This window comes from Scardinius erythrophthalmus (assembly GCF_964197995.2).
Source record: "Scardinius erythrophthalmus genome assembly, chromosome: 20".
In the NCBI taxonomy this organism is placed as follows: Eukaryota; Metazoa; Chordata; class Actinopteri; order Cypriniformes; family Leuciscidae; genus Scardinius; species Scardinius erythrophthalmus.
In genome coordinates, this window is record NC_138240.1 from 30,702,230 (window position 1) to 30,990,587 (window position 288,358).

Genomic DNA, 288,358 nt, shown 5'->3' on the forward strand with positions numbered 1-288,358 from the left:
TTGATCACATATTAATTATTTGAGGCAAAAACTCATGAAAATGTTAGGGTTTTACTGTAGAAATAAGTCTTGCTTTTCAGTTGATGTGAGGAAGAAATTAGTGTTCACTACTTTTTTACTGTTTTTTGATCATGGGGATGTAAAATATCAGCATGCTCCCTCTTACCTTCTCACCTCTCTGGATGCTCTGAACCATGGTGCTCTGGGATTTATAACTGATCGTAAATTTTCAACACACCATTGTGAACTATACAAAGAGTAACTTGGCCTTTGTTGAATATTCAAAGAAAAAGCACTGGTATTTATTGATATATAAAGCCGTATTGGGTTATTTGCCCTCTTGATTTTGTTGTTTTATTCAATGGAAATTGCCTGGAAATTACTCATTGCTCTCTCAGTCAAGTTACAATCTTTGTGTCCCCCTTGTCAGAACTGAGCTTAGTAAAACTTACTTCAAATATTCCGCCACCTCGGATTGGAATCTTCTTTAGACTGAGATTAAGCTAAAAAACGTTTTATAGTCATTTTAAATGTTAGCCTGAATTAATGGTGCATGTTTTTAACTTGTTTTATGTTGGATTTAGTATTGTATGTTGCAACTTTTTGTATAATTGTGTATGCAAGCTCGGCTGCTCTTGGCCTGGAAAATAAATCATGTAAAATAAATCTTTAAACTTACTTTTCTCCTGGTTAAATAAATGTAAATAATAATAAAAAAAGAATGTCTTATTCAGTGTATATTGTTATATAAATGTATACAATATATATTGTTTCAAAGTGCTTCACGGTAATAAACAGGGAAATAAACGCATTAATGATGCAAACCATCAAATATTAAACCAGTTCAAATTCTGCTGTAAAGCAGCTTCCAAAAGACAATGCTGTCATTTTTCATCTCAAATCAGTTCAGTATTGGTTCAGTTCAGTTCAATAAGTTCAGCAATTTTGAAATTCCAGTTTAATGCCAGTTAAATTCTAATTATATGTCCATTGTTATATTGACTACAGTCTTTACTCTGCAAGGACACCTGCAGAGGACTTAACATCATCAAAACACCAACTCATTAAACATATATCCCAAATAAAGGCTCAGAAGGTGATGTTAGTTCTAAGAAAAGCTCTAGCTGTATTTTATTTTATCATCTCTAAAAATAAATTCATACATTTTAAATGTAACTTAAGTGTCAACCACTTGAAATAAAATTAAGCCAGATAATACATATCATGCACCCTGTTTGTTAATGTGTTATAAGGTAATTCGATTAATAATTGATTTGGTTGCTTTAAACTCAAAAGGTAGGCTATTTGTTTTATGTAATACAAATAAAACAACATGCTACAAACCATATTAATATGAACTATCATAGTTAAATTGACAACACATATATCCTTAAATTATTTAACTACAGTAATTTACTACTTTTTTTTTTTTTTTTTTTTTTACAAAGCCTATTCTTTGTGAATAAATACTGAAATTGTACATTACCTGCAAAAGTCACATTCTGCTTCTGGCTCCTCTTTCTTTTGGAGTGAGATCTTCTTTCGAGCTTTATGTCTCTGGCTGTTGATTTTAGTTATAGTGCCTTTCAGAGAGGCCGATGACAGAGTCCCAGACGCAAAACAATCCTTTTTCATGTACTCCAGAGATGACATGAGATTACACTTGTATTCTAAACCACTGGAACTGAAGTTTCTTGGGTGAAAATCCAAATCAAACGCTATAACATCACATTTGACTGTCTTCTTTTCCTGAGAATAATCTCATCGTGTCCGTGTCTCTGCTCTTCTTTGATGTGCAATGTGTGACGTAGTTTTAATGACAGGGTTAATGAGGAATGGTGAAGGTACAGACCGAGACAGAATCTTCGAGTCACTGCATGAAGTGTATCGTGTGATTTTATTCTTCTTTCGAGCGAACAGTTGTTGTTTTTTGCGCTTTTCACGATTTTATTCATCTCTATTCGTTTAAACAAACCATTCATAAACATCATTACTTGGAAAAATGAAAGCAAAAAATAACTTTAGGCCTACGCATGTTTTGCAACGGAAATGTTACCGACTGTAGGCTACTGTAGGCTACTAGGTTTCATGCTCTTTTTCTGGACTAAAATAAAAATAGACAGTATCCGATTGTTAATAATAATAAAACGGTGATACTTTAACACTTGTTAAGATAGCCTATTAGCAAACACTAAGACTTAGAGACAAATATATATATTCAAAAAAGATTAATAGATATTTGCAATTAGGGCCTGATGGTCTGCGGTTGCTTGTTAATGTTAAAGCGGTTATAAAGAGTTACCAAATAATAATTTGATTTAAGTATATATATATAACAGAACGCAATTAGGCAACGAGATAATTTAAGGTCTTCAGGTTACACGTGCAATATAGGCCTATTATAAATTAACAATTTTGAAAATATTTTTTCTCCTTTTAATTTGAATAGACATCTATAAAGGCAAATGTACGACAGAGAAAAGGGTTAAAAATGAAAACCACCTTGTAAAAACCCTAGACGTTATTCGAAATAACCTAAATAAAATATTTTAAGTCTCCATTAGCACAACTTTAGTGCACGGAAAATAAATAAATAAATAAATAAATAAATAAATAAATAAATAAATAAATAAATAAATAAATAAATAAAGAAAGAAAGAAACAAACAAACAAACAAACCACAAGTGCAACTATAGGCGCAGGCTACTTCTTTACACGAAGTCCATCAGTAAATCCCATCAAGAGTAAATCTCTTGTTAATGATTTACAAAAATAAATGGCGTAGCCTACACATCTTATTATTAATGCACCGAATGCACACATGGCTTTCACATGCAAATATTTTACCCACCAGGCAGACTGACAAAACAGTTTGTTAAACCAGTTTGTTTGAAGGTTGTTTATTAAAGTATTATTGGCATTTCTCGTGCAAGAATTTTTAGCAGAATCTTCCGATAAAATATTACAAGCAGGTCTCAAAGGTGAATGGGTGCAATTGAAAATCGAACAAACAACGAGGTGGTGTAAAATTAAGTAAAGCGCCATCTTGTGGTTGACAATTGTAAACTTTCCTTGTGTTTGCTATACAGACACTGACAATGATCCCATCATGCAGTACATGCATTTTAATCATGATGTGAATGGATTGTATACATATACATTTGAAGCAAAGGGAAAGCTAATGACATTTTCAGCCCCCCTAAACAAGGTTCAGATTTCTAAAAGCAATCTTTACAAATTATTGATTTAATCGAATTAAAAACATCAGAATCATAATCATAATGAGCTTTATTTGCCAAGTGTGCACAAACACACAAGGGATTTGTTGTGGATTTCCAGGAGCTCTGGGTACATGCATGCATGCATACATATATGACACGGATAGAAAGAACATTTAAAGAAGCAAGACTAAGAAAGAAAAGAAAATAATAGTAATAATAATAATAATAACAATAACAATAATAATAATAATAAAGTGGTATACATCTGGAACAGAAGACTTATGCACAGATTTGTGCATTATACAGCAGTATAAATAACAATATGTATATGTATTTACATCTAATTATTGCCTCACTCTCAAGTATGAATTAGGTATGAATGATAGAAACAGGTAGTAATTGCTGTGTTAACTGTTTAAGCTGGAGATAGCATGGAGGAAAAGCTGTTTTTATGCTTAGATGTTCTAGTGCACAGAGATCTGTCTGAGGGAAGAAGTGCAAACAGATTGTGGCCGGGGTGAGAGGGTGTCTGTGATGATGTTACCTGCCAGTTTCTTCACTCTGGAGATGTACAAGTCCTGAAGGTTGGGCAGGAGCACATCAATTATCCTTTCAGCTGTCCTAACAGTCTGTTGCAGTCTTCTTATGTCTGATTTGCTGGCTGACCCAAACCAGACAGTGCACAGAACCGACTCAATAACAGCTGAGGAAAACTGTGTAATCTGCGTCTGTAGCAGGTTGAACTTTTTAGTTGACAAAGAAAGTACGATCTCTGTTGGGCCTTTTTCATAATGGAGTCATTAGCCGTGTTTCCACTGTCGGGCCAAAAGCGAGCGTGCTAGTACATGCCAGGGCCAGTTGCGTTTCCACTGTCATTCCGGGGCTTGATCGGGCCTCATCGGGGCCTCCTCGGAGCCAACGACCAGAAGAGCTTGGCTTAGACTGGTCGGCCCCAGAAGTGCCCGCCCACAGCCGACTCAACGAGTGGTTTCTGCAGCCAGAGCACCGCCAGCAGCCTCCTCGCCAGCAACCAGCTTAAACTTCAGTATAAGAGCAAATTTCAAGAGCTTTTCCTGCGACGTTGTTGCAAATGCCGCGCCGCGAGTGCGGCTAGTGCAGGACTTCCCTCCCTCTCGTGCTTAGGCAGTGCCCACACCGAGGCAGCTCTTCTGGATTCCAGCTGCCCACGCTGTGAGAAGCTGAGCCTCTCAACGCTGAGCGCTCGGAACACGCTCTTCAGCGACCCGCCCCGCTCCCTCATCTCCTTCCCCTCTCGAGCCTAGGCAAAATAAGAAGTGGAGCCGGCAGTGCTCAGTGCTTCACTCTCCCCTCAGCGCGGCGAGTCCCCTGTCCTCTTCACCCACGAAGATCAACACCCCTCATCTGGCGTGAGTGGTATGGTCTTGTTCGGCGGGCCTGATGATGAGTTTGACTTGAGTTTGTGGTTTGAGTAGGTAAACTCCGGCAATGACTCAGCCCCTCAGCCGCCTAAAGAGACTGATGAAGTGCGGCCTAGGATTGATACAGAGATTTTGCAAGTCCGTAGAAGAGCTCGGCTTAGACTGGTCGGCCCCAGAAGAGCCCGCCCGCAGCCAACTCAACAAGTGGTTCCTGCAGCCAGGGCGCCGCCATCAGCCCCCTTGCCAACAACCAGCTTCTTTCTTCCCTGAAGTACATCAGGAGCTCCCGTAATCAGCACGTGTCCAGTCTTCTTCAGCTGCTCTCTCTAAAGTCGATGGCGCAGATGAAAAAGGATATACAAAGCTCCCCCAGTGGAAGAAGCGGTCACTGCACACCTCTGCCCGCCTACGGCGATCGGTTGGGAGGCCAAGGCCAGTCATCCGTCAGTGCTTGCCTCAAGGGCGTTCGCTCCTTGCGGCCAAGCCACCCCTGTGCTACATACCATGACGGTACTTCAAGTGTATCAGGCCCAACTTCTCCATGACATGGACGAGTCTGGACCCGGCCAGAGCTGTGCAGCGCAACTGACCTGCCCTGCGCGCTACTAAAGCCACCGCCCAAGCCATTGGTGGCGCCACAGCCTAGTGGCGAACCGGCTTCTCTTATGGGCACGAACGACCGAACCTTCACTCAGTGAGGGTGATTCACGATCACTCACGGTCGACGCATGTGGCACACCTTCAGTCAGACAGATGTGGATCTCTTCACAACGAAAGAGAATTCCCACTGCCAGACATTCTTCTCGAAGGATATGACGCACTGGCCCAGAGATGGCCTCGCATGTGGCTCTTCGCGTTCCCTCGATGTAGCCCTGCTCCCGCAGCTCATCGGTCGGGTCAGGGAGGAGAAATATTCAGTTCTTCTGGTGGCAACACACTGGCAGAACCAGCCTTGGTTCCCAGAACAGAGCGCTCTGGCCAGTTTCGGCAGTCAGAGCAGCTGTTTGTTTTCTTCGGAGGCGCAGCAAAGGAGTCACGTTCTGCTGCATTGATTTGATCAAAAATGTAGTAAAATCACCAAGCACCATCAACATGTTAAACTCATATGTAAATATCGTAACTGAGCAATAACTGAAATGCTCACTGTTCTTCTGGGGTCATAAATCCCTTCAGAGAATACATAGTTCTGTTCTGTAAACCTGTTCTTGCACTAGACACCCACATCAATTAGCACTCTTCTGGACTACCAAATGAGCATAAAATCTGAAAACATTACATATCTTTTTCCCACATTAAATCAGAAGTAGGGTGAACATACTGTGATGTTTTGCTGGAGTCAGAATGGAGCACACATGAAATCTTTATTCTCTTAGCCTTTGAGTTTCTGGTGACATCACATCCTTTAAATGTGAATTTATTGAAATTCTTCAAAGTCACCATTGTTTCAGCTCTGCACACTGTGGACATTTTCTCAACTGTCGTCTACATCTACAGGATTAAGGAAAAAAAAACCAGCATTCATATAAAAAGCACACAGGTTTTTATTGCATATCAATTTCATGTATAAATTCTTCATAGCATTGGAAAGATTACATTTGGTATACATATCTATTCTACAGAATTAACATCAGAATCATGTCTTTTCCATGAAATTGCTCTAAAGTACATCTTCAGTAATCACAAGCATCAAAAAAGAACTTCAGAATTTTCAGTATTATTCTACAATCCTTAAATTTTGTCATTATTTCTCTCCCACAAGCATATTGTTCAGTTCAATAACCATCTGCCCATAGTATTTAAGGCAGTAAACAGGACTTAAAGTCAAACCTACTAACCTAACCACATGTACAATAAGTGCATCTACAAATTCATTGTTTTTTTATTTATTATTTTTTCTTTTTAATTTAAGATACACATTTCACAAATGGACACCATTATGACCTCTAAAACACAAGTCATGCACAATAGTTTTAATAAACATAACAGAAGCAATATACAACTCATATCCAAATGAAACAAGCACCATCTATTTTCAAACCCATGTTTAAAATGAACTTTTGGACATATCAATGTTATTTTTTTGAAATACTATACACTTTTTTCTTTTCTTTTTTTTTTGAGAAACCACATTATTTATGGTTTTTGAAATGATACGTTTGTTTGCAATGTAACAGTGGGCCAAGGGCATCTGCATTGCTCATTTTTTGACCATTATTCATGATGATTTTAACAGTGTGGGTCAATTTCTTCACCTACAGCGCTTGCTTAGTACAGTAGTATGTGACATGACTTCATACTCATAATTCCATTACATCCCTAGAAATCCTATGCATCCCACAGGCTTTTTACTCAAGGATTTGAGTAAATTAGATAGTGAGGAGATACGGTATGAAACAGGGTAATAGTGCCACCTTTTAGTATATTCAAATACGGCTGCAAGTTTTTAAACAGCACGTTATCAAGCAGATTCCCTGTGAAAGGCCAGTCCAATCAATCTTGTTTGGTTTGTGTTCGCAGTGAAAACTGAACATTCGTAAATGTCTTTCTGGCAACGCTTGGATATTCTATGCTGTTTTATTCAAAAGAATCTGATAAAATTGTCTGTTTGACCCATGAGTTAAAGTGCTTGTTAAAACCAGCCTTGCTTGGAAAAATGGCGTTAAAATCAGTACTAAGTTAAGAGCTCAGATGTAAAGGAAAGTATGTGTTAGGCAGACAGGGGTGTGTTGATTTAAGTGCTGATTCCAGAGAACATAGAGTCTTTTTAACATCCAAAAAGAAGTGAGGAGAGGAAGTAAAGGTATGAAATCCTGACCAAAAAGACATTCAATCAAGAGAAGTTAACTTTATGAAGTTTGACTCAACCTACATATTAAATCTACTCTACACATTCATGATATGCATTCAGCTGTTTACGATTCATTCGCTGGCTTCACAGTTCAGAGAAGTTGGATAAGGACTCGTGTGTGTATTCATGGATTTGAGCATCTCTCAGAAACCTCTACGCTCTTGTGAACATTAAATGTTGCCGCTCACCATTTAATCACAATCCCATTGTAGCCTCTCACTTGCGGTGTCTTTTTTTGGTATGCATTTGAATTATGTAGAATTTGATATGATATTTCGAACTAGCTGACAAAATAATGGGACATGGGAAACATGCAATTTGAACCCAGAGATACACTGTAGACCCATTTTTTTTAAGAATATGTTTAACTATGAGTGATAAAATGTGTAAAAATGTCAAAATATAATGCCCCTCTATTTGAGTTACCTGATATTTTAATTACATTTTTTTTTTAAATCACGCAGTGCCTACATTTCTAAATGGTTGAACAGATGCATCATAAACAAGACTTCATGATTATGTGCTCATAAAGGAAACACAGTCTTTTCAAATTTTGGCAACTTTCTTTTCTACAAAGAGCTTGAACATTTCTGAATTTCCATGATATTTCAGTAATTTCATTCCTTCAAAAGAGTGGGTAAAACATTTTTTTCTTCATTTTTTCATTAATAAAAAAACAAAACAAAAAACAATCTAAATAAAAATAAATAAAAGACAAACACTCATCAATGTAAGTAGCAACAAGAGGAAGAGAAAAAAAAAAACGACTAACAGTGGAGGCGACCACTTGGGAAAGAAATGATTGTCAAAGAAAAGGGGGTTATTTGGCACACAACACTCTCTGCTACCAACTGTTAACTTAGTTTGTACATCATACAACAATATTGTACAAATTTGGTCCTTCACTAAAGAATTCTATTAACATTTGAGCACAGATGTGCTCAAAAAGAAACAATACTGTTTACCGAGGAACAAATCACATAGAAAAAAACTCATAATATTACTGAATTCAAGAAGAAGGAGAAAAGATTTTCCAATTGCCCCACTGGAGAATAATTTAACTCTTAAAAACAAACGTTCAGTTGAGACTAAAGGCCTGTATACAGCTCAAATACTTACCATAACAACAATAATTACAATGACGATGATGCTATACAAATGAACAACCATGCTGCGTGATATATCATATGAAGATTTGACCGCTTTTATCTGACTGTTGAGCAGCCGAACAAAAAAAACACAAAGGTGACCTCCAGCATAGACTTCTAGAGCCAGCGGCTTGCACACTGCGGCCAGCCTTGGGGGAAAGATAGCATGCTAGTTGCGGGCTAGACTTAAGTGCTTCTATTGCCATTGGAAATCAATGTTGATGTCTACACTAATGATCTACTGTAAGACTTGGGCTGTGAGTTAATATAAAGGGAACCTTGGTACAGTGCTGTAGAAAATCAACTTGAGAATGGAATGCTGTATGGAAACGGTTAAAATCTCCAGTTGAAGAAACACATCAACTACCCTGTCCGGTCAACCCCGGCCTGGGCTTCTCCGAGAACATGGTAAAAAACCCCTTGAGAGCAGTCTCTGTGAAATGCATGTAATTGAAAGTGAGGTGGAGAGGTGATTTTAGAGTCTTTCGAACGCATCGCCCCCTCTTGATTCAGCTGCTGAGGAGAGAACTCACTATAGTTGCTAGTTGCAGACAGGAAAGATGCTGAATGGCTGGGATTTGATGATTTCATTCTTGCTGTTATGCTGTGTAATAAAACTCTCCCATCTATGATTGGTTCCTGTGTCTGTTTCACTCAACAGTACGTTCTCCTCCTTATGCGCATAGTGGTGGTTCATCTACTGTGGCATTGCTGGTCTTCATGTTGGTCTCTTCTCCCATCTCCTCCTTTCTCCCTCCATCTCTTCTGATCTCTGTTTTGTCTTGTTCTTGTCCTCAGATGTTGTTGAGGGGGTGAAAGGAGCTGGTTTCCGACGGCCCTCCTCCCATGTTGAGCCAGGCGTCCAAGGAGTTCTGGGAGGATGAATGCAGATTGGCGTTCTCAGACAGAGAGAGCATCATTGCATAAGCCTGGATGAAGAAAACAAGGAAAGTTTCATCTCACAACCAAATCGTTGTCATTTGTCATATTGTCATTCCAAATCCACGTGCTGTTATTTTCAGCTGCTTACTGAATACTCAAAAACGGATCTTTCTGTGTTCCACAGAATGTGGGTTTAAAAACATATCACTTTTTGGGATCTAAACTTTAATTCTATAAATTCTTTACATGATACAATATCAATCGGACATAAATCCTACAAACATAAAATCAGACATTTTCCTGCCAATAAACAATATTAAAGTAAAACCATCAACTGGGTTCACACATATAAGACACGTAACAACTCCACATGAAATGTTGAGACCAGAAGACAATTTAAAGTTAGATATACAAGGCAATGATACAGAAAGCTAATAGTGTTAGTTATGTTAATATCATTCAGTTAATATTTGTATCAACATTGAAAATATTCTTTATAAAACAAAATAAAAATGACAATGATTAGGTAGTGCAAAAGTTGCATGTAGTTATGTTACAACATCTTTTTCTGCATGGGCAATTGAATGAAAAAAATCATGAAAAAAAGATAATATTATTATTGTTAATTAAAATTGTATCTCAAATATCAGATATTTCATATCAATTTGACTGCTCAAAACATACAATTTAATTTATTTTCGTTTTCCATTGGCTTTTCTGACAGCGTCTACCAAATGGTTGGGGAACCCTAAAGGCCAAACTAAAAAGAACTGTGTCCATATTGATAAGATGCTCTTTAACTGTCTGTCCTTCTCTCGACGTAACGTAACGTAACGTAAGACATGGGCTCATGGCATAGAAGAAGCTCTCTGGAGCAGGTACAGTCACATACCTGTGTTTTAGCCTGCCTGAAAAGAGTTTCTTTCAGCGCCTCCGACTCTACCGAGGGGCTAAAAATGTCTTTAATGTCATAGGGCTCCTCGCCAGCCTTATGGAATTCCAGGCCTTTGGGGAAACCAGCCAGAGGTTCCAGATCTAATAGGCCTGCATCCTCCTCAATACACCTGTACCAGGAAGGGGAAGGGGGGGAGGGGACCCTCAGTTAGCCCGCAAATTCAAATCTAAATATTGGAACTGGATGCATTTGAGGAGCATGCAGTGGATGAGATGGTGACGGGACATGAAAAATATAGGTGGTCATCACACTAGCGGATGAAAGCACAAAACAAATGGACACAGCTTTGGGGTTAAGAACTCTGTCCATCTCTCTGTCCATGCAGAATTAAACGAGATGCTGGGAAACACTTGCTCTTGACTAAAATGTGCCACGAAATATTGATCATTGAAACATTTAGATGCCAGTGGCATTCCAACAGCAATGCTATTCAAGATGAGAGAGGCGAAAAGTGAACCGAAATGCAACAGAACTGGACGCTCATTGCATGTGTGCAAAATTGCAGGAAACTGTTAAACTGATCATTTTTTATTTGTTTAGGCAAACCAAAGTTTCAATGATTAAACACACATGTACTGACAGATGATTAGTTGCGTTAGTTATTGTATGAGGACTGACAGACAATGAGTATCACAGTAGTAAACACTTTGGGAGACAATGAGACACTCTGACTCTGTTCCTCAATCTGGGGTGTGTTTCCCGTACAACGACGTAACTCACTGTTTAACTAGTACGCTGCATCGTGAAGAAATCGACTAGCTAGTTGCGACTGTTTCCCCAAACCGTATTGTTGCAAATTTGTCAATCAACCATGTTGGTTAATAGTTAACTTCTTTTAATGAATCTGTTTGAGATTGAACTAATGCTAGATTTATGTAAGGGTTAATGCCCGACGAGGTGTCCATTGTCAGGTATTAATGGACGACGACGAGGCGTGAACCGCCGAAGTCCATTAATACCTGACAATGGACACCTCGAAGGGCATTAACCCGCTTATACCATGGTCACTTGCCAAATAACACTTTTTTGAAACATTAGTTTATATTTTAATTAGTTTTACAATCGAAATCTAAAGTTTTTACAAACAATAACTTGGTTTCCCTGGTTACACCTGACGGTTTATTTACTAGGTGTCCTCTATCACTTTTTAATGGACACCCTGAAGCCAATCAGAATCGAGTATTCACCCAGACCATGGAATAATTTAGATTTATTATTTCGCTTTATTTCCATATTCAATCATAGGCTTGTTCTTACGTACTAGAGCACGTTCGCAACATGCGCACTTTTCAAAAACGACGCTTTAAATCTCTTGAAAATCTAAAAGAAGTAAATGACATTTGTATATTATTTGAAATGAAGGGTATAGATTTTACAGAATGTCAGCTTGCTTATTTGGCTCAAGATGAGGATTTATTGAGTCCACATGTCATGCAAACAAGAAACTCTGCTTCTAACCACAGGTCGAGAGCTGTCGTTCCAACCACTCAGTTTTGCGATGCTGTTTGCGAATGTTAGAACGATGGTTTCGGGAAACACTTGCTCATTGAACTATGCTGGACCTTGCGACCATAGTTGGCTTTCGGGAAACGCACCCCTGGTGAGCTGCTTTGCTGTCTACATAAGCAACTCTCTTGTGGCTTCAAAGGCAGCATAATAAGTGAACTGATTTAAAACCATCTTCTGTCTTTTTTTTTTCCATTGCGTCTATGCAGCTCACTTGGTTTTGGAACAGAGCTATAGCATTGTAGGCACATTGTTCTTTTGTTACAGTAAATTTTCTGTAACAAAACTTCTGATCTTCTTAAATGAACACTCAACCAAAATCGAATCCTTTTCGCATTAAATTTGCAGTAAATTTAGTGGCATTCACAACAGCAGGTAAACAACATGATTGTGTTTGTTTGGAATACATTTGAATAACTTTTTGAATGAGATTTTTTTTTTTTTTTTAAGAAATCTCTTAAAAGTACCAAGGTTGCATTTATTTGTTCAAAGAGACAGTAAAACCAGTAATATTATGAGATATTGTTACAATTTAAAATGACAGTTTCAGAATCACTGTAATATGCTGATTTGATGCTCAATTATTGTTGGTGCTTAATTATTATAATAATGGGTCTTATCCATGTTAAAAATATTTTAATATATTTATGGAAAAGGTGATAATTTTTTTTCAGGATTTCTGTAGAAAATGTTGAATGAACAGCATTTATTTGAAAGATAAATCTTTTGTAACAGTATAAATAATTTCACTGTCTCTTTTGATCAATTTAATGCATCCTTGCTAAATAAAATTACTAATTTCTTGTAATAAATAATATAGATTACACTATTCATACTTCATTCTACTTCCTTAAATTTAACATGAGATCGAAATCGAATATTTCATATTTCATCAGTGCATTTACTCCAAACAAACAAACAAGCATAGTAATTACTTGCACCAGATTTCTTTTTTTGCCAATGTCACAAAAGCATCATATTGCAGTAAAACGGATCGAAAAGGCCGAAATGAATCATGCATGATCTACATTTTCACATCTTTAAAAAATGAGTGTTCATTTAAGTGAGAGTGGCTCTTTTTAATCTTTTCTTAAATAAGCAGACAGATGTGTTTTGCTGACCTGCGCGTGTGTTCGTAAGACATAGGGAGAGGGGTGGGTTCCTCATCCTCGTCGTAAGTGCCCTGCACCATAGTGGCGGGAGAGGCCGTCTCGTCCTGAGACTTCTCTGTCAACGAGCCTTCCTCATCTTCATCATCTCCCTCCATCTCCTCTTCCTCCTCCTCCAGTTTGGAGGCAGTGTGAGTGTGACTCTGAGGATGCTCTTCCTCTGTCAGCTCTGACCTGTAATAACAAACAGTCCTCATTTAGTTTGACACATGACCATTTTCATCATTTTTTTTTTTTGATGTGTTGTATTCAACAGGCTGATTTTACTGCTGTACCTTTAACATGTCTTCATGCAAACAACTTCTGGTTCTACTGGCTAAGCTCTTTGCAAACAAAATCAGCAAAATAACTATTTGAATACTTTGATTTTGAATACAAAATTTCTGTTGATATGTAAACAGGGAAGGTCATATGCCATTGCACAGCAAAAAAAAAAAAAAAACCTAAACCAAAAAACAAACAGTGTTTTTGTCATGATTTCAGTAAAAATACACATCCAAAACTTGTTTTCAGATAATCAGAAATTATTTTTTATTTTTATTTTCTCATGTAAATGTATCTTGTTTTAAGGATACTGAACGGATATTGTACTGGGAAACAGAACCAAAACCATGAATCAATGTAAATAATTTTTTTTGCAATGCGATTTCTGAATCTGAATTGACACCTTTTTTCAGTTTAAATTCCATAAATTGTGTGGGTGGATGGGAGATGTTCATAAATATTACTACATACTACAGCAAACTTTTTTTATTTCAGAAAGAATAATCGTTTTCACCCTGAAATGTCCCCTTTGAAATATTCAGTTCTTACAATGGCCATATTTTTTTGAGTGAAACGGTATCCATAGCAGAAGACGGCTTCTGTTTTATGTCTTTTTTGTCTGTATTTCAGTGCTTATTTTTCATGTTGAAAGCTATCATCTTGCCTTTTCCTATCCAAGTTTCAACCAACTTGGGAATAAACTTGAAAAACCTTTCAATTCCGGCAGGAGCTACACACACACACACACACACACACACACACACACACACACACACACACACACACACACGCACCCCTTTACATATCTAGGATTGAAGTGACACCAGATTTCTAATGGCCACTGGTGATGAGTTTTTATGTCTTCTGGACATGGCTATGACATCTAATGACACCTCCCCAAAATATCAGAAAAAAAAAAAAAAAAACTATTTTCACCCTGAGGGTCCATTGAGGTAATTCTCTCATCATAATCTGACTGCCAAATATCAGTGTTATGCTGGTCTCTGGGTTGCCATCCATCATTTTGGATTGGGCTGTAATTCCCCTGCCTGGCCCGAGCTCGAAAACACAGATCCACGAATGACAAACACACAGGTTTCGCAATTAATGACAGACGTTTCTTGCGAGCGTGGCAATGATGAATTGGCTAATTTCGGAGAGGCGAGACAGAGCGAGCTAGACAGGTCAGCAGCACTCATCATGGTTTGTCTCATTGCCACCAAGTTCCAGAGAAACCGGTTGTTCTGCGAAGCAGCTATCAGCACCGCGCCGTTCCACTACCACTCTTTTGCCAAACATTTCAGTTTATGATGTCATTGCGCATACCCCTCCAAAGCCGTTTTTACTTCAGCGCTCTGAAACGAACTTCTATTAAGGCAGACGAATGTCGAGTGCGCCGGGAGGGGTGGTGGAAGGTGGGTGGTTAAGCTATGTGAGGTGTAGACTTACCAAAACAGAAAAAAAGGAACAAGAAGAACTGCTTGTTTCCCATTTTCCATCATGCTTAAATATCCCATAATCAAATTTGCCCTGGCCTGAGAGAAAGTCCATGCCACGTGGGAGACAGCAGCGGTCCTGCCACAGACCTGTGCTTTGTCTCTCAGTCTAAACATGTCAGAGCGCTGTTTGCGTTAGCTTGAGGGGGGTGGGGGGTCCGTCAATGCAGCACACAGATAAATGTCTCAGTCTGAGGGTCCCCTGATAGGGCTAAACCTGCAGACCCCTACAGACTGACAGTCAGACTCAGACAGACCAGCCACACACACTTTCAAACAGCATTAATCCAGCTGCAGGTAAACCCCCATCATGCCTCTCTGTAAATTGTGAAGAGAACAGATCACGTCTTTTTCCACTGACGTTCATGGAGGAAGTATGGAAGCTGGCTTCCGCAACTGAATTTTTATCTCACAATTCAGATTTTTTTTTTCAATTGTGACTTTTTATCACGCAATTTGAGATTATTGCGAGTTAATATAACGTAATTCTGACTTTTTAAAATCAGAATTGCATGACGAAAAGTCACAATTATTATTTGTTATAAAGTCATAATTGTGAGATATAAACTTTTTTCTGAGACTTTTCTTCTCAGAATTCTGAGTTTATATCTCGCAATTCTGACTTTTTTTTCCTCAGAATTGGACTTAATAACCCTCAAATTGAAAGAAATCAGAATTGTGAGATAAAAAGTCGCAATTATCTTCTTTATATATATATATATATATATATATATATATATATTACGTGGGGGAAATGGTACCAAATTTTAGTACCAAACATTAGCAAAATTCCTCATTCATTGCTCATTAGACTTAATGGAGCTCTTCAGTGAGGTATCGACTTTGTCTCCCCTAACATCCTTAGGAGTAAATAAAAAAAGATACATTTTTGACAGTAAAAATATAAGGGGCCATTCAGACAGAATTCCACTGAATTTTCCATTCCATTGTGATGTTGTTTCATTGTTTTTATGTGTGCTAGATGCACTCATGTCAGTTGCACATAAAACGTTTTAATAACGTAGTGTCCGAGTTCTAAAAACTCGCGCATTTTGTAACGCAAAAATGTGTTCTGTGTGAATGGCTTCTTAAAGCTAATTTTCAAATTTAATTTGCATAGCATGATTCAGATGATGTCATATCTTATTTGAGTGTCAACTTTGTTACTTCCTTAGTAATAGCAGAAATTAAAGTGTTTGCGGTATTTAACAATTAGTCTGGATAGCATAGCTTGCGAATATAATGGATTTCTTAGTTATGTCTCATTTAAGTCTCAACTGCCTCGGATGATACTCCGACAATTCCTTAGGAGAAATAAAAACAAAACTGAGACAACTGTTGTATTTATTTAAACATAATTTGGATATCATGGCTCAGATGAGTGTTCTCATTTGAGTATCAAACATGTTTTGAATGTTTTTTCTGAAAATTCCTTATGAGAAATACAAATATGAATAAATGACAATTGTTGTTGACAAAAGAGACAATTATTGTATTTGTTTATCAAATTATTTTGAATAGCCTAACTCAGACGGGTGTTCTCAGGTATGTCTTATTTGACTATCAACTACTGTATATCTTTATTGTTTCTCCAAAAATTCCTTTTGGAAAAATATAAATAGGGCCAAATGAGAAAATTGTTGTATTTATTTAAAAAAACAGGATTGGACAGGATAGCTCAGACAGCTCATTCAGCTTGTATGGAGCGTTAAAGTGAATGTGTATAATTAAGCTCAGATAATTGAGTTCTCAGTTATGTCTCATTGAGAGAATGCTGAGTTAGCTTCTGAAACTCTAGAAGAGGCAAATGTGAGACCTTTATAGAAGAAACAAATGAGATTTTGTATTATTTCCTACAGAGTACCAAAGACAGAAGAAGGAATTAAAAGCAGAAAAAAAAGACGTTCCACCATGAATGCGGACTGGCTGCACAAGAGTGACAGAAAACGAGGGAGAAACAGGCAAACGTCATGAAATAAGATGCATGAGCGCATAGGGGAATATTGCTGCTGCCTGTCCATTTGAAGCGGGTGTTTCTGTGAGGCCGATTTGCAGGGAGACAAAACAGAGCACTTATTTGAATTACAGATATTAAAATGCCAGGCCTGCTTGTACGAGTCAGGACAGGACTATTGATCCCAGATGGCAGTGTGAGGTTTCAGTCCACGGCAGAGCTTTAAAGTGATGAGGCAGAACCATGGAGTGTGGAGAAACCGGTCAAATCGAGGAGGACTATTACACGTCTAAGAAAGAATTCATGTATTTGGCCATGTATCTGTTCGTACACATTTGTCTGCATTAATCAAACTGCACCAAAATCTGAAGCGATGTGAACCTGGCCACACACCGGCAGGCGTGCTGACGGTTCATGAATTTGGCAGTAATGAGCTTTTGTTTGGTGTTTTCATAAGGCGATGGAATGTGCTCCCTGATGTGTATCTGGCTGTGCTTAATGCAGAACAGAACTCAACAAGGTGAAATGACTCATTGAGATGTCCCGTGCCTCTGCCCACTGAATACAAAGTCTGTAATGCACTCCACTAGAGGGCAGACTGTACCTTCATGACAAGCGTGTCTGACTCTGATTCTATACAGTAGGCTTGTTGCCATAGTTTCAAAACATATTCTGTCCATGTGTGTGTTTGTGCATGAGTGCAAGCTCGTACCTTTTCTCTGAGGAGCTACAGGCCTGGTTCAGCTCACTATTGGAGATGAAGTTCCTAATCTCTGAGAAATACGAGTCCTCCTTCTCATCCAAAAGTGCATGATTGTCAGACTCAGAGTTCGGTGAGGAAATATTTGTTCCTAAATTCGAGAGGATCCCAGACTGCTGACTCACTACAATAAATAAGCAGATCATCTGATTACTAAATAACTCAATAAATAACTCAAAAAAGAGAGACGGAATATCTAAACATATGCAGCCTTGTACTTTTTTACATTTTTACATAGTTTATGTTTATTATTTACTCATTGCATATGTACATTTATTTTGGTTCTGACAGGTATTTTAACACCAATCACTTCCTAATAAATAAGATAAAAGCATGAAAAAAGCAGTAATATGATTTCAGGTAATCTCTAAAATTGGATTATTTACCTCAACTGAAAAAGGCATATATTTGCAAAATAAAATAAAAATAACCAAAAAGAAATATTTGGAAAATATAGAAAGAAACAGATTTTACCTGGAATATTCTCGTGTTCATGTTTCTTTAAGTGGCGGTCCAGATTGGTCTGTTGACCGAAGCAGCGATTGCAAAGGTGGCACTTGAAAGGCTTTTCCTTGTTGTGAATGTTACGAACATGTCGCTGGAGGTTGGAGGAGATGCTGAATGAACGGTCACAGTATTTACATCTATGAAGGAAAGTCATATGATCAATTTCAAAGATTTCATATGAGGTTTGTGCTGGGCTGAAATTAGAATTATACAAATAATAATAAAAAAAATGCAAATGATTAAAACATATTTGTAGTTTCAGTCAAGTGAAATATAGGAAATTTTGTTGGAAAAATTGCTTAATATTGTAGCTACCATTAAATACTGCATGTTCAATGTTTGGTGACAGTGACCCCACCAAGAGGCTGACAAAGGAAATGCAGATTGCAGGTGTTGACCAGTGCTTTCTTCTCTCAGAAACCTCTTATTTCATTTGCGTATGAAAGCAAACACTCCCTTATGTTCTTGTATGGCTCATTGTTTTGCCTTCACGGTTTTCCTTCAAGTAAGCCAATGAATTAGCTAGTCCACAAAGTGCAGTACATTTCCCTTTTTTGAGATTCCATATTTTGACATTTTTGCAGTATGCGATATGAGATATTCTCTGTGCGCTAGAGTGTCTCAACAGTCACGGTTCGGCTTCCATCGCTCTGGATTACTTGTTTGCAATGTCAGATCAGCCAGAATAGGCAGGAGAACATCAGTTTAATGTGCTGATAAACAAACATCGCAGCGAGGCAGTGTCAGGAGTTCGCCGGACAGTGCTTTCTTTGTTGGGTGGCCGGTGTAGCTTAGACTCCCGCGGTCGCTGCAAAGTTGACTTTCAGGGCTAATTGCTTTGGGAAAATCGCTCGTCATCAAGTGCTCAGAATCAAGATGCAGGCCCCTTTTCATGTTCCAGTTTATTTTGTGAGCAAATGTGTGTGTGCTTCTGTAGAAACGATTTTCCAGACTTGGCACATCATGGTTCATAGAGAATGGTAAAATGCCAAGGCAACGTTCTTTTTTTTTTAAAGCCAGTCTTTTCTGCCCCCCATTTTGTTTATTTTCATTACTTGGTCCAGAGGGACTTTAAATTACTTCATCATCTCAGTTCTTTTTTTCTCTGTTACAAGGACTGTACATGAAGCGTTACAATCCGAATGGGGTCTTTCAATGGTCAGACCTAGTGGGCCAATTTCGCTACGTAGAGTAGCTGATAGCATCTACAGCAGGCAAATAACCTACTACAATGAAGCCGGCCCACTCTGATATTGGCCTGACTCGGCCTTTTTTGCTGAAAGTAAGATGGGGAGATGCTGATGATGTCTGCTATTTGTTAGGGTAAATTGTTTCTAAATGAGCTAATCAGGGGATTGTTGCGAAGGAGCCAAGCATGTAGTGGCCGTGTCCCACGGGAGGCTCTCTATCTCGTTGAGTGTGTTCACAGGGCTCTATGGTAGATTTGTAGAACTCAAAGAGGGGTCTGATTCCGCCTGACCTTTTTTGTACGCTAAGAAAAACTCGTGTGAAACTGATATACGCTACAGAACTTCCAAATGCTTTTAAGTAGAATGCCAAAATAAATACGCAAATAAAAAGAAAAGAAAAGAACTATTTTGGAAGGAAACAATGCAGACACCAACATTTTTACACTTTCTGAAGAAAAGGAGATTATAGTGCATGCTTGTGCAAAAGTTGGTGCCCTAATGCTACAGTGTTCTGGGTGGTTTCCCGGTGGTGCTATGCGCTTGTTGAGGAGTTGTATGGTTGTTGGGGTGTTCTGGGTAGGTAGTTGCAATAGAGTTCTGTGTAGTTGCTAGCTTTCGTCTTTATTAATGTCTATGAAATTTTTCACTTGTTTCACCATCCGCTAAGCAAAAAGTCTGTTTGCTTAGAAAAGTAATAACATACGTCAAAAAGTCACACTATGAGGTAACATTTATGTCAGTGCGGGACGGGACGGGATGGATGTCAAAGTTTATTATATGGTCAGGGGTTTGTTCAAATCCCTAACTCTGAGCATTAGTAAAAATCATATTTAAGCACCACTATTAAGATATTTTTTCTCATAATGCTTTTACTTTAATTTAATTTGTTGGACTGTTAGGTTACCTTTGGCAGCAAGTCTTTCTTCTTTCACATCTTAGTCATGCCTTAAAAACTTTGAAAGACCCCCATCTCCAAAGTGCCCTCATAGAGGACTTTCCACAGCTGGTTAGAAGCCAAATCAATGATAATTAAGCAGTTCTATAAACAGAGCGTGGATGTCTCCAGGGTGCTATTACCAGCCAACATTGTCCAGAGCTTGCTCTACCTCCAAAACATCTGCACAGACAGAATCAATCTTCTTTCTTTTTTGATCGTGCTGCCTCTTATGTCTTTCATTGTTTCTATGTGATATTTCTCAGAATGAGCAACATTTGTATTGCAATATAATACGCTAGAACAAATCTCATATGCTGATCACATAAAAAACAAACAGACAGTTTGTAAGTTTTCTATGTTTCCAATACAAGGGCAGATTCAAAAGGTAGGCAGCTAAATAATCAGCAACTGATTTGCTAAGTATTTTGTTGTTAGCTTAGCAACATGATATAACATCAAACTGTTGGAATAAATTGGGAGGTAAGTCTCCTTCACACGGGGTAAAAAGCTTTAGAATTTCAATACTGCGTGTGTGTGTGAGAGAGAGAGTGAGAGTGTATGTATAAGAGTGGCTTACCTGTAGGGTTGTTCTCCTGTGTGTGTTCGTAAGTGCCTTGTAAGATTAGCTGACCTGGGAAAGATTTTCCCACAGTACCTGCAAAGGATGGAAACTATACTTTGATACAGTCATCTAGCATTGTTACAACTCTCAAATTCAAAGAGTTCTAACTCATTTTCTGGGGACATTCAATGTAAATTTTGATGACTAATAAAACAAAAGCAGAACATTGGTAACTTTATCTCTACATAGTCTATTTCTATTATGTGTGTATTAGTGTGTACTTCTAACTATAATGGTATGGTAGAAATGCTCAAAATAAAACTGTAGAGTTAAAGGAATCTTTTAGGGATGTTTACTCTTGTTTCATGAGTGGAGCTCACCTGCAGGTGTATCGCTCCTTGCCTTTGCGTAAGATAGCATCGGAGAGAGAGGGAGGCGGGGAGCGGAAGTTAAAAAGATGGTGTGAGGGGTGCTGGAGGGAATTGGGAGCATCCAGTTTCAGAGCGCCAAAGCTTTCCAACTTCTCAGTCATGTTTTCCATCGCAGACACCTGAGGAGAGAACATGAGGCGAGTTCAGAGAGGAATACTCTATGTTTGATGCACAGCTCAGGGGCTCATTTAATCAGAAACTTCTCTCGGATTGATTTTGTGTGAGATTAGGGTCCATGTGGGACTAAGAAACTTTTTTTTTTTTTTGCATTTGTTTAGGGCAGATACACGAAAAACAAAATAATAGTGGTGGTGAGGAACTCTGACAGAGAGCCTGAGAGTTTGCATCATAACCAGACAGGATGGAAAGCTGGAGGAAGTTATATATCAGAAGGTCGAGTCTTGATTGTGCTGTTCAAGAGTGACCTCCCTAACCTATGGCACGTTGGCAGCCACTCGAGCAGCCCCTTGGGAGCCCCCGGCTCCTACTTTGTTCCCAACAAATCTCTGAGAGAAGCGTCTGAATGAGCCATTCACCTCCGTGAGCGGTAACCATACAATGCAGTTTAAGATACCCCTCGCTGATAGTACTTCCCCTGTTGCAGAACAAAGGCTTCGCTATGTGGCTCTATGGCCAAAAACAGCTTACATCCTTCCTACTTTTGGAATATGGATAAACACAGAGACAGACAGTGTGTTTTAATTTATTTATACTGTACATGTCTTGGTATCACCTTGATTCTGTCAGTGTTTTAGCTTAGAATATCAAAAGGCAATGGTGCTTTTGTTAATGCTTAAACTTTTTTAAAATCATGATCACATAATTCGCTAAGACAAATATGCAGCTAACATATTATACATTTTAAAAACTGCAGTAATATACAACGAGACAAACGGCAGACAGACAGACAGACAGACATACAGACAGATATAGATAGACAGACAGACAGACAGACAGATAGACAGATAGATAGATAGATAGATAGATAGATAGATAGATAGATAGATAGATAGACCACCTGTTGAAGTCAATAGATTTGAACAAATAGGGGGCTGCTGAAAAGAAAGAAGGAAAGAGCGAGAGAAGGTTTGGATTTGGGGGGAGGTAGGTCAGCATTGATGGAGGCCAGATTTACAGGTCAGATAAGACAGTTCCCAACAAGAGAGGCCATTCTATTACACACAAACACAGGAAGTCCCTGATCGACATGCAGACATTATCTAGGCAGCCAGAGCAAGAAAGAAATGCTAGGAAGTTATTAGCGGTGGGGACTCAACAGAGAACTTCCCAGAGACAATGGTCTACTCCAAAAGTATGTGGCATAATTTGTTTCAATTCAAAAGGCCATTATTAATAATATTTTCATTATTGTTGTCACCGTTCAAAGGTGGGAAAGGTTTAAAATACTAACACAAACAATGGGGGTTGTTTTTCTAAGCCAAAGATAAAGAATTTTGAATGCACAGCTTGCCAGAACAGGCAATACCTCTTATGAGATTATCTTCATGATGAAAATAATCTAATGAAAATAAATACCATCAGAAGTCAGGACTTTTTAAAACATCAAGGCTCCCCTTGAACCAAACAGGCCTGAGGCGGAGGACACTGGGAATGTGTTTTTGGCGTCTTGGCATACTCCACTGTACTTGAATGCAATGAAGAGCAGGATCTTTACCAAGGTACAGGAGGAAGTAAAGCAAATATATGTAAAAAAAAATAAATAAATAAAAATACCTGAGGATGGAAAAGTAGTGGTGCCGGCCTCAGGTACTTCTCCTTTAGAGCTCCTACTGGGTCTAATAGCTTCCTCTTCTCCACCCTGCTGGACAACAACACCAAGGGTTACGTACGAACGAAGGTTGATTATAAACCTACTGGGTACCAATACTTTTTCAATAACTTTTCACATTTTAATATATCTCTTCCTACAGCTTTGGATTGTCATTGTGTCGGGTAATACAATAAGGCATACTCGGCTTGAAATACCTGTAGATGGGGTCCATGAAGAACGGCGAGGGCTTGGCGTAGTGGAGCGACGGCTGCTGGGGAGGAGGTGGCTGGGGAAGGGATGCTTGTGGTTGATGCATCTGGGGCTGGTGCAAGTTCTGGGACTGATTTAGTGCTGGGTGTTCATCTTTAGCTGCTTTGCAGTTTGCGCCATAGACGTGATTCTTGCGCTGTTCATGTGTGCCACCGTTCTGGTTGGCTCGGCTTCGACTGCCTATGCTAAGGTCCAGAGGCTGTTCCTCACCAGGGGCCCGGAGGGCATTGGGTGGCAAGGCTGGCTTGCTGGGGGGTGGAGGGAGAGGTTTGACCTCCTTGGGTTTGGTGGTTAGGTCAAAGGGTGAATCCGCACCAGTGGCTGTAGGCAATTTCTGTATGTGCTCACGAGGCGATTTAGGCTCAGGTTTGAAGAACATACCAGGATTGAGTGCTCTGTCTGTGAATGGGTACAAGGAATGTGGGAAATTGGGCAGAAACTGGAAAGGAAACATGGAATGGTAGTTTATGGAGCCCATTTTCTTCTCCTGCAAGCCCATGAATCCAGGCCCAAAATACTTTTCTGCAATGGAGGCAATGGCTTTAATGGAGTCAGTGGTGGCCCCGGAGGGTGGAAGTGCTTGCTCTTCTGGTGGTGGGAAAAAGGAATGCTGGGAAGAGAGGAATGGGCGCTCGCAAGGGAGGTTCCCTGAACTGGAGACAGAAACTGAACTGCTGCTCACTTCATCCTGCTTGCTCTCCTGCACCGGTTTCCTCCTGCTCTTCTCCCGTTCGCTCTCTGCCTCACTTTCTAGGTCGGAGCCAGACACAGTGCCAGTGGTGGTGTCTAGATCTGTGCCGCTAGATGTGTTAACATCTTCCAAATCACTACCATCAGACATGTCGTTCATCTTCACTTTATTCTTGTTGTCCGAGAAGTCCAGTTTGGACTCTCGGTTCTCCTCTGACTGGCTGCTGAGACCACTTCCTACATTTCCATTGCTGTTGTGCATGGATGAGACCACGGAAAGAGTAGGAGCATCAAGAGGAGGCAGCTTCCCATCTTGACTGTTGCCAAGTGGGCTCTTGAGCAGTGAACTAGGAGGTAACAATGGCGGTCTAGGATATAGTGATGGGGGAAAGATCCCTGGGAAGCCATGGGACATGGCTGGGAATGCAGGAGGTGCTGGGGAAAAGGGCAAACCTGCATGATGTGGCCTGGATGAGAAATAATCACCGAAGCTAAGTCCACCATGGTTCAAGCCAGGATGAGACTTGGACTTGCCTAAAATGGGACTGGATGTCATTGGTATACCCGGTGTGAATATGCCTCCGGGATTATAATGGTTCTTGCCCTCGCAAAAGCGCCGGTGCTTGTTGAGGGAGGAGGTAGTGCTGAACATTTGCCCACAGTCTTTACACTTGATCTGGGTGCGGCAGTCTGCATGCATCCGCTTGTGACGACACAGGTTAGAGAACTGGGTATACGATTTGTGACACACCTCACCTGGGAGAACACACATGACTGGTTAATTCTATTAACATACTGTTTTCATTTGGCGTTCATTCAATAGAAGTGATAATCCGGCAGCTGATTAGATCAACCAATAAACTGTGCATGCTGTTTATCATGTTCAACAATCACATCAGAAGTAGCTAACCCTGCTCCTGGATGGCTACCTTCCTGCAGAGTTTAGCTCCAACCCTATTCAGACACACACCTGAAACAGCTAATCAAGCTGTTCAGGATTACTTGAAAATTACAGGCAGGTATGTTGGAGCAGGGGTGAAACTGAAGTGTCCAGGAAGGCATACCTCCGGGAGCAGGGTTGGCTACCCCAGTCTACATTGAACTCTACTCTGTTTCGAAGGTGAAATAAAAAAAAAAGGCTGCACATGGTAATGTTATATGTTAAAAATATGATCAATTAGCAAATTAATAACTTGTGGATGATATTCTTTATTAATAGATTAACTATTTCAACTAATTTTGTATACATACAAATACATGTACACTGGTACAGCATACATGCATTTGGACACTGGACGGTAACACACAAAACATTGTGAAGCCAAGCAAAAAGAAGATGATGTTTTCTCAGTTTTGGTAAGAGGGCAGCTAAGACAAGGCATATCCATTAACCTCTAAACATTAAATCTGCCTTGGCCATTTACACGACTTAATGGGCCCTCAAAAGAAAATGCACAGTTACAAAAAAAAAAAGGAAGAAGGGTAAAATGGAGTAATTAAGAGAGCAAAAAAGAAAGCACGAAAGAAAAGCCCAACAAATGTAGAACAAAACAAAGAATGGCTCTAGAATTTCATTTAGTTTCTCTGACCTATAAAACAACAGCTGTCACAATCTTGGGGTGGAGCTAGCCGGGAGGTCTTTGGACACTGGTAATTGTATCTGAGGCTTAGACAAGACTGCTCAGACTTACAGATGAAAGGCTTGACACTGCTGTGTATGTGCTTGTGCTGCTTGAGGCCCGAGGAGGTGGCAAAGGTCTTGCCACACTCAGGGCAGGTGTGGGCTCGGGCACCGACGTGCTGAGAGCGGATGTGGCGCTGGAGGTTGCTGGGGTCTGTGAACACCTGAAGAACCCACAGAAATATGCCAACTTAGCGCCAAGTCTAAATATACAAATCTAACATTGTGTAAAGGCAATGTAAGATGAAAATGAATGAAAATTAATTGTACTATTAGCATAACAATGGTTTTAAATTTGAAGTACATGGGAAGTGAAAAGTAATACTTTTGGAAAGTTGACGTCCTGTGGTGTGACATCCATCTAAAAGAATTTTAAACAAAATTTGGCTATTGCATTTTATAATTATTCTGCAGCTTTCATGACCTCATATTAATCAAGAGATTACATGGAATGTTTGTACTGGTAAAAAATAATTTGTCACATGCATTGCAGGACCTTTTTAAAACAAACTACTGAAGGTAAAACAAATATAACTTTTCTTAAAACATAAAATCTTAATATTGCAGTCCATGAGCACGTTATGTTTCAGCTTCCCACATGTAAACTGATTAACACATTCAAAAACATAAGTGGTTGCAGAAACCTACCTTATCACAGTTTTCACACTCAAAGCGCTTGCCACTGTCATGTGACATCTGATGGCGAATGAGGTTGGATTTCCAGTTGAAAGCTTTGGGGCACTGGTCACACTTATACTCTCTCTCTTCTGTGTGCACGATCATATGCTGCCCCAGACTAACAATAAATAAGAACACCATCAATATTTTCTATGTGACCACCGTGTAGGCCAGTGGTTCTAAACTGGTCTGTTCTGATAAGATTGCATATCACAGGGAAGAAGAATGCTAAATGCAAGTAGTACAACTAATCATATAGCCATGTATAATTACAATAGCAAAATTCAAAGGCTGCACAGTCAAACTCATAAAATAAAATAAAAAATCATCTATCTCTTGGGAGCCAAATTAGGCAAAATGCCAAATGTGGTTTGTGGTGACCTTTTCCTTTGGGTTCTGTGTCATGTTAATTATTTTTTATAATGTTTTCCTATGTGGCTCATTGTATTTTTTGTCAATTTCAATGTTTGATTTTAAGAACATTTTTGTTTGCTTTTGTAAGATAAACATATTCTTCATGCAAAAGTTTATGAACGCATGTTTATCACACACATTTACCATGCACATGTGCAATAAACAGTTTTGGTTCTGTGTTGGGTCACTGGTACAATGTAAAGTCTGGCTCTTAAAGCAAAACCAGTTGAGAGCCATTGATGTACGAAAATCAGGCACATAAACATTAGAAAGCATTTTTACCCCCCTTTTTAAAATTCTTCCAGCTTGGTGGGTAATTACAACTTGAGCAGTATGGTGGAGCGTGCTGACCTGTACTCGCTAGGGAAGATCTTTTCACAGTCTTTGCACTCGTGTACTGGCTCATCGCTGTCTTCGCGCTCCTGTTTGAAGTCTTCGCTCAGTGAGTCAAAGATAGAGTTGCCGCTGCTGCAGGAATATTTCTGATGCCGCCGTAACTCCAGCTTTGATGTAAAGAGTTCATCACAGTGTTCACAGCGGTACATCTGCTCATCTGTTGGGAAACCATCACACAATTGCTCATGAATTACGTTATTTATAAAAAGGAATTATTCAATTATAAAAGGTACAGTCAAAACGTATCCGGACACTTAAGCCACAATTAAAATTGTCTGAAAGTCATCATATTAGATGACATATATCAAACAAATTGAAAATGACAAAACGATAAATATACGGCACTTTCTGGTTGTCAAATGTTAGCAGAACATGTCCATAGTTTAGGCTTCCAAATATTTTTGTTTTAATATCAAATGCATAATATCCAAAAATGCTTGTAGTTTTGATAGTACGTAACCATATTTTCACTGAATGTAAAACATGTATTCTATAACAAATACAAATATTTAAGATCACTACTATTTTACAAACCTTGAAAAATGACATAAAACAGTAAAGAGATTACAAGATTAAAGATAAAAACGTCATGTTTTTTGACTTGCTTTCGACTGAAAATCTGTCTTTGGAGTAATTGTTCACGTGACCCGGGGTTAAATGGCTAAAAACCTGGCTGTTTTATCCTCGGTGATATCCTGACACGAGAGCCAAGTTCACAGATAACCCTGGAGTCATGGAGAGGCAAGGAAATTCAAAGGTACTGAGGTTTGATTCATTAGCTATCATCATCCTCAAATTAAACTCAGTGATATCTCTGATATACTCCATGCATGGCCCAGATCAAGCCAAGCTGGATGACTTTCATTATTCTTTAAATCAATATTGTGAAAGCAAAGCCCATGAAATGCTTGCATCAATGCTGTCTTAACTAGGACCATGGTACATTTTCTGCTTTTCTAATGACATGTATTGACTGAATGCACTCCATTGCAATTCCTGCAAAATTAAACGAGTATTTTGAATGAACTCCCCTCGTAACCTCAAAGAGGCCTTTACAGGGAAAACTAAAGTGAAAAACCTTTGTGCAGATTTTATTTCTGTAATGACTTTTTTTTTTTTTTTTTATCGAGAGAAGCCATAAAAAGAATTTGAGACATTATCTCTCCGTCCCATCGGTAGCACTAACGACAAAGGCAGGAATGTTGGGGAAAAGACAGGGAATGGGAAACTAATAGCTCTTGGAGAGAAGTAGGGGGAACACAATTATGTGCAGTTTAGCGGCTAATCTGTGAGCATGGGTGAGGTCCCCCGAGACTCCTCCAGCTCCACTCCAAATTCCACCACCGATAAGCCATGAGAAGGAGGTAGATGTCGAGAGCTCTCATTCTGTCTGTCTATCGGTTTGTCTCTCTCAGCCTCTCGTCTGACTCCTCTTCGATGACCATGTTCATTCTACTCTACATTTCCTTTCTTTTGTTCACCGGATTGATCTGTCTGAGCGGAGCCTGGCTTGCATCTTTTGGCGTCCCTGTCTCTCTAGCTCTCCCATAGAGCTTTCTCTTCTGGCCTTTTTGGCAGGGAGATCTGAGGACACATCTCTATCAGATAAAACATTGTGCATGTGTTGGAGAGTGACTGCTACGCTGTGACACACTTCAGTGCTTTTGCAATTTTCTAGTCTGTATCAACTACTCTGAGCTTCAAATCCAAAATTACCAGATCACTTGGAAACAAAACAAAAAGATACAGAAGACTATGAGCTTGTTTCAAAATTGCCAACATTCTGTGTTTTAATATGGAAAGTACAAGTGACAACCCCTGCTTTTTAAGAAAAACATTTAAGTGAAAAATTAAGGATTTATTTAGAAAAAAAGTAGACAAAAAACAAAACACAATAAACACTGCACATTGTACAGTGTAGCCCCCCCCCCCATGTGTTTGTATATATATATATATGTATATACACACAGACGCGCACGCGCACACAGACACATAGGCTATATTATGTAAACAAAAACTTTTATAGATGCGATTTCTCGATTTGACAGTGTGTAATTTTTTTTTTTTATATATATATATCTATACATAGAAATGAGCCACCAAAAATAACTACACGTGTATCAACTTCTATAGTGCAGCAATTTCATTGTAAATGTAGTCGAATAGTTCAGGTGCCTCTGGGTTGAAATGATGAATTTTCTTCATTGCCGAACTTTGTACAACATCAAGACATACACAGGCCACATAAAGCATGTTACTAACTGTTAGAAGAGGTGAACGAGTGTGGTCTGTGTGAGTTTGTTTAAAAGAGTGCCTAATGACTTGCATTAATCTCACCTTCCAGGTTCGGTGCCATTGAGCCCTCGGGGAAAACTCCGTCCTTCATGTAAACCAGTAACTCCTCCCCTATTTCAATATCTCTAATAGCTGTATAACAGATCTGCAAAGACAAAATAAAGACGCGTAAGATTTTTAAAACAACAACAACAACAAAAGCCATTCAATTAGGCTATTATTATTATTATTACCTAATTGTTATTGCTATCATCATCCGTGTTTTTTTTAGAGAAATATGGCTTTATTTTAAACATAGCCAGTGTAAAAGCAATAATATTAATTGGTTATGTTTTATAATGTTTTTAAGGATAAAAAACACACACGACAAACAATCACAAAGGGGAAGATAAACAGAAAATGCAGCAATTATTAAATGCAAAGCGCATTTGAAATCGCCCATACTTTACTTACCGAAGGCCAACGAGAAATAAATGAAAACACACACACAAAATAAACGAGCGCATCAAAATAATTTCCCTAATAAAATAGGTGAAATTAAAGAATGCAACAATAAAATATTATAAATAAAAATGGATTTTTTTAAATGCAGTAAAACAATGTAGGCTAATCGTAATCCGATGTATTTGATGTGTTTTCGTTTTTAATAAAAAAAAATCAAATCAAACACGCACGCAGAAAATTTGTTTTTAAAACACACACACAAAAAACATGATAGTATTGTGTTACTTACCTAGCCTATATAGATTTCCGAACAGCCTATACTGAAATTATTTAATCAAGGCTAAAGGAGTTATATGTGTATTTGTTTTAAATCTAAAATCTAAATCCTAAATACAGTTTTTTTTTAATAGGCTATGGTCTATATATTATTATCGCGGCTGTCATTTTTTCTAAGTCAAATGTTTTGCTGCAAAGTTTCCTAAATTAACCACAATTAAAATCATTCAAGAGCGCTGTGATGACAAACCACATATGTTGTGTGTTTTAACCAAAACACACTCAAAAACCATGCGTTTATTTCGTAAAATAAATAATTTAGGCTATAGAGTGCAACTCACCTAAATAGACTTAAATAATAATCATAATAAAATAAAAGAACTAGTCCGCTTTATGAAGCGGCATCACAGACTCTTCACACACTGAAAAGGACAGTACCAGTTGTTCCCTCATGAGGGCGCTCAGGGCTAGGCGACAGCAGCTGGTCGGGGCCCCTCTCCGAAATCAACACATACAGCTAAAAAACTGCACAAACTTCATCTCAGAGCTCCACTGTTGTGACAACTCTAATGTGTGTTACAAAAGTAGGCCAAGGCATCGGTTCGCCGCTCAAGAGGGGTGGCCAATGTATAACACAGCTATTATTATCATAATATTAATATTAACATTCCAGTTACAGTTAAACGAAGGGAAGAGCATATCTGACCTTTTTCTTTCCCGAGAGTTGATAAAGTTGGGCTAGTTGTTGAGCGGTGGATCTTAAAGCCTCCAGTTGTAATAGCAGCTCTGGTCCCGTAGAGTTCAGCACGCAACCCATAGTATCATGACACTGCGCGCGACAGCAGCGCGAGACAGAGTCCGAACACGCGCGTCTTTGATGAGGTGAGTCGCGCTCATTAGTGATTCTCTCTATCGGCCACTCCTCCTCTCTTATCTCCAACCAAAAGGATTGAACCCCTCCCCATGTCCTCTCCTCCTCTGGCCACCATATGAATCTATTATTGATGGAAAATGTATCTTTCCCAGTTAATGAAAATGTAAAATAAATACATCGACTGTTGGGTTGAGCGCGAGCAGTGCCCCGCGCGAGGATTTCCGTGGGACTTTAAATATATACTGTACACCTGTTTTTACTCGCTGTCTTCTGCCACACACATTTAGCAGATAGTTTAAACGATTTGTCTTTGCGTTTTTAAAGACTAAATTCATTATTTGCGCCGACAGAGTTACAGAAACACGCATTATGTCGCCTGAGAGAGACACTTAACCGTTTATATTCAACAACAAAAAATGTAACCTTGAATATCCTATTCATGAATAGGCTAACCATTACGCGCAGGCTGTGTAGCCTATTATAATTAATACATTGCAATATATAGCGTTTTTGCGGGTTGCTGTTCTCCAATTATTCTATTTTTTTTTTATATAGCCTACATCATAATAATAGCCTATGCAATAATTAAATCCAAAAACGACAATAAAGCATACATTGTAGCCTATATTATTTCATGTATTATAACATTATTATAGGTCTAATTATAATGAACACAACTTTAGTTTTTTATTATTAAGATCTACAGGATTCCGGTTTGATCAACGAATTAACTAAATATAATCATCGCATATTTTCAGAGGAGAGTTTGTTGCTTATATTGCTTTATAGATGGTTGTTACACATTGACGAAATGAAACGACTAATTATTTCAACTGAAAATTATAATTCGTGCATCGGATATTATCTATTTATATCGTTATAACGGTTTGTTATTGTCAGTTTTTAGGCCATTTAAAAAATATATATATTGTTAAAGTCAACGAATCAACAAATAACTAAAAGAATAAATCATGTACAATCATTGGAATTACATATATAAAATAACTACATCACACAAGTATCACAATGCAGGTGCCAATCTTTCAATGTTATAAGGCTAAGCAAACAGACTGAAACTTGCATTGGTCTAAAAGATAAAAGTTGGATGTCAAATTGTGCTGTAGTCCTATGGCTAGTTGTCATTTGCTGTGGGTGGAATGCCTTCCTTTCACCCCTAAAGCAATCTATTATGATGGGGCTAAGCTGTCTCTACAGTAAATCTTTTCAGGATCTGACAGCACTGAGAGGGCCATCTTGACCCCCTCACAATGCTTTCAAGTGCTGGGGGCCGATGCATCATCCATCACTTAGGTGACAATAATCCCCTGTCTGTCACACACACACACACACACACACACACATTCATATAAGTGCAAGCAGGACACACACTGATGCGAATATATAAGGAAATACAAATGTAAAAATAACTTTTGTTTGGGTGTGCATGTTCACCTGCCATTCAAAATGCAGTTCTGATTCTGACATGATTCACTAAGACAAGATCAGGACAAAGTTCATCCTATCTTAAGCAACTCTTTGATCAAATGCCAAAACCTTATAAAAACTAAACTGCATGACTAGACGTCAGGGATTTTTTTTTACAAGTTCCTCTCTAGCAAACATGTATTTAAATTATATTGCATTTATCAGTCAGTAGCTAATAAGTAATTGAATGCAGACAATTTCAGCTTGGTTGAAAATTAGGAAAGTGTTACATACATGCACATAAGTTTCTGTTATTTCTTTATATATATATATACAATGTTTTTTACAATGAACATTAGTCAAAAACAATGTCATAAATAAGACTGATTTTTCAATTCTGACCAAAATAAATAATTTAGCCATCTTCTATTTGTGGAATGTTTGTGTGTGTGTGTGTGTGTGTGTGTGTGTGTGTGTGTGCGTGTGTGGGTGGCCTCCTGGTAAACCTTACGTTGTGGGGACCAAGTGTCCCCACAAAGAGAGTAATACCAGAAATCTTTGACATTGTAGGGTCATTGTTTGGTGCAAACAGCTTATAAATCAGATATGAAAATGTTTTTTTGAAAATGTAAAAATGCAGAAAGTGTTCTGTGAGGGTTGTGTTTAGGGGAAGGGTTAGTGTAGGGGAGAGAATATACAGTTTGTACAGTATAAAAAATCATTATGTCTATGGAAAGTCCCCATAAAACATGGAAACGTGTGTGTGTGTGCGCGTCCTCAGCCCTTCAGAAACAGAAGGCTATGGCATGGCAGATCTGGCTGTGCACTTCAGTGTTTCTGACAAACAGTTTAAGTGCATCTTGAGAGATGAGGGAGGGGGGGTCAGAGGTCAACAGTCTTGCTGAATGGACCACGCCATTGTGCAAAAGCAAGAATACGTCCACCAGCTTTATGCCTATTGTCTCAGAGCGCATAGTTTGATCCGAAAACCGGATTACACTTTCTCAGCGCAAGTAGATAACATCAGATTATGTGATCCAAAGCATTCTTAAAGAACACAAGAACACCTTTATACACAAACCTACACATCTTTATAAATCGTTTTTAAATTGGCACTTTTTTGATTGGTTCTCACCTTCCGAGTTAATTTTGCACCCTTTATAATAACACAACCAAATAATCTTTTCTTAAAGCAAAGTGTTGTAACTAACACCCTCGCTCTGCTACAGCACAAAACTGCTATTTAGAACCATTCACACCTCAAATGACAGCCATAACATTAAAAAAGAGGGGAAAAAACACATTAAAAAGTAAGGCCTAAAATTGTGAAGTGCACCACTACACAGTTGAGTCGTGTTTTCAGGGGCCCGAACACAAAAGACAAATGCGTAAACAAGTAAATAAATGATCCAGGTTGATTTTAAAAGGTTACAGGCACATCAGAATTTGCTGGGCGTGTGCATATTTCCATACGGCTCATGCATTGTGCATGTTCAAATAGAACAGCAAAGTACAAAGTTCAATGAATTATGCATTTTTGCATTGTGTCGCCGCTCTGAATAAATAATAGGCTGTTGTCCGTAAGACTGGGAAAAACGTGTACAAAAGATAAGAAAAGGAAAAAAAAACAAGCAAAGTAGGAGAAAGTAAATAGAAAGCATGTATTTAGTGAGGCGATTTTAGCTGGGGATATTATTCTCCTGTGGGCCCAGCGGTGGCCGTCCATTGAAGTCAAGCGACTTTAATGATTGGGTTTTTTAGTTGAAGTCAATTGGTGGTTGTCAGTCTCAGAGGTTGTCCCTCCTCTCCTCCTGTCCTCCCCTGTTTGTTAGCCTTGTGTTTTATGTGTCAGCATCTAAAACTACGATGGCCACACTAGTTGCCCCTGGTAGTCAAGAGACAAAAGCTTTGACTTGTTCCACGAGTCAATCAGCTTGTTTGAAGGGAGACAAACAGCCTAAAAGTGGCAGAATAATAACAAGGAAACAGATCCACTTATGCATATGATCTAAAACACCCCCCCAAAATGGCACACTTAAAGGAACAATTCAGCAAAAAATGAAAATTCTGTCATCATTTACGTGATGTTCCAACTCCTATGACTTTCTTTCATGGAATGCAAAAGGAGTGAGGCAGAATGTCCTGGCTCTAAAATCTCACCCATGTTCTCACCGTGAAGCATCAAGAAACATTGTGTTAGGTTTGGCATGAAAACATCATTAGATTTCGTGCTTCATTGAATCTCGAGCTGCCATATTTGAATATCCGAGAACACAAATGAGATTTGAGTTACCCCAGCTAACCAAAATATGTTCTAAGAGCGTTTTGCTAATGTTCCCATTAAACTGTATTTCTGAACGCTCAAAATATCAATTTTTTATTTTTTTTATTGAGCTAACGTTTTAAGCACATTTTTAAACACCTGATAACTTGGAATGAACGTTCTGTTACCATTATTGGAAGAATGTTTGTTTATGGGAGAGTAGATTGAAGTTTTAGATCTCCTCCTAACACAAAGCTATCGAATGACTTCAGAAGTTTTGGAGTATAGCACACAAGTGCTTGAGACATTGTTACATGTTCTCACTCCCAACTTGTCACCTATTGACACTTGGTCAGGACCCCTCAGCTTCACTTTTTAACGATGTTAAAAACATTTTTCGACGTGCAGGGTACTCCATTGCTTTCAATGAGAAACCGTTAGCGCCATACACAGACAAGGCATGGGCGTGGGAATGTCATGATGAAATTATGGTGTGTTGATGGTTATTATTGTGCCATTATGACATGTTGGAGTGTGATTCTCAATTTAATCGGCAAGTATGAATTTATTTACATTTATTTTATTTACTTTTTGAACACGTAACCCCACCCCTAAACCTACCCATTTGTGTATTATATAACATAAAACACAGTATATAACAGGCAGATACAACAACAGGCACACTTTATTCAAAAAGTACAAATATACAATTGCAATTCCGAGGCCAAACGATTGATTTGTGTGAAGAACAGACCCAAAAGAGATCACTGTCTCCATCCGCCGTAGATCCAATGCACACATTCAAAAAGTGCCGCCCAAAGAAGTGCTGCCGTTACGTCAGCTTTGATTGTGAAATGTAATTGGCTCTTGTATGTCTCGTGACTGACTGTGTCATGCTAAAGAGTTGTGCTGCGTCCAAAATCGGATACTGTCTGAGTAGGTACTACATTTGAATTTGAACTTACTTTGCGACCATTAAAAAAGCACATTCTATTTAGTATGAATATGTGTAGTATGAATGAATAAAGTGTCCATCGTATGCACTCTTCAGAATCTGGCCAGAAGTAGCAGGTCACCTGGAAACTTTTCGCCTACTGTTTTTCGAATACTATGTATTTAGACATACTACTCTTTTGGCGTGCTGGTTTTCACATACTATATAGTAGGGAAGTATTTGATTTTGGACGCAGCGTGTATCTTTTGAATTAGATATTCACGGAGAAGGATGATTTTTAGCGATTAAAAAGGTCCACACATAAAAATATCGAATGGCTTCAGAAGACTTGGAATGCAACAGTTATATGTAATAATTGTATAAAGTTTTAGTTCAGTTTTTGCAATAAATAGCTGTGACTGTACTTTTATTCGCCTGTTGCGTGTTTTATATTGTTAAGAAGTTATATAGAGTGGGGTTATTTGCTCCAGAATATAAAAGTGTAAATATTTATAAAATCATTTCTACTTTTACAAATGCAAAGAATGAAATGTGTCTTGATTTGACGCACAACACGAAAAACAATGCTAAAAGGGTGCGTTAAAAAGTGACACCGAGGGGTCCCGACCAAGCGTCAATATGTGACGAGCTGGGAGTGAGAACGTGCTGTTTATGGTGTTTTATTTAGTCATTTATGAAGCTTCACAGTCTCCATCCACATTCTTTTTCGTTGTATGGAAAAGAGCAGCTAGGACATTCTGCCTATTGAAGAAGAAATAAATTCATTCAGGTTTGTAATGACAAGAGGGTGAGAAAATATTGACCGCGTTATCATTTTTGGTTGAACTGTCCCTTTAAACAAGTAAGTGAGCAATAGAAGCTAGATAAGGCAACCACCAAGGACCCCTCACTTAATCAGTTAGATATCATGTAAGCAAAGGAAACAATCCACACTCAACAACAACTACACAAGAGCTTCATGATCAGATTAAGACCTCCGCAGTAGTTGCATCAGCACAATTCCTGAACAAAGCCCTCCGTACAGTAAACACACAGCAATCTTTCCGGCTGGACAACGAGCCTGTTATGAGATCTCCGGCTTTATGAGAGATCAGATATCTTATCTCAAACAGACAACTGCTCGTCTTTTCAAAGGAAGCAAATAATTGAAGACAGTGGATTACAAGATTCAGGAGTGTCCAAACTCGCTTTGTACGTGATTCTTGTAAATGACTTCTGAGTCACTTCCTCTGAAAAAGACTGGGAACAGCCTTCATCAAACAATAGGCTGTTTTTATCTATTGTCTAAGTGGTGACATCTTGACAGCAGCGGGTCCTGTCCACATCTTCCTGACAGTAGCACGCTCGCTGTCTCTTCAAGCTTCTCACAGGATGCTCATCATAAAGGCTCATGATGTCTGATATACTCTCAAAAAAGGCTCAAACTGATACTAGACTGTAGGTACCCCATCCTATTATATGATACCTAACTACCCAAATAAGCATGTGATCAAACAGTGCTCCCACAATACATATTAACAACCTGCGTACATTTATGACTGCAGTAAATGCTCTGCTGTGATTTTAGAATTGACGCATTCACTGAAGAGCATCGTTGTGTTGAGATGGTATTATTAGACATTTACATCATAAACTGATTTATAAATGCATCGTTTGGGCCTTGGACGCTGATTGGTCAATTCAACGTTCTAGACATACTAAAATACACAACTGTTCAAAACTTTAGGTTTAATAGAATTTTTTGGTTTCACCTTATTTTAATGGTCCCTTAAACACATTCTGTTGACTATAAGTAACATTGCACCTACATGTCTACTAACTTTCATTAGAGTGTTAGTAGAGTATTAGTAGACTGGTAGGGTTAGGTTTAGTAGAATAAGTTGACGTAGTTTCAGAGTTACTTATAGTCAGTAGAATGTCTGTTGGGGAGCATCAAAATAAAAAGTTTGCAAATATTAAGCTGACAGTCTACTAATACTTTAATGAGAGTTAGTTAACATGTCGTTGCAAAGTTACTTATAGTCAAACAGAATATTCAAAATGGACCATCGAAATAAAGTGTTACCGATTTTATTTTATTTTTATTTTTTTTGTTTCTTATGTTCAAAATGCTGCATTTATTTGATTAAAAATACAGTAAAAACAGTAATATTGTGAAGTATTATTACAATTGTAAATAACTGTTTTCAATTTTAAAATGTAATTTATTCCTGTGAGGCAAAGCTGAATTTTCATCCTCATTACTGATGTCTTCAGTGTAACATGATCCTTCAGAATTCATTTTAATATGCTGATTTGGTCCTCAAGAAACCTTATTTTCTTTGTAGAACTCATGATACTTGTTTCTTGGATGAATAGAAAACATTTATTTGAAACACATTTTTTGTAAATTTTTAAATGTAAATTAAAAAAACAAATGTCAAGACTATATCTTCTGGCTGGCTTTTAACAATTTTGTTTAATAAAATATTTTTAATGACAATAGCATTTTTATTATGAAGTAACAATTTTATGAAAACAAGGCGCTTGGTTGAGCTGTATTTTAAATACATATGGTCACGGCATGACCTCTCAGATCATATTGCTTAAAATAATCTAAATTGTCACAAATTATCAAAAAAATAACATAATTGTCTTAAATTATTTCAAAACAGTGTGTATAATAACTAGTGAATTAACAAATAGGTACAATTGTGCATTGCTCCCCAGAAACAGTCTATACAACAGCTTGAGGGAGTCCAATCAGACGGTGGAGACGACAGAAAAGAGACGTGACATAAACGAGTGTTTACTCTCAGCTCACCTGGTCTTCGCTGATGTGGCACATGGCCAGGTTGTGCTCTTCATGGGACGGGGCTGTGCGCACATATTTGAGCCAACTCCCGCTGGCCTCCAAAGCCCCATCCAGACAGAACTTCACATTGCCCATGTTGTCCATTACCTGGAGAGAGAGAAACACAATGCATTTTAAAGGGTGCTGTCATTAAAACATATCTGCAGACAGTGACTATAAAGATAAGTGACGTAATATGTAACAGACGTCATATAAAGGAGCAGTTAGTAAAACATGAGGTTACACTTTATTTCGATTGTCCACTTTAGACACTCTACTAATTATAACTAACTTTGCAACTAGCCTGTGGTAGACTGTTAGGGTTCGGGTTCGTAGAATAAGTTGATATGTAGTTGCAAAGTTACTTATAGTCAGTAAAAGTTGGGGGACCATAAAAATAAAGTGTTAGTAGATATTAGGCTACTAATACTCTTTTGACTGGTAGTTGACATGTAGTTGCAAAGTTACTTCTATTTAGTTTAATGTCTAAATTTCTAAAGTCCACTTTAGACATTCTACTAACTATAAGTAACTGCAACTACGTCAACTACCAGTCAGTAGAGTATTCATAATCTGTCTGCTTAATATCTGCTTAATATGCATCAATTCTAACACTTTATTTTGATGCTAACACTTCAGACATTCTACTGACTAGAAGTAACATTGCAAATACATGACAACTTCTTCTACTAACCCTAACTATAAGTTTGAGTGTTTGTTGACATGCACAGTAGTTGCAAATAAATGAGTTAGTTCACATTGTTGCAAAGCAGAATGTCTAAAGTGGACTATCGAAATTATGTGCAACCAAAAGCTATTTCCTTTATCTGTAGTTTACAAGAATCAAATCTATTTTTACCTCTCTGCTCACATTGTTGTACATCGAAAGGGGGGATTTAAACATTGAAGACATCTTCAATGCCGTGTGAAGCCTCAGAGGCTCATGTTGATTAACTTTGGTTAACCTGACACTACTAGGGAAGTAGAGTTTGTGGTGTCTGGTTTCTTGTCAAGGGAAACGGAGAGAGAGATGGAGGGATTGAGAGAGGCAAAGTGAGACAGGATGTCAGGAAATGACCGGAAGGAGAGTGGACGCTGTTCTCTCGTGAGATTTACGGCGCTCTTTTGTTGATATATTACCCAGCAAAAGTGAGAAATGCCACTGAAAACTGTGGAGTCTCTCTTTGAAAACAGAAACTCTGTGTAAATGTTTGCTTCAGCTCTATGAAGTCGAAACCAAATATCAAGTGTGCCGTGAGCGATTAAGACAGAAACAGAATATCCGCACAAGTGGCGTGAATCCGTGCTAATAAATCTGTCTCTGGGCCCATGTTAGCCCTGAACTCCAGAGTGATTATATTCCAGCACATTAACACTCACAGTGGGCTGTAGTAGGAACATCTATACGGATTTTAATCAAGACAAATGAGTTTCATAGTCAGTTCAAATCATTTTGCAATCAAATTACTTCTTTGCAAATATTTATATTTTACTAAATTGCATTGCTTCTTACAGTAAAATATTTTTGAGAAAAGTTCATCCTAAAAGTGCTAATACACTTTTTTTTTTGTTTTCCATGCTTGTTAAAACTTTGATTGTATGTCTGAACATTTGAGTGTGTTTGTACCTCTCAAACAGATACACACACATTGATAACACTTTTCTGATGCATAATGCCCTATAATGCTATTCATAATGCCTTATAATTAAGAAGCCATTTATTATGCTTTAAACGCCTTATCGTAAATAATGCAATACAATTTCAATACTGTCAACATTAACATTTTAGGTTAAAAGATTTATAGATATATATGTAAAGGTAGATAAATAAATATATAAGGGAAAGTAAAATATATTTAATTTTGTGACTGGTCACCATTTGTAATCAACTTTTGCCTTTACTAATTCCTTTAAAAAGTCCTACATCGGGGCAAATGATTTGTAAATGTATTACAATTTTAAATGTAAGTATTTCACGTGGCCTCACAATTAAAAATGGGCTCATTTTAAACAAATTAGTAAAAATGGTTTTCAATGAGTATGTAAATGTTCTAAAAAATATAGCTCATGTTTATGAATGGTTACACCTTAAACAAGTATAATGCATTGTTGTTGATCATGTGTTAAACAATGTAATCTTCAAATGGATATGAATGGGGAAGCATTACAATGTCTTATAATGATGATTTCTTCATGTACTTGACAAATGACTGACTTTCTTTTAAATGTCAGAAGTTGTGTTGGGTGTGAGAGAGCAAGACGCACGCGTGAAGTTTGTTGAAGCTGGATAGGGACATGTTCACATCTACTGCGATCAAATACAGAAAACTGAACAACACTTTAAGAATAATTCACCAATGTACACATTTCAAACATCCACAAATGAGCAAGAATTTAAATCAAGATAAATGAGTTGCAAAATGGTACAGTGTTCCCAGATAAAAATGTAAATAAATGTTTGAAACGCAAAGGTTTCAATACATTTCTTGTTTCTTTGCAGATTACATTCTATCTAAATGTAAAAAAAAAAAAAAAGACTCCTGATGATGTTATGCAAATATATGTCACTGAAATCTACTGAAACAATACTGCACAATACACATATTCAAGTGAAGGTGAACTCATCTGTCTCAAACTAACTACAGGTATCACTCATGAGAAACATGTTACTTTGAGGAGGGATTGAGGCTGTAAAAGGGTTTACAAACTCTGTTTCTCCAGGTGCAACAGTGATTTACACACATCGTAATAAGAGAAACATAACCTACAGTATATATTTATTAGTGGCCTTTGCTAAGGCAAGCACTTCTATTATTATGGCATTTGAACAAACCTCTAACCCTAAGTATTCAACTTCGGCATGTTCATGTGCTACAAACAAATGATAACTTAAATTGGCTGTGGCTTTCTGAGGAGAGGTGTGCTTTTAGTTTTCAGACTAAATATGATCAAATGATTTGCACATGGTGAAAGACAGAACAGTATAAATAGGCAAATCAGACTTGCTTGAAAGGATATCTATACCCTAGAAATCACACCCTAGCAACCTCATAGCAACATTCAGGCAACCGCACAGACCCAGCCTAACTGATGTCATAGTCACACCTAGCTGGAAAACTGCTTTATAGATGAAATGAAGTGATCTAATATTTGATGAACTTTATAACGTACAAAATCAACACTGAACTGACTTCAGCTGAACAATAGAGCTGCTTTACAGCCGGAATGAACTCTGTTCGCATCATTAAATCTGCTTTGAAACAATCTGTATTGTTTAAAGCGCAATATAAATAAAGGTGACTTGATTTGACTGTCCACTGTCAATAGTGTAGCGATGTATGAAGCACCGCTCACACAGAAGTCACTATCGAACCAAGCAGCTTTCTGTTGGTCAACACAGCAAATTCGTGTGACCAACTTGAAAAAAGCGCAAATTTCGCCCTCACGTGAAACTCCGCATTGTGCAGATTCCTATTGAAATGACTGGATTTTGCCAGCGAAATGTAGCAATGGTAAATGTAAGTAACCACACCTTCATGAACTAACACTGTACACTGCAAGCGACTAAACTTATCTCTCCCATTCTAATCAGTTAAGCTCTTTACAATACAAGCATACAGACGTGACATGATACATTCAAATCCAGGGGCGACTTGAAATCAGGTAAGGTTTTTTCCTCTTATCTCACTCTCCCTTCTAAGTTTCAGGCCCATTTTCTCTCTCTTTCTCTGCTTTCCCAAAAGTTTGAAGGGTCAAATACCAGAGGGACGGCTCTCGAGTCTGCTTTGGGGTTAAGGAGCCCCTCTGTGCCGTTTTAAGAGCCCAATTACTCCCATCAGGTGTGAGGAACTGCCTTTGCAGACGAGCTGGTACAAAAACACACACACACGTGTGCCACTGGGAGTGTTTGTGCCACAAGGTGAAGAATAAGTGTGCTAAACAGCTTCAGCCAAGCCGTATTTCTAAAACGTCGACACCTTCACAGGCTAAACGGGCACGAGCGAGTAATATAACGTGATTTTAGTTAGTCTTGTAGCTGAAGAAGAACAGAAAGAATGAAAGGCAAGAAAGCATGGTATGGGAGAGTGAGATGACCCCTGACCTCGATATGGAGCTAATCAAAGACAGAAAGACAATGAAATAGAAACTTAACTGACCTGGTATCAGGTACACACACACACCCAACCAAATGATGAGCACAGACACTTTTGTTGCTGACTTTAGTTTTTTATGCACATTTTTTAGGGTTGTTTATAGTTTCCAAGCAACTGATGTGCATACATATTTTACAGTGGCTTTGAAAGAGGATCATCTAGTTATATTTATAATCGAATTGTGAAGACTGATTTCATTCATTTCTTATGTTTTGGTTTGTGTCCATCATGTTCCAATGTGCCTGTATTTACTCACCCTCATGTTCCAAAACAACAGATATTTTTGAAGAATATTGGGAACAAAACAGCAAAAAATGTTCCACAGAGAGAAAGTCACACCGCTTCGGAGCGACATGAGGGTGAGTAAATCATGACAGTATTTTGGTGTCACCTGTCAAGCTCTCAAATCCAAAAGCGGGAGCGAATTCCTTTTCAGAGCAATTTAAGCGCAAAGCATATTATTCTCCCAGGAATCCATCTCAATCAGGTACAAAATGTGCTAAAATAGCACTGCGTTATCTACTTCACTTCTGTTCTGTTCAAATACGTCTCCTTTCTATGCAAATGCGGCCTATTGCATATCGTGTCTATATTCGATGTGCGCTGTTTGCCTGAAATTCATTTTCAAAGAAATGTGTGTGTACATTTTCTAATGATCATGGCAGCAGTAATTCATCAAATGATGGGGAAGAGTGCTATTACCACTGATGATTTGGATGTGTTGGATGTGCATTTTAAAGAGCTGATTCATGTGTGTATTGCAGTGAAGTGATGCTGCACGATCCCGTGAAACACACCAGATCACACTGGTTTGCTGTTTGTGTGTTTGCGGCGTCACCTGATTTGCATAATTCCTTTAGTGAATCAAAAACAATGCCATCAGTGGGCTAAATTCATTCTTGGTGAATTCCTCCCTTGTTTTAATGGATGTGTGTGTGTGAGATTTCCTCCCTCCGTACAGAAGCCCGACAGGATATATGATAAGACGGACCCTGAATTGAACACTTTTGTTTCTCACAAAGGGAGAAGAGGGAAATTCCCCTACAAACCCTTTTAAACCGGCAGCTGCACACACACATGCTGTCCACCTTTACGGCGTACAGCTCCTCAACCTGCATGACTGATGTAGTGTGCAAAGTGAACATCTCATAAAACGTCACCTGCAGTCAGGCCTACATGTACCTGTAACATATCAATATTTTACAACGCCAGCAAACGCCATTTCTGCAGCCATATATAACGGGGGCCCGCAAACACAAAGTATTCACACATTATTCATAGTAGTAAAGGTCTGAAAACATGTTGTGCTTCTTGTTGTGGCGCTAAAGGAAAGCTGAAAAAACGTGGAAGTGGGTCAAAGCATTTCTTTAAGTGCGAGGGTTCTTGTGAAGTGTTTCATTGATTAGGTGTTGCGTGCACTGCCAAGTAGAAAAACACATTGTGTTGAAAGTTCTTATCTCTCACCTGTGTGTGTATTTATGTGAAGCAGGGTGTGTGTGAGTTTGTATGGGGGGGATATGTCTATTTAACATAAACCACAGTGAGAAGTTTTACTTTTTCACATTCAATATTGATATTGAAACGATGGCATTAAGACACCTCATTTCAATATTCAAAGGTTTGGGGTCAGATTTATTTTATTTTTTATTAATTATAATATAATAAAATACATATATATAATTTATTAATTAAATATATATATATATATATTTCTATTGTAATAGTATTTCAAAATGATACTGTTTTAATGTGTTTTGAGATCAAATAAATGCAGCTTTAGTGAGGATAAGAGACTTGTTTCAAAATGAAAAGATGTGCACAACGTAAACATTTCATTTACTCAAAATTCACTAAAACATTTTTGAAATATTATTCTCAGATCTAATATTCCATTTGCTGTGGATGGGATTGCAAATATGTTGGCGCATCGATATAAAATTGATCTAATCTATGTTTACATTCTATTCTATTTAAATATGGAATTTTATTAGGCTTTCATTTGAAATTCTTTTTTAATGTATTGATAATTAGACAAGATTTCGTAAGTGCAAAGCCGTCACAAACGTCTCAGGAGGTGTCTGTCCTCATTCAGGCTTGAGCACTTCAGAAACGGGGGACGCTGAGAGAATTCTCTGTGCTTGTCACCCTCATTGTGTAAAACAGGAAGGCTTAGCTGACACCTCTGTAGAGAGCGGCCCAACACAATGGCTAATGCAGTGACACAAGAACAAGCATACACACTCTCTATGCTCATATCCTGGGGAAGTGTGTGTGTGTGTGTCTGTGGTCCTGATAAACCCTACATTGAGGGGACCAAATGTCCCCAAAGATAGTAATACCATTAATTTGTGACCTTGTGGTGACATTTATTTGGTCCCCATGAGGAGAACAGCTTAGAAATCATACAGAATGATGTTTTTGGAAAATGTAAAAAATTCTGAAAGTGTTCTGTGATGGGTTATATATACAGTTTGCACAGTATAAAAATCATTATGCCTATGGAAAGTCTCCATGAAACATGAAAAGCCGACATTAATCACTGTTGTGGTGGTGTTTTGTGGGTCTGTGTGCCACAGTAATGGACTTGCTGGTTTACATGATTATCATATAATTTTCCAGGAAAATTATGTTAAAATGTTTATTTGTAGTTTCTTTGTTCAATCATCTCAATCATCAGTGCATTGCATTATATATTTTAATGTCCCCCACAATCAAAGTAGGCCTATTTAAATTTCATCCTACCAAGATGTATCATTGGGAGAGATATATAGCGACAACTGATAATTATATCGAATTTATGTAAGTAGTGCTATACTGTTATTAAAGAGAATTTCATCTTACTTTTTGTCAATATAAATATCAGCAACTGCACTAAATTGCACTTTACATGGTTAAGAAAATCCGAGTGTGGTTCCCAGGCAGTGATTAGGTTACTAATGTGTTGAGCGTTGTTTATTGTTATGCTATTTGGTTGTTAGGGTGTTTTAGATGGTTGCTAGGTGGTTTCTTACTGAGCCAAGACAAAACAGCCCACCAAAAGTCTCTACAATAGAGATTCTCTATGATATGATGCAAGTCTTAGGGTTATTTTTTGCTGTTTTATCTTCTGCCAGGTGAACCTTTGAGATGCTGAAACAGATGCAGAGAAGGCAGTAGAGATGGCAGCTAGAGGGCAGTCATGTACGGGGCCCATGGAGACAGAAGAAAGGTCAAACACATCCTCTTCCTTCACACTCACTCTCCGTCCTCTCACACTCCATCAGTTGACCTCCGACTTAAACATGTGTCCCCGTGCTGTAATTAACAGCTCTGGTTAGAGTTCATTAAAGTCAGATCCAGGATCAGTTTCCCATAATCAGATTCTTATCGCACACATTACGTCTGGAATCCAAAACTGGCCACGGATCAGAGGAGAAGCACACCTCGTACAACAGACACTTTTTATGCTGAGTGGGGGGGGAATCAACGCGGTGTGTAAGGTAATGCAGAGGCACATGATGCAATATGAAACCGGGACTGTACATGGTCTTTCTGTGACTATTTTTCATTTATTTTTGGGGATTTTTTTTATAGGTTGAAAGGCATGGAGCACATTTAGAACGTTTTAGAACACATTTAACTAATGTAATATCATGCATCACAGAGTGAATATTTTACTATTGCAAATTTTATCCATCAGAATTTTAGTGGACGTTTAGATGATTCTTTATTCTTAGGATTTCAAAAATTACCATAAGTATTAAACTTGGGAATTGATTATTTGTGTTATATACATGAATGTTTAGATACAATTCAGTTTATTATATGCTATTATAGTATTTATTAATATTTTGAATTTAGTTTTCATTTTAAATTTAGTTTTAGTAATTTTGTTATGCGCTTTTGTCATTTTTTTTTGTTTATTTATATACAGCTTTAATTAGTTTTTATATCAGTTATAGTTTTAGTCATTTTAGTAATTAAGTCATTTAATTACTACAAGTCATTTAAGTAACTAATTTATTTCAGTTAGTTGCCAAATTGTATTTATTGTATATATTGTTAATAGTTTTTTGTCCAGCTTTTATTTAATTACCTAAATGATTACAATTGTGATTCCAGAAGGAAGATGGGAAAACGGATGAAATATCCCATATATGGAGAGACAAGAACAATATAGACCAGAATATCACTAGTAGTGGGTTCTTTTGACTCGAGCTAGTAAGAAACTCCCTAGCAACCACCCAGAACACCCTACCATTTACTCTACCAATGCCCTGGTAACACCCAAGCATAAAACAATTACATTTACATTTTGACTACAACCCTTTAAACTACATTCGCTGATGAGTCATGAGCAACAAGACCAAGAACGTGTTAAAAAAACTCCATTTTATTCTATATTGTCTTTAAAGTTGTGCCTCAGGCTGGATAATTTGCACTTTTCTACCATTTCAGAGGGCCAGTGGGTTATATTTATACATATGGCAGTTTCTTGACATTGGCGCGGCCCCCTCCAGCCCTCGCCCAGACAGACAGACACATATACACACACACTCATGTCCATTCATTATACCTTATCTAGCCAGGGCTAACCTGCAACCCTGACACAGGATATCCTGCTGCCTTCATTACAGTGCCAGAAGTCATTACTCCACGTCACACACACACACACACTCACGCAGCCATACACCTCCTAACTCTTTCAAGCTGCCTCCAGACGCACGCCACACACACCAATGGCAACGTTAGCATCAAAGCCAACAGCGTAGTCTGGGCTGCCAATGAGGTGACACAGAACAACAGCCATCAACAGATTGACAGACAGACAGAGAAGAAACATTATTAAAGAGGAAGTCTCACTCAATTTGTGGTCATAGTAAGATAATAGCGCAGTGATAACACTTATAGGATGAAGATGTGTGTTTGTGTGTTTCTTAAAGGGATAGAACATTTTGTCATCACTTACTCATCCTCAAGAGATTCTTTCTTCTGCTGAACACAAAAGACGATATTTTGGGGTAATATGGGTAACCAAAGAGTTGATGGGCCCAATTGATTTGAAAGTCAATTCCATCAACTCTTTGGTTACCCATATTACCCCAAAATATCGTCTTTTGTGTTCAGCAGAAGATAGAAATTCATACTGGTTTGGAACAACTTGAGGGTGAGCAAATGATGACAGAATTTTCCTTTTTTTCTGAAACCAAAGACCTTTAAGTGCAGTGCTGTCTCCTGTCCCCGCTGTTCTGATGGACAAGACCCTGGAGAGAGGGTCCGACCCAAACCGTACATTTCAGAGGGATAGAGAGAAAAGCCCATTAATCCTATTTTATTAACTTCACTGGACTCGGTTGGATGTGCATCTAAATGTGTTTGTGTTGCCAGATCTCTCCCGTCATTCTTACCCTCTCTCTCCAAAATCAATCCCAGACATGCATTAATAAAAGTCAGTCTGCAACCACAAAGCGCCCGTACGGTTCAGGCAGACACCAGCAGCTCTGCTCATCAGCGTGTACTTTGAGACTATCACAACGCCCGATGAGCAATGACTTTACTTCACTGGCTCGGTCCAAAACACGCCTGCAAGTCCAGCAAAAGAATGTTTGCTGCCAATGCAATGCAGATCCAAACCCTTACAGCCGTACGGCTTCTATCGTGTAAATGCAATGTCATGGAAAGCCTAAAACAGCTTCCTTCTGTCAAACAAGTTCGTGAAATTCCTCCAAATGTGCCCAGATTTGTTTAATGAGACTTTCTTGAACCAAACAGTTTTCATTTTGGAGAATAATTACAGTGGAAAAGGAAATTACAGAAAGTTCCATACAGAATTTTTCATCCATGTTATTTGAAAATTAATTTCACAATAACATTTAGTATAGTGGCCCCCAGGGGGACATGACACAACAAAATTAGCAACGCAAGGAAAAGTTTCAAATTCTCACCAGAATCAGTCCACAAATAAATGGAAAATGAGCCACATCACAGCTAAAATACAATACAAAATATTAGCCATATCACAGCACAAAGGAAACTTCAATACAACAAAAATAAACCACAATACAAAAATGTTTCCATTATTCCGTTAACAGAATGGAAATATATGTTAAAAATCACAACCAAAATAATAATTTAAAAAAATAATTATTATATATATTTATATATGGGGATGATTAGGAGGCCATGATGGACAGAGGCCAATGGGCAAATGTGGCCAGGATCCCGGGGTTGCACCCCTACTCTTTCGAAAGACATCCTAGGATTTTGAATGACCACAGAGAGTCAGGACCTCGGTTTAACGTCTCATCCGAAGGACGGTGCTCTTTAACAGTATAGTGTCCCCGTCACTTTACTGGGGCGTTAGGACCCACACAGACCACAGGGTGAGCGCCTCCTGCTGGCCTCACTAACATCTCTTCCAGGTGTTAACCTGGTTTTCTCAGGAGGTCTCCCATCCAGGTACTGACCAGGCTCAGCCCTGCTTAGCTTCAGTGGGCAACCAGTCTTGGGCTACAGGGTGATATGGCTGCTGGAATTTAAAATATTACAAATATTTAGTTTTGATTCATTTGTTGTCTTCAATTTCTACTGTGTTAATATAGTTTCATCTTTGTCATTTCAATTTTGCTTTTATATAAGACAGATGTATTTATTTAAGTTTCTTATGCTCATTATGCTGCATTTATTTAATTAATAATGTAAAAAAAACAAAAACAAATACTGTTATATTTATCCCAATTTAAAGTAATAGTTTTCTAGAGAAGGCAAAGCAGAACTTTAAGCATCAATACTCCAGTCTTCAGTGTCACATGATTCTTCAGACATCATTCTCATATACTGATTTGCTGCTTAAAAAACATTTCTTATTATTGTCAATGTAGAAACAGTTGTCCTGCTTCATTTTTTGGTATATGTATTGAGTTTGCTTATAGTTCAAGAATCATTTACATTTAAAATATAAGCAAAAAGGGAATGAATTCTGTTCTTTGTTGTACTGGTTACACCTAACAACAGCATCTGGAATACCTCCTCCTACACACACACACTAAAATGTTTGTGGTTTAATCAGGTGTTTGTAGGTGGTGTGTAGGAAAGCCTGGGTGACGGGGCTACAAAACCACCACCGGAGGGACATATCAAGAGTCCGTCTTCTTCACACACACACACACCCGACACCCTCTAATACCCCAGTGACTGGCTCACTGTTTGGGTACGTAGGGCAAAACTTTCAGAATTTACTACCTGTTTCCCTCTGTGCTGTCATTACGGACAGAACACACAACACAGATGTACCATTACGTACAATAATAAGAGCTATTACACACACACACACCTTTGTAAATCTGTGAGGAGTCGTAAAATTTATTAGGAAAACCCCCTATTCCGCCGCATATGTGCATATGTGGGAATGTCGAGCTGCGGTTTGTGTTTCGCCATCATAATTTCTGTGACTCCTCATCTTGCGAGGGCAGGCTCTGGTTAATTAAAAAGCGGGTGAGCCTGGCTGGCTGGCCGGACGCTCTCGTAAAAACACATCTGGGCTGCGATATGATTGGCGAAAGAGTGGGGCGGTGCTTCACTGCCACTGTTGAGAGTACGAGCGCTCCGATGGTCCCACTGTCACTCTGAGACTGAGACAGAACCGTGATCGATTACAGACGTACAGTGCATGCACAGAGACACATGCAAGACGGCCTGTGTCTCATTACCATAACACAGCTGCCACACACACAAAAATGTAATTGTTACACAGGGCTGCAAACTACCATTTGTATGGTAAATAAAATGATTCACTGATCAAATAAGATTTTGTCACGCTGAAAGTTAGGCCCTGTTTACACCTCGTATTAAGAAGTGTTTTGGTCGATCGGATCACAAGTGGACGACACTAAATACAGGTGTAAACGGGGTCTAAAACGTTTTGAGCTTGTCCACTTTTGACCACTTCCAGAGGTAGTCGAAAAACGCATTCCACCGGATTGCTGTCATAGTGTAGACTCTCAAGTGATTCGATCAGCCACAAAAGACTGCCTTCTCTCCGTCTACTGATCTAATGCATAAGCATTATGGGGAAGTGCGCTAGGCAGACAGGATTTAAACTTAGTCGGCTGGAGACCCAAAAACTTACCAAGCACAATGTTCTCCCCCATTTCTGATTTCTAACACACACTCATAGGGCCCTATCATACACTCCGGCCAGGCACGACGTGAGTGTTTTTTGCTAGTTTCAGCCCGACGCAGTTATCATTTTCACGTCCTGCGCCATGTTGTTTAAATAGCAAATGCATTTGCGCCCATTGGTTCGCCCATAGATGTGCTGGTCTGAAAACGAGGTGTTCAGGCACGACGCGAGTGTTTTTTTGCTAGTTTCAGCCCGACGCAGTTATCATTTTCACGTCCTGCGCCACGTTGTTTAAATAGCAAATGCATTTGCGCCCATTGGTTCGCCCATAGACGTGCTGGTCTGAAAACGAGGTGTTCAGGAGTGTGTTTTGTCTGACAATGCTCTGCAACAAGTTCCATGAGAAAATGAGGCATGTGGATTATAAATAGATTTAAATTGACATCAACATTTCTGTTTTCTGTTTTCTGCTTATAGTATCCTATCTTAACATTAGCTTAGCATCTTGCTAATGTCAAATCAATTGCTTAACATGAGACACACGAATGTACTTGCTGTCACTTATGAGGTTCCATCTCCCTCAAGATGCTGCCTTACAAGATAACTCCACCAAGTTTACTCGGTTGAGGAACAGGACCTTAGAGAAGGTTTAGAGCATAACTCAAAAACAGTGGAGCGACAGCCGTAGGACTCATTTTCCTGTCTTGACCCGTCCTCTTGATAGCACGACGGCTGGTACGTATTAAGGTTTGACAGCACCAGGCCCCCATTAGACAGCCAGACAGATTCCGCTTACAGAAAAACGGCCCATTATCAAAGACACTCAGATGGAAATACAACACTGATGGGAGGAGGAGCAGAGAGGCACAGGATGGGCCCCTGAATACTCATTTGGTCACAGTGGTCAAAAAGCCCAACCGCACAAACATTCTCAAATACACTCAACTGCATGATTTACAGTATCGTTCATGTCCGTTTCAATGAGAAATGAGTTATGCGCTGAAGTTTAATACTTTTTAATAGTTATAATAACATGCTATCTCTGGATCATCCACTAGCTTTCGATAAAGGGGCTAGTAGGCAGTTTTATGCAAAGAAAGGAAAGGAAAAAAACTGGTGGTTTTGCGAAAAAAAGATACATTTCAGACTGCACCTCCATAATGAAACCCCCTGTATGTAATTTATGGGTCCTCGTTAAGGCCGGCTCAGGAATGGCACTATTGCATTCTGCTTTCCTTCTTAACTGGCCGGCTTTGGAAGTCCGCGTTTTACAGCCAAGCTTTATGATATGTATTTAGGGCAATTAGGGTGGAGATATATTGACTCATTACGACAGAGCAGGTGCAGGGGGAGAGTGGCATGCATGTATATAAATGCCCCAGGTGGGGATTTGAGCCCTGCTTCGACAGCACAGAGACGCCACAGAGCGTATCCTCTTGCTTTAAGAAGTCCAGGGGACCATCGCAGGATTTCATCTACGCCCCAAAAGGGCCACATCACCCTTGTTTTCATTTAATGCCCGGTCTGGGCACTGGATGTGTAGTGCATTTGGTCATAAAAACCAGATCAATGCTTGTAAATTTCCTGTTAAATCTTGGTAGACAAAAAGAAATATGTAAAAGCAAGTTCTAGACTTGAAAAGTTCAACTGCAATACAAGAATTCTTACAATATACATTTTTTAAAGATTACAAGAATGCAACAAATTTTTAAGAAAAGAGCTTAAACACAAAAGCGCCACACTATAATGTAAATGTATTCATAAAAAAATAAAAATAAATGAATCAAACCCAATAATTCATTGGCTAATTTCAACAATCATTTTAATTATAATCGTAAAAAAGTGGTATGTTGCATTGTTGCCTCATATCTAAGCATTCAGTTATTAATAGTTATTAATATATTGCGCATTTTTTATCCATTTTTGTGTAAAAAAAAGTCTTAATATTTGGTATTCTGATTAAATTATTAATTCAAGAAAGAAAAAATTAAGCTGATATTATTTCCTTTAGATTTTGAATTAGATTTAAATTTTTAGTCATTTTGTTGTGTTGTAATTTATTTTTTATGTCTATATCGTTTTTTTAAGGTTTAAAATGATAAATAAACCTGAAAATAGAGAAAATATTTTTGTAAATATTTAATTTCAGTTATGTTTATTGTATTTTATTTCAAGTAATGCATTTTTTATATATATAATTTGCACATTTTATAAGATTACTATGGCAGTATGCTATTCCAAACATGTCCTGTGATTTTTTTTTCTCTCACTCTAAATTGACCTTTCATTTGCATGTCTCATCATAAGATGAGGCCCATTATAAAATGAGAACATATCGACTCTGATGGCTAAAGCACTAAACTAAATGACTCTTAACTGTGAGCGCACACTGACTTTGAATAATGAGGCTAATCACGGCTGTGCCCCCCACATAGCAAGAAGGAAAATGTGCCACACATGGGGTAAAATGACACAGCTTCTCTAATTGTGGCCAAGGACTTCAGCAGAGATCTGCGACCGTTGACTTTGACCAGAAAACGACATCAGTCGGCGCTCATTGTGGTCTATTCAACATTTTCATGACTGGATCTTGAAAAGAAATTCATATGTCAATTACAATAGCCAGAGCTTCACAGAGAGAATCCAACAGAATGTGAATATTGTACAAATTACCAGACCTACGTTCACTTTAAACATCAAGAGCAATTGAACACGCAGAACTTACAGCAATCAGGAAGTCAAATTGTGTTATTCAACCCAAACTGATCTTGGATTTACTTAGACTTTTGTTTGCCATGTTTCAGACACCATAGTCTTTCGTTTTGTTCAGAAAGATTCTCAAAAAGATCTAGTCTAGTCACACAGAAATGACACGTCTATGATCAACATGCTTTTAACTAAAACCCAATGACTAAAATATTTCAAATGACTAATAAATATTATATTAAGATGCAAGTTTAAAACAACCGACAGTAATAGACTATCTAGTGATGCAAGCTACTCAACTTTTGAATTGAAAATATGCAATCATGATTCATGTAATTCATTTATGAATGTGACGAGACAAGAAACGTCTGTTTTTTTCAACATATTAGACAAGAATTAGAGTGAATGTGTGCACATTATTATTATTAATAAATTATTTATTAGAGTAAAAGAGTTTTAAAAGAACAAAAATGTAGAGAGCAACAAAAAGAGCCAGAACGTTTCAATTTATTGTCCTTTACTCTTACGAGACTCTCTATAGCAAGATACTTTATTTCTCATCAAGGTCTCTTAAATTTGTAGATGTTTCAGGTGTGGGACGGTTCTCTTCCTAACTTCTGAGAAAAAAGCCAAGGAAAAGCTCTCTGCCAACTGGTCAGAGCTTCCCAGATCTTCTGCATGTGCTGATCAGTCCAGCAGAAGTCATTTAAGCTCAAGTAGAATGTGAACTAAAGATTAAAGATGTCTACAGTATTTGCTGTTAGTGTTAACTATTCTTATGTTCAAATTTCTTGGCTATTTGTTGTATAAAACAACTCTGACATTGTTTTTTGAAGAACTGTTCCAGTTGCATCATCCTATTATTGAAATCCCTGTTATTGTCAGAAGGACTCAGCTAATGAAAAAATTTGCATTGTTGCCAACCTTTCACAGTTTTCAAGCCTCACAAACAACAGTGCTGGTCCTGCACTAGTCTATTATTAAAGCAATGCGAGATGTTAAGAGATGCACATGCAATAACATAAGGACATCACAGGGAAGAATTAATCATACAATTAAGAATGAATATTTCTCTGGCATTACCTTGGAAATAAAACAAAGCCAATTCCCCCAAAAAACACATAGCTTAGAGCATAGTCTTTCCTCAAACATCAGTGAGGTAATGTTCTTGATCAGATATCTAACAGTGTTTGGAGACTTATTTTAGGATTTGGTGGACAGGTCTCTTGGGATGCTATCAAAAGTGTAAAAAAAAAAAAAACTCCAGCTGGAATGTATTTTTTTCAAAAAAGCTTCTGAACACATACTAGGAGCACAAATATTAAAAAAGAAAACCCACTTGTTGCTTTCTTTCTGGGAGAAGTTCTACAACACTGATTTAACACTAATACTATATTATATATATATAAAACACTCATTTCTATGGAAGAAAAGAACAAGACAGACAGACATAATTTATGAAAAGAAGCCCAATAGCATCAACAGAAACAGTAGTCTCGTAAAAATACAGAAAAAAACAATTACATTGCACACCTTTAACAGGCACACGCCATACACACACACACACACACACACACACGCACACGCACACGCACACGCCACACACACACACACACACACACACACACACACACACACACACACACACACACACACACACACACACACACACACACACACACACACACACACACACACACACACACACACACACACACACACACACACACAAGCTAAATGCAAGCTCATATTTGAAACAAGTACAGCTCTTCTGGTTGGCATTAACAAACTGTCTTTTCCCCCAAAACGAAGCTTGGTATGTGTGTTTTTTCCTTTCCTTGCTCTCTCTCCCTCTCTCTATTTTCAGTCTTCCCATATCAAGGACCTGGCAGGATTAGCCTGTGAAGAGGCCTCGTTACATCACAACTATAAATATTAATTAATATCCAAAAAACAAAAAATTATATTTGGGTGGAAGGGGCTGGGGTAAAACTTAAAAATTGTGTTATTGCTACAAAATAATAATAATAATAAAAAAAACATATTATACAGGTAAGTCTTGGGATATAGCTAAGGTACAATGTATAGTTTGCATGCTTTGAAATATGACTGAAGGTTTAGATTGCTTCAACCATGCTCCTGACACTTTTAGCACCTTGTTTTATTCTGTGCTTTGTTTTATATAGTGTCCTAATCCATCAAATATAAAGTAGCATTTGATTCAAATCAGGTGACAGTGCAGTAGTATTGCACCATACATCTTTTTACCTGACAAATAAATCTTTAAACCATAATGATGACGAATAAGAAGTTGCAGACTGTGGTTTGAATATTTGACAGACATATGACAGAGAGAGAGAGAGAGAGAGAGAGAGAGAGAGAGAGAGAGAGAGAGAGAGAGAGAGAGGTCCCAATTATTCCTTAACTGAAAACAGACAGAAAATCTCCAATTCCAAACAAAAATTTACAGGCGTACTCTGCGGCATACCTGCTCAAGATCAGTCTGAATCTATACAATCAATGGCCCAAATATTTCAAAGCCAGTGCAATTTCTCAAACTCAATTTGTAAATTTGCAGTGATATAGAGTAAACAGTTGAGTCAACACTGGCAATCGCATCGGCCTGGGATGAAGAAGTGTTCAGTTACACCTCACTTGGAGTTTCAATGAGATGGAGGATTTTCAAAAGCACCTCATTGATGCTAATTAATTCAAGACATTTACTTTTTTCAATAATATGATCAGCCTGCATGCTAACATGCATTAGCCATTTGTTATGTGCACCACTAGCTGAGCAACAAAACTTAAACTGAACTATAAATTTGAATTAATGTCTTAGTATTTGGCACGTCCTACTTTTGCACGTTCTCCAGCTTGATTTGAAAAATCTGACTTATTGTACAAAGGAATTCACATGATCAATGTCACACATTTGCTGAAAAATGCTGAATCTTTTTACTTTATTCAAGTCATGACTTTTCTTTATTTTAAATTATTCATATTGATAAAACTTTCCTCTTGTTTCCAAGCCAAAACGAAAAAAAGTATGTATCTGGAAGACATTATTCAAAACAATTGGGGTAATTTTGACATTTAGTTGAACATTTTAACTCTATAAACCCGACTCTATCATGTAAATGTAAGAATAGCTTTTATATTGCCAGTAATATTTCAAAATGATCACTTACTAGACTGAAGCAACTAAGTTATACTTGATTAAAAATCTTTAAGTTTAAGTACTAAAATGTAAGTATCAAATATGATACATCAGGTTTTTTTAAGGGAACGTTTATTTGTAAATCTCTGTTATTATTGTTCTCTATTATTGTTCCCCCCACCACCACACACTTTGATACAGTATACGCAACTGATATTTATATGCATTTTATCTTAATAGTCTGCAACATTGTTATAAAAATCTCATTGATTTACATGACAAGCTATCAGAATCAACTTCATCAAATTGGATATTTTTGAATAAAATTGAGTTTTCCCCCTCAAGTGCAAGTTCTATTGTCTGCTATATCACATTATATGGGCCATTAAAAAACCTGATGTATCAAAAATCATACCAAAAAAAAGCTTACTTGTTATTATTCTGACTCTTATTTTGGATGTCACGCTTTACAGGGTTAATGTGCTGACCAAACCATAGACAAACATTTCTGACTGCAGCTCAGTGACCTCCAACAATACGAGAACAAATCGGAGGAACTCAAACAAACCGGCGTGAATACAACCCTCAGCTGCACCGCAGGCTGTGAAAGTGGCTGCAATATAAACAAAAAGTACAGAATCACTGGACCTCTGTGCTTTCTCACCGTGCCATCGGGCCACCCGCCCTCTCCCGACATACAGGCCCTGCGGTGCAGCGCATAATTGTAAAGTGCTGCTTTATGAAGACTGGAGGAGACTTTAAACCATTGTTTAAAGTCGGACGTTTAATATTTCGTAGCTTGCTGGCGTGTTGTCAAGCCTCAGACAATACAGCTATTGAGCTTGAGCTGTTTCTCTGGCTTGATTCATTCTAAGCGCTGGATTTAGCGCCATTTTTGTTCTCAATTTCGGCACCAGAAGCTCCAAAATCTAGTTCTGACACAACTCCATAACCATGAAGTTTGGTGTCGATCGTGATGAATTACACTTTTTAAAAAATTAACAAAAATAGGTACGTTTTATAATGTGGCTAATTTGTTTTATGAGAACAAACAAATGGTTATGTGGTATCTTTAGTGACGTGACGTGAAGGCCAAGTATGGTAACCCATGCTCGGAATTTGTCCTCTGCATTTAACCAATCCAGTCATAGGATTACACACAATACAGTCAACCATACACACACATTAGGAGCAGTGGTGAACACACACACTGCAAACCACACTGAATACCACCTACATTTTTCTTGCCGGTGTTGAGAATATCACTCTAAAAAACTTGGGTTATTTTTTCTACCCAAAACCTAGATTGAGCCTTTTGGGTCGTTTTTTTTTTTGGTTATTTTTTCAGTATTTGGGTAGTTTTTGTGTTACCCAGCTCCTGGGTCAGACGTAACAACCCAGTGTTTGGGTAGTTTTCTTGTGTTACCCAGATCTTGGGTCAGACATAACAGCCCAGGGATTGAGTTATTTATTTTTGCGACCTCTTCAGGAGAGAGCAGTGCAGCTCCATCAAAATGGTACGTGTCTTCGGTAAAATTAACCCAACATGTGTTCTGTCCTATATTTACCCAGCCCTTGGGTTGTTTTTAACCCAGCATTTTTTTAGAGTGTAGAACCGGCAACCTTCGGGTTACAAGTCTGACTCTCGACCCATTAGGCCATGACTACCCCCTTATTACATTATTGTGAATGCTTCATAATGCATTAAAAATACAAAGGTTTTGTTACAAAAAATATCTGAAATGAAAGAGCTTTTCTGTTCTGCACCAAGAAGCTCCAAAATCTAGGAATCTAGTGGCTCTGACAGTTGCCGTACAATATATCACCGTAGGTTAATGCCGAGGGACAGCTCCTCTGCCCTGATCTTGAGAAATGTTTACGGCTACCGTTGGCCTTAACCTCCAGGCCCTCTGGCCTCAACCTTCACCCTCACAAAAGTCTCCCCCCCCCCCCCCAGCCCTATGATGGATTCTCAAAGAGACTTGGCCGCTAAGAGGGCCGATATATCTGACAGCCCTTTTAATTAAGCCACACGTCTAATATAGGAGGTGAGCCATTTGCTCATTGTTTAACACAGTATGGAGAACACACCAGTCAAGCCCCAGGACACGCATTAATTCACCTCTTGGATTGGGAACGAGGAGGGCTGGACGGGTGGGGGCGGCTTAATGTATGGACGCCACAGTCACGGGCCTGACAGTAATGGCCGATGCTTGTGCATTAGGATGATTGCGAGGGCCAGGCACTTTCAGACAAAACCAATCCACCACGCGGAGATGCAACAGTCACATGATCGGGCTCTCAGACCCATTAGAGACAGCGGGAGAGCTGGCTGGGTAATCAATGGGTGTGGGTGTATGGGATGGAGGATGGGGGCTGGAGTTTGTGAAAGATTCGAGCAATATTAATCTCTTTCTGTCTTGAGTCATATTCCTCCTGCCACATATTACAGTAAAGTGACACTTGATTTTCTCACAGGAACATTCAGAACGCCTGTTATTATTACATGGTAGCCTTGTTATACCATTTATAGAAAAAACTTTTCTATAAAGCCTATAAACATATTGCATTATATGAATATTCTAAATTAATTTCCTTAAACATGAAGTTTGGTGTTGATCATGATGAATTCAACGCTATCTCATGACCAGTTCATACGAGTGAGTACGAGGTGGCTCATTCATACGAATTCGTACGAATTGGGAAACTCGTAAAATATGTACGATTTAGCAAAAATGGAAACGAATTTGTACGAGTGAGGTCATATGAATTTGTACGAATTAGCCACCTTGTAAAATACGTACAAATTGCCGTGAGATCGTGCTGGATGAATTACACTCTTTTAAAGCATTATCAAGTAAGTATCATAAGTATCAGGTAAGTATCATAATGTGTGTGGCTAAAATTCTTTGCGAGATCAAACAAATGGTTCTTTATTACATTTTTATGAATGTGACACAACATTTCTGAAATCAAATGTACAAAGTTGTTTATGTGAAATGTTTTAAAGGATATCTACTCAAATTTCATTTTGTTAATTTAATATTGAAATCCATTGACAATGCTGTTGGTAACATCAGTCAAAATGGTAAAAACTTATTAGACTACGGTACGTTAAGGTGATTGTACCTTGGCAAAGCCCATTGCAAAAAGGCCTACTAATGTCTGTGTATGTGTAATTGTGAGAGAAAAGGAAAGAAATGTTCAGTTTTTTTGTTTTTTTGTTGTTTTTTTTACATTTGGAGGGATGAGACAGTTTATTCATGCTCTAGTAGCTCTCTGAATAAGATAACATTTGGCTAAAAACAAATAAGTTAGTCATTCATTTCCCACATACACAAACTCATAGTTATGAACGAGTATCAAAATAACAATTTGAAACTGTGACTGATTTTTGTGGATTTTTCCCCCCAGAATTTTTTCACTAACCACCATCATATCAGTTTGACATTGCGTTGTACATTTTGATGTATCTAAGCACACAGGATCAGTTTTAATTAATAATACGTCATGGAATATTGTCTATTAATCATTAGCTATACAGACTGGATCAGTGGCAAATAAAGTCAAAGTTGACATTGTTTGAATTTCGGAGGTCACCTTACAAGCTATGCACCATGGGTAACACAGCTTGACCGTTCCTTCCATAGCAGCGTTCAATGAACTGGGGAATGCTGACGAAAATCGTTTGCCTTTAGCTTAAGAAACAAAATCTACTACACCATTTTTTGACATTCTTTTGGCGATTTGCATTTAAACGTGTTATTGACAGACTTGCTTTAAAATGACTTTAAAAAGACCACAGGTAGAATGAATTACTGAGTTGCCGAGATCCCCCATCCTGCCCGACCTTGAGAGAGTAACTAAACACCAGGGTGCTCTGGCACCTGCAGTTAACACTTAGTACGTCACTTTGCCATAAAGTATCTGCTAAATGATGAAGTAACAATGTTTTATATTATCATGCTATTTCACCACGAACCATAAAATAATCTTTGCTTCTCCTCAGAGCGGTTTTCCGCTAAAGAGCTACTGATGAAAAAGCACTGTGTGTCGTTTTATTCCGTAATTAACTCAGCGGGGAGACACGAGTTAGCCTCTGGTCATTGAGTCATTAAAACCACCCGTCTCTGATGACTCAACTAACGAACGAGCTGAGCATTTAGCCGGTTAGATAACAATGGTGTAAACTACCAAACGCTATACTGTGTGTGTGATGCGAAATACATTTAACAGCTCTGGCATCCTTCTGGGTTTCTATCTTCTATCTAATCCAAATTTAACAGGGAAAAAGAGTCATTTATTAGAGCTCCAGCTAGCCTTTCTACGTAAACGTACCTGGCACTAGACTGCATGCTAATGGTGCGCGCTTGTTTGTTTTTGTGTTGTTTTGTTCCCTGGCAGAGCTGAAAACTAGTGTGCGTGTGTATCCTTTGCTGACTGGACAGTTCCGTTGTTTTGTGCTATGAAAATAGTCTGAACCTCCAGAGGGAAATGTAACGAAACACCCGTAAGAGCTAATGTATTCACACATGATGAGCTACAGCGCAACCGATGCTAGAACACACACAAACACAGAGGCAAAAATAGCTGTAGCCTATCTAATTGATTGATTGATTGGAGAAATGAGTGCTGACTTACGGAATAAAAGAAAAAGAGGAGGGAGAGTGAACAGGTTCGAGACCCCCAGCAGGGCCTGTCTAAGATCAGAGTTCACAGGTTATCACTCACGCTCTCAGTTTGACCTCATTACCTAATGTGGCGGCATCGGCTACTATCTCACTCTTACAGCTGTTAGCACTCCAGCTGAGCATGTGTGTGTGTGTGAATGTTAGCGTACTTCACTGAATTCATGACAATAGTGATTTCTCAATAGGAATATAAACACTCCTAAGAGGTCTGGGCGTTAATGACAGTATATCGTGTTTATCGCGTTATTTGTTTTACTGCGATTGATTGGGCAGGATTGCTTTAAATTATTTACAAGTGAGCGCTATCGAAAAACATGGAGTATTGCAAAATTGGAAAATTGCCCCAAAAAAGTAAAGACCAGGTAAAACTTTTAATGGTGTTTAATGGTATGCTGTTGCCAATCACTGCATTAATATACAAATGAACTGATATACAATTGACACCGAGTCACAGGTGTGCCAGCATCTGCTATAGAAGATAGATAGATTCTCACACATCACAAAAATAAATGAATAATTAAGTAAATAAATTAAATCTTAAACGTAAGAACAGGATTTTCAATCCATCCATCATTTTCAATCAAGTGTTTGTGTGTTTTTTCTTCTACTTTGCAGTGTTTGTGTGTTGATTTTGTGCCCATCTATGTTTGTTCACTGGTGCATATTTTTGTGATAGTATAATTATATTCTCAAGCAAGGGCATGATTATTGCCCTATGGGTTCAGTTTTGTGAACCCACTGCCGATGTCGGGCTGACACGTATGCGGGAAGTAAACAATTCAAGCCACACACACACACACACACACACACACACACACACACACACACACACACACACACACACACACACACACACACACACACACACACACACACACACACACACACACACACACACACACACACACACAGCAAACTATTTACTCCCACAGTGAGAACAATTCACCCGAGCAGCTAATTTGGACTAAACATACTTCTATGCAAATGAGAGACACAAAGCAAGCTGATTAATGAATCACATAAAAATCAAACACACATTCACAAGCACACAGGTGACACGGGTACAACGACACTATGCTAACGGCTCACACGGGGCTCATAACTAAACAAAACTAATTAAAAAAGCATAACAAGAGGATGAGTTATTACTGACAGCTGGCTATGTGCGTGTTTGTGTATGTGTGTAGGGGGAAACTTGACCCCTGCCTATCATCTGTTGTGCGAGCTTGGTCCACACAGACACATTAGCTATTAGCCATTAGTGACACAAGGCCATTACAAAAGACATTGTGGTCCAATAAGCATCTAAATGCCAGTTCCCATTAAATTATGATACCGTAAACAAGAAACTTTTATGAACAATAACACTGAGACTCCATTGAAGAAAAAAGCACTAAAGAAATCCACCAGGGGTGGTAAACAATAAAGCAAGCGTTTGTTCGAGTAGGACAGTGGTGGTACATTGATCCTCACAGCAGAGCAAGAGGAAAAGAGATCACCCCGCTAGGCTAAAACGCGTAGCTGTCTAGTGGCAGCACGCCAGAACCGTAGCCTAACAGCGACTTCTCTAATAGTGTCTGTTTCAGTGTCCCGCTATCATCTGACTATTCATCTCAGGAGCCGCATATCCCCGCTGTTCTTTACAAAATGCACACGCGACCTTAGCGCGCTTGCACAAACAGATACATGCAGACAGCAAACACATCGCCGGCATCTGCTAACATTTACTTAATAATTTAACACCATGCTGCCTCCAATAACATTTTCATAAGAGAGAGGAGAGCCTGGTGGAGGACAGAGGCAGAGAAATAAAACAATTGTAGGATCGATGGTGCAAAAAATTGGTTTATTGAGTGTTCTATCTCACATTTCCCCGCAGACACGGACAAGAGAATGGAGCACACACCGCCAAGAGAGACGGGGGGGGGAAAATAAATGAGATTATTGATGTTACACGTCAAAAATAATTGCTCAGATTTCTGCTCAGAGGAAAGAATAAGATGCTGATGGATTTGTTGATCCATGAAAAGGTTTCATTTCGCAGGTGGGCCGAGGAGTCGGAACCTTTCAGTTTTTTTTCCCGTTTGACCCCAGGAGTGTTTTGCAGGTAGGCTACAAGTGGTTCCTCAATACCTCAGATGGCTAAAATTTTGACTTCATCAGATGGAATTCACTGTAAAGGATTGGAACGCATAGAGCCTAGGGACATAGTAATGACTTGATTAAATAGCAGCTGTATTGTGATGTTCTGTGTTTTATTTATTAAGTCAGTGTTCATAGTGTAACAGCGAGACATTGGTGTCAGTACACATCATGCATTCTATTTATGCACATGAATGAACCTGATCCCCAAGTTTAATCCAGCTGATTACAGTAGATCTAATTTAACAGTGTTAGACAAGACATTATCATCCATATAAATTAACTGACATAATATCATCTGTTTCAAAGTAAACAAACTGATGAACTGATAATCAATATGTTAATTCTAATAAATAAAGTCAGTCAATCATATTAATAAGGGCATATCCAAGACTGAAATAATAAAAGAAAAACACAATCATTGAAAGATTGAAAGGCCAGAACATTGTTTTGTGTACTGTACAGAAATGTGACAGAACACAATTCCAAATAACGCAATGCACAAATAAAGCAATGCAAGTATGTGAACGCTACAATGGGTGCTAATGCAAACTGTCTACTTCTGTTGTCTTTTTTTTTTCACATTCATGTCAACTACTGTCATGGCTGAGCAACAAACTTGATCAAGAAACTTAAAGGGTTAGTTTAGCCAAAAATAAAAATTATTCCATAATTTACTCACCCCTAAGCCATCATAGGTGTATATGAGCTTCTTCTTTCATCCAAACACAATCGGAGTTATATTAAAAAATATCCTGGCTCTTCCAAGCTTTATAATGGGAGTGAGTAGCGCAATAGATTTTGAAACCCAAAAAAGTGAATCCATCCATCTAAAAAGTAATTCATACTGCTCCAGTGGATGTATTTTTGTAAAATTATAACTTTATAAACTATAATGACTGGCGTACGGTAATGGCCGTACACAAGTCTAGTCCCGGAGGAAGAGTGACCTCTGACCCGACGTATGATGTAGGATGTAGAAGTCGCATAAGCTTAGGTGAGATTAGGTGAGACTCTTGCGGTTCAAACTAATAGGGTTGGGCAACAAACTCAAGCTAAGCAAGGATTCCGCATTCGTCAATAAGTCATGCGTTGGGCCAGAGGTCACTTTTCCACCAGAACTCGTTACTGTTTCCAGAAGCCAGAGAATATAGTTTTGTAAAATTATATATATGGATATTTTTCATAAAAAAACACATCACTTCACTTCAGTAGGCTTTTTTTAACCCCCTGGAGCCGTACAGATTACTTTTATGAAGGATGGATGTACTTTTTAAGGCTTCAAAATCTAAGGTACCATTTGATCCCATTATAAAGCTTGGAAGAGCCAGGATTTTTTTTTTTTATAAAATTCCGATTGTGTTTGGATGAAAGAAGAAACTCATATACACCTATGATGGCTTAGGGGTGAGTAAATTATGGAATAATTTTCATTTTTGGGTGATGTCATTAGCATGATTGAGTTAGAGTCATGGTTCACATCAGCGTAACTTTACAAAACTAACCCTAACACTTGCTTCACACTGGATTAAAAGAAGGAAAGGGGAAGAAAAAAAAAAGTGTGCTTTTCAAAGGACATTTTGATGTTGAGTGTCTTTAAACTGTCGGCTCAGACTCTCTGATCGTGGTGGGCTGCAGTAGTGTAGGGTAGTTGGACTACGCCCCACTTCTAAGCATAGAGTATATCTGTGGGTCCCTGCCAGCACTGATGTACAATAGGCAGTGTCGGGCGATTGAAATTCACTCCGGCTTGTCCCCGCTCTGTCCTGAAAGCGATCTGGGCTGAGGGGGAAGATAGGCGCTGACCCACTGGCCTCAGCGCCTCCTCTGAGCTGGCCATTTGAGCGCCCGTCTGAATGAAAGCGGGCCTACGTCACACATGGCACACACACACGTGCAGCGGCCTCATCAGATAGTGTTTCTACAAGCTAAATGGCTCCAATGCTTGGCCACTGTGTGTGGCATCAATGGACACTTTTCATTTTGCCGCCTTCAAATGGAACGTCGGCAAGTGTCTCTTTTCCACATAGATTTTTTTTTTTTACCCTGGCATTGATACAGCTGCTGATGAGATAAGAGCTCTTAGCCATTGAACTGGGAGTAAGTCATTGTGCAGACTGTATAACAATAATATTAATTGGGCTTTTCTTTAAACATGAAACTGCTAGAATCAGACCAAACATATGTCTTAAGAATTACTGCAAGAATTACCCCTCCCTGACTAACATTAAGCAAGACAACGACAGATCTGTTAGACTCCAACTATGGGAAGCCAGACATACACACAATCACAAGAAGCTACTAGAAGAAAACTGGTAAAGTGGTAATTGGAATTCGTAAGAAACACCCGAGAAAAGACATTCTTGCGATAGAAGACAAAACAAAGACAGCAGTGATAATTAACAAATTTCTCAGCATGTAACATGTTTGCATGACTCCCCGTTTAGCTCTACAGCACAAATAGTCTTTGCAGCCGCCTTTGGAACGGTGAGTAAGTGTGTGTGGCGAGGAGATAACTTTACGAGCCTCATCTCGATGGCCAAATGTTTCCAGGCCTCGTGTTCTGCTCCCGGGGGCACTTCCTAGCCCTCTCGGCTTACCCGTGAAGGGGGCATGGCGTAATCAGATCACAGTGGTCGACCATTGTCTCCCGTTGTGAATCTCATCTTTTCAAGCTGACCGTTTTACTATGGAATCTGTAAAATAATTCGGCCAGACCCACCTCTCGGCTCTGGGGTCAGTAAATAGCTGTCATCAAAGTGTCTCTGTGCGGTAATGTTGCACAGATGGGGATGAACTTCAGTATTTTAAGAGTAGAGTGGATGTTTGCTCTTTCAATCTCTAATCTTACATAACTTAGGCCATACATGATTGTTAGAATGTAGAAAAATAAAGGAAAATTAACAGCTATTAAGAAGAGACAGTGAATCAGATTTTTGGGAAACTGACTGAATTTAGTTCAACTGAGTTATTGAGTATGTACGTAAAAATCTGTTTGGTTATATATTTTAGTTAAGTTTAGAGTTGGTGGCGCTTCTCATTCTTTGATTGAGTACGTTTTTTTTTTTTTTCAGTAGGGGTGCCTGTCTTCAAGAAGACTGTACAGCCATATCTGAACATAACAGCCGCAAACAGGCCCAATGCATTGATCCGTTTCACCTTGAGAGTCAAGATCAATGCTATTGATGGCCACCTGGAGTTTTTCTCCTGTTCATTTGTCATAATCACTCAATATGTCAGCGTAGTAGAACACTATGTTCACACGGAACTCGTTCACAGATGGTGAAGCTCCACATCAAAACCAGAGCCTCTCTAACCTCTCTCACTCTGTGTCGCCTTTCCCCTCTCTAATTCTCTCTCAGTCTCTCTTGCACGGCCGTTATTGACATTTTACCTCTAACCTTCTCTTTTACACTAACTTTAATGCGGAGTCTGTTATCAGATGTGCTGGAGGTGTGGAGTTTCAGCTGCCCTCCTCCTCCTTTTCTCTACGTTATTCATCCCTTCTTCCTGTGCTCTGAAAGTCAAGCTTCCCTTTACAAAACCCCATGGCCTTATCTTCCTGACCCTCCTCCCTCTCTCTCTCAAGTCCTTCTCTCCAATCCCCCCTGGCAGTCAGCAGACCGGTGCCCCCTCTCCCGGGACGAGCCATGGGCACAGGGGCACAGCACTCCGCTGCTTCTGAGGAGTGGGATCACTGATCAAACTGCGGGGCCAGTCCCCCAAGGGACGCAGTATTTACTGCAGCACTGTTCCGACATGGCTGATAACACGGAGGGTGAAGCGCCGCCACATGCAGTTGCGTACTGTATAGATCTGCCACTCTTCCAGTATTTCCTACTATTTATGAAGACAAAGAACTTTCTTTAAACATGACCAGGGAGTTAAAATTGGTCAAATGCCAATTCTCATCAGAACTGTGAGAATTCAATTTAAGAAGAAGCATAGAGTACCAACACTGGTAACAACTGCGGGAAAAGCATAAATCTCTATGGTGAACATGAGTGATCCCACAAGTTCACATCAATAGTGCAATATAACACCTCAAGTTCATTACGAAGTGAGACAAGTTAACTAGCTCCTAGAGGAAATGTAGAGAGTTAGGGAGAAGGAGAAATTGGTAAATACTCAAACTGGCATTATCCATGAGTACCATAGCCCAGAGTGTTAGAAAACAACATATAACCAATTCTAGCTTTACCAATAATTATGTGTGGTACAGAATTCAGTCCATAATTTCACAGAACACTCAACAGTATTTTTGCATAATGTTGTACAAAATGCACATACCAGAATTTTTTTAGTTAAAAAAAGTATTTTTTTGGAGATTTGATGGGTATGAGGTTCTGGAATGGGACACAGGACAGAGCCACAAGCTGGGTGGGTGGTCAGATATCAGTCGTCCTGGCTGGCTCAGAATTCAATCTCGTTCTGTCTGCAGGACTCTTACATCGTCACCCCAGTGATAGGGATCACGGGCAGGGAAAGTAGTGGGGAAACACAGAGCTTTTAAAGAGGCCCCAAGCTCCTCTCTCTGGCCCCTCAGCCAAAGTCAAGAGGGGCCTCCCTGACTTTATAACGCAAGTTAAATTTCACTTCAATTAATTGTAGTGAAGACTCAAATCATAAATCATGATAGATGGATTTTTTTTTGCCTGTGCCTTAGCCTTGAACACATAACACCTTCATTAAACGAATTAGTCAATAAATAGGCTGGACTAGAGTTTGTGCATGAAAGAGAATTGGTGTGTGAGAAAGATTGAATGACCAGAGAGATAACTATACTACGGTAGGGAGGAGGGGTAACATTTAATAAAGAAATAGAAGGGCTGTCTTCTCAACTTTTTGAGGAGAGGATGTAGGCTGGAATGCATCCACCGGAGTGGGATTGCCTTTCCTTTTCCTTTTTTTTTTCCTGCTTGGCCTTTTGTCCGGGGGGTCTGCAGGTGCTCAAGAGGGCACAATATCCCCATATTCATATCCTGAATCTATTCTGATGCCAAAGCCCTGTCCCAGTGGACAACACCTGCTCCTTCGGCCGTCTCAGCCTCACACAATGCCTGTTGTTCTGGCCGGTACATTCTCATCCATCCCCACATAGCCAATCAGTGTATGAGACTGAGAAACAGTCCTTTCAAATACTCCCCCATCCAACTGGAAAGAGCATCCTGTATCTTGGCTCCCATCAATGCAAACTTCCAGTGATATTAGATTCGATGCTAGATGGCAATTCAGCTTCGACATATTTCAATGAACACTCTAGAGTTCTTTATAGGATTCTATGGGTTTTACTATTTCTTGAATTCAATTTCATTTAACCCTTGATCTGAAAATGTCCTGCAAGTGTGATACTAAACTAGGCACACAAAAAAATAAAAAATACTTTCACTGACATCACTGAACTTATCCCGAGCTCTCCGATTGTAATCACAGGTTAAAACAAGCGGGAAAGAGTGTCCGCCACCCATCTACTTGGCCGACAGTAATTGTGGCGATTTCATATGCTAACACGGAGCACTCCATCTTTGTGCTTCTCCACGGTGACGAGAGGTGTCAGATCAGGCGTGAGGTGGCTGGAGACGCCATTACCTATAAATAAGGTACAATTTGGTTGTCACAAGGTTGCCTATAATCTTGCCCCAGATCTGCAGCTCGGGCTGCCTGGCTAAGCTGCAGGGGCCACAGGCCAGGCCTCCGGTGAGAGAGAGGTTAGAATAGCTGGGGTGGGGGGTTGAGAGCTAATTGAAAGCTGATTCCTGTCAGGAGCTCCTTTCTATGGGAGACAGAGGGGACATTGTGTCCCTCTGAGCTTGAGTGTGGCCTCAACTGCTGCCAGAAACCCACCTTTTTATCCATGAGACAAAACAGAGACCCCCTCTTTCCCTTTTCTCTCTCTCTGTTGGACCTCTCTGCTGGCCGATGAAAGGGGATATATTAAGAGGGTAATTCTGAGAGGGAGATAACTGCAGGACAGGATGAAAAATGCTGTCTATCTGCAGGATGAAGGACTCAGACCATGTCAAAACTACAACTTTAGGGCTCAACAGGCCTTGGCGAGCTTGCCGAGGATAGCCAGCATCTAATTGAGATCTTTGGCCTCTCCTCTTACCCTGCAGGCTACAGTACAACACAGGGTCTTGTTTAAATATAATGCTGGAAACATGTAGGCCTGTTTGGAATGTTTAACATTAACTTAAAGGGAAATTTATTGCTCGGAGTTTGCTCTTTCATGGTAACTTGATTGAGTTTTCAGTTAAGTCTCATTAGGTATCAACTTCTAAGCAGCAGAAGACTCAAGCAAAAGGTCTCAATTTGCTCTTATTTTTATCTCCTGGATAGCTACAATAAACATATAGCCAACTACATACAATGCACATACTTTTGTGTGATGTTGGGAATAGGGCCTGAATCATAACAGTCTCATGGAGGTGTACTCCTGCAGATGGCTTATCTGCAGTGTTTGGGGAGACAGGTTAATTTCTTGCAGCTGCAGTAAAGGGAGGGAGAAACGACAGATTTACTCTCTTCTTAAACACCAAGGACAGCAAGGACAGCTTCCGTCTCCATGAGCCGTTGGGGGGGGGGGGGGGGGGGGGGGGGGTTGTTGGAAGGTTTCCTGTTGCTGGACACTCATTGTATTCTCTTTTTATGACACTTACACACTTATTACATCTGTTTTGGCCTTCTTACTAAAGCTACAAAATAAAATAAATGATAATTATTTACAAACATCTTTTGGGATTTTTATTTATTTATTAATCATTTTACTAAAAAAAATTTGATTGATGATTTATTTATTTATTTTTCCAATTGGATTAAATAAATTTGACTTATTTCAAGAGATTTGTCTCTTACAAGTGCAACGAAACAAGCATATGCACGCACACACACACACACACACACACACACACACACATTAGTCACTCCACATTAGTCACTCTCAGTGGGAAGGGAGACACTCACAGAGATGTCTAGGTTAATCTGTAGAATAACATTTGAACAATGGGTCATTTTAGCTAAGTGCACTAGAGCACTGAACAGTTTTTTCCCCTTGACTGTGACATTGATGCACTAACACAGATGGGGAGAGCGTACACTTGTATGCTGTTAGTGTTAAAAAGTGTCTATGCATTGAAAAGAAAATTGTATTTAAGACCTAAATGTGTATATGTACACCCGTATGTGTGTGTGTGTGTGTGTGTAACACAGGGGTCAGACCACAGTGGACAGCCAGACTGTAGTGCTGGCGTCACTGCCACTGAAGCCAATCACTGGCAAATCCCCAGCCAATTTACAACAGTGGAGGACACGGGGCCTTACCCCATAAAAATATTCACTCATAGCTGCTTAAATCTGATACTGCAGTGACCACGAAGAGGCTGCTTGTAAAGCTCTGCTGTACCAAGAAGAAAAAAAAATAGCACCATAACTTCATTAGCTGATGCAGCGTTTTTTACATGAGCATGATTTATGAATGGTGGCATGTCGTTTTTGTAGTGTGTGACAGCACATATTGAGAATATGGGAGTGTTTTTTTTAACCCACTTAAAAAAAAGATTTGTGGGAAATATCGGTAACGCTTTAGATTACAGCCCGGAAAATACTGCATAATTAAGACGAATTTACAGTGTAACTTTTGGTAATTATAGTGTACCTATAAAACAATAAGAACAATATGTAAAGTTTGGGGAATTAAGGGGTAACAACCAGGAGAATTAAACAATTATTTATACTGTAAGTATTATATAACTAAGGGGTACTTATTCTACTATTATGATACAACAATCTTACATTTAGGAGCAATTTAGCGAGAACATACACTGCGTACCATTTTGTAATAATGGTGTACCATATTGTATAGGCTTTAAAAAATTACAGGGTACATATCTATGATTTTAAACAGTTGGTTTTTTCGATTGTTTTTATTGAAAAAGTGCAGAGGTTTAAGTGTGTGCTTACATGTTTCAAGGCAAGTAAAGCTAAAACTATTGCAATTTTTTTAAATACTGGGAAATATAGCCTACTATTGGTCCATGTAGTTACAGATTAAGTGGTGCTTGTTACCCTCTTGTTTCATGTTGTTACAGGGTAAGTGTGACATTGCGGGCCGTAAATTAAAGTGGTGTTTGTTACCCTCTTGTTCCATGTAGTTACAAAGTAAGTACAATAAAAATACCTAAACACAATCTAATATCACTGACTCAGAAACCTTTATTTGAAAAACAACTTATTACAGTTGGTCTGAAGAGATAGTCTACAGTTTAAAATGTTTAAAATATTGTAATTTTTCTTACAAACACTTATTGTTTCCCTTCAGAAGACATTGATCCATCCATTGGGGTCGTATGGATTACTACAGTAAGCAGTATGTGCTGTTTGATGCTCCAACTTTTAGAAACGCATGAGCTTGCATTGTATATAGGTCCAGAGTCCCAGTATTTTTTATTTTTCTAAAAACCTTCATTTGTGTTAATCTGAACGAGGAAAGTCATATACATCTTGGATGGAATGAGGGTAAAAGATGAGTAAATGGTGAGGACGTATTTCTGGGTGTACTGCATTTTCTTTGAATACATAATTAAACATTCATCAGTGGAAGGAAAGAAAAAGAAGAAGAGGAACAAGAGGAAGAAGCCAAGCAAGAGAAAAAATGGGGTACAAAACGTGCTACTCTCTGTCAAGGCTTAAGCATTTGAATTGAATTGTTGATTAAAAATAGCAGTTTTAAACGAAAAAGAAGTGTTCTGAATTAAGTTGTTTTTCAAATAAAGGTTTCCGAATCAGTGATATAAGATTGTGTATGCATTTTTATTGTACTTACCCTGTAACTACAAGAGGGTAACAAGCACCACTACATGAAACGAGTATCTTCCCCCAATATTTAAGCAAAAGTTGCAATAGTTTTAGTTTTCAGTGCACTTTTGTTAAATGCATAGATATATGTACCCTGTAATTTTTAAAAAGCCTATAGATTATGTATTGGTACACCATTATTACAAAAAGGTACGCAGTGTATGTTCTCGCTAAATTGCTCCCAAATGTAAGATTGTTGTATCGTAATAGTAGAATAAGTACCCCTTAGTAATATAATACTTACAGTATAAATAATAGAATAATTATCCTGGTTGTTACCCCTTTATTCCCCAAACTTTATATATTGTTCCCTTATACTTACATGTAAGTACTTCATAGGTACACTTTAATTACCGAAAGTTACACTGTCAAACCGTACTTTCCGGGTTGTAATCTAAAGCGTTACCGAAATATCATTTAGCAACAGACATAAAAATCAAACTTTAAATGTTTCACATCTTTGATATCATATGTGTGCAAGTGCTCGCAAGTTTCATCTTAAATGATGATGTTATTGTCCAACAGAGCACCATGAGTGTAGATGTGTTTGATTGCGTGAGAAAGAGGGGAGAGCAGCCTCTACTCCCTCCGCATCGGACCTCTGTGGCATATATTTGGACAACCGAATAAAATCAGGTAGAAAAACAAACCCTGTTGGCCCTGATAATGTGTTGGCTTAGAGAGTTGAGTAAAGCGCCACAGTGAGGTCACCACACATGTGTTCCTGTCTTCACTTACTACCACCGCATTCCTGAAACACTTTCAAACCCATACCATACTTAGTAAATATGAACAATTACTTATCAATGCTTCACCTTATTTTATTTTATGTTTGGCAAAAGTTATAAACTTCAACAGTACACTTCTTCACTTAACACACAAACCTACACAGTTGATTGCAGTTTCAAGATTCTGCAATCATCAATTGATATTCACTGAATTTCACAAAGTAAAATCTGTACAGCAGAGGTAACACCATAACGCAGCCACACACCACCACAATACAGTAGTCTCCAAAACAAAGGGAAAGAGGTAAGTGGAAAGATAATGAGGGGGGGAAAAAACAGGAAAAAAATACTGCAGTATAATTTTACATAATCAGCCGCTGCATGAAGCAGCAATTACACGGTGTCCATAGCTGTTGACTGTGGGGAGTGAAGGTTCAATTCGATAATTATAATTCTAAATGTCTGAAAGTTTAGTGGCCTCCATGTTCTCTCAACTAGCTGGTGGATTTAATAAGCTCTTCGTGGTCAAAATAATTGATAATGCATCAAGTATCACAGAACTGTGTGATGACAATTACAATCTAAATGTAAATTAAACAAAAAAATGAAAACAACATTTTCCTATTATTATTATTATCATTATTTTACATCCTTTTTGAAGTTTGAAAGCTGCAGTACCTAGGTAATTACAATTGCATGGAAAAAGCAACTATTCTTTTTTATTATTATTATTATTATTATTATCTTTTCTTCATTTCTCCTTTTGTCATCCACAGAAGAAATAAAATCATATTGGTTTGGAACATGATGATAACATTTATTTAATTTTTTTTTTTTTTTTTTTTTTTGCTAAACTGTTTCTTTAAGATGCGGAAGGAGATACACACACACACATAGAGACAGAGAAAGTGAGAAATCCCCTTCTCAGAGACAGAGCGAGGTCTTTATCTGTGTGGTCCAGCTCGCCTTTCTGCAAGTCCTCTGCCGCTCAATACCACCGCTTGTTCTCTGTCCGGTGGATAAAAGCGTGCATGAAGTCCGATATGCTCCCATGAGATGTCATTTAAAGCCATTGTCGGACACACAGTGTCATTTCAGCGTGTAACCTCCATCTTTCTATGATTCCCTCCATCTCGGTTGCATCTCGTTGCTTGTATCCTAGACTTACAACACGTCTACCCTTCAAGTGCCCAACGACCAACTTTATTATAAGAAGTGCTTTGCAACAGCAGACCTGTGATACAATCATTACATTCAGGAGCGGGTTTAGACTAGTTTGAGTTCTACAACTTGAGAATCTAGGATCAGTTTGATCTAGGGTTCTCCGTCATCAACGCTGGTCATAGTCACGATGAGCTAAAGGGTTCAAACTGACCCACAAACAGCTTAGTCTCCTGCAAGACATCCTAAGTAGAAGCTCTGAACCTTTGCGACTGTGTATTATTCCTGTTGAGATAAAACGCTGTCTGTGAAAACAGGATATGTCCAAGCCCCTATCGGTTTTCATCTTGTCTGCATTAATGATGTCAAGACGTGTTTTGAAAGCAACTAAGCCTCCCACAATTCCATTCAAAGAAAATACACAGAACCGAAAAGTGTCGATTTTAAAACATGCCAAGAGCAAAGGTTCATTTATTTTCACGTGGGGCTCCTCCACCTTCACAAGTGTGTGTGTGTGTTTGTCTTGTCGCACAATTGTGTGTGTGTGAGCGCATAATCCCCGTCATGTCCATCGCAGGTTATCTTTCAGGATTTGAGAGGGCTTCACAACACACAGGATTTCTGGACTCAAAGAATGTGTCTGGAGCGCGTTGAAGACAAATAACTCGCGTGGTAAGGAGAGGCAGCAGGTGTTTTGATAGATTTAGAACATGCTGAGTGAACAGAGAGAAGGGGAAAGAATGTAACACTCTTTTGCCTCTGTCTTGAGGGGAGACATTCTGTCTGTCCGTCTTGCATGTGCAAAATCTTAAAAGTAAATAAAAAAAAAAACGGTACTTTGCAGACTTATAATATTAATAAAATAAAAGGCCACTTACATTTTCATGATTATGTTTCCTAAGACACGTAGGTATACTTTTTTTAAGTGCACTTTGTAATGTCAAAGTAAAAGTTTTCATTTAAAGTGCACTTTCACCATTATGTTTTAATAATTCATTTTAATGTGTTGACTAACATTGATTGATTATGATTGAACTGTATTGTGTTATTCAATATTACATGTGCTCAGTTGCAACCACATCATTACAAATGTGTAATTACAAATAAATTAGCAGATGCATTTATCCAAAGTGACTTACAGTACACTTATTATGGCGACAGTTCTGAAACTTAACCCACATCAAATTTCAGCTACTGCTGACACTATTTTCCAAAGCTTCAAACATTTTCTTAACATTATGCTGTTTTCCAGACCTAGCCATATGGAAACCTTGCCTGTGGAAATCCCACAGCCCCAACATGCCACAGCACCTGTTTTAGACAGGAAATGTAAGACCTCCCAAAAATAAATGTCAACTTTTGCTAACAGTGTCAGAATGACTCAAACAGAACTAGTCTAAAGGTAAATTTTAAGACATGCGAGAGAGTGAGAGCTTGCACTTTCCAGAGGTAGTCTGGGCAGGGCAAGCGACTCGGCCACACCACTGGAATGTGTTGGCCAACCATTCGACTTCCTCTCTGCGTTTAAAGTAAATCAGACACTGGCACCTGCCGCTGCAGCCTGGACCTTTCCCCGACATATTTCATAAAGAAATGACTAATTAGAATGATTTTCTAAAGCAATCATGAATCATGTATTTGAATTGCATAGAAAGTTAAATGATACCATTTAACATAAACAAACTTAATGTGACACATATTTGTCAGTCATACATAAATGAAACATAAGAAACAGGTAAGCTTTCTGTAATAGTGCTAAACTGAATGTGTAACAATACTATGGTTTTTATATGTAATTATCATCAATAATAAATCCATTTTTTTCTCAATCTTATACATTTGAACTAATTGAATATTGCTTGTTCCACAGCTAGCCGTGAATTCAACCACGTTTAACTGAATAAATTGAATTGTTTTCATATTAAACAGATTTATGCTGATTCTAAGCAATTTAATTAAATGCATTTTCAAAATATGATCATTTTTATAAAATCAAACAACTGCAAATAATAAACTATGTTATGATTTTTAGTGCAGAGATTTTACCTGTATCTTACCTGTGTATTACTAGTTAATGTTAAAACTGTATAAAATACATCAATCTTAAACTAAATATTTTTTTCAGCGTAGTTAAGTGTAAGGATTTCCACTAATTTCCAAACTGTTTTCTAGATAATATTCGCAAATCAAAAATTGGCCACTGGAAGTCAAACTACTCATTTCCATGTCAAAAATATGAAAATATTAAGTGTTGACAATAAAATAAAATAAACAAAACATGACGTGTAGCTTGAAGTCAAAAATGTAATCGATCAGGATGTTTCAGTGAAGTTCAGTCAAATTACAAGCTTCATGTAATCTATATAGATGATTGTTTAAAATCTGCTATACTTCCCAGATTCTTTCAAAATGTCTCATTTGTTTTGGGATTTGTGATCCCACGGAGGCTCAAACGAACAGACAGCCTCCCGCTGTGATCGGCCTTTGCCCCACGCACGACAAAACAGTTTCTATAGGCGAGATCCTGAGCCTCTGTGTTAGAAAACACTCGCGTGCCTCGTGTTCGAGCAGGGAACCCATGTAAAAGGGTAAGGTTTGGTAAACATGCCAGAAAAAATAAAGAAACTGTTTTCGTTGGCTGCCTGGTCAGGACGACACAGCAGTATTTCGATGACACAGATGTGTTTTTTTCTTCCCTTTTTTTAAAAAGAATAACGAAGGAGCGAACATAAGTGAGAGACTGATAGAGTCGGAGGGAACGGGCCCCGCTGTAGCGGCGGCGGCCCCTGTCAGCACTCGGGGCCGCGTCCAGACTGAACGCATTACAAGTGTTCCTGCTGTAAGATTATATTTGGATTCTCTAGGCTCTCTTCCAATTATTACTGGCACTTAATACTTTTCACACCATTCACAGATCCCCTTACCCCACCTCCCTCCGGTTTGCACCAGTTTTGGCTTAGAGCAGCACTTTCAGCAGCAGAAGAGAGAGAGAGAGAGAGAGACAGAGAGAAGGATAAAAAGAAAAAGAAAATGTTCAGCCCTCTCAAGCTGCAAGGAAGACAAAAAAAAAAGAAGCTTGATGCATTCACCGTTATCCAGGATAGTAAAACCAATGCATTAGTGTTGAAAAAAAGCAATATAGTTGAGCGCAAATTAAGACAATGGGTTGTAATCATAAAGACTTAAAGACTCTTGTTCAGATAAAGTGTGTAATTTCTGTGCCACAAGCAAAACTGAATTGAACTGCGAAATAAATGCGAAAGACTACATGTAGTTTCTTTAAAATTCTTTTAATTCTTTTTTTAGAAACAGATCAGTGAATACTGATTCACTTGAGGTTCAGTAAGCAAGTTGCACAAACAATGGTATTAAAGCTGTCACTGGTATGGTACACTTTAAAAAGTTTCTAATATACTGTATACACTTTTGGTACCAAAATATGCACTCTTTAGCTACACAATTTTGAAATGGTTCTGCCCCAGTGCCAGCTTTTGTTCCTTTTTTTCTGAGAGTGTAAGAACTGCTTTGACTGCTTCAATAAGTGAGTCATTACACCAATTCAAACCAATTAATCATTATTAGAGACTGATTTGAGAGTCTTTTAAACCCAATGGAACTAAAATAAATTGCAAATGACTTTCATGTTGATTCTAACAATTCCTGTCCCTTTACCATTCTTTTACAAGTATTTTTTTATTTTATTTTTACAATAAGTACCTTCATTTTGTTAATTTGATGTTCAGTGAACAATTCAATGAGTCCTACTCAACCCGCTCTGAGCCAGGGTTCGAACCAGTGTCTCTGCCATGGGAGGCGAGCGCGCTAACAAGGACGCTAGTGCCTCTTGAGGCCAGGGGAGTGAAGTTTACAGGCACAGCTATTTTTGGCCTACATCCGCTACACTCACCCCCTAAGCCTCACTCCCATCTAGGTCACGGCACCAAATATTACCGGTCCTACTCGACCTGCTCAGAGCGGGACTTGAACCGGCGTCTCTGGCGTGGGAGCCGGGCGCTAACAAGGACGCTGAAGACGGCAACCTTTAGCGCCAGTCGCTAGCGCCTCTTGAGGCCAGAGGAGTGAGGTTTACACGCAGAGCTTTTACTGGCCTATGTCCTTTACATCAAGAAGAGTTAGTGAGTCATTAGACCAATTCAAGCCAATAACTTATATAGATAGAGACTAATCGAGTCGTTTTATCTCGATTCATTAAAAAAAAAAAACAGACCAAAAGAGTCATCCGTTCGCAGACATTTTAGTATGGAAGAATGTAGACCTTGAAGAACCGAATGACATGAAAATGATTTGGTTTCGTTGTAACTGGTACTCGGTTCCCAACCCAAGTCATGTTTCAATTAAAATATGATATAATCGGGTTTTCATAAACTATATGTATAAGACAAAAAGGAGGTTATAAAAGAGGGAAATGAAGAAAAAAAAAAAGGAGAGAATTACAGGTAGCGACAGAGCGGGGATTGTTTGACGGCTCTTCTGGTTTTCATTAGTGAGTTGAGGTGATAGACTTAGATTGAGCAGAATACAGGCCCCTTTCTAACTCTTGCCCACAACCCCTCCTCGTCTTCCTGTAGATAGCTACATCTTTCTCCTTATCCCAATATTTCTTTTGCTCTCTTTCCATCTATTTGAATCAGATGGCTACAGTAACTGAGAAGAGAAAGTGTCTCATTTCCCTCCACCAATCATAATGGTTATTTTCAGGGTGGGCAGGAGTAGTACAACAGAGATCGGGAGGGAGGATATTTCCCTCCAGGGTTTGGTGGTCAACACTGACAAGCTATCATTCGTAAAGACGGTATTGATTTATCACACAACACAGCCTCCCTGAAGACATATCCTCTCTCTCTCACACACACACACACACATGCAACTTTTAGACCCTCATACATCATCGAAAAATTAGAGCACACACACCACTTTCTTTGCATATTGCTCCTGATTCTGAATTTGTAAAGGAAATATACTGATATTTTAATATGTTAATTTTACATCCATCCCAGGCTGCTGCCCGCAGGCAGTTGGAGAGTTGGAAGTCTATACCCGACTTCCTCTGGAGAGTCAGGGGTGAGTGAGCTCGAGTTTTTGGAGTGTGTTAACGCATAAATTCAGCTCTCATCTGCACAACATCCTGCAAAGTGAAATACTAAACAGAAAATGGTGCCACAAAGCTGCAGGAACATAAACTTATCCGTAGTCAAATAAACCATAAACATGGTAGACATGGGAGACTCAACAAGAAAGAAAAGTTGCCAAGAGAAATATCCGTTAACAGTAAATGAACTTTTTTCGTGGAAGGGAGAAGGTATGCTATCGTTCAAAAGTTTGGTAAGATTTTTGTTTTATCTTTTAAATAAATCAATCTGTTTACATAATTGGGATTGGCCTACTTTCACTATTAACTTTATAAAAATCAGATCAGATATAGATTTCACAGAAAAAAAAAAAGTATAAATCAATCATATAACAGAAGACACACAGAAGACTGTGTACAACAGGCTTTCAATCATGATCATTTAGAAGCCTTAGGAATGTGTGTATCACATATGACACAGCAGGATTACATTTTTCTGCATACTAAATATATTTTTCTTTTTATGCAGTTATTTGCATATTGAAATGCAATCTTGTTGTTTAGATACATTTATTTTCATAACAAATTTTGACTGGTCTTCTCTTGCATCCATTTATCCACCTATAGAACTTTTACACTGCAATAATGGCCATGCATGGTGTATTCTTTTAATAGGCTACTTTGGAAGCACTGCTATTTCCTTTAGGAAATACAAATCTAGTTTAATCCAGATATTTCTTCGCAGCATAGTCTTTTATGCTATAAATATTCTCCTTGAGCAGTGATATATCAGAAAGCAGACTCCTCAAGACAAACAAATCTCTCCACGACCCGCTCACACCTGCCTGAAAACTCATTCGGAAGAAACAACAACATCATTTTCCCGCTCTGCTCCGGGGCTCGCTCCCTCGTGACCGCCGGTTCACGCCCTTGTGTACCTTGCAGCTTCCTCAGCTGTGAGAAAATAATGGAATTATATTTACTAGAAACGCATCAAAGTTCACTGGGCTGATGAGCTAGCTTACTGCCTCCGGCAATACAGTCTTTCCCATTACCGCCATGTCCTGTTTCATAGATGGATGGATCTCGACAGAGGCATCCATGCGACATTCAACCACATATTATTACTGGAATCAATGTCCATGTCCGCAAAGATTTATGATTGCGAGGTCTACGGCTTTAGGATGTAAATGGAACGTGGTTTGATCCTGTATGAAGCTTTTGCATTTCAAGCTCGAAAAAAGGTTTGAACATTCCATTAGGGAATTATTTGCAAACTATTTTTAGATTGCTTTTTTCAAATTTAGCTGCATTTAATGACAACATATTCTTTCAGCAACACCGCAGATAGACGAGACCCCATGGAACTGAAAGATGTGCTTTTCCACCGACGTTGGACATTTTGGAGATGAATCCTGGTGATGACAAGTGTCACTGATGTGGGTGGGGGTGCTATGACAGCTGTTTTCAGCACCCTCACAAACAGTTTTAGACTCGCGCGGTGAAGGAGAGCTCCATTGCAAGATTCATTCCTTTTCTCTGTACTAGTGGAAATGCTTGTGCCAAGTAATCATGCAGTTTTCATGTAAAAAACAAAACAAAAAAAAAAACCTTTTTTAAACAAACGTTTTCAAAAAAATCACATCCTAATTGTAAGTAAATAAATAAATAAATGTATTTCAATTATTATTATTATTATACAAAGTTTTTCGGTATAATATCATTTAACAGCTATGAACCATGCTAAAAAAATATTGTATATACATTTAGTATTTAGTAGAAAAATTTGTATTTTTATTATTGCCAAATTATAGTCAGTGATATAACTATCTTGCTGTGTGTGTCAAGGTCAATAATTAAAAACTATAATAATGATAATAATAATAAATTCAGCCATGAGAATATTCTCATGATAGAAAAAACTAATAAATATAAAATATATAAAAATATGTATACTTTGTTGCTATACACACACACAAAAAATATTTATAGCAAGATTATTTTAGTTCAGAAATTAAAAACATGTTCATCATAGAAGAGGTATGTACATCACTGTATGCATTAAATGTTTCTGTTTAGGTTCAAACATCAAGTGATTGACCATACAACCTGAAAATCATTTGCTGAAAAACATTTCATTCTCTAGTTGTTCCATGTACTTGTGCTTTAATAATCACCAAAGCACCATACAGCAACTGAAGAACTCTATACGGGTTATTTGCTGATCAAAAGAAACATCAAATAACCAATATTATTAAGAATATACTGAGCACAAGGTAATGTTAGAAAAAAAATATCCATCAAGTCACAGATACATTACTCTGGGCATATGAAGTGTGTGTACTTCAGTTTCACTTGAAATCTACTACCGTGTGATGACATTTTAACTGTACCCTGCAAATCAAATGGCTAAATAAACATGTTCAATTCTGTCTTAATGACAATGTAAAAATGCCAAAAGGTTTATGTCAGTGTTAGGCTTAGGGGCAGAAGAAAGTATGTTTATCTCAGTATAAAAACAATAGGAGTCAGTGTGTGTGTGTGTGTGTGTGTGTGTGTGTGTGTGTGTGTGTGTGTGTGTGTGTGTGTGTGTGTGTGTAGAAGATATAGAAGGTGAAAGCACAACATACAAGAGGGGTTTTCATAGATTTTTGAGAGCGTCCCGAGAGTTAAAGAATGCCCCTGCTCACTCGATCGGTTGTGTTTTATTGGGCATGGGTCAGTAGTGATGATTAAAGAGATATTCATGGACATTCAGCTCAGTGTCTGTCTGTGTGTGTGTGTGTGTGTGTGTGTGTGTGTGTGTGTGTGTGTGTGTGTGTGTGTGTGTGTGTGTGTGTGTGCGTGTGCGTGCGTGTGCGTGTGTGTGTGTGTGTGTGTGTGTGTGTGTGTATGTGTGTCCGTGTGTGTGTGTGTGTGTGTGTGTAGAAGATATAGAAGGTGAAAGCACAACATACAAGAGGGGTTTTCATAGATTTTTGAGAGCGTCCCGAGAGTTAAAGAATGCCCCTGCTCACTCGATCGGTTGTGTTTTATTGGGCATGGGTCAGTAGTGATGATTAAAGAGATATTCATGGACATTCAGCTCAGTGTCTGTCTGTGTGTGTGTGTGTGTGTGTGTGTGTGTGTGTGTGTGTGTGTGTGTGTGTGTGTGTGTGTATGTGTGTCCGTGTGTGTGTGTGTGTGTGTGTGTAGAAGATATAGAAGGTGAAAGCACAACATACAAGAGGGGTTTTCATAGATTTTTGAGAGCGTCCCGAGAGTTAAAGAATGCCCCTGCTCACTCGATCGGTTGTGTTTTATTGGGCATGGGTCAGTAGTGATGATTAAAGAGATATTCATGGACATTCAGCTCAGTGTCTGTCTGTGTGTGTGTGTGTGTGTGTGTGTGTGTGTGTGTGTGTGTGTGCGTGTGTGTGTGTGTGTGTGTGTGCGTGTGTGTGTATGTGTGTGTGTGCGTGTGTGTGTGTGTGTGTGTGTGTGTGTGTGTGTGTGTGTGTGTGTGTGTATGTGTGTGTGTGAGATGGTGACTCTTCACAGCTGGTGGAGCCAGGGAAGCGCTGGGAGCACTCAGAGCTGGGAGCGTCGCCCACCCCTCATAAACTCACAAAGACACTTAATAAGCCCCCTGACGAGTGATGCTTATGGATTTCTGCGCCGCTAATTTCCGTAACTATCACTGTTTGAAAGATAGCCCTGAGGATTTGGGGAGCAGAAGGGCCCTTGTCTTGGCTAAACACAAGAGCTGTATTATGCTAAAAAAAAAAAAAAAAAAATCTTGTTGCGTCCCTTTCCTCTTGCTAAGCTCTGTATCTTGCTTCGATGCAGCAATGCCATCCGAAACCATTCTATCATACATTTCAGCTATCTAATGTTCATAAAATATCTTATGAAACATCTAATTAGCATAACAATGTATAAACATACCACCGAATGATCTGAACTGTGTGTATTGTGTGAAGGAAAACAACTTGGCAGAGAACATAATGTTCAGCAATTGTCTTGTCCACTACAGGAAAAAAGAAAAGTTGTAGTTGGCTGTGAAATATGTGATAAAGGTGTTTTGTTACGCTATTGAGTTGGTTTCTCCAGGCCACTGCCCAAAAATCCCTTAATTATATAGTAAAGACACATGCAGGCAACTTGATCTTCAACAGCTGAGCGAGGCTGAGGAGATTAGGACACTGCGATAAAACTCGCTTGCCATCGCAACACGCACATGTTTCTGACAATACTCGCTGTTTCCTCCACTGGAAATAGTTCTGCCTCCATTTGGAGCATCACTGGCCAATTTAATGGGAACCATGAAGCCATGGCTTGAACTGATTACCATTGCTCTGTACGAACGCTCTGTAAATTCAGTCCAAGCAAAGGAACAGTAGGATGAATGTACAATTGCGTCTAACAGATTTTCACGGCTCTAAACCCAGACGCTGGTGAATGGAAAGAGTCTGAACCCGCAGACATGTTCATTTCTTCTTCATTCGTTTATTCTTGATGGCCTGGTACAGCAGTCACAGATTTAGCCTGGCCTTGGATTTAGGTATGATTTACGGCCTTTTTCCACTGTCAGAACCGTGCACGTGTCAAATGGTACCGAATTGGAAGTTACTGTGACCAAGATCATGTCTTTATGGATTACGCTACTCAGTGCACATGCTTTTAACATGACGGAGAATGATATGTTCATCAAATATGACAGCAGCATTGAGGAGGAACTAAGTAGCAATGCACTGATTCATTCGTTTTAATTTAGTTAATTCGTGGCCATGAGATCGAATTTGAATGAATTCACCAGGGCCATGCTTTACCTAAAATCCATCCATCGAATCAAATCAGAATTTTAGAGAGGCATAGTATACTGTAAGTGTTCTTCTACCTTTAGGATGACATGTGTCTGAGTGGTTCATAAGTGGTTCATAATGTGTCTGGGTTTGATGGTGTAGCTTTTGATGTTTGACGATGAGGTTTGGTAATTCTAGTGATGTGGATCATTTTATTAATTCAAGTGTCACATGAGCTTCTCAGTGAATGGTTAATTTCTGATCAAACACTACAGATTATATATATATTGCAAGACCAGAAAAACTGCCTGAACATGATCCCTCAACCTTGAACCACTGCCTGTTTCAGTTCCTCAAAAGTTTTTCTAGTCTCAGGAGTCCAGTCAACAGGGTGGTGAGGTCTCAGACTTGCTCAAAAGTTGTGTTATCTCTGCATAACTTTCAACCCAATCACAACTGTTGATACAGAAGTCCAAAAAAGGTAACAGCTCTGGACGACTTTTAAGAATTGTGTGTTCTGACAGCCTCACATCTCTCACCCATGCCCTAGATACACACGTCTCTTATGTTCACAAGACTGCAAGTAAAAACGGTAAGATTGTGAAATATCAATACAATTTAAAATAACCTTTTTTTTTTTCAATTTGACAGTAATAAGAAATGTTTCTTGAGCACCAAAGCAGAATTTTAGAATGATTTCTGAAGGATCATGTGACACTGAAAACTGGAGTAATGATGCTGAAAATTCAGCTTTGCAACACAGGAATAAATTAGATTTTACAAATTTTAAATTGTAATAATATTTTACAATATTACCTTTTTTTTACTGTTTTGATCAAATAAATAGATCCTTGGTAAGCATGTTGATTTTAAAAACACAAATTGTTATATTCTTAGAATAATCATCTTAAATATGAAACATTTCAGTACATACATATATTGTACTGTAATCTAATAAACTGATTGAGGATTGCCTAAAAAGTAAGAAAGCTTTTCCCTGTCAAACCAGCATTACTTCAGAGAATGTACTTGACCTTATATACTGTATGATGATAGTTGTGTATCTTACAATGCGAATTAACACTCTCATTATAATGTAATGTAACAAGAGTAAGATGACAAATAAAGTGTTACCAAAATATCTTACTGACACCACAGCTGTTAAAAATGACTCAAATGACTCCAAAGTAGGCCTAAAACTGATCTAAATCATGTGTCTCCTTCAAACGAGACAATATCATGATGTTTGCTGTTTTAGCATGATGTTTTTATCATGATGTTTGCTACCTTTTCATGCAGAAATTGAGCCAGATTGTTTACCTGGAATTGTCTGGAATGTACAAACAACACTCATTTCTGAGTTTACATGTTCCTCCTTGGGAGGCTAACATGCAATCAATCTTCTCTGATCAATGTTCCTTGGCTTTCTTGATGAATGTGTTTGTCATCTTTAGTGTTGTGTATCTGGTCTCTCTGTCTCTCTCTCTCCTCCAGTGCCAGGGATGCCAGAGTACCTGGGCCGACGCTGCGGCAGCTGCCAACTTTCTGTCAGTCAGGAATGTAATTAGTAAGAATTAAGCTGCTCCGAGCTAAAGAAAGGGGTCAGCCAGAGCTGGGAAGGTCGAGGCGGGTCATTACCGAGCATTTTCTTCTCAGCCGGGGTGAAAAGGTGTCATGTTTACGTAGCACTGAGGTGGGCTTAGCCTGTGACTTCCATTCTCTCCTCTTTTTCCCTTCAGTCACGCCAGTCTTAAGAGCTCTCGCTTTTTAGACCCATCTGACATATTGTTTTATGATATTCTTTTTTACAAAAATGGCTGTTTGCAAGTAGTAATTTTCCTAATAGATTCAATAATTAATTCATATTTGACCCAATTTCTTTTTCTTTTTTACCCTTTCCCATTTGTTTACAAATTTGATACATTTTTAAAAAAAAAAACACATGGTCTTACTGAACATGATTCATTGGTGTGCATTAATTAAAAAAAAAAAAAAAAAAATTATATATATATATATATATATATATATATATATATATATATATATATATATATATACACATTAACATATGACTGTCCACATATCTATATCTATTAGTATTTAGTAATAAGTCTACAAATGCACAATTCAGAGGATCTAACAGCTGGATTGTTAAAGTTTGCAAGGTTTGTGGAACTAAATATTGGGAACACTTTATTTTACAGTGTCCTTGTTACACGTTACGTTACTGTAGTAATAACACATTATACATAATTATACGCAACTAACTCTAGACCAAACCACATTCCTAACCCTAACCTAACCCTATAGTAAGTACACTTAGTTAATTATCATTACTCAATACTTAAATTAATGGTTACACTGCAACACAGACACCTTAAAATAAAGTGTAACCGAAATATTTATTAGTTATTCAAAGTTGAATGCCATACCAATGGTAAAAATAGGAAAGGGTAAAAAAAAAAAACCTGCAGAGCTCTTTATAAAGTTGGCTATATATAGTAAATCAAACTTCATTCACACGCATACATACAGTATACTTACATAAAATGATGATATCCTATATAGCAAATATCAACTGCTTGATTGTTTATATCAATGCAAAATGTAAACAATATTTCCAGATCTTTATATATGTATGCTTTATCTGCATACATACAGTATACTCACATAGGGTGGTATATATAGAATATACTATATAGCTATATAACACTATATAGAATTTTGCGACAACTGCTTGATTGCTTGTATTGTTGAAAATGTATTAACTATTATCGACCAGCAACTATAAGGTATGAAGGTTCTGAAACTATAGATGCCACAGACTGATAGGTCCTTTACATGCAATCACATCATTTCCTGCACAACATAAGCTGACTGGCCTCTGCTGATTCTGCAGCCGCTAAGCTTGCTTGTTTAACAGTTAAATAGTCTGGTTCAGTGTTCGTTGTAAGATGGTCCTGCAGCACACGATCTGATTTCCTCTGAACCCCTCCACCTCCCCCAGCGCCACCTGTCTAGATCTGCTACAGGATTTATCACGCAGCAGCATAGCAAATCTAGTCCGTCATGACCAAACACATTAACACAATCCATTAACATGCTAAAGTATTCCCGAGAGTCGCATTGATTTAAATTAAAACAGAAGCTGCTTTGAGACAATGTGTACAGTATAGTGAAAAGTGCTATACAAATACATCTGATTTAACTTGTCTACATGAGAAATTATTATAGTGGGAGCTCTTCTATTATTTATAATAAAACAGCAAAACTATAGTATAGGTAATACTTAATGAAATCTAATACTTTTTTTCATATACTGTTAACTTACTTTAACATTTCTGTCTAATCATTTATTACACTCAAAAAAATGATTTTAGCTCTTTGTTCAATTTCATTAATTAAAATGAGCATATACAACACAACCCTTCATAGAAATGATTCCAGCTTAATTTCATTAAACATAATCAATGTAATTTTTAAAAAATTTGGTTTACCAAATTTTTTTTAATTGAGTCAACATGAATATTTTTCGTTCGTCTTAACCGGATGTCACTCAAAAAAAGAATTTTGGCCTCTTGTTAAAATAATTAATTACAATAAGCAAAAGTAACACAATTGTTTAATATTGTCACAACTTAATTTAATTGTGTTCAATCAACCTAATTCATTTGTGTGAAAACTACATGAATCATTGTTGCTGACATCTAACTGGGCAGTGGATCTGTAGTTCCCAGCATGCTTTGCAAGGGACTGCATTAAGAGGGTCAATTTAGGGAAAAAGTGTTATTTTATGTGTTTTTCAGTAAATGGAAAGATGTTGTTAGTTAATGTTAGTGTTTAATGTTCATTTATGTTAGAAACTTAGAGGACTTTCTGTAATGTTTTTGAATTTTGTGGTTACCATTATGCAGAAGAGTGGCGACTGTGTTTAGGCTGTGGGCTCAGTATTATGCTATATGTGCATTAAACCTCGTGTTCAGGCTGTGGGCACTCAGTATACACTGTGTAAACCTCGCTTACAGACCTGCACAAGTAATAATTCAATTGAATACTAGTAGTGTCCATCATTAGAAGTGACCATAGAGTCAAATTAACAAAAATTATAATGTTGGTTATTTAAGGCAGGACAAAAACTAAATGTAGTTAACCTGACAAAACTTTATCTAGCAGGAATGACTAAATTAATTTAAATTCATACAACAAGATTACAACAAATTATTTCAAACTATTTCGATTTTGTTGGAAAAATGTAATTCAATTTCGTGGAAAACCTTTCCTTAATTTAATTAAGTTCGTTCAACAGATTATTTTTTTGAGTGTAGATAGATCTGTTAATCAAAGACAGCAAAGTAAAGTAGACTGAGAATGGGAGCTCCTGTGCATCTGCGATTAGGCACTGACGTTCTCACCTCTGTCAAAATAAAAGTCCCGGCACAGTCAATATAAAAGTCCTGCCACTGACACTTATCGGTTACTTATCAGCTCTTCAGGATCGTTTGAAAAACACAGGCAGGTGTGCTGGAGCGGGTTGGAAATAAACTTTGCAGGACAGTGGGAGCAGGGTTGAAGACCTCTGGTTTAACATGCAAAGAGATTAGTCAACCACACAAACTCATTTACATATAGAAGTCTTAAAAGCGACAGTTGCACAAAAAGCCAATTTAATTTCAAGTGCCACAGAGAGGGAGAAAACGACCAGGGAAACTATAACTATTCAACACCAAGGTCATAGGTTTGATTGCTCTCAATTAAGCCAGCTCAACCAATAATAACAGTTTTGTTTAAGGCAATATGTCCTGGTTCAAAAGCCAGTGGTGATTATGAAGTCACAGGAAGTGAGCTAATGTACTGATGTAGCCAATAAACTATGCAAAAGCACAGTTACTCTTATTTACGCAGGGTCACAAAGGGGAAGTTAAGGTGATTCTTTGACCTCTAGGTACGGTCTATAACTACTACTGTGGCATCTGAGAAAGTGGAATTGTGTAACATCAGAGCCTGTGGTAATTACCTCTGTCCAGCACAGACACACAGACATGAAGTCTGCTATGAGCGACACGACTTTATCAGAGGCCAGAGGACAGACTCCACACGTTTAACTTCCCCGTCTCAGTTTCCTCGCTGCAGCTGGGCTTTTATTGCATCTACGCGGAGGGGATTTCCCTCACTGTCAGAGTCTGTGCTCGTCTTCAATGGGCAAGATGACCGAGAACTACCTAACCATATTCTCACTGGCATCAGAACGCCTTAATGACCTAACAAGAGATTTACAGCGGTGTGTGAATCGAAGGCCAGTTCTTTCCTTCCTTTTTGTCATCCTTCTTTTTCACAAATTATGAGATTGATAGTCTCTGTTTCTCCCTGTCCTCTTGCATTTCACTTAAGTGCCGCTTTTATGGTCTCACTGAGGGCTCAGACACAAAGCGTGTTCTTAAATGCGTGTGGTTTCTATAAGGGGAGCAGTTATATAAAAGGCAGAAAGAATGATAGAGGAGAGTTGTGGGGGCTGCGCACAAACACATGATGAAGGAGGTGCTGTAAAGATGAGACAAGAAAGACAGTGGGGGGAAAAAGAATGGAAAGAAGTAATGGAGCAACTTTAAGTCCAGATAAAGTTATTGTGAAACTCCACTAGACAACACGTACAAATGATGGGTTTAGCTTAATCTGTTGCATATGGTGAATGATGTAGAGATGTCCCTGTCACGTAATTGCATTCAAGTAGCACTCTATTGCAGATTTAGGAATGTCATCTGTAATCGACATGCTGTGCTGACGACACCTTAGTTTCACCAATAGATTCCAATCAGCTCTTCTCAAACAGTGAAACCTGTCAAGAACACGTCCAAATCAGACTTCATTACAAAAGTGAAAAAATAAATAAATAGCCTATATATTTCTTTAAAAATATGTGACCCTAGACCACAAAATCAGTCACATAGGTAAAAAAAATAATCTTTCCATTGATGCATGGTTTGTTAGGATATGATAATATTTGGCCGAGATACAACTATTTGAAAATCTGGAATCTGAGGGTGCAAAAAAAAAAAAAAAAAAAAACATTGAGAAAATCGCCTTTAAAGTTGTCCATTTATGTTCGTGATTGTGCTGCCTTCACTCACAAAAATAAATGTTTTATATATTTACGGTAGAAAATGTACAAAATATCTTCATGGAACATGATCTTTACTTAATATCCTAATGATTTTTGGCATAAAACAAAAATCCATAATTTTGACCCATACAATGGGTATTGTTGGCTATTGCCTCAAATATACCCGTGCGACTTGTGACTGGTTTTGTGATCCAGGGTCACATATATATATATTTGTGAAAACACAAACTTTTATTTTGGATGCAATTAATTGTTGCCCAGCACTATTATAAATAAAAAAAACATTAAAAGTTTAATTATTTTATTAGAGCTATGGTTGTTGATAGTAATCATTTCGTTTGAGTACTAAAATACAAATTTAAGTAAAAAAAAAAAAAAAAAAAAGACGAAAAAAAAAGACGAAAAAAATTGAACAGAAACTATGACAGTATATCAACGATACTAACATTTTACTGATTGCAACAGACAATAATGTTGACTCGCACCTTGCTGTACATTAATGGCTTAAAATCATTAATATGAGGTTTTTATTTTTGTTGAAGCACTTGTATGAATTGGTCAGTAAAAAATGTTGGGCACTGCAGCTAAAAAATGGTCCAAATCATCCCTTTTGAGGTGGTACTATTAGGTGCAGGATCTTCTAGCGTTACAGTTCCTTGTTCCTGTGTTTTATTCTTCTCAGTATTATGAGTTATAATAAAAACAGCAAGTAGTGATTTGTAAATCTTACTTGCCTCTGGCTATCGGGCTCAAGTACGCCTGTGCTCCAGCACACATCTGCTGAAGAGTGACCCGGCCCACCCCCCTTCACCCTCCCACACCCTGCCAGTGTTTCATTAAAGGATGGGTGTAGAGATGGCTCTGCTCTTTAATGAGCTCTGGAGGATTGAATCCAGACCCGCCAAGCTGCCAGAAACAGGATGGGTGTCAGCCGCGTTCTACTGTTCATAAAACAAGAGCTGCACACACAGACATGTAGACGCTCACATGTGCGCACACGCTCAACCACACACATGTGGGACTTGATTTCCTTCGGCGGGGTAATGGGCGACACATCTCTTCAATGAAGATATATCCTTCATCAGAATGATGCTGGACCTTTAAGACATGGCCGGTATATGGGCCCACTGGCTCTAACATCTGGCTCTCATCACCGGCAGACGTCAGTTTTTTGGGTGAGGGGATTTGGGAGGGGAAGTAGGAGGGGGGGGCATTGGTATTGACTTGATTCAATTACTCGCACCACTGTGAGGGAACACTACCTCAAGGGAAGAGAGAAGAGGAAACGCATCGCTGCCCTTACACTGCGCTACGAGGAAGCCAAATTATTAGCATAAAGTCTGCTGACTTTATCACTTTGGCCAGAAAAATCCAATAATTGGCCCCCTCATTTCACACCTCCACCAAAAAGATGACATTTACATTTTAATAGTGTCGGACTGATAAAGGTAAAGGGTCAAACAAATATGTGTGGTGATAGGATTTCATTTTTTTGTGTCCCAGCCTGAGGTAAACTCACCTTTAACGGTTTGATGACTTTTTTCTATTTCTTTTTTCGGAAAGGATGGTGAAGCGCTTGGCAGATGTTCATAAACATTTTTTAAAATAACGGCATGTTCAACGCACACCTAATCCCAGCTAGTGCATGCAAAAACTGATGCAATCCATATAAAATGGAACAAGGCACTTCTCTTCCTGACTTTAATGCAGGGCGACATTTATCACCCAGAGGAAAAAACAGGTAAATGTGAGAGTTTCAAGAGGAAAGGGTGGGCTGCCTTATTAATAATGGAAACTTTAAGAAGGAGCCTTTATATAAACAAAACAAATGTTGCTTTGGATATAACCATATCCGAAAGCACTTTTAAGAGCAAGTACTAATTAAATGGACAAACATTATACTTTATATCACACTATTTATGTACAGACATGATATGTGCATCATAAAATTGCCCATAAATGTTATTTTCTGAAACTTTTCTGTCAGTACGGCAACATTTAATATCTGGAATATAGATCGGCACCAGATCCGGGTCATGGCACCAGATTTCTGTATGTTAAAGTAAAAGAATGTGACAGTCCTGTCAGTGTGCTTATTTCCCTGTGTCTGATTTCCGTCTATCACTCTATCAGAGTCCCGGCAGCTGCAGGGGCTGCTGGGATACGCAAATATATCTAACACAGATGTATCAGTTCATTTAAAGCTGCCGTCTGCTACTGTTCTCTCTGAAGCACATGTACTGTAAATCTCGGTAATATCTGTCAGGCTCATCGCAACATTCTCACATATCTAATTTTACTGGCGTCTGAATGAGTTACACGTGTTTGAGCGGCCGCACTAACATCATGCTAGTATAAATAATGCATTCCTGTGTCAGATGCAAACATGCAGCCCTATGCAACAATTCCCCAGTCACTGAACGTGTGTGTGTGTGTGCTCTCTCCTTCCAGACCACAAACCAAATGACTCTGCCTGCAGTTTGAATTGGAATCAATTCACTAGTTTGCAGACAGACGTTATTGTGGTTAAGGGGTTAACAAAACCTTCAATGACCCCCTGCTCAAAACGTACTCCCTCTTTCTGCCTCGTACACATCCTCCTTCCCCAAACTAAGAAGAACCATCTTGAGTTAACCACAAATTTGGACCGCGGCTCACAGCACTACGATATCACGACAACGTTGCTGAACATGAACAAGTATCACTTGATTGGAGATATTAGACACAACAAACTTAGGTAGAGTATGTGGAGAATGCAGGATGTCTTAAGCAACTTTTGTAGCTACACGTGTAGACAAGGAAAAAGACCGTGAAATAGAGGATTTGGCAGGGACAGCGTGTGCCGTAGAGAAACGGTGAAATATCAGCGGGTTTGCTATTGAGACGAGAGCTGATAAAAGAGAGGTTCTTTTATGCGAGGGGGCAGAAATTCACATGGCTTTCTCACGCCTCTCAATCTCCCTCGCACCGAAACAGACCTGCATCTCGCAATATAATACTACTCCTGGAAAGACAGAGACGGGGAAAAAAATCCAGCAACGATTTAAACTCTCAATTTCCTCTTTCGTTTAAGAGCATTTGTAACCTTCACTTATAGAGGCTGAGTGTAAAGGTATCAGTGCAACCAGTCATTCCTTTTTAGATATAAACCTTTGCAGCAATTGTCACAAGGAATAAAAGCTAAAATACAAAGATTGAACCACTGCCCAGCCAAAAAAAAAAAAAAAAAAAAAAAGGTTTGGATTTAAATAGACAAATGCTTAAGAGTCTGTGATTGGATCATTATTGCAGTGATTATTAGCTTTCTCAACAGTTCTTCTAACCATAATGAATAGAGTGTGTAGCCTTTCATTTCTTAAACAACCATGTAGGTTTAAGGTAAATTGATACATTTTTGGTCCAGATCTTGTATTGACAATGCAGGAGTCCAGCTCTCCGTAAGGTCTCCTCCAGCACATCCCAAAGACTTTCAATGAGTTTAAGATCTGGACTCGATTCATGTGTGAAAATGAGTCTTCACGATCCTCACAACCATTCTTTCACAATCTGAGCCTGATGAATCTTGACATTGTCCTCCTGGAATATGGCCATGATGTGTCTTCCTACATGAATGTTTAAGAAATGAAAAGCTGCACACTCCATCAATTAGGGTTAGAAGAACTGTTACCAAACATAAAACATGCTCACTTCAATAATGATCCAATCATAGACTCTTAAGCATTTGCCTATTTAAGTCCTTCTTTTTTTAGATTATAGATTAAGGACTATATGTGGATTATTGATTGAATTATGTACAGTTATTCATATTTCATATTCTGTCACATACCATGATATGTTTTATATTAATGTTAATAATAAATGTATATAAGTTTAAAAAAAAATCAGAGTCATGCTCAATCACTGCTCTCAATTGAGGAATATTAGTATGAAGTGAAGAGAAGACGACGAGCATCTCTTGAAGCGAGCACAGGCTGTCTGAGTTGTCAGATGGCTTCACTGAGAGATCAGAAAGTGTTGAATGGTAGCTAAGGGGGGCTAATTTGTAAGAGCCACATTCACTGTATCGTTTTCAGGGCGCAGCGGGTGAAAGCCAAACATTCAGCAGTTGTCTAAACAGATTCTGAGCGTAACACTGCTTAGACATGCAAACTTTTATCCAAAACATCCTCTTTTACTTCTTCATCTTTGTTCCAGATAGGGTTTGCTGGTCTATTGAAGTTGTTTGATTTGGGATCGAAATTTGTTTGGGGTACTGTCCATTAAACATTACAGATATTCATCAAGAATTTACGATACACAGCAGTCTATTGCAGATCAGCACAAGACTGAATTTGGTCGTGACAATTCATGCAACACCAAAGAAAAAGAGGAATGGAGATGTGCTGTGTTTACTTAATGCACTGCAGAACTGCATATTTGGTTTTTATGGCACATTACTTTAGTATAGTGCTTGTTTTCTACATGTTGGAGCAGTCCCCATGACGAGTCCAGCACACACACACTGAGCTTTGGCAATAGAGGGCGCCTGTGCACAGCAGGATTTCCTGCAGCAGGACGGCTTGCTTTTATAACACACACACACACACACACACACACACACACACACACACACACACACAAAAACACAGGACAAAATTTCAAAGCATCAAATCCCCAAACTCAATAAAATTCACAAATAAACCCAATTGAACATTCAGAACATTCAGCTGGAGGGCCAAAAACCATTCCTAGTCAAACCGTAAGAGAGTGTGAAAGGTATCACATCTGATACAAACAAGAAAGTGACGTCATAACCAGACTTTTTCACCTCGGTGGATGCAAGTAAACAGCAGCGATGGAGGCCGGAGTGAACAAGGGGGCTTAGGGTTTCGTCCGTCCTCCGCTGTGACGTTTGTTTATACTGTTGTTGCTGCCTAATGCAAAGTAAACTGTCGAGGGGGTTTGGGACGAGAACTCGCCTTCCCCGTCTTGCCTTGCCACGCCTTATCATAATACACAAACTAATTGTAGCCTCCTGCGATTGTTTGAAACACGGCCGTTTCGCTTTCCTTTTTTTTTCTCTCGACGGCCGAGGAAACAGGGTTTTTTTTTTAAACAATATGCGGCTCTGGAGGAGAGGAGACAGGAGGGAGGTCCCAGTGCCTTTCACCACGTCTCCGTAGCAACACAAACAGACCTTTCCTCCCGGTGAGACCACAGGAAGTCCAGAGAGAATGACCCTGAGTGCTGTGAACGCACAGATTCTTCAGCATGTCAACCTGCTGGGTCCTGACCCCAGATCAGCTACCAGAAACACCGCACACCATGGATCTGTTTATAAGGATTCAGAATATATACTAGACATTGCTTTTTTAAATACACTGTTATTCAAATTTCGCCTGTTTGATGTTGGACATTGACGAAATAGCTCTGCATGTAAGTTCTTGAACATTTTTAGGCCAATACTGCCAAATATGGGAAACTTACCAATGTACTTACCAAAAATATTTTTTCAGGACATAAAATTTACCATGGTTCAATATATAGGTCAAATCACACCCTATTAATTACATATTACAAAAAGAAAACCAAAAGAGAACAAAACAATAATCCAAAAACAAACACTGTGATAAAAAAAAAAATGCTATTTAAAACAAAAACAGAAACAGTGCAATCGAAAAAAAGTTGTTACCCAGTTTCTCCAACCATCACGATTAAAATAATTAGTGCAGACTAGCATGCTGAATAAACCTTTTCATGAAACTTTTTTATGAAACAATATGGGAAACTTTAGCCATGTACGTGTAAAAAAAAAAACATGTACTTAAAACTTAAAAAAAAAGTTTATTTTGTATAGGTCAATTTCCACCCTATGTTTAAGTTAATGCATTGCTAAAAACAAAACTAACAATGCATTCGAAATAATGTCGTTTCCCAGTTTCTCCAACCACTGTGGTTGAAATAATGTGGATAAACATCTATGGAATCAGGCAATATTATGTGCAATACTGTTTTAATGGCATGTTCTTCCCTCTGACACCCCCTGTTGAGCACTTCAGAGCTCTCACATGAGGAATGGGACTCAATAGGCAGGTCATCCAGGATAACCCCTATATCCTGATTGCTCATATAACGTGCCCTTCGCTACTAAAAACGAGGAAATGGCAGCCAAGTACTGTATGTCCTCAGAGTCGGAAGTATGCTGACCAGTAAACAGCGTGGACTGAGACGGGCATGATGAGATTAGCTGGCATTCATTTTCACGCAACTGCTTTCAAAACATTTCAAAGTCCAATGTTTTTTAAGAATGCCTCTTTGTTTTTTATGTTTTTGAAAGAAGCTCATCAACGCTGCATTCCTTTGATCAACTATACAGTAAAAACAAACACAAAAACCATGGTAAAATATTATTACAATTTAAAATAACTGTTTTCTTTTTAATTTATTCCTGCAGCAAAGCTGAATTTTCAGCATCAATACTCGAGTCAAATGATCTTTCAGAAATCATGGTTTGTTCCTCAAGAAACATCTCTGATCATTATTAATGTTGAAAACAGTTGTGCTGTTTAATATTTTTGTGGAACCATGTCTCAGTTTCCACAACAAATATTAAATAGTTTTTTTTTCAGGATCATTTGATGAATAAAAGGTAAAAAAAAAAAAAAAAAAAAAAATTGTAACAATTCAAACGTCTTTACGTCAATTTTGATCAATTAAATGTGTCCTTGCTGAATAAAAGTACTGAAAATAATTACTGACCCCTTTTCATTAGAAGTGCATATCACCGCACAAAACTTATAAAAACTAACCTTAACCTAAACATGATATTAACTTATTTTGTATGTAGTAATTGCTTTTTTAAGTTAGAAATGCAATAAATCAATTGTTAGAATAACAACTCCCTTTAGAATTGACTATATGCACAACATAGCACATTCTTATTGCTTAATTATTTGATCAAAACGTTAATTACTTCTTAATTTAAAGGAACTTTCTAATACGTACCTTTCTTTATTACTTAACACGCTGACATTTCCAAACTGCTCAGATTTGCGATGCATTGCTGCGGATCAGAGCGGGCTTGAGCTCGTGGCTGGTGTGTTTTAAGATCTCATTAGTCTCCAGCTGAAGAGGAACGGCTACATTCGACTGGGTTTGCTGACCAGGTCAATGGAGGCACTTCTGTCTTGACTACAGGCCTCTAAGTGTGCAAGCTCTGGCAGATTCATGTGTTCTCCGAGCGCCCGGGACGACACAGCTTCTAAATAACCACGATATGCCAGAGAGTGAGCCAAAGGGAGAGCTGAATGTCCATGAATATCTCTTTAATCATCACTACTGACCCATACGCAATAAAACACAACCGATCGAGTGAGCAGGGGCATTCTTTAACTCTTGGGACGCTCTCAAAAAGCTCTGAAAACCCCTCTTGTATTTTGTGCTTTCACCTTCTATATCTTCTTCACACACACACACACACACACACACACACACACACACACACACACACACACACACACACACACACACACACACACACACACACTTTCTAACAATGCTTTGAGAGGCACTTTCCTCACTGACTGCTGCCCTTCCCTACAGCTTTGTTTGTATTGAACATTGTATTGTGTCTTTTTGCGCACGCGCGCATGTGTGTGTGTAAGTAATAGATGTCTGATAAATGTTTTATTATCATGACCTCTTTGTGTGTGGATATCACATTGGAACCATCATTCATCTTCTGTCCCATTCAGTCAATATTGCTTTAAGGGATGAATCATTTGCTGGAATGAGGCATGGAGGTTCACTATCACTGAAGGACTTCATGTAGAAGAATAGCTGCACCTGCATTTACATTTGAACGATCAGACACATGAACATTTAAGAAATCTTTCACCTAATGTCGTTCCGAACCCACACGCCATCTACGGTTCAGTGATGAACATCCATGGAAATTTTCATTTGCACAAAAGGTTATTTATTGTGGAAAAGGGTTCTTTAGATTATTAAAATGTTCTAAGAAAGAAACAAATAAATTAAAAAGTGTTCACTGAAAGATGGGGAACCCAAAATCGTCCTTCTGTGGCATCACCCCCATGTGAAAAGCCCCTTTTGGAACCTTTGATTTTAAGAGTGCATATGACTTTCTTTTTGGCGTGGAACATTAGTATGTAAAAATACAATGATTTTCTTTCTGCTACATGATACATTGTATGTGTTTGCCCAAACAAACACACACACCCAGTTGTATAAGAGGTGAGTATACTCCTACGCTTCGCCCATGGCCCTCAGAGCGGCGCACGGCAGTTTATGGGGTACGAGAGTCCGCCCCAGGGCAGATCTGATGTCCAAGAGCGGGACACTTTGATGAATAGCCAGTTTATTGTGCTGTCAAGCTCTGCATGTCTGTTGGGAAATTGCGGCAGCCGGGACAGCCCAGCTGATTGCCAAACCTGCGCCCTTGCTGATGATCAATCAATCTGATTGGCTATGGCAAATATGCTTACCAATAGGGAAGAGAAAAATAGATTACAGCACTGCATGGGGGCCTGGAAAAGGGGGGTCAGGGTCAAACAAATGAAACATGAATGAATGAGAGAGGTCAGAGTACACTGACAGAGGAAAGAATGGCTAAAATCTCACTAAAAAGACAAACATACGGACGTGTACGTAGCAGCAGGCCAAGTTCTCAGGTTTTCTGAGCAAGAGTAAACAACCGATGTGCGCAACATTTCATCGCAAGTTCATTGTAGTCAAGAACAGGAATAGGGTTAATGTGCGTGTGTATGTGTTTGGCAGTTGTTTAACTATCTTTTTGATCAACGTGTTTGACACAGAGGTCATCTTTAATACACTTTGATCTGGCGTCCAGCCGAGCGAGCTCTACCAAGCGCATCTTGCTTTAGCATGGATGACATGATGTGCGCACTATCAAATTGGCCTTTAACAGCCATTTTCTCTTCATTTTCTTCAGCCCAGGGGGGAATAGGCAGCAAGAAGGGGAGGAATGGGTCATTTTTTATCACTAACTATACTGTCTACCAAAGAGCTTACGATCATTTTCAAGAGATCATGACACTCTGAAAAGGGGAAAGTTGACACTCTTCAGTGAATATTTATTGTGATCTACACTGATCCTTCAGAAATCATTCTAATATGCTGATTTGGTGCTCAAGAAACATTGTGATGCTTAATATTTTTTTAAATAGAAATGTGTAGTTATTATAATATCACTAAAATCAATGTAGTCCATCCTTGCTGGAATTCATTTCATAAAGGAAAAAAAAATCTCACCAACCCCAAACTTTTGAAAGGTAGTGTATCTTCATTGGCTTGGCTTGTAGGGAATTCCAAACCTGCGTATATTCTAACGCACATAACTATAGAACCCATTCTAAATGCTCATGTGAACGCCATCAGCGTTTCTCACAGGTTCGCGTTTAAAGTCTGTGTAGAGAGAATGGTGTCGTCTTAGCGGCCCCTAATTTAATAACAAATGATCATTGCGACGGAACCAAATCAATTTAAACTAACTTTAGATGGAAATAACTTAACTCTGCTGTAAAGCCGAAACAATCTCTGTTACCTTAAATTATACGCTTATCTCTGTAAAGCTATATAAATGAAGATGACTTGACTTGACTTGACTTCATTATATGGGTGATATTTTGTTGATCTCAACATTTTTTTTAAGAGGGTTTTGAACTAGGCGTTTGAAGCTAATATACGAAAGCACTTTAATTGGACTGTAACTGGACATAACTGGTCTCATGAATACAAATAAGATTGACCTTGAATTAAATTGAATTCATTTTATTAGATACATAATCCTACTTACAAATAACTGAGGAAACAGGCTACAGATAAAGAGAAAATGAACGTTAAACCAACTTCTGGAAGCGAGCCGTCCTCCCCTTCAACCCCCACTCTCTCTCTCTCTCTCTCTCTCTCTCTCTCTCTCTCTCTCTCTCTCTCTCTCTGAAGTTGAGAGCAAAGATATATAATTTCTCCAAACACAAGAGATGGAATCAAAGTCCATTTCTCCATTCTCTCCCCCGTCTCCGCCGTCAATCATCTCGCAGTGAGCGACGCGTGGAAGTGGCGGGCTGAGGAAGCCATGCGGCGCATCCCTGGAGTTTTATATATTCCGGGAAAAGATGCAGGCGCTGCACGGCCCTCATTAACAACGATCCACCCCGACCTCTCAGGCAGGTGCTACTGTAATTAACTATTGTTTGACTATCAAAAAGTCGGCCGCTGATTAAATGCACTATAAATGCAGAGGAGCACTTTCTCGGCCGGCGTAATTTCAGAGGCAGCGTGCGCATGCTGGGACCCTTTCAGCTCGGCCACTGCCTCCAGCGCGAGCTAAGAGCCTGTTGCCAGCGGTAATCAAAACTCACATGTACAGAAAAGCTTCCCGCGCTTCGGCTCAAGCAGCGCACCTTCCATTACAAACGTGTTACTTTATGAAATCCGCCGAAAAACGCGCCTTCTCCAGGCAATTGAATGGCATCTCTTTAGTGATTAGTGCCGCAATAATGGGCACCCCTGCTATTAGGCCTCTAAGTCCATTTTATTGCTAATTCATTTATGTGCTGGTTCAGAAAATACTTGACGCAAATCACCCGCTAAGAAGTCATGTTTGTCAAGCCGATATTACCATTATGGGCAAGATCTTAAATCAAATCACGCGTAATGACAAAAGGGAATGGGTGGTAAAGCAGCTTACGAGGGGCTGATAACTCCGAGAAAGCATTATTGTGATCAAAGATGAAAATTTACCAACTAATCATCTTTTCTTGTAAATTAAGGCACTTTTATTAAGGTGTGAGTGTGCGTCAAATCATGGAAAATCCTTTCATACATGGAGAACATGCATTTAGTGAGACAAAAAATACTGCTTGTGACATTTATTTAAGGTTTTAAAAAACCAAGACCTTTGCTAAAAATGCATGTATGCCTACAAATGACATAATGTCTCCTTTACACACTCCTACAAAATTGTACTATATAGAAAAGGCCTTTACAGGTGAAATTGCAGGAGCGTTTTTCGATCAAAATAAATGGCGATGCTTTGTCTATATTGTGAATTATTGCACCGGGGTCTTTGTGATTTCCTGACTAATGTTCTGGATCGCATCATGTAATGGCACATTTTATATGATAATGCCTGCATTAAGGGGGTATTTGCATTTTATCAATCTGCTTGTGTTCTGTGTCCAGTACAGACATGCATTATTTTATTTATATATTTTTTACAGAGAGAGAGAGAGAGAGAGAGAGAGAGAGAGAGAGAGAGAGAGAGAGAGAGAGAGAGAGAGAGAGAGAGAGAGAGAGAGAGAGAGAGAGAGAGAGAGAGAGAGAGAGAGAGAGAGAGAGAGAGAGAGAGAGAGAGAGAGAGAGAGAGAGAGAGAGAGAGAGAGAGAGAGAGAGAGAGAGAGAGAGAGGTTCAGATATTCTATAAACTTCCAGAGAATATGAATATATATATATATATATATGAAGAGTTCAGATGCAAAAGCCTCTAAGTGCCATCTGAAATTTTCTTCTAGAATGATCATTTTTATCAAGCTTGTATATTTAAGTTCAGTAATTTCACTTAAATGACAATTAATAGGCAATCTTCATTGCCATTAAAGTGAAATTACTGAACTTAAGATGGCACTTAGAGGCTTTTGCATCTGAACTCTTCATGTATATATATATATATATATATATATACATGTACTTATTTACCAGAACACAATGCCATGGTGCACGACTAAACCGCAGTCACAGACAGAGTCTGAAAACCCTTCATGGTCTTTATTCTCTTTTCATCATAGCTGTGTAAAATGTGAATGGGCTATTTCACAGACTGAAGGGATTATTGGGGATGAATTGAAAGGAGCAAGAGCGGCATATTGTGCGGGACAGCACCGAGGGGTCCCGAGCATCCCTGCCCCCTGCTTAGGATAATCATTGTTTCTCAATCAGATAATTCCAGTGTGGAAGCCTCCTCTCGACGAGCAGTCGGTAATTAACACGACACTCTCTCTCTCCTCACTTTAATGGCTTAATTAGGGGTGACAGCCTAACAACCTTGTTTACTCAATTGCTTTTCCTCTTTAATTATCCTAATGAGTTGCGGATATTCAGACCGTCCTGTTCCTCCGCATTGGTTTATTTAATGAAGCCTGCTGTTTGTGACACTAAACGATCTGTGTTTGTGCTGATGAAGGCCTTTCGCACCCTGAGAGTCACGAGGTTATGTCGCCACACGCCATAATGTGTAACTGACTCTGGTCATTATGCCCTAATTAACAAATAGGGTGCAACTGTTCATTTGCATAAACGAATGTTTCCATCCTAGAGGCAAAATAAACTGGGCTTTTATTTCATTAAATAAAGAACTCTTCTTTATCTGGGTCATTCTACAAAACGGGTCCCATATGAGTCAAGAATAATTGCACATGAATAGCTGATTACATTTACATTTTTAAACCTCATCAGAAAAAGAAAAAAAATCTGTATTTTTTTTCTATTTCTTTCCTCATAAAGAATTTTTGGGCCTAATCCCAAAAGTTAGCATTTTATCTCTATTATCTTTCTTTTTTAAAGAGATTAGATGAGATTGTATTGTTGATTGAATACTATGAATGTATTCAATAATAATATGAAAAAAGGGTAACACTTTACAATAAGGTTCATTAGTTAACATGAACTAATAATGAACAATACTTCTTCAACATTTAGTACTACTTTATTAAAATCAAAGGTTGTATTTGTTAACATTAGTTAAAGTACTGTGAATTTAGGTTACACTTTATTTTAAGGTGTCAGTATTACAGCGTAATTATACATTTAAGTATTGAGTAATAATAATTAACTACATGTACTTACTATAGGGTTAGGGTTAGTATGAGGGTTTGGTTTTAGGGTTAATTGCATGTAATTATGCTTAATTTATAGTTATTACTACAGTAATAACATGTAACATATGTAACAATGACACTGTAAAATAAAAGTGTTACCCAAATGGATTGCTCATTGTTAGTACATGTTAGTTAATACATAAACTAATGTTAACAAATTAACCTTATTGCAAAGTGTTACCAAAAAAAAGTCATATTGACACCATCATCTTTTTAAGGAAAAGTTAATGTCTCATTTTTAGTAACTTTACAGTATGTTTTGCTATGTTTATCAATAGGAAACAATCTTTAAAGTCAGAGTAGCACAGTGAAAAGTTATCATTTAATAGTGGATATTACATTATTTCTCTTTCTAAGAAGCACCTTGTCAATCCTGTTCCCATCCACCATGAAGGCTTAATTATGTGCTAATATTAATTAAAACATAGCTTTATTTAGGTTGAGATGCACTTAAATACAATCTGTATCTAAGAGAATGTTTACTTACAAAAAAAGTACGCTGTCAAACTGGAAAAGTCACCAACCCAAAGCTGCTGTTGAATAAAACAAACAGCTTTCTTATGCAAACAACCCGTTAGCATCAGTTCATCTGAGTCAGACCGGGCGATAGAGGGTGATGTAGACTCTGATTATCTTTTCCTTCTCAATTCCCTCATGCTCAGACCTTCTTTGCGGGATTCTACTAAGATTGTCCCGAGATGCCCACCGCTTTCTACATGTATAATTAATGATAAATCTCCAAAGCCTAAGCTCTTGATTGATGGATGGAAAATGGATGTTCCAAGCACCTATTGTTTCAGGGGCTCAGGATTAGGTGGAGTTATTTAACAGTTCATTTGAGCGGGTGAGGTCTGTGTGTGCATGTGTGTGTGTGTGTGTGTACCGGCTCTGTGGTGCCAGGCGGGACCAGAGAGCGCGCAGTGGGGTAATGCTCCATAATAAAGATTAAACCCTCAAAGCCCAAAAGCTGAGGAGGGGGTTGAATCCCTGTTTTATTAACATCTGAAAAAAAGGGTGCAAATTGTGAAAGCTTAGCGGAACTCGAACTTTAAACCTCCCCATGTTCTTATTGACTAATTCCATCCACACGTCCTTTGTTTTTATGTTGCTTTATTACCCTGAACAAGGGCTGCTTTTGTTCGGTGACTGGATTTTTTTGCTAATTTATGGGGAAAAAATTAGCTGAAAATGTGAAAAGCATCATTCCATTGAGTGAAACTTTGCTATCGATGTGATAAAATTCATAAAGGGAACTGTGTCTAGCATTTCGCTATAAACTTAATGAATTAATGATTAATCCTGTAAAGACTAAGATATGACTAACATATATATATATATATATATATATATATATATATATATATATATATATATACAGTATATATATATATATATATATATATATATATATATATAGTCCAAGATTCAAGAAACTGAAAAAAAAAAAAAAAAAAAAATCATATTATATATATATATATATATATATATATATATATATATATATATATAAGTTTGCATACAGTATGTGTTTTTGTTAAATATCATGTCTAATGATTTTCTAGCTCATAAACAGTAGTATGATACAGAAGAATATGGAGCTCACAAAATAGCTTTTTTTTTTTATCCAAAACTGAGAAATTAATAATCAATGGTGCAGTTGCTGTTATTTATATGGCCAAAAAGTAAGATGGAATTCTGTAATGTAAATCAGTGAGATCAGCAGACTTCTTACATAAAATGCATATAAATATAAGTTGTCACTATATCTCCCATTAATGTCTTTATTTAAATGCTTTATAGGTTAAGATTAAAGCTCTGTAATTTTTATTGTGTGGCTAATTTATGATTTATAATTTAACATTGACTAACACTTTTTTAAAACTGTTAAGAGACACTGAAACACAGGCTTTAATCGTGTGTGTGTGTGCGTGTGTGTACCTCGGCTCATTGATAACAGAGAACCTGTGAAAAATCAAGGGCTCAGGCTGCGAGTGACCCTGAATTGTTCCCACTACTACACAATCTCTCCCATGTGTGCCACAGATGGAGTCACATTAGCTTCCACCCGCACATCCACACACATCTGGATTCCTCTAGAACAACACTCAGCTTCAAGAGGGCTTTATCTGCTCATGTGTGCGGTCCTACAAAACAGACACATCACACTGCTAATGTAAAACAGTACAAATACATACAGCTCCTTCTGACAACAATTACACATTTCTGTCAATAATTTACCTGTCATCAACCATTTAAATCTATAAAAGCAGATCTGAATAATATGACATATAGAAAGAAAAGTATAATTAATGGTTAAAAATTATAAACAAGATAATTATGGTTCTGATAGGTCAATACAGCGTTCCAGATACACTGTAAAATGCTCAAATACATGATTAACAGTTATGATGTGCAACACCTGTTCACCAGCAACTCTGCATTTCAATGCATAGAACCCATAGAGGCCAACTATTAACCCACTGCGAGGATGACACTTAACCCTATAAAGCCTACTGTATCACTTTTGATATGCACATTTCTAAAGCCTCAAAGCTTTGCTGAAAAAACTGATGCACACAATCTACAACATGCCTTCTGTCATCTGATTAATAGGTTTTACTTTTTAGCAAGTAAAAGCTGTTTAGTATAATTCTAACAATGCCATCCTTCAGGTTGTGGTACATGTTTGTCATTTTGGCTGTTTCATAATTTTATATTTATTTTGTATTTATTTTTTTGAAGAAGAATGTGAGTATCAAAGTAATCAAGTGTGAGCTATTGTACTATATGAGCCATAAAAGCCTTCAACCCTATCAAAAGCCTATCAACTTATACTTAACAAAAAAACAAACAAAAAAACACATATGCAAACTATATATGCAAAACAAAATATATATAAATAAATATATAAATATATGAAATATATGAAGAGTTCAGATGCAAAAGCCTCTAAGTGCCATCTGAAATTTTCTTCTAGAATGATCATTTTTATCAAGCTTGTATATTTAAGTTCAGTAATGTCACTTAAATGGCAATGAAGATTACCTATTAATTATCATTTAAGTGAAATTACTGAACTTAAATATACAAGCTTGATAAAAATGATTATTCTATAAGAAAATTTCAGATGGCACTTAGAGGCTTTTGCATCTGAACTCTTCATATATATATATATATATATATATATATATATATATATATATATATTTTTTTTTTTTTTTTTTAAGGTTCAACATACTGTTCCATTTAAATAAATATATATATTTTTTTATTTCATATGTCAGGAATTTACATGGTAAATACATTTGTTTAATGAAACAATGTTTTAATGCAAATTTGTGTAATTTATATTGTTACTATGTAATAAATGTTTTATAAATGTTGTAAGGCACCCAAGGCCATTTTGTATAATGAATATTATGAATTATGAATGCTGAAGGGGTTGCAACACCTTTCATACAGTCCTGTAGATCTAAAAGCCTATAATAAAAAAAAAAAATCCAATTCAAATGGCATAACATTATTTTCTTTAAGGATTCATCTGATACATAATCATTCTATCAGTTATCATTCAGTACATAATCATTCAGTTTTCAAGAAAGAAAAGAAGATAAATAGCATCATAACCCTCATTTTCAAATAATAGCAGTGCTCTGTTACATCCTCATAACGATTTTTCTTTCTTTGCAAATATAACTGGGAAGATTTCAAAGATTCTTAGGCAAACAAAAGATTTCTCCAAGCGCCTGATCAGCGCTGGAGTCCGGCCTCCGCAGTGCACTCTCAGGTCAGCCATCCTGAACGCTAGCGCCGTAGCGTTTATCACATGATCTCCAAAACAAACCAGGGATTTGGGTTCTTTTCTGCAGCCATGGGCTGAGGTGACAGGCAACACAATAGGATGAGAAACGAGCTGTTTGTGAACTTCAGCTCGATCTGCTTTTGAAAGGGATTTTGCAAGACAGTGGAGTGTTCGGCGTGCTAGCGACAACAGAATTCAAAGAGATAAGAGTGATTCAAAAACACCATTTATCAACTAATACTAACAAAGCTAAGAAATGAGGTCAGTTAAGTAGAGTGACATCAGAAACGAAAGACGTCACAGGGATTGCAGGTCTGCTGTCTGATGGGTTAAACATTTTCAGCCCGGTCCCAGAATCAAATCACTGAGGGTGCTTCTGAAATAGTGATGTACAATGAGACTGTATTAAGATTATTTCCAGGTCATCGCTTTAACCAATAATTGGAATAGATTTAAAAAATATTTTTCTATGAATATTTTTTCTATTGATCTATTAGTCAGCCTTTACATTGCTTTAATGCATTACTATTTAAACGTCATATTTCTGTCCCATGCAGAGTGAATACAGAATTTATATGTAGATGTCTCTTCCGAAAAGTTGCATCGGTCCTCTTAGCAGAATGAAAAATAATAGTTGTATTCAATGGATTAGATAGGCTGTAGCCTCGAAAGCGAGCCAAGACCGCTCATTTTACAATCACTAAAACGCTGTCGCTTTGCCAGTTCATCACAAGCTCACAAAGTTCCGTTACAATCAACGAAGCTGCCAGCGATGACTAATACATCTTAGGGGCTGTTCACACGACACCATTTTCAGAAGACTTTTTATGCGTTTTGGCCGCTCATTTACACGACAATGGCGTTTTGGGTGCCTGAGAACGCAAACTTTTGAAAGTGGGTTTCAAAGTGCAAGTTTTTGAAAACAGTTTCCGAGTAAACAACAAAAACGCAAATCTCTGAAAATGATGCATCATGCATATTACGTGTTCAGTCTATAGTGTTTCATTGCCATCTAATGGCCTTTTTAGTCGTTTTCATAGATCCGTGTGAATGGGGATCGTTTTGACAAAGGTGTCGTCTGTACACAAAAAACTCAAAGGAAAAACTTCTCGGTTTTAAGCAAATTGTTGCCGTGTAAACGTACCCTGACTTACATCATGTCTGCACTTTGTTTGTTAATAAGAGGTTTCACGAGCCTGCGTAACTCAGCACTGATTAAAAACTTTTTGTCGTGTTGAGCGGTGGGTGAATTCTGACTAACTTAAACACCTCTGATTGGCCATTGCGTTCAAGAGATCAACAACTATGTCTGTGATTGGCTACATTGGTCACCTCTACAAAAACACGATGTAAATAGATACATTTGACGTTCTTCAGAGCGCAAATACAAATATGCACTGGAGCGTTTGGCAAATCTGTTTTGCCAATTTATTATTACAGTAACAAATGAAAGTGCTCTTGCTTGCGTTTGAGGGAGCTTAGCACAACCCCCCTGTTTTTAATAATTTAATAATTTTAAATTCAATTTGGATCCATCGATGCCAAAAAAAAGGAACCTTTATTTTTTAAAAGCGCACAGTTGCTAATTCACACACATTTCACTTGTTTCTGTCATATTATTTCCCCATTAAAATTTTGAAAGAAAATTTGATAACAAAACAGTCTTCTGAGCAATGAAAGAGAAATGTAGATACTTCTGAGAGTTTGAAGCTTTTTCCTAACAGGCCTAACATTCCCTTGACTTGTGCTATCTCTGATAAATCCATTTCTTTTGATTGTTTTGGTAGATGAGGCGGTCCAGATTTGGTGTGTCCAGGAATGAGGTGGCTTGCTTTCACACGACCTTCAAATGTTTGGGCTTGGCCTTCATACAAGTGACCTTTCTCAGACAGTGACTGGCTGGAAGAGTCTCTCTCCTGGACATTCAGACATTCCTCTGCCTAGCTCCTCTCGCCATTTTTTTCTTTTCTTTTCTTTTCATTCTTTATCATTCTCTTACTCAGTCAACTTCAGTATTAGCATTACAGAGAGTAAAATTTACCATCAAATCAAAACTGGCAATTCATATTTTAAATGAAATATTGTAGTATTTTTTTTAATAAATGATTTATCCATCACATCATTTATTTTATTTATTTTAAATTCATGTGCCCTCATAAACTCTAATCAATATAACTTCCCTTCCCTCTTTCAGCAACTCTCTGATTCTCTGATGAGGCGTTTACTGGCTTGAGGGCGGGACAACCTGTCACTCACATGAGATCGACCAATAGCAAACCACAACCATCCAATGATCCAATACATTCCCGATGGACAAAATCAAGCCAAATCCTACATTTTTCTTGTTCAAGAAGCTGTTTGACTCGGATATGCATTACAATAGGGAAGAAAAGAATATTGCAATTTCCATTTCATTAAATGTCTTTAAATGTGTTGCCGTTAAATGTTATGAAAGTAACTTATTAGTTGCACGTGTTTTTAAGTCTCTGACCAAGGCTGCATTTATTTGATTCAAAATACATTTTTGTTGAAAATTTTGTTGTGTAAGCTATATTTTTATTTATTCCTTTGATAGCAAAGCTGAATTTTCAACAGCGATTATTCCAGTCTTCAGTGTCACATGATCATGGGCGTAACATAAAAATTCACACTTTTTTGGGCAAGTGTGTTCACATATAGAGTTTTTCATGGGTCAATGTGAATAAATCTAGATTTAAATTTAAATTCAAAGATACAACATAATCTATGCATGACCTAAGGTTTTATTCTTATCCAAAACGAGGGAATGTGAACATTATGGAGCGCTAAACACTCTCATGCAATGTGTGTTTCATTAATACTCGAAGCTGGAGTGCGCTCTCTCGCAGAAAGTCCAAAATAGTAATAAGCAATAACTTATAACATTCCAGAAAATCCCTTATATGGACAAAGGCATCCAGCGATTGCTATAGCTGAATAAAAATCTGAAAATGGCTGTTCATGCATGTTCAAGTCATATCGGGGTATTATCACAACAATATAATGCATTGCTAATTGACACAGCATTTATTACAGTATAAAAACTATCAAATATATTTTCTGCCATACTCTGTAATAAAAATCGAAAAAAAGGCAATTATATAAACCAATAATAACATTTTCATTAGGAAAATATATTAAAAATATGTTGTAGAATACAAATGATTTGTTATTGTTCAGCAGTGTATTTGATTTCTTAGCCAATTAAAAGCAAGAGATAAGAAAAAATAAAACCTGTCAATCAAAAAGTTTTTTTTTTTTTTTTTTTTTTTTTTTGTATGTAGTAGAGTAACCACAGACATTAACTATGGAAATGTTCCACTAACATTTGGCAACCACAAAGAGTAACAATATACTTTTTTTAAATCAATCATTTTTTCACTTTAAACCTAAGAAAATACTTTTTATTTAGCTTGAAAAGTGTGTATGTGCTATCTTTCTTTAAAATAAATGCCACTTGGTTTGATATTTCATAATATAATGCAGTGACATTTTAGGAGTTTAGTGTCCAAATAGTTTTGGGACCACTGCACACATAGTTCCTTGCCAGAAATGAGCCTGGGGACGCGACTGTCCCCGCTCTGAGACAGCGAAAAACAAATGCAAACCCCAGTATGGAAAGAGTACGAGAGGGTCCCAGACCACCATTACCGCAAGGGCACCCCAACCGTCCCGAACCTATAACGTCTTTAGAAAGGGTTTCCATGTCAACCGCAGCCCGGTTGCGAGTTATTATATGAGTGCAGCTCAGACTTCATTCACACAACTGAATTAATGAACACCCACTCCGAGAAATAGAAGAGGACTTTGAGTAAAGACAAAGCAAGCCACTTTATCCTGGCTTTGTTCGCAGACAGTTCCCTTTCAGACATCATAGAGAGAAAATAGAGTGATGCCGTTTTAAATAGTTAATATACTGCTCATTCAGCAGCCTTCTATTTGCTCTCCATCCCTCTTCACTTTCTCCCACTTGAATTCCAGCACAGCCGAGCGGAGCTGTGCCGTCACAGACCAGCTTCTGTCTACAATGGATCATTCCATCCTCAATCACTGATCTTTCTCTTTCACAATCTCTCTCGCTCTCTTTCTGCCCCTCATACCCCTCTCGCTCTCTCTCACACACACACTTTACTTTTCACACTGTATTCGAGGCTCTAGTTCTGTGAACGCTGGGAAGATCAGGGATAATGACAGCATTCTGCTCTGGAAAGGACAATTCCCACAGATGTGGCAGAAAGAGACATTTGTTTTCTGCTCTTGTCAAAGAGGAGTGATACTATGACAGGAGATGCCATTGGGAATAAGAGGCCAGATAAAAAATGTCTCGTATCCGCCTTCGCAAACAACCTTCACATACTTCAGTGGTTTCATGTACATGTATACATGCGTATGTGCGCTCTGAGAAGCCCAAAAGCCGTAAACTGACAATCAAAAGACAATGTTTGTATGACTTTGTAATGTTGTAATCTTTACACATCCTAAAAGTAATCTGTATGAATCGAGGGGTTTAAGTCTTCTGAAGAAACACAATTGCGTTATATAAGAAACAGATATAAATTAGGCTTTTATTCAGATATAAACACTGATCAACGCACATTCACAGAGCATATCAAATCTTGTAAACGGAAGCTCAAACATGCTTGACGTGAAGGAACCAATGAGGTTTGTTCTCGCGTGTCAAGCAAAACTGCTCAAATTATATGAATACTTTTACAATTTCTTTATAAACTTTTAGTAACACTTTCCAATAAGGTTTCATTTGTTAACATTAATTAACAGGGCTTAATATTAACACTGTTAATGACATTAATTTCAGTGGTGGCGTGTAACGCAGTCACTAGCCACTTTGTAGGGTTGCATTTTATATATACAGTGTTGAACTGTAGTCTTCTAAAAAAAGGCATCTGAAATTATAAACTAAGTGCAATGAAGTGTTGTCAAAAATATAGATTTTCCGCAGAATATATACACGATACCCACAGCTCTTTATCTCTCTCTCATCTCCCCGACAGCGAGTTACACACAAACCCGTCTCACTCCTTTCATTTGCTCCAGATGAGTATTGTTGGTGTTACAGGGCTTGAATTTCGGCGTGGGATTGCGCATAATTTTACTCATTCCCGCAGATTTTGTGCTCACACCCAAAGTGCACGCACATAAAGCCACCTCTCAGTAACTGAGTCCATTTTCGCTGCTTATTGCACTTAAACAGTCAAATACACACGAAAAATGTGTGTATTTCATTCCCCCCCCCAATCACCCCCAATCACACACACCCTAAATGATTGTTCTCTTCAAAGAACAAAGTATCTTTACATGCAGTATATGCCACTTCAACAAGCACACACAGAGAAAAAAAAGATTGCCAGTCAGGGGCCAATAAAATGTAACTGAGCCAAGGGCCGAGAAAGGATATTATCATTAAGTCTTCTCATAGTCATGCTAAAAACCACAAATATTATTTCTACACAGCCCTCCTCCCCTTGCAATGACAGAAAAGGCTAAACGTCTTCAATCGCCCCATGTTTTCAGCCCATCTAGCTCTCGAGTGCATGAGAAAGCTTTCTGTTTTAATTGAACAGGCATGTTCCGACGTGGAATCGCTTTCCTTCAAATGAGCTCCTAAAGTGACAGTTAGAAAGCGTTGTTAAAAGCGTTCCAATCGCTTAGATTTGTGTTTACAAGCAGACAGAAAAACACTTGTAAAACTTTTAATGTGCTTTGAAAGACTCGTTATGAAATGTCATTTTTGAAATCGTCTCGATTGTTATTCAGATCGTATAAACCGGGCTTGCACAATATGGCGTGATTAGCACGTCAAATTTTTCTTCACACTTTTTTTAAACAACGTCATGTGATGAAAAAAGGAGGAAAGATTTTCAATTCCTTTCCCACCGGCCTCAGAGTCTGAGTTTCTGTGTGTGTGTGTGAGTGTATTGGGTGGTCAGGACCCCTCTGCATTCTTCAGGCCGATCTACTGCCCCTGGGGCCGCCTGGCCTGGCGTATAATTGCCCTCCGCTACAGATAGTTACCAGCCTTCCCTGTCCCTCTCCTCTTCTCTTCTTCCCCCTGTTTATTCTCTCTGATTTCAGGCTCCTTTGGGTCATCATTCATCAATGGGGCCCCCCAGCCCCTGAGGACCCGACCGGGAGGCCCCTGTTACTACGCCTCCATAACCAGAGGCCATTTCTGATGGAGGCGCATTATACGGGGAACAAGAGAGCATGAAAATGCAGCACGAGGCAGGGGGTGAACGGCGGTGATTATTATATCCAGATAATCATTTCAAACAAATTATCATGATAATCAATCAATCGTCACATTTGAAGCACCTCGCCTCAGGGTTGCAGAACGCCCCCCCCCCCCCCGTGACCTGTAATGTATTTTGGGGCATAATCAGATACCCTAAATTTACAGGGTTGCTTGAGATGATATTTTTACAGGAGGGGATTCTCCTGGTTTAGTTAAGCTAACATTGGAGATTCATCATTTCCCCTGCGGACAAGCCTCCTCCTGCTGATGTTAACGGGTAAAGCAACTCTCCTTTCACCTTTCCATGAAAAGTGGTGCAATGTACTGTATCACATGGTTGAACGCTTAAGATTAAGGTTCAATGTGTAGTTTACCATAAAAGTATATATACATATACACACACACATACAGTCAAACCAAAATTTATTCAGACATCAAAACATTTCTCACATCATCACAGTGTATTCGCTATAGTTTAGAAAATGGTAATAAAATATGACAAGAACTCAGAGTTATCAAATCAATTGATACTTCACTGGTTTTGGCCATCCTTCTGTTAGACTGTCTCACAAATGAATTAGGTTGAATATCTGTCAGCTGTTAAATTTAAGCACACAATTAGATAATACCAATTTTTTGACCAATTTAGGTCAAACAACTACCAAGCTATGCTTAATTTTGTTCAGTCTGTGGTGTAAAAAGGTCGCATTAGCAATTAAAGAAAAAAAACTTAAGCAAAACATGGTCAGATTTAAGTGTCTGAATAATTTTGGGTCCCAAATGTTTTATAAATTTGACTGGTAGTCCACAATATGAAGAATTTTTGGGTATGATATGTCATAGTTTACGTTATTTTGCTATCCTCACTTACATAAAATAACTATAGTGTCCTGCTCCCACTAGTAAAAATATATATATATATCTGGTGTCTGAATAATTTTTGGTTTGACTGTATATACATTGATACATTTACTGCCAAAAATTGTCTTGTTGATTGTATTATCAGACCATAATCATTCCTCGATAAAAACAGTGTAAGTTAAAATAACACTGGGCATTTTTTAAGTCTATGAGAGATCAGTCACAGCAGGGGCCACAAAAGCACAGATACCGTCTCGGAGAGCTTGTCAAAAGAGCCATTAATCTCTTTCCCATTAAAACATCAGCCGCCTGTTTTAGCTACATTTACAAAGCGAAATGTTTTAATATCCAGCCAAACACACAGGCACAATGCCGGAGGCGATCTGTTTCAAATACAATTACAACACATTGATTTTCTATAATTAATCTATGTCTCAGTGTACTGTCATTGTCAGTTCACTATGAGCTTGTGTGTCACACACTCACACTTACACACACTTTTGGGACAAAGTAAGGTGGATTACATTTAAAAGAGCTCAAATCAAGGCTCAGGAACGTGTGTGTGTGTGTGTGTGTGTGTGTGTGTGTGTGTGTGTGTGGCCACTGGACAGATAGACTCAGATAGGCATCTCTGTGTTTCTGAGAGTGTTTGTGTTGTAAAGGAGGGATAACTGGTTAAAAGCAAAGGATAAATAAATAAAAGAAGCTCTTTTTCTTTTTGTATATCTGCTGGGATTTGACTTAAGAAATCTTTCAGCTCTCATAATAACAGTGTTTTTTATGTCTGAGCAGATGCATCTGCACACACACACACACACACACACACACACACACACACACACACACACACACACACACACACACACACACACACACACACACACACACACACACACACACACACACACACACACACACACACACACACACACATTCTCTATATCTGAACTCACACACACATAGACACAAACACTTGCTCTTATTTGCTGGAACATTAACATATATTCAGATGTGTCACAGTGTATATAGTCTATTAGGGTAGATGATGAGTGAGGCAGTTATTCATAACACCTCATGTATAATTCATGATATTAATTAGGATGCTTGGCGCATGTCTGATGAGTTTTTTTGGTGACTCAACTTAGTGAATAAAATATGTTCTTAAAAAGATCACATGTGAAAGACTTTGATGTGCAACACCATTTTGTTGAGAGGTCTTCGTTAGTTTCGTGAATCAGTTCATTTGGACAGTGGAATTGCTTTTTTTCACTCTATATTCACACTATATTATTCTTAGAGGTCCCTGTTCAGCATAATAAAGGTAGATAGTGCCAAATGTTACATTGTTTAAAGTTGAGTTGAACTGATTGTTTCACAAACTCTCTGCAAATTGGTCAGTGTGAATAATAAACATAAATAAAAAAGTTCAAAAGAAAAAGATGTACCACAAGAAAGAAGGTCAGAAAGAAATGAACAAAGAAAGAAAGAAAGAAAAAACTCATTTCTAATTTAACTTACACATATATATATAGCTAACTAAAGGTGACAATAAATGTATTGCACTGTTCAGGCATGAAACTCTTTGGAGTTACAGACTGGTTCTCTTAAAGCCAACCTGCACTATGGCCAATCAATCTGTTTGTTGTACGTAACCTATTTATTTCTGTCCCGAACCGGCTTAACTCAGTACAGCACACCATGGGAGATTTCCTAGCCCTCCACCTTCCCCAGCACCACCTGCCTAAATCTGCCAGGGGTTCTCCCTACCTTTCTTGCAGGAGATCGCATTCTATTCACTGTATTTATGTGCATGTTGTGGCAGTAGCCTTCACTCAAGCAGCAGCATTGAAGATCTAGCCTGCCAAGACTAAAGGCCCGTTCACACCAAGCACGATAACTATAAAGATAACGATAAAGATAACTATATATGCGTCCACACCAACGACCGATAACGGTCTTTTTATTCTAAGCACGCTCGCGCCCGCGCTGCGGTTTCAAAGTAGCGAAAATAGATGACCTGTTAGAATGGATTCTGATTGGCTGTCAGTGTTTTATCGTTTGACAGCTGGAAAAAAAATCGTTCTGAAAGTGATCCCAACGATATCGTTCCTCATATCTTTATCGTTATAGTTGTGGTGTGAACTCTGTTATTCTTTAATATGGAGAACGAATTTTAGAATTAAATCTTTATAGTTATCGTCCTTGATGTGAACGGGCCTTTAGTCTATGTACATTCCATTCATATCAATAAATGCTGTTTAAATCTCTCTCTCTCTCTCTCTCTCTCTCTCTCTCTATATATATATATATATATATATATATATATATAAAGATACTCCCTGTCTCTGTGATTAATACATTTATTTTCACCTTCAGTAAGCATAAAGAACCCTATTAGTAGCAAACTGCTGTTTCTCATTTTGCTTTTGTGTTATTCATATTTGTGTGTGGTGATATCAGCATATCTGTTAGATCTGTAAAGAGGGATGGACTGACAAAACAAATCCTACCTTTTTAATACAGCTGTCTTGAGACGACGTTTCATGATCATTCAGCATTTGCTGTGAAGACAAAAGATAACAGTTAATGATTAGCTTCTAAACATTAGTTAATGATTACTAATGACTACCATCAAATACATCATCATGTCATTTTTACGGCCTGAAATCAGCACTTCATTGACTATTCAAAAGACTGATGTACCGTATGACTTCAAATATTCTCATTTTACACTAAGGACAAGTGTTTCAGAAGGTTTAAAAACGGAAATGATACTTTAGTTTGCCAAAAAAAACAAAACAAATGTATTAATATTTGACCTGTAAAAGTGTCCATATGATCATGCTGATGTGGTAATGCTTTTGCAGGTGGAGGTACAGTACTTGTGGTTTTTCAATGGTAATTGTTAGTATGCCATAAATGCTCTTTATAAAGATTTAGTTCAGTATGAACCAGAATATTCTGACTAGCTGAGATTAGATGTGGCTTTGAAACGTGTCAAGAAGTGAGTATTAAATGGCTACTGAGTGATGAGTCTGTCGTTTGAATCTAAAGCCCCCGCTGGGCCGCCACTACAGCAGCACAGGTTAAACCATCCCGAGTGTGATGAAATGAATGCTGAAAAGTTTTAACCTAGACAGTTGGAGGAGAAGTGGAATTAAAGGGCCTTCAGGATTATTTATATAGAGTGGGTTTTGGAGAATGCACCCAGTGTCCTGCTCATATGAGAAGCGAGCTTGTTCCAGGTTTGGAGATAATGGGACCTCATATGAATCTCAGTGGCCTTCATTCAGAGTAGAACAGGAAGAGGCTGTGCGCTGGGATTATTGGGAGCGTATGCAGGTTTTAAAGTAATCTGCAGTGCCCACAGCCCACCCGTTTCCTGTCTCATCCTCTGAATGAGGGGTGTGTGAGCGTGTGCAAAGGTTCTGATGGATTCTTGGATTGAATCAGACAGTTGAAGATTTCTTAACCACAGTGAGGTGAGTCACATATTTTTGATAAAGGTAGACAGAAGGACTGTTGTCTAGCTCAGAGGTGTATCACCTCATTTTGCTTTTTTTCCCTTTATAAATCTGGATATTTAGTTTCATAAATTAATAATTCCTTATAAATTAGAAATATAATATTTGGCCTGACCAGAGTCAAAATTTGATCCTATATTAGCCAATATTCACATTTAAATTTAAAATAAAAATGCAAACATAAGCTGGCATTCCGTCTTTATTCTCTCAATATATATTTTTAGATTTGAGCTGACATAACACATAAGAAAAAAATGAATGCGTCAACCCTGTTACCATTAAAATAATGTGCCCTTCCATAAATAAATAATAAAAAATCTTATTTTTTCAAGAAGTTAACTCTATAAATGTATCATCATGTTTATATTTTGTTTTAATTATTTAATTTATATGGAAATTATTTGATTATTGATTGCTCCAAGAGATGATGACCTTAAACACAACACTAGCATGGCCAATTAAACACAGAAAGACCCTATAATCTAGAATACATCTTGGTTTTGCACGTTCCATCTGTAAGTAACCACGTGAATGAGGTGAATGTGATTGCAAAGGTGAGTCACCGAGGGGGAAAAGCAAACAGAATAAGTGACTCTTTTACAGAATACCCTCTACAGTCTGTACCGCCTTTATCAGGGTTTGATTGACAGCTCTGCACACTGCCCAAAAAACTGTGGTTCTCTAAATTAGGCTGTCAATGTATCCAAGCCGCCCGAGTGGAAGCAATTACATCACAAATACTCAAACAAGTCTACTTAAACTACTTACATCCATAATTCAATCCTGCAGCGATGTCAGAGCAGCACGTACAGTGTCCAAAACAACTTTACGCTTTTGCCGTGTTCACATGACACATTTGAAACCCTACCTACATATCTACATATTGCTTATTCATTTATTTGTATTTTTTTCTCATTCATGTCTTTCATTTTTTTGCACCGCAACATGTGATAGAAATAATCTCACACATAAGCACATACACTGTGTGCAATCACATGCATACATCAGCCCGCTCTACACACACACACACACACACACACACTTACTGAAGTATAGTGTGTGTAGTGCAATTACTTTGCAGTTTGCTGCCAGACCAATGCTCTACATTTGCTCTGGGAAGAAGGTGAGATAGTTTTTCCTTTTAGAGTTTAAAGGTGTTAGAAATTGTTGAATTTCAGGGAAATGAATAATGTAACTGAAAAAATAGAGCCGAGAGTTGTGAATTGCTGGTGGGGTGATGAGAACGTGTGAAACAGTGTGACAGATTCATAAACAGAGTTCACAGCACAACAGCTCTGTTTAGATTGTAAAACACTACCAGGTGCTCTCAGGTAAGTGAATACTTTCATGCCAGACGTAAATACGCATATCAAATTATGCAAAACAGACCCAAAACTGTCAAACGTGCTCCAAACACACAAATTCTTGTTGTATATACATTTCTGTCTTTCAACTCATTCCACTTTCTTTCTTTTTTTTTTCAGGTGAATGCAATTTTGGTAAAGTACATGGCATTGCTACCTGGAATTTGCTGAATCTGGTGAAACATCAGACATTCTTATCCACAATCAATCCATGATGTTCATAAAAAATAAAAATAAAAAAAAAGGTTTCTATACTAGGGTCAGGCTGTGTTAATCTGAAGTCCTTTTTAGTTTTACATAGATTTCTGTAGTATGTCCTTACTGAAAAATCTCTGTAAATGTGTGTGTGTGCGAGATTATCTACATATGCTTCGGCACTCGGCCACAGAAATGACTTACACTACGAATAAATAATGTATTAATTAGACGTCTGGAAAAAATGATTTGCCACAAGTGCTGGTGTGATTTATGACACGTCAGAATCATTTTAACTTTCCTCCCTTTTTTTTCTTTGGCGACAGGACAATTTGTGCCACAGATAGACAGGGAAGAGAGTGAGAACGCTTTTCCCAAACAGACGTAAAACGCACAATTGAACCTCTCACAAGCTTCTCGAAACGTTTGCTTACACAAGTTTGTCAGGGTTTCTTATGTAAATGAAAATCGCTGTGAAGCTCTAGTGATTAGCGTGTCATGCTGACAGTGCTCGAAAGTGTCCGAAAACAGAGGCACTACGGTGGAGAACTGTAAAAATAAATACGAGCAGGCCGTGCTTGATGAAAGCGCAGCCACCTGTGCAGTGATTCAACGCGAGTGTCTGAAGCAAATTAGCACCAGGGAGTAAGTGTGTGTTGTTATTACTGTTATAAGCCCACCTTTGTTAGCAGGCACCATCAGGACTTCTTCTTCTCAACCTCAACCCTATTTATATTGACACACAGACTGAACAAAAGAAAACAAGCTCACCGCACACATCCTAGCAACATTTTCCAGCACAGCTGCCCTAATAGACACACGACGGACAAAGAAAACAGTGCTTCGCCTCACGGGCTGGATTTTCCTGTGCTTTGCGTGACACTCAACGTCCCGGTTTGAAGAGAAGACGGCCTCGATCACGTCTAACAATGAGTCCTTGTCGCAGGCTAATTGGACTTCGATCTAATTGCAATTAGAGAAGCTCGGTAAACCTTGGTGAGCCAACTAAGCAGTTTGTCTCCCAGCTTGACGTTGGGGGTATGGAGTAAAACAAGCACATTTTAAGGGCTTTGCAGAGGGAAAATTTCAGCGAACGTTGCCAAAAACAATTCCCCTCAAGTCTGGATAATGTGAGGCAATATAGAAGCGCGGCCAATAGATGGTTATGGATGTCAAAAGCCACAAGTTTCCAAAAAAGAACCAGCAGAGACCAACCTCAAGGCCTTTTGAACCGAGTGAGTGACATCCTGTTGGCTCAGACGACCACACCAAGAAAGCCACAAAGTGAAAGTTTTGCTTCGCAGTTATTGAGAATGTTCTCTCGTTTTTTGGTGTGTGGAGAGCTTAGATATGTAAATGCGTGATTGTTATTGATCTTGTCAATTAATGCGGAAGCGGTCGGCGCTCAGTTTGTGGCAGATGAATCGGAGATATTCTATGGTTTTAGAAACTGGGGTTTGCGAATTCTGGAGCTCATTGTTCTAGTCTGAAACAGAACAAAACCATGATGTCAAACATAATAAATCGGATTAATTACTGTGATAACACACACATATCTAAACCATTATGCTAAAGGCTGTGTAATCTTCTAAACGCATGCATGTTGCACAACCTGCAGGCTCACTGGAAAACCGTGCCTGTGGTGATATTACGTTGTTTCTTGCACATTTGCGACTTTTTCAAAGTGAAATGTGCAGTGAGTAGTGCTAAAAGCCATTCAATTCTCCTGAAACTGATGAACGTGAATCTGGCAATGTTTCATGACATTGGTCATTATACGAACTGCAGTTCAGTAATGAAATGTCCAGTGAGTGGCGCTAAAACTTCAACGCTCTATCGCGTTTAAAAAGTAACATACCACCTACAATAAACAGTACCCTAAACATAACTGAACGTGTAAACAAAAGAAAATGTGAGATAAAAACGCACTTGCCATGCCATTTAAACTTGCTTCTTCGAGATTTTTGGCTTTTTTATCGAGTGGCGTGACTCGTACCAGAGCGCTAGTGCAGTGAACTACCGAGCAAGTTTACTACGTCTGAAAAGTCATATACTGTATATTGAGCTGGTTATGTGATGCATGCATAAAAATGTATTTGTTACAATTCATGAACTATGGTAAAAGTGTTTTCAGGTCATATACTGTAGTATTGTGCAAGGGACTGTAGTATTGTGCAATAAAAGATAGTTGTGTTTTACTATTACTAGTATTCATTTCAGCTGGAAAGTGCAATGAATTGTAGATATAGGTACGTTTTGGACCACAACCCTACAGAGGACAAGCGGTTTGGAGAATGGATGGATGGATGGTATGTTTTTAAAAATGTAGGTAAAGAGAAAGTTTTTCCAATGTGTTTTTTTTCCCACAAACACAAAACTCCAGCATCAACGGTTGCATGTGAATGAAAGCTTTCTACACGGACTTATGCTTTCACCGAGCAAAACTTTTTTTCGTCAAGGAGTTGTCATGGAAAAACTCCACCGGAATAAAAACAGTTCTGGTGTAAATACCAGGAAGCCAGCAACAATCTGATAAACCATATATCACGAGTTTAATAAGCTCATGGCTTGCCGCTTTTTTTTTGTTGTTGGCCAAGGCAAACATTAAGATTTCACTGATAGTGAACGCTCCACCGTGGGTAATTAAAAATAATCGTTCCCAGCTTAGCATTGTTTGATTCTCTATTATACTCTTATCAACATCTCCTGTCCTGTCAGTGCATGTGAGAAAGACACAGTGGGCAGTGAAACGGATGACTAAAGGAATGTCAAATTCCCATTGTGCGAACACAAAGGTGAGAAGGGAGAGAGCCACAGAAAGTGAGTTTGTTTAACACTTATCACATGGCTAGAGCTAACAGAAGCCCTGGCGTTTGTGTCGGGATGCGGTGGGTGCGGAGAGAGATAGAGGGCAAAACACAATGACAGATTTAATAGACAAACACTCAAGACTTTTGTGCGGAAGGTCACGGTAACCTTTCATGAACGATATGTGTGTTTTTGGCACTTTGTGACTGCTGTTTATCCAGGCTGATATCATATGAGATGTGTGTTCCAGTTAACTTTTAAGAAGATGAAGAAATAACTGAAGTACACAAAACAACCAGTGAGAGAGTGTATCTGATGCGAAACAATCCCTATTATATTGGGTTTGCAACAAAGCCTTTTTTTCTTTTCTTTTTTTAATGCTTAAGAATTTTTTTCTCTCTCTTCAATAAAAATAGGACTACTAAGGAAAAAGTGTTTTGGGTCATGTGGCCAATAACTGAGTATCCACATATGTGACCCTAGACCACGAAATCAGTCACATAGGTAAATTTTTTGAGATGTATACATCACAAAAAAGCTGAATAAATAATATTTCCATTGATGTATGGTTTGTTAGGATATGATAATATCATGTTATTTGTTTGTTTTTTATTATTATTTTTTTTACTTTATTTATCATTGTGGGTCAATATATCTGATAACCAAGAACAAGTTTTTTTTTTTTTTTCTAACACAAACAGCAAATGAGAACTCAATACCAAAATTAATGACAGTTACTGCTTATAATATTCCTCCATCCAAAATCTGATGCTTGCTCAGCCGGCACTCTTGTACAAATCTATAAACAGAAGATATTGACATTTCTGTTTATTACAATCTGTCTGAAATATATTAAATGGGCCATATTCTAATTGATGATGGCATCATTCATTCGCTCCTTCGGTGCAGCTCATATTGACAAAGTGATACAGATAAATAATGGCGTAGACAGCATTTATTGACAAGTCATTTGGGAAGATGATCAGTAATAATAAAGGAGGAGAAAAGGAAATATCCCACCACTGACTGGGGATTCCTTTCAATGCCTTCCATTCATCATGCTATCAAATAACAGCAATGTCAAAACATAGAGAGGAACATAATACACTAATAGTGTTGGCATCATGAGTTTTGACATCATTATATGAGAGCAACACAATAACAATAAAATCAGACCTCTGTAGTTTTAAAATATACATTAATAAAAGCAATTATTATTATTTTTTTGATTGGTGTTGCTTCAAAAGTGATATATCACTGTGTATAGACAATTTGAGAAAAAAAAAATATTGAGTCTCAAAAGCACTTGACATGCATTTTTAGCATACATATGCAGCAAGAAAATATCAAATTTTATAAATGCCTTTATTTATATTGTTGCCAGCATTATGATTGACTGTCTGAGAAGCGATACTGCTTCATCAATACGTGCAGAATGCAAAATATCGACGATCTATCAATAATATGCCGAGTCAGACTGGGCAATGTGCTTTTGGATGAAAGTGCTTCTATGGTGTCTGTGGACGATCAATATGAGCTCTTAATTCAAAGCAGGACTTCTCGAGTATAAAACTGCATATAGAAACATACTCGCAAGATGAGATTATTTATCATGTGCAGTCTGAAGGCAAGCCCGAGGGAAATCGTCACACGGTGACAGACACAATGAAGGAAAATATATTCCGTTCATCCCTCTAAAAGAAATGCTTTCTAAATATTTGCTGCATATTCATGTTGGAGCGAATGAAAAAAAGTGTTCATCTGAGACGTCTGAAGAACGGCGGTGTGGTTGCATTAGCTCAGAGCTCAGGAGAACAAGTTTTCCAGTCTTCTATTTAAGTTTCACTCTTCGAGAGTTTGACATATGGAAGGAGAAAAAGGAGAGAGGTTAGGAGAAGTCACTCTAACATCCGGACTGCGGCTCTCCAAATATGAATGCGGAGAGCAGACTGAGCCCTGCCAAACATTAAAGTGAAAAGTCTCTTGTGAGTTGCATAAGTGCATATATATGTGGGTCGAGGGGCACAAACGCTGGCTTTCTTCGGTTTGGGGTTGACACTGGGTCAGCCCCATCTGACACCCTCCAGCCCAGAGAAATGCAAAATAAGTCACTGATGGGATTTTTTTTCTTTTCCTAGATAAATAGATGGCTGATGTGTGTTTCCTGCCTGCTTCACGCTAGCTGATGTCGGAGCGCAGGATAAGAGGTGAGCTCACCTGAGGGAAGCAAACACACTTGGTTAAAGTCTATATAAAAGAAATTATTCTAAAAAGAAATTATGAAATTATTCTATAGGTCTCCATCTTCTCTTATGATTGTTCAAGTCAATATGAAATAGTAAATACAATAAAGATTTAGTTTATTAATGAATGGCCCTGATCGCATGAACACATTTTCTGTGTAATAAAATAAGTGTTTTCTTATTCTTATTTTGTGCTGATGTAATCAAGACCGAGTGGGTGGGGGAAAAAATATTAACCAATACTATTATAGTCTAATCAGTGGGTATTATTTATAAACTATTATAGTGTTTATTATATATGTTTAATCCATATTATAATAGTATGTCAAAGGTAACACTTTACAATAAGGTTTTATTTGTTAACAGTAGTTAACTACTTTAGTTAACATGTTAACTAATTATATTAATCTTAGTTGAAGTTAATTTCAACAGTTGCCAATGTCTTATTAAAATCAAAAGTTGTATTGGTTAACTTTAGTTAATGCACTGTGAACTAACATGAACAAACAATTTTGTTGTTTTTTATTAACTACTGAAACTAATGTAGGTAACACTTTATTTTACAGTGTCCTTGTTACATATGCTACATGTACTTACCATAGTAATAACACTAAATTACATGCAACTACTGTAACCCTCAACCAAACCCTAATCCTACCCTAACCCTATAGTAAGTACATGTAGTTGCTTAATATTACTCAGTACTTAAATATATAATTACACTGTAACAATGACACCTTAAAATAAAGTGTAACCCTAATGTATTGCTCATTCTTAGTTCATGTTAGTTAATACATTAACAAATGAGACCTTATTGTAAAGTGTTACCAAATTTACTTTCATATTTTCAGTTTTCATTTTAGTTTAGTTTCATTAAGTTTAAGTTCTTCATCTAATATTTATATATTTTATTTCGGCTTTATTTCAATTATCGAGAATGATTTAATAGTTCAAGTTAGCAATAACAACATGTTCTAATCTCGCACGTAAATGCAAATCCCGCCCGACACTATTTCCAAATAAATACTGCTTTTTGTTTTAGGAAACATGTCACATTACAGAAGTTAAATGTGTTTCAAGTGTTGTTTAAGTATTCTTTTGCATAGTGTTTTTATTCGGTGATAGCATATATTAAGACAAAAGACAAGAGAAATTATGTTTCAATGAGAAATGTGGGTGTGGGGATCACTAAATCTGTCTCATCATAATCACAGCGAATCATTTCGCCAATCAAAACACAAATTTTACGAGCCAGCCGTTTGTGTCTAAACACACACATGCTAACCACTCCGCTCTGTGGACTCTCCATTACATCCCACATATTTGGACAATCTAATTCATTGCTACCACTGGTGGGTCATATACTATGAAATTCTGTGCAGCAAATGGAAACCAACATTTTCCAAAGAGACAGTGAATCTTTTTATGACTTTGCAACATGTATTTATGGACATGTGATAGAATTATGACAACACGATCATTTTTTGGCTGCACTACATTCTCTTGATGAAAACGATCCAGCTTCAAGATGTGCTGTAAAAGCACTAGGGTGATGAAGTTGAGTTGGGCATGTCTGTAGCATAGCGTGATGTGACCCTTCCTTGACATTAAAGTCAGTTGGTACAGTGAACACACCATGAAGTCTGAAGTCTTCTGTGAAGATTTAATGCTTGAGATTCTCGTTCGTAATTTATGGCTGGTGTTCCAAACTTCCTAATTATATTTACATCTGACAAAACAGAACTTTATGAAGAAGAGCTTCTTTAAACCTACACTCTATTACAAACATGCTTCAAAAGGTAGGAAACAACATTACTGCATTATAATGTACCTCATTTTTGGAAAAATTGTGGCAGGTGCAGTGAAAAAGGTCACCATGATCCAAAAAACCCCCCCCAAAAAAACACTTAATTCAATACAAACATTATATAAACATAACTATGTTTGTGTGTGGTGTGTATTTTTTATGTCAAATCATACAATTTCTCATAAAAATCTCTTCAGCAGCTTAGCAATAAACTAAACTATCAAACTCAATTTCTCTGAAGGATACATATTTCAGTAATAATCAATAGTGCTATTCAGAGGTGTACCTGAAAACCATACCAAAGTAAAAGTAGAGACACCTTACAGCAAAAATGACTCCATTACAAGTCACCAATTCCAAAACCACTTGAGTAAAAGTGAAGAGTTTTTTCGCGTACATACGAAAACGTTGTCAAAATTATCTTCGTTCACACAGATCCGTGAAAAACGACTAAAAACACTGTAATATGGCCAGTAATTGAAGATGTCACTATGTAAAGAAACACTACATGCCTTTAAGACTGAACACATAATACGCATGCGCATGACGTCACAATTTTCACAAATTTGCATTTTTGTAGTTTACACAGAGACAAAAACGGTATTGTTTTCAAAAACTTTGGCCCCTAAAACGCCATTGTGGTGTAAATTAATGATCAAAACGCATTAGGAGTTTTCAGTTTTTAGTTGGAAATAGTGTCGTGCTCCTAAGAGTATCTGATTTTAATAGTACTTGAGTGTTTTACTCGTACTGAATGTAGGCTCAAAGATGCACTACTCCTCAACACCTACAGCAAGAGACATTCCAGTGAAAAACAAGAAACAATTTATTTGTGAGGAGAGCAATCACATTTATTTTCTAAAATCAAAATAGGACTGAACACCTCAATATTGCAATAAATCAAGGTCAACACACGTCTACAAACACCCAGTTCAGCTCAAGTGCTCAAAAAGGGCATAAAGTATCCCAATATCCTTCAAAAAGTCCTCTTCAATATGACGGATAAATAAAATGATGTGCAGTAAAATTAAATAGTCAAAGCCTATTTGCACTGGACGTGCTGGTTTTGGGCTTATCAACCATGTCCTCATCTCATATGAAACACCTGCGATTCAGCAGCTGCTAATGAACTCACATTCGCGTAAAGTAGCCCTGTTGACAGGTGAAGGGCGATGAAGGGCAAACACAAAAGATTTAGAACCTTCAATGTCCTGTAGGTGGCGATATATTTTTCTTGTAGCACAGTATAGTTTATATACAATTATACAAATACTTTTTGGTGCTATTTTTTTTATTTTTTTATGAAAAATCAAATGTTAACATTTTCATTTCATTACAATATTCTGAAGAATTAAGACCTGTTCACAACAAGGACGATAACAATAATGCTAAAGATAAATATAAAAAAATCCTTCTAAATATAAAAGAATAGCAGTCCACATCACAACTACAACGACAATGGCACAGATACACGATATCGTTGGAATCTCTTTCAGAATGTTTTTTTTTCAAGTTGATGAACGATAAAATCATTGACAACCAGAAATCCATCCTGCTTTAAAAAGCTTGAGCATTTAAAGCGGCAGACGACAAAACTGCAGCGTGCTTATAATAAACAGAACGATATCGTCCGCTGGTGTGAACACTAATATAGTTACAGTTATCTTTATAGTTATCGTTCTTGGTGTAAGTGAATTAGCCAAGTTTTCCTTTATTTTCACAAAAAAAATATATATATACTGTATATAGCCTATGACCCCCAAGATAATGTCAATGCACCACTTTTTTTGAGTGCCATTATGTTACAGATAGATACTTCTAATTTCAATTAGATGTATTAGTCTCATTCCTTCTTAACTAGAGGACAACTTGACTAAAACATGGCACATCTTACCCCACTCTCACATTATATAAAAAGCCATGTGCATTTTCAGTACCATGTAATGGCCATTTATTAAACCACTGAGCTCACACAATATCTGAAGTATCTGCTGTGAAAGTCAAACTTTACAAAAACAGCACAATGAACAAAATAAGTCTCAACTCTATAATCAACTATATCAAACCAGGTATCAAGAACTGCTTTTGCCCATCAGCTGGAGCTGAGTGGAAAACAATTACCTCTGACGATAATTGAACCAATGCTTGAATGAGTGAATTCACCAAGAATAACACAACTCTAATAGTTTTAATTGCAGGATAAGAATTTGTATCATTTTAGCTCTCCACGCTCAGGCAACACAAAACACGGCTGTGCGCGTCAAATGAACTGTAGCTAGAGAACCGTTTACCCTCCTGGCTTGAGAGGCGTCCAAATCAGATTAGTCGTCGCATTGACCACTAAAAAATTCAAAGAGTGAAATCTAAGGCTGCAGCCAAGAGATACCGTCTGGAGATACAGGGGAGGGATCACAAACAAGATATTTCCTCTACCAGTGTGGTTGATGAGGGACAAAGTTCATGCAGACCGTTTATTCATCCACTGCCAGCGATCTCAGTAGAGGGAAAGTTTCAGTAATTTCGAACTGCTAAATGTGATGGGAAGCCTTGATGTGACGAAAAAAAAAAAAACCTGGAACAAAGTGAAAAAAATGATAAAAAAACATTGTTTATACGTTAAAAGTAATTTTTCCAGCGGTAAACTTATTGACGTAGCAACACTGTCCCAACCTGTGGTTTGAGTTTGGGGCGGGACTATCTGTTTGCATCCAATGACAGACAAGTAGCATGTTCAGGAAGTCTGTTTGAACAAAGTCAAATATTTTGCAACTCCGTTTGGTGACACTAGTGGCGCTGATTTTACACTTTCATTCTAAAGTTTGTTTGAGCGTACTGGTAAATCAACATAGCACGGGCACTGTTTAGACCGTTATAACATTACCTTCCAAGGTAAACATAATATGTCAAAGAAAATGTATCCTTTACATTTTTGTCCACTGACCAGTGAATTACTGTCTGTATGTAAATGTAAGAGTAATAAGGATGGATGTATAAATCTCCCTAGCTTGCCAACTCTTCTTTCCCACAAAAGACTCTAGTCTATTTATTCACTCTTTCTAGAGATAGCAACATTTATCACTGTAGCCGCCTGTCCCCGAGTCCACCAGATCAACCCATCACCACCACAATAAACGTCAAGCGCCGATGATTGATGCAGCTAATGAAATTGATTAGTCTGTCGCCGCACATTGCATTCCCATGATTCACAGCGCGCTGTTTACTTTAACCACAAAGATTAGCTGAAAGATGAGACGTCTGAGGCGTATCGTGTGATGTTGGGAACATCCTTGGACACTCTTTATGACTGGCCTTGACTCACTCTCCTTTTTTTCCCTGTGGAAAAATCAATATGGAAGAGTGCTAAAGGACAGCGTTTAGGGATCACTTCAAAGGGATTGTCAATTGTTTTTCTCTAGCAAAGATCAATTTATAGTTATGCTCTCTAGTGATAGAAGAATGTTAAACGTTCTTGTAAATTTCAGGCACATCAAACAAACATGACATCTTCGGCCACAAATGTGTTATGTTTCATATTATTAGGAAAAGTGTGTGGACAGTTTAGGGATCATTGAATGCTAAATCATGCTCTGTACTTGACCATATGCTAGAGTAGTAATATTAAACATGGACATCTTCTGAAAAAAAAAAAAAAAAAAAAAAACCTCAAAGAGTACGACCACTCCCTAATATGGAGAGGACGACTTTCCTAATCTGACGTCCGCTCCAGAGACAGGTGTCGTCTGAGCGTGAACTTCGGCTCATCACAAATGACTTTATTAGCCACTAGATACCATAAAACAGCCCTATCAGCCCCCTGAGCAAGGTGATTACTAGTTTATCTGTCAGGGAAACACACTCAGATGAATATTAAAAAAATATCTAAGATGACTTGACACCCAGCTAGAGGCAGATCTAATTACCGAAACCCCTCTGAGATCATGATTGTCATTTTTCTGCTATGGTTGATAGTGTTAAGCTGTTTCTATGGACGCCATTGCCATCTTGTCAGCGCTAGTCGACGTCTGAACGGTAAGAATCTCACCAGCCCCAGACGCCTCTGCTTGACCTATGGTTTATAATGGTCTCATCATCATTTATGCTGAATGATGACTTTATGAGGGTACAAACCGTCTTAACTTCACTTACATGACTAATGGAAAGTTCCAGTGGAGTAATCAGCAGGGAAATTGTTTGCAAAAGCAACTCCGACCAATTTTTTTTCTCGCGCTGTTTTTATATCTACACCCACATTGAACCAAAACATCAAAAAAGAGGGAGGAATGAAAATGAGCACAGTGAAAAGGAAAAAGGCAACACGTTTCGCATGGCTTGCTTAGCCATGTTGCTTCATGGGCCCTGAGCTTTTATGGATGTGGCCGGCGGCGGGATGCAGCGAGCTGGCAGTGCTGAGTGAGAACTCATCCATACCTCACATGAGAAAACACAAATCCAGCCTTACGCACCCCACGGCCTGTAGTTAAGTAACGATGACACACTCCTGTGGCGAGCATTAGACTTTACGGTGTGATTTGTGAAATAACAAGAGACTCCGGGCCAAAAGCTTGGAGACCAGGGGAAAAATGCAGCTAAGGTCTTCTGCCAAACGAGCAGTGTTTCTTTTTCAATGTTAATATTGGACGCACTGAGGTAGGGGCGGGGGCTGAGATGTCAAAGCTTAAGACCCCTCTAATGTGTCTTGGTGGCACATTGCTGTTGTTAAGAGCATTATCGCTGTCGACCATCTGAGATAAGTGGTGTAGTGCTGATGGGAGAGACAGAGGAATCTGCCTCTGCTCAATGCCAGTGGGCAGGGCGGCACACGGGGCTTGGGGGAGGGAGGCAGCGGTGTGGCCACTAATGTTGTTTGGGTTTGCATCCAGACAGGAATTCTGGTTTATCGGGGCCTGGGGACCTACCAGAGTAGCCCATCCCCTCAAAGTGTCCATTATAGGAGCGATAGGGCATGAGCTCAGTGTTTCCCATGGAAGTGGCCTCACAATGTTGAGTGACATTGGGTCTTTCTCTTTCACTCACATAAATATACACGCACACACTCTGTCTCTCTCACTACATTATTCCTCTCTTTGCAAGGATCTGCTCATTGGCAGAAAGATGTTCTTTGTGAATCCAAATACCATCTTTTTTTAGTGCATATCCCTACAGTAACTATTTACCACACAACACTATTGACAGTATACTACTGTATCTTAACTACAGTTTGCAGCAGTGTGACAGTAGCTTGGCTAATAAGCATAGCATTTTGTGCTGTAGCTAAATAAATTCTGCATTTCATTTGCTTGGTTTCTCTTTATTTTGGCATTGCACTGGGTAGCACTTGCAAGCATATGTTAGCAGTTTATACTGTATTTAACTACTTCTTTAAAGAGTAGTCAACTGTAGTTTACCTACAGTGTGATTATGATTAGCTTAACAGGCTAAAAACTATATTAATTAGTGATGCTAATAACAGTAGCTTACAGTAGCTAAACAGTGTATCATTTGGTGTATTTTAGCAAAATAGTGTAGCGATTGTTTTGTGTGTAGCGCCATAGTATGACAAAATGTTATATCACTGATTTTTATAACTGTATTGCACAGCGAAAAGAGCTAAAAGCTATCTCTAGTGTACTTGTCTTTGTCCTAACTTGCCATTACCACCACAAGTGGAGTGCAACACAGGTTTTTGTCAATCGCTTGGTTTCTATTTTTGTGGTGTTACACTGGGTAAATTTGCAAGCAAATGTTAGCAGCTTGTAGTATAGTTAACTGCTTTTCTGAAGGGCAGCTTGACTGTACTTTACCTACTTGAGTAACTTACTGTCTGATTATGAGTAGACTGTAGTTTAACAAGCAACACTTTTTTTCAGTGCTTAATGAATCAGCTCTCTGTTCTCAGATGTGGTCTGTTGATAGATACGTTTGAAAAACTAATTCCTCAAATCTCACAGCTATTGTTGATTCATTATCATACAGTATATGTTGTTGACTGTTGCTGATAAACTTAATACTGTTATATGCTAGTCTTTTTTCTAATAGCAACACTCTGTCCACTTCTGCCAGCCAAGGCTAACAAGTCTTAGTGATCTCCTGTGCTCTCCAGCCCCCTGAGGAGCTTTGGGACTCAAGGCAGCTCCAGACAGACAATACGCATGTTGTTACTATATGCTGCTTTTGCACAGAACAGACAGTTGGGGCTGGTGTTGTGCCCGCTGGCCTGACCCTCTTTAGAGTCACTGGGTGGCTTTTGGGGGTATGTTCAATGCTGTGAAACACTGTCAAATGCCGCCTTTCATGGCAATGACATGCTGAAGATTAAGACATCAAGGCTTGTCTGCCAGCAGGAAATTCACAATTCCTCTTGGGTTAATTGGAAATCCAAATGTTTTGATGTGGAAGACAGTGGGCCAATGCAGCGAGAGCCACGAAAGACTTCATTTGTTACATTAACATTTCTTTCAAAGTGTTCTATCAAAAATGCTAGCGTAGAAACATGGTTAAGAGGATACCTGAAAGCCTTTTAACCAAACTAGTCCTTTTATACTCCATCAGTATTGCTAAAATGCACTCTCGTAACCACACACAAATAATCGAGTCAGGCCCCTGCTGGCTTAGAGCAGCACACTAAAAGCCAATGAATAGCTTAGTTCACTAGTATACAATGTTGCAACACTATGAATTGATTTCTTATCCCTTTCTTCTATGTAATTGGCGTCGCCAAAGATTTTTTTTATCTCCTTTCGGCCTATTTTTGAAAATGAATAATGCGACAAGCTACAGATCCAACTTTTCCGCCATGCTGTTTATTTATCTATTCACCCCACCCCCTTCGTCTTACGACACTTCGCATGAAAAGTGGCCACAGAATAGTGGTGACAGCCATGTCTAATATCTCTTTCTGCCAATTTTGGCTTCTTTCCCCTCCTCCGCACTTGATGTCTTTATATTCTCCTGAGAGTGCAGTGGGAATGAAAGGACGAGGCCTAGCTGCTGACCTCCGAGGGAGGAGAGTATTAAAAGACGGGAGCGAGAGAGAGGGCGAAGGATGGCGGGAGAGAGAAAGAGAGGGAGCAGTCTTTCCTGCTGAGAGCCGGCTATCTGGACTGGCAGGCTAAAGCTGGCCTTCAGACGCCTTTTGTCAAAAGGGTTGAGAAGAAGAGAGCCTCCTCTTCACTGGAGCTGAGACAATGCTGGGTTTGTCATCCCTGAGGAGTCTCCCGGTGAGAAAGAGAAGAGCTCGTCGTGGTCAGGGGTAGCCTTTGGGCCTTGCAGATGTTGAAATAGGGATGATTTATTAGGCCCGGTGTCCTCGGTGGCACTTGGCCACCGTCCCAGACAAGAGCGCGAGAAGAAGACAACAGGGGAGATCAGCGGGCCGTTGTGGATCAGAGACATCTTAATACCGTGTATGGGCATGGAGAAATTTGCTCTGCGACCGTCATGGTATTTTTGCCCTCTTTTCACTGAGAAAATAACTCAAGATTAAGCCAAACCCCCAGAGAGGAGGGTACTCACAAAGATCTCTTTCTATCTCTAGTCTTTCTTTCTCTTATTATTAGAAGATCTAAAAAAAATAATTAAAAAAAATACTATTTAGTGGTGGCATCGAGTGTCCTTTAAGACATTTGAAACCATTAAAAAAAAATTGCATGTTGCAACTGAAATATGTCAAACTGGCCATATTTACATCAACACAGCACAACAGCAATTGTGTCTGAATGGTTGGAGGCAAATAAATTATTTTATAATTTTTTTAATTCTCTTACGAGAAATAGTAACAATTTCGGTAACACTTAATATTACAATGTCCTTGTTACACGTTACATGCAGTTACTATTGCAATTAATACTGATAAATTACGCATAATTACAAACAGCTAACCCTAAACCAAACCATAACCCTATACTCATTACTTATTTGTGTATTTACACTGTAACAAGGGCACCTTAAAACATTTGGTTACACTTCATTTTAAGGTGTCTATGTTGTCATAAGTAATATTAAAGTCAACATGAAATCAAAATTGACCCTATTTACTTTGTTAGCGCATATTACTAGTCTTGTGGTGAACAATTAATCCGTGCAAGTTAATACACAGAAAAAAAATGTTTGCTGTGGTACTCTTTAATCAAAATCTGAAAAGTTACTTTCGGCCTGGAATGGCGTTCCTTCTCTGATGATTTCAGTTTGACGGCTTGGGTTGAAAACGCTTAACCACTCCCCTCAAACCGTTAGTCTGCTATGAGCGAGAGATGGAGAGGAGGAGCGCTAAAGTAAAACCCCTGCCCTCAGTTCAATATTCCGTTTCACTTGGAAATACGTCACAACACTGGAGAAAAGTCGTTTGCAACTTCCGGTTCACGGGTTCTTTAAGTAACTACAGGGTTAGGATGAGGGGTTGGTTTGGTTTAGGTTAGTTGCATGTAATTATGCATTATTTATAGTTATTACTTTAGTTACTACATGTAACATATGTAACAATGACACTGTAAAATAAAGTGTTACCAAACATTTCTGCTTTCTTTAGCAAACACTACTAACAATCATGCTTGAAGTCAGACAGCTTGAAGAAAGTCACAAAAATTGGTGATATTGTCTGAGAAAACAACGAAAAATGGCTTAACCACCAGCTACTTCTCCGTTCCTAGACAGCAATGTTTTCTGGAGCTAACTGTTGAACCCAACAGGCTCACTCATTCTCCCAAAGAAACCACTTCTCAAGCACCTCTAGCAGAACTGAATGGCTTTTAATCTCAGCTGTTGTTTGTCCGGTTTACGTCGGGCATTCTTAATAGACCTCAGAGGGTTAGTTAAAGAGCGAAAGTTTAGACAGCTTTCATCAAGTCGGTGGAGAAGATTGATTGGCAATGTAATTTACCCCCACCCCAATGTCCAGCCAGTAAGTGCCTAGAGGAACTGTATGTGTGTAAAAGTGAGAGTGCACAGATGAAAAGACTGATTGCTTCTCGGTGTCAGGGACAGAGGTCCATTGGTGAACAGTTGCACAATGTGGCATGTGACTGGCTAGAGTAACAGGGCTGACGGGACCCGGAGGGGGGGGGGGGGGGGTCATCAGTCATCCGGGCCGAACGCTCTTGTGCCGTCTCTCACGTCTGTCTTCCTATGCTTGCATTTTGACGGAGACATGCACAATAACACCAACATCAACTGACACCTACAGCTGCATGCAAGCGTGAACTCACCCAGACTCACCCTTTCAAATTCAGGATACTGCGTTTCCTGTATCAAACTCCGTTCATAAGCAGGAACGTGAACGAGGAGCTAAAGGGCTTATTTTTGATGGACAGGACACTGTGACAGCACAGAGAAAGCACGGCAAGGTAGATGGAGAGAAAGAGAAACTGTCAGGTTTCCTGGACAAAATAATTTTTTCATTTCGCTCATTCAAACCACCGGCGGTGTCCGCTCGGATCTTTGCGCTCTGTTGTCTGTCAAAACTTTCTGCATCAGCATAAAACCTTTCAAAATGTTTGAGTTTTCTCCCACTAGACATGATTAAATGCTTTTTTTCCCAGGGTGGTAAAAAAAAGTGCTGTCTTTGTATAAAAAGTGTCAGCTCCATCCGGGAGCTACAGCAAAGGTTAATGACAAACAACGGACAATGAACACAGGACAAAGAGTGGCATACACATCGCCTCTCTCTCTACGTTTTCCTCTCTCTTCCCCCTCTTTTTTTCTCATCCTCTCAATAGCTGTTTTTCATTTCTGTAAATGGGTCATTCTATGAAATGGGTGCCGCCTCCAGTTTGATGAGTTTTCTTAAGTTTTTTTTTTTTTTTTTTTTTGACATTCTATCAGTCAAATAATAAGTGTAAGACTTCTCAAACTTTAGGACATAATTATGCTAATTAAGGTAACAGATTTATATTAATTTGATGTTTACATCTTGTGCTCAAAATTGAGAGACTATGGAAATTTAATGCTGATATTTCAACAAAATATCCACTTTTCAATTGTCAGTTGTTTGCTATTATAATAACACTATCTTTTTAGAGATGCTTTAAGCAGAATTTGAATTTGTCTCATATTTCATGAAGTTTGCATAATTGATTTTGTTATTTTGCTATTTATTACTGTGAAGCTACTTTGAAACAATCTGTAGTATAAAGTGCTCTATAAATAATGGCGACTTGACTGGCCATCCAAAATAAATGTAACAGGGTTGAAATTTCAAGATTAATATAATACTTTTCAATGCTTATTTTATGGACACAAATGGCAACTGTAGACTGACCCAAATGTATTCTTCAAACTGATTGTCTCTTCCCATACACTAGCTGAAAACGAACAGAGAAACTGATAGAGAGAGTGTTGATGGGAGGGAACAAGTGAGAGAAAGATGCAGAAATGCCTCCTCTTCTTTCTTTCGAAGTCTCATCCCTTTCATGTCGGACTCTCTGCCGTTTCTTTGCCCATGTGAATCAGAACAATGAGATGTATGAGCGTCTGAGGGGGCAGCGCGGAGAATACTGGCCTTGTCCTCCAGTTGAAGCTTGACGTTGATTAATGAGAGTGCGGACATGGGCAGAATGTTGAGGAAGGTTCCGGAAGACCTCAGGGGTGTAAAGGGAGGAAGAGGGTATGGGCGGTGACGAAAAACATGGGCTGCCTCAGGAGGGGAGAGGTAAGAGCCCACGGCCTGGACACAACTCACGAGTCATGACTAACAATTCACAACTCAGGCAAATTCCCTCAAGAAAAACAAGAGTTAAACTTGTACTGTACTTATACTGTATATATATACTGTATATACACACACATTTACTATTATAAAATATTAAAAGGAAAAAAAAGATTTCCAACAACAACCTTTTTTATGTGTTATTTAAACACCCTAAAAATTACTTTAGAACTAATATTACAACTTGGTTAAATAAACTTCAATCTTCAGCTTCAATCTTACATTTTCCTCACTTTGATTAAAACTGGGGAAAGCTTATTCTTCTTTTGCTGTGTGTAAGATGCCAAAGCCATGATTTTAAAGCCGTACCCTCCTCCTGAAAGCCTGTCCTCCAGCGGTCTCTCTCTCTCTCTCTCTCTCTCTCTCTAGTCTGTGCCGCGCGGCTCCATTGTCTCAACTTTCATCTGTAGGTAAGCACCTCACTAAAGCCCCAGCCACTTCAAAACACGTGACAATAGCCAGATTTCCTCCCAATTTGCTTGTGGAAAAAGAGCCCAGAAGCTTTTCAGGAGGACCTGAATAGTCTGGCTAATTCAAGCACAATCCAGGCCTGACCCCTCATTTCCCCTTTACTTCTCAGACCCTATTTAGGTGCCCCTGACTTTCCTAATTCAAGAACAATCCCTGCTGCTTTTCATAAGCCTGTGTTGCACTGAACATATGTGAGTGTTTCACTGTGACTTGCGAATGGACTATTTAATTCCCTCTTTTCTCAATCCTCAATTTTTTGTCCCTACAGATGGTGCAGAATAATGCTGCAGGTATGTTGTCATAAAAATATGAACACATTTTCCCAATTTTAGCCCCTCTTCGGGATTAAATTTAAAATATTGTTGATAAAATACTGCTTTTAATGCCCTCAATGACCAGGTCCGACTATATACAGTAGCGTCCAAAAATGATGGCTTCTTTGGACTTTATTCAATCTTTTTATTGAATATTTTGTATGCATGTTGTGAAGTTGTGCCTGAAGTGTAAAACTAATGACACATTCCATGTATTTGATGGTGAAATAAAAGGTCCAATATCAGTCCAACATCACAAAACTTACTAGCGCAAAAGTGCGCTTTGCACTTCACAGCACTTTTTTTGCCTTTTTTAAGCCTTTTTTGAATATAAATTCAAAAATGTATATTATTTATATAATATTTATATTTATCTTATATTTATATTTATATTATAAATAAACGGTTGGAGAGCTTTTGTCTTATTTGCTGTTTGCGGATCCTTTTTTCTACTTTTTTTTTTTATTTCAACTGTATCATTTGTCATGACACAATAAACCATACCAAGTTTTGTGGACGTCATTTTTGGCCGAGTGGACATACCAAGCTTGCACTCATTATTCCCAGCCTATAATTCAATAAATTAGGAGCTGTCTTCTGCCACCAAAATGGCTATATCAGGTCAATCGGTTTTGGATATTGCTCGTGTGCTAGATGTGAATGGTCACAATGACCACAGAATTATTTCAAAGCACAGTAAGACCACTACAATGCGAAAAGTAAAGTGCTATGGCTGGTCAAGGAAGACTAGAGGCTGGATTGAGAGGTTGTGTACCATTAAAGAAACCAAATATTAGTTTTATCAACTGCAACACTAACAACAACAAAAAAACTTGCATTTGCCAAAACACATAAGGATTGGAGTATTGAAGATTGGAGTCTGCAGTCCAAAAACTTAAACAATCTAGCATTGAATAGTGTCAGGTAAGTTCATAGGAGATGACTGGAGGGTTTTATACCAAATGCATGCGTATATATATGAAGAGTTCAGATGCAAAATCCTCTAAGTGCCATCTGAAATTTTCTTCTAGAATGATCATTTTTATCAAGCTCATATATTTAAGTTCAGGAATTTCACTTTAATGGCAATTAATAGGTCATTTTCATCACCATTAAAGTGAAATTACTGAACTTAAATATACAAGCTTGATAAAAATGATCATTCTAGAAGAAAATTTAGAGGCTTTTGCATCTGAACTCTTCACATATGCTGTAGCATTTGTTGTGTTTAAATCTGATATATAAATTTCACTTACTTTCTTAAATAAGGGAGGAGACCATGCTTCCCATATCTTTTGTTGTGGACATCAAAGCAAGTGTGTCAATCTCTCACTTGGCAAAACCAGCTAAACTAGACAGATACCAACATGGACAGGTTTTGCTCTTATCTTCAAACTACATGGGTTTTTATGATAATTATTCATTGTTAAGAGCATAAATGTTTAGAGATTGTTAATTTTGCTTTTGATGATGTGTTAAGTTTGTATATTGAACTCAGTTCCTGCTACTATTAATACATTTCAATGCATACATTTTTGTTACATGTTGTACAATACAAAATTTGGTACAGTGTTCAAAAGTCCAAAGTAAAATCTTGAAAAATAAGTTGAGTGTGTGTGTGTGTGTGTGTGTGTGCGCATCTATTTTTCTCAGGTTTTTTTAAATCTCTTTTTTCTCTGACACTTCATTGTGACCCTAATCAACCTCCCCAGTGCCAGAGAGCCGATTTCCTCCTTATGCGTGTTAATATGCTCCTCTGTAGGGCCCCTCCAGCACCTCTCACTTCCCAGGCCGCCGTATTGTTATTAAAGCAATCAAGGCCTTTCTTCGCTAGGTTAAGTGCTAAGAGTTCATAGGGAAACACATTTTAACTGTGTTTCAAACACTTGGTAATCCTCATTTCAGATAAAAAGACAATTTAAAGAAATTTAAACCACAAGTGATGACATGATGTCAGAGCAAAAGGAGCAGTGTGCGGGAGAGAATCATATTTTTGTCGATGTCATTTTCAGGGTTTGGTTTTCACAAGGAAACCACAAAGCCTTTAAATGCAGGTCAGAGGACGTGGTATTGAGTTCCATTAAACAGCCAGATGCAGACGGAGAGAACCCAGAGAACTCAAAAAAGAGGGGTGAGATATTAAAAACACCAGTGTTGCGGGTAACACATTTCCAAGAAACGACAATAATGTGTTATTTCAAATCCCCCTGAGATTTATGTTTTAAAAACTTCAGAACTGCTGATAAACAAAAATGAGTCTTAACGTATTAAACTGCGGTCACATTTACCATTGATCTGTGAAATCAAGTAATTCCAATAGGATTGAACGCGATCGAGAGTGAAAAATTTCACCACACAGAACTCGCTCATGGACACTGGACATGTTTTTGCAATGCGACCGCATTTACATTGCATAAAATGTGATCATGTACCATAAGTAGTTATTTTTTATAATGAGTACCGGAATATTGTAACTTGCTAAATTAACATCTCCCAACACTGAAAGGCAGTGAAAGTGCATTGAAGAAAGAAAAAGAGAAGAATGCTTATTGTTGTGGTGTTACTTGCAGGCCATGGGAAGATCAGCTTTCTGCGAGAGCATTCAGGAGCTGTGCATGGCCGCCCTGCGCGGGATACAGTGACCGGACGGAAGAGTGAGTGGGGTTTATCTTGAAATGTGATGGCCGTGGCAGAGGAGACTATGAGAGGTGTGCTATGACTGTCCAACGAGCGTGCAACTGTAGATTCTTAAGAACTTCACCAGGGCGTCACGGGAAACCTAGAGCGTAACACCAAATCCTTCCTATACATTGACTTTTTAGAGGGCGTCTTTGTAAAACTATTTAAATGTAGAATTGTCAGGCCACAATCTTGTCAGGTTGATTTAATATCCCATTTGTTTCTCCAAGCAAGAAATAAAGTAAATGGAGTACAGAAAAACTAATTTTATAAATCTATGTGTCAACAATGGACACTTTTCACATTTCCAGGATTCCCAGAAGTGGAAGTCGTCACAGTTGGGTAAAAATGAATGGGAGACTACATCAGATATGCATTCTCATTTGCTCCAATGGCAAAAAAAAAAAAAAAAAAATCCTTATAAAGTATGCCAAAAAAATCCTAAAAAAAGTATGTCAACTTATTCTACTAACTCGTAGTAGACTACAGTCTACTAAAACTCTATGTATGGAAGCTTGTTTCCGCCACAGAATAAAACATTTTAAAAGAGTGTGACTTTTTGTCTCAGAATTGCGAGATATAAAGTCAGAATTGCGTGATATAAAGTCAGAATTGCGTGATATAAAGTCGCAGTTGCGTGTTATAAAGTCAGAATTGTGACTATTTTTCTTGCAATTGTGAGTTTATATCTCGCAATTCTGACTTTATAAGTCGCAATTGCAACTTTATATCACACAATTCTGAGATAAAAAGTCAGAATTGAGAGATGTAAACTCGCAATTACCTTTTTTATTTTTTATTCTGTGGTGGAAACAAGCTTCCATACTGATGAGAGTTACATGTAGTTTTAAGTAACTTATAGTTAGCAGAATGTCTAAAGTGAACATCGAAATAATTTTCTAATAAATCAAATAACCAATACGGCCAATCAGTATATCAGTTAAAAATAATCACTGGCTAATGTTTCATTGACTTTTGAACAGTAACATTGTAACTTAAATGTTAAATGTAGAAGGTGATTTGCACACATTTAAGCATGTATTAATTAAAATACAACTTTGTATTGTTCCACAAATGTGCATCTGATAGATCTGTAAATAGCGTTAGAACAGGTCGAGTTATCAGTCCGTAGCAGTGAAAGGCTATACTCTACTACCTACACACTGACCTCCCTGTCCTGCTCTTGGCCATGGGCCACATTAAGTGCCTGTCGTAAACAGACTTGATTTCCTGATCTACTATCACATGGAGTCAAAACAATCCGTCTACAACTGCTGTGCTGATTTGTTTATGGACGGAATCAATCGTCTTTGAATAAAGCAGAGCTTTCCTAACTAAAACAATTACCAAGGTAATTTTACCACGATAATGACTTTTCTGTGCCACCATTTCAGACTTTTAAGAAATTATTTACCTTGACAAAGCACTCTAGAATCAAGTTAAAACATTACTGACAAACTGATGTTTGAAACCATGATGATGCTTATTAATTAATACATTTATTGTATTTTATTGTATACTCAATTTTTTTACTATAATTATTTCTGTGATTATTATTATTATTAAAAAACACTATAGTCTATTTTTTATTTTATTATATTTTTTTTCCTTGAGTTAACCTGACCACCTGTTTCGCCCACAATGTGCACTGGTTACACTGAAAAAAGAAAAGAAAAAAATAATCCAAGAATAAAAGAAAGAAAGCATAGGGACACTGTATGAGCCGAAATCCTCTCTCAGGACTGTCATGTGAAGAATTCTCTCTCCCTCCTCTGTCACTCCCTCCAGCTCAGCCTCTCTTCTTCTCTGTTTTTTAATAAAGCTGTTTGCTTGTCAGCTCTTTTCAGGCACGGACCCCCAGCCATGTGAAAAGTTAATCCCTGTGAGTCTGCGAGCAGGCTCCATCTCCCTGGGAACCCCCTCGCTCAGGCAGACTCAAGGACGACCCTGACAAGCTTGGAGTGGGCGGCCCGGGCCTGACCGGCCACTTGAGGCTGGGCCTCTCTCAACCACTTCTGCTCTATTCCATCCTTTCAGGGAGCTTTTGATGGGACAGTCTGACAGACAGTGGGATTTTGGATTTACATCTTCAAGTGCTAATCAAGTTGAAAGATGACAGTGGAGGAAAATAGATCTTTTAATGCACCCCCTCCATCCCAGCTTCCACACTATTCTTCCCCAAGACACCACTTTGCTCAGGAGACTTCAGGTTTCATGTCAATAATAAATGTGAATAAGCTATGACTGTTCAAATTGGAGACTGGAATGCACAAGCTAGTTCCAAACAAGTTAGCTTGATACATTCGATTTTATCCTTGGATTAATATTCTATGCTTTTTTAAAAAGTGACCAAATCCAAGACAGATTGCTAAAAACTCAAATTGCATACACCCAAAAGCTGAGACCATCAAGAAAGTAATTAATAATAATAATAATTCTTGCAACTTTTAAGAATACAGGTGTGCAGTAAGGTTTGGACCTTCATGGTTTAAAAACATGGTAAATAACATTGTTCAAATTCATATGGAAGCTTGTTTCCACCAAGGAATAAAACAATTTAAAAAATAATTGCAACTTTTTATCTCACAATTCTGACTTTTTGTCTCACAATTGCAAGCTTACATTTCGCAATTCTGACTTTATAACATGCAATTCTGAAGAATTGTGCGATATAAACTCGCAGTTGTGAGTTATAAGTCCAATTCTGAAAAAAAAAAATTAATTCATGACATGCACTTCGACTTTATCACTTGCAATTGCGAGTATATACAGTATCTCACAATTCGGAGAAAAAAAAGTCAGAATTGTGAGATAAAAAGTCGCAATAACCATTTTTATGTTTTATTCTGTGGCGGAAACAAGCGTACATAAATTCATACGAAATAGCCACCTTGTTAAATAGTTATGTTTTCTCATGAGATTGGGATGGATTATAGCTTGTCTGATCAAGCAACAGTAACCTACTGTATAAAGGCCAGAACTTAGCTAAGAATGAATTTGGTCTTGGAAGTGATGAGAAATGTTTGAAAATCTGAGACTTTTGATTGCAAGCTTTGCTATCCTGGCAAGTCTGAGATCTGGGTTCTGGGATCTTTGCTGTCTAGGAAAACAACTGCGATATTAATGAGACTCCGATTGTGATTTTTCTTTCCTATGGGGAAGGTCATTTGCTCCGTACCGTATGCGAGTATGAAGAGACTCAAAGCAGCTCATTATGAAGAGGGATGTGTTTTACTGACTAGTGTGGAAGAGCGCAGCCAGGGGCAGCCAGCCATCTAAATCCTCTCTTTCTCCATCCCTCTCTCCCACCCTCCCTGTTCATCCCCCGTCTTACGCTCTCCCAGGCCTGAAAGCAGCAGAAATTAGTTTTGAGGGAAACAAGTGCGATTGGGTCTGTATAGGTCAAGACGGACTTTGTTCCTGTCTGAGGGTTTATCTAAACTACAGCTGCGTTGGACAATGGGCCAGGGGTGGCTGACAGAAACCCAAGCTGTGAGGGCTAAATTACTGCACTGATAAGACTGAATTAGATGCTATGAAGTCCAAGAGCTCAAGAGACACTGAAGAGTAGACGACAGACTCGGTCGATGACACAGAGAAAGACAGACAAAACAAGATAGAAAATAGATAGAAGCTGCCTTGCCTTGATTCCTAAATGACAAATTAAAGTCAAATGTGACTGGTTTGAAAAAGATAGACCACAACTCTTATATGTGCTTCCATGTGAAGCAACTGAAAGACTTGACTCTTTATTGATTCTATAGTTTGACTTTGACATTAGCATGTTGCTAAGCAAACTCTTCAGTGGAAGTCTGCGCGGGACTTCCACTCCTGTAAGACTCTGTTCCACTCTCGCTAAAAACAAGCTATATGTCTTTCCACTCCGGCCAGCAACGTTTACGAAATAATGTATGAAATAATCCTGAAAAAAGCACAAACACGACAGAGATGCCAAGTTCAGACGGATAACAGACAGCAGACAAACGGCTAGTAGTGACAGTGGCGGCAATCCACATGTCACTCAAGTGGCCACGCCCTTAATTATGCAGCTTAATATAATTTAAACGGATGAGTTATACAAAAATTCAGCCTCCTCACAGTTGTCATGAATGGTAAAATTTGCTATATAGACCAAAACAACTTTTTGTACCAGGCTGTAAACATATTTTTTTCTGCTGTAAATTTGGGCATTTTAACATGTGGGGTCTATGGGATTGACTCCCTTTTGCAGCCAGTCTCTAGCGGCCAGTCGATGAATTGCAGTTTAAGTCACTTCAGTGTTGGGTTCAAAAGAGAGACCGGAAGGTTGCCGCTTGGGCAGTACACTATGAGAACTACCAAGGAAAGTCTCAGGAACTGCAGATTTGCTCATATCACACCTTGCATACTGCTAGACGACTTTTAATATCTGCCAGTGCTGTTAAGTATGCCATGTCTTCGACTTACAGTATCAAGCAATATGACACGTGTATTTTAAGACTGTGGATCTTGTTACCCATCTTGTTCTACAAGTGCACTTATCTGCTATTATCATCAAATCTTCACTTGAGCCACCAGACACATACTTTAGTTCACCAAAAAAATAAAAAAAATAAAAATTATTTCATAATTTACTCACCATCATGTCAGTCCAAACCAATAATACTTTTGTTCAACTTAAAAACACAAATGAAGACATTTTTAATGAAAGCTGAGAGATTTCTGTTCCATCTAAAGTCTATTCCAGCAGTTTAATCGGAGTCTTCTGAACACATCCACACATCAAGAAACACAAACATGCTTGCTTGATACACGGGAACAAACCTCATTGGTTCTTGTGTGTCAAGCAAGCACATTTTCATTTGGGTTTCGAAGATAAACAAACGTCTCACGGGTTTGGAACGACCTGAGGGTGAGTAATTGATAAGAAAATGTTCATTTTGGGGTGGACAAACCTTTTAAATACCGTACCCTGCAGATAATGTATCTGTGCCATTAAGGCACACTTAAGCATTAGAAAAGCTCCTTACGTCCAGTCACGAAGGTGTGTGTACATTATCTTCAATGAGTGCTTATGTTAATATATTTAAGAAAGAAAGAATCATTCTTGTGATCCTTTTAACAAACATGGAACCACCTAGCACTAGATGTCTGGCACTGATATTTTCCCAACGAATGAGATGTTGTTTTACTGAATTAGTGCAGTGAATAAACTCCAGAAATCTGTTTTACAAAGGAATTAGTCCAAATATTTAATATAAAAACTGATTTGACAATTATTCTCACGGCAGACACTAAGTAAACACGAGGGGTGACGGTTCCTGCTGACTTTGTTTCAGTGTGACATAACATACATACATGATATCACTTGGACTCATAGTCATCTTTAAATAGGCTCTGTAGAAAAGTGGTGTCATTGATGGAAATTAGTGTGAAAAATGTGTCCCACAGAGCTGGACGACAGATTTACAGGGATGGGTTAAGCTGCCGAGAGACACAAGCACAGAAACAGTCATTATTCCTACAACTCAACCACAACTTGACACACGGCTGGGTTTCAAAAAGACGAGAGAGCTGGTGAATGGGCCAAGTCTCCCTTCCAGGATAATGACAAATTTAACATTTCTGCACAGTGAAACAGAATGTCGTCATTGTCTTTGGGTTCCTAAATGGCTGTTATTTCACATAGTCGTCTTGAGGAAAGAATAACACTCAAACATCAGTCTTTTCTGAAGAGAGACACACACATTATGGCACACCTGGGGCGCTTGAGTGTTGCTCTAACTATGACAAAGAGCTTGAACTTTGAGTGACTTAAGAGACGTTTTTTTCCACACCATTATTATGCTTGTCTGGTTATTAATTTATTGTATTTTGTATTGCTATCATGGTTGGTAATCAAAACAGTATTGTGCATCTATTTTTGGCTGTAATGATCTGAAAACATTTGCGGCCAACAAAAAGAGGGTGGCGACCAGGATGAAAACTACGCCTCCTATTTTTCCATGAAAGAAATGGTGGGCTTTAAATATGTAGACTTTCCATTTACATTTTAAGTCAAATGACACTGCAAGATGACCTGTGACCATTTATGATGCAAGTTTATATTTATGTACAATGTGCCAAATAAAATAAAAGCAGTGGGTCACTTTCAGGAAACAGAGATTAATTAGTCCTCAGATGCTCACTTTTTTACAGAATGTTTCAAAAATTGCATTGACCTTCAACCCCATAACATTCAACCTCAAAACATTTAAAATGTAACAGGGCTGAACAGCTATTGGAGAAAGAAAAAGTTAGCCAATTTAGGTGTTATTTATATTTGAGGTTTTATTTAAGGAGCCCCTAAAGGGACTTTCACATGCGCACTATTGCGAAAACTTAGCACAGGAATTGTTTGCATGCTCGTGTGTTACAATTTCCAGTTAATGTATACTGTAACCTACTGTATGTCCTTTGTGCGTCACTGCCATCTTACTATTAAGAAAATGAGTTAAATGGGCTGATGCCGCAATATGCCGCTCAGTGTGCATTGTCCTATATGCTATTGCTAAGTTTAGTGGTTCATAAAAAAAGATTGGTACAGTAAAAAGTGCTCATAATTTGGACTTTTCTTTAGAGCAGGTCATCTAGTTTGAGGCTGAATCCAGATACTTTTCATTTATTTATTCATTAATTATTCTTAATTAAATGTGAACCTCCCCGTTATATAACACAATGCTTAAGCCCTATATGTCTATGGCTCTGCTCGCAGAAATTCAACATTTCTCCGAGGATGCGTTATATCCGACAATGTAGTTTAATAAAGGGATTATTGATCTTTTTAAATATGAATTTTTAGCTCATTTTACTGAACCATATTTTTTTTAATTGTCCGTTAAAGTTTTATATAGGACAATATAAATACACTGCCCTAACTAAATCCAAATTTTGAGCACTTTTTACTGTACACATTTTTTTTAATGAACCATTAAAGGAATAGTTAACTAAAAATGAAAATTCTGTCATCATTTACTCACCCACTTTTCTTTCTTCTGCTGAACACAAAGGAAGATATTTTGAAGAATTTCAGTAACCAGACAGTTGAAGGACCCCATTGACTTCCATAATAGGAAACAAATACTATGGAAGTCAGTGGGGTCCAACTGTTTGGTAACTGAAATTCTTCAAAATATCTTCTTTTGTGTTCAGTAGAAGAAAGAAATTCATACAGGTTTGAAACAACATAAGGCACGGTTTCTTAGCCGCCACAGAGGATGTGTTAAAGAGGACATAAGGCCTTGAAATATGACGTGCAGCCCTAGCTAAAGACAAATTTTGAGCACTTTTTACTGTACCAGTCTCTTTTTTCGCAAATAGGACAATGCAAACAGCCGTATTACTCCATCAGCCCATTTTGTGGTGTGGTTTCTCGGACACAACAGACGGATATAAAATGGATATATATATATCTTTGATATTAGCAGTACTGCCCTAACAATGTCAAATACATTCGTATTTTTACACAGGTCCCTTTTGGGGCTCCGTAGTTATTAGCCATTCATTAGCCATGTAGGCTTATATTTATGTATAATATGCTATGTAACATAAAAACAGTGGGTCACTTTTAAGAAATAGCTGCATTAGTCCTCAAGAGACTAACACTTAAAAAACACACTCAACACCAAAACATTTTAAATGTAATACGGCTAAATGGTCTATTAAATAAGTAATTTTAAGCTTATTTTAGCCATTTTTGAACTGTCATTCAACAAAACATGTTTTGAAAGAGAAATAGCATATAGATCATTACCATTTTTTTATGCATTTACTACAATGCACATGAAAATGCCTATTCAAATGATAAATACATGAATTTCAAGCTAACTGTGACAGAGTTTAAATAATGTAGCAATTTAGGGTGTTTTTAGAAATATGGTGAGCTTCAGAAGTAACTGTTTCAAATGAAATAAATAAAAACTTTCTTGAAATTTTGATGTAAAGAAGTCACCGTTTACATCATTTAAATCAAAAGTCACCGTTTCCTGACAATGACTCCAGTGTCAAAACCACACATCAGTTATGTAGCACAACCTAACGTACTGTAGGAGCCATTGATCTTAGCTTCTGTAAAGAAAACACAAAGTCGTTGAAAACACTGACTCGAATGTGAATTTGATTAACTTCAGCGAGAAGAGACAAATATCATCGTGAAGAAACAAATACACTCTTTCAATGTGAAAATATTCCTGTAATTAGCAACATAAACATCCCAGACAAACGTCATGATTCAGTGTAGTGGAGAGAGGAGGCAGTGTCTGCAGTGGCCGCGGGGCACAAGAGACCATGATGGGCCTATTCATCAACACACACATGAATGATGGGTTTTCACTGCACACACAACTCACAGGCCTCCAGTAACCTGCTCATACCCAGATGGAAACAGAGGTTAAGGGAATGTTTGATTAATGTCGCTGGGCGATCCACCTGGAAACTTGCACGTATCACAAATCAATGTAAATAACCCGTACAGTTACTATACGTAACACTAATAGAGATGCTTGCCTTAGCAAAAACCTCTAACAATGCTATGCAAGTTGGAGAATAGCAAAAGATGAGAAAACCGAATTAAAGACCTTGTTATCGCCCGGCTGTATGAACAATTTTCATTAAAGTGCAAGATTAATTAACAGATGGGGTAATTGGTTATGAACAAATGATAAGGCATCAATGCACTAATAAATCCTGACATTTAATTTGCTGCCCTCTTCCCCCGCTATCAATTACTGTGTTCCTGGGAATAATTGACAATGTTTCGGTAAGACTTAAGAAAGGCGGGCATCTTTCAAAGCTCCTAAAATGCTCCTTTGGTGTAGACACAGCAACATGGACCATATGTTTAATATTAGGTGTAATCTGTCCTACTCAAGTGCTCTGAAAACTGGGAAAATTGGATTAAATTGGCTAATGGCATGTTTAAAACCGCCATAAAATCAATGTGAGTGGAAGGTTTTACAGTGTTTTTGACTTGTGCCTTCTCTTTGTGCATAAACAAAGGTTGGCTCTCAATGGTGCAAAACTAATAGATGTATCTGTATTTGTATTTTTTCAACAAATAATTTTGACGCATCTATCTATCTATCTATCTATCTATCTATCTATCTATCTATCTATCTATCTATCTATCTATCTATCTATCTATCTATCTATCTATCTATCTATCTATCTATCTATCTATCTATCTATCCGTCTGTTTATCTATCTATCTATCTATCTATCTATCTATCTATCTATCTATCTATCTATCTATCTATCTATCTATCTATCTATCTATCTATCTATCTATCTATCTGTCTGTCTGTCTGTCTGTCTGTCTGTCTATCTGTCTGTCTGTCCGTCCGTCCGTCCGTCCGTCCGTCCGTCCGTCCGTCCGTCCGTCCGTCTTATGCAACTGTCTGCATATTAATTACCTGAAATATGTATGGAAGCTTTAAAGGGATAGTATGCCAAAAATAAAAATCCTCACATAATTTAAATTTCTGAATCTGTATTCCTTATTTTCTTCTGTGAACACAAAAGCAGATTTTTAGAAAAGTGTTTTATTGTCCATACAGTGGGTCCAGTTTAGTTTTAACCCCAAATACTTTTATTGTATGAAAAAAAAACATTATTCACATCAAAATTATAGTAATCAATCATATTGTAGAATGAATTACTTTTTCGTACAAGGAAATTAAATAAATCCAAAATATTTAATATTACAGTTTTTCTCAGTCGCTTTGGTGCATTTCTCACATCACTATTTACATTTGCACAACAGTTAGTTCAACCTCCACAACATTTAGTCATTTGTGCACATCATAGTAGCAGTTTCTCATTCCTTCCAACAATTTGCAAATGCTTTTGGACATGCATCAATTGCTTTCATACAACTCTCTGCTGTTTTATAACATTATCAATCGCTTATGTCATGTCAGTCAAAATTAACTATACTTGTGAATGCTGAATAGTCATTCCATATAAAACTAATAGTCCTCATTTCATTGCTTGAGTCATTACATACAAAAATGTTGAACTAGTTGTCAAAATCTGTCATTTAAAAAAAAAAAAAAAAAAAATCCTGAAAAAGTCTCCTAAATTGAACAATTTGCAATTGAGCAAGAGATGATATTCGCTGTGATGTAGATTAAATTATGTGACCAGACAGAGAGGAACGTCTGGATGTGCATGAATGATTACAGTACTATGTATGTTGTATGTTCAGTTCCAATACAGTATATAGGCCTACTGCAAAAGTTGTGCACAGCTCTACCCAAAGGGAGTTTATGTTTGTTGTAAATAATGGTGTATTTTTTCTTTTGCACAATGCTGTGAACAAATTAGAATTGCAAAGAGCATATGCAGTAAAAATGTGAAACATACATATATTCAGTGTCTTGTACTCAGTTACCTCATAAATACAGTAATGTGTAACTTTACTGTATTTTTTCAAATGGCTGTGCAAATAGTATTTAGTGCTGTCTTGAGCATTTTCAGGTAGTGTCACCAAGATCTGACTTTTATCATTGCAAACATTTACAGAGTAAACTGTCATAATGAAAACATGACTAAGCCATTTGACTATCTTGTTCATAAATGATGGTGTCAGGACTTTTTATCTTGATGACACTGACACTTTCATTGACATAAATACTTGCTTCTGAGGAATGGGCTATCCATTTTGAGCAAGTGACACGCTTTTGCAGGTTATCAACTAGGTTTTGCAGTTTGTACTAATTGTTTTGAGAACTGCATTATCTGTTGTGCAAATGTAAATAGTGTTATGAGAAATGCACCAAAGCGACTGAGAAAAACTGTATTATATTATTATAATATATTAATATATTTAATTTACTTATTATTATTATTATTATTATTATTATTATAGTGGTGCTGTTTTGGAGGTCTGTGAAAAGGGTGAAATTGACTTTATTTTATGTAAAATATAAAAAATATATATTAATTAATTTCCTTTGGCTGTTAGATTGCATTAATCTCATGTGATATCCTTTAAAAAAAGGTATTGTTTCCCCATTAGCAAAATTGGCAGATTTTAAAGAGAATCCTGCCTTGAGATGAATGGAAATGTTAATATAAATATAAAGCTTTCTTCGGGTATTACTGACTTCCTTGATTTTAAGATTGTAAAAATGACTCACATCAGTTCTAAATCACAGAGGACATTTCCAAATGCTGCATCTCTTTAAATCTCTCGTCCAATTGTCAATCATTCTCAGTCTTTCTTTCCAAAAACCATTAGCAGTGTTCACCTTTAAGGCAACCTCTCTGTACATTCTTCACAAGATGTTCAACAAACCGAGCAGACAAGTTGCAACTGTGCCGATGGAGTATCTCCACAAATGCTTAGTGGCTAAGCAATTCCACACAAAAGCTGGCAAACAGAAAGGTGAAAGGCAGGGTCAGGACAGATAGCGCCGAGGCGTGGCGCTCAAGTCAAGAGGGATGTTAGCGTAAGGACAAACAAAGTCAACCACGGGCATGAAAGCTGCCTGTCAGAGGCGGATTAGGAAACAAAAAAATTCGGGCAAAAATATGAGGAACAACCATGGAGAATCAAACATCTGTCACGTAGACCAAAGGCGCAAAGCGAACACTTCCAGCACCAGGTATCGCTAAGTCAACAGCACGGCAAATATGAGAAAATGGCGAGGTAGAGCTTTTTTTCAGCAGGATGAATAATGCTGATATGGAAAAGTACCTTGTGTCATAAAGGCAAATAGGGAATTTGCGTTGCAACAAAGTCATCCCTAGGTCAAAGTCTTTGAAGTTTTCGAAGAGGTGGAGAAATAGAGGACGGGTGGCATCGATATCGAGCCTTAAGAGCCTTAGAGATCTCTATGAAACAGAATCGGAAGTAAATGGTGAAGCACACATTTCGAGTACTGTAAATTCACTGTTGAGTTGTACTGGCAAAATCAATGAGAGGTTATTCATTACATACAGAGAGGACAAAAACACTTTTCAGCCGAATCGGTCTTGGAAACTCCTTTTTTTTTCATTTATTTTTGATACTGTCTTACCTACAGATTTGATTGTTTTACCCTTCTACCCTGTGTTTATATAAATATTTTTGTATTTAATATATAAGAAATGCTAGCTAAAACATGAGCGAAAGTAAGGCAAGTATTTCATTGTTGGTTACTATGAAAATGACTATTCACAAAAAAAAAAAAAAAAAACGAACACAAAGATGACGGAATTCTCCAGTGATGCACATATATTCACTGTAGTCTAAAAGGTTTGTCATGTGTATCTTACCACAGATTATAACTGGATTGTTCAGTTTCGCTCAAGCATTACAGAATCCAATGATTCTAGAAGCAGTTCCTGTTACATGTTGACAGAAAAAAAAATGAATGTGTCTGTCCTTCCGTTTTCATAACATACTTAAATGTCTGACAGTGTAAATTAGAACATAAGGGATGGGTCCAGAAAACCTTACGATAAATGACACTAAACAACATCACCGAGGTCAAACTGGGTTTAACATCAGATCTACCACACCCACTGACACTGCCAGGGCACGGCGTGTGTACACATCATTTATCTGGCTTTTGAAGAAATGCCATAGCAAGCTTTCTCCTTCTCTGATTCCCTCATACATTGATTCTTTTGTTTCTTGGTGGAATAAAGAGTCGCCTTATAGGTTTGTTGTTGAAATAAAGTTCTAGCAGTGTCACCACCCACATAAACTATTCATTTACTGCTAAAAATACTCACTGAGGCTGCTAATTTTATTTACATGGAAAAATCAGTTGATGTGTGCTGCACCAGAAGAAAAGTGAGATACAAGACTGTTTCAGGAAGTAAAAGCACATTACTAATAGTTAAAAAAATATGATGGCTACCATAATTAAGTATCCTTTCCCTGGTGAGTCCTGCAAAATGTGTGAATTATCCAGTATTCTTGTGAACATTCAAATATGGTGCAAATAAGACATTTTTGTGCTATGAGAACAAATTTCATTTTATTTCACAGACATCAAATAATCTTATACTGCATTTTTCTTGTTGTGCTCTACACAGTATTAACTAAAACTACTGAAAATATTTTTGTTAACTGAAATAAAGCTTAAATAAAATACTTAAAATACTTACACTTTGCCTTGGTTAATGAGTAAAACAGAAAATAAAAGGCTAAATAGAAAAATCTACGGTATGGCTCAATGTCTAGCAAAATAGAAATTTAAAAATGACCAAAAGCACATAACTTAAACTAAAACTGAAAATTCAAAAATAAAAGCTAGTTAAAAATTAATAAATACTGTAATATCTAAATACACAATAATATATAAAAATATATAAATAATACAAATATAATACTGGTTCCACAAAAAAAAAAAGGCAAGGTTTGAATCAAAATTAGGGTGAATAAATGTCAGAATTTTAATTTTTTGGGTTAACTACCCCTTTAAAGTTCAGTTAAATTAATTTCGATTAAAGATAGACTGTGACTTTTTTTGTTAAAAATTAACTAAATTGAAATAATGAGTCCTAAAATAATAATCAAACAAATAATCCTTCTTCCAAAATGAGTTTTTGTCTTACCTTGATTCACTATGACAAGCCTATTATAAGTGTTTATATTTAAGACCTGTCTGGATGGTTTATGCGGGAAATTGCATACACACCATCACATCTGTAAATAGAGAAAAGCTGTTCCAGCTACTTTGACACGTGTATGGTGTGGGAATGACAGAGGTTAGTTACCACAATAAGAAAGGTTGACATGAAAAAGCTAAATCTCACGATGAACAGAGGAGAGTCTGCTGGCAAAAGGAGAACGCGACAGAGCTCGTAATAAAACAAGAATCAACATTGGCTTGGCTTTTCAGAGATGGCGAGAATTGAGGGATTTGAAATGTTGTAAAAGCGATGTGGAGATGGCGTTTTCATTACTCAACAGGTGAGTAAGGTATTTCACGTAACAGATAAATTGCCATTTGTAGCTCTCTAACAGAGTTCATTGTAAAGCACTATATATTGTGAAGGCTCACATTCATAAACACAGTCATGCAGAGCCGAAGCACAAACAAAAACACTGTTCTTCCGCGAAATGCATGTGGTTTTGTTTTTTAACCGCTAGAGGGTCAAAAGTTAGATGGTGTAAATTCATTATAAGAAAACTCACTGTGAGTTCACTACTATGCTTTATAGTTGCTTTATCTTTCTCTTGTTGACATTGCCTATATATATATATATATGTCAGTAAAGGAAGATGTTAATTGAGAAGCACACACACGGCCTATGCTCACACTGTCCCCTCTAGTCATGTCTGGTAGTAGACGACTGACACACACACACACACACACACACACACACACACACACGGTGACAGCAGTCCCCTATGGAACTAATCTGACAGCATCTCACGTTGGATTGCCAGCGTCCCACCTCACGTTCTATAGTGTGTTCGGCACTTCCGTCAATACCCCAGCTAGTGCCATCACACCATCGACCCCCTTAAACCGACAGAGCCACTGGCAATAAACCTTCCTCTCCGGGACCCCAGAGTCCCGCTCACAAACAGATCTGATTGAAAGCGTCTGTGTCCGGGGTCGCTGTTATAATATGTTGTGATAAAGAGAATCATAATGGCTTTTAAATAGACGGGCTCTGTCTCTTGTTCCTGAGCAGTGCTTTGTGGGTAGAGAGAGAGCGTCTCTGGGAGTGAGGCCCTGAGGCTAAGCATCTCGGAGATTGAGCTGTCCGTCTCGCTGAAATGAATCTGAGTTAACACCTCTTCAGTCGAGACAGGACAGCCTGGGGGACAGACAGAAGAGCACTTTCTGTTCTACCTGCAGTCTCTTCTCATTAACCCACACCTGCAGCAGCGAGCGAACGCTCACAGACATCCGTTCGCTTCCCAATCCTGCTGAGCTGCTTATCTAGACAGCATTTCAAGGCAGATTCATATACTGTTGGAGGTGGGCAGGATAGTATACTGCATGTAAGAAGACGATATGCGGAATCTGAATATATACTGCACGCTCATTCATAGCTGAAAACAATCAAATTACATGAAATATTAAATAACAATTCCAGAATGCTTTGCCATGAGCTCAGATGACAAACATCCCTACAAAATGCCAGACCGGGAGAGAGAAGTGTTCTGTACTTAACCCGTATTGAAATAAAATACACTAGTTTTTCTGTTTTAGCTGTTTAACAAAAAAAAAAAAAAAGATTTTTCAAATCTTAAAAATGTATTTAAAAAAAAAAACTGTACTTGCAGATAAATATTTATGAAATAAAAGGCTACTTAAAAAGAGTACACTTTTGAGACTATGGTACTTAATACACTTAGCCTAAGTACACTTTTAATAATGTCAAATAAGCACTTTACTTAAAGTCTTAATATATAATGCATTATAAAAGTATTGTAATGAAGTAATGAAATGAAAATAATAAGAAATCTGCAAATATTATAATGCATTTTAACTTTGGTTACAATTATTTCTCAAAATATGTAATGCATTATAACATACATTATGAATACCTTCATAATGCATTATGCATAAAGGCTTACCAAAAGTTTTACTTCAAAGTGCATTTTAAATAATTCTGTTTTAATCATATTTTGCCATGCTGTAAAAGAAGTAGCCTAAAAACTTTGATGTGACTAACATAAAGCACATGTAAAGTATGATTTGTACTGTCTGTGTTATTCTAAATTACATGTAAAGTTGATATATTTTTAAATGTCATTTTGAATGGTAACTTCATCATTACAAATGTGTACTTGCAAATCTAGTTAAATTCATTACATACAAGTTTCAATAGAAATGACATGAAAGTATATTTTGGTTTACCATAAAAGTTATAGTGGGTCAATAAACCACTCTAAAGTTCAGCTAGTTGTATACCATATAAATTTAAAATGTAATACATTTTCATTTAATTGCAATTAAGTGTTAGCCTGGAAATCCAGACCTAATGGTCTGGCGTTGACTAATGAAAATCGGCCAGCTCGAGGGGCGGCACCAAGCGTGCATTTGAAAATCTCACTGCACGCAATTGGATAACACTACGACCAATCACAACAAGCCCCATACGCTTAGCTACCAGCGGAGCTAACTGGTAGATTAGACTCTTGCCGTATCTGGTCGGCAAAACAGCAAAAACACCCTTCTTGCAAAGGAACGATTCGAGCGGCGTCTTCTGTTCCTCTTTTAGATAAAAAGCCAAGTCTAACTCGTTCATTGAGGCCAAAGCCGTTTCAAACAACTGGTGTTCATCCATAGCCATCTTGCAATGTTTACTAATGACTTCGACGTCACAGTGCTGTCGTCTTCTGTTTAGCTCGCCTCTGGCCCGCCTATATCAGATAACCCGATGTGATTGGTGCAGCTCAGATCAAGGGGCATATTTAATGAGCATCATTACTCGACACTAGAGTAACTCGCTGAGCAAATTCAACTTGTGCTCTCGCGAGAACTCTGGATTACCAGGGTAATTTAGTGTCTGAAACCATTACATTCAGTGAGCATTTTAATATGAATTATTTTAAAGTAACAAGTACTCTTTTTCACAATGGGTCTTGTCTTCCTGACCAGCAGACAAATACCCAAACCCCAAAACCAATCAAATAAGCTACTGCAATATCAATACATTTTAGAGGGAGTTGGCTTATAGCAACATGTAAACTAAACTTAGCAAAATGCTAAATTCTAACAATGAGGAGCCCTATTTATGTGACATGTGGAGTTGCTGAATATGCAGAGTCTTTAAAATATGTCACTTATCCACCTTATTCCTGACGACCTTACTGCGTTTTGAATTATGGGTGTCACTTCCGGTTTGTCGAACTTCCATATAAAAAGGCTGAAACTAATCATTTCAAATCATAAAGATGCCCTACAAACAAAGCCGATCTGTCAGTTTGACTAGATGAGCTGTCAATTTTCCTTCATGATTTATTTTCAGACATCGTGAGAATAACGTTATACTTGGTATTTTAACGTAGCCTGGCTCCGCCCTCCTACGTACTTCCGCTCAATTTAATTTTCCTTCAGTACTACGTCTGGGACTGCTGTATATTCTTAGGTTTCCAGAAATCAATTTTTTGTAGGACCAATCAGCGAACAGAGGGAGTGGCTGAGAACGATGACGTTGATGTAGTGCGTCAGTTTGAGTTGGAGTAATGGCAGCGGAGAAAGATGTGAGAAAAGCTATTCGGTCCGTTGTTGCAAAACTGCCGAATATACAGAAGTTAAAGCCGGAGCAAGAACAATGTTTGCTAAGTTTTGTTGGTGGCCATGATGTTGTGGCCCTCCTCCCCACGGGGTTCGGGAAAAGTTTGATTTTCCAGCTCACTCAGCACTAGAAGTGCCAGAATTCCATAACTACTAGAACTGCCACAAGCGGTCATTTTGATCGCTATTCAAAACTCTGTATCTTTAATGATAAATCCCCAATTGAGAGATTAATGCATTTATTGTATTAGGATGTCTTTTAAAAACAAAACAACACCAAACTGTACATTTAAACAAGTTTAATTATAATTTATAAATAAATAATATTCGTAGATGCCCTGAACAAAATGACGGAGATGTTTTCATGTTTCCACTGTTCGATCGCGCCCGCCGACACACACACCATATTCCAGCATTGCAGCCTGTTCATTATAGCCATAATAAAATATAATAATAAAATAGTCAACCTAACATATAAAAATTCCACTGCTCTGTTTCTCAGTACTGGTAGGCTACAATTCGTACCATTTTATGCGTGTGAAGAGGATGATTTTTTCCGTCGATATTGGAACGTGAGTGAAGTTCAAAGCCTATATGATAAAGAATAGTTTAGCATCCAAATACATCGCAAATGTTGAAACATTTTGATTCTAATTAGAGAGTTACGTGAGCCCAACGCCGCTTACTTTCACTTTCGCGTATAAAGCATTTCATTTTGGCTTTAGTTATTTTTTCATTCTTGTTCTGTTCTGAATATCATTACATTTAAATGATTTGTTGTTGAATATGTTTAGTGTATTTTTTACCACATTTTATTGTTGCGTATATTGGTATAATAATACCGCGAAATTCAGTGCGGTCAATATGACCGTTTATGGCCGAAATAGGTAAATATGTTCATTTGTTTTGTTTTTTTTTTGCTTTATGTGTAATTTACATAGGTAATTTATATGAAAAACATTTTAAATGAAAATACAGACACTTTTAGGAAAAGTCAGGTACCAGCAGGATTGTATTTATTTTTTCAACAAAGTTATTGCAGATATAAAATTCAAAACGGTAAAAATGACTGGCAGTTCTAGTGGTGAATGTGTTAGCTAAGGCGAACGATAGGGATGCAAAGCCGATAGTTGTTGTCTTCTCCCCTCTTGTTGCACTAATGGAGGACCAAGTGAAGGAGGCAGAAAAGTTGTTTCCGTATCGCGCAGTAGCCGGTGATCACTGTACAGCATTTGCGGCAGATCCGAAACGACCGCAAATGCTGTACAGTGATCACTGTACAGCATTTGCGGCAGATCCGAAACGACCGCAGCGGCGTATTGTTAATGATTAGACCCAGCTTCGACAGTTGACTGAATACATCACTGTCCTTATACATTTTGAATTTGTAAATGTTTCCGGCCGGTTTCGGCGCATGACATACGTCACGACCACACGTTATCGATTGGCTATGGCAGATCCTGAGTGACTCTGGGCAGATCCAATAGTTTTGAACTTTAACAGAGAACCCGCCTACAAGGAAGTAAACGTTTCTCAATGGAGAGATTCCAGACTCTCTGTACAAATGAAATGTACGAGAGTCTGGTAGAACCAGGCTAATTTTAACGTGACGTTATAACAAGAATATCTATGGCAAGAGCTCTTTTCAGTCGCTGCTTTCTTTTCCTCGTGATCATTTAATTTTTTTCCCTTTGCAATCCACTGTAAAAGTATGAAAAAGGACAACATATCCTGCACATTTGTGGTCTGTTCTCCCGAATTTAATTTACGATACATTCCATTAATAATTCACTGGAATGTCTCTTTCCAGGTTTGTTTTCACAGGTAAATGCAATTTATTATCAGTCAAAATGACGGCTGAAGTTAATGAACATTTTTGATTAAGGCAACATAAGTTACATAATACAGATATATATATATATATATATATATATATATATATTACTACAGTGATATCTAACCAAAGACTCGCGCTTTTACACTTTTAAATTTCCTTTTAATGTTCGATGGTTGAAGGGTGAATAGATTAATGTCATCTCGTTGTGACACTTTTTAACGTATTGTGTTCATAGAGCGAGCGCTTCACTGATTGTTTACAGCTTAACAGAAGTTACACCCATAATTCGCGCAAAGCGTCATGGGGTGCAGGAATAAGGTGGATAAGGTTCTTTTCCATGAGGACATAGACAGTGCAGCAAGACAGCTCAAAAAATAAAGCTATGAATAAGGCATTGAATGTTTTGTTTGCAGCCTAAAATATGAAAAAGTGATTGTACCACAGACGGACATTGGTCATCCAGCATATACATGTTTTGCAGTCATGAGAAACCATGTGAGCTCTTAGATCCGTGATTCAAACACTCGGTGGATATGTGTCTGTGTTTGGCCCATTGTGGCCGGTCTGTAATCCCGCTCTATTAACACCTCTGACTCTTTGCTCTTAGCTGCTCTGCTCCGCTCTCTCACTTCTGTCTATTTGTCTAAGGGTCGGGGTGGAGTGATGACGTATCCGAGTCCAGCTCCTCAGGGACAGCGCGATGGCTATCTGTGTCCGACTGTTATGACTATCTCTAACAAGAGCAAGAACCCTCCAACCATGGCGAATGGGGCAGACAGGATGTGGCTTAGATGTTTCCTTTTAGTTTTCCACCTTTTAAACCAGATGTTTTATGAGCTTGAGGTTTCTGAATGATTGTTTTCATTTTTCTTCTGAGTAAAACATTTAATGCCCTAAAACGTAAGACAAAGTATAGCTGTAACAGCCGTGTGTGAAATGATTGCCACACGACAACCCTTTAAAGGTGAAGAGTGTGGTTTCTGCACCACTAGCAGAAACAAAAGAATTGAAATATTTCCAAAACACTCCCCCCGTCTGTCATTGGCCAGACAAACAGACAGCCACGCCCCAATATCACACCATTGGTTGTTGCTGTGTGAGGATGCTCAAACAAACAGAGCAATGTTTTGAAACCGCCACAGTCACTATGTAAACAGTATATTTTCTTTTATTTTTATTTTCACTTATAGTTGTCTGCTTATTAAGGTGGGATTGGGGAAATGGCTATTAAAATTCACAAGAATAAGAAAGAAATAATGCGATTAAACAGAAAATCCTAAAATTAAGATAACACACTGTCATCCGCTTTCCGGCAGCTGCTAACAAGCATCATTTTTATAGATGGTTTGTCACAGATGGTCCAACAGATGTCTCTCCGGTCTTTAGCAAGTGTGTGTATGTGTGTGTGTGCGCATGAGCAAATACCCATAGATGTGCTCCTTGTCAATCGTTACGCTGTCAGCCAGGGCCTTGAGTGTACTCTTTATAAAACATAATGCCAAAGTACTTGAGCGTGTAAATTAGGGCTGAAATTTGAGAGTCGTGTCAGGCGGACAGAGACAGAAAGAGAGAGAAGCTTTCTCTTGGGGGTCGGATTCTGATGAGCATCGGTCCTGGAGAATCCAACCCAAAGCAGCAAGACCGTTAGAATTCCTTTTCTGGGGAATTAAACTAGGCATGTCGAAAGCAAAAATATGAATTCCTTGAGAAAAAAAAAAATTGAAAGCATGGTGTTTAGCTGATGACTCTGGGCTGATTATTGCATGTTTCAATGGCTATTTTTGGAAAGCTAGTGTTCTGCATACTGACAATTAATATATAGATACACTGCCGTTCAAAAGTTTGGGATTGGGAAGATTTTTAATGTTTTTAAAAGAAGTATCTTATGTTCACCAAGGCTGCATTTATTTGATTAAAAAAAAACTGTAATATTGTTAAATATTATGACAATTTAAAATAACTGTTTTCTATTTGAATATATTTTTTAAAATGTAATTTATTCCTGTGATGCAAAGCTGAATTTTCAGCATCACTACTCCAGTCTTCAGTGTCACATGACCCTTCAAAAACAATTCTAATATGCTAATTTGATGCTCAAAAAACATTTATTGTTATTTTGAATTATGAATATGTTGAAAACAGCTGTGGACACATTTTCAGGATTCTTTGATGAATGGTAAGTTCTATTTCATTTATTTGAAATTAATATATTGTAACATGTTGAATAAAAGTTTTTTTTTTTTTTTTTTTTATATATTGTGAAAAGGTGGCAAGAGATCTTAAAAATCCAAGTTAATAATGTTCCCCAGTTTATTCTTTGCGATAAAAACGAAAGGTCAGGTCGAGTGCATTGAGCGATGGGATACACTATTTCATGCTGTGCTCCGGTTGTATACGGCACTTTTTTTACAAATGCAGTAGGTCAGCTGAGTGAAATAACATACTGTTCATAGTGTGCATGCACATTTATCTGACTAGTTCTGCACTGATTTTAGGGAAAATATTCAGAATTCTTCAAAATGTGTTTAAAATTGATAAAATGTGTTAAATGGAGCAGAGAATACTACACTCCTAAAGCTAGCTGAAAGCATAAAAATGGTCAAAATGTTTCAGAAATAAATTCTTACTCAGACCTATTGAGTAGGTTATAATATAGAGGACCTTAGTGGGGCCCCCTCCATCACAGGGCCCAGGACAACGTTTCTGGTACAGCCCTGCTCATATGTAATTCTAAATAAGTCTAATGGTATCAGTGGAGCAAAGTACACAGTGAGTGAGAGAAGAGAAAAAGAGAGAGAGCGGCTCACATCTGATCGGTCATGTGGGGGAATCAGCATGTGCCCTAATGAGCAATTCCAATATCCTCCGATGTCATGTTGAAATGAAAATTAATAGTTCAATATGGCTCCACGCAAATGCCACGCATCTCCCATAACCCATATCATGTGGCGTGACCAAATGAGTGTATTCTAATAGATGTAGGCAGAAGAGAAAAGCTGATATCTTCAGTAATCAGGGTTTTGAAAATCACCATTAAATGAAATTCAGGGATGGATGGAAAAGAAAAGGGGAGGCGAAAAAACCCCAGAGACATGGAATGAACATCTTTACCCCATAATGTGCTCATGTCTTTCCCACAGGCTGTGAGCTAGTCACCGCAGGGTTGACTTACCACATACACCAGTCAAATTGGGCCTTGAATCATTGGAGGCCCTGTTCATCTTCATAAAGGGCTTTCGCACCAGAGGAACCTTTTCATAGTTCCTAGAACTAGGCGGAAGTACCCGGATTTCGGCGTGTTTGCACCACAGGAACTAGGAATGATTTTAGTTAAAGGAACTCCTTCTGGAGGAACCAATTTAGCTCCTACTTCAGAGCAGGGTCTAAACCAGCATTATAGAAACTATCCGTGACGTTAGTATGCGCTGATTGGCCGAACGTACGCGAAACACCACCATTTTTATGTAAACACACAGATTATAGCCTATATACTGTATTTACTCCACAGACTAACTTTACGAACACGGAAAACAGTGATAGATGGACCTCTCAAACTTTACTCTGAGGAGAAAATCCAACGCAACTTTGAGGGGACCATGCCAAACATGTTTATGTATTTCTATGTATAACAGTTCTATCTAATAAAGTGTTAGACAGATCGTTAACTAATGAACACGGAGAATGTGAGCACTATGTGATCAGGCTCAAGGTCCGCCACACCATCAAAATAAAAGTCACAACAACAAGCGCGGTTTACGTCACTTCAGAATTCCTACTGGCGGTGCGAATGCAACCAGAAAACGTTCCTAGGGGAACCACCCTGGTGGCTAGTTCCTAGAACTGAGTTCCTAGAACTACCCGGTGCGAAAGCCCCTATAGTCTAAACTGAGGTTCTGTCTCAAATGGCGCCCTTGACCCTTGCAGGCCTCCTATGAGTCCGCACTTTGGTGAAGTAGTGTTGCTTGGACGTGATGTTCTTGGGTCCTAGAACACTTTGAAGTCAGCCAAACGAGTATGGACATGCTTGAAAGAAGCCTACGAGACTTCAAGTGAGCCATTTGGGACAGGGCCTTAATTGTGCTCTTTCAAATTCAAATCGAACCCAATAGCATTTCAACTAAGTTTCTGATGATGCTAATAAAAAGCAATTTGTTAAGAGCATGCCATATCATCTCCACATACCTCCCATCCATAAGTGGTCTCTTTTACCGTGGCGCTCTGCAGTCCGTTGTATGGTCCGAAGCGTTCTCCCATCCGAATTTTGACTTTAGCCCAGATTCCAAGGCCAGCCCCTGGAACAGACGACTCGCGGAGCTCCAAGTCAGCAGGGATGGGAATATCATCGGGAATGTAGACGGGCACCTCATAGGGTGAGCCCTCTTTAGGAGTGAAGTCCTCAGTGCAGGGCTGAGGGGACGTGGGCCCCACCGCAATGGGGGACATGATGCTGTCTTCTGTCTCCTCTTCCGCACTCTCGCCGGTCACGAGATTGGGCTCTGTGTCGTACATGCTGTCTACTGCCTCACTGTCATCTGAAAGACAATACAGAGACGTTTGCAAAACATTAGCAGAATAAAGAGATGCAAAGCACATCAAATGTTCTTCAGATTAATTTCTTCAGATTACCGTTGTATTTAATTTGCTGATTTTGAAAGGGAAAAAATTACTATTCAGTCATTATTACTCATGTCGCTAAAAAACTTATTGAACACAAAAAGAGAACTTTTGAAGCATGTTCATGCAGCTCTTTTCCATGTAATGACAGTCAATTCTGACCATGTGTTTGGGGCTCCAAAAAGGACCAAAAATTACACTATAAATCAGAAAATCTTGTACTATAGCTTTAAAATCAAATCAAATGCTCATCATTGGTTGCTCTTACTTAATGTTGTGGTGTTTGTTACTTTGAAGAGCTTGACAGACACTAAATGATGATTAAAAATCCTATTTGTGTTCCACAGAAAAAAACATCATACAGGGTTGAGACAACCTGATGGAAAATAATGGATAAATACTGGGTGAATTCTTTAAAGTTGGTGGATTCTGATTGGCTGCCAATGTTTTTATCGTTCTTTTATTTTTTTATTTTTTATATAGTACTTCTGTGTCGTTACCGTTACAACTGTTGTATGGACTTTATTCCTATAGAATTACAATGAATATTACAACTTTATAGTTATTTTTCCTGATGAATGGGCCTTTAGTCTAAATAAAACTCCCTGACATAATACTAGGATGTTCTGGCTGGCTGCCAGGGAGTTGCGAAGTTGTTGTGAGTCAACCCTCAAAAGTCTTTATGATGTTTATGTCTTTAAATGGGTTGGTTCCTTCCTTTAAATATAATATTCTAAAAGGCAAAAAAGACTGATCACTTAGAAAAGTACTAGCATACACTCAACACTAGGTTGTTCAATTCATACACCAATATGCATGAGGTAAATAAGCATCATTCTATGGGGAGAATAAACCATCAACCTTTCTATCACAAGTCCATGTTCTTAACCACTTCGCCACACAAAACAACAAGAGACCACCAGCATCACCAAGCCACTGAAACAAACATGAACGATTCAAACCAAACTTGTATGTTCTATTGCTGGTTATACAGTGATGTGCACTGATTTGTGAATAAGACGCTCGGCCTAAACCAAAAAAACAAAATCTTCTGTAACTTAGAGAGTCTGGCGCAGGGACGATCCCATTTATTTCATAGACCGGCCATTTCCTGTCTGATCATTTTACAAATAATGGCAGCAAATGACCCTGTGGCCTGACGCCATCTATGTGTATTGTCACTCTTTGCGTGACAGCATAATTATGGTACTCATCCTTCATGCTAGCAAAAGGTACAACTCTAATTGCTAAAAATAGGTTCTGTTTCTCTGCATTAGTTCTACACGCATGCATCACAAAGTACAAATGACGTGAAATCCCTTGAATATACCATGCTAAGACCATTGGAGCTGGAGCTTTCAATCTGGGAGAGATTACAGCAAAACAACTGACTCAAATGCAATCTGTTCTCCAAACCAGAACCTGACACATCTCACCTGCATCTGTGTTCTAAAATTTCTTAGCTGAGGTCTGAGGCAGTACACAAGACACTTTCGATCTGCATCCATGATGACAACATCTATGCAAGTACGCATGGATGGACTCGCTGTAATTTGTAGCAGCACCACTGCAGTTTGCTATCCAAACACAGGACCAGCAATCAGGGCTAACTAGGCCGCAATTACACCAGGAGTGCTTCCAATCAACCAGACGCAGCCCCCCTGCCAGCACTGCCAAGAACACAAGTTTATGACTCCAAACTGCTTTCTCTCACATTCAAACGCTGTTTACTTATAAGCAACAGCAAAGTCATGAATAAGTATAAATTGCAGTTACTGCTAAATTGGCTTTAAGTTTCACCCGGACAGTTAAAAGGTAGGGAGGAAAAAATGTTCGCCATAAAATCCCTGGGAACTTTGGAAAGTTTGCCCTTTAATACAACATTAATAAATTGCATTATTACTCTGTGCTCTGTAATATTTGATTGGTCAATCGCAGCTAAACTTCATAATCCACAGTTGATTCTCTACACGGCTGTGCTAGTTTCATGTTTTGGGTATCACTTTGTAGTCTTTTTTTTCTTGCATAATAAAATAATGTAACTATATACGGTATGATTTCATATCAATGTTTCATGTAATTTCTTTATACACAACTCATTTGTTTAGAGGCTTTGATCACCTGTCAATACCAACCGATCATCTTTTAAACACAAATAAAGATATTTTTTAATGAAACTTGACAGATTTCTGTCATTCCATTTAAAGTCTGTCCACCCAAAATTTTGACACTCCAAGAAGTTGTAAAAGTAATCCATATATGATATGACATTTTGAACCAAGTTTTCTGAGTCGCTTTATAGGATGAACGGATTTAATTTATGCTGTTTTTGACATATAAACAATCACCACACATACCATAAAGCACATTAAATAACAGCTTAAACATACTGTACTTTCTTTACATGCGAGAACCAGTGAGGTTTGTTCTCATGTATTACGCAAGAACGTTTGAGTTTTTGAAAGAACCAGTGAGATTTGTTCTAACATGAACGGAAGTATTTTGGTTTTGAAACGACATGAGAGTGAGTAATTGATAACAGAATTTCCATAATTGGGTGAGCTATTTCCTTAAATCTAAAGATGTCCTAGCTTCCCATGGTAACTTACAGTATGCAAAGGTTAGGCCTGGAAATGCAAATATTTGTGGCAAAACCTTTTTAAAAGCCAGCAATTCTCAACAATCAGGGAATGTATCATATAAAAAAACTCCACAGTAAAAAAATAAAATAAAATGAAAAGCTTTTAAAACAGATCCTGCGTCATCTTGCAATTTTGAGGGCAAAGAAATGTTTTACCAATTTCTTTAATGATCAGACTTTCATTGGAGTCTCAAAGCAGCCAGGCAATTAACTTAAGAACATGTGGCTCAGTAGTAGCTTCCCCTTTTCACAGATCAGTTAAAGTTTTATAACCACTGCCTATCTGGTGCTGTTTGCAAGAATCAAAAGTGTTTTCAAACCATTAAAACTTTTTTTCCCCTTCTCATTTTTGGCTTATGACCCGAGTAAATTTTCAACAGCCATAGAAAGGGTTGGAAAATCCATTAAATACTCCAGTTAAAAAGGCTATAGTGTACGAACAGATAGTTACACTGAAAAAGTTATTTAAATGACATTTAAAGGACTTAATTGTGATGACCAAACCATCAGAACACAACAAAATTTATGTTATATATATATGTTACTTAGGACTCCAAATGGGAAGTTTTCAGGCAGATCATTTGCTTTGTCCCAAAACATTGGACTTGCATGACTGAATTGTTACAATGTTGCAGCTTCTTCTTGGTTCGGTTCGCTTTCACAAGGAAACATTTCAAAGCATGCCAGAATCTGTTTATGCAAGTCACATGTGAGTAAAACTGTCATTAGTCAGAGTACACCCGTTTATGTTCCTCATTGCATCATCAAGATGGATTGACAAGTTAGCTGCTGCTTTAAACGCAACACATTTCCCATTATGAATTATGATACAGATTGGTTTGTTGGCCCGTTGGGTCTTTCCACAGAAAGGGTTTTCAATTGGACTAAAACCACCTTGTTCAGGAGATCTCGGATTGATTGATTTTGGTGCGGATCCGAACGTGATTGCCCTGTTCATATTTGCCTTAAAGGAGAACTTGGTAACTTTTTTAACTTAATAAAACTGTCTAGAAATCATTTGGATGGTTAAACAACCTGTTCTGGTGATATTGGTGACTTTCCCCGCTCCCCCCAGAGAAAAATAGAAATTGGAAGTCTCGTGAGAAGCGAGAACGAGAACGAGAACGAGCGCGAAACACGAATCGCTTTACGGCAATTCGACATAAACACACACGCATGTATGATGTATTACCAGATTACCCACCTCGGTAGACAAAGCTCCACACGATTCAGTTGGCTTGCTCCGATCAAAACAAACGCACATGAGCAGCGGTAGAGAGGGGGAGGAGGCCGCCGCAAGTGAGTTTTTTACGACCGTGTTGTGACATATACGCCCCCCCACAGCTGTAGGGGGAGCTCGTGGGGAAAACATGCGACAACAAAAGGGAAAATCAGCGAAGAAGTGACTAGAGTTCGCTAGAGTTGCCGAGTTCTCCTTTAACAAACCAACCTAAGTGTACGTTAACATGACAACAATGTACTAAAAAAGGAAAAGTTTTTCCTTTGTGTTGTTTGCGTGCAGACGACAACGTTGTCAAAACGATTCCTGAAAACGCTGTATTATGTTGCCAGGCCAGTAGTTGGCGATGTCTCTTAGTAAAGAAACACAGATTGAGCAAGTAATATGCATGCCCATGTTGCACCGTTTTCACAAATTTGCGGTTTTGTAATTTACATGGAGAAAACTTTTCAAAAACTTGCAGTTCAAAACCAGTTTTCAAAAGTTTGTGTTTTCAGGCCCCCAAAACACCGTTGTCGTGTAAATGAACAGCCAAAACCGGTTGTCTTTTGTTGTTTTTTAACTGTGACGTGTAAACGGCCCCTAAGGGAGAAAACATGCCAGGTACTGAAACAAATGCTCCAAACAAGCTAGGTGTGAACTTTATCTCAGATGAGACTGCCTTAAATCCGTTGATTGACTTTTTGATACATATCTTCTGTTCAGATGTAATTGACTGCCCTTATGTAACTTCTAGGACACCGGGCACGTGAAAAAACACATTGTTTTAAAGGTTTGTTGGTTTCTATGTCGGTCAGATGGTGTCTTCCTGTCTAAGTGAGCAGTTCTTAGCCAGAATTAGCTGCAATGTGAACCGGATTCCATGTCAAAGTCAAAAATCTACCAAATACGAGAAGGGTGGACTGAATAAAAGGAGCATTTTAAGCCGAGGCTCTGACGTTCTTTGGATATCTCTGCTGGATACTGATGTTCAAAATGTCTCCCGGAAGTGAAGTGACTTCTTCTGTCTCTGTTTGCTCTCGCTCTCATACTGAACTGTTTATCCTGATTACATCAGGCCGTCATCATTAATTCACACCTTGGGGGTCCTTCTCTCCTCAGAGCTACGGCCACAATGAAACGCTTGTTCTGCTTTGTTATTCCACTGGAAACTACTGTGCAGCCGGGCCATAGACATGAAGGCATCAGATTTATTTGATAAATTGTAAAAGCGTCACTTAAGCAGGAGAACAGGGCCCTTTATTATTGCAAGCTGCTATAAAGTCAAGCGGAGACACTGCCATGCTCTGTGTTCTTCTTCCTGAAGAGCGGATCTGTACTAGTCCAGCGATCTCAGGACTTGAGATCCTCGCAGACACACATTAATTGAAGTCAGAAAAGTTTTAAATTACGTTCCACACACAGGAAAGTTACGCATGTGCAATTGTTAAAGCAACACTGTATTCGTTCGGTACACATGTGAGCCGAAGCAAAAGACGTTACACCCCTAGCTAGACCCTCTGCACTCACATTTTCTTCAAATATAAAAATCTATTTATATGGACTTGCGTGTGTTTTTCTTTAGAGATGGCAAAAAGATAGCCTTGAATGAAGACATTTGACTTTATGGAGATAAATATAAAACAAGCCCATATTGTGATATTCCAAATAAGGAAAAAGCTTCAAGCTTTCAAAGACTGAAAACAAAAAAAAAGTCCTGGCCAGTTTAAAAAGTTTTGTCATCATCAGGATTACAAAGAAGCCTCATGTTCCACTTGAATCAAAACTTGATTTTCTCTTCGCTGAGTTTCTTTACCTAAAAACTTTGCTTTCCAGAAACATGCTCTGTTTCCCCTCGTAAAAGCAGCAGGGAACATTTCCAAGTAACACTTAAAGTAGCACTTTTGTTTCTCTAAAAGGTCGGTGTCATGGACAAGATTACAACAAGAGATTCCTTAAGAGAATATTATACTGTTATAATATTATATCATTATATATTACTCTGGTACATAAGGCAACTAAAGCACCTTTGCATGTTCCTTTATACAATACTCACACTTCAAGCAGGCTACACACATACACTAACAGTGTCAGCATGTATATATACTCTGCAGGCCAGAGCAAACTCAATATATGTGTGCGGTCTGGCCAACATCTGAAGAGAGTGCTGAAGTAAGTGACCTCAACCACCTCGGCTGTTTGAACAGTCAATACACAATGATCCGGGCGCACTGGCACACTTCACCAGCTTCATCTCAGCTGAATATGTGAGCCATGAGCTAAGAATATGTTTCACTAATTATGCATTAAAATTGACCTAATAAACATACTCAAAAATGATTTTTATTTTATTCTGTGTTTAAAAATGTATTATTATTGTTGTTGTAATATAGCACGATTACATTATATATTATATTATTATATTAAGATAGCATGGTCTTAAAGGCCCACTGAAGTGCCTTGGAACGCGCAGCTTTGTATGATGCGTTGATGTAATTTCAACTGAAACAGGAATATAAAGTGGGACATATTGAATGGCTCCTCCCCCTTTTCAAATAGCCAATAGCGTTTAGTTTACCTCACAGACTGCAAGTCGTACTCGACAGCACGTTGGAAGCGAATCCGAGCGCTGATGATACGTTGGATTGAATAGAGGTGTGAATAAGTTCTATCCATTTCATTCTTAACCAACGTACAGTTGGAACACTCCCTTTTGCTCTGTGACGTGTCAACGGTCGCGTTGGCCAGGTGGTATTTATATTATAGGGGGCGGAGCTTTAGATTCTAGAGAGCATTTGATTGGACAGAAGATGTGATGAGAAGCGTAAGTGAGAAGTTTTGAATGCTCATATCTCCTAAATGAGAATATTGTCATCGTTTCGGAACACACCAGCTTATTCATAACCGTAATGCTAACATATTCATACTAAAAGGTAAAAAAATTAAATGTTTTGCACTTGCAAAGCAGAGTGTTAAGTTTGAAGTACCAAAAAAAAAAGAAGAAAAAAAAGAAAGAACTGGAAACCCCTTTGCTGTAATACCAGAGTTATGAACCAAAACAATGGGTTGGTACAATAATATTCACCATGCTACAAAGCACAAAGATTTCTTGCACCTTTAGCATTTAATTGATGCACATAATTAGAAGGCTTAAATCCCCACACCTGGTTTTACAAAGCCTAATCAGTTACCAAAATCATATTAGGGCCTGCGGGAATCTGGCTCTGTGTGTGTGTGTGTGTGTGTGTGTGTGTGTGTGTGTGTGTGTGTGTGTGTGTGTGTGTGTGTGTGTGTGTGTGTGTGTGTGTGTGTGTGTGTGTGTGTGTGTGTGTGTGTCTGTGTGTCGTTCCTGTCAGCCTCTCCTGATTGCCATTCTAGTCTGCCTTGCTCCCCGGGGAGCAGCACAAGGCCTTGAGCAGACATTTATTAACACGACAGATTAATAGCACCAGGGAAAAGACATTTTCACAAACATGATAAATATTAATAATAATCAATACTAACTTACATTTGCCAAATTGAGTTGCAAACATCACCCATGGGGGCAAGAAAGAGGCAAACAGAGAGAGAGGAGGCAGACGGGGACGTGGATGCAGGAAAAGGCTAAGGTTTGCTAATAAGTGCCAGAAGGTCTCAGACGTCTGGATAATGACACAACAGCATATGCTCCATCTACTCCACAAACACTGCTGCTCATTCTCTTGCTACTCTATATTATGGACATTAGGCAAGACCAAAAGCCACGATAAGCATTACTTTTAAACTCCTGCAAGCAATAAATAATGAAATGTTTCATTTTAACGCTATTCCACTTTGCAATCAAAGCAATTTTATTTCAGTGGGGAGACAACACTAAACACACTTCTGTAAGCAAAGCAAGATTATTTGCAAAGAGTTGGATAAGCAATGACTACTCAAAAATCAGTTAAAGCCATGATCAGAGTGATTTCTGAATATACATTTTAATTAAATTGTCTATCCAAGATATATATAGATGATTGTACAGATATAACCATCATCATCATCATCATCATCATCATCATCATAATACTGCTGTTGTAAGCAGAACATCAGCATGTACATGGGTCCGTGTAACGCTTCACAATTCAGTTTTCAGACCATACAATGCAAATGCAAAAATGAAAAATTGAAACCAGACATTCTTTTTTGTTGGTTTTCCAGTTACATTATCAATGGATATTCGCCTTTTTCTCCCCTTTTTTGAATTTTACTTTTGCTAAATTGTGACTTCAGAAACAAACATTTGAATAAATGAAATCTAACCGATTTTCTATTTTTCCATTTTTCGTCTTGTAATTTGCGCCGTGGGCGGTACCATTAGCACGGGGGTGTGGCCGTGGACTAACTACCAACATTTCATTGATGTAACTGCTTTATTTACACTGCATGCACGTTTGAGGAGAAGTTTAAAAGACGGAACACAGGACAATATTTTTCACCCAAAGTGCCATAACTTTTATTATTAGGCTAATAGTCTACGTGTGCTAAATTATAAGGCAGTCTCGGACCGGCCATCGGGAGCAGCCGGGAAAAGTGAAATCCCGGTGGCCTGGATATGATTTGGCACATTGCCCTACCTGTTTGTATTGACCTTATTAATAAAAATACTACCAAGCGAAAATATAGGAAAAAAGCTTCTTTTATTTTCTTTTTTTTTTTTTGTTAGGTTTTTAGCTCTCGTTTGTAATAGCCTACAAAACAATAAAGATGCAGATATTTTCACTATAGCGGGCATTGTTCGTTACCACGGCATCCGCTTCGAGTTTCTGTGCTTCTCGTTCCCGTAAAATGCCCTTAAATCTAGCACAGTTGTAGAACTTTCATTACAATAGAAGCAGTTCGCTGGGATATGAGGCGATAGGCTATAGCTAACTATGCTGCAAATCAAGAGCAATAATATTTATTTATTTTCAATAAATAAACAGAAATATCTTGCTACGTTTGGCACATTGCCCAGCTTGTTTTTTATTTATTTATTCGAGCACATTAAATTCGCCATTCGATAATGAATCAGTACTATAGACATTAAATATTGTATTAGCCTACAAACGAGAGGGGGGGGGGGTATGGTTATTTTTTTCTATATTTTTGCTTAGTAGGCTATAACTTTTATCGTTATTCTAGATTCCCGTGAAGGATCTCGCGAACCACCCCCGTTCTGCTGCACTGAAAATGAACTGTCTGGGATCTCAAGGTTGTGGCTGCCTAGGCTACTGTAGGCCTACCATGTAAAATGAACAACAACAAGGATAGCTATATATTAATAAAATAAAGTAAAAATGGATAGGTAAATACAAACAAGGGCAATGTGCCAAATCATACCCAGGCCACTGGGATTTCACTTTTCCCGGCTGCTCACGATGGCCGGTCCGAGACTGCCTTATAATTTAGCACAGACTATTAATAATAAAAATGATGGCACTTTGGGTGAAAAATGTCGTCCTGTGTTCCGTCTTTTAAACTTCTCCTCAAACGTGCATGCAGTGTAAATAAAGCAGTTACATCAATGAAATGATAGTAAAGTTAGTCCACGGCCACACCCCCGTGCTAATGGTACCGCCCACGGCACAAATTACAAGACGAAAAATGGAAAAATAGAAAATCGGTTAGATTTCATTTATTCGAATGTTTGTTTCTGAAGTCACAATTTAGCAAAAGTAAAATTGAAAAAGGGGAGAAAAAGGCAAATATCCATTGATAATGTAACTGGAAAAACAAGAAAAATTAATGTCTGGTTTCAATTTTTCATTTTTGCATTTGCATTGTATATGGTCTGAAAACTGAATTGTGAAGCGTTACACGGACCTACATGGGTGTATTGGAAAGAAAATGGCCACACAGCACCAAATACATCCTTTTCAAATATAGTCTTTATGTCGTTATAGGAGTGTATACAGTATGTACATGCATATTTATATATAAAGCAATTTCTAAAGAAAAGCTGTTCTTTTCAACAATATAGTAACCCTATTAACCCTATTTAATAAATCCTGAAAAAAAGCTGCATATTAAAAAAGATTGTGAGAATGACATTTTTTGGAGTATGGTTGCCATCACAGGAATAAATTACATTTATCATATTAAAATAAAAAGGGTTCTACATATAATTCAGAAACCCTTGTTATTAGTGACACCGGTGGCCGTTAATCGAACTGCAGCCAGCAACATATTGCTCATTCGCACTCGTGCACACGTAACTGAACGTGAAGTTCTTTCTTGCTTTTCACTAAGAAGCCAGAATAAAGTTGGAAATACCTTAGAAGGAATCTATTTTAATGAATATCTTGACCCCGACCATGTTGGAATATGTAAATCGTTCTCTTAATTACAGTGGTGAGAAAACGCCAGTTAAGAAAGCATCTGATCGTATATATGTTTGCACCAGCTCTATAATTCACCAGCATCATGGCGACAGATGAGGTAGGCTTATTCAAATGACAATGTTATGATCGTTTGATTATAAAGTATATATGAGACTATAGACTAAATAGATCTGACTATGTGAGACTATGGTTTGAATTAATCCCTTTTCTTTGCATGACACATTGACATTACAGTACAGAAGAGCTCTTTTGGCAGGATCCTGAATATCAGCAATATTTTCATGGGTCATTGAACGGAAGGGAGGCTCTCAGGAGCGCGCATAACCGTCACATCCTTTTGGTTTTCCAGGCAAAAACGTCCCGAGTCACATAAAAATCACTCTACGGGATTTCATAGACAAGTCGAGGAAGGTCTAATTTAAGTTTCGTTTCGAGCTGTTAACAAATTGGCAATAAAAAGCGACTAATACATCAAAATTCTTACAAATAGCCCCTTTAAAAAGCACATTATTTTAAATTGTAATCATATTTCACAATATTACTCTTTTACTGTATTTTGGCCAAATAAATGTAGCCTTAAGGAATGTTCACACCAAAAGCAATAACTATAAAGATAACTTTAATGATAACTATATTAGCATCCACACCAGCGGACGATATCGTTCTGTTTGTTCTAAGCACAAGCTGCGGTTTTGTCGTCTGCCGCTTTAAATGCTCTTTATAGCAGGCTGGATTCTGATTGGCTGTCAGTGTTTTTATCGTTCATTACCTGAAAAGAAAATTACCTGAAAGTGATTCCAATGATATTGTTTCTCTGTGCCGTTATCGTAATAGTTGTGGAGTCTAGTATTCTTTCATATTGAGAATGATTTTAAGAACTACATCTTTATTGTTATCGCTATAGTTATCGTCCTTGGTGTGAAAGGTGAGACTTTCTGAAACATGAAAAAAATCTTACCAACATTTGAACATTAGTGTATATGGTGCTGTGCATATATGTATATTCCAACCGACCCACAAACTAACATAATACTATTCATTTTACAAATAAACCATTAGTGTGATATATATATATATATATATATATATATATATATATATATATATATATATATATATATGCAGGTGCACAATTAGCACAATCTCACAAACTCACAAACTCAGATCAGAGCCATCTTATGGGGCATCTTGAACCCAAAGAACATACATTCTATATTAATTTCCAATTCTATCCTGCCAAGAAGTGAAGTCTCAGTTTTGTGTGTATTATACAGCCTCATTTAGTTACCCCAGTGGGAATAACAGAGAAGAGAGAAAGAGAGAAATGCATTAATTTTTATGAACAGGAAAAGCCATTGGTTGGGCTTGCGACGGTATCTGAGTTTGGGAAATGATTTTCACCTCTGGCTCGGAGAGCACTCCCCACCTATACATCACCCGATTACTCCTGGACTGGCCCCGGTCTTAGTCATTAGCCAGTGAATTAACGACAATCCAGCATGCTATTAATCACACTGACAAAAGTGTTAGCATGCCACTGACCTGCCGGCGCACGGGGACGTGAGCAAAGGAGGAGATTTCAGAGAGAGAGAGAGAGAGAGAGAGAGAGAGAGAGAGAGAGAGAGAGAGAGAGAGAGAGAGAGAGAGAGAGAGAGAGAGAGAGAGAGAGAGAGAGAGAGAGAGAGAGAGAGAGAGAGAGAGAGAGAGAGAGAGAGAGAGAGAGAGAGAGTGAAGTGGGGTAGTGATTGAGGGGGTTGTTACTTACAAAGATACAGTACAAGAAACTGGCAAACAGCAGCGGGAAAAAGCCAGAGCGGGTACAAAGATTACAGAATGAACACTGTGACTCAAATTTGCTAGTTTTTTTTTTTTTTTTTTTTTTTCCTATCAAAAACATACGGGATAAAATATCACACAATTTTTAAAGATGGAAATCATCCTAGTTCTCCTAGCAATTTTTTATTTATTTTTTTGTTCTCATCATAACTACACAAAAGCCAGTTGCTTGGAAATCAAGTTGGAAATCAACAGCACAAAGACTGGAACTGTAATGGATTTGATTCATTCTGTTTGCATGTTTTGTGGTAGTTGTATTCAATGTTAAAAATTTCAATTCTACCTAGCTCTGCACATGACAAAGAAAAAAATAAATAAAAATTGATATTGTTGCCATGAATCATGAATTTGTTCCCACGACATATTAATTGGTTGATATTTTTTGCCACACAAAAAGATGTGGCCACAATTTAACTAAAATGAGGGAATGAATTAATAAAACGTGGCCACATCTTTTTCATTTCTTCACTCGTTTTAGGTAAATCGTGACCATGTTGTAATTTGCTCCTGCATTTTAACATAGTTCAATTTATTAATCTATTTATTTATTACATTAAAAAACGTTCCCCTCCATAAGTCATGTGCAGGGCTCCGTACCATCCAAAAAGATAGAAAGCAGTGCAATTTATCAACATTTCAAATGGTGTGTAAAAATATTTCCATACCATTTTATAAAACTTCCTTGAATTACAGCAAATGCATTTCTTAAAAGATTTCAAAAGATACTGCAGAAGAGGAATGAGCCATCTCTCGAGCGATTTCTCTGCTTATGAAGTGAGGAACTCAAAAATGCATTCAATGGCAAAAAATAAATAAAAATTTTATATATATATATATATATATATATATATATACATTTCACAGCAGAGATATTAACTGTTGTACATTAATACTTTAGTTTGCTCAACATGATGTATCAAACTAGATCAGAAGACATGCTGACATAATGATACAGAACACCTGCCCTTCTCCACTGGTCTTTTCATGTGTGTGGACTCGGGCGAGCGGGTCAAGTGAATTAGCCGGGGTCGCTCAATAAGCCAGCCACAGCACTGGGCCGTCTAATCACACTGTTCTGCCTCATTGACCCGCCAGGAAAGAGCTAAAGGAGCCCAGACTGAGGACTCAATACAGAAGCTGGAAACCAGAACGCTCCACCACCAGCCCAATACTAATTCTACTATTGTTGCAGGAGGCAGTGCACTGCAGCACGCACATTTTCTGCATGGGATGACCGGATAACCTACTTTTGTCAAAATGTGGAGTATATAACAGATCATGCAAGGAATACTGTATCCCACAATGCAATGCACTCACATGAGTTAGATGATTTAACTGTAAGTAATATCAGACTCAGTTTTACATATCTTTCTGCACTTTTGGGTATGGTGGGTTTGGGTATATACTGTATACTGCCGACTAGCATGTCAAATATTGGTATGATAGAAGGAGACGTTTGTTCATTAAAAATTAAAACAAGCTTTTTTTTTATTAACAGCATGATTACTGGACACTACTCGCTCTATAATGATCCCATGTGAAAAAGAAGTGTGTACTTTATTTTAAAAGTATTTTTGCAGAAAACATAATATGAATTAAATTAAAGGTCACTTAAGTGTACTTAAAAAAAGTACAAATTTAAAAAAGTGAATTAATAAATGTCCAACAATTTGTTTTGTTTTTACAGTACATTTTAAATAATTGTTTTAATGTAGTACACTTATTTGTTGACTAAAATACTAAAACACAAATGTACTTTAACTGCAGTGTGATATTTGATATCATATCAATACTAAATTGCAACTTCATTATTACTAATGTGTAATTACAAATATATTTAAACACGAGATACAAGTTTCAATAGAAATGACATTAAAGTATATTTTTACAATAATTATATATGCTTTGTATATATTATATAGACACACACACACAGACACACACAGACACACACACACACACACATACATATATATATACATACATATACATGTATATAATAAATGCTTGTCAGTACACTTGGCAGTACACTAACCAAATTTTAAAGACAATATTAGTAATAGTGAAATCACATTTAAAGATGTACTTAAGTCCTACATAAGTGGGTAAAAAACAGCACTCTAATATTCAACTAATTGCATTTAATTAAATTTAAACTATAATAAATGTTTATGTAACTGTGAATAACACACAATTAAGTATCTGAAAACATTAAATTCAGTTTGCACTTTTACAGTATATTATTTAAGTACTCTATTTACATATGCTCCTTTTTCACAAGGGACTTCATGTAGCATTCTGTTTGAAATATTTATCAATGCACGTTGCATATTTGTGTATGTTTTTGTATGTTTGTAATTTAATTACGTCATGTACACAGCACAGTAAGCTATACAGTGAGCAGTGTGATCATACTCCAATCACAACATAGCCACCGTCTTACCTATCCTGACAATCATAAATCATTACCTCAGCTGAGAATGACATTTATAGAGAAATGACCACTACATGGAAAAGCGACTGTAAGAAATGTCACACAGGAGGAGATACACCTTCATTCTCTCCGATGAGAGATAAAAACAGGCTTTCTTCATTAAACTGCCCATATGTCTGATAACTGATACAGAGAGACCCAACTGAGCTTGAATCAAATCACTATGTGAAAAACTTAGCAAAGTATGTCAGTATGATAGGGCTATGATGTTAATTTAGAAACTAATTAAATGTGCATTATGTAAATGATACATTTTTATAGCATAATATAATTGTCAAATCTTATTTAATCCTCTTTAATCTGTTTTTCAATAGAAATGTTATAGTCATTTCTTAATGTAGATCCTTTAACATTTAGCGATGTTTTGTGTACTACAGAAATTTCAGAACGGAAAAGCTTCTCTTTCTACTTTATTCCCTTCAAAGCATCTCCTATATGGCACTTCTAATCTGTGATCCTGAATTTTCTAAGTGCAAAAGAAAGACCGCTAAATGAATAAAACGTCAGGTTTGATTAGACCTTTTTAAAAAAGTGCATTTATTTGGTTCTGTTGCGAGCAGGGGTCAATCTACTTATGTTCAAGCTCACTTAAACATAAGCCAGGGAAACTTCTCTGAGTGTCAGAACTCACTAACGTAAATATGATCCTCTTTTGCTGATGAAGGCCTACATGGTCAGTCCGGTCATTTAGTCTTCCTCGAGAGTGATGAAACACACAACACATCACATCAGAGGTGAAGTGAGAGAGCTCTGAAACTAATTTGCTCAAGCGTTTTTATCCTTGTAATGAAAGCTTCACTGGAGAAACGCAGCAGTTGAAAGAAATAATATCTCTTAAAGTGATTGCAGTGGATAGTTTTGAACAGCAGGAATTTCAACTAAATTCCATAAAACCCTTGTCTGAGAAGGCAAAAACCTTTTGGATGAGAAAATAATTGGCAGTGCAGAAATGATACTGTAAATAATAATAACAATAAAAACTATTTTAAATATATATAAAATTCGCTTATTACACCAGTGCTCTAGAATCCCTTACTGTGATTGGTCAGTGGTGGCATCACTGATGATGACATCACTGTTTTTTGCAGAGTTGCTTCATAGCTCAATTGAACTCGTTCCATAATTGCTGAACTTTTCTTGAACCAAACTGAGTCAACACTGAACTGCCTTCAGCTGAATGACACTATTGTCTTATAAAGCTGCGTTACAGCATAATTGAACTCTGTTTGCATCATTGATCATTATTTTCCATTTTATCACTCTAAAGCTGCTTTGAAACAATATGTATTGTATAAAGCACACGCTAAATAAACAAATATGACTTGCCTTACGAAACACAAATTTGTCTTAAGTAACACTGTCCAAAAGTTTCAGAGGAAGGCAGAGTATTTTTTGCCTTCCTTGAGCTCATTGCGTTCTCAATGAGGTCCTATAGCTGGCATGGCGTGAGGGAGACGACGGCAAAATACAAGTGAAAAGTAAAGTCAGAGGAAGCAACGCCTCCACAATGCTGATATTCGACAGATTGTGATGTCAACCTATGATGCAAGCAGATCCAAATGAATGGGACAAATTGGTGGAGAGACTAGATAGAAGTAAACAACCTCAAGGGATAGTTAGTAGATAGATACCTAGTAGAAGTAGCCTGGCAAGCCAGACCTACATCAAGATGTTAGGTCTGGCAACTCACCATAGACACGGCTCAATCCGAGGGGCGGGATAAACGGCTGTCTTTCAAATTCCCTCTGCACGCAATAGGACAGCGCTTCAACCAACCAGGGGTGCGTTTCCCGAAAGCATCGTTGGCCAACTATGGTCGCAAGTTCATCACAATGTCCATTGAACTCTATTGGTAACGACGGAACTTGCAACCATAGTTGGCCAACGATGCTTTCGGGAAACGCACCCCAGAGCGTTTTCCCAACAGCGGAGCTAACGTTAGTTGATAGATTCAACTTTTGAATCTGGCCGGCAAAACTACGAACACATCTTCCTATTTTAAGAATGACTTAAGTGCCGTTCTTTGCTCTTTTCTCAGAGAAAAACTTAACTCCAAGTCCTCCAGAGTCGCGGCCAAAGCCGATTCGAAAGACTGTTCTCCAGCAGCCGTTATTCTTTGTTTTCAAGTAGCAGGGAACCGTCGCAACTCTGTCGTCATTATGTTAAGCCCGCCCCGCCTACTCTGTACACGATGTGATTGGCCTGACCCAATTTAGGTTTTTACAGCTCCGAAAGTCAACCGAGAGTTGCTAAACTACCCTGGCTGCAAAATAAATTTTGCTGCCGCTAGGGTGCGTCTAGATTTCTAGGCTATAATAGAAGTATTTTTTCCCCACTATGACAGTAAATGGCTAACGTCAACTGTCAAGTTACCAACATTCTTTAAAATATCTTCATTTTAGTTCAACAGAAGAAAGAAACTCATACAGGTTTGGAACAACTTGAGGGTGAGTGAGTGATGACAAAATTTTCATTTTTGGGTGAACTATCACTTTAAACATTCAGTTTGTAATTTGAATTTGAGATTTTATTGACTTAAATTATTTTACCTTTATTTAAATGTTTAAATTGCTTTAAATATTTTTAAATGACTTGATTAAAACTATTATTGAACATTGAATTAATAAAAATTATATTATTATTATTATTATTATATGATATAAATGGAAATGTAGTCGAACTAAGATATTAAATGCAGACCGGGGAATTTTCCTCATTTCAGAAGACCACCACACACCATTTGTGAGAACATATCAAATACAATTATGCTATCCATACCCATGACAGAATAACTGATCCCCTTACTTTCCTCAACACTCAGCATTTGCTTTTCAGAAAGAAAAAAAGAAAGAAAGAAAGAAAAAAGAAAAACGCTAATCAATAAATCTGTCAATCCATTCTCATTTTCACTATTTTTCATGCAGGGCAGAATAACAGGTCTGAAAAGGAAGTCATCATGTTGTGCCGAGGGAAGGAAGCAGGAAAACAGATGTGGCAGTGGAGTAAATGGTAACAAGTGCATTGAAGAACAATGCGGCCGGTTCTCCTGCAGAACAGAGCTGAGAACCTGCTCAGGCGACAATCAGTCATGGCACAATGCTATATACATGCCTGGCAAACAATGGGCTTAACTCTCAGAATTCTGGGAAAAGGGGCCAGACCATCGAGGGACCGACACCGTTAACCGCTAGAGACAGCATGGTGCATAACATGGTCCATACCTGATGGTCAGTTAAATATCTGCATCTGCACCTTCAATGTCATTTGCTATATATAACATTTGCGTATTACACCGGTGCTATAAAATACCTGATTGTGATTAGTCAGTGGTGGCTTTCTTTTGTCAAATATATTTTTTATTTTATTTTTATTTTTGCATAAGGCTGAACTGTATTTGGCTGTTACAAATGTACAAAAAAAAAAAAAAAAAACTAAAATGTATTTTTTTTTTATTATTATTACTAAATAACACTTTATGAAATTTAAAGGCGGGCTTTAAAAAAGTTGATTATTTGCATGACTAAGAATTCTCTTGTTGGTTCGTGCTCTAATGATTTAAAATGAATGCATGTATTTATTGTGATTAAATATTGCAAAGGAGACTGAAAGTCTATTGTGATTAATAGTGATTAAGAAATTGTTTAACAAGAACTCTAGCTTTCAAGAAAGGAGTATCCTTAGATAACTACGGTTAACTGTAAATACATCATGTATGTAGACTAAACTACATTCTGAATCACAATGGAGCTTATATTGTATTATTTAAATCTAATAATGCATCCTTTAAAATAAATGAATACAGGCCAGAATATACAACTGTATGAATATACATGCTTATACTATACATATGAGAGATGAGATGACTAATCACAAAAATCTATAACACAATATAACATTACAACACAAATTTCTGAATTTCACTCATGAAAACACTTTTCGAAATTGTACTTTTATTGGCAGTAACTACTGTTATTAAGCAAAAAAAAAAGATGCAATATTATTATTTTAATGTTCTGTTTAAAGATATCTCAATAGAAGGCTAAAAGCCTCTTTATAATACACTCTTCTATGTTATAAAAAATTGTCAAAACACATGTGAATTGGCATATTGCAAAAATGATGATGGTTTTAGTGTATGAAGCTGTTCAGATAAATTTTGATTAGAATGAATTTGTACGATCTCATTCATATATTTTCACCTGGAGCTTATGTTTTTCGCAAAAAAAATTACAATTTTCGTATGGATCACATCATACGAATTCATTTGAAATCGCCACCTATTAAAATAGTCAAATTTCTATTTAGTTACGATCAGTTTGGAAACAATTTCTAAAACTATATCTTTATTGCACACAATTATTAAGTGCCTATGAATAAGGTTTTTGTTTTTGTTTTTAATCCAAGGAGAGAAGATGCATAAAGATGGCAAGAGTCGCATTTCCATATTCCAATGTCTCATTTTTTTAAATAATGTTTTGTTTAAAGACATCTCAATACTACCGAGGTCAGGCCTCACGGTAAGCTAACTAGGACAGCCTCTTTATAATACACTCTACTATGTCCTAAATATGCCCAGACACATGTGAGATGGCAAATTGCAAAAATGATGAGGGCTTTAGTGTATGAAGCGGTTGAGATTTCTTTTACGATCTCATTCATACATTTTCATATGATCTGCTTACGCCCCACAGATGGTTAGGTTTAGAGGTGGACCTTAATGCTGATGTTTTTCGTAAAAATGTTACATTTCCGTACTAATCACATCATCCAAATTCATACGAAATCGCCACCTCGTAAAATAGTCACGTTTTTGTTTAGTTACGATCGGTTTGGAAACAATCTCTAAAACTATACCTTTATTAAACACTGTAATAAACCAAAAAAGTCTAGTCACATTTTTTTAAATAATGTTTTGTTTAAAAACATCTCAATATTAGCGAGGTCAGGCCTCACGGTAAGCTAACTAGGACAGCCTCTTCATAATACTCTACTATGTCCTAAATGCTTAATGATGCAACGTGTTTCTTCACTTAATTAACATTCACCAGAGCATGTGACTTCATTAGCAGCAGAGGGCCGGTTTTCGCTCGCATAAATAACGCCTCGTACCTGAGACTGCGGTACACGTGCGGTAAAACAGAGGTGGGCCGTGGCGAGCGGTCGGAGAATGAAAGGCAATTTTCCTGTTTAAAGCGCCAGCGAATTGCAGCGAATTCCAGATAATTGGCTGGTAATTAGGGGGGTCGTCAGGTCGATTTGGGAACAAATGGCACCCTTTAACGGAGGTGGTCTCCTAGGTAATCTGAGCTGACCCCCCTGCTTTGTCTCTGTTATCTCTGCCTCTGCTCACTGCGTGACATCCTAAATAAGGTGTCCCTCTCCGGGGACGGAGCGGAGCAGAGCAACTATTTGTCATGAGTCAGACAGTTGCGCTCAGAGCTCTTTGCCGCTCCCCGCGGTACCTCCGCAAATTTCGTTTCAGCGGTCTGACTAGACATCCCATCACTGGGGGAAGCACGGGAGGTCAGAGTGGACGCAGGCTGAATAAATATCCCAGCGGTCTCCTGAGATTCAGCAGGTAGCTCACTGCCGTGCCTCCGAGCCATGCGGAAGACGAGCAAAGAAAGTAACACAAGAGCCAGATGCGCACAACCTTTACTGCCACAAAGTGCATTCGGCACACACAACCCAGGCCATTAACCGCAGCCAGAGGCATCAACACCACTGTGCCTGCCTCTGGAGTGCCTCCTCGCTGAGTATGTTCCAGTTTGGAGTCTGTTTTTCACAAAAATTTGTGACATCATGTGGCAGTTTTTAGCCCACTTGCTAAGTATGGCAGTGAAGTTTTAAAATAGAGCAGCAAAAGTAACCAGAAAATGCATAACCAATAATGGTAAACAGCAGAGTGCTGTCGTACTGAATATCAGCACAACTGTGACTCTGCCATAAACAAAATGGACAGTCATTTTGTCTATTTTTGATACGCTCCATCCAGCACTACATTACATTACCCTAATATGTGATTTGAATTCATGTTATCTTGAAGAGTTTATATTGCATACATATTGCAACTATATCTTCTCTCCTTTTATTATGTTGGCCTTCCTGATTGTTTTGTGTAACTGGGAAATGTTTCTTGTACTGTCACATCATGCCCTGACTGAATGCCCTGAGTAAGATACTGTGTATGAGAAACACTTTAACGCATTGTAAAATACTACTGTAAAATGTTGGTCCTCGAACAGAAAGAGTATTTTCTTGTAAAACATACTCCATTAATCTTTGTTTTATTTGCAGCCAACCTTGTTTGTTTGTTTGTGTACTTTGAGCAGTATAGTCTGAAAGCACAAGAGAGAGGCTAACCAGCCTCGGTGTAACCTTGCATTTCCTCAAACAGGAAAAAACTGAATCGCAAAGAATGCAATGCACAACACAAAGGAAACAAAAACGGCCCGAGTACAGAGTGGTGTGGGACACCGGGGGTAAATACACAGGAAAGGGAGATTTCAATGACACAACGTCTCTTGGTCATGTGATTCTGCAAGAGACTTTCAGCTGTGGCTTTCTGCTTGTATGAAATGAGCAGAGAGGCAAGGAGCACATAGCGAATGGAGAGAGAAAAAGAAAGGCAAATGAGCATTTGTGCTGGCTGAGAGAGACAGAAACGAGAGAGAGAGAGAGAGAGAGAGAGAGAGAGACGGATCAAAGGCTATGTCCAAATTTGCTACTTCCCTTCAGATAATGTGTGACACAATTAGACGGGCTTGACAATTTCCATTACGCCTGATCAAATATTTATCATGCTTTGGAGATGATGTCGTACCCCTGGCTCTCGCCCGTCTCATTTGCATAACAAATGGGAGAGACACTTAACAAATAAGTGAAATAGGGAGTAACGAGAGGGCGGACGAGTGAGAGAGAGGCCGAGAGAAAGAGAGGGGACATGGAGGTGTCAGAGTTACAGTCAGCCTCTCTCTATTTGATTTGCAAATGGCCAGCCTCTGTCATCAATTCAGGGCGCGGGGTAGAGCCATCACCGTGATGAGAGGGCCAAAGGAGAGGACGGCTCCTCGATGCTACCGTACAGCACTATTAATCATCCAGCAGTGGGAGAAACGCTACCAAATTGGGCTCATCAGTCTCTATATTAAACAGGAATCAAGGTACAAGGACAGAAGGGGAGGGCTGTGGAAATGGACTGATAGAACAGCCTCTATTTTATCACTTTCTTCTGTCCTTGTATTTATCTATTTATTTTTTGTTGAACACCCAAAGCAATGTGATCAGCAGTCTGATGATTAAGAAAGCACAACATATAAGAGACCATGTCTGTCTTAGCCAATATTATTATTATTGCACCAGTCACAGCGTTATTTCCTTTTTATACTATCATAGTATTTGCAACTTTGCATTTTGGAAATTAACTTAATTTGTTTTGGATATTTAAGTGTGGACTTCTGTTATATATTTTTTTATGAAAAATGGTACAGAATTTCAGTATTTCATCACCCACTTTGTTCTTTTAATTGTATTTTTCTAATGCATTTTCCAAGGTTTTCAAACCAATGGGATTACAGAACCAGAATAAATTAGCAGACATATCAGTATGAGCCAATATTAATGTTTCATTCCTAAATAATTCAGTTAGTTTATTATGCAAATTAGATTGTCTGATATTGACAATTTAGCTGGATTTATGTAGACATTTTTAATTTGGATTTATAATCAGCCATCGTCGTCCACAACATAAAAATAATGATCTGACAATTAGCAAGAATTTCTATATTTGAGCACCCCCACAAATAATATTGTGCCGTTACAGAGGTAACATTTCTACACATGACATATGAAAGCAAAATGATGTTGCGATTTTACTGTTTGAAGTGATGGAGTGTGGCCTGAGGGCAAACTATGTCTTTTCTGAAGACTCACCCCAGCTGTAGATATCACAGCTTCCCTGGACATAACAGAAAATGGACAGAATGAGTAGTGGAGTGGAGGTTAAAGGTGAGCGGCCAGGCTGTCAGATGGAGAGAGAGGAGGACAGACCTAACAAGACGATGAAGAATGACTAACTTCTCTTCTCTTTAACAGGCCCACACGACACAATATGAATGACCCTCCAAAGCAGCCACCAACAGAGATTAACACAGCACACATGCAGGAGGAACAGAGAGGAACAGAGCAGGAAAACTCATTTCATTTAGTTTCCCTGTTAAATATTGATTTTACTGTCATAGTAAGATGACCTTGAACTAAAAATCACTATAAATCATTGTACTGTGTAATAATATGTTATGCAGTTGAGATAAAAAGAGACGTACCGAAGACAAACTGAACGGACGGTCTAGATTTGCTGTTTTTATTATGCTAATAAAGAACCTGTGAGAATATGTAATGTAAAGATAATAACAATGTTATCTTGTCTGTATAAAACTTTCACTCCAGGTAAATGCATTGACCTCAAAAGAGGCAAGAGACATCCACGTCTTGTACAATCTCACACCGCAGCTACAACAAATCATTCTTACAACTCACTCCTTATCCAAAATTAAGCGCTAAAAAAACTTACCAAATGCAGACATGGTCTACGATCGTGTTCAAAAGCTCTTCCAGTTTTCAAAAACTCTGGTTACCAATTAACTGAGAGGCCAAGATAGTTGCCGTCACACACACACACACACACACAGATAGGGTGTATAAGGCTGGTGAAGAGGCTGTCCGCTGGGGTGATGCTGCTAACGTGAAAGAATGTGAAGCAGATAGCAGAGGTGCAGGAACTCAACGAGCTGAAGGAAAGGACACTTCAGAGGTCAGGCACAGAGAGGCCTGAGAGTCAGACCTGAGTGCCTGTCTATCCATGTGAGATGACTTCAGCTTTATCTTCCTTTGACTGTTGATAGATCCGAAGTTTCAGGATGTTTAGATGTGTCAGACAAGAATTTATAAAAAATTCATTAAAAAAGTTTTTCATAGACTGGAAAAATTGCATTCATTGTGGATACTTATACTAGGTTGATTCAGTCATAATAAATATTTCTGGAATAAATTCACTTAATTTAGATGTTACATGAAGCCTATTTTTATGTTATGCATTTTTATGTATTGTTTACTAAGAACTGTTAAACTATCACCTTATATATTATCCTATTATATAATATAGATTACATTTGTATTATCTAAAATGTATATATTAATCTATAATTCATCTATATTATATATAGAGATGTACCGATGCTAAATTTCTCCGGCAATACCGAAAGCTGATTATTCAGACTTTAGAGTTTGGATTTCAATATCAAATATCTCTCCTAACTAATACTGTAAACTATGTTTAAAACAGTGGAACAGCAATCTGTCACGTCACATCTGAGAGCGTCAAAGTGCCATTTAATTATTTGAACTGAGCTGAATTATTAATTCTGAAACGTTGTGCCTTGTCAGAAGTAAGATCTTTGCGATCATTGGATGGGAGTTACTACAAATAATGTTTGGTGTAGGGAAAACCCACGGACCTGGCAACCTTAGCTTGGACTACGGTTGATTCAAATGGTCAAATAGAGTCTGCTTTAATGTCGCTATTAGATTTATACAATACCGATTTTTCAAAGGAGCTTCACATTAACAGGAAAATAGTGGTGTTAATGTTGTAAAATCCATCAATGTTCAGTTCAATGTTGGTTTAGTTCAGTTCAATAACTGCACCAATGTTGCAAAGTTCATCATTTATAAAACAAGTTCAGTTCAGCTATAAGCAGCTCTACGGAAGGCAATACCCAAAGCAAGGCAAGCCTGCAACCTTAGCTGAACTAGACAAAAGTGAACTAGACAAAAAAATACTGTTTCATAAGTAGAGTCACGGACAATTGCATGACAGGTATGATTCAGCTTACAGCACTTATCATTACTTATCATTAAGCAGCCATTTCACCCTGTAGCCCAAGACTGGTTGCCCACTGAAGCTAAGCAGGGCTGAGCCGGTCAATACCTGGATGGGAGACCTCCTGAGAAAACCAGGTTGCTGCTGGAAGAGGTGTTAGTGAGGCCAGCAGGAGGCGCTCACCCTGTGGTCTGTGTGGGTCCTAACGCCCCAGTAAAGTGACGGGGACACTATACTGTCAAAGAGCACCGTCCTTCGGATGAGACGTTAAACCGAGGTCCTGACTCTCTGTGGTCATTAAAAATCCCAGGATGTCTTTCGAAAGAGTAGGGGTGTAACCCCGGCATCCTGGCCAAATTTGCCCATTGGCCTCTGTCCATCATGGCAATCATCCCCATATACTGATTGGCTTCATCACTGTCTCCTCTCCACCAGTAAGCTGGTGTGTGGTGGGTGTTCTGACGCACTATGGCTGCCGTCGCATCATCCAGGTGGATGCTGCACATTGGTGGTGGTTGAGGAGATTCTATGAAAAGCGCTTTGAGTGCAGAGAAAAGCGCTATATAAACGTAATGAATTATTATTATTATTATGGTATCCGCAAACATTGATTGACTGTCACAAAACTCCAAACGAAATTCAATGACTTCAAGGCTGTGCGTATTGTGATTGGTTATCAAGGCACACCTGATCCAAGTTAGCCATTACGCTTTTTCCAATGATAGAGCCACGGACCCTCTCCCAATCTCCCAAATATAAGACCATCTCTGGCAATATGTCTTTATCCAGCTAAATTCAGTTACATTTTGTCCTCATCCGATGTCCATGACATGGATATCTGCTCCGTGTCAGTACAGTTAAATAGATAATATTACTGAATATAAATTTTCTTTTAAACCCCAGTTTATATGAACTATACATTTAAAAAATAATAATAAAACAAAACGAAATAAAGTAATTGTGCTTTGTATGGTAAGATCGAAATGGTTAATCAGAAAGAGTCTAAAAACAGATTTAATACGACTGAATCAAATGATCCTAACAATTGCGTTACCACTTCTTACAGTGTCGAAACAACAAACGGTCATGAGTAAAGGATAAAACTTGCAGGTTGACCTGCACACAGATGTGTGTACGTGTGTGTTTATGCAGCGTCGCTCTGTCCCCTGCACCTCTCTGGGCTGGCACACATGAGGTGGCTTTGTGGGAGATCCAGGCGTAGGCAGCATTCCTTTGATAGGATGATACAGGGACTAAAGCTCTTCCATATGACACCCGTCACATGGTTGCTGTGTCTAGCCACCCTCTATCTCAGTGTGTGTGTGTGTGTATGAGAGGATTTCACAGGCACAACGAGGGGTTTGTGATGACAGGAGCCAGGCCTCGTTACACACCAAAGCATCTGTGTGTCTTTATCTGTCTCCGCTCGCCCACCGCGGAGAGAGAGAGAGATTGATGCAAAGCCACAATGAAGCTTTCTCAAGTTTATCGATTATCACATTCGGAGAGAGATATCACATTCTCCAGCCGTCCGACCTGATGAAAAGCCATTTGTTGTGATTTCTCTTTATATTTCGGGATCTTTTCAATTTGTTGTAAGTGACAGCACATATGAAAATATGTTATCTAAAGACGTTGGATTAATAAAAAGGGCCTTTCATTGTGATTTACAGTCATAAATTAATTGAACGTATTATTGTAATCCAAATTATCGAGCCATTTATTGTTCACTTAATTTTATTTTATTTTTTTATGGTAAAAGACTAAAAATGCTACAGTACAAAACCTGTTAATTGATAAGTTCCCTTACTCTGTATATTGAAGAACTGTAATAGATCTAATGGGACATTTCATGTAATTTTCAGTAAAATACTGTTAAATGAGTGAGAAAATTGTAGTGAGAAAAGAACATCAGAAAGTCATCTTATTATTTACAGCTCAGATTGGATTGTCATTATATTATAAAGGTATTTATTATAATTTTTTAACAGTAAATGTAAGTTCAATCTTTAAAACTTAAAATGTTGCTACCATATTTCTACCATATAATTCATTCATTCATTCATTCATTCATTCAGAATGACAACACAAGCACACTTTACAGGTAAAACGTGTTTGTTACGTTTTAGATTAACTGTTTAATATGAAGACAAAAGTATTGTGACACTTTGTGTAAGTAAAATATGTCAGTAGTTAACGTGATGAAATGCACCTGACATTACTCTGCCAGGACTGTGAACTTAACTGAATTTATACATCCACTAAAACTAATTAAACAACCAGTTATTCACAGTCATAGCAAAAAATGGTTTAGAAAAGTGAAATTAGTTCTGAGAAAAGCTCAAGCAGCATTTGTTTGCAGATGTCACTTGCTTTGACATTGTTTCTAATGAAATGACATCCACACATTTTTAAGTGTGACTTACATTGCCCCTATTACACTATTTTAAAGGTTCCTAATTTTATCTTGGAGGTCTCCTACAGTAGATTTACATGCATCCAAGGTCAAAAAACACCATTTTCTCATAAATGCACATCACCTAATTTCTCAAAAAGTCTACAAAAAAGGTTTGTTCAAAGATTCAGTCTCTCTAAACTCATCTTTTCTGCAAGCCGACTCTACTCTGATTGATCAAATGATTCACTCAGCTGTGATTGGTCTACCGCTTACAGCACTTGTTGGAAACCCAACCCCTTTTACTATATCTGAATTTCAGCTCCGGAGGCTTCATCAACACGTTTACACAGTGATACAAACAGTAATGATGGCGTCGGTTTTTCCATATCAATTACAGCGCGACTCCATCCTCATCTTGTAGAAGTGCACGCAAAGTGGATTTGCAGCGCTCAAAATAAAGTCTTCTCGACATGTCAACAAAACGAACCAAACTCTTCCAGGCCTCAGCTACAACTACAGTGTTTGAGGGCGGGTCAAAGTAGACACTGTTCAAAGTAGATGTTGTGCAAGGGCAGCCAATGAAAACCATAGACTGGTATTATGCAAATTTGTTACATTGTTACTTAGATATGTAACAGGAAGTGAGGCTGGAATTGCTGACGACTCGTTTCGGCAGTTCAGAATTGATGCTTTCTTTTAGGAGACAATTTGTCGCGCACAAACAGCTATATCACACACTGCATGAAACATAATATTCGAAAAAACATAATAGGGCCACTTTAATGCACAAATGATTTTTAGGACACGTTCTCTTCTTGCCCTTCGACGTTCATCCTTTTCTCCTCTCCGCATCTTGCGTCACTCGCCTCCGCTACTACCGTGACCTCCTGGGTGGGCCGAACACCCCCTTCTCCAGTCCTTTTTTTTTTCAAGTGCTGTGCTGGTAGGTTGGAGTCTAATCCCTGTCTAAATCCCGGAGCTGATTGGGTTTACAGGGGCAGGGATCAGCAGTGTTGCCCGGTCCCGCACACAGCGACTCGGAGCCAGGCCCCTGCCCGGCACTGTCCGGCCCCTCCACGGGAACAAAAGAGCCCCTGTTTGCTCACCCCTCGCGCTCAAGAGGCTTAGGGACATTTTTCTCATTTTTGAACAGCTAATATCTTGCAAAAGTTGTCTAATCTCTTTAAGTTAAAGTTGAGCTTTTGTAAAAGCCCAGGCTAGCTGTGCTTATGACTTGACTGTCATCCAGCAGCATTTAATTAGGTCAGGCTGGGCCTCCAATGTGCACAACACACTCAGGATTGTGGATATGCAAATGCATCACATCACATCATCTCTATCGCCCTCCAAACACCAACATCCAGCATGATAGAACCAACTGACTGAATATTAGCCTACATATGACTTTTCAAATATTTTCTCCAGGTTTTTGGAGGAAGCTGCACAACAGCGACCTGCATTAACCTCCAAATTAATATATGAAAGAGGATGTTTTAAGGTTAAAGGGTGTTGCGATTCATGACATAAAGCGGTTTTAAAGTCAAAAATCACTTTAACATCAAAAAGTCTTCAATGACTTGGCAACAGCAATGTAAAAAAAGACACCAGTGTTCAGTAAATAATTTAATTTACATCACTATAAACAATTCTTTAGCCTCAATGCAAGTGATTTTGTTGAAATGTTCATGTTAACTGATATAAAGTGTATATTCACTATGTTACAGCTTCAAGCAACGATCTTCCAATCAGACGCTGATGAGCACTCCCATTTACTTCAGGAAGCTAGTAGAGTATCTTCTTCATCACCATTATGCACCAACCAACTCTACTTCCACACAAGTTATAAGAGCCTGACTAATCACATAATTACATACAATACAAGCTTGAATGGAGAGGGAAAGCACATGACATCAGCATGAACTGCAATGAGAACACTTGAATTACAGTTTTCTGCTCTTCTTATTTACCTTTGTAATGGGATCAAGACACAAGACACCACTTTCGACAATAGCCTGTGCGTTCTGTGCAAGTACATACTAATTCTCCTTTCCCCCCTCTCTTTGGAGTTTGGGTTACAGGAAGTTAACCTGAGCCACACTCCGCCTCTCAGAGCCGCCAAGCTGTAAAGAAGATGGGGCGTTGAACACCTGGACCAGCTTTTGAGAGACAGGGTCAATGAGACACTAAACGATGGCGATACTGCACAAACTTGGGAACCTGACGGAGCTGTGACCTCTATGTTGATGCCCGAGGCCTTGTCAGAGTTGTGCTTTGAGCTGCCACTGTTTGCCCAATGTGGTGTCTGTTTTGACAAGCCTGTCTAATAAAATATATGGTGAGCTTAAAGCGCTCCTCTGGCAAAGGCACCTCATCAGCCGCAGAAATCCATGAGAGAGTTCATAAAAAAGTCACAAGCAAAGATTTATAGAATTACACGCTAATCTTCTTCATGCCACACATTGGCACTAATCTTATGAACGCAAGTGTTTAACAAACTGTGGCCAAGTAAATGAAGGAAAGGTTACATTGAAATAAACTAAAGATATGTTTTGAGGATCAAAATGACTGAGCAGGGAGGGTAATGCATTGCAAGATCCAGATCTAAACCAAAACTTTAGACCAGCTGAGGACCAAACCAAGAATTTTCTATTTTCAATCATTCAATCATTCAATCATTCGAATAAAAAAATATATAATTAAAAAAAGCTTCTCTTAAGTTTGTTATTACATTGTGGTAACAATTATTGAAATTATTACAATGTAATTACATGGTTTTAAAAGACCCAAAACATTTGGTTATGAAATTTAAACATAATCTTTCATTTACATTTAACACAATCCATGGATGTCATTGTTAAATGAGTGACTGTATAAATGTTAAGTCAAAGCAATAAATAACAATGAAATATTCATCGTATACACTAGTAATGGACAATGGACCTTTTTTTCCACAAAATGAATGTGACCATACCTTTTATGACACAAAACCAAAATCACATCCACATTTGATTTCATTTGACATTGATTTCATTGTCCAAGATTCCCTATCTGCCACAATCTTAAAAATAAAGGTCCTTTAAAGGGTTCAGCAAATAAATATCTTCTTATCAAGAATCATTCCTCAGATTCTTGACTTAAATGCTGCACTCTCATAAATTGACTTTAGTCTCAGATGATTCCAATTTTCATAAAACTAGAAACAAGGGAAAAAGAGTACTCTATGTTGTTATGATAAGACTACAGAGTTATAAAATGAACGTGAATAGAATAGCACGTAAAATATTTATAATAAAATCTCTGACCATTTTATTGCTGACTGGTATTCTGGCAAATCTAAGCACAATTTGAGACACTCTAGAGGAGACAAAGGCTATGTGAGATTATTGGGGTCTTTTCCTCCAACCCATGCTCAGTGAGAAAATGTGAAACGGACACTAAATGTCCACTGAGGGTTTGTTTAAACTGAAAACTGCAGTGAATTGCATTTATAGGTCCGTTTTTGAAAATGTAGGTAGAGGCACATTTTTCAAATGTAAATATCTTAGAAAGTCTCCATGTGCTTGCCATCTCGTTCCTTTCTTGGAGACACAACCGACATTAAAGAGATCCCAATTGTGCTTGTTCTTTCTTATGGGTTCTTACAAACTCCTCATACCACATCCATCCATCCACACTGTTCTGCCGCCCACCACCCCTCATCCCCATCTCTCTCCCCTTCCCTGCGGACACAGATGTGCCAGAGCTGGTGAGTTGTAAGCCGGGTGCGTTGGCACAGAGCGAGAGCTACAAAGAGCGTCTGATTGGAAGCAGCGGGTGAGGACCTTTAACGAGAGCCAGTGAATAGAGGACAGCAGCGGCCTGGACCGCCTCCGCTCTCTACACTTCTTCACACACCCAGCTGCCTCTCTCCATCAAAAGCCACACGCAACAGGCGTCCATCTTCTGGCCAGCTTTACCTTGGAAACACACACACACACACACACACACGAGGTCTGCGCTTAACAAATCAGCTACACACACTCACAAACTCTGAGCCTTGGCTTAGAACACCGCTAGACACAAGGGCATTCAAAGAATCAGGATCTCTCTCGTTGGCATGGTCTTTACACACTAATACACATCCGATTCCACATATCCACTAAAATCATCCCATCATTTCACTCCTGTTTTTATTTCCCGTAATGGAAAACAAGCCAATGTGTTTTAGATACCTGACCGTTTACTGCTCCGTCAGCCTTAATGTGGACGACAGAACAAAACACCTAAGCGACACAGTAGAGCTGTCCGGTTCGGGGCAACGACACATATTTCACCACTGACATTTCAGACTTGCGGAGCCAAAGGCCTTTTAGCAGAATGACCTTTGGTATTGATCCAGACCCTCTGCATCCATCTGAGCCTCACGCTGGGCAGAGAGGCTGATTTCCATCAGAGGTGGAGGAGAGAAGGTGAATGTAGAGGTGAGAACAGCGGTGGGATAGGTGCACTTTGGAGAAATAGAGCAGCATTTGGAGAATGTCAGAAGCTTAGAATGTATAGCGCCCACAAATGTGTCATAATAATACGTGCGATATATAGTCAGTGCTTCAATGTCACAAATTGTCATTTTTGACATCTATTTGCTTATTCAATAATTCATATTTAAAAAACCTTCTCTAAAGTGTGTTATTACATTGTAGTAACAATGCACTGCAATTATTACAATGTAATTACATAGTTATAACAGACTCAAAACATTTGGTCATGGAATTTAAACAATTATGATTTCGTAGAATAAATCCTGCAGTGGTTTACATTAACACAATACATGGATATTGTTGTTAACTGAGTGACTAAAGGTTAAGTCAAAACAATAAATAACAATGATCTAATAAAGAGGTGATAATAATGTTTAGAGTAATTCAGGAAATGTGATAGGACAACATGAGCTCCTTAAATAATGATCCAAATGAAGGAATGATATCATTCCGCTCTGCTTCAAAAATAATCACTCACTATTCTATTAATAGCAGCCAAATTTCTTGACTTGGGAATTTGGCACGCGTTCCCAGACATTCTCTTTCTTCTGCCTCATGGTTTGGACTAGGAAAAAAAACATTCTGCCACTTTAGTGATGCAACATAAAAAGTATTCTGGCTATTTTAAACTCATTTGTGCCATGATTATGTATTCAAATCCTGCAAGCAATGCCAAGAAAATCAACAATTCCCCCACCCCTCCGCTATTTTACCCTCTCTTGCTCCTCAACAATGCAGAAAATGAAGATGGTAGTGTCTTGCGAACCCTACTTAGCATCTTAATTACCAATGCTGATAAACAAGCCTAATGACTAGGGGTTAATTGGCGACTCCTGCTTGTCAAGAGAACAACACACAATTTGAGATCGGCACTTAGTGTCTGTGAGCTAAATTACAGACACTGCACAAAGATCAATGTCCAATCAAACAGCAGACGAGGCTTTTGAAGGCCTGAAAGCACGATCAAGCTCTTCACTTTCCATTCAGCCGTAATTAAGGCCTGTTAATTGCCACAAAAGCCAATTGCCATACATCCACACATTATTCTCCAACTCTAAACACAAACAGGAGCGCTAACATCCATGAAGATGTTTACTAAATTTAGAACAAACATGTACCTGTTTCATTTCACATTTCTCTTACATTCTGTTTTTTGGGAGAGAGTCACTCTGTGCTTCAATGCGCTTTATTGTATTGATTTGTTTAGAAGCTCTCACTTACCCCCGAGTACCGATTTGAGTCTGAACAAACTGGCGCTAAGAGAAATCTTTTATGAGCACAGCTGAAACTTATCTTTTAAAAATATTTCATTTTTATTCATTTTGATCATAATTGGTAACACTTTACACTAAGGCCCCATTAGTTAACGTTAATGCATTGACTCTATTAACTAATAATGAGCAATACATTTGTTACATTATTTATTCATCTTTGTAAATGTTGGTTAATAAAAATACAACTGTTTATTGTTAGTTCACAAGTCCAACAAATAATATCAACAGATATAACTTTTGATTTTAATAATGTATAAGTTAATATTTAAATTAAATTAAGATTTAAAAAATGTTCATTTATGTTAACAAATGGAACCGTATTGTAAAGTGTTACCTTATATTTAACATAGATTGTTGAAGTGATTATAACAACGTGTATGGTATATTACACCAACAATCTGAACAAACCATATCATGTCAAAAATAAAATTATAACATATTTCTATGGTCCCTCTCTGTGATATAATTTATTGATTCATGGTTTCTTGTCACATAACAACAAAAAGACTCACAATATGTTGGTTAAACCAGATTGACATGAATAAGGGCGTATAATATTTTAACCAATATATAAAATATTATTTTGAAACAAATTTTCAGAGCATTTTTAAAGAAATCATAAACAAATATAGAAAAAATATAGATTTTTTTTTTTCAGTAATTTCATTAAACTTTACTTCTCTTATTACAATCTTTAGGTTATGCCAGCAAGAAATTTTCAAAAATTCAGAAACTGAAAGCATGTTGATTTTAGAGGTTTACGGTATTCCATTCATTGTATGATATTCACTCTAATGTATTGTTTAAATAAATGTATTTACTCACATATACATATATTAGGAATGTATAATTAGTATTAAAACAAACTGTGATATATTTAAAAGCCAGAAGGGTAAGTGCATACCAACCCACACGGCATGCTACAAAGCAAGGGTCAGTTATTGACTAACTCTTCAGGCCTTTGGTATTGGTATTGACTCCCATCGGCTCTCACTAATTGTGTTTAAGTGCCGAGTAATCGGCACTCTATTGTCGGTTTCCAAATTAGTAATCAACTCTAACAGGCCTACACAATTACCGCCCTCAGTGAGGCACATTCAAGGGGCCTTCTAAACGATATAAATATTCTCTGTCAGTGGCTCAGGGAAAGTTTGTCTTTTCTTGCTCCCACTTAAAGCAAACACAATAAAAAACTAAATCCAATGGGCCTCGATAGCTAGTCCATAGCTTCTCATTCTTTCTGAGATTAAACACAATAACATGGTTTGGCTACAGCAGTCTACTTCGAAATGTGCTTTTTATTAGCCTAAACAGTAATGAAATATGAAAAAAACTCCCATAGACTTTCAATGAAAGAAGGATCTGAGCATATCATCATAGAGACCCCCCTAAGTCTCAATGATATGCTCGGATCTGTCTTTCATTGAATGTCTATGGGATTTTTCACTGTTTAACTCCAGCCAGTAAGCAAACACTCAGCAAACACCTGGCAATGACCTAGCAACAGCGAGAAACACCTTATGCAACCGCACAACATCATAGTCCTGTCATGACAACTCTGAGTGTTTGGCATGGTTATAGATATGACAATGTTATATGTTTGGTCTTGGCGGAATAGATCTGCTACGCTGCTGCTGCTGCTGTTATTGCTGCTGCTATTGAGCAAGTACAGGACTTGCTACTGCCAATACGTACATGGCACGCTGCTGTGAGCAAGTAAGACATGCTGCTGCTGCACAATATAGCATACATGAATTACCCGAAGCAGATCTATACAGGTGGAGCTGGGGAAGGTGGAGGGTTTCGGAAAGCGCGCTGCAAAATGCTACAGCAAATGCTGACCAAGTATTTGAAGGTTGAGGACACATGCTCATTGGCTACTGATACAGCAGGAACCAATCAGCTGTGCCCTATAGAAAATGATGTGATTGCAAGCAGATTGAGTTAAGGACCTATCAGCCTGCGCCATCTAGATTTTCATGACAGAACTTTGCATTTATGAGTAAATGCCAGTCAGGTTTTCTTCAGAATATGCAAAAGAATGCAATTATTAATGGGAATAAGAAAACAGAAGCTGCCCGTTTATGCTTTAGAAAAACAGTTCAGGCAATGTACTTTCAAAAATAGTGTGGTGAGGGTTGATCTTAATATTAAAGAACAAGACTTCTCTCATTCTTCTGTCGTATCACTTCCATCTTTCATATTTTCCCCAGATCAACTGTTGCAAGACAGAGATTAGAAGGCAGTCAGTGTTTTAACAGTGCAGTGCCTCGATCCAGAACAAGGACGCCTCACAGAGCCGAGAGGAAGATCTCGCCCGCTTTTCATAAGAGACTGTTTCCTTTCCATTGATTCCATCTGACGGCAGTATCTGAAGGTGCACTGTTGGCAGTGAACTTCCTTTAAAAACTCCCTCATGGTGTGTCTTGGCCTGAGTAAATACATGTATTGTACCATTTTTTTTTTCTTTTACATAAGATCACTGCTGTTTGCATTTATAAAACGCTCTAATAACATGTTATTTCAAGAACATCTGACTTCTGTTGATTTGAGCAATGTCGCCAGCTAACTGAGAAGAGCCTGAAAAAAGAGTTGAGTGAGCAAACATACAGAGATACACTAATGCATCTCCTGTATCAGTATGAGTTTATACGCTGCAGAATTAAATGAAGGTTGTTGGTTACGTTCAATTTAATTTCTGTAGAGCATATCCATGGTATTGTGTCGATGTCCATAGAGAATAATTTTGACTTCTCGTTCAGTTTGTAAAATGTATTTAAAGCACCTACAGTACATATTTGGGATGCACCAATAGGATTTTTTTTTGCCGGATACCGATTTTACCAAACAACTATTGGCAGATTCCGATACCGATATTTGTCAATTGCACTCTTATTTGAAATGTTGTCATTATAATAGATGTATGATGTATAATAGTGTTTTGGTTTCATGATTTAAATTAGCAAAGTTCAAAAATGAATGAATCCTTATTAAAGTTACTTAGCTAAGAGTAGTGAGCGATTTTTTTGTCTTTTGTTTTTTGATTAACATTAAAGCAGACAGCGCAGCAGGAATTTAGGCTGCTGTCACTTTAAGAGCTGTACAGATCCAATATACTGGTACACAAGCATTTTATTTCTCCTGTTTACTGTTTACAAGCACACTCCCCAAGACTGGCATTTTGATATAATTTTGTGTGAATTAGAAGTGAAAGATTTCATGCCTTTTTCATGCTATTGCTGGTATGCCGATACTTTAATAGTTTAAAATCAGGAAAAGTCACAATTTTATGTCAACACAGATAGCAGAGAACAGACTAGAGAATGACGTACGAGAAACACAGATGATTTAGTGGCAAAAGAACAAGAAATATGTATGTTGTTTATATAATTTTCAATATAATTTAAACTGATTTTAACAAACTTAAATCGTTGTCGTATCACATATCGCATTAACAAGTTATTGCATTTTCTTCAACACTGTGCAGCCCTACTATAGGCTAATCATGGTTGCCAAGAAATGTAGAAACTTTATAAAAAAAATAATATATATTCTATATAAATGTGCATGAATATACGGTAGCAATAGCATATTTATCTGCATTTTACAACAGCTTTGATTGTGGCTGATCCAATCAGATAGTCAGAACTATCCATTTTATAACGTGAATGTTGCTAGACTTTTATATTACAAGTGAGGTCAGAATGCATTTTTGCTTGGTGTTTCATTACAATGCAATAAAGCCTTTAAAAAGAGCATGAATCTCTCATTTATCAGCATTGCGGAGGCCAGCCAACTGGACGGAAGATATCAGCGCTTAAGTGTTATCCAAACAAAATACGAAATCTCTGAATCCTTTCCGTGTTAAAGTCTAATTTGCAGTTTTCTCCTCTGCGCGAGGCTGACTTTGCTCCAAGTCTGAGCGGCAGGGCAGCCAACAGGCCTCACCACGTTTAACAGCCTGCAAAAAGGAGCAGAAAGAAGGGTGGTGGGTGAACGAGAGTGGATAAGGGGATGAAAAAGCGTGATGGAAGAAGGCTTGAAAACAATAAGGCACTTTTCCTGCGCAGCCTGAACAAACATGGATCCTTATTTACCTCCTGTTTTCCCTTTCCTTCAAACCCCGCATAGACACAAAAGGCATTAAGGTATTATGTGGTAATGTTTTTGGAAGAGTATGATAGCAGAGAGTTTGAGACGGGCGGCCCCTTAAACGCTGGTAAAACTGCACATGGCAACCATTAGCGCAAGACCCTCTGTAATGCTTCTGAGACGGCCCGAGACCTGCCTGTGTGTGTGTGTGGTGTTTGGACCCTGTGTCAAGAGGTCCGTGGGGGCACGGTGTTCACACACTCCTCTATCCCAGTGGATGACAGTTGGACTGCTGAGGATGTGATGACAGTGTGTAGAAAGTAATTTGTTTGGACGTTGCTTCAGGCTAAAGCATTGATTTAACAAGGAACAATGAGGAGCAAAATTTCAAAACATTACATCTATCAGCACTCAACTCCCAAAAACACACGCCTTAGAAACTGTGATCACAATAGCATAGATTGTTTTCACCTCAAATTCACACTGTTAAATGCTGATCTATTTCGTAAAACATAAAATATCAAAACAGAAGCCCATTAGCACATTTTTTTTTCTTTTTCTCTGTTCTTAGCTAGTTTAGCTGGGCCAGGCTGATGTTTAGCTGGTTTTGCTGGTAAACCAGATGGTCTAACCATCTGACGAATGCCCCAAATCCTTATAAAACCAACAAAGTATACCAGCTAACCTGACTGATGGGTAGCTAAGATCAGCAAACCACCTTAGGCTGGTTTAAGATATTTTTTCAGCAAGGCATTTGGGTTTTGCTGTATTGTTCCATATTTGAATTTGTGTATAAGTGTTCTTTAAGAGTGTATTGTAGCCAATATACAAGTAGTCTGTTTTTATGGTATTGAGTCTGGACCATAGTGAATAAGCAGAGGGTAATGGATGCTTCATAACATAAGTTCAAATATGAGCAATAGTAACTATAATGTTGCCTTAGCAAACGCAGCTAATCAAAAATGAAAAGGCTAAAAAAAACGTAACTATGCAAGCTCCCAGAGTCATATGACTAAGTTCGGTCAGCTGACGTTTTATACAAACATCAAGCAACATTTCAGCAAAAATATGCAGCCCGTTAAGCCTCACAGGACACACAAGAAACAAAGGCACATTGTGCAATGCAACCAGAATTCCTCCTTTTGGTTTACAATCTATCACACACTCACACACACACACCTGAATGCCTCAGGTGAGCTTCTGCACTGAGGCGAGCAGTACACAGACCACACACCAACATGTCTATGCTAACACAGCCCTCCTACAAGTAAACACCACATCAAAACCCCAGTGACTTTCCACTCTCATCCCTATGTGGTATAATTGGTAAAACGTGTGTCCATTAAAACTTGCTGACATCACATTGTGATGAACCGAGCTTCCGAATGCTAACAAGGCTACAGTGGATCAGACACGCAGAAACGCCTGCTCGGCCTCACTTCGAACAATGAGACGCCTTATCAGAGCAATGTAAACAAAATCCAAATATCATATAAACAAAGACCAACTCAAAAAGTGTGAACACATTCTGAAATTGTTACTCTTACAGTATAGGTTATGTTTTCCCTATTCTTAAACCTTAATTCCCTAATCTATCCCAATCCAACGAATTATGCAAAATAAGAACAGGAAGTGATTAGGGTCCATTTTGATGACTAAGTTCAAGTTGACTAACTTATGCACATATTGTTTGTTCATCTGTAATATACATGTGTGTGTAAAACATTACAGCTACTCTAAAATACAGTACACTCACATAGAGTGATATATAGCAAATCTCACCTGCCTTATTTTTTTTTATTACAAAATGTAACTATATCATCACCCATCTCTTTATATAAAGTTGGATATATAAGTATGTCTAATTTTATCCACATGTAGTTTACTTGTGTAGGGCGATATATACTATATAGCAAATTTCAACTGCTTGATTTCTTGTATCATCACAAAATGTAAACTATATTATCGCCCAGTCCTAATCTTCTAAATGCGACCATAAGGCATGAGATATTAAAGGGTTAGTTCACCCAAAAATGAAAATTCTGTCATCATTTACTCACCATTAACTCACCCTCACTAAACCCGTAAGACTTTAATTCATCTTCGGAACACAAATGAAGATCTTTTTAATTAAATCGTTGACAGACATTGAAAGATATGCAACTACCACTGTCAAGCCCCAGAAAGGTAAAGACATTGAAGTAATCCATGTGACTCCAGTGGTTTAATCTAAATTTTATGAAGCGAGGCAAGTGCTTTGTTTGGCATAACACCCCAAAATATTTTAATATTTTGTAAATAAAGTGGTAAATTGTGTTTTTTTTTTTTTTGAAAAAAACAAAGCATTCACGGCGTAAAATTGTAAGGATGTCTTAACTACCTTTCTGGAGCTTAAAAATAGTAGTTGCTTTTCTGTCAATGGAGGGACAGAAAACTCTCAGATTTCATTAAAAAGATCTTAATTTGTTTTCCAATGTTGAACGACAGTCTTGCTGGTTTGGAACTACATGAGGGTGAAGAATTAATGACATAATTTTTATTTTTGGGTGAACTAACCCTTAAAGATAATACACATTAACATCATGATTTTTTATTTTATTTTTCTAAAACTGCTTTAAAAAATGTCACTTGACTTGAAACAGTCTCAAACGTTTTAAAAGCCTTTAACACAGAATTCACTTCACACACACACTTTGAGTCTATTCAGCTCACTTTAGAGGGCAAACAGGAGAAACGTGAGGTTTAGTTTCAGAATGAAATCTAATTAAAACATGGTTAAGTTCACTCACAGAGTTCCATTACAGGCCTGCATTGGAGATTCAGTCTTCAGTCACTGTGCTGTTGCCATTAACACCTGCTTCTATTCCAATTAGCTTTCGCAATAAAGACAAATGATCCGAGGGGGCCCAATTAATTCACTTCTGTCAAACACTCTGCATCCAAGCTCTATCAGTGTACTAACAACACACACACACACACACACAGGTTTCCATGTTTTATGGGGACTTCCCATAGACGTAAGGATTTTTATACTGTATATTCTATCCCCTACCCCTAACCATCACAGAAAACTTTCTGCATTTTTACATTTTCAAAACATTTCATTTAGTATGATTTATAAGCTGTTTTCCTCTTGGGGACCAAAAATAGAAAATGTCCCCATAATGTCAAAATTTACTGATATTACTATCCTTGTGGGGACATTTGGTGCCCATAACATGGGCACACACATTTTACAAAGGAGAATGTCAAGTGAAAACACTCACTTGGCCAAGTGTGTCAAAAAAATAACCTACAGTACACTTTATATGGTTCCTCTAGCATAATAATTTAATTTTGCGTGAACAAAGTGTTCTAAAAAAATATAATTCTATAGTTAGGGTTAGGTTACCAATATATATCGCTAAGGTGGTATATATTTCTTGCTTTTCGTCTTTTTTTATCATCAGCATTATTTACTGTTTAAATTAGTATGATACCACATGCAAGGTGGTTATCAGGGCGTTGCTGTGCAGTATTTGGTATTCTGAGTGTTTTTAGTGTGTTGCTATGTAGTTTCTATGGTGTTCTGGGTACAATCCTGAGTTAATTTTGAAAACAAGGATTGTGTACTGACAATACAGCATTCTCATCAGTGAAAACAGATTCTGTTTGCAGCTGAATGGTGTAGTTACAACAACATGACCATGCTAACTTGCAAAAGCTTGAATCCTTGGTCCAAAGCATTAGCCCCACATATGAGCAACCGTAATAATGATGATTGCCTAAGCAATCTCAACTGATAATTCTAAGCTTCTAAAAGTCTGAAATAATATAATCTCACATTTCTACACTTAAAGCGATGAGCGATGTAACATAAGTCATAATATGTACAACTTTGCATAATAGAGAGCACAGAGTGAATGTCTTGAATTTAGAGATGAAAATTCAATCACTCACAGAGATGAAATGAGATTCGTATTGCCCTTCTCTTGAATTTTTACTGCTGCAGCTGTAAGAACATTTGTCTGGAAACCCAAATTGTAGACAGACACAAGCCTCCTGCACTGCCAGATCACTTTTACTGACACTGTTTGAGTTCTCATATGGATCTTTATGGATCATGTACCAAAGCTGTATAAATGTCTTGTGGATTACTCATAAAGTTTATTTTCTCTGAATAGGGAAGCAAAAGATCAGGGTCAGAAGCAACTCCAAACGAGTCATGGACTTTATAGGTCTTAGTTTTTAAAGCGGAACATTAATTTGGAAGCTGATAAATAAACATTTATATAAATGGGGATGCATTCTAGTTTTTCAGTTTTATTTAATGTAAATGTATCAGATTGAAATTACTAAAAATATATATTCAAAAACTTGACTGTGGTTTATCATCTTTACAGATTACAAGCTACCCCTAATTTATAGTAGCTTCTGCAACACTGGTATGAACTCTTCTTCTACATGAAGACTACAAAATCTTTTGATCTTGTTTGAGTTATTTGTGTTCACACAGGTCTCATCATTTATCACACACCACTGTCTTCTTCTGTTTGTTTAGCTGTTATTTGCTCTACCTGTGCTTGCTACCACCTAACTGGGAGCAAACATGACAAAAGATCATCTCCATGATCTCCACACATCTCCCCACCCTGAGTTCCAGAAGGTGATGCCATTCGAACAGGTGTCGGCATGTCAGTAGACACTCTAAATCTACATTTGTGAAAATGAAAAATCTATTGATGTTCCAATAGCTGTTGCACATGAAAGCTCTATTCTTTAAAGGCAAAGGTCAGTTCAATGTGAGAGGTGTTTTGGGGAGCTAATTTTGTTTTGAGTGGATAATGTGCGTCCTTGAGTAGCTAAAATGAGATGCACCTTTTGCTTATCTGTCAGATTTTCCCAGCAAAAGACACACGTGACGTTACCCCACACATTGGATCAAAGATTGACAAAGGCAGGTTTATTTACTTTTAACCAACAGATAGATGTGAAAATCACCTTCACGGCTTGTGTATCAATTCAATTAATGCATGAATATATAGACATAAGAGGCCCTTTGTCAGGGTAGAGGCCATACATAAACTAGGCTCAAGAGATATAAATACAGTCCCTTCAATATGTTGTAGATTTTAAGGTCAATGGATCATTATTGTCTGGACTTTTATATCCACAATAGACATTTTTTTTCCAAGCAAATGGAGGAGATGGACAGCTCATTAGAAAACGAACGCGATAACTTATGTTGTACATGTCGGATCTAAAACTACTCTTCTTGACAAACTGTTTTGGAGATTTCCGTATTCCGAATATACATGCCTGTGTTACCAAGATTGCAACCAAGATAAATTGACTTGTGATTAAGGGACTTAGACAACACCCAGGTGTACAACAGTGTGACAAATTGAACAGATAATCTGTCCTCACATCCTTGTTTCATTTACGTCAAATTAAATGTGGCATAAACTATCAATATTGGAGAACTGCTAAATGGAGCCTATTTGGTGTATTCAGGTTAGGTATTGTTCAGGTAATGTGACCATTTTTGAAATGTAACCAAAATGCACCAATTTTAAAGGGGCAATTTAAAAAAATATTACAAACAAATGAACAAATTTTTCATTTTTTTTTCAAGTTCTTGAATGAAGCAATAAAAGGTGAGGAGATCACCTGCTTGGTTTCTAATCGTGTCTTCCAGGAAATCTTTAAAAGCGGTTTTGTTTTTGAGTATTAGCGAACCTGGTGGGATAACTAACCTTTGGACATGTCAACCTCTTTGTGAGGTCAAGAATTGAGAGGACCCGAGTGAAGCCAATTTAAACGGGATCTCTCCCGCAGATACTCGGCAGAACCCTGTGCGGCTTTTTTGATTAACTCTTTTCTATTAACTTCCCGGGCCGATAAGATCTTAATCAGAGCCCTCAAATTATCCGCCTTGACATTTATCAAGTCGAATCATCATGCTCTCAGAGCAGCCCGTCCGTCTGCGGACGGCTATTCTTTTCCAGCACTTTGAATGGAAGTTAATTTGGAGTGCATGATTTATCTCGCCGGGACTAACCACAACGAGGCGACCACCTTTATTTTGTTTTTCAAAGGGAGTGCATTATTGCGAGGTTGTCCGGTGATTGCATTCGGGAGGGGAGGGTGAATGGTGAACCGGCGTGTCGCCGGGGCCGTGGTGCTGGGGGCTTTTCAGAGCACACTGAAAGGACAGATTAGGCGTCTGACCGCAGGGATGACGGACGGACAGCCGTTATACGTGCTCACAATAGCGTGAATACCTGACGGGATCAGGGTTGCTGTGACTAGTCCTGTTATCCACATTCTCCCACTTTTTCCCCCTTTTTCTTCTCATCTTAACAGGACAAAACTGTTCCAGTTGAGTTAACACTTCCTCCGTTTTGAGTAGGGATATCACACGGCAGGTTGGCTCGGTCTGTGGGGCGTAGGACATGTTGTACAGTGCATCACAATTATAGCATCAGAAAACATTAGAGGTACTACTTTATATCATATCACATTGTGTGTGTGTGTGTGTGTGTGTGTGTGTGTGTGTGTGTGTGTGTGTGTGTGTGTGTGTGTGTGTGTGTGTGTGTGTGTGTGTGTGTGTGTGTGTGTGTGTGTGTGTGTGTGTGTTAAGGGTGAGTGAGTGCGTAAACCGATCCCCCTTGTATCATCAGGACAGTTGACAGTTGTAATGTTGTTGAAGGCCAAAGTGACTCACAGCTGCTAGCGTTCACACACACCCTGGCAGTAATGTTCTACATGTCACGAAGCATAATCTACCAAACTTAATCATGAATCGATATATATAGGCCTACATCTCACAAATACAACATGCACTGTGCATTTAATTTAGTTACATGTACTAAGCGTACGTTTTCAAGGCAGGTTAAGAATGCGCTAAGCTTTACTGAGACTTCGCTGCTTAGCTAGAAGGTTAGCGTTGGAATCTCAGGCTCAGACCGCTCATTATCTGCGTAGCTCTAATCACTGTCATAAGGAAGGGATTGCACCAGAGTGCTCCTGCCACTTACCAGAGACCACTATATGTGTACTCAACCCATAATTCTCAGAGGATGATCTTTAAAAAAAAATGAGCTAGACCTATTAGCCAGGCTTGTTGTTCTTTTGGGGTTCTATTTGAAGAAAATGAGAAATAGTAGTTTTGCAACTGAATGCTGAGGAGGCACTCAAATATTCCAAATTAAAAAATGTCATAAATATTTCATAGCAAAAGAATAGTAGTATCAGTTTATAAGCAGAACCACAAGGAGAATGATCTGAAATTGGAACGCCATTCCATTCAGAAACTTCTATAAATGTCCTTTCCATGTTTCTTTGTTTGATAATGCTTTCAAAACAATAAGAGTGAAGTGCTCTTCTTAAATACATTTTACTACTTTCTCCTCATGATCAGAGCAAAAAAAAAAATATTTAGAAAAATCTGTCAGACTCTGTGTCAGGCTATTTATAGGCAAAGCTCTTTGATGAAGCCTAACTAAATGTCGAAATTTAGAAGCATTGCTAAGAATCTGTTTGTGTTGCCATTTGGTTCAAAGCTCAATTGTATGGTGAACTTGTCTGGTGTCAGGCTAAACAATTAAGATAACTCTCAAATTACCTCCTGAATGCTGATCTGGAACAAGTCAAAACCAAAATAGATCTTGCTTTTGAAAGTATGGGTGTCTTTATCTATTCAGTAATAATATGGCCTGGGTGGCAGGTCAAGAGGTTCTGTTTCAGGCCCCATTTGAACAATCTGTTTGAAACACACTCTTTTTTTCCTCTTTCTTCCATGTGCAACATCCGAGTAGATGTGTTTTCAGAAAGGATCAGCTCGCTTAAGAATCAAATGACCCTAAAAACTCATGGGAAAAACTGAGGGTATGACCTTAACTATCTAAAAGACCTAACCTCCCCACCTCAAAAAAAAAACAAAAACAAGAATGAGACAGGAAGATACATTTTTTTTAAAAAATTAACTTTTTGTCCCCCCATGATATTTTAGCAAATATCACAAAAGCTAGTTTATGACTAGGAAATAAATAATATGCCAAGCTGGGTTGAGAACTTTAACTCAAAATATTCTTGTTTTTTTTTCCCTCCCTGTCGTTGTGGTCAGCGAAAGCCGAAAGAGTGTTGAGGTAGCGCCTAAAAACATGGCAAGGACACAGTTCACACATCTGCAAGCATTTAGTGAGATGGATTTGGGTATTCTGTCCTGTGTTCCTCTACTGCTCTTCTGACATCCTTGGGAAAGAGAGACAGATGAGGGCAGACACTTGCCAAAGGGGCTTCAATACCTCATGGAGGAAGAATTTCCTCTAACGAAGCTGGGGTTACCTGTCCTGACTTAGAAATAATCCTGTTAAATAAAAGTCAGCTCACCAAATAAGGAGTAACCTTGAATATCTGGATTAAACCACCCACATCAAAAAAGACAGAGGTCATCATGTTGCTATCAGATGACATTTGGAGCAACAAACTAAACATACACCCACCCATAGAGATGTTGTAGTCAGTAAATTGAGATATTTTGACAGTCCTTGGTTACTCTACTCTTTTGAGTTCTACAGAAGAAAGTCATAAATATTTGGAACAACATGAGATAAGTTCCTTAAGTTTTTTTATGATGCCATCTTTTAGGTTCCATGTTGCCTTAAACACCTCCTCTATTGGTGAATAATAACTAGAGCCAATACGTTGTTTGATCTGAAGAACCTATATTTCACATCAATAACATTTTTGTCTCCAAATAAACACTATACGGTCAACTCAAGAACCATTTGTAGTTTTTGATAAGAATAGGGTTCTGCCGAACCCAAGGTGCTGCGGAGAACCATTGGAGAACCGTTATTTTTAAGAGAGACCCAATGAATAGTGAATGTGTTTCCATGGCTTCAGAACACAAACTCCTCGTCGAGCCCCGGTCATCACTGAATAAGGCCAGTCAAACATCACCTTGACAGATCCTTCTACCCTCAGGCCCCAACACCCAAGTACCCAAACAAATCAGCCTGCTCCTTTTGTATCCTCCTGGTGTAACTTCCGCTCGCCACAAAACAACGAAGCCAGCATCCGCTCTAGAGGATGCCATGACTGGGCAACAATGGCCTAGTTGCCTCATTGTGATAATTCTTCCCTCTATCCCCCCACCATCTCTGTTTCGTGCTAATTAATTTAATCCTGTAAGCAGGTGTAAGCCTTGCTTGTTAAGGAGCCAAGTCCAGACGGGCCAGAGATGGCAAGAGCACAGCTCCGGGATTGTGAAAGAAGGGAATTAAAAGAGGGCATAAACAACAACAGCGAGTTGCAAAAACAGCAAGCGGAAAATCCTGTTTAGGGAGCAGACAGCGGGTGGTAAAGAATAGACTCTCTCTCTGCTCCGTGCGCTTTCTTGTTTTGTTCCTGTATGAATCATCAATATCTATCCTTACTCTCCTCCTTCAGTACACTGAAAGGACTTGCTGAAAAATGGGACACCCACTTTCTCTTTTCAGAGAGGGGCAGTGTCCACAGAAGTTCCTTTTTCCCTGTCTCTTTCACTTTCTTTTTTTTTTTTTTTTGCGGCTTTTACAAGGTCTGTTTTAAATGCACGCAGAACATGAAGATTCTTCCAGGGCCCCGGTGTGAGGGATCAGTTTTTGGCAGGGCAAGCACGCTGGAGAGCAGATAAAGGGCCGGTGAGAAGGAGCAGAATTTGGCGAGGGCGTTTGCTGGAGGACAGATAAAGTGATGCGGCCATAGGCTTTTCATATGTTGCCACCGCTTTGCAAGCCAACGGTGTCATAGACGGATCTCTTTTTCCGGCGTGTGACGTGCTTCCAAATGCCGCTTGGCATTGGAGAGGGAGAGGGTCAGGGGAATCGAAGGAAGGAATGAATATTGCATGCTTTCAAAGGCCCAGGGACAGTCAATCAACCACCCTTAGCGTTGCACCCCCTCCAGTGGCTATCGTGATCCTGGTCTGCCCAAATGCACATCCTCTTTCAAGTCCCTGAGCTCCACAACACCCTGATTTGCTCTTTGCCCATTGCTCCTTATTTATTTTTTTCTTCATAAGGTGTCAGCAACACAAGTTCACCAAATACATTCCTTTGGGCTTGTAGCGCAACAAGCTATTGAGCAGAGATAAGCCTCTTTTAGAGGCGAAGGAGAATTTAATTCAGGTTTGAGTGACAGCAGGAAGATTTATCCCCTCGTCAGACAATGCCGTCTTTTCGGGACTTTAATCTCCTCCAGACAATGGGCTGTTTTTCGCCCCTCATCCTGGGCTTTTCCCACGATGCACGCTGATTAGCTCTGGCCGATTGGACACTGGCCATTATCTCTTGTTTTCTGTGAATCGTCTGCATTTGTGAGGAGAATGTAAATGGAGGCGAGGATGGAAAAAAAGAGAGAGAACAAGCAAATGAGAGAGAGAGAGAAAGAAAGAGGATGAGAGGAGAGAAGAAAAAAGTTTTATGTGCCAAGTTCATTCACTCCTCAGGACGTTTGTATGCTGGAGCGCGTCAGGAGACACTATCATAGCCGGAGACGAGGGAAGACAAGTGAAGAGAAGCGAGTAAACTGTAAGGCTGGAGAAAGGGTAATGACAGAGCAAAGAGAAGGATGACCGACAAAGAGAACAGAGAATTCAGAACATCAGATGGGCCTGTACAAGACACCATACTCACCCCGAGTAAGACAAATCATGTCATAGTAACAAACTAAAACAAGTAGATGCTATATTTGCCAAAGCTACTTAATCATTTTTCCTCTTAGAAAATATCTTTTAGATAGTTATAATAAAAATATATGATTGTCAGAGTATATATGCACTAAGTGTAAATAACGATATATCCTATTTAAACTAAGCAAAAATAGCAGTGTTTTATTTGCATTGAGTGTATAAAGTAGTTAGTTGCTATTTGCATCGTGTTAATGTCCTCAACAGTCCAGATATGAGCAGCACATTATGGATCAATGCGAGGACACAACTTCCAACTTCAATTATACTATTGTTAAAAAGTCATTCTCAAGTCATGTAGTACAAATCCAAGTTGAGTCATTACTTCAAGTTAAAGTCAACTCATTTTGTTAATTTAGTCAGGCAAGTTACAAATTAGCGATTCGAGTAGATCAGCACGACACCGATTAGCACGTCACTTGAAATCAGACCTGCAACTTGGAAACTAAAAATAAAAAAAATCGGTCACTACTTCCAGTACATCACATCTTTAAAATCTGCAGAGACGCAGGTACATAACGTCTCACGAATATAGTGGCGTCCAGGGCTATGTACACAGCTAATGGTAAACATTCACTTTTGATGCATCAATAGCTATTGTTTCCATCCAAAGTTGCGAATTTAACTTGTTCGCAAAATTGGAATATGGCATAAAACATTTGCGAATAAAGCATCGTTTCCATCCAGTGAGCCGAAGAGAAGAAAATTGACACTTCCTGATAAACTTGTGCCAAATATCACTATGAAAAATGGAAGTTGCTGCAGTAGGATAAGCCACTGTATATAACAATTTTGTATATGATAAATTACTTGCGCCTCAGAGCGCACAGAAGTTATTTTGCTTTTGGAGGCGGATGCCTGCTGTTTGGGAACATAGTCGTATAAGACAGTTCTGGTAAAATTATACTGAACCATTTTGACAACAGACTTTGCTCAGGCATTTTAGAACAACCAAAACTACATTTCAGATGCTGTGCAATAAGAATGGTCTGCTGGTTAGTCCAGTTATCCCATCGCAAAGTCTCATTTGTAGAATTTATACACATTTTGTGATTTCCATCCAGCATTTTTTTATGCGATATCCAAATGGTGGATGTAAACACAGCTAATGAGTCAAAAGGTGGGTCCCAGTTCACGTACTTATGCACTATTCTATGACGTTTTGTTGTATAAATAGTGTGAGTGTGTTCACACTGAAAATCCCTAAAAGAAAAAGTGCCCTTTAAATACCTGGATGATGCACTTAATTAACCGAAAAAACGGTTTAAACACTTTATGCACTCAACTGTCGCAGCTTTGATTACGTAGCGGAGGGGGAGAGGCTATCAGACTCATATGTTAAATGACAAAATAACCTTAGATTCATACTGTACACTACACGGTTGGGTACATAATGCATAAGTACATAGTGTATAGCAGGGATAGACAACTCCGGTCCTGGAGGGCCACTGTCCTGCAGAGTTTAGCTCCAAACCTAATTAAACACACCTGAACCAGGCAATCAGTGTTTTCAGTATTACTATATAGATACAGGCAGGTGAGTTTTTATCAGGGCTGAAGCTAAACTCTGCAGGACAGTGGCCCTCCAGGACCGGAGTTGTCTATCCCTGGTGTATAGTGTGTCATTGGGACCCAACTAAAGTTCTTCAATAATGAAACCTGTTTCACAGACGTTTGCAGAGGCAGGTGTGTAAACCACAGTAAATGATCCTCTCTATTGATAATCGTGCACCTGCAGAACAAATGCTGCCACTGCATATCATCATTTATCACCTGCAATCCATTAGCAACCAAATAAGTGCAAATCTAGCATTGCTTTTTTATTTCTACATTGGTCATCTTCCAAGAGTTGGGCAACAGAAGTCATAGATATTGAGTGATCTCACATCCGACATTAAATTGAACGCAGCATATAAACAACACAATTGGACTAACTAAATCAGAAATACATTCAATTTTAAAGGTACTCTATACCTTTTTTTGTTCTAAATGTACAAAATTTATAGAATGATCGAGTACATCATGAATCCATGATTTTGTCTTGTCCTGAATCACTACGGTACACCTATAAGTGTTTATATTCAGACTATTTTAGACTGTGCCGGAGAACAACCACTGCATAGTAGCCCAATACCTGCATGACTAATCATATATATATATATATATATATATATATATATATATATATATATATATATATATATATATATATATATATATATATATAAAGAGAGAGAAGTAGCACTGGTTACAATGATCTTCCTCAAGACGCATGCAGTTTTGTTTAGTAACCACTAGAGCCTCAAAAGTTACATAGTGTACATTTAGGGTTAAATGCATTAGAAATGTCATTTCATGATGTCTTAAAGGGCCCGTAAAACAGAGACATAGATTATAGATATGTATTGGTCTGCATTGAGTTTTGTGTAAGTAATGTCTCTCTTATGCCGTTTGGTGGGCAGCAACCATCAGTGCAAATAAGCATGTCAAGGTTAACCAAACCCACCAAAGGAAATTAAACTGTTCTATTTATGTTATGATTTATCTCGGCCTAGGCCTTGCTGAGAATATATAGCATTACTCTTCACATAATAACTCAACATTAAATGCTTCGCTAATCTGATGGAATATATGCATGATCAATATGGAAAAAGCCTGATCTCAGCCATTGACTGATATTGATCAGAGACCAGCTGAATAAGTGAAGGTATAGATTATGAATAAGTGAATATATAGATTTTGCTATTTATCTTCACGTCAAAGGGTTGAAGTGTTTAGATTTACACACCAAGCGATCAACTGAAAACACGCAAATGTGATGAGATACAGAGATGCTCTTCTTGTTTCTTTCAACTGCAGCTGAATAGCACATTCTCATTGCATCAAATCACAATAAACCTCTCCTCTTTTATTTCTCTTTTTTGTTTGTCAATTCCAAAAAATTAGAATCACAAATCTTCACTTCTTGGACAGGCCATTTCCTGGTCCTTCACAACGTCCACAAAACCCAAGCCACATGATGTGCTGTCTTCCCAGAGTGGATGAAGGAAAATAAATATTCCTATAATTACAGAAGAGAAAAAGACGTAGGCAGATGTCTAACATGACAAACCCCAGATGGATATCTCAGTCGAAGTTGAGTATGCCTCCCAACCGCGTGCCTGCGAAGAGGTCTGCTGCTCTGGAGCATCATGGGCACTTTGTGTACGTTGAGATGCTATTGTGGGGCACGTTCTAGAAAAAGAGGCGACTTCATGTAATTTGGTAAAATAAATATTTGCTTCGGCACTTGGCAGCTGTATCTCTGTTGGGTCTTTTCCCGTTCAAAATTGTTCGGAGAAAGCTGCATTGTACATTTGGATTAGTGGCGCTGGTCGAGTATGTTTTCTCTTCTAAAGGTATTTGTTTTCAAACATTTGAGATCCAGATCACTTTATTAAATTTGAAAACCTACAGAGCTGACGATGAGTGAAGACACTTTCTTTTGGCCCAATCCAATACATTTTATTATAAATATATTTAATTTATTAAAGTATTACACTGACAAATAGTTAATGTATTTTTATACTTTTAGAGTAACATACCATTCGCTTAGCAACACCAAGGCCCTGTTTACATCTGGTATTAAGTAGCATTTTGGTCAATCGGATCACAAGTGGACGACGCTAAATACAGGTATAAATAGGGTCTTAAACGTTTTGAGCTTGTCCACTTTCGACCACTTCCAGAGGTAGTCGAAAACGATTGCTTTCGACAGGATTGCTTTCATTGTGTAGACTCTCATGTGGTTGAATGTGTTTGAGCAGCCACAAAAGACGCCTACTTTCTGCCTACTGACATAACGCGTAAACATTATGGGAAGCACGCTAGCCAGACAGGATTTAAACTTTGTCGGCTGGAGACCCAAGTTTGGTTTGAAGACGGAAAATGTACCAAGCACAATGTTCTCTCACCATTCCTGATTTCTAACACACACTCACCGCATTCGGTGTTGTCTTCTCAGAGCAGAAACGAAAGCTGATGCTCTCCGTATGTTTTTCCGTCGTCTCCATATGTGCTCTTATGTAAATTCCATGAGCTTATTTTGTCCATTATATCGAAAGATCTGAAAAAAACACATATATTTACCCGCCTATAGACCCTCCCCTCGAAGAAATCAGGACAGAAGTGTTGAAAGTCGACAAAAGAGACACATTAAAAGACCAGGTGTAAACGGAATGCGTCTCCCTCGTCTACTTGTGATCCAATCGACCAAAACTCATCTTAATACCAGGTGTAAACAGGACCTAAGAGAAAATACTAACCTAACCTAACACTAACCTATTGATTTAAATTGCGAGCTTCACAAAAACAGCACTACTTTTATGCCACACTTAAGTTGCTGCCTATGTAGTGTTTCATTTAGGTTTCTTCCTTAAAAGGTAGTTGCCAGCATGCAGCAAGGCAGCTAGTTTGGAATAGAGCCATGGGTGTCATGATATTCAAATTAGTACAGATTTGTCTTAGTGCATGCTGATGTTTCTGGTTACAGTTCAGTATAGTTTTGTCCAGCTGCACGTTTTGAAGAGGAAATGATGGGTCATTGTTCCTTTGGCAAATCCCCTCGTGCATTCATACCTGCTCGTACCCTTCAGATCTATTCAGCTGCTCAACTTACAAAATGTCTTCTATGAGAAAGGGTCAGGAACCCATTAAACACCAGCTTTGATAACAATGACCCCCAGCCATGCTAAGAACCCACTTTCTCTATCTGCCTTTGTGCTGTCTATACTCCTCATTACAGCCATCCATGTTTGTGAGTTATATTTGTCATAAGATTTAAAAATGTGATTTAAAAAATATAAAATATTTCAATCTTTGTAGATAAAATGTACTATTAATTGAAATTCCAATGTCAATAATATACAGTATTATGCATCTTAAAAATAAAAGCTTTTTATTGGAATCTATGGTTCCATGAAGAACCTTTAACATCCATGGCACAAAAAGTAAAAGGGTTCTTTAGATTTTTTAAATGTTCTTCATCCTAAGAAAAAAATGGTTCTTTTTTCAAGAACTGTTCACTGAAAGGTTCTTTTGGGAAACAAAAATGGTTCTTCTATGGCATTTCTGCACACACAAAAAAAAACTTTGGGACCTTTATTTTTATAATAAACAAGTTAAAAGGTTCTTCAAAATAAAGGTTCTTCAATGGTACAACAGTGGTAAAGGTTCAGCAAGGAAACTTTGTTATTACGAACCAGAGTGAGAGCGTATTGTTGATACAACAATTGTAAGCTCTGGAATAGTATATTGGTTTATTTGAAGCAGGTTTTTAAAAGAAGTAAATAATAATATTAAATTTGGAACATGAGAAGGTGATTTCATTACATAGACAAAAAACCTTTCGATTCTGACTGAAAGAACATATCTCTGTAATCTTTAAGCACACAATAAAAAATAAATTTCATTATATTTTGGTTGAAGACTTCAAAGACTTATTTTTGACCATTACAATTGTTTGTATTAGGACATTATTTCAAGACAATTAAGCAATTAGTAAACCGTGTATGTGTGTGTTTCTTGTTTTTCCTGCACTTGAAATCGCTCTATTTTCCACCATGCTTTTTCTGTTTCATAACCATCTACGAGATCTGTCTCTTTTAGCTGCACTAGTCATCTCTCTGGTGCGCAAAGCACATTTTTATCAGAATGACTCTTTCTGTGGCACAGCTCCCCTTTGGCCCGCTCAATCCGAAACCAGTCTAGGTCTTAACAAGCTTGTACCCATCTTTGCCAGCTATAAAAACAGGCCTTGCTGAAGATGCTTGGAGGATGTGGTTATTATTGCACAGAGGTCCAGGCCAGTTTCAGTAAATGATGCTCCAAACTTAGCCAAAAAGGAATGACTAGGGCTTCTTCTCATCATTTCTCATTTGTGCAGTGCATGAGTCAGCCCTAGTGATATTATTTGTTCCAGAGCAAACACACACTCAGTCTCTCTCTCCCTTAGTCTGTCCGTTTTACTCACTCTTTCTCTCTCTCTCTGTCTCACTCCTCTCCATCTCCCGCCTTGAAACGCCATGATTTCAGGCCAGCCCAAGAATAAGTAATTCAAAAAACATGCTCATAATTTGCTATGACATGTTTCATTTCTGAACTCAGATCAGATAGCATCTCTATTCTGGGCGTCCTGCGGACAGAAAAGTGGGGATATTTGGGCAAGCTGGAAATGAGTTTTGCATGCTGCAGAAAGGTATTGTGACTGGATGGTATCGATTTGTTTATTCTTCGTTTGCGTCTACAGAGCTCAAATGAGCCATAATCTCTCATGTGGATGTCGACGTGAAAACGATCTAGCGGCTCATTAAAAAAAATGCTTGGAAAAAAAGCAAGTGACAGATGGAGTGGTGGGGCACATAGGCTGATTCTGTCCATTCTACTGGATGGGAAGATTGGAACAAACAAAAAGTTCAGAAGACATGAATAAACAATTCAGTTTCGAACGGGGTCAGGGTCACATTCAAAAACTACATTTCAGCACCAGCGTGCTGCCAACACAAGCCACAAATATGAGGATTTTCCCTGAAAAGTCAGGCTGAGGGGAAACAAAGCGCTTGGAGAAACAGATATAAGAAGGGTGAGATGTGGGTTTAAGAGCTGGCCAGATACCTGCTGAGCTTTAATTTGGGTGAGAGTTGAGCGAGAAGAAACACTGAAGCGTTGCACACACACACACACACACACACACTCTCACATTTTCTAAATGAGCATATGTATTATCATAGACTTTACTACAGACTAACTGCAACCCCAATAATAAATACAAACAATTATAAAACAAACATTATGGCACTAAACATTATGTATTTTATGTTTTTTTTTTTTTCAGATTTAGTTAATTATGTTTTGTAGCAATAAATATAGGTTATTTTATTGATTATTAATGTTTTTTTATTGCAGACTGGGAAAATGATATTTGTAGAATTATTTATAGTATTTATGACCACATTTTTCCTTTGAGGACGTTCTCAAAAAGAGGTTTTTGTCAGATTTGGCTTACTTCTGGGGACATTTTGCAGCAGTTTTTGTCCCTAATGTATAGCTAGGTCAGAAACACACACTCACTCACTAGGGAAATATCTCTCTGCCCTTCAGTTGCCTTCCAGCACCTTTAGTAGGGCCCATTACCTCTGTACCCCCTCCCTAAAGTCCCTAAAGCCCGTCTTATCACCTCAAGCCAAAAAAATAAAATAAAATACTAAAGTGACCCCACAACCACAAACAACAAACCTTCTCTTAAAGGACAATGTCAAAATAAAGCCAATCCACAGCACACATGAAGTAGAACCAATAGGGGTGTAACAATACCCTCATGTCACAATTCTATACATATCACGATATTAAACTCACTGTATGATATTTTTGCGATACTCCAAGACATATGGTAAAAACATATGGTAAAATATGGTAAAAAAATGGCATATGGTAAAAAATGTACTGTTGATTAAAATGCTAAATTTGTTTTTTACATTGTGTGTGGAAATGAATAGGCTTGAACTAAGTGCAGGTAACCCAATGCACAGGACAATGGTGACATCAGAATAAAATATTGATGATTCTGAAGCTGAAGATACAGAATTATTTTAGATGAATATTCTTGCACTCTGTCACTGGCTAGATATATTTAATTATTAGGCCACTTTTTACTGGTAACATAAGACATTTGGCATTACCAGGACCCATAAATATTCCCCCATTGCATTATTATACATTATATTAAACATTATATATAGTAGTTCAGTGTAGTACTGACACTAAAACTTTATGAATGTTCATATTCTTCATTTCTTGGACAGTATTGTGGAAACGGACATAGAATTTTGCCTTAATGCAGTCCTGTTCTCCATAAAGACGTGTTAGCATAAAGCTAGCTGTTTCCTCCTCAGGCACAGAAAGACAGATGCTATCAAACAATTAGGCAAATCCTCCTCTGAAAGCTGTCTGTGAGCTGAGAAACCCCCCCAAAAACAAACCCTGGAAAAAAAGGGCATTCCACAGAGCCCCAGAGAAAGCCCTCGCAAATCAACAGCGGTAAACGGGTGATAATTGCTCTCGTTGCTTCAACAGCTGTACAAGCTGATGTGCTCACGGGAGGAAGAATAGCCCCTTTCAGACAGACTCCTTGTCCTGTTCGCACCACTTTTACTCCTCTAACTACCGAAGAAACATCCTCAACCTGCCCATCCAATCCTTTCTCAAAAAATTTTTTGTCTTTGAAAGCACTTTTAGCCCTTTAAAATATGTCTTATTGTCTGTATTCACACTTTTTTTTTTTTTCTCGAAGAGAGCAGGCCAGCAGTTTGTTGAAAGTCAGGGAACTTTCCAGAGGTCATGTAATTCAAGACCACTGGCCTGGGGGATGTGTCCCAGGTCAAATGCAAGCGTGGTAAAATTGGATTTGTCTTTACCTGCCTCTTCACTCCAATGAAAAGGGTAATTAACAATGTCTGGCTGATTGAAACAATAGTCCTTCATTGCAATAGATAAGGAGCTAGCTGGCTTAAGGGGAAAGAGAAAGTTCATCCACTTCAAAGCGGACACTAGACGCTATCGGACACCGACCTGACTGAAAATCCAATTTAAGGCAGGGTAGGGGAACGTGCGTACAATTGAAGACCTGAAACAAAACCAGTTGTGACCCCCCCAAATCTGATTAGTTCAAAAAGTCTGTCAAGACAATAAGAAACACGAAGCATGACCTCCTTCAATTGAAAACGGACTTGAGATCTGAGAACAACCCAGCTTAGTAATTGAATCAAGCTTTGCGGACGCCGCAAAACATTTGGGGGAGGGAAAAGACGCTTGGCATAAATCTCATTATTAGTACTTCAAGAAGGAACCTGGCACGGTTACTGACGCTGATGGTCAATCTAGTGGACAATGGATGGCAGGAGGACTACTTTCCGGACAAAAGTGTGCGATGGGGCTAAAAGGTAATGTGAGATATCTCTCAGTTTGGTGCAAAGGAAACAACTTACAAATACTTAAATTATCCTGATGACAGTTAACATTTTGCAGTTGTGGCCCACCAGTAGAGCGATGAGCTCATATGTGTGAGCACTCAAATTCTATCATACCCGAGAGGCGCTTGGGAAAATAAACCCCACTACTGCATACAAACCCGTGGAGGGAAAGGAGGCGCCGTATAAAGCCCAGGTGCTCAGTAAAATAATATTTAAAATTTGGGTTTTATACCCTCAGCAGTAAAAACATGTTCCAGAGTATCTCTTTTATTAACATTTGAAATGTTGTATCCATTACTTTCATTTTTGATTCCAAACAGATTATTTGGTTGGACCTGAACTTCAAACAGAATATTTGAAAAGATACCAACCATCTTAATTTCAAACACATTTTACTTTTTTTTTTCTGACATGAAGATTTTTTGTTTTGTTACAGTATTCTTGTTTTGTTTTTGTATCACTGTTCTCTTTCCCTATTTATTTCTTTATTCTCTCTCTTTTTACCTATTTATCCTTCTTTGTCTCTTTATATGCATGTTAATACCAGGGAGTACAACCAATTTCACACAATTTCTGTAAAAGGCCTTCACTGCCTTCTTGTAACTTCATTTCCCAATTTTGTGTGGATAGCACTGTCAGTACCTCTTATCCACATTCACTACACGTAAAACCTGCTAAGTTCACATCAGATTCATGGAAACATTGAAATCAGGTATTTCACAACAGTTGAAAAATCCCTATTTTACTTGCACTCACTATAATGGTCCCCTAGTTCCTAAAGCTGAGATGAGCAACTTCGGTCCTGCGTGGCCACTGTCCTGCAGAGTTTAGCTCCAAACCAAATAAAACACACCCGAACAAGCTAATCAATGTCTTCAGGATTACTAGAAAGCTACAGGCAGGTGAGTTTTTATTAGGAATTAAGCTAAACTCAGAAGGACAGAGGCCCTCCATGAAGTTGCCCATCCCTATCCTAAAGGGATAGCTCAAACAAAAACTAAACTTTCTTTTTTTCTGTGAAACATAAAACAAGATATTATGAGAAATGTCCCAGTGTTTGTCATTCGTTCATTCGTTCGTTCATTGATTCATTCATTCATTCATTCATTCACTCACTCACTCACTCACTCACTCACTCACTCACTCACTCACTCATTCATTCATTCATTCATTCATTCATTCATTCGTTCATCTCCTTTTGTGTTTAGAAGAAATAAAGCTATACATTTTTGGAACAACATGAGGTGAGTAAATTATGACAGATTTTTATTTATTTATTTATAGGGGGGGGGACTTTATTATTAAAGTCTAGAAATTACAACTGACCATTTGCTTTGTTAATGCAAGTTACTGCTATTATTGTAAACGTTTCACGAGCGCACTATGTGAACCCTCTAAACTTTGGTAAAATCACTGTAGAAACTGTGTTAAATGGCTCTTTTTTATAAATAATTATGGTAACACTTTCATTTAAGGTCCAATTATCACTAGTAACTAGTATTAGCATGCATATAACTAGGATATTGGCTGTTCATTAATACTTAACAAGCACATATTAATGCCTTATTCTGCATGACCATATTCTGCATCCCTTAATCCTATAACAATAAAACAATTTAACATCACCCAAAAACGAAAATTCTGTCATTAATTACTCACCCTCATGTCATTCCAAATCTGTAAGACTTTTATACATCTTCGGAACACTAATGAATATCTTTTTAATGAAATCTTAGAGCTTTCTGTTCCTCCATTGACGGCTACACAACTACCACGTTGTTGACGCTTCAAAAAGTTCATAAAGAGATCGTAAAATTAATTCATATGAATTGAAAGGTTTAATCCAAATTTTCTAAAGAGAAACAATCGCTTAATATGCTGTCGCTTGACGTATGAGAACCAATAAGGATCACTCTCATGTTACGCAGCACGTTTGAGCTTCCACAAGAACCAATGAGGTTTGTTCTCATGCATCAAGCAGGTTCGGTTGAGCTTCTGTTTACGTTCGCTGATCAATGTTTATTTGTGAATAAATTCCTTAATTCAATCTGTTCATCATATAAATGATTGTGTCTCTTCAGAAAATGTGGACTAAATCGCTCAATTCTGCCAAGGGCATGCATTTATCTGCATTTTAAATGGGTTCAAGCATGGCTCATCTGATCAGAATTAAGAGTTGGGCTATCCTTAACATCTCTCTATATTGCATGCTTACAGTACATACTCCTTAAAGACAGACAGACACACACACACACACACACACAGACACAAACACAGACACAAACACACACACACACACACACACACACACCCTTGACCTTTAGCAGCAGGGCTCTTATTTGTAAATGAGTGTGTTTGTAGCCATAGCCTCTTCACCCCTGATCGGGACCAGGCCATGGAAAATTTGATCACATTAGCCACATGTTGCTTCTAATATCATTTCAATAAAAAGGACACTGCCCTCATAGACATAAAGCAGCCATGTAAAGTTCACCGGCCGTTGCTGCTAGCCGTGGAGAGAGCCATGGGGGTCTGCTGCTAATTTCCCGCCCCAAGCTATGTAATCTATGGCAGAGATTAGGGTAAAGCAGTTATTCTTGACTATTTTATTAAGAGGTGCTTTAGGCGCTGGAAGAGGGGCTTTATTGCTTTTCAAACGGCGTGCCATACAATACAAGACAAACATTTGCTGTTATTTCAGCAAACTCGAGTCAGATGTGGCGGCTCTTTTTTTCAGGAGGAACTTGGCATCAAAGAAAAGTCTCCTAAAACAAAAATCTTCCCTTCTGCACAGGTCTCGCCCTGAACTGTGTCCGGTAGATAAATAGGGAGGTGTCAAAAGAACAGGCAGGAGTCCCACACCTAGTTTTAATTAAAAGAGAGAGTGCTGACATGCACAGAGGGAGGGACGGTCGGATTCGCAACTGTTACCATTTCAGCACGTTTATGTGCGCGTGCGCTTTTCCCACTTTATAGCAAACACTTTAGGCCGGGGTTCCGAACTATCATTTACTGTATATATCGAGTTTATAGTCATTGCAATCAATGTAAGACAAGAATAAAAACATATTACCTCTGAAACCAAGAGAACAATGACAGACCTAGACAACAATGGAAATGATAAATAGCAAATAACATTCTATTCATCAAGAAATACAACAGATAAAGGGATAAAGGTTATCTTGGTGTCTGTACATAGTGAATGATGCTCTATGTGTCTATTCAAACCAAAAGCTATAATGTATTGAGATCTCATATACCGTCCGCAATAATGCATAACGTATGTGTATAAATGATAATGCTCTAGGCATTTGAATAAACATGCAAATGTCAAGTGTAGATTACAGCTCTTAACATACTATGATCTTTTGACAGCGGTCAAGATGCAGAACCTGATTTCACCAAGTGCAACATGTTCCTGGATCAACATCTTTGTTGGTGCTGGAGAAACATTCCAATCAACCAATCAGATCTGAGGGACAAGTTTACAGTTTATGTTAAGTTCAGGCTTACAACCAGTGTTATTCAGCTATCATTTTACTCCGATTTTAGGGATAAGTTATGGGTAAGGTTAGGGGTTGGGATCAGTGTTAATTTTGACAGCAAATTCTGATTTAGTCTTAGTCTTAGTCTTTTGAATAACACACCATTTAGTTTTAGTCACATTTTAGTCACCTGAAATCTTTTAGTCTTAGTCTAGTTTTAGTCGACTAAATATCATAAGAGTTTTAGTCTTAGTCTAGTCTTAAAGTCTTTTAGTCTTAGTCTAGTTTTGTTTTAGTAGAACAAATATTAGCAGATTTTAGTCGACTAAATCTAGTCGACAGTTGACCTGACTAAATGTTTATCAGTCTGTTATGTATTAAGGTTTGAATAAGCAATACATACACAGATTTAACGGCTGTAATACAAAACGTATTTTTTTTATTCTTAATGTCAAAAACACTGACTGTAGCTTTTTCACAAAAGATAATCTCACATCAGTGTTAATTTTGACAGCAAATTTTGATTTAAAATATAATGGGTTTAAATTGAAATGCATTCATTTAGAATTTCTCTAAAATTTCCAAACCCATATACTCCCAGAGAAAACATTAACCTGCTAATATGAATGATTTTAAAGTTTGAACGTGCAATACAGATACAGATTTAACTACTGTAACTTAAAAAATGTCCTAAAATTAAATAAAACACTTTTCCTAAACACAGTCTTCTTTTTCAATGAATGATAGCATATGAATTCTTTATAACTTGCATACATCATTCTCTATTCTTTCAAACAGACATATTTATTTGTATGAATTAAATATAATTAATCCTTATTTTAAAGCTATTAACGAGCAGTGAATGCTTTTCTCTTTTTCTTTTGTTGCTTGATCAATATTAAGGACACAGACCGCATTAGGTTTATTACCCACTGTCACTTTAAGACATCGGACCATGTCGAATGACATGCGGATCCAATTGCACTGATGCACATATGATACATTCACAACTGTTTAAGACATAACCCACATTATTTACGTGAATACTCTCCAAAACGGACATTTAGACATAATGTTGTGTGTATCTGTCGATTCAGAAACGAAAGAGAGCTCAATTCCGTACTCGCGCGCTGTATAGGTGTCTATGTGAGTGGCTGCACGCTTCGCGGGTCGGGTGTGTGCGCACAGAAAACCGTACCGAATAGAGCTCTTTTTTTGCGTCGTCACTCTTATTCAGATCTACATGTCTGCTCTACTCATTCTCCCAGACGTTTACATGTTTTAACGTTTGATGAGACATGCAGCGCATGCCAACTCGTGTGCCGCTGGGAAGATCAGCAGGTCACAGTACAAATATGCGCATCTACCACAAACGCAGGACATCAGACCGGATCGCTTCCCAAATCGTCACTATCTAACATTTTCGTCTAGTTTTTATTCGTTGACGAAAATGTCAATAGATTTTCGTCATAGTTTTCGTCATTCAAAACTAGTTTTTATTTAGTTATCGTCTCGTTTTCGTCTGTGAAAAAATGTCGTTGACGAAAATAATGACGAAAATTATTCGTCAACGAAATTAACACTGGTTGGGATATGGTTCAGGCCCGGCGCCACGAGGGGGCAAAAGGGGGCATTGCCCCCTCAGATCTGATTTGTGCCCCCTCAGTTTCATTTTTGTATTTATGGTTACAAATGAAATGTTTAACCTTTTGAGCGGTACAGTCCCATATATGGGATTTTTTTTTTATTTCAGTGCCCCTGAGAGTACGGTCCCACATATGGGATTTAGAATGTTCGGTTACGTGACATAACGGCCAGATTCAAACTGTGCTTTCGCGCGTTGGTTGGCGCTGAGCCAGAGTCGGACGCGCTCAGCGCTGTCATATATCACAACTATGCAGTGTTTTCAACCTCACAATTTTTATTTTAGGTTTCAGACAATTAAATACACATTAAGCACTAGTAAAACAATACATTTGGAGTTTGTAAAATACACACTGATGTCTGTGGAAGCAGCAATAACAATCTATTCAAATATAATTTGCCGACGTGTGCTATTCATCATATCAGACAAACACAGTGGAAGTAACTATAAAGTAGTTTACTCTATTCTTCTATTCCACTTTCTTGCATGTATTTCGGGAGAAATTGATGACTCACAGGATTCTCAGAACGCGGCGCAAAGAAACAGCCATCTCACGTTATAGATCAAGATCAAGATTATTTATAAAGGTTTTTAAATGACCAAACACACTCACATACACATTTTTTTATCAGATAGTTGATGACATGATAAGCAAGTTTGTGAGTATTTTGAATCAAAAAGGGAAAAGGAAATAAAAGCGATATATCCGCGGTGTGTCACGTGACAAATATGACGCGTTGCCATGGAAACATTAAGGGGGAACGTTCTAAATTCTAAAATAACAGTCGCCTTGAAAAAACTCAGAGTCAGTTAGAATATTAAAATTAAGCGTGAAAGGGTTAATATATGCATAATAAATGAAGCTGGCTTATCTTTTTTTACTAAGCAAGTTATTGTGTATTGTTCATTGATGGTATAAAGTTAAGCCCCCTTAACAATTTCACATGCCCCCTCAGTCATTTCATTCTGCAGCCGGGCCTGATATGGTTAGAACTAAATTTTAAGATAGGAATGTTGTTCCAGGATCAAGAAAATATGTTGACCCAGGAAAGCGCCTAACTTGGCAAAATCAGGACATGGTCACGGTTGTCTGAAATGCAATTATCAAAAAATTCGGACCCATCAAAGACCAAACAAAAAACAGGTTTATATTTTTTGATTGCTTTTCTGTCTAACTAACTCTGTACCAGGAAAATTAGCCAGATCTTCTGTCACACACATAGTTGAACTTGATCCACACGCTGTAACTGTAGTAAGTAGCAAGGGCAACCGGTGTGCTCTAAAACAACCTAAACTGATGACCTTTAACCTCCTGACATTCCAAATATGCCATTCAAACACCAAAGAATAATAAACGAAACGTGGGTAATGGACCCCAAGTTGCATATAGGTGCAGTAAGGGGACAGAGCAACGCAGATTAAAAACCAGTTACAATTACAATAATTAAATAAATACATATTTGCAGCATTTTAAAATGCCCGCACCTCTGACTTCTATTATGATGACATGTTGCACTGAATTTCACAATAGCTGAGGAAATGAATCACATAATTGGCTAGAAAAAGTCAGTTTGAGTGTGATCAAAAGTCTTTGTTTCTCAGGAGACGTAACAGAAAACATTTGTAGGCCTGTCCGGAGCTCATCTGACTCCTGCTGCACATGGGCAACACCAGACACACACATTGAAACTGGAGTGCTTTGTATAAGATACTGCCTGGTATTGTGTAAGTGTACATTGTGTGTATATATATATACGTGCATACACACACACAATTATTTTCTCACGCATTATTGGCTTGAAATCTGAACCCTTGTCGTAGCCATATTGCCTGTTTACATCATTCCCTCAGCAAAGCCGTAACAGTTGCCAAAGTTGTCAAAACAACAAAATGTGCTGTGAGACTGTGTGGAACTCCCTAAAAACCTCAAAAGCCTGAAAATAATTTCAATGATGCCAACATCAGGAACTTCAATTTGACTGACAGGCTGTCCTCGGAAAGAAAAGGCACTTGTTTCGAATAACTTTTTTCCAATTAAAACTTTAATTGACATCTTTAAAAACCTCAGAGACATTTGTGAATGGTCAGCTTAGGAGAGGACAAAAAAAACCACACAGGCTGGCATTCTAACCGCTCATAAAACACTACTCCGAAACCGGATCTTCACTTTATGCGAGCTGAAGGATGTGGGTTGAGTCGACGGGGAGAAAAAGAGTGAGAGCGAGAGAAAAAGCAAATATCAGAAGTCACAAAGTAGACTTGTGTGAGTTAAACGCTGCCCTCTCCAAACACTCTAAATCACACAAATCCACTGAGATGCCCAGAGAAAAGGACTCATTGATGAAAAGGAGCAGCCAAAACTGCCTTATTTTAGCTGCTTAATTCTTCTTCTTTCTAGAATGAGGTTTTATCCTCATTTGCAAGTGCAGATTATGAGCCCAACCTTGACCACTCACTTTTTCTAAGAATGTAAAAATGTAAGTCTAAATTATATTATAAGGAAATGACCTACTCATCTCACAAAACATTGTCCTGTAAATGATTGCGAACAATAAGAAAAAGAGAAAAAACATTGCTTAACAATTTTGGTTTATTGGTTTAATTGATTGTTCTGTGTATCCGTGGAGAAAACGACAGGAATTGTATGCATAGTTTCAAAGCGAACTTGGTCAGACCCGAAAGGGTCAAAAGTTTGCCTAAATATTTGTTTGAAAAAGCAAGCGTACTTCCTCCTCCAGCACGTGCGCTACACCTCTAGGTGGACGACTCTGGCCTGCCCTCTGCAGAATGTCCGAGCAGGACAAACAGAAGCAAGCTAGTGAGCAAACTGCCGTGTGTCTTTGTGTGGGGGAGTTAATGATTATCTCCCGGGTGGACGAAGACTGTGGCCCACTGCCAGTACAGTGCAGGAACGTCCCTCTTCCCTTTGTAGACGCTTCTAATCTGGTGAAAGCCTCTCCCCTGAGACCATCCCATGATAATGTCATAGACACAGAGGGTATAATAGAGCAATTTGTTTACCTTCCAAAGCCTTGATCTCTCTCAATCCTGCCTTTCTCTATCTCTCTTGCTCTTTCACGTGGAGCTCTGCACGGCTGGACTGGGATGAGAACATATTGATCGGTGCTTGGGTTTCAATAGAGCACTGCAAATTAAACTCAATGGAAAACAAATTTGTTTCGGGATTGTCACTCTGTTGTTGACCTAAAACGTCCAAACTGAGATTCACTTAAGGGAATAGTTCACTCCAAAACGAGAATTCTTTCATTATTCACTCAGCCTCATGTTGTTTCAAACATGTACGAATTTAAGTGTAAACTATTACTATTTATATATCCTGTGTGTGTGTGTGTCTCTCTAGTTTGTCATTATATTGATTTATTTGGGCTGTCAAAATGTACATGAGCTGTATAAAAGAGCTATTTTGTAATTTGATTAATTAGCAAATCATTAATTATTATGAATGTTTGTACATAGTGTGAATTTGAAATTATTGTATATAATAATAATAATGTATTATTTGTATTATTTAAAGTGTGTATATTGAGAAAAGCACCCAAATTACATTATTTTAAGATATGAAATTATTGTGGCAGACTAGTAAATCAATGAATAGACAAAATGTCTCTTTAAAAAGTCAATATATTGTTTTCCATATACTGCATTACTGAACATAAACAAGCCATTCAGCAATAAATGATGTCGATTTTGGGGCTGTTTACACAAAAAGTGTTCTTGTCTCCATCTGCAATTTTTTAATTGTTGATTTAAATGTTCCTCCTGCTGTCGCCATCCATTGAACAGGCACGATTGAAGTCATGTGACATGTACATTTTTGCACGTTTGGTGTCTTAGATTGCATTCAAGGTACATATTTTATCAGCTCCCAAGAATTCCTTGGGAATTTAACCCATGCTGTACTGTTTGAGCTACAAGAATACATAGATTTATAACTTATCAAAACAGATCCAATGCATCAACTGACTAGTGCTAACTGACTAGTCTATGCAACCCATACATTTACAGTCACCAGCAGCGGACTTGATACATACTTGCACCAACTCTCTTCAATCCCATCAACACCGTTGCCCCCACCAGTGCTCATTCCTGTTCTTGCTCTCATCTCCTTTTCAGCAAGAGCAGTTTGTCAGGGTCAGAAAGCAATTCAAAACCTCTATTAATGAGTGAGAGAGAGAAAAGTGTGGTACGGGGAGGAGGAGGAGAGGGGTGGGGTGCCTGCCATCAAAGCCGACAAGAAAAGAAGGCCAGGTGGTTGTGGGAATCTCGGCTCTTTTTTTGCAGAGATGGAATCTTCAGCGTAATTAACAGGCTGGAATCGGGGCCTTCTGAAGCCAGGAGGACAACCCCTCGGAGGGGACAATTTGCACTTTTACAAGAGCCGCTGAGGGACGGGGAGAAAGGAGAGGAAAAGGGAAACTATGGCATCTTTTATCGCAGAGACAAAGCGCCGCATCCTTTCAAAGGCCTGCGCTGGAGCTTCCAGAGCAGAGGAAGAGTGAGTGAAATAAAGACGAAGAAAAACACAAGAGAGAGAAGGGGGTAGGAGCAGAAGAAGTGGACAGCAGTCGGAAAAGGGGCACCGGTGCCAACATGCGCTTCACAGAGAGAAAAGGGCCGGGGGAAGTAGCCGAGAGGGTGTGGGGGTGAGGGGGGCCTGACATGCGGCCAACTTGTAGACCCTCCCAGAATTCAACAGCTTCTCTCATTATCATTATTGCACAGGGCCCAAAACCAGCAACAAATCTCTAAACGGACCTAAACTAGAGGCAGGCACCCGCTGGAGACTAGAGACTTCGACACTGCCTAATACATACACTATAAAAACTGCTCATTAACACACGTAGATTAAAAACTGCAACGACCTGGGTTTGTTGAAAAGATATTAATATGCATTAGTATTGCTTTAACTGTTCTTTATCATATTACATTTTGGGGTTACATTTTTATGTAACATGGGTCATTTTAAAGGACCGTTCACACCAAGGAACTGTAACTATAATAAGTATTAGTTATATTTATTATTAAAGTGATATTATTTATTTGGCAACACTTTATTTTACAGTGTCCTTGTTAAATATGTTACATGTACTTACCATAGTAATAACTTATATACTTACCATAAGTAAATTATGCATAATTACATGCAACTAACCCTCAACCAAATCCTAATCCTACCCTAACCCTATAGTAACTAAGTACTACTAGTTGCTTAATATTACTCAGTACTTAAGTATATTATTGTACTGTAACAATGACACCTTAAAATACAGTGTAACCCTTTATTTTACAGTATGTGTAATTACAATGTAATTACAGTGTAGTTACCAAAGATAGTATTGGTATATAAGATAACTACATGGATTAAGGTTAGGTTTAGGAATAGGTTCAGGATTAGTACCTATGTAGTTTATACAAAAAAAAAAAAAAAAAGTGATATGTTGTTGATACTTTTATGTGATATGTTGTTGATACACTTGTTCCAACTATTAAAACTTGGGCATTTTTATTTGTAGCACAGTTTTGGTGAGTAAACTAACTAATAGGCCAATAGTAAACTAATATCATTTTTACAAACAGTTTCCAGTAGCCTGACAGTAGCTCGGCAGTTTTCTAGTTTTATTTGTGGTTTTTAATGTACATTATTGTCAAATTGGTATTTAAGGCTTCAAAAGTAAATGATTTTTAATTATGAGTAGCATGTCGCTTCACAAAGTAGTTTCCTCAGCTCACAGTTCAATGCTCAAAGCTCTGAGAAAAATCTTTCAGAAACAGCATAACTTTTAAACGTTTGATGTACTGAAGTCATGCTTGCCTCTCACTGACAAAAAGCCATATTCAGGTTTCCATTTCATTGGTTAGGACACGTCAGACTCCAGTGTCAGATGGCTGACAGAGGCGGTGAAATATCCAGGGGTCAGATGCACCGCTGATAACGGCCCCTCAGCTTGACTGCCAGAGATGGGGCGTCTGCCCAGCACAAAATGCCATTTGTTGTCCATCACTCAGACACCGCGAGTTTAGCGCCGGCGCAGCGCTGAAAGGCACATTCACACAAGCTCACACACTGGATGTTTTTGCAATTCAATATTTTCACACACAGCCTCATCATTACGTTGGAACCGGAGCCTCACTGGAGAGAGCCTGCGCTTTCACGGACAGGCAAATCGCAGTTCGAGATTGAAGTTAATAGCCCATCTTGAAATGTTTTGCTGACTCCCTAAAAACCCCTTCTCAGCATTTCACTAACAATCTGATGAGGGCTTTCGTGTTTTTTTTTTTTCTTCTTCTTCTTTTGACCGAAGAGAAAGCACCCATATGCCACACGCTTTAGATCTAGTAGCCAACTGAGAGGTGACAGTAAAGACCACATTATGCAAATACCCTCTAAAAAAATACATAAAATGCATCACAAATAAACCACATTTTGCATATCTGAATACTTAAAAAATAGAAAAACTGTAAAAAAAATTGTTATGACAATATATTTTTTTATATTGCTTTAACTCATCAAAATAAGTAAAGCAATTTTTGACTTTTTTTATAAGTTATACAAGATTCAACTTCTTTTTTATGTCAGTTTTATATAATTTAAGTTGAAATGACTTAAACATCCAAGTTCATTCAACTTAAAAATTTGAGGCAGCAACTTTTATTTTATAGAGGAGATTTCATAAACATACACGTTTTCCAAAATACTGTCCTGTGTAAAAAAACAGACAATTTATTGAAAGAATATTTATTTTAGGATATTTTTATTTTAGCCTGAAGCTTACATGAAGTTTAAGTGTTCACCTGTATAAAAAAAAAAAAAAAAAAAACTGAAAGTGCAAGTGGCCAGGGTTTGGTGTGTGTGCCAGTAATGATTTGTTTAGGATGTCGGCCTTAAAGTGGTTAAAGAAAATGGCGGCAGCTTGAGGTTTTATATATTTTTCCAGTAAGCCACACTGTAGTTAATGAAATTTAACACACCAATAGTGTTGCCTCTCCCTCGAGAGCAAGAGCTTCATAATCAGCGTGCCAACACTCTCGTTTTTTATGAAAACAAATTGCAGCCAGGGAGATGGACTAATTGTGTTGCGACGCAAAGCAAAGAGAAACAACCATTCACGTAATTAAGCCAATTTTCATGGACAAAAATAGTTGAAGGGGCAGTAAGCAAGAGCATTCATCTGGTACACAGCGCACGATCCCACCCCCGCTCATGCGTACAAAGAAAAGTTAAGCATAAAGCAAATATAGGCTGCCTCACCCTGAGAAAGTCACTGGATAATGATGGCTCAATTACCGCACTGTCCAATTATGAAAAATGATGATGGGCTGACAGAGGTCTTTGGGAACATGAAAGATATCTTTATCAAAGCAAATCTAAGCACTCTATCTCTAAAGTACAAAACGACTCTACCACTGCCATTACGGCACATCATACCATCTTGATGAGACAGAGTTGCCCATCTTCCCCCGTAATGACAAAAGATGGAGGACAGAAGATGAGTTCAAAAGATAAATGTGGAGGCCGGGCCCTTTGAAAATGTGCTCTCTAGTAAAGTTGAAAGTGAGCGGCGAGCGGTAATGCTCAGCTCGAGTGGCCCACTGGGGAATGACATCCACTCTCTTATCGCCAAAGGATGCAACATCAAGGTCTTGACAAACAGCCCACGGTAGCTGAGCGGACACATGGGAACTTCAGCGGGGAATTACGGAATACGTGTGTGTGTGTGTGTGTGTGTGTGCATGTGTACGCACCGCAGGGGGGAACTGCCGCTCTAAACATCCTGAAAGTTGCCAAAACCACCAGCCTAGCCTGCTTCCAATAGGAAATGTGTTCACTTTGCCACTGTTGCTGGGAACACTTAAAATTCAACAATATTATCAATCTGTACTGACGCTGTTGAATGAGAACTGAACTGGAGTGCGCTTCCCAAAAGTTATGGTCGCAAGTTCCGTCGTTATCAGCATAGTTCAACAAGTCGGTGTTTTCCCGAAACCTCATTCTAACGAACATTCGCAAACAGCATCGCAAAGTTGTGTGGTTAGAAGCAGAGTTTCTTGTTTGCATGACGTGGACTCAATAAATCCTCATCTTGAGCAAAATAAGCAAGCTAACATTCAGTACAATCTATATCTTTTATTTAGAATACATACAAATGTCATTTACGTCTTTTAGTTTGTCAAGAGATTTAAAGCGTCGTTTTTGAAGAGTGCGCATGTGCGAACGTGCTCTAGTACGTAAGAACGAGCCTATGATTGAATCTGGAAATAAAGCAAAATAACTCACCATGTCTGTAATTTAAAGCCAAACATCTAGCATTAATTTGATCTAAAACAGATTTATCAAAAGTAGTTACATCATTAACCAACGAGGCTAAACGACCAATTTGCGACAATACGGTTTGTTGGAAACAGTCGTGACTAGCTAGCTGATTTCTTCACGATGCATCGTACTATGGTAATGAAGCAGCGGGTTACGTCGTTGCACGGGAAACACACCCCAGAGCTGGATGATGACACCATTTTTTTGAAGAACTGCTTTATAGATGAAATGAACTAATTGAATAATTATTGATCTATACAACGGAACTGAATCATGTTATCTGATTTTCCTGTTATCACTGTAAAGCTGCTCTGAAACAATCTGTATTGTATAAAGCGCTATATAAATAAAGGTGACTTGATTTGACTTCCAAGGACAAATTTGTCGTTTTTAGAGAGGAATTTCCCTCCAAATATTGGAAACAAATTCCTGAGTATGTTTCATTTCAGTACATGTAAATGGACTCCTAAAATATTATAACCTCTTGTTGTTTTTACATTAAAAACATAGTTGTGAGAAATTCTTCGACTTCGAGCACAGCTTTTGTGCAGCTTGTGGAGCGTTGACATCCGCAACAATATTAATTTGGCTCCCCATTAAAATGCAGCACAACTGTGTGCCTCGAAATGTTGGATGGAAACTTTCCTGGCACTTTCTGGGCAGGAGTTACGACACCAAGACGTTTTACGGCCTAAAATTAGCAACCCTGAACACATGATGCAGGGTTAATTATTTCTCACAGTCCTTCCCGGTGGGCGTACAAAGCTTGTACAGTATCGACCAACTCCAGCCACGGAGCGTTCGGAGGTTGCACGATGTAGTAGAAGACGCTTAATTGTGTACTAGGGTGCCTTAAGTGCCTTCCTGCTGTAGAGCTGAGACCAGTGTTTGTTTGCATTATACAAGTGCAGCGGCTGCTGATCCCAGATCAGAGTTTACTTAACGCTTACTTCAGAAAGGGATATTCTGAAAACGCCTTCATTATTACGTATATTTACTGCATATTCAAAAACTGTTTTCTTCCCACAGATGCCAGTTCCCTGAGGCTGCTCTTGCATTTCCTAAAACCTTAAAAACACATTGAGTACTTTGTGATGGTCAAAGACTGGCTTGCCATTGAAAAATAAAAATGTACATATAAACTGTCCGTCATAAATATATATAACAGATTGCATTAAAATGAATAACCTTTAATATGAGGTTGTTTGACCAGCACTGTCAAAAAACAAAGCAATGGGTTGCCAAGTAACCCAGCATTTTTAGTGTATATTTACTGTATTAAATTCAAGCAAACATGGCTAAAATAAAATAAATATAATAATTATCTAATAAAAATTAGCGATGTAAAGATACCCTCATGTCACGATTCGATACATATCACAATACTGAACTCACGATACGATATTATTGCAACTCCAAGACATATGATAAAAGGTTAACAAAAAATGTACCATTGATTAAAATGCTAAATTTGATTGCTGATAACCCAATGCACAGGACAATGGTGACACCAGAATAAAAATATTCATTATTCTGAAGCTGAAAATACAGAACTATTTTAGACGAATATGCTTGCACTCTGTCACTGACTAGATATATTTAAAATAATGTAGGCCACTTTTTACTGTTAACATAAGACATTTAGCATTATCAGGACCCACAAATATTCCCCATTGTATTATTATACATTATATTTAATGTCGTACTGACACTAAAACTCCTTTCTCACACAGAGAACTATCCACGATACATATTGTTGCATTTTTGTATTTGGATTTATTGTGACATATTGTTGATATTGTTACACCCCTAATAAAAATATTCAATAATTCCAAACGGACTAAAAGATATAATTACAAAAAAGTCAATGAAAATATTTTCAGCAATTTAATTATCCAAAATAAATGAATACTTTAGAGTTCAATGGCAAATACAAGACAACGTGCATAGCAAGAAAGAATAATGAGCTGCAATTCACCCAAACACCTTAAAAAAACACACTTCTACGGCCAAGGAGTTGCAGACAGCCTGGGCTGTAACATGATAAGCACGTCTCTCTCTCAGACATGGCTTTAACAGTTCTGTAATGGCTGTCTTTCCCCTTCTGCCCGCTGCACCCTTCTCTGCTCCACAGCATGAGGGCCTGTTCTTAAAAATCCTATTTTTTTTCTTAAAAAACAAGGCTTGTGAAACTAAATAAAATGCGTTATGCTGGGAGGAAACACGGCAAGACACTAAAGTCATCCTTAAGGTATGCGCATGACTGCCAAAACACAGTCAAGTGATAGGCTTAGACTTTTCCTACAATTGGGTGAACGAAAAAGGAAAAAGAAAAAAAAGGGTGTGCGGTTCCAGTCCGGCAGAGGACAGCTGAAACAGTGTTTAGACACACGCGTGAAAGGCCCTCCCACCAGCGAGTCACTGTGATGTCATAAAGAGGTGCCACAAGCGAACAATAACAGCGCAGTACAGTAAAAAAAAAAAAACGAGTAGAATGAATGACGTGTGACAAATGTGAGCAAGGTTGAGATGGAGCTGCCTCACCTTTGGGAAGCACAGGGCGATTCACGCGGTGAGCTGAGCTCAGGTGGGCATGCGCTCTCGACGGGAAACAGGGCCAGCTCTGCCTGCGTTCCATAAGCCACCCATCAACCTTTCCTCTCGCTCAAGATTGGGGTTAACTAAGCAGGCCGTCTGGTCAAAAGCTGCCCTACAGGCTCCCATTGAGGAGGACAGATATGTGTATGCATGCATTCTATGTGCAAGATGACTGTAACATTATCAAATACAAAACAAACTGATTTCATTACGGTTACTCACCTGTGTGCGTGTGTGTGTGTGTGTGTGTGTGTGTGAACTCACACACTTATGTATTGCACACGCACACATTTAATGATTTTTCTCACAATTCTTCCAGTCTAACTGGCACTTTCATATGGCTTTTAACAAGAGCTTCTTATCAAACACACACTTGCACGCGAGGAGTAATACATCTCTAATGGCTCATGCACCATTAATCTGTACTCCAGCTCTCATGTGTGAAAGCATATTGTGCACATATACACAGTCAAACTAGCTTGAAGCGAAATGTCAGCCATTTTGCCAGTAAAAGCCCAGTTCTGAGTGCTGACAGGCTGTGTCTTCTAGCAAGACATCACACACAGCTTCTATTGTTGCTTTACAGTGTTATGGCTTGATTTTATTATGTCTTGTCAAAACAACATATGCTGCACAAGAACTTTTTGATTTGTTATCCATTGCTATTTTATTTCTATGTGCAACAGCATCATAATGTAAACAGCAAAAAAGCCCACATTTCAGTTAAAGAGAGAAAACAAAATTTGACAAATGTTGCCCTCTGCTATGATTAAAACAAAGTATAAATAATAAGTACAAGTATATTACAAATTAAATATGTTTGCAATGTGCTAAATAAATAAATAAATATTGTATCGTAAAAAAAAAATATGCATATTTTTACAATATCTCTGTGTGGCATATTTTAATTACCAATTATGAGTGTTCCGACCTTTTTTTTTTCTTCAGTGACGTCAATTAGCCTGTATGCATGGCCTATAAATATACATGGCCCCGGAAAAATCATCGACAATAAAATTCATGGACAGTCTCGTCTCGTGCATGGCGGGAGATGGCCTATAGAATCAGCAAGAGTCGGATCCGACTGAAATTATTAATGAATGAATGAATGCATATGTCGCTCGAACCCAGAAAACTACACTTTCAACATTGTTTTTCGTGACAGAGCAAGGCCTCGCTTGAGTTCATTATTGATTAGACATATAACTCCAACTGTACATGGTTTAACAATAATTCACATTTGTTTCCAATATTATTATAAATATATTACACAAATTATACAACATTACAATTCAATTTAAATTTAAATACGATTTTACCATTGCAAAACGGTTACTAATGGTTCAAATAAATTACAGAGAGAGAGAGAGAGAGAGAGAGAGAGAGAGAGAGAGAGAGAGAGAGAGAGAGAGAGAGAGAGACTGTATCGGGCGAATATACCTGGGCGCCAGAACAAACTAATTTCTCTGTGAAACTTAACTTAAATATCGTACAATAATATAGCAAAGGCAGAGCTTGTACTAAGTGGTTGTAAATAAAACCTAAGATTATTAATGTTAAATTATAAAGCATTAAACGCTCGTCGAAAATGAAGGAATGGCCTAATATTATGAATCAAGCTCTTGTAATACCTGCGTTTATGGCCACTTGATTCGTTCACTAATAGCAGATGATCCAGTCGCCAGATGGGGGGTTGTTTCTTACTCGGATCACACGTTAACCTGTTATAATATCGTTTAATTAAACATAATCTTGGCTATGACATTTGATTGCACTGAGGTAGAAATAATTAAAAGCAATGACCGTCGGTGTCTTTTAAAACGTATAGTCTTTAAGAAGCTTCTCGGCAATACCTGCTATTTCTTTTGATACTGACGAGACGGCAAACTCTTGAGTTAGGCCTACAATAATAATAATAATAATTTTGCAATGTATTAATATTAAATTATTTGCGTTTTAAAAAATAATTTGGACATACGTTTTAAAAAAGAATGTATGGGGAAAAACAATGTAGGCTACATTTAAAGAATAATGCATTATGCTATTATAATAATAATAATACACATTGTTTTATCCTCTGTCTCTTTGTCATTTCAATTCAAATGAATGCAGATAAATTTGAAAATGTAGGCCTATTATATCTTTATGCATTCGTGAGCAACTGAGCTTAATGTGAACGCGGGAGCCCGTAGACTCTAATAAACATCATAACTCGGTGATATCGCACACAGATTGAATGCAGTCATAAAGTAAATCTGTCGAATATAAATCTGGAAGAGCAGAACACTGACGAGCTATTCAAAGAAATGAAATGAAACAAATTATACATGAAATAAGGAAAGCACAGAATAGCCTACGCCATATCAGTAATCTTTAATAAGCGCTTGCTTTAGAAATTGAGATCAGGCCCTCAAACACAAAAACGAAACTATAATATCTCAGAGAAATGCACAGTAAATGTCTTGAAATGCAAATAAAAGAAGGTCTGATAGGCTATATTGAACACTCAGGAGAGTTGTCGTGTCACTATACTGACCTCCAAACACAAAACCCAATTAATTTTGAATGGCCAACAACAAAACACGATAGCACGTTAATAGCGATTCTCGTGAGTCATCGCAAAACAAGTCTCGTGCGCTACAGAAGTCTGGACGTGTGCATGAGAAAATACCGAGGCCCACATTTCTGTCCCAAAACAAACTGAGTGGTATGCTGTTCTCCCGGCAATATGAATCAACAGGTCATCAGGCCCACGCGGGCTTTACTGCATATGTTTAGATAGCAAAATGTCTTCATATTTGAATAAACGTCGTTGAAACATTTAAGGTGAACATTTGACAAAACTGCTCAATCTTGCATTTGTTTCATACGACTAGTTCAGGCTATCTTCAGTTAAAAATAAATTCGTTTTTATTTACAATTTTCCCCTGGAAACATATTAAAAACATAACTTCGTAACATTCTACTTCATTAATAAACGTTTTAAATCCTTAAATCCTGTCGCCATTTAATGTCGTAACGAAGCCTTTTCCTAATAAACTGTGCACTGAATGCTATAGTCGCATGCAAAAGTTTTACGGGCACTCAATGTAAGAACACAGTTTGACTGTAAAATCCTACCTATTACAAACAAGTCGGAATACAAAAGAAAGCCAAACAAACAATAAGCAAAGACATCGTGCCGAGTCGTGCAGAGGAGATTTACACACTTTTCCTCGAGTCCAGAAAAGAGCCGACTCTATTTTCTTCAATACGCCATTGCCTATATGCATTATTGATTTGCCATTGCCGAGCCGCAACAGACCCCAGAGGACAAGGATTCCTAAAGCAACCTCCTAATTTTAGATTATCGCAAGAATTGTCCGTTTTTGTTTCATATTCCTTCTTCCATGGCATCCAGCGTGCAGGCAGAAAAACCCTGGAGATCTCCACACTCAGTCTGTGCGTCCTGGGGTCCATGAGCAGTGCTACAGCGCCCACTATTTCAACAAGCAGGAATATGATTTCACAAGACCTGGAACCACTCAATAAAAAAAAAGTTACTATCCCTTTCGACAACTCTCCGCTAACTTTCGTGTAACAATTCTCTACGGTTTCTCGACTTCGCTAAAACACGAGAGGGAAACAGCACGGCCATGGAAACGCTCTCCTGCCCATTTCAGCCAAAGCACCATCACAAACGAAACTTCTGAACAAGCACGCTACGGCAGCATCTGGTTACGCGCGGATCACGGAGAGTTTGAGCGATTTCAATGCAATTGAGAGCTGGAAAACAAACGCACCGGACAAAGACACGCTCTCAGCAGGAACTGATCAATGAAAATGACACTTTGGTGATGTGCGCGAGGGTTCAAAGTACCGCGCGGCCGCTCAGGAGCGAAAGAAGCGCAAGAAGGACCTACTTTTGGCCAGTTTTCTCGCCCTCGCCTTGGATCTCATCTTGTCGGCTTGTAGATTCCTCGCGTCCTCCTTGAGCTCAGAAGCAGCAGCAGCGCTATCTTCATCTCACGAGCATTGTCAGTTTGGACACCTTCGCACATGCGCACAGGCCATTCAATCTGACACCCTCGTCAGGGCCAAAAACTTTCCAATGTATTCATCATCATCACTTTTTGTCCTATCGTGTCTCCTTTAGATCACTTATCTCTTTCCCTCCTCCTCCACTCGCTCCGCAACATCTCGGATCGCCCCCCACCTCCCCTTCTTGAGCTCCTGAGGAGGAATAAGTGCTATTTTTCAGGGACCTGCGGAATTCGGTACGACACTGGACATTGAATCCTGGATGGGGTCAAGGTCGCAGCCCTCACACGCAAGGTGATCACGAACATTTCATGCACCCGACGATTTTAAAGCATGAAAATATCGTTGCAAAATATGTAATTATATGATGAAGCATATTCCTTCATAAAATAAATGATTTGTGTATAGTAGTAGTATTCGTGTTGTTCAGAAAATGCAATTATATGGACGTTCTCTGGGCATATTACTCATTTTGTCATTTATTGTGAAAGCCTCTGTACCTGATGTGGATGTAAGAACATTGGTGAGTGCCTCATATTTAAATAAAAAAAAAAAAACTATTAACATTATTAATTTAGGTGCGTTCTATAAATAGGTAAAAGGTGTGTTCAGTTTCAATGTTGCTATTGAGAGCCACCCGAGTCTCCGCGCGCTAGACTCCAGACGGCCAGAAGCTCCCGCTTGCGTGCGTGCATGTGTGTGTGAGAGAGAGAGAGCGAGAGAGAGAGAGAGAGTGTGTGTGTGTGTGTATGCGTGTAACGTTAAAAGAGTAGAAATACTGTATGTATGAGTGCATGCGTGGGATCCGCACTGAGATGGCATATTCATATAAACTCTCTCTTGAAACAATGCATTCTGGGTCTTGTTTGGGTTTTAGGTCTGTACCTCAATATTTGGTATGTACAAATTCGTGGCAGTTTATGTGCAGGTAAAGCAAGCAGGGCACGACAAGGCAACCGATTCACTCATGTAAGTATGATTCTGTTGAATTATTTGTTTTACGTATAGACATACATCTAAACTGCATGTGCACAATCGTTGCATTTTAATGATCACTGTAAGACAGGCGTGCTGTCAGAATCAAGCTCAACATTTTCTGCAATTGGCACTTAATATAGATCCTGCTAGACACATCAAAGGATAGGAGTCAGTATGATGCGGAAAGGTAGTGTCGGATTGAAAATTCAACAGCCTAAATATTTGCATTATTGTGCGTTTTGCATTATTAAAAATGATATAATCCCGGTTGCCGGTTTTTGCCACAATCTAATGTAATTCTATATTATTATTATTATCATTATTATTATTATTATTTCTCAGTTATTTAGGAAATATTATAGGAAATCATAGTACAATCTTAAGATGAAGGATAGTAACCTGACAGTTTTTATTTATTATTTCTCTTTGTAGTTACAAGAGCATTCTGCAGTAAAACGGGTGTCGTTTTGTCACGAGATCCCGTGGGAGCTTGAGAGCTCGCGCAGGTGTCTTAAAGACATTTAAAGCAGCCATTAACAGTCATGCATGTCCACTAACTTTGAGGGTCGCTGTCAGTCTTTTTCCGTTGATGTCATTCCCAAACTACATGCTTTAAATACTCTTTTATGCTTTTATGAAGATATTGGATAAAGAGGATATAGAGGTCCGAGCTGGTTCCGTATTAAAACCAATAAATATGATTGGTCACAATGTGTCTAAAACGATGCTTTTTCTCAAATAAATGTTGTAGGCCGAATGAGGCACATAACGTTTATGTATGCGTAATTATCGGTGGATTGGCTTTTGATTTTGTGCAAACAAACTCCAGAGCCTATTTCATTCATTGATGAAATAATAATTGTGCACCTTATTTGGCTCATCTGCTTTTGGCGTGTTGAAGAGGTTTAGATGGACTAACAAAGCAAAATGCTTTAAACACTTTTACATATATTAAACCTGCCGTTACCTGCTCTGAAGGAAGAAGAGATCTTGTTACTAAGCCCCCACTGACGAATGACATTTATTGGTTTATTGATTGACTCCATATTAAATGTTTTATCGGTAAAACCTTCTCTTGTCAAGACATATGATACGATACGAAACATCATCTTGCCATTCAATTGGATATGTGAGATACAAAAATTAGGAGTTTATTTCTTTAAACAATGCATTTTCTTAATTACACATAAATTATATTTGATCACGAGATGTGCAGGTGCTGGCTATTAAAAAAGTGACATTATTGTGTTGAATTATTAATTATGATATAAAGATGAATTATTCATCTTTATATAATTTAGCTCATAAAATGTAACTGTTGTTTGATTTTAGAGCGAACAAAGATGAATCGATACACAGATCTATATATAAAAATTGTGCTCTTTTTTTCTTTAGTAAAAGCTTGCCGTTTGTCCATTCCTTACACAATAATTCAAATGAAAATCTCTCACACATTGGGCTGGACTTTTTTTTTCATACACGGAGCAACACCTTTGTAAAGGCATTTAACTGTAATTACACTTGTAAAGAAAAGTGTTGCTCCTCATCACTAGCTCATTGGGGAATAGTTTTCTGCGTCATTTAAACGTCTGCCTTTTTACAAGCTCCTGGAAACGTGATGGCTGTAACCACGCATTTGGACTATTTTCTTTCCAGATTGTTGCCATTTTCCTGTGGTTTAGCACAGGAAGGGAGGGATGCTGGCCCAGACCCCGGAAGAGAGGTGTTCTGCAAACCAGGCCTCAGGAACATCCACACTGAGAACTGATGCCAGTCACAGAGTTTGTGTCATCTTAATTAGTTAAGGACAGCATTCAAGAGGTTTGTCAACTATATATATATATATATATATATATATATATATATATATATATATATATATATATATATATATAGTTGTACGTGTATTTTTATTAACTTCACTAAGTCAAATAAAATGTATACAGGCACCATTGTCTCGCTGTCATTGTGTTCATAATTAATTCTAATAAGACTTCAAAATGTAAAGTGTTTTAATACAATATTTTGGGTTAAACTTACAAAAAGGCATTTTAACAAATTAGTAAGCTCTTTTTATTTATTTATTTTGTTAATTTTATTTATAAAAAATTATATATTTATATATTAAAATATTAATTTTTACAAAATTGTTATAAAAAATGTTTTTATTCAACTCATTTTTTTAAGTCAGCTTAATTTAATTTAAGTTGAAACGACTTCGATCCAAGTTGATTGTACTTTTAAAAAAAAATTAAGTCAGCAAAAAAAAAAATTAAAAAAAAAAAAAAATGAGTGTACTTTTGGGTACAACAGACTGTAACAATTTATACCGTCATTAATCGGCACACATCGTTTAATTTTACCATACATTTATTTAAACAAAAATTATAACTACTATTAATAGCCAGCTAATGATAAAAACAATAGTGGAAATAACAACAAGTAAAAACAGATCAAATAATTCAAAACTATTAGGCTAATACAAATAATAATAATAATAAATAATGTTTAACCGTTATAAATAAAACTGATTAGAATTAGATGGATGAGATAAGTCTCTGTTGTTATTGCTATACGTTCGTCGAAAGCAAATGAAACCAAATCTTTATTCATGGTAGGAAAGGGCTCGGCTTATGTGTTACACACTGATAGGATCTCACCACACTCAATATGTGAAATGATATCCAGCCAGCAGTGGCCACAGTCGGAACACACGGAGGAAAAAACCCACTTGTTGCGACAACTACGCCTGCGCTCTGATCTTTACATGCTAATACAGTGGATGTAATGGCAAAGTAAACACAACTTCATGATGACGGGGCTTCAGGCAAGTTCCCTCACTCTCTCCATTGTACGCGTGTGTGTGCGTGTGTGTGTGTGTCTGTAGGAAAGAGGGAAATCAGAAAATTGGCAAAGGTACTCAATGGCTGTAGTAACTAAACATGATCAAAGAAGGCAATAGTGGTGGTTGCCGTAAACACTTTGAGAATGGAGAGGTGAGGCAGCGTAAACAGTGAAAACAAGCATGCGCATGTCGAACACTTACAAAAGCTGTTTTACAGATTGCAAGTGATTTAAATATATAGGCTAGAATATATATATATATAGTCCATCGCGCGCATTTGGATTGGTGACACGCCTGTGCCCTTATAACGTAAGGCGCTTCACAGCTAATGAAACCACGAGAGCAACTACCTACAGTTAAGTTCCCTGGGTAATTATTAGCCATTAATTGGGTTCAAGACCTTGGGAGTGTATGGGAAATAGGAAATCTGACCACTAATCCTAGACAGACTTTTTTCCTCCGTTGTCCGTCCTCGTTCAAAGCGAAGGACTATACGGGCGCCACGGTTAATGCACGCACAACCTACAAACAGGATCTAAACATGCAATATAACCTGATCCATACATAACCTTCAAACAGATTATCTCAATATCCCAACATATACAACATAACCAAACACATTACAGTAGGCTACAGCATTACCAAAGACATTTAACCTATACAAACATCGTCAACACTCAACATATATCACAAAATAATCCACATAGGCTATGACCTACAAACACATTTTCTGCACATACAATAATGTAGGCTACACATCTCATACAAATACATAAAGTAATGCAATAATTTATTGGGAGTTAAAAAATATTTTTAGCTATGTTTTCAAAGCTGAAATGTTTGTAAAATTGATAATCGCTTATAGAAATGTCATTCTGCACAACAATTATGAAAATCAGCATTTTCATGCCTGCAGTGGTGTTTTATAGAGTCAAATTAAATAATAGGCTACAGTGATTTTGTTTGCATAATAACAGTGCTTTTATTTAACAGCAGTGCAACGGCTGTAAAATAGAGCACAGCCCCATGCATATGATACATATAACCACAAGTCTTGAACAAGCGGCATATGGCATGTTACATTAATTATGCTGCAATGATTCGCCCGCTTTCATCACGCATCTTCATAACCGCTTGTGATTAATTGCGCTGGAGGAAATTGCGTTAAGTGCTTTTCCTGTCAAAATCCCGTCTCGGAAAGGTAAATTTCGATGTTGTCGTTGTTATTGTTGTCATCCCTGCAGATGAAAAGAGACGGAGTCTGGAGACTTCATGGAAACGCACATGTGAGGATCGCCCGAGGCAAGCAAAAAAAAATTACCCCGTGCAGAAACGACCCCTAATATGATGTGATCAATCACTCTGTCTGCGGGAACACCACAGTCTCTTTACATCCCAAATATGTGCTCATATATCGGCAAACAGGAAGATGATCAAATGATCTGATTTCTGGTCTCTTGACACGCTTGGGTCAGTGCAGGTGTGCAGACATTGTACTGACGCAAATGGGACAACAATAATAAACAAATAAAAAATATGTATATTTTATTTATTTATTTATATATAATAATAATAATAATTATTATTATTATTATTATTATTATTATTAAATACATTTAAATTAATATAAATGTTTGAATACAAATACATTAATTTAATAACAATACACCTATCATTCTCATTTTTTAAATTAATGTTAATTTAATTTAACTTAATGTTTTTTTCTTCAGCCTGAATTAAAAAGTATTCAACATAGCCTTTTCAAATTATGAATTCGTTGTACTTTCTGATAATTCTGCTTTTTATGATGTTACAATCGAATTCAACATGTTTAAGATGAAAACACATGCAGTTCTTACATGTCAGTAAAATTAGATCGATGCGAATCCCATACAAACTCTTTAAATTAGTGGCTGTGCTATTCTTATAATATTACGGTCTTTGTTTAGGCATCATTGTTTTTGCTTACACTTTATTTTAAGGTGACGTAAAATAACTGAGTAGCCTAATATTAATTAACTACATACTAGAGAGTTACGGTTGGGGTTGGGTTTTGTTTTAGGGTCAGTTACTTGTGATAATAGATCATTTACTGTTATTAGGAAGGCTACTATAATAATTACATGTAGTAACGTGTAACTACGTTACCTTAAAATAAAGTGTTACCTTATTTTATTTTAATCATTATATCAACATATTACACTTAAAATATTGTTCTATGCAATCTATCTTTATTTTAAAAAATAAAGATGTCCACGAGAGCCATCGCGATTGTGTCATGTGACAATTTTCAATATTCCCCCAGGGCCTTTACTGTGGTATTCTGATGACCAGGCCTAAATGAAAAGGTTAATTAATCATTTATTACATTTAAGAGCTGTGTGTTCAATAACATTCTGTTTTTGCTCAATAGTACACACGGGGTAAATGGCTGAAGGGCATCAGCAGAAGTCTCGGGAATATACTGCGTCTGTCAATGGTGCGTGACGGGACACACGATGTTTGAAAATCTAAGCGCACTCCCACAACTCGCAGAGGTTGATCGATTAAACACATTTTGCCATGAATCGGCGATATCAATTCAGATGTGCCACTCTAGCAGAAGATAAGAGACAAATCTACACAATTTGAGCTTTTATGAATAAAGGGTAACAGTTTATTTTTTACAGTTCAATGTTACATTTACGTAATAACAGTAAATTATGCATAATTACATGCAACTATAACCCTCAACCAAATCCTAATCCTACCCTAACCCTACATGTAGTTGCTTAATATTACTCAGTGCTTAAATAGGCTATATAATTACACTGTAACAATGACACCTTAAAATAAAGTGCAACCCTTAATTTTAAGGTGTCATTGTTACAGCGTAATTATAGATTTAGGTAGGCCTACTCAGTAATATTAATTAACAACGTACTTACTATAGAGTTAGGGTATAGGGTTTGGTTGAGTGTTGGTTGCATGTAATTATGCAGAATTTACTGTTATTACTATGATAAGTACATGTAACATATGTAACAATGACACTGTAAAATAAAGCGTATACTTTTCATGCTGCCTTCTTGTGCACAGCGGGTTTAATTAAACAACTCAGTAATTAATGTTCTTGAAACCCTTCCAAACCTGTTAATTTTTATTTATAGATAGCCTACACTCTAAACTACACATAGCCTATGTATAGCCTACACTTATTATAGGCTATCTATAACATAACAAGGCTTGGCAGAGGGGGTTGGTTAAATGTCTGACGTATGAATGGCAACATTAATTAATTTAAACACTAACCAAAAATCAAAGTCCCCCTAATGAATTCATTGCTCAGGCTGAGTGTTGACTTTGACTTGCAGATGGGACTGCCTGAGTGGCTCATAAATGGAAGAGAGCAGGTTTCAGTGAAAGACCTCTCAGTGTTCCCCTCCTCTTTCTCATCAGCCCTTCCTGGAGTGACTGTGCATAGTTTCCTTTTGATTAGGACCATCTCCTCACCAGACGTCCCAGCAAAATCAACACATTTATGCTTTTGCATACATGGAGGCCCCAGAGTCATGACAGGAGCTAAAACATTATTAGGTCAAGCATGTGAAGGTGTAGTATAAATAAAAAAAAATTTAAAAAATGGTGAAATTGTGTACTGTTGAAGAAGGCCTTGTGGTTATTTGGGTAGGCAGAACTTACATTTTCTCCATTTCTCATATTTTGTTTGGGGAATAAAAAAAAAAACAGTTTGCAGTCGTTAAAGAGCTTTCACAACAGAGAAACCCATGCACGTGAGCTTGTGAGGGAACGTCATGACAGTTGACAAATATGTAACGAACACAAAGAATACCAAACCAATGCAAATACCAGTGAGACATGCCCTCGAACACACTCACACACAGACTCAAACACACACTCTCGCAGTGGTAAATCACTCTTATTGTCCCTCGTTTAAGCTGAAGACTGCCTCTCGTTGCTTATGCGCAGCTGGGATTAAGACTTGAGCTGGGCTGCTTATTTACCTGTTTATGAGTTTTATTAGGCAGTCGATCTGAGGCAGTGTGCGTGTGACAGCAAGATTAATCAGCTGCTGCTCCGGCCAAACTACACACATGCAAACAGCTTGCTCTCTGGCGCTCACTTCCTCTAAAGAGCAGAGATAGATAGATTTCTACTGCTTTGAGGAGAATGCAACCTCTTCCTGAAGAAAACCCAGAGATAACCAGTTTACTCAAAACGAACACTCTTGTTTTAGTTTAAGATCATACCAACACTGTAAAACCCAACAAGTTAACTCAACTCAAACCGATTGAGGAAACTGATTGCGGCAAACCATTTAAGTTTAAAAATAAATACATATGAGTATTGTGAACTTATGTATTTATTTTTAAACTTAAATGGTTTGCCGCAATCAGTTTCCTCAATCAGTTTGAGTTGAGTTAACTTGTTGGGTTTTTCAGTGAAGAATGTAAATGGATAAAATTTCCTTATCCAGTTAAAACGCCCTATAATGCATTCAAATGTATGCACCTATTAAAGGGATAGTTCACCCAAAAATAAAAAAAATTGTATCATTAATTGCTCGCCCTCATGTCGTTCCGAATCTAACTTACCTCCATTGACAGCTACGCATGATTTGACGCTTCAAAAACGTCAAAGAGAGCGTAAAATGAATCCATGTGAATTGAGCAGTTTAGTCCACATTTTCTAAAGAGACACAATCGCTTTATATGATGAACAGACTGACTTTAGGCTTTTATTCACACATAAACATTCATCAACTCACACACTGCTTGTTCTCACAGGCAGGTTCGGGATGAGCTTTCTGAATAAAGATCATTTAAAGCGATCGTGTCTCTTTTGGCTCAATTCAAATGGTTTAGTTTTGCGATCTCTTTATGAACTTATTGAAGCGTCAAAGTGGTAGTTGCCTATATGTCAATGGAGAGACAGAAATCTCTCAGATTTCATTCAAAATATCTTCATTTGTGTTCCGAAGATGAACGAAAGTCTTACGGGTTCGAAACAACACGAGTGTGAGTTATTGATGACAGGATTAAAAAAAAGGTGGGTGAACTATCCCTTTAAGAACATTAGAAAATAAATTTGTAATGCACAGTTTCAGTCTTCGGAGTATTCTTTGAAAGCAATGATGTGCTGCTATAACTGTAAAGAAATGAAATGCACTAAAGAGTTCAGCAATCATAATTCATTTCCCAATACATAATGAACTGGAATACTGAGTGGGAGTTTTGATTCCAATCTGTGTGATGAAGCTTAATATCTCAAATTACAAATTCATCTTCAGAATGCAACAGCAAAGAGCACAGACATTAACATAGTCCGTTTCCAGGAACATTTTTGCCTTATATCAGCTTTTGTATTGTATTGCTTTGATTTGCTACGATCTTTGAAGTTGTGTTTGGACACTGTGCACCATACATACTATAAACATGTCTGAATATCACTGCATTAGATAACAAAATATCAAACCAAGTCATATTTATTTTAGTGAAAGCAAACAAAACATCACAAAAAGACAGCTGTTTGGTTTCAAATTGATAAAGCAATAGATACACTGATCAAAAAGAAGACAAAAAGTATTTGGACTCTTTCTGTTTGTCAAACATGATCGTGGTTCATGTGATGAACTACACTTGTGGTTACCCGCCTAGGACACTGAAAGTCACTGAGACAACAATTGATTAAAAGCCATTGCAAAAATGGCTCAGAAAAGCTAGAGGCATTTGTGCGAGATTTTATTTAATGCAGTGGCATTTATGCATTTTTAATTGTGACTTTTAAGTGTTTTAAATGAAATAGGTGCTTTACTGTGTAGTTCCTCATGTGGGACTGCTATTAGTGTCTAAAGACTGCCCTCCTGTGTTCCTCATACAAAGTGATTCAGTTTGTCCCACCACCAACTCTACCAATTCAGCATTCCTTCTCCTCTCCCGTCATTCCCATGTGGGCTACACCCCCAGCGTCCCAGGCCATTGTACGCCGTGTATTACATTGTTTCAAATTTCATCCTACCTCAACAATCCTCACTCACAAAGAACATTCGACACTGATCCAGAATCAGCACACTGCCACTATTGATGCAAGGTTACTCGCACAAAAACAAACTCCAGACGCAACTTATGAAGAATCTGTTTTATAAAGAAAATTGAGTGGGGATGAATTCTGCAAGTTTTACCTCACCATTTTTTTCATACTTCTCAAAAGACGTGTAAGATTCAAATTCAGTTCACATCCGCCTCCCTCAGAATAAAATAAAAGATGGAAACCAATTCATTTCAGTAATGAACATTTTTTATGAACTGTATAAATGAGTCTTATAACTTATAAAGCTTACAAGATTAAAAGAAATGACAAGTGCCAGGACAGAATCTTATTTCTGAATAAGATATCTAATTTTAAGCCAATGCATGGTGTGAAATTTAAAAATATAGGCCCGGTTTCACACATAGAGCTTAGATTAAGCCAGAATTAGGCCTTAGTTCAAATAGCACATTTGAAAGAATATTTCACTTCAAAATGAAAATTCTGTTATCATGTGCTCACCCTCAGGTTGTTTCAAACTTGTATGAATTTCTGTCTCCTGCCGAACACAAAGGAAGATATTTTGAAGAACGTCGGTAACCAGACAGTTGGAAAAAAATACTATGGAAGTCAATGGGGTCCATCAACTGTTTGGTCGCCGACATTCTTTTTAAAAATATCTTACTTTGTGTTCAGCAGAAGAAAGAAATTCATACAGGTTTGAAACAACTTGAGGGTGAGTAAAGGATGACAATTTTCATTTTGAACTGAACTATTCCTTACAGTAACTTTTATAAATGTGCATTATAAAACTTGTCATCTTGAGACAAAATAATGGCACTTACAAATTGCAATATATATATACAGTGACAGTGCAAGTTGTTTTCAGTTAAAACAGCTCAAACATGCGTTTTAGTCTGGGCCTAGGCTTAAGCCTTGTCTGTGAAACAAGACAAGACAAGACAAAATAAAGGCTTATATCACAGGGAGCATATACAGGGAAACAGAATATATTACATTGCATGTACACTCTTAAAAAATAAAGGTTGTTTATGGGCACCAATGGTTCCATGAAGAATCTTTATTATAATCTTTATACAATTGCACAAAAGGTTCTGTATAGTGTAAAAACATTATTTAGATTGTTTAAAATGTTCTTCACACCAAGAAAAAAAAAGGTTCTTCACTAAAAAGGTTCTTTGGGGAACCAAAAATGGTTCATCTATGGTATTACTGCGAAAACACCCTTTCGGAATCTTTATTTACTAAGAGTTCGGTTTGGTTTATGTTTCACATTATGTCTTACACTCTTTCTTCCATCATGCTCAAGTAGCAATATACAAATAGAGCAAAGGAAAGGCACGCAAAACATGAATGAATTTGCGTGCATGTCTTGCATTCTGTCACAGGCTGAGTTTAAGCAGGCGTTCACCCGCGGCTCAGAGGGGAGCTCGGCTAGCCGTAGAGGAATGTTGTATCTACACGGCCCTGGATGGCTTAAAACTCCACAACTCATGTCCTACCTACCACATAGCCAGTGAACTCTCCAGCGCTTTACTCATAATAACTACGGCTTTAAGAACATGCTCTCTTGGCTATTATGATTATTCTGTGTGACAAATGCAGCCTGGAGATATGACAAGTGTTGGCGGTGCAGTTACGTTTTCCTTAAAGGTACACTAGCCTTCGCTCAAAAACAGAGTCAATGATGTTTAAAAAATAGAAAATACGCTCAAAGCGTTAAACGCAGATGGTCGGCAGTCAGTGTGTGAGAGAGATGGAGGGACGGAGAGAGCAAAAAGGAAAAGTGAAAGAGTGTGAGGGGGAAAATGAAGTGTGAACAAAGAATAAATCTTTCTGCAAATAGCCTACTTTTTTTCTCCACTTTTCCAGGATCGAGTTATGCTTTGCTTTAATTAAAATGTATTTCTCTCCAAGATGGAGGCATGTGGATTGGCCCGACCCCGGCCATGATGCCAACCTGTCAGACCTTTATTTAGACTCCACTCTGCGTACGACACCACAGCCATTAATCAACATTCCTGCCAGCTTTTCTATCCAATTTATTCACGTCTTCTTTCCGAGGGGATAGATTTGTCCAAAAGGGTGGCTGGGAGAGTGAATCTCTGCAGAATTTAATCAACTTTCAAAACTAAACCTTTGGAAAAACGCACATCTACTTACATTTTGCAACGCAAAACTCCAAAAATGTGCCTGTACATACAATTCACTGCAGTTTCCAGCTGAAATGAACACTAGAGACAGTATAACACCAACAACTTTTATTCCTTTTCACACAAATTACGATTACAGGGACTTATTAGGCATATTACCATAGTGCATGATTTGTAAACTAATACATTTTTACGTTTGGATTAGGCCTACATATCCAGTACCAGGCTAGTATCCTATTCAACGAAATCCAGTGACACATGGTTCAACAAAACAAAGTGAAATGGGTTTTTTTGCTTGAGCAAATGCGCAAATACTCTGACGTTTGCTTTTGTTGCTTTGGTTAAGTTTAGGATATGGTTTAACGTAGGTGGTGCGTCGTTTTCATACGCGATACTAATCTGCAGCTATCAGTTTATCATCCGTTTTTGAGAGAATTGAATGTGCTTTTAGTGCCAATTACAAGACATTTCACTTTGAAACTGCTACGAAACATACAAGCAAGGTAATCTTTTTTTTTTTGCAAAAGTGTCAACAAATGCATGTATTTTTCATGAGCAACTAATTAACTTTGGAAAAGCTTTTTTTTTTCTCAAATTGTTCACATTTGAAACAGGATTTTAGGTGTCTGGTGACAAGGTAACTACTTAACCCATTAATAGAAGGATTTTTACTTTTTTTTTTAAAAAGAAAGAAAGAAAGACTCAACAACTGGACCACACATGGAGAGGGCTAAACTCTAATGTGTGCAATGTCAAGGATTTGCTCACTGAAGCTTTCAAATCTGAGGCCGGCCCAGGCTGTCGGGAGCGCGGGATTGTGGGTAATAGGGGCAGCTCTGTGCCCGGTCAGCCCTGCTGGACACACGTTTGAGTGAGCAGACACAGGGCAGCGTCTGTGCGTCCAGACCAGGGGCTATGCTTTTTTTCCCCCAAGAGCTCTAAACTCTTGTTGACAGATGAATCTTCCACTCCCTTCTCAGAGTCTCCTTCTCTTTCTCTCTCCATTTCAAAAGCTCAACTGACCTGATGGAGAAGATCCTATTCTATTCTGTTCCCCTTTGCATTTTGGCATCAGTTAATGTGTTTCCGACAACCGAACGTTTTTTTTTTTTTCTACACCGAAACCCGTGTTCGTGAGGAGCGGTTCACAATCTTCTACCTTACAACTTAAATTTTTTACCTTATTACCTTCTTCATCTCTTCCCACCTCTGATCTCTTTCTTTCTCCCCCCTTCATCCCACTCCTGAAAGAGCATCTCTGGCCACACAATAAGAGGCGAAGGGGGGGAGAGGAGGAATTTGCCGGCCTGGGATTGCACCTGGATGCCCAGAAAGGCCAGTCCTGCTGTGAGGAGCTATTGTTCGGCATGTCAGCGGCTCCCTGTTCTAATGTCCCTGTATATCATCATTGTGATTATGTCAGATGACTGGGGTGGCCCCTGCACCATGGAAAGCTTAAATGTGGACCCCGAGTCCCACTGGATGAAATCTTAGCACTTAACCCCAGCTATGAGCATTGTGTATCGCGGGAGGGTTTTTTCCTCTTTCTCCCTCTCTCGCTCTCTTCTCATTTTTTCACTTTCTCCTATTCTTTTTAAAAGGCCTTCCTCGCTTGACCATTCATTCTGTCTTTTACAACTTTTCTTTGTGATTTTTGCCTCAGTTCGGTGTGGGACAGGAATCTCAAAAGCACCTGTCTCCTCAAGTTCCACATTATATTAAAGGGAAGTACACAGGTCGTGCCATCAGGTCAAAATGCTATTTTCTTTCAAAATGATGACTTTTCTTCACAATATATTTATGAAAAGAGACTAAATATATTTATAAGCGTGTGTTTACTGGACAAATGATTCATTACATACAGTAATGCGTTAATGAATAGTCATAAAAGAATAGCGAGAGAGAGAGAGAGAGAGAGAGATAAATTCAGCATTTAAAATAATAAATTCTCTACTTGCACTTTTTTTACATTGACAGGTAGCTGCCATTTTTTCTGCATATTTCACAAATGTATTTTTTTACAGTGTATGATATGCTGAGTAATTCAAATGATATACTAACAGTTTGCGTCAGCTCAAACCCTCTTTTGGCGTTAAAAAACTACTGTCAGGATTTACTAAAGAGACAGTGAAAAATTTGCGATGAAAAGATGTGGTTTTGTGGCTGCCCTTATTGGATATGCATTTGCAGGAGTTTCCATTTCAGAACCAAAATTTATGGGAGGAGAGTATTTAAATGAATCATGAGAGGCATTTTACTATGGTTTGCGCTAGTCAATTTACTGGTATTTCCGCCATTATTTACCGCCCAAAACAGCACGTCTTAAACTAGCCGCTAATTTGCGCTGCTTTTGGTAGATTGTGTTGGTCATTATGGAAATTATCCGGGCATCCGGCTGCGTCTGTGTTCTTTAATTTTCGTGTCGTCAGTAGATCATCTCCAGAATTTTCCATCAGTGCTTTTTTGGAATTGCGCTCTCCACTAATTTGCCCTGTTTAGTAAATCTGGCCCTATGTATTTGAACATACTACTCTGTTAGCGTAGTATTTCGCATACTATATAGTATGGAAGTATTGAATTTCGTACGCAGTGACTGTGTGCTGGCTTATTATTTTTTACATAGGTTCTTATTAGAAGATAACTTTAGATAATAATTTTCTGTGTTGCTATTTAAAGCTAGGAATGTTTTTATTTTCTATGCATATTAAAGCATCTCTTTTACTTAATTTTTTTTTTTTTAAACACCCCTTGATTCCAAAAGCCCTGTGAAAAATAGCACTTACCCCAGAACTCTTGTCCCTCGTGTATCTGGGTTGATTTCCCAAGACTTAACACAGGACAACCCAAATTCATCATTACACCGCCTCCAGTGCACTGTACTGAAAGAAAACATGCATGCATTATTAAATAAAGAATATCTAATAGTCATTCTTCCAAAGTTCCACTTCCTATAAGAATGATCACCTTGTCTGAAGTGTGATACATTTGGAATGCGTATGTCCCATATTTTTGGTTCAAAATGAGATTTTAAGGGTTATACTTTTTTAAAAAATTAGATATGTTAATTGCATGCGCTTTAAATGTTTGGTCACATATGTTGGTGTTGGTGTTCAGGTTGCCATGTATTTATGCTTGTACACTGTATTACTGCTTGTAATTACATAGTTCTTGTTAATACTATAGTAAGTCATTTTAGTAATGTGTAGTATGTGTGACAAAAACACTAAAATTAAGCATTACCAAAAGGGTAAGTTGGAGCAGATATTAAAGGAAATCAGTCAACAAGTAACCAGCATACATATTGTCACTAAATATAAACTTCACTTCACAGCTCTGATCTGCTCAATGCAACTCTGAGATATTGTGATATATACACATTAACATCATGATTTTCTGTAAAGATGCTTTGAAACTGTGTATTGTGAAAAGCGCAATACTTGGGAACTTCTATATACAGTAGCATCCCAGACAAGCTCAAACATTGGACAGTTGTAATTAGTTTAACATACTTCTGTTTGCATTATTTCATGTTTTCACACAGTATTCTAAAATGTGTAAAATTGTAACAATCAAAGACTAGGTGTAAGTGTCTCAGTGTAAATGTAACTAATGAGATTTACATGTAATATGTGTAAAATGGGCACTGTGATGTAAAACAGTTACCGTTTTAAGCTCGTGAAATTCGACATGAAAACAAAGACTCAATTTTTCAGCAGCAGCACAATAAAAACGTCTTGTCGTGTCAAAGGTGAGTGGGCAGGTCTGGGAGGTGAGCGGCTGCAGCGGGTCTGTGACGTGAGGCACGCAGATTTACAGAGTGTGAACAGTGTCTGGGTATTTCTGAGACTTAATGAAGCCTCGGGGGAGGTGTAGCTCTTCTATGAAATGCGTAATCCCATGGGTCTGTGTCCTTTAGGAGCCATTTCAAAATATAGCACTGTTTTTTTGGGGGGGGGTTTCTCACCCTCTGTGAGTTAAATGATATCCAACACATGCGTCATTAATTGAATTGATAATTGATAAATGAAATTCTATTCACTCTTATATTCACAGATAGGAACACATTACTTGCACCGAGAATAAGGTGATCAAATAAAATTTTCATTGAATAATATTGGAGTACTGGTTGGAAACAGACCTGTGAGTCCTGCATGAGGAACAAGCGCGCTAAACGCTAAACCACAGTTCTTAGACTCTTATTCTGATTCCTTCCAGACCTTCTGTTGCAGCATAAGGATGTTCCGATCTGATTTTCTAAATAAAATTACATTTTATGGAGTGAAACAGTTAAGTCTTCATGCAGCAGTTCTTAAACACTAAATCCCACTGTATGCAACAAGACAACACAATATAAATCAGCTACAAAAACAATTTACTTTGTGGCCAACTACAGTATTCATCACAGAGTAATTACATAAGTATTACTACGTAATACACATGAACTGCAAGTAATTAATATGTAATCATTTTGTGAAGCTGCATATAATTATGCATTGGTTTTCTGGCTGCTATTGTAATCAATTACTGTAATATGTAATATGTGCACCATATGTAACATATGACACTGAAAAGTAAACTGTTCTTTCCCCTCCCAACAATGATGGGCAACAATGAACTTTGCTAAATCATTTTATGTCCAGACATTTCCCAGAAAGACTATGTCACTACTTTAAGTGTTTCCAGTAACAGAGATTTCCCTCGTCAGTCCTCGTATGTGCAATATAACCATATGTTGTCACATTGCAAACAATATCCTTGGTCTACGCATAACCACTACACATTTTCTAGTCTATTCACAGACATGGCTTTTGAAAAACATATCCTGCCTACTCAATTGAATTAAAACAGCAGTTTCTTTAGAGAAAACATTGAGTAATGTTTACAGTATGTCTATTAAAATCAGAAAACATTCCCAATACGCTTTAGTAGTAGTCCAATTTTAATAAAAATCAAAACAAAACCAGCCAATCCAAATTGAATATGACACATTTGATAGATTTACATGAACATGAATGTATCACTTAATCACCATGGAAGTTGTAAAGATCTGCTTTATCTTTGAGCTTCACAGCTGTTTTAAAAATGTGAAAGACAGAACCTTTCACAACGTGCAATGTTTCAAAATTACATTTGCGGTCGCATTTTGAGACCAACACAGCATTAAGTGTAAAAAGCTTTTAGGATTATCTTAATGGACACATGTTTGATCACTAATCTTTTCAAAATAGGAAAACCGTGATTGCAAAATCAACAGTATCATGATGACATATGGTACCTAAGGGGTGGTGTAGACCTCATTAACACTCATGAAGTGACATTCACGCAACACATTAGCTCAATAATAAACAAAATCACTATCAGAGATGCAGGACGTACATTGTGAAGGATAGAGTTTTCTAAGGGCTGCCGGATTTTCTGAAGTCAAACAATGTTAATGCACCCATTAGAATGAGATTTTCCACACTGGTTAGCACAGTTTTAGGGTTTGAAACAGGTTTTCCACAATGTTTGCACTGTTTCAGGATTTGTTCTTGTCTTGGGAACAAATGTATTTCTTCCGTGAAAACAAAAAACAAATGTGCTAATATCTTCTCTTTTGGATCGGTGCGACAGTAGCTGTGCTGGGGACTTTTCTATTCCGTCACTTCAAACGCTCAGTCCACTTGCGCAAACATTATGAAGCCTATACGTGAGTTTCGAGCTTTGATCCTCAGAAACAAGGAACAAAGTTAGTTAATAGATCTGTACATTTGCATTTCATTTCCAAGTAGCTCAGTCCAGGGAATCTACGCACAATATTCAAACAGACAGGCAGAGAAAAGAAAAGCTAGCTTACAACCAGAGAAACCACTGTGACCTGCTCATGACCTGTCCATGGAAATGTACGCCCACTCAACCTTACATATACGCAAATAGTGAGTATACAGCATTACAAACAGATGGCAAAGAGAGATCTGAAATTATGGCCAATGACAATTAACTGTATTGGATTTTGCAATTATAAATGAATCAATAAAGAGAAGAATTGTATATTTATAATTATATCTTAAATATGTCTTAAATAATGGATATTCAAATTAATGACATGTTGCTCTTTGTGTTATCCATTGGATTCAAATTTCAAACAAGGGTTATTTACATGATAAACAAAGATTTACATTGCCAAACAATATATTTTACAGTATACATGCACATATACTTAATACTTTATTTACATATACTTTACTTTATACACATATACTTTGCAGTGGGGTCCAAAGGTCTGACACAACTAGTCTAATTTAATAGAAAAACATTTGGACCCACTTTATATTTAGTAACAACAATGCATTATGTTTATACATTGTTTTTACTCCTACCCTTCCTTAAACCATACCACACCAAACCTGTCCCTAACTTTATTCGTACCCCACCTCAATAGCAGCAAAAGTGTTTGTGTTTTGTAATACAACATGAGTATATTCTTCCTAACAATTTAATTTAATTTATTATTTTTTTATTTTTTTATTTTTTTCAAATTATAAGCATAATAGTTGGTGTAAAGTTGACATTAAATCGAGTGAAATCGAGTGTGTAAATGTTTTTGTTGTTGTGAAAAGTAATTATCAGAATGTCTTACTATTCCGTGTGTTCCTTTTTTAGCTTTAAAAAAGAAGCTGACATGAACTCCACAAGTTTGATCAGTACCTGATGATTCATGTTATCCATCGTGGTTTGAGCACATTACAAAAGATGCAAGAAAATCAAACCTTTCATATGGTCAATGTTACAAAGTTGCTAATTTGGATAAGTGACTTAGAAATAGTGCAGGATCTTAAATAGTTCTCTTTTTTTACATCAAGACTTTTCTTTGTTTAAACATGTTAAAATTCTAAACCTTTCCAGATTGAAATGGTATTTTAAAATCCCAGACTTCTGCTTTGGTGTTTGTGTGCCATTGGTTGGCTTTTTCTTAAGGCAAGACATACATATGGTGTGCTGGGGTTGTGCCTATATAGCATGGTTGAGGTGGTGGTTTAGAATCTTCCCATTTAAAGTAAGCCCAAAACTCCATAATTGTACTATACAAGAGGGTCAGCAGGGGGAGTAGAGCTGAGATTTATATGTTTCTGCTTTACTTTTATCATCCTCATTCTCCTGCCAAACTAAACCAGGCTCATTTGAGGATTTATTTCCCCTTTTTACACCTCTCTGTATTTCTGAACAGTTGTATCCCTGTTATAACAGCTTTGTGTTTAAAGAAAGAATAGAAAAGTTACTGTGGAAAATATACTAAACAGAGAAGTTTTATTCACTTGAATCAGTGACACAAAAATCCTCATGTATTACAGATTTGCTTTGCTACTGAAAAACAACATTATAGACGCCTACATTTAAAACTGTTTAAGAGTACATGCTGTGCCATTTTAAACATTAACTGAGCATCTCAACCAGCTTTGTCAAGAAATGTTGAGTTTGGGGGCGGAGCAATGTGTTTGTCGACCAATGGAAAACTGGCATAGAAAGTATACACTGCAGCTTTAGCACATTAATAGTAACATTTCTTTTTCAAAATGCTGAATATTAGTTTCTGAATAACCTTAATGTTTCAGCAGCATGTTTAAACTTTAGAGTTAGTATCACTTGAAAAAAGTACCCTGACGGGGGGGAAAGTATATGAGATGGGAGAAAAAATTATGTCAATGCTTTTTCGTTCATTAGTTCCCTTGAGAAACTTTGCATTTGATCGCAAAATGTTTGTGTTTCCCCAAGAAACTTTGCGTTTACTTGCAAAGAACACAAAAAGTTTTGCAATCGAAACCAAAGGTTTCTCAGGAAAACGCAAAACTTTTGTGAGAGAACACAATTCTCTCCGTTGTCAGTTTTACTCCCATCTCACATTTGTTTCCATCACCATGTCCCTTTAGGGGTCCTGTAATACTTAGATGGAAAATGAAAAGCTTTTGATAAAGTAGAAACTGTTAATAATAAATCAGCCACTATATTCCGTCATCAAAACAATTCTGTTTATTATTCCCACAGGTCCAAAACTCTGTCATTTGTTTGTATAAGATGGCAGCAACATTGATCACTGATATGGCAAACTAAAGTTGCCTCATATACATTAACCATTAAAAATCCCACAAGCCATTAGCTTAATTATTATTTCACTCACGGACCATTAAATGCCATAAAACAAACATTTAACCACTGATTACATTACAGCAGAGAGCGGCATTGTTGCACTGCATTCACTTGCATCATCTAGGTAAAAAAGAATGTGCCTTGTAATGGAGATTGACAGCTTGTTTGTCAAATAAAATGAGGGCTGTGAAAGTTGAATTATTGATGAAGAGTTACTTGAAATGTTCCACCTAGAAAATGACATTATTATTTTTATAATGTGTGTAACACTGGGGGGAAAAACACCCCAACTTTTAACATCAGGAAATGGATTTATAATTTTGTGTTATGCTTTTCACGTCACTGCCCAATCCTAGTGAAGGGTTTAACACAGTTTGGGTTCCAATCACTGTTGTTCTGATGTCATCTTCCTGCTGCTCCAGACTAATTAGTCACATGGCATGTGCAGCTCAGATGATTAGTTCAAAATTCCTGTCTGCAGAACCGAGTACCCATAATAAATTATGGGTAACTAAAGTACTGTGCCAAGAAAGTGTTAAGCCCAGATAACAAACATACAAAAGTTATTTGCATAATGTAAATGTATTACATTTGATCATTTTGCAAACATTATGGGAATGTTACTTTTGAATGTTTTCTGAACATTCTGAAACAAGAAGTGACATTTAAAAAATGTCCAACTAAAAATTTTCAGGACAAAATATGTTCCATGATTGATGAAAACATAACTAAATACCAGATAACTGAACAAACGTTCTATTAACACTACAGGAAGAATGTTTGTTCATAATTTTGACAGAACATTAGCCAAAGTTAGCTGAGGGATGTTAACAAAATGTAAAAGTGAGCAGATAACTCTGGCTAGTTATTATAGATTTCATTGGTTTACAGAGTCTAGGGTTGAATGTGACTTCTCAGCACACCTATTTAAAGGCAGCAGATTTGTTCCAGAAATATGTTTTGTTATGCTGGTTGAAATTCTTTTCACAACCTGATAGCAATATCAAGTTAAGTGGTCTAAATGTATTTATATGTACATCGTGTAGGACTGGTGTAGGACCAAAAAATGTTCGTCCATTCATTGCATTCGGTCCGAATACAATGTCCTACCTGCCTGTCTGTCAATATATGTATTTTCATACCTCCACGCACCCTGCTCGTGCAGACATCACACATCATCAGCACGTTTCATGCAGAGTTAGACAGGCGTCAGTCACTGAGCACCAAAACAGCAGCCACCTTTTACAGTTCCTCCTGAACCAAAACAACGAGCTTATGCTGCATTCACGCCATAACTACTGTAATTTGGAAGAGATGGAAGCCTGTGACATTATGCTTGGAGCGGTTCGGGAATCAAATTTATGCGTTTCAATGGCAACACTATCAACGGCGAAATTAAACTGCAGCAGTCAGATTGTACAGGTCAGCACTCTTTAAGTTGTAATGTTGTGTGCTTTTTTTAGACATGAGGTAGTTTAACACCGTCTCTCGTGACGCTTTTGTTTGCTCCCTGCTGTACATGTTCATGTGTTTTGAAGGAGGTGTGGCTTTGGAGACGCTCTGAAGGGAGGATGGGATCTTATTCAAAGCTAGCTTGCTATTGCCTCTCCAAAAATGGCCTACTCTACCTTTGATTGATATCTGTCAGAAAATGTTGCTTATAGCAAAGGAAACTCCTCATCTAGAGTCAAGAAGGAAGGAACCACCACAGACAGTAACTTAAGAGATCACAAACATTATCCTTACATTATACAAACTGTAAGATATATGGCATTACAAACCATTCTTCAGACAGGGGGAGACCTGCCACTTTCTGCTAGACCACTGATCCTCTGTTATGTTTGTGTTCATTCCGTTATTGGTTGCATTACATTTCATAACTCTGAGACTGGCAGGCCAGATGCTGTTTTCTAAAACTCGGCAAGGCCACATGAGAAACTGGAAATATAAAACATCGCTTATGCATCTGGCCCTGTGCTACAGTTTGCTTAGTGTTATGAACGCTGGTCAAACATCTGCAACCCACTAACCTAAATATACTCTTCTGTGGTGAGAAATAGCAGCTTATGGGTAATATTTACTTGCCAAAAGCATGTAGCTCAAAACAGTGGCTGAAGCGTGTGCAGCGGGCAATAGGCTTGGACTTAATTTTTCATATGATGTCGTCATACAAGATTTTGCAAGAAGTGTTCCACGTTTCAGGCGCAGATGATTCAGAGCCAAATGCTTTATCAGTTCACAGATTTTATCCATGACTGTTTACGTTTCTTTTCCATCACACAAAGCATAATGACTAATGTGTGTAGGGTGAAAAAGCTTGAAAATATTGTCTTATCTAAAGTCCAAAGCCTTTCGCAACTCATCACTAGAAAACTCAACCAACTTCAGGAATTATTTACGTTTCTTCATGCGATAAAGTATAATGTAATTGTATTTCACTGGTGATCAGCAACGCATGTTCCTGTATACAGGAGATTAGTCTGTTTGTGAGGCTGATGATAGAGAAGTTGAGGAGAGGTTCGGGGGAAGATGAAGAGGAGTCTGCATGTGAAGGTCTGAAGATGAAGAGAGACAAGCAGTTTGAGAGCGTCATATCTTTCCGTGCATTTCACTAATTGGCTGCAGAGGGTCAGTCATACTCTGACATCTGCTGTAGATTTTTGCTGATAATAAATCAGGTTTGTTTCCTCACTGGCTCTTTTCCACTGAAGTGTATTTTTCTCTTTCCCTATCCCTATCTCTTCCTCTCTCTCTCTCTCATTTTCCCTCTCTTTCTTTTTGCCTGTCTTTTAGGGGACATGGGTCATTTTAAAGGAGAGTGATTGTTTCCGGTATAGGGATACATATACATGTGCTCTGTGAAACCTAACAGTCAGATTTACTAAATGTAACAAGTTCATTAACTCAAATGCTAAATGTTCATGGCACTTAATACAAAAAAGTTATGTGAACTCAACAACTGATTATATCAAGCAGAACTCAAACTGAATGTGTAACAGCAGATTTGTGGTTTTTAGAATGCTTAGCCGATTTTGCAGGTTTTCCTACTTACAAAGCATGTAGAGGTCTGTAATTTTTATCATAGGTACTCTTCAACTGTGAGAGACGGAATCTAAAACAAAAATCCAGAAAATCACATTGTATGATTTTTAAATAATTAATTTGCATTTTATTGCATGGCATAAGTATTTGATCACCTACCAACCAGTAAGAATTCCGGCTCTCACAGACCTGTTAGTTTTTCTTTAAGAAGCCCTCCTGTTCTCCACTCGTTACCTGTATTAACTGCACCTGTTTGAACTTGTTACCTGTATAAAAGACACCTGTCCACACACTCAATCAAACAGACTCCAACCTTTCCACAATGACCAAGACCATAGAGCTGTGTAAGAACATCTGGGATAAAATTGTAGACCTGCACAAGGCTGGGATGGGCTACAGGACAATAGGCAAGCAGCCTGGTGAGAAGGCAACAACTGTTGGCGCAATTATTAGAAAATGGAAGAAGTTCAAGATGACGGTCAATCTCCCTCGGTCTGCGGCACCATGCAAGATCACACCTCGTGGGGCATCAATGATCATGAGGAAGGTGAGGGATCAGCCCAGAACTACACGGCAGGACCTGGTCAATGACCTGAAGAGAGCTAGGACCACAGTCTTGAAGAAAACCATTGGTAACACACTATGCCGTCATGGATTAAAATCCTGCAGCGCACGCAAGGTCCCCCTGCTCAAGCCAGCGCATGTCCAGGCCTGTCTGAAGTTTGCCAATGACCATCTGGATGATCCAGAGGAGGAATGGGAGAAGGTCATGTAGTCTGATGAGACAAAAATAGAGCTTTTTTGTCTAAACTCCACTCGCCGTGATTGGAGGAAGAAGAAGGATGAGTACAACCCCAAGAACACCATCCCAACCGTGAAGCATGGAGGTGGAAACATCATTCTTTAGGGATGCTTTTCTGCAAATGGGACAGGACGACTGCACCGTATTGAGGGGAGGATGGATGGGGCCATGTATCGCAAGATCTTGGCCAACAACCTCCTTCCCTCAGTAAGAGCATTGAAGATGGGTCGTGGCTGGGTCTTCCAGCATGACAACGACCCGAAACACACAGCCAGGGCAACTAAGGAGTGGCTCCGTAAGAAGCATCTCAAGGTCCTGGAGTGGCCTAGCCAGTCTCCAGACCAGAACCCAATAGAAAATCTTTGGAGGGAGCTGAAATTCCGTATTGCCCAGCGACAGCCCCGAAACCTGAAGGATCTGGAGAAGGTCTGTATGGAGGAGTGGGCCAAAATCCCTGCTGCAGTGTGTGCAAACCTGGTCAAGAACTACAGGAAACGTATGATCTCTGTAATTGCAAACAAAGGTTTCTGTACCAAATATTAAGTTCTGCTTTTCTGATGTATCAAATACTTATGTCATGCAATAAAATGCAAATTAATTACTTAAAAATCATACAATGTGATTTTCTGGATTTTTGTTTTAGATTCCGTCACTCACAGTTGAAGTGTACCTATGTTCAAAATTACAGACTTCTACATGGGTTGTAAACCTGCAAAATCGGCAGTGTATCAAATACTTTTTCTCACCACTGTATGTGTTTTTTCACATTAATATACAGTTATTCATACATATTTAATATTAAAATTATTCAACCCCCATTGCAAAACTGGTTTATTGGCGAAATGTACAGACTTTCAGCTGTTTGCAATGAACAAATCAAACAAATGTAACTGAAATAGCTCAACACAAAAATTTGTCAAATGGTTTCCCCAAATTCAACTAAAAATGCAACTTTTAATGACTTCTGCAGTCTAAAAATTATTCAATCCCTTCATGGCAAGCATCTTTAGTGCTTAGTAGAACACCCTTTTGACCTGTTGCAAATGAGCATTCCTCATGAGCAATGGCCTCCAGTTCAGTAATATTCTTGAGTTTTCTTGCTGCAAACGCCTTCTTCAAATGCCACAGAAATGTTATATGGGGTTCAAGTCAGGTGACTGTGATGGCCACTGTAGAATCTTCCAGGACTTCTTCTGCAAACAAACCTTGGTGGAATTTGAGGTATGCTTGGGATCTTTGTCCTGTTGGAAGGTTCAGTGACGCGCAAGCTTCAGCTTCCTCACTGACGGCATGACGTTTTCTCCTAGGATTTCCTAATACTTCAATGAATCCATCTTGCCTTCTACACGCTGCATGTATCCAGTGCCAGAGGATGCAAAGCAGCCCCAGAGCATCACAGAGCTACAACCATGCTTAACTACAGACAGAGTGTTCTTTTCAGCATATGCTTCATTCTTCATCCTCCAGACATACAACTGATCCACAGGGCTGAAAAATTTTGTTTCATCGTTTCACTGAACAGGATCCCAAAACTTCTGTGGCTTATTTATATGATTTTGAGCAAACTGTAGCCAACTTTCCTTGTGCTTTTGGATCAATAGTGGTCTACATCTTAAAGTTCTGTCATGGAAACCGCATGCGTTTAGTACGCACCTTAATGTGCAAGCTGAAACCTCAGTGTCTGTTGCCACCAAGTCTTGCTGTAGGTCTTTTGCAGTCACTCGAGGGTTTTTCTGAACCTGCCTTCTCAGAAATCTGGTTGCAGCCGTTAATAGCTTCTTTCCTTATAACCACTGTTCCTTTAACTTTGAACTTGCAAACTATGCTTCCAGTGCTCAAGGAACATTTAGTGCCTTCGCTATCTTTTTGTAACCTGTTCCTTGTTTGTGAAGGGCGATGATATCTTTTCTTAACTTTTTGGACCATTTATTTGACATTTCTATTTCTAACATGCAGTCAAACGTGACACTCAACAAAACTAGCCAGTTCAGAAAGTTCATGTGTTCTAGCTCAAGCACACCTGGTGCAACTAATGAAGCCCTTGATTAGTTGCATCAGGTGTGCTTGAGACAACATCTGTTTTGCAGATTTGTGCTGTTGTGAGGGATTCTACTCAGGGGGTTGAATCATTTTTAGACTGCAGAAGTCATTAAAAGTTGCATTTTCAGTTGAATTTGGGGAAACCACTTGAAACATTTGAGCTATTTCAATTACTTTTGTTTGATTTGTTCATTGCAAACAGCTGAAAGTCAATTTTGCTAATAAACCTGATTTGCAATGAGGGTTGAATCATTTTGATGACAGCTGTAGGGGGAGATCTGTTAGTGTTTCATGTTCTGTTCATTTTGTTATTCTGTTCATTTTGTCAAAGGGTTTCTGTTATATCTCAGAGTTACCATTGTGCTGAAGAGTAGTGTAGGTCAAAAAATGTTAAAGTGGTGTCAAAATACCAGGACCACAAAGTTTCCAAATAGAACATAACACTGTCGCCGTCGACCTGCCTTCTTCCTATTGTGCATCCTGCTGCTAACTCTTTCCCAGGTAAATTACACACATACACCCAGCCAATCACCTGATCTGAAAGAAAACATGATTCATCAAACCAGGCAACCTGCTTCCATAGCTCTATGGTTCTGTTCTGACATTTGCATGCTCATTGTAGGTGCTTTAGATGGTGGACAGGGGTCATCCTGGGCACTCTGACTGCTCTCCGCCTACGCAACCCCATACAGCAAACTTCAATGCACTATGTTTGGACCTTTCTATCATGGGCATTACGTTTTTCAACAGTTTGAGCTACAGTAGCTCTTCTGTGTGATCGGACCAGACAGGCTAGGCTTCGCTCCTCATGTGCATTAATGAGTCTTGACTCTGGCACACTAGTTGTCCTTTTATGCACCACTTTTGGTAAGTAATAACCACTGAATACGGGGAACACCAACAAGGCTTGCTGTTTTGGAAATGCTCTGACCTAGTCGTCAAGCTCTCACAATTTGGACCTGGTCAAAGTCACTCAGATCTTTTCGCTTGTCCATTTTTCCTGCTTCCAGCACATGAAATTCAAGAACTGACTGTTCACTTGCTGCCCTAAATATTTCCCACCACTTGGCAGGTGTCATTGTAACAATATAATCAATATTATTCACTTCACCTGTCAGTGGTTTTAATGTTGTGGCTGATCAGTGCATATGTGCAGACAAGAAATCTGAAAACGGAAATCTGTGCATTTGATGTGACAAATCAAATCTATGCTTCTGCAATATAATTGTTTCTGAAGTTTGGCGGGTTTGATATGACTTTGTTTCACAGAAACTGTCACCACCAGCTACATGCCCTCCCAAACTGTCAAACACACCAGTAAAGCTTTCAGATCCCTTGTCAAGTCCCTGTGTTATACAGATGTCCATCACCTCCTTTAAAGTAAAAGGGTCGTCTTCAGTGGCAGCTCATGGCAACACACAAATAAATGTGCATGACATTGTTAGTTATTATATTAATTTTAGTTTTTATATACAGTATTTGCATGACATTAAATGGCATTTGCAGCACATTTAGGTTCCATAATCCATTATGTGATAAATTTCCAAGTAGGGAATATTCAGGCCTTCCCGCTCTCTAATGTCTCTCCAGAGATGGTAAGCTTTTCCAATATTAACGCAGGTCCTAAAGCTCTTGCCTGATCATAACCCTTCTTCTTCCAATTATATTCCTCTGACCTTTTCCTATTTTGTAATATCTCAGCCATCTCTCTTTCTACATTCTTTCCACAAATGTCCTGCTTGTTCACTCTCTCTCCTCCTCCACCATGAATGTATACACTAGAGGTCTTCACGGGTCCACATGGATCCGAAAATCCGAGGTCCGACCCGAGAGGGTTCGGGTCCAAAACTTCGACGAGTGCCTCAGACATGGGTCAGGTTCAGTATTAGTGCCCTTAGGTCTCGGGTCATTCAAATTAAATATGCTTTTTCCGAATGGACCCAAGAAGACCTGAATTCTTTGAAACTATGTCGGGCATTTATGGTTCAGAAAGAAGCAGTCTAGCAACAGGAGGTGACAACATTTTAGTATTTAATACAATTCTTTTACAAAGTTCTCTCTGAATCCACACTTCTACGTCCAATGGACTCTATACGCACGGTTACTTCCGCATTTAGACTCAGTTGCTCCACATTTTGCCTACCGTTTCAACGAGCACCGTCAGCACGGATTAAAATAAACTTTAATCATCTTATGGACAGGTAAATAACATTATGGCAAAAGTTATAGGACGTAATGAGGTTACAGTGTTGAGTGAATGAGATTTCAGCCTTTAGCGTGTACTTACACGTTTGTGTATGTGCATTTTTGAGAAACGCACATAGAAAGGAACAGATGTTTGTAACCTCACACACAGAAATCCATATTATAGCTATGAGATCCATCAGGAATATGAAGGACTAAAAATGACAGAACGAAAAATAAATAAATAAATAAATAAAAGTAGAAATAAATAAATAAATGCAGAAATAATAGTAAAAATAAATACATTTTGGTAATATAAATGGCTATTTCTGTATTTTTACATGTATTTATTTATTTATTTATGCATTTCTATATGTATTTATTTATGTATTTATACATTTATTTATATATTTATGTATTTATATATTTATTTATTTATATATTTATATATGTATTTATTTATACATTTATTTATTCCTACATTTATTTATTTCTGTATTTCCACATTTCTACATTTATTTATTTCTGTATTTCCACATTTCTACATTTATTTATTTCTCTATTTCCACATTTCTACATTTATTTTTCCCTGCGCATGTATGCTAATTGACCAATGGCTAACCACGCCCCCTCCACTCACTCAGTCAACATTCGGTAACAGGCGCTTTGGCAGCTGTCAGTAGGAGACATTTCACAGGAGGCAATTGATGATTTTTTGGAGACAGAAAGATTATATATCATCTCGATGTCACCAAAAGGGCCTTAAATATGCATCGGAGGGTTATATTAATAATTTTATTGTTGAGAAGGTCGATAAGCTTCAGCTCCAGAACAAAGATTTACAGTTCACAGTGTGAACGTTATAGTTTGGTGCTATTTCGCTTCAAATGCTCGCTTTATACGCGCTTTATTATTCTATTCGCTTTGGATTCAAAATGTTCAAGCGTCGAACTAGACGCGGATACGCGCGAATTTGACGCCCTATTCGCGTTTGGTGGGAGCGCAGAATAATGGACAGGCTGCGATGTCAAGATTGCATTGCTGGAATGTGTGTGTGTGTGTGTGTGTGTGTGTCAGAGAGCGGGCGCCGGGGCGCGATCGAACAGTGGAAACATAAAAACATACTCCATTTTGTTCATACAGGACATAATTAAAACTGCAAAGTGTTTAGCCTACTTATATTTGTGTAAAACACAACATTGTGCTTTTGTCAAACTGTAAACTCTTGTCAAACTGTAACCTACAACTGTCACCCAACCAAAATCACACACACACGCTGTTTTAAAGCCAAAATGACAAGAAAAAAACATAAAAACGAATGAAACCTGATAACCGCAATGCATTGCAATGGACGAGGAAGCAGAGAACGTCCAAGTGTATTGGGTTAGCTATGCATACTGTGATTGGCTCATCGCGTTTGGGGGCGTGGTTAGCCATTGGTCAATTAGCATACATGCGCAGGGAAAAATAAATGTAGAAATGTGGAAATACAGAAATAAATAAATGTAGAAATGTGGAAATACAGAAATAAATAAATGTAGAAATGTGGAAATACAGAAATAAATAAATGTAGGAATAAATAAATGTATAAATAAATACATATATAGATATATAAATGAATAAATATATAAATACATAAATATATAAATAAATGTATAAATACATAAATAAATACATATAGAAATGCATAAATAAATAAATAAATACATGTAAAAATACAGAAATAGCCATTTATATTACCAAAATGTATTTATTTTTACTATTATTTCTGCATTTATTTATTTATTTCTACTTTTATTTATTTATTTATTTATTTTTCGTTCTGTCATTTTTAGTCCTTCATACAGGAAAAGCCACTTGTTTCAATACGCTTCATGTTCATGCAGGGCTTTTCTTTTTGTGTACAGAAGCCCTTCAACGGAGATGAGGTGGGCTCATCGATTAAAGCAGCACTCAGTAGCTTCGGGATTTCTTCGCTGTATTCTCGCTTTTTGCTCGCAGGTTTCTCTCTAGAGCTCCCCCCACAGCTTCGGAATAGATATTTGACAACACTGTTGTAAAAACTCTTTGGTGATTCTCAGACACCAGAGGCTAGTAGATCAACGACATCAAAGCAGATGGGACATTCTTTAAAACGTCTTCTTCCTTTGGGTTCGGACAGCGTGAGGGAGCGCAATAATGACAGTATTTGAGCAGATTTCTTTTGGCCGTAAAGCAATTGTTTACATCGCGAGACCTGATATCACGCGATATTTCCTGCCGCGGCTGCCGGCGGCCCGCCGTCTCAAAGTTGCAAGTGCGAATTTTCCGCTCACGGGCACCAAGGGGGTGCGAAACGACCACCATTCAACCCGAAATAAGTAATATAACCATTCCAATGACTCCGAAGCTGTTCAGTTAAGGTAAAAAAGTTACTTAGTTCACCTTTAAGCTATCGATTAAAATTGTATCGAGCTAACACGTGTTTTTTTCCAATCTACTGGTCACAATTGAAAGCTGAACTCAGAAATAACTTGTCTCCAACAGGCAGGCAATATTATAAAGTAATAATAAATAAGTAAATAAATAAATGAAGTAATGGAGCAGCGGCCAAATCAGTCAGCAGGACACCGGGATTTTTCTTGAGTGACTGCGGGGCTGTAGGCTGTGCATTTACATTCGGCTCCAGTTGGGTCGAACTCAGGTCTAATTTTTCTGTCTCGGGGCAGGTTTTTCTTTAAAAAGATTCATTCATGTACGTCCGGTTCGGGTAAGAAGTGATTCGGGTCGATTCGGGTACAGATTTTAGGACCTGAGAAGACTTCTATACACCCCCTACTGCTGATTGGCTACACGTGTGTTGTGTTGTGTTGTGTTGTGTTGTGTTGTGTTGTGTTGTGTTGTGTTGTGTTGTGTTGTGTTGTGTTGTGTTGTGTTGTGTTGTGTTGTGTTGTGTTGTGCTGTGTGTTGTGTTGTTGTTGTGCTGCTCCATGAATCGGTCCAATCCACTTTTCCTCCTATTTACAAAGGCAGGACTATGTACAAACACTTTTTTTTTCAGCACACACACAGAACAGACATCTAGCAAATATTCACAAAACTGTTTGTTTAGGTGTTGATTCACATCAAAAAGGAAAAAAATAGGGTGCAGTCATGGCTTAATGGTTAGAGAGTCAGACTTGTAACCCAAAGGTTGCGGATTCAATTCTCACTACTGATAGGAAAATGTAGGTGGGGGAGTGAATGAAGTGCGCTCTCTTCCACCCTCAATATCCACGAGGCACGACTGAGGTGTCCTTGAGCAAGGTTTGCGGTGTGTGTTCACTGCTCACTGCTCCTAATGTGTGTGCACTAACTTGGATGGTTTAAATGCAGAGGACAGATTCGGAATGTAACTTGAATGTAACTCTACACCCTTGCTTCATTTAGTTTACACAGATCCATATATGCTAAATAGCCCCGCCTCCACTCACTCACACCAGCTCAGAGGTTCACTCTGCCAGCTTACTGAGGTAAACGCTGCACAATGGTATCGCTCTTTACAACGGACACATAACAATAATTAATATGATTAGCCTTTTGCTTGACTATGTTATCAAACAGCTAATAATGTGTTGCTAATGTTACACAAACCTAGCCTGGCAAGCCAGACCTACATCAAGATGTTGGGTCTGGCAACTCACCATAGACACGGCTCAATCCGAGGGGCGGGATAAACGGCTGTCTTTCAAATTCCCTCTGCACGCAATAGGACAGCGCTTCAACCAACCAGAGCGTTTTCCCAACAGCGGAGCTAACGTTAGTTGATAGATTCAACTTTTAAATCTGGCCGGCAAAACTACGAACACATCTTCCTTTTTTAAGAATGACTTAAGTGCCGTTCTTTGCTCTTTTCTCAGAGAAAAACTTAACTCCAAGTCCTCCAGAGTCGCGGCCAAAGCCGATTTGAAAGACTGTTCTCCAGCAGCAGCAGCTCTTCTTTGTTTTCAAGTAACGTTAGCAGGGAACCGTCGCAACTCTGTCGTCATCATGTTAAGCCCGCCCCGCCTACTCTATACACGACGTGATTGGCCTGACCCAATTTAGGTTTTTCCAGCACGAAAGTCAACGGAGAGTTGCTAGACTACCCTGGCTGCAAAATATTTTTTGCTGTCGCTAGGGTGCATCTAGATTTCTAGGCTAACACAAACCATGTTCCCGTTCGCATTTCAGAGTCAGACAGCTGCCTTCTAACAATCACCAGAAACGTAACTCAAAGTAACTCGTAATATACATCATACACCCGTTCTATTGCTAAATCTACTCGATTTTTCATATCAACAGAAACATTTTGATTGGTTACAAGGTAGTTTGTGACGTCAGAAACACCAGCGATTTCAAACCAGGTTTTTGAGACTGTCTTTGGTTCACTGCAGTTTTAATGAGAAAATACTCCGCAATGGTGTTGACTTATGAATTTGCACATGGTTTGTCTTAAAGCATATTGAAAACACCATATAGACATATAAACAACATTAAATAATTGATTTTCATCACAGAGGGACTTTAAAAGTAATAATTTTTATATATATTTTTTTTGTCTTGAATAGGATGTTATTTGACTTGTATCCATTGGATTGTCGAAAAATTTGCAGGTTTGAATTTGTCAGATATCAGTGCTGCTGTTAATTTTACTGACTATTAGTCATAAAGTTTTGATGAATATACCATCTGTGTGGTCAAGTCTCCCATGATCATCAGAGCAGATCCAGTAGACATTTTAGATGTTTTAGATGACACACAGTGTCACTATATGGCTGCCATATCTCTATAGTCCACTGAGAGATGTCATTTAGGACATATACATCTCATTCTTCACAGGGCTGTCACATTCACAGCTGTGAAAAAGCCACCCCCAAATATGAATATGTGCACATAAGAGAGAAATATTTGAAAATATATGACCTAGTTTGGTCTATCATTAAAGTATATGGAGCGATACCCACACTGCGCATATGGTCAGTGCCAACTTTACTGCACATTTACTGCACGACAACAACGTCTTTTTTTTTACCAGAGAAAGTCTTGACAAAGTGGACTAAGGCCCAGGTGGAACATTGACTCACAGGGATTGGGGATGCAGGAAAATGCCTCTCTGCCTTTCTATGATTTTATTCTGTCTTTCTCATCACAGATGGGCATAACTTGGTGGAAAACTCTGTATAGTTCCATATAAAACAGACTTTCTTCTCTCCGTCTTGCTACATTTGAAAGGTCCTCCGTGAAAGCAAAGCCATGTTTGAATGGTCTGTATAAAATATATAAACCAAATAACATTAAAAATCTCAACCCATGAACACAAACATTTTATTTTTATCAGCCTTCAAAATGCAGGGCCATTTTGTGGACAGGAGAGAAACAGAACCACAGAACACCTACTGTAGTCTACTGTATTTTTATTTTCTTTATATTATGTTGCTACATGTAATGGACATCTTATTAATGCTCGCTCTCACGGCACAAAACATCAACAATAGAAGAGAGGAGGGGTCTACCGAACTATGTGATATGTATGCAGTATTAACAAATAAAATGTCAATCTAAAAGGCATGTTCCAAGTTCAAAACAAGGTTTGTGATGCTATTATGGACCACATCTGTGACTGCTGATTAATATATAAAAACACTACATTTGTCTTTACAATAAATATGAAAAATAAACAATGTGAAGCTTGCATTTTTTTCTAAAAGTGCTTAAATTGATTCTTCAAGAGGAATTGAATTAGAGTGTGGATCAAATAAATGTGTTATTTGAATTGTAAAGCTGTCAAAGTCCTTTTCTCTATATGTAAATAGTACTTTTGAAAATTGTGCTGAATTTACTGTGTTTGTGGGCTTTTGTCATGACAGGAGTAATATAACTTGCCAGAGAAAAGGTTAGTAAGTGATTTTGTCTCATGTAAACACATGAACAATTGTTAAAAAAGGAGGGCGCTAAAACAATTACAATGAATAAATAATTAACTTTTTAAAAAATATATAGTTTATTTTAAATGGAACAATGTATATTAGTTAGCATGAGCACTTACTGTAAGTCCTATGCTATCTCACAACCAATTCGTACAAATTCGACGAGTGTGGGAAAATTGGCTAATTCGTACGAATTCGTACGACCTCACTTGTACGAATTTGAACGATTTGTCTAAACTCACGTGATGGGTAGGATTAGGGGCGGGGTCAGGGGTAGGTCATTCGTATGAATTCATACGAATTGGGTAAATCGTCAAATATGTACGATTTAGGAAAAATCGTACTAATGCGTGCGAGTGAGGTCGTATGAATTTGTACGAATTAGCCACCTCGTCGAATTCGTACGAATTGTCGTGAGATCAGGCTGGTAAGTCTATCATGTAAATGTTCCAGATTTATCCATGCATGCTAATTTTTCACTAGTAGTACAGCTTTTTAATAAGCTGTACTTGCAGATAATAATCATTTAAATAAAATGTGAATGTAACTGGTTACATTTTACTATACATTATTTTACATGTAGATATGAAAATTTCGCCATAGTACATTTTTGGTTCTACTTTTAAAAGTACAATAAAAGTACAAATATTTTATGCACTCTTTCAATTAAAATAAACTCGTAAAAAGTAGCAAAGGCCCATCATTATAAAAAGAAAAAAAATAGCTGTTTACAATAGTGGAGTATAGCATGTCATCATAGGACATGTCAGCTTCCCCTTTAAATACTGCCAGGGGTTAAAAACTCCATAATTTACTGGTCTTGGTTTTAATTAAAAAGCAATAAATATATAAATAAAATAAACTAACACACACAAACCCTGAACTTGAATGCTTGCCACTCATGATGCCTTACAAATGGCTAATTTTTCCAAGAAGAAAGAAAGAAAATATCCTGCACATCATCTTAGACACAAAGTTGACTGTAAAAATGGTTATCAGGTTAACCACAAATAATAATACAATTTCTAGACTAGTGCCCACTCTTCAGTGGGCCTCAAAGCTCAGACTAAGCCCTGGCCAGCGTCAAACACTCCCGACCACAGATCTTCTACTCAGCTCCCTGGGAAAGTGAGCTTCCATCCCCATGTGTTTTTCCCATCAGCCTCGTGCTAGGCTAGCACTGTAGCGTTTATCTGTGTCTATAACACTTAGCATTCAGTTCTGGTCACACCTCTTCACACTGGGAGAGGCCGTAAAGCCGCGGAGAGAGGAAAAAAGCATGCACGGCATTCACTGAAGACAGCCGCTTAGCCCGCACCGTGACTCACGTTACCCCCGCCACCATGTCATACAATACTGCAACTGTAAATTTTACATAAAGCATGTGAAATCACAGATGCCTGAGCCACAAAGGGGTCGTAAACGTAATTTGTTCTGTAACTCATGACTTATTTCCCATTGACAACAAACACTAAGCACTCAAGAGATACTGAACCATTAACTGGTTTAGAAGTTGGAATAGGATTGTTGTTTCTCTCATTTACCATTGATCATCCAAAACATTCACTTTTGACAAGAAATATTATACTGGTGCCAAAAAAATTAGTTGGACAAATAAGTCACACTTAAAAACATATGAATGTGTGGGTTTTGCAACCCTTGTAAAAAAGTGATCTGCTTAATTCTATTGAACTTCAAATCGTAAAAGTATATATTATTTTAATGTACTTGCTGCAGATAATATTACTGAAATAAAATACTACTTGGAAGTGTACTTAGAGAGAGAACACAATCATGACTGTTTCTCATTAACATACTTAAAAAGGTCACTTTGTAATAATGTCAAGTGAGAATCTCACCTTAAAGTACATCATTATGCTTTAATAATATTTTGCGTTGCTTTAAAGAAGTACACTTATTTTGATGGGGGAGCGCGGGGCACAACGTAACACGGGGCTAGTTGTAACACACTTGTTTTAAATACTTCCACACACGCTAGCATGACGAAACTTGGTGTATTTACTAGTTGCCATATCAACACTATATGGAGAAAAAATTGCCCCCCATTTTTTTTTTTTTTTGGAAGATATCCATAGACATTTATTAAACCATAGATAACCATAGTAAATTACTTAAGTTAATTTTTCATCTCTATTTTTTGTGTTTATTTAAAATTAGACAAATCTGATATTATTTTAATCTCTAATATGTTATTTAACAGTTGAGATATTTCTTTAATGCTTCGCTAACTAGCAGAAGACACTAGCCGGGTTTAAATCCCAGTTGTGCAGGTGGGGCATGTTGTCACACTGCGTTACAATGTGCCCCTATTAGAAATATTCTATACTTTTATTAATTCTATTAAGAAAACATTAAAAAATGTGAATAAAGACTGAGAGTCAATGTTCAGAAATGACTAATTATTTATTTGTTTTGAATTATGTTGTATAGCTGTGTTTTCCTGTGTTTGTAGTCAAAAATCAAAAATGAGTTTATATTTAATTATTAAAAATTGCCATTATTTTATATGAAAAAGTTAATAATTGTATTTTATTGAGAAAATATTTTAGTTTGTCTTGTATATTTTTTTTTATTAGATCAGATAACATTTTAAGCTGTCATATGTCATGTTACAATGTGCCCCTCACATGTTACAATGTACCCCACCTATGGGGCATGTTGTCACATTTCACTTCCATTCTTTTGGGGTATATCAAGAAAAAAGTATATACTGTATTAATAAAACAAAACCACATAATTGTACAAGACATGTGTGAAATTAATGTGGGAAAAAATAAATACTCTGAACCATAAGTAGATTTACACAAACTGAGAAAGTCAAAAAGCGTTACTTTGTGCCCTGCTCTCCCGTTCTGACTAACATACTAAGGTGTATGTAAAGTACTTGAGTGTGATATATTTAGTATCCTTTAAAGTATACCTTTAAGTACACCTTTAAAGTTAACAGACATCCCAAGTCTCCCGGAAGTTCCGGGAGTCTCCCGCATATTTATAGCGGCTCCCTGATGCCCGCAAATCAGTTAAAATGTCCCGGAAGCAAGAGCGCGCAAGCGTAGCGCGGGCACGGCAGAGAGAGGGAGCGAGAGACCTGCGTGTGTGCGTGTGTGCCGCGGGATTTTATCTCTACTTTCGAACGCACCGAACTAATCAGAACCGAACACAAATTCATAACATAAATTCTCAATAGATAATGCTTTACAATAAACTCTGTTAGAGAGCTACAAATGGCAATTTATCTGTTCAATAAAATACCTTACTCACCTGTTGAGTAATAAAAACGCCATATCCACGTTGCTTTCAAATCCCTGAGTTCTCTCCATCTCCGAAAAGCCAAGCCAGTGTTGATTCTCGTTTTATTGCAGCTCTGTCTTGTTCTCTTTTGCCAGCAGACTCTCTTCTGTTCAGCGTGTTTTAAAACGGAACACCAAAAACGGGACTTTAAAACAAAAAAACGAAATTTAGTGTGCAACTAACCTATGCCACTTCCACACCGTAGTACACGCGACAAAGTAGACAACTTTTCTCTGTTTACCATGAAACTCACGAGACTACTTGCACAAGTACTTCCGCGTTCTACCTGCCTCTGGTTACAGCAGCGCACCCACACACACGAGAAAGCAGATTATTACTACGTTATAGCTGTCAAACATGTAAATTACAAAGGCCTACAGTAAAATGATTGACAATGAAAAATAGCACAGAATAGTGATTAAAAATAAATGTTCGAACTGATCGTATTAATCAGGACTCAGACACAGCATCTCACTTACGAGTTTTGACGTTTAGATCAGCACTGACACCCTGTGGTGAAGTATGTTTACCAGCCGCTGCTCTCTCAGATCGGGTTGGGTTGGATTAAAACACCTTCCGTTGAGTTTTAGAAAATTCTTTACACAGTAGGCCTAATCATTAGAATATCTCCTTTCCTGTCTCTGAAAATATCCAGATTTTTTAAAATCTTCTTGCGGACAATCATTTTAGATGGCCTTTAGTCAACTACGACTACAGCACATCGAAATTATACATAACCTGAAATTATGTTACCAGTTGTAGCCTACTATTTCAAAATGGAAGTGCGTTACAAAGCTCATGCAGTGTATAGTCCATTTTCCGTTGTTCTGTCTGTAATATAAAATAAAAAATAAAATAAATAGTCCATTTTCCGTGAAAACCATCCTGTCAGGTCTAAAATATAAACACTATAGTGATTCATAGTGAATCAGACACAAAAAAAAAAGTTTTGGAAGAAGGATTGATGATGATGAATTATTAAAATTTTGTTTATTTTGAACAAAACAAAATGTGTGTAGCCTATCTTTAAGTCCTATCGATCAAAAAAGCTCTCTTACGTTCAACTAATTGCATTTAAACTATAATACATTCTCATTTAATTGCAAATTAAATATTATAGTTTTTAAACGTAGCCTATATTATTTCTGTAATAGGCTAATGGAATAGTCTTTTTAATACTAAAGTGTACTTTTTCACAAGCGAATATATGCTACAATATACACAATATTCTGTCTGTCATCAAATGTTCATTAATGTAATGAACCTGTGGATTCTCTGCTATAATACCTGTGTTTTGATGAGAACTGACTTCATACATCCACTGAAACAGCAGCAATGATAAAAAGTCATTGCGAAAATAAGAGCTGATGGAGGAACACAGATATCATGATGAAAGTGAGGCGTGTGACCAAAAAAAACATAACAGCTAGCACAGGTTTGAAATTAATAAAACCCTGGGTTTTTGAAAACTGTACTTCAAACATATGGGTTTAAAGCACAGAAAGGATCGTTCTGGGAGTTTTCAGCCTTCTGTTCATTTAGTAAAGGTGCAATAAATTTCTTGTGCACCCGTAGGAGTGTAGGAGGGACATTAAGAGTGGTCACTTGTAAACTGAGCTGCTAAGTTTAATTGATCTAAAAGAATTTAATGTGCCGTAGTGAATCGGTGCCGGCAGCGTAGATTTATCTGCTGGCCTCAATGAGAACATAATAGTGTAGAGGTTTAGAGAGGAGGATATTTAATTATAGCCACAAAAGTGATTTATTCTATGTTGACTTAAATTACGATGCTATATTTGAGCTTTTGATGCTTTAGACAAAAGGGGGAAAGGTAGCGAAAATAAATGAGTGCAATAAACTTCCACTTTTCAGTGAATCTCTATTAATTTGATGCCCGACAACATGCCCAGGACATACTATAATACTATAATACCCCAAAATCAGAGGAATGAAATATGAAGTTATATTTGGCAAAGAAACGAGTGAGTGAGTGAGTGAGTGAGTGAGTCATTCATCCATTCATTCTTTGAATCAATTAATTAATTAATTAATCAATGAATTAATTAATCAATGAATCAATGAATGAATGAAAAGCCTGTTCTCTCCCCAATTATCACTAACATAATGCTAAGAAATAGTGATATTTTATCATTTTATATTTTTTGTGATAGTACTTATTATATTACTAAATATCATAGTAGTAATTATTGCACTACTTTTAATTTGTTGATTTAAATGAAAAACAAAATAGTGTACAAACTAGTTCACTTAGCTACATGAAAATGACCTGCTCATGCTTTCATGAGATTTTTGTACTCAATTATGTCAAAATTGAATGTCTTATACTAACCCAAACCTTAACCCATGATTACTTAACACATTATAGCAGCCACATTTTACATCTTTAGATTTACAGTCTCAGAGAGGAAAGAGGGGTTTCTATCCAGAGTATATTTTACTGGTATAAACTGGTATTAGTTGTCTAAACATCTAAAATTAAAGTTAGTATGGATCATTGTCTTGCTTTTCTGAAAAATAATTGTCTTGCTTTTATTGGTCATGATGAATTGTGGTGAAGGTTGTATCAGCATTGCGACCGCTTCCAGTGTTTGAACTCACTGATGTTTCATGATGTAGAAATCTGCTTTGAGGCTAGATTAAAATGTAATCTAAAATCTTGAAATCTCTCTCATCCACAATCTTTACAACCATGCCCTGAAGAGAAAGCTGTTCCCTGAATAAAGTACACACACAAAAGATGGGTATAACTATAACCTGCAAGAAAAAAAGGAAAGTTTGAGTAGGCATAATTCAATAATTAATTTGTGCTTTAGAAACACAGCAGTATGAAAAAAAAAATCTTCTTTAAAGTAGTAGAGGAAAGAAAAAAAAAATTTTGTGAAACTTAAATATAACAAGGAAATTCATGGGCAATTCCTAACAAGGAAAATCTTTTCACATACATGCGGTTCATTCACTCGACAACTTTCTACACTATGTAATTTCTCTGATATGCTGCTGTGTCAAACATGACTAGAGGACTTCTTTGCTGTTTTTGTTCCCCATAGTTTTGCTTTATTTTATGTTTGATTCATAAACTGATCAGACTCTTCAGAAATGGTGCAGATTGTTGAAACACTCAAATATGTAGAATGAAATGTATATATATTTAAACCGGATGAAGTGTATAGATTGTGCTACATGTTTAAGAGACCAGAGTACAGCCTATTCAATACTAACAAGAAACTGTTTGAGCGCTGTTGTTCCAACCACAGAAATGTGTGATGTTGTTTGCGAATTTTGTTGGAACTATGGTTTTTAGGAAGCACCTGAACTATGTTTGAAACGACCTAACTTTCAGCCATAGTTGGCTAACAATGCTTTCGGGAAATGCACCCCAGTTTGATATCAGACATATACTGTGTTCTTGTGAACAGTCTTATCCATGACTTGAGATAATCGTATAAGGGCTTCATCAAAAACTCCATAAAGGACAGTTTCCAAGGAAACAATATAAGAACTCAATCTTGGCTCCATGCCGGAGGTCTCCACCTCTCTCTGAGGGGGCTCAAGCCATTGCTTATTGGCCTTCTACCCATTCAGCCTGAAAAACAGCAAGACGTGCAATTAAATTACAATCCCTCAGTCTGCTCACCGAGAGAGAAAAAGAAGAAGACGAGGAAGAGGATGAAGAGGAAGCACATTTCAGGGGGCTCGGGGTGCATGAATTACTGGAATGTATCAGACATTGGCTTTTACCCAAGCCTCAGAGCGACTGGCTCCGCAAATCAGAGATGCAAGATGCAGTGACCCAGCAAAGAAATTCAGAAGGCGACTTTAAAGGTGATAGATCAACCATTCTGCCCAAGGATAGGGCCGTACTTAAGGCCATTGTCATTGGTGCAGGTGCAAGACCTTTGATGTTTGTCATTTTAGTGACTCTGCTTTTGAATTCCATCAGCCGCTTTACATACTAATTAACCTGACCAGCCACTGAAACAGATAAATGGACAACCTGAAAAGTGTGCAGGAGGCCAAGAAAGATCAGACAGTAAAACTCATGTATGCTAATCGGGATGTTTGAAGAGGAAAAGCCAAAGGGTTCAGGTGAAAAGCTGCCCAGCATTCCTCTGGAGCAGACCACCATAATCACAGGGATCCGACGCGAGAACATCTGCATGCGCACGTTGTATTAACTGGTCCAGCATATTTCTCACAGTACACCCAGAGCATAATCTTGATGCTCAGATGTTCCTCTTTCATAGCTCAGGAGCTTCAATGAGTTCTCTGTTTCGTTTCATTGAAGTTTGTCTCAGATACTTTTCTAGAAGTAACCAAAGTAGAGAAAAATTTGACAAATGTGTTCATAGTAAAAGAAATTATGTGGATAGAATAGCTCAGGTCATTTGGTCTTGGAAGTATTTGATGAGAATTATTGATGAAATATTGATTATTTGAGCACAGTTTGTGACACCGATGCTTTCTGAAACTCTTGAGGAATCCTGACGACTTTTCCCAGGAACATTTCTCAATTGAATCTCCACTTAATTGTAGTAGTTTCAATAAGAAGCAATTGAGATGTTGCAGAGATCTCGTTTTTCTTTCTTATGGGCTGGTGTTGGGTAGACTAGTTGTTCACAGGGGTATAACTGGGGGCTCTCAGTCACACCTGAAGCTCAGTGGCACACCTTCCCCTTACAAATCACAACCACATGCTGTCAGCAGACCACAAAACACCCGCCAATCCCAGCAACCCTCCACACGCATGCACATAGACACGCCTGTTCCACAAGTAATCACCAATTACTCAAGAAAAGACCTCTTTGTTTGAGCAACTGCAGAAGTGTCTGCTCCCTTATAATGATGCTGCATTAGCTGGGCATTTACAAGTTCAGTATGACTCATTTTGAGCTGGATAAAGCTCTAAGCAAGTTAGAATCCAGGTTATCTGCTTAGCATTTCTGTGCATGCTCTATTTGAACTTAAATCTTTCGTGGAAACTGAAACAATGCCTGTAATTTTAATACCAGCTCTGATAATTAGGAACGACCAAAAGAAACTCAAGACTGCAGCACTCGAACATCTTGCCCCAAAACAGCCAGTAGACCACAGAACTTAACCATGAACATAACTTATACTCCAACTGAAGGACCTTTCATGATTTTTCAGCAGTTTTTGTGTTTTCATGGTTTGTAGTAGTTCCTCAGCTTGCTTGATGAGGGCAATGCAACACCTTAGCTTTGACATGGATGTGAAATGGATATTCAAGGCCGCAAGACTGCTTCTCAAACACTTTTTGGTGTTACCTGAGCTTGGTCTCAATTGAATCTGATCATTTGTAGAACAAAGGCCTTTGTAATGCAGTTCACAAGTAATATCAATCAGTGTTACCAAAGATATTTCTGGAAAACAAAATTGGTGATTGGGATTACTTTCAACATATAAAAAATAAAAAGGTCTACTCATTGACATAACTCATGACAATATTAATGCAGAATTAATTCAGAATGGCATGTCACTGTACTTGCCACATTGCAAATGTCCACCAAATATATAACATAGCTTCATAATCCACCTCTTGACTAACATGTTAAATCCTGATCAGTGCTTCAAGAATGAATGGTAAACCCATGACCTAACATTTGGTGTGGGTAAGTTGTTGCTGATCAGGCTTAGAGTGTTCCTGCACAAAATGGCTCTTTTAACTAAATAGCTCCCCCTAGTGTGAACTACAATTTCCCTACTGGGAGAATATGGAAAAAGAGCTTATAAAAGGATCTAGAAGCTACAACTTCAGATTCTCCTCAAATAATACTAAGTGCAGTTAATAGACTAATAGCAGCATAGACTAAAAGACTAATGGGTCAGTTTATGGACTAATAGTTACACATGAAGATTTTAACTGTGGCTTGCGACAGCGCAACAACTTTATTAATACAGGAACCTTGTGAGGTTTGTTAGTTTGAAGAAGGTAGATATTAGGGAAAACACCTTTCTCAATTCTTTAATTGGTTCCCATGAACAGATAAAAAGATAAGCACATTATAGGATCACCATATGCAGGATACCTTACACAACTTACTAAATGTTTACGACTAAAACAGAGAGCTAAACATGACTGTGACAATTACATGTTAATAACATCTTATAGTTTACATTTATAATACACTATAGTTTAAGTGAACTTAAGAGTGCTTTTTTAACTAAGTAGGACTTAAGTACTATATGTAATTTCATAAGTACTGCTATTGTCTTTAAAATATGGTTAAAGTGTACTGCTGAATGTACTGACAAGCATTTATGAAAGCTAAAATACAATTTTATGTCTATTGAAACTTGTACGTCATGTATTTAAATATATTTGCAATCACAATTTGTAAACATTAAGTTGCAATTTATTACATTTAAAATACATTACCGTTAATTGTAATATTGAATAACGCTACAGTTACAGTTGTAGTTACAGTTACAGTTATAATCAATACTTTACATGTGCTTTAGTAGTATAGTCCACACATCAAATTAAGTGTACTTCTTTAAAGCACGGCAAAAGATTAAAACAATTATTTAAAATGTGCTTTAAAGCAAAACATTATTACAAAGTGCAGTCTTTAAAAGTGTACTCAAGTGTGTTAAGAAATGGAGTACTTAGAAAAATTACACTTTTATTTTATGAATACTATGTTTTCTAAAAGTTTTTCTTTTAAATGTATACTTTTAAGATTTGAAGTGCACCTTCAATACAATAAAATACACTTCTTTTTTTACACTGGTTTGCTAAAATGTTACCAATGTTATAAAACGCTTACAAATAAACCTGTCAATGTCAAACTCAAGACTACTAATTTTGAAATATGTAGTAAGCCTATTATAAATGTTTTTCTTAGCATTGTTGTACAGAAGTTTGAGGGTGGTTCCCTGGACATCAAGCAATGACACAATATGCAACTTGCAAACCTTATGCTTGGCAATTTGTGTCAACAGCAACATCAGTTATTTCCTTGAGCTTTTCACATTTATGATAGATTGTGTTACCTCTACTTAGCTACTTACACCCCTTGCCAACAGAAGATTGAAAATCAGCTAAGACACCGTCAGGAGTAAAGATGAAGGATGATGCCACAAGACCCAATAAAATGCAGATTCCTGTGACCTTATCATTTTTATCCTGCTAAAATACAAAGAAAAGTTACAGTGCATTGAGCATTGTCCCTCAGGCGGATGTACGCTGGTGCCTCACATAACGTCTTATGCTTGGTAACACACACTTATGTTTAACTAGAGTCAAAAAAATAGATACCAGTTTGCATGAAGGTCAAGATCAGGCCAATGTCAAGCTGGTATACTTCAGGAACTCGAACTGTGCATGTGAAAAATGATGTGTTCAGCAATGTACAAGACTGTGTGTGCTACAAATAGTGTGTGCAGACATCATGTGAAACCACAGTGTTAATATTCATGCTAAAGACATTAGATACAGAAATATGGACAGATATAGGAGAGTGAGCATAACAAGAATAATACATAAACACACATACAATATTCCATTACACTCTATTAAAGTCCCACTCCAGACATGGTTCTTGGTCGCTCTCTGCATGCTTAAGGTTTCAATATTCACAATGTAAAACCTGCTGTAAAACACATGCCTGTAATATATTATTTAGCCACTCCCTGTAATAAAAGACATTCAAAAACAGCCCTTTTTTTGCATTTTCTTGACATTGTTTTTCCATTATTTTCTCTTTAAACATTAATCAGTACTTTTTTGGGCCACCCTCTCTTTCTGTCTGCTGCTTAAAGATTTAAATGTTGCCCCATCAGGATCTGGCCTGGGCTGTTTTGACAGGGCTCAGACAGGAAAATGTTTGGCAAAAATCTGCTGAATTTAATTTTTTTTTCTCCTCCCCATCCCATTAACAGGAGATTGCTGGGGCTGCAGTTTGCAGTGTTCAGAGAGAGTGCTGAGTTTGGCCTTTACAGGCTCTCGGCTGTTGATAAAGGAAGTAGCCTAGTGTTAAAGAATTCCTCCATTAGCCCTGCTTAGGATTTACCCCCCAACCCCACACACACACACACACTCATACTCAGTTTTGCTATCTTTGTGGGGACTCTCCATAGATATAATGATTTGTACAAACTGTATATTCTATCACTTACCTTACACCTAACCCTACCCATCACAGAAAACTTTCTGCATGTTTACATTTTCAAAAAAACATCACATCACTTAGGATGAATTATAAGCTGTTTTCCTCATGGGGACCAAAAATGTCCCCACAAGGACAAGGATTTCAGATATTGCCATCTTTGTGGGGACATTTTGTCCACATAGTGTAGGTTTTACCAGGCCACACACACACACACACACATACATACACACGTACGTATGCACGCACTCACACACACACACACACACACACACACAATAAACTTCAATCTCCTACAATAGGTCTTATGTCAAGTCTTTTAAATATACTGTAATAATGAACAATAAAAAACAATACTTTGTATGTAATCGTTTACAGTGTATTTGTACTACACTTGTAATGTGAAGAAGAAATCTGCTAGAAACAAGATTAGACAACAGCTCAGTGTTGTATATGATCTCTTCATTTAATTCAGTAAATATATAATTACAGATTTATTTATGTGGCCAGCTATATGCTTGGAAACGACAGTAGTTGAAGGATCTCACATACCCGCTAAAGGTGGTCTTGTGATTTACAGAGAGTAATGAAAATTACAGACCCATGCAGAGATCTTGGATGAAAAGACATATATGTATATATATATATTCTATTTTATAATATTTTACGAATTATTCCTATGATGTCAAAGCTGAATTTTCAGCATCTGCACTCCAGTCTTCAGTGTCACATGATGGGCCCTATCTTGCACCCTGTGCAATTGACTTTGTACACCGACGCATGTATCATCCCTATTTTGCACCCGCGCTCAGCGGACCTTTCCCTCCACAGATGCACGTCGGTAAATTAGGAAATACACTTGCGGTCCCCCCAGGGCGGTTTAGCGCAAAGAGGAGGCGTGTTCTGGCGCAAACGTTCCCTGGTGCTATTTTACAGGTTTAGAAAACAATTCCGCCACTGACCAGGAAAAACCTAGTCTAAAGTCAGTGGCGCGGTATTCAGATGCTATTTTAATGGCTCATACTTGGCCATAATGTAGCGTGTGCACAACGCGCATACACTTTGCTACTCTCATCTACACAGATGCAGGCAGCAGTTCCCATTTTTGCAAACCATACATAATTACAAGGAAAAATATTACAACACAAGGGAAATCATTGTGGTGTCCATGAAGATGTGAAAAACTAGCCATAAATCTAGCTTACACATTTACCCAAATTATTATACACCTGTTTAACCAAAGCTAATTTGGGAGGGTTTCTCCCATCCCCATACAATGTCACGTCTTTTATGGGTCTGACCTACTTCAGACCATCCCATGTTAGATTTGCGTCTGGCGCAAAAGTCATACTAGTCATACTACAGATACTTGCGTTTCAGATCGTTAAAATAGAAATGTCTTTACTGTCACTCTTGAACAATTTAATACATTGTTCTGAATAAAAGTATCAATTTCTTTTTTCTTTTTTTTATGGTAGTGCATATAAATATGTAAATATTATATAAATAAAAAAAGATATAAATATTTTATAAATGCAATGGAAAACCCCATTTGGACGTATAGTATTGAGAAACAAAGAAAAATTATTGCATGCAGTATACAAATAAATGCAGTTTAGAACTTTCTATTTATCAAATAATGCATGGAAAAATGTTATACATGGGATATTAAGCAACACAACTTAATAATAATAAATGTTTCTCTAGAACCAAATTAGCATATTAGAATGATTTCTGAAGGATCATGTGACACTGAAGACTGGAGTAATGATGCTGAAAATTCAGCTTTGCCATCACAGGAATAAAATACATTTTAAAATGTCACAGCACTGTCAAACTCCAACAAAGACAAAAAAAGCACCATAAATGTGGTCTATCTGAGTTTGGTAATTGAAACTCTTTCAAAATGTTATTAGGACCACTGCAGATGTTGGCAAACATTCTTAAAAATAAAGGTTCCAAAAGGGTGTTTTGGCAGCGATGCCACAGAAGAAGAAATTTGGGTTCCCCAAAGAACCTTTTAGCGAACAGTTCTTAAAAGATCCACTCTTCTTTTCTTTTCTTTTTCTTGGTGTGAAGAAAATGTTAGTTATCTAAAGAACCATTTTTCTACTAGCTATAAAAAAACATTTTGTGCAGTGGAAAGTTTACATGAAGAAAGGTTTTTCATGGAACAATAGATGCCAGTAAAGTCAAGTCAAGTCAAGTGAATTTATTGTCACATCTGCTATATGAGGGGACATTGTGGAACGAAATGTCAGGCCTCGCAGGACCACAGTGCTACATATTTAAACATGGATATAAACATATAAACAGTAGAAGTCTAAACATATAAACAAAGTATAAACCTACACAAAGCTAACCTACTGAAAGAAGTAATCTAACTTTACATTTACTAATCTAACTATACAAATACTAGTTACATATACATATAATTTAACTATACATACACATAATATTAAACTATACTTTACATGGGGTG

At 38.0% G+C, this 288,358-nt stretch overlaps 1 protein-coding gene across 5 annotated transcripts; it reads right to left on the bottom strand.

The window, feature by feature from the left end:
* Positions 1-6,151: 6,151 nt before the first annotated feature.
* On the bottom strand, positions 6,152-240,266 carry prdm16 (PR domain containing 16). 5 transcript variants are annotated; one of them, XM_081348428.1, is made up of 18 exons: positions 240,154-240,266; positions 163,346-163,695; positions 116,520-116,570; positions 38,466-38,603; positions 29,468-29,570; positions 27,086-27,287; positions 26,291-26,438; positions 25,968-26,003; positions 25,653-25,806; positions 23,217-24,717; positions 22,965-23,052; positions 21,180-21,349; positions 20,815-20,892; positions 18,078-18,247; positions 17,556-17,727; positions 13,082-13,303; positions 10,392-10,563; positions 6,152-9,546 (listed from the first exon to the last, which is right to left on the bottom strand). In XM_081348428.1, the coding sequence occupies exons 1-18, from the start codon at positions 240,188-240,190 to the stop codon at positions 9,412-9,414; spliced, it is 3,927 nt and encodes a 1,308-aa protein (XP_081204554.1). In that variant the 5' UTR covers positions 240,191-240,266; the 3' UTR covers positions 6,152-9,411. The 5 variants fall into 5 exon arrangements, with proteins under 5 accessions (XP_081204554.1, XP_081204555.1, XP_081204556.1 ...); XM_081348429.1 differs by lacking the exon at positions 25,968-26,003; XM_081348430.1 differs by lacking the exon at positions 10,392-10,563.
* Between the last annotated feature and the right edge of the window lie 48,092 nt (positions 240,267-288,358).

Coding starts and splice junctions, on each gene's coding strand:
- prdm16 (XM_081348428.1), bottom strand. CDS start 240,190: ATGAGATCCAAGGCGAGGGCGAGAAAACTGGCCAAAA. Junction 26,439..27,085: donor ATCTTCCCTAGCGAGTACAG/GTCAGCACGCTC, acceptor ATTTATTGTTAG/TCTGGGGCAGCATATGATCG. Junction 26,004..26,290: donor AGTGTGAAAACTGTGATAAG/GTAGGTTTCTGC, acceptor AAATTCTTTTAG/ATGGATGTCACACCACAGGA.